Genomic DNA, 208,319 nt, shown 5'->3' on the forward strand with positions numbered 1-208,319 from the left:
CATGGCTTACCTCTTATTCTTATTCTGAGACTGTGTCCCCTGGTTCTACGCACCCTCCCACCACAGCAACCAGGAGAATCTTCCTGCACCTACCCTGTGGAACCCTGTAAGAATTTTATATGTTTCAATTATATCACCGCTCGTTCTTTTAAAATCTAGAGAATACAGGCCCAGTCTCCTCAATCTCTCCTCATTGGACAACCCACCATCCCAGGGATCAGTTTGGTGAATCTTTGTTACACTCCCTCTACGGCAAGTATATACTTCCTTAAGTAAGGAGACCAAAATTGTACGTAATGCTCCAGGTATGGTCTCACCAAGGCTCGATACAATTGCAGCAAGACAACTTTACTCCTGTACTCAAATCCTCTTGCAATAAAGGTCAATTATATGGCAGTTAATGGCTAATGGAGTAAAGCCCACACAAAATCTGGAGTGGAGTCCCATTAGGAGATTGGTGTTTCCTGCAAGTTAGCACCTTCCAGCAACTCCTGCAACCGGCCAGGCCCCTGATGTATAGTCTTTAGTCTTCCTTCTGGATGCCAGTCTACGAGGTCAAGAGGGTGGTACAGATTCTAGGCAAGTTGGCACCTTCCAAAAATGTGACTAGGTTGCATAGCGAAAAAAGAAAGGTAATCATTTGGCTTGGAAGCTGGAATCTGAGGACTATGTGCCCTGGCATTAACAACAGCTCACATTCCACAGCAAATGGACTCAAGATAGCCCTGATTGACCCAGAGCTACTCAAGCTTGTGTCGACCTTGCCTCTCCACTACAAATCAGATTAGCCGACACAGTCTCTATTTGTGAAGATAATTGCACCTTCTACTGACATGGAAAAGGCACTGAAGACCACTGTGAGCATGGCGTAAGCTTTGCAGTAAGCAACTGGTTGATACAGTCAATTGAGTCACCAGTAGCAACCTCAGAGTGCCTCATCTCTCTGTGACTGTCATCTGATGGAGGTGCAGTCAATATCATATGTGCCTGTGCACCAACTTTGTATGCCAGCATCTCAGTCAAGGTGCATTTCTATGACTCCTAGGTAATGTTCTGAGAAGCATTTCAAACGGCGAAAGGCTATCCATTCTGGATGACTTCAATGTACATATTGGGGTGGCAAGCGATTCATGGCCAATGTGCCTTGGTGGCAAGATAAATTATAATGGACAACACCTTCTTGAGTTTTATGCCCTGAATGAGCTCTGTGTCAATGGCACCTTTTTTCAGGGCAGACATCACCACAAGGTACACAGCATCACCCAGAGCCTGGACATTGACACCAACTAGGCATGGTCATAATGAGAAGGCGCGATCTGCCCAGTATTCTACACACCCGCAATGTTCTACAACAGTGCAGATGCGGCATAGGCCATTGTCTTGTCAGAAGAACAGTGAAGGTGCACCCCTGAAAGTTTCACAGTTCCAAACACGATGGCCTGCCACACATCAACATCCCCTGCACAAGTAATGGTGCCAAATAGCAACACTTTGCACTGTTGCTAGAATGACTACTACCCACTAAAGGTTTACCAGGAAGTGCCACAGCTGGTATCAGTGAAGTGTGGAAGTCATGAAGCTCAATCGTTGATGAAGCAGCATTATTTGGACATGTGCAGCTGAGATGACGTCAGTCTTTGATGCAAAAAACAAAGCCTTACCTGATGGAGAACATAAACCCAACACCTAAAACATAGCATGACCTGAAAGGAGCCAGGACAACCGTGCAAAAGACAAAATATACTGTTCAAATAAACACTGGATCAACTTATGACAGAAAATCCAAACTGCCTGTGACAATGGAAATCTATGAACAATGTATGAAAGGATCAAGGGGACACTTGGTCCTACCACACCAAATTTGTACCCCTGAAGTCAGCAGATGGTGACGTACTCACCGACATAAGTAAACCATTGGGCTGAACACTGACCCCTGGGGAACTCCAGTGCAAACCTTCCTCAAGTCTAAAAAACATCCATTAAAAACTGTTTCCTGTCATTCAGCCAATTTCGTATCCATGTTACTACTGTCCCTTTCATTCCATAAACTATAACTTTGTTTACAAACCTTTTGTGTGGCACTGTATCATATGCCTTTGGAAGTCTATGTACACCACATCAACAGCACTACCTTAATATAAAAGCAAAATATTGTGGATGCTGGAAATCTGAAACAAAAACAGAAAATGCTGGAATAACTCAGCAGGTCTAACAGCATCTGTGGAGAGAAAGACAGTTAACGCTTCGAGTCCATATGACTCTTCTTCAGCTCTGAAGAAGAGTCATACGGACTTGAAACATGAACAGCATTACCTTCATCAGCCCTCTCTGTTACCTCCTCAAAAAACTCCAGCAAGTTAGTCAAACACGATTTCCCTTAACAAATCCATGCTGGCTTTCCTTAATTAACCTGCATTTATCCATGTGATTAATAATTTTGTCCCAAATTATTTTTCTAGAAGTTTCCCCACCACCAAAGTTAAACTGACTGGCCTATAGTTGCTGGGCTTATCTATTTTTTGAACAAGGGTGAGATGGTGACATAGTGGTAATGTCATTGGAACTAGTGATGCAGAGGCCCAGGCTAATGCTCTGGGGACTTAGCTTCAAATCCTGCCATGGAAGCTGGTGGAATTTAAATTCAATTAACAATTTTTTAAAATCTGGATTTGAAAGCTAATTATGGTGACCATGAATCTATCACTGATTTTCATAAAAATCCATCTGGTTCACTAAATTTAGCAAAGGAAATCTGCTCTCCTTACCCGGTCTTGCCTACATGTGACTCCAGACCGACAGTAGTGTTGTTGACTTTTAACTGCACTCTGAAATAGCCTTGCAAGTCATTCATTTCAAGGGTAAATAGGGATGGGCAACAAATGTTGGCCTTGCCAGTGATGCCCACATCCATGAAAGAATTTTTAAAAAATTCTCCAGTTCTCTGGTATCATCCGTAAGTCGAAGGAAGACTGGAAAATAATGGCCAGTGCCTCTTCAATTTCCACTCTCACTTCTCTCAGTATCTTTGGATGCATCTCATCTGCTTCTCCTTTCTTTTATTCATTCACAGGATGTGGGCTTTGCTGACTGGGCCAGCATGTATTGCCCACTCCAAGTTTCCCTTGAGAAGGTGGTGGTGAGCTGCCTTCTTGAGCTGTTGCACTCTATGTGGAGTAGGTACACCCACAGTGCTTTTAGGAAGGAAGTTTCAGGATTTTGACGCAGCAACAGTGAAGGGACGGCGATATATTTCCAAGTTAGGATGGTGAGTGACTTGGAGGGGAACTTCCAGGTGGTGGTGTTTCCATCTATCTGCTGCCCTTGTCCTTGTAGATGGTAATGGTTGTGGGTTTGGAAGTTGCTGTCGAAGGAGCATTGATGAATTCCTGCAGTGCATCTTGTAGTTGGTACATACTACTGCCACTTTGCATCGGTGGTGGAGGGTGTGAATGTTTATGGATGTGGTGCCAATCAAACAGGCTGCTTTGTCCAGGATGGTGTCAAGTTTCTTGAGTGTTGTGGGAGCTGCACTCACCCAGGCAAGTGGGGAGTATTCCATCATACTCCTGACTTGTGGCCTTGTAGATTGTGGACAGGCTTTGGGGAGTCAGGAGGTGAGTTACTCGTCTGGTCAATGGTAACCCCCAGGATGTGGATAGTGGGGATTTAGTGATGGTAATGCCTTTCAACATCAAGGGGCGATGGAGATGGTCATTGCCTGGCACTTGTGTTGCTCAAATGTTACTTGCCACTTGTCAGCACAAGCCTGGATATTGTCCAGGTCTTACTGCATTTGGACATGGGACAGCTTCAGTATCGGAAGAGTTGCGAATGGTGCTGAACATTGTGCAATCATCAGCAAACATCCCCAATTCTGACGTTATGATGGAAGGAAAGTTATTGCTGAAACAGTTGAAGATGGTTGGGCTGAGGACACTACCCTGAGGAACTCCTGCAGTGATGTCCTGGAGCTGAGATGACCGACCTCCAACAACCACAACCATCTTCCTTTGTGCTAGGTATGACTCCAACCAGTAGAGAGTTTTCTCCGATTCCCATTGACTCCAGTTTTGCTGGGGCTCCTTGATGCCACACTCGGTCAAATGCGGCCTTGATGTCAAGGGCAGTCACTCTTACCTCGAGTTCAGCTCTTTTGTCCATGTTTGAACCAAGGCTGTAATGTGTCAGGAGCTGGGTGGCCCAGGTGGAACCCAAACTCCTGGTGCCTTACCAACTAACATGTTAACTCTCTTTCTCTTGATGTCTCTGCAGATGCTGCCTGACCTGCTGTGCACCTACCAGCGATTTTTTATTTCTATTTCAAATTCCCATCGAGCGTCCTTAGCATTTTGCTGCAGCTTGGGGGTAAGGTCGCCTCGGAAAAAAACAGAAAAAGTTAGGAAATGACTGGTACTGGTCCGAGCTATAGTTCCACATTGAGATATACAAAACCATTTCCGACCAATCCCGGTCATTTACCAAGTTTACAGTTCTGCCCCTCCATCCCACCCCTCCCCCACCTCCACCTCCCCCCTCTCCCTTCTCCCCCTCTCTCTTCTCCCCCCATCTCCCCCTCCCCTCCCTTCTCCCCCCACCTCCGCTTCTCCCCCTCCCCACTTCTCCCCCCTCCCCCCTTTTCCCACCCCTCCTCTCCTCTCCCCACTTCTCCCCCTCCCTCCATCCCCCCTTCCCCGCCCTCCCCCTTTGTCCCCTCTCCCCGCCCTCCCCCTCCCTCTCCTTCTCCCCTTCTCCCTTCCCCCATTCTCCCTTCTCCTCCTCCCCTCCTTCTCCCCCCTCCCTCCCTTCTCCCCCTTCAGCCTCCCTCCCCTTCTCCCCCTTCAGCCTCCCTTCTCTTCTCGCTCTCCCTCCCTCCTCCTCCCTCCCCCATTCACCCTCCCTTCTTCCACCTCCCCCTTCTCTCCTTCTCCCTCTTGCCCCCCCTCCCTCTCCCTTCTGCCCCACTCCCCCCTTCTTCCCCCTCCCTCTCTCCCCCTCCCCTTCCCTCCCCCTCCCCTTTCCCTTCCTCTCTCCCCCCTCCCTCCCCCTTTCCCCCCTCCCCCTTTCCACCCTCCCCTCCACCCCCTCACCCCTATTCGCCCCCTCCCTCTCTCCCCCTCCCCACTTCTCCCCCCTTGCCCTCTCCTGACCTCTCCCCCCGCCCGCACCCACTTCTCCCTTCTCCTTCTCCCCCCTTTCCCCCTCCCCCCTTCTCCCCCTCACCCCTCTCCCTTCTCCCCCTCCCCTCTTCTCCCCCTCTTTCCCCCCACCATCCCTTCTCCCCCCTGACCCCCCCTTCTCCCACACCACTCCTTCTACAGTTTACAGTTCTGCCCCTCCATCCCACCCCTCCCCCACCTCCCCCTTCTCCCTCCCTCCCCCTTTCCCCCTCCCCTCTTCACCCCCTCACCCCTTCTCCCCTATTCGCCCCCTCCCTCTCTCGCCCTCCCCACTTCTCCCCCTTGCCCCCTCCTGACCCCCCCCTCCTGCACCCACTTCTCCCTTCCCTTTCTCCCCCCTTTCCCCCTCTCCCCCTCACCCCTTCCCTTCTCCCCTCCCCTCTTCTCCCCCCACCATCCCTTCTCCCCCCTGACCCCCCTTCTCCCACCCCACTCCTCCTTCACCCCCAACCCCCTTCTCCCCCCTCCCCACTCACCCCCTCCCCCTCCTTCTCCCCCTCTCCCTTCTCCCCCTTCCCTCTTCTCCCCCCTCCTCACCTCCTCCCTCCCCACCTTCTCCCACATCCCTCCTTCTCCCCCCACACCCCTTCTCCCTGCCTCCCCAATCACCCCCTCCCCCTCTTTCTCCCTTCTCCCCCATTCTTCCCCTCTCCCTTCTCCCCCTTCTCCCTTCTCCCCCCTCCTCACCTCCTCCCTCCCTCCCTTCTCCCCACTTCCCTCATACCCCCTCCCCCTTTCCCTCTTCTCCCTCCCCTTTCCCTCTTCCCTCCCCCTCTCCCCCTCTCCCGCTTCCCCCTCTTCTCACCCACCATCTTTCCTCCCTCTCCCTCCCCCTGCCCCGCATCCCCCCCTCCCGCTTCCCCCTCTCCCTCTCCCCCAACTCCATCTTCCCCCTCTCCCCCACTCCCTCTTCCCCCCACTCCCTCTTCCCACTCCTCCCTCTTCCCCACTTCCCCCTCCCTCTCCCCCTCTTCCCCCTCTCCCTCCCAATCTCCCCACTCTTCCCCCCTCTCCCACTTCCCACTCCCCTCTCTCCATCTTCCCCCTCCCCTCTCTCCATCTTCCCCCCTCTCCCCCTTTCCCTATTCACTCCCTCTCCCTCTTCCTCCCCCTCTTCCGCTTCCCCCCCTCCCTCTCCCCCACTCCCTCTTCCCCTCCCCCTCTTCCCCCTTTTCCCTCCCCCTCTTCCCCCGCTCTCCCTCTCCCCTCTCCCTCCATCCTCTTCACCCTACCCCCTCTTCCCCCACCCCCTCTCCCTCTTCCACCCTCCCCCTCTTGCCCCTCCCCCTCTTCCCCCTCCCCCATCCCCTTCCCCCCATCCCCCTCTTCCCCCATTCCCCCCCAATACCCCCCCCCACTCTCTCCCCCCCACCCCCTTCCCCTCACCCCTTTCCCCTCACCCTCTCGCCCCCACCACCCAACCCCTTCCCCTCACCCTCTCCCACCCCTCCACCACATCCCCACCCCTTCCCCCAATCCCCCCCACTCCCTTCCCCTCACCCCCCACCCCTTTCCCCTCACCCTCTCCCCCCACCCCTTTCCCCTCACCCTCTCCCCCCACCCCCTTCCCCTCTCACCCCCCACCCCCTTCCCCTCACCCTCTCCCACCTCCCCAACCCCTTCCCCTCACCCTCTCACCCCCTTCCCCTCTCACCCCCCACCCCCTTCCCCTCACCCTCTACCACTTCCCCACCTATGTCCCCTCACACACTCCCCCCACCCCCTTACTCTCTCCCCACCCCCTCCCCCTTTCCCCTCCCTTCTCCCCCTTCCTCTCCCCCTCCCCCTACCCTCCCCCTCCCCCCACTCTCCCCTGCCCCCTTTCCCCGCTGCCCCTTTCCCCTCACCCTCTCCCCCCTTTCCCCACTCTCCCCCCTCCCCTTCCTCTCCCCTTCTCTCTCCCCTCCCCCTCCTCTCCCCCTTCCCTTCCCCCTCTCCCCCCTTTCCCCTCTCCACTCCCCCTCTCCTCCCCTTCCCTTTCCCCTCTCCCACCTTTCCCCCTCTCCACTCCCCCTTCCCCTCTCCCCCCTCTCCTCCCCCTTCCCCTCTCTCCCCCTTCTCCCACCCCACTTTCCCCCCCTTTCCCCTCCCCCCTTCCCCTCTCTCCCCCTTCCTCCCCCTCACTCTCCCACCCCACTTCCCCGCCCTTTCCCCTCTCCCCCCTTTCCCCCTCCTCCCTTCACCCCTTCTCCCCCTCCCCTCTCCCCCCTCCCCCTTTCTCCCTCCCTCCCCCCCTCTTCTCCCCCTTTCCCTTCTCCCACCATTTCCCCTTTCCCGCCATTTCCCCTCCCCCCACCATTTACCCTCCCCCCACCATTTCCCCTCCCCCGCATTTCCCCCCATATTTCCCTTCCCCATTTTGCTTCCCCATTTCCCTTCCCCCCATTCCCCCTCCACCCTTCCCCTCTCTACCCCCCATTTCCCCTCTCTACCCCCCATTTCCCTCCCCCTCCATTTCCCCTCTCTACCCCCCATTTCCCCTCTCTACCCCCCATTTCCCTCCCCCTCCATTTCCCCTCTCTACCCCAATTTCTCCCCCCTACCCCCCCATTTCTCCTCCCTACCCCCCCATTTCTCCTCCCTACCCCCCCCATTTCTCCTCCCTACCCCCCCCCATTTCTCCTCTCTACCCCCCCCATTTCTCCTCTTCTACCCCCCCCGCCCATTTCTCCTCTCTACCCCCCCCCCCCCGCCCATTTCTCCTCTCTACCCCCCCCCCCGCCCATTTCTCCTCTCTACCCCCCCCCGCCCATTTCTCCTCTCTACCCCCCCCCGCCCATTTCTCCTCTCTAACCCCCCCCGCCCATTTCCCTCTACCCCCCCCGCCATTTCTCCTCTCTACCCCCCCCGCCCATTTCTCCTCTCTACCCCCCCCCGCCCATTTCTCCTCTCTACCCCCCCCGCCCATTTCTCCTCTCTACCCCCCCGCCCATTCTCCTCTCTACCCACCCCCCGCCCATTTCTCCTCTCTTACCCCCCCCCGCCCATTTCTCCTCTCTACCCCCCCCCGCCCATTTCTCCTCTCTACCCCCCCCGCCCATTTCTCCTCTCTACCCCCCCCGCCCATTTCTCCTCTCTACCCCCCCCCGCCCATTTCTCCTCTCTACCCCCCCCCGCCCATTTCTCCTCTCTACCCCCCCCCGCCCATTTCTCCTCTCTACCCCCCCCCGCCCATTTCTCCTCTCTACCCCCCCCCCGCCCATTTCTCCTCTCTACCCCCCCCCGCCCATTTCTCCTCTCTACCCCCCCCGCCCATTTCTCCTCTCTACCCCCCCCCGCCCATTTCTCCTCTCTACCCCCCCCCCGCCCATTTCTCCTCTCTACCCCCCCCGCCCATTTCTCCTCTCTACCCCCCCCCGCCCATTTCTCCTCTCTACCCCCCCCCGCCCATTTCTCCTCTCTACCCCCCCCCCGCCCATTTCTCCTCTCTACCCCCCCCCGCCCATTTCTCCTCTCTACCCCCCCCCGCCCATTTCTCCTCTCTACCCCCCCCCGCCCATTTCTCCTCTCTACCCCCCCCGCCCATTTCTCCTCTCTACCCCCCCCCGCCCATTTCTCCTCTCTACCCCCCCCCCGCCCATTTCTCCTCTCTACCCCCCCCCGCCCATTTCTCCTCTCTACCCCCCCCCGCCCATTTCTCCTCTCTACCCCCCCCCGCCCATTTCTCCTCTCTACCCCCCCCGCCCATTTCTCCTCTCTACCCCCCCCCGCCCATTTCTCCTCTCTACCCCCCCCCGCCCATTTCTCCTCTCTACCCCCCCCCGCCCATTTCTCCTCTCTACCCCCCCCGCCCATTTCTCCTCTCTACCCCCCCCCGCCCATTTCTCCTCTCTACCCCCCCCGCCCATTTCTCCTCTCTACCCCCCCCCGCCCATTTCTCCTCTCTACCCCCCCCCGCCCATTTCTCCTCTCTACCCCCCCCCGCCCATTTCTCCTCTCTACCCCCCCCCGCCCATTTCTCCTCTCTACCCCCCCCGCCCATTTCTCCTCTCTACCCCCCCCCGCCCATTTCTCCTCTCTACCCCCCCCCGCCCATTTCTCCTCTCTACCCCCCCCCGCCCATTTCTCCTCTCTACCCCCCCCCGCCCATTTCTCCTCTCTACCCCCCCCGCCCATTTCTCCTCTCTACCCCCCCCCGCCCATTTCTCCTCTCTACCCCCCCCCGCCCATTTCTCCTCTCTACCCCCCCCCGCCCATTTCTCCTCTCTACCCCCCCCCGCCCATTTCTCCTCTCTACCCCCCCCCGCCCATTTCTCCTCTCTACCCCCCCCCGCCCATTTCTCCTCTCTACCCCCCCCCGCCCATTTCTCCTCTCTACCCCCCCCCGCCCATTTCTCCTCTCTACCCCCCCCCCGCCCATTTCTCCTCTCTACCCCCCCCCCGCCCATTTCTCCTCTCTACCCCCCCCCCGCCCATTTCTCCTCTCTACCCCCCCCCCGCCCATTTCTCCTCTCTACCCCCCCCCCACCCCATCCTGGGGCTCCATGGTTTCCCAGAACTGAGCACGCGGGGGCGGGGCTAACTGTACGCGGGACGTGAGTCAGGAGGGAGGGAGGGAGATTTGTTGGGAACGGCGGGGCGTTGCGTGCGCGCGACGTGGAAGGATTATGGGTAGGCCGGCGGCGCGCACGTATGGGAGACACGGGACGCGCGGACATTTTGTCGGGATCGCGGACGCCCTCCAGGGAGAAAGCGGGAGAGAGGGAGCGGAGTATGTGAGGGGAAAGGAAGAAAGCTCGGTGTGAGCGGTCCTGGGGGGGCATTCACCAGGCCGGAGAAGGAGGAGGGAGAAGGAGAAGAATCGGGGGACAGGGAGAAGGAGGAGGAGGAGGGTGTACTTATTTATTATTTAGATTCCTCTCTTGGTGTTTTCTCCGGTCGGGATGAGCCGGCGGGTCGGCCTGTCGCTGCTGCTGTTCTGAGGTCCCCGCAGTCTCCGGTATTATTTTATCTACAGTTAGAAACATTATTTATTAGGTTTACACCCCGCCTCTCCCCGGCACCACCTCAGCCCCCGGGGAAGGAAGGTGAGTGTAGGCCGCCCGCCACACACCGGCCTCGAGTCCGTCTCTTCCCCTCACCACCTTCTCCCCCCCCCCCCCCCCCCCCCCCCCCCCTCAAAACCCACTTTCCTTCCACCCGGCCTCCTGCCGAAGATGATGTGCGAGGTGATGCCGACCATCAGCGAGGACACGCTGAGCCCGCGGGGCTCGCAGTACGGCGCCGAGACCGAGGCCAATTTCGAGCAGCTGATGGTGAACATGCTAGACGAGCGCGACAAGCTGCTGGAGAGCCTGCGGGAGAGCCAGGAGTCGCTGGCCCTGTGTCAGGCCAAGATGCAGGAGGCTTTCCACGAGAGGGACTCGCTGCAGAGGCAGCTCAACACCGCCTTACCTCAGGTAGGAGGGAAGGGAGCCACCTAAACAACCAACACACCCCATCCCTTTCAAATAAACACTCACTCCAGGCCTTAGCCTTCCTCCCTGTCTCCTTCTGCTACTTTGTTAGCAACTGCAGGCACTAAAAGCTGCCAACTTTCATAAAACCATTTAAAAAAAAACTTGTCTAAATCCAAAGGGGAGGGAGGGAGGGGGTGCTCAGCTCTTCTAGTAGCAAACCTTTTTGTGGTCTCTTTCTGAGTTAAGATTCCCTCCAACAAACAAAAACACACGCACACAACGACACTTTGTGCAAGAATGTGACAATTCACCTTAATTTAACCTTTTTTCTTGTAAAGGGGGCCATCTACTCGGGATCGAGTGGAATGTAATTATTTCATTACAAAGCAACGCACTCCTTCCCCCGCCCCGTTACCTTCACTCAAAGGCTGCTTTTCCCAAGGGCATGGAGTAGGTACTTTCTGAACACAATCTCTTTTAGGAACAAAACCCATTGTGTTTAAATATATCAAATACAAGTTTTTGGTGACGAGGTGATTTCAAATGCTGTAAGTCAGTCTGGCAGTCATTGTTAGCGATAAGATATGCTTGCCTCACAGTGGTACAGCTAGGATATAAACGCATCTTGAAACTTTGGGCAAGCTAGTTGTTTATTATTAAAGATGCATTGATGATTTTGTTACTTGTTGCCTCTAAACTAGGGGATTTGATAATCTGGCATTTACATCCAGTCGTCTGTGCTGCTGTTTGTGCACTTGCATAATTAGATTGTGAATTGTGTTCCCAGTTTTTTTAGAAATTTTGTATTGTTTTGCATTGTGAAGATAGTTATCCTTCAAGGAGAGTTGGACTACATCAGTTACACAGTTGATGTAGACTTTCATCTATGGTCGTCATGTAATCTAATTGGAAAGGCATATGCAGTGGTTTGGAACAGAAGATATTAAATTTAAATGCTGGATGAAACTTGTGCATACCGCACACCCTTTCCAAATCTAAAATAGCACATTGTTCTTTAAAGTATATGCAAGTGTTTCCGTTCCAATTGTGATATGTGATTTCTGGATTTGACTACAGCCATTTGTATTATAGTCAGCTGAACTAAATTGGAATAATGTATATGTTACAGTTATAACTTGTATTGTTAGACTCAGTGAGCAAACAGTTTTGGTTTGAAATTGATCAGTGCAGGAAGTGTTGAACAAGCTTTACTTTCTCAACAACTGATTGTTTTATACCTCTTTAATTATTTGACCTGAAACAAATAATGCTGCACCTAGTTACATAGAACAGTAGCAGAGAGCCTTTTATTTGTATTGCGTTTTACAACTTGTCTAGATCATTTTGAGGCTTTAGACACATTTATGTTACTGGTGCTGGGTCAGTCGAAATAAAAGCAAATCTTACTGTAGACTTCAGATTTTTCGGCATATAAGTAACATACATCATGGGAATAAAGAGATGTGAAAATATCAAGCAATCTGAAGAATTGCAACACTATGACTCTGTCCTTAATGCTGGTTATAACTGGGAATTGTATCTTGAGGATTATTGGCTTAAAGGTCCCCTCTTTTTCTATTTCAAAATGTAATCTGTGTGTGTAGTTTGGGTTATGGAATCAGTACATTCTTTGGGTCTAAACGGGTATTACTTGTGTGAAAGGCAGGTTTTACAATTTCTGAGCAGTTCATTATTTTGAAAGAATGCAATTTAATACTGTAAAAGTGTTTTACAGTCAGCTGGCATTAGTACCAGATTTAACTGCTTGCATGCATAGGTTGCACAGTTGTTAAACTAACACGTTATTAGGAAGTGTTGGATTTGTTATGGGTGCCAAAATGTTTTATCCAGCCAATAATAAAACAACACCGTGGCCTTTGGTGTACTTTTTTTCATTTAAAAAGGGCAAATACGTGTGTACACAGATTAAACTTTTTTCCAAAATTGTGATGTAGTTTTATTTCTAAGTTGTTGGACCTTATGGTGTGGGGCTGCCAGCGGCAAGTAACAATGTACTGAAAGAAAGACTTCAACCAACCATATAGAGGTAAAAGTTGTTCATAATACTACGACAGTTGTTTACCATGCTGTGCACTGATTGAAAAGCTGGACTGGTTTTTAAATCTCTGACTGAACTTTATCCCTCCTGGTCCTCCTTGACTCCATTGCAATGGATCACACCATCCCTATCATTGTCTCCCTCATCTCATTGCAGTTAATCTCTGATTTCCCTTGTATTAAACTGCTCCTACTTGTCACTATATTACCAGGATGTTTACAGTGGCTTTTGCTCCTGTCCCCTGTGCACTCATCTCCTAAATTGCTGGGTTTTATCAATTAGCACCATAATTTCCTTGTCAAATGCTGGTGTTTGGGGTCATTCCCAATTGTTGGTTGATTACATTCATTTATGCCTTCTACTGCCACCCTTGACTCCCAAGAGCATGCTGCCTGACTGCTTGCCTAACATTAAATTGTGATAGGCAAGAACTTTTTACATCTTCCTCAACACAACCAAAGACAACTGGTTTAGCTTTTACCAGAAATTCATCACTCTAGCCCATGATTTCATCTTTCTCACCAGCTGTTTGCTCAGGCTGCACCATATTGTTTGCAACAGATTACCTACTTTGACTTGAGTATCATTGCCTGCTCCAATTGCATGAACACTGTCTCTGAACTTTCATTAAAAGCTCTAACACCTCCAAGTTCAACTACACCAATGCACCTCACTAGCCTCTCAAGTTTTATTTGGCATATAGTTTATCCAAAACTCAGCCCTTGCCATTCATTACCTTTGTAAAGTGCAACATTCCCACATTGTCTCTGCCCTTGCCGACATAATTTCTTGATGTATCAAATTTGAAACCTTGTCTTCTTCTACTGTATAGGTCATTATGGCTTAGCCTGTTCCTCCCCCTGTGACCTACATGCCAGTGTGCATTCTGTTTTTCCGTTTTGATCTCTATTGTACCTTCCCTCTGTCTTTGATCGCAAACCCTGCGTTGACATCTTCAGTTCTATTGTTGCGTGGTGTCCAGTTTTGCCACTTTCTGTTTGCTACGGCAAAGGCACTATAATTAACACTGAGTTGCAATTAAAATATAATAAAACTCTTTATCACAATGTGTCTGCTATCGCAATGTGTCTGCTAATGTGTTACCCACCCATCTAATAGACTTTCCAAGGCTTTGGGCAGTAATATAGGCAATAATACACATGGCAGATCAGCATTAAATACTTTCTGTAAAGTGAAAAAATGATTAATGAAGTGGAACTCTAGACAAAATGCCCCAAAATCTTTCTCTAACTGAATCACATGTGATAAAGTTTCTGTGGAACTGCACAACCCTCTGTAAATATAAAAGCAAAAAACTGCGGATGCTGGAAATCCAAAACAAAAACAAAAATACCTGGAAAAACTCAGCAGGTCTGGAAGCATCTGTGGAGAGGAGCACAGTTAACACTTCAAGTCTGCATAACTCTTCAACAGAACTAAAGAAAAATAGGAAAGAGGTGAAATATAAGCTGGTTTAAGGGTGGGGGGGGGTGTTGGGTCAAGAAGAGCTAGGTAGACAGCCAGTGATAGGTGGAGATAACCAAAAGATGTCACAGACAAAAGGACAAAGAGGTGTTGAAAGTGGTGATATAATCTAAAGGAATGTGCTAATTAAGGGTAGAAAGCAGGACGAGCAAGGTACAGATAGCCCTGGAAAAACTCAGCAGGTCTGGCAGCATTGGCGGAGAAGAACAAAGTTGACGTTTCGAGTCCTCGTGACCTTCAACAGATTCTCGTTCTGTTGAAGGGTCATGAGGACTCGAAACGTGAACTTTATTCTTCTCCACCGATGCTGCCAGACCTGCTGAGTTTTTCCAGTATTTCTGTTTTTTGTTTTGAATTTCCAGCATCCGCAGTTTTTTGTTTTTATATTTATACAGATAGCCCTAGTGGGGGTGGGGTGAAGGAATTGAAAAAGGCTAAAAGGTACAGCTACAACAATGGATAGGAATACATTTAAAAATAATGGAAATAGGTGGGAAAAGAAAAATCTATATAAATTATTGGAAAAAACAAAAAGGAGGGGGAAAATCGAAAAGGGAGTGGGGATGGAGGAGAGAGTTCATGATCTAAAATAATTGAACTTAATATTCAGTCCAGAAGGCTGTAAGGTGCTTAGTTGGAAGATGAAGTGCTGTTCCTCCAGTTTGCGTTGAGCTTCACTGGAACAATGCAGCAAGCCAAGGACGGACATGTGGGCATGAGAGCAGGGTCGAGTGTAGAAATGGCAAGCAACAGGGAGGTCTGGGTCATGCTTGCAGACAGACCAAAGGTGTTCTGCAAAGCGATCACCCAGTCTGCGTTCGGTCTCTCCAATGTACAGGAAACCGCATTGGGAGCAACGAATGCAGTAAACTAAGTTGGAAGTGCAAGTGAAATGCTGCTTCACTTGAAAGGAGTGTTTGGGCCCTTGGATGGTGAGGAGAGAGGAAGTAAAGGGGCAGGTGTTGCATCTTCTACGGTTGTATGGGAAGGTGCCGTGGGAGCGGGTTAAGGTGTAGGGGGTGATGGAGGAGTGGACCAGGGTGTCACACAGGGAACAATCCCTGCGGAATGCCGCCGGGGTGTGAAGGGAAGATGTGTTTGGTGTTGGCATCATGCTGGAAATGGCGGAGGATGATCCTTTGAACGCAGAGGTTGGTGGGGTGATAAGTAAGGATAAGGGGGACCTTATCATGTTTCTGGGAGGGAGAAGAAGGTCTAAGAGCGGATGTGCGGGAGATGGGTCGGACACGGTTGAGGGCCCTGTCAACCACCATGAGTGGAAAACCTCAGTTAAGGAAGAAGGAGGACATGTCAGGAACTATTTTTGAAAGTGGCATCATCAGAACAGATGCGACGGAGGCAAAGGAACTGAGAATGGGATGGAGTCCTTACAGGAAGCATGGTGTGAGGAACTGTAGTTGAGGTAGCTGTGGGAGTCGGTAGGCCGAGGTAGCTGTGGGAGTCGGTAGGCTTGTAATGGATATTGGTGGACAGTCTATCACCAGAGATTGAGACAGAGAGGTCAAGGAAGGGAAGGGAAGTGTCGGAGATGGACCATGTGAAAATGATGCAGGGGTGGAAATTGGAAGCAAAATTAATAAGTTTTTCCAGGTCCAGATGAGAGCGTGAAGCAGCCCCGAAGTAATCATTGATGTACCGGAGAAAAAGTTGTGGAAGGGGGCCAGAGTAGGACTGGAACAAGGAATGTTCCACATTCCCCATAAAGAGACAGGCATAGCTGCGGCCCATGCGGGTACCCATAGCCACACCTTTTATTTGGAGGAAGTGAGAGGATTTGAAGGAGAAATTGTTCAGTGTGAGAACAAGTTCAGCCAGACGGAGGAGAGTAGTTGTGGATGGGGATTGTTCGGGCCTCTGTTCCAGGAAGAAGTGGAGAGCCATTAGACCATCCTGATGGGGGATGGAGGTGTAGAGGGATTGGATGTCCATGGTGAAGAGGAGGTGGTTGTTGCCAGGGAACTGGAAATTGTTGATATGATGTAGGTGGGAAGGGACTGGACAAGGCGAGAGAGAATTGAGTCAAGATTGCAAGAAATGAGTTCCGTGGGGCAGGAACAGGCTGCTGGGACAGTTCTGTTTGTGGATTTTGGGTAGGAGGTAGAAGCAGGCCGTCAGAGTTTGGGAGACTATCAGGTTGGAAGCTGTGGAAGGAAGATCTCCAGAAGAGATGAGGTCAGTAACAGTCCTGGAAACAATGGCTTAATGTTCAGTGGTGGGGTCACGGTCCAGGGAGAGGTAGACTGGCGTGTATTATCGCGGTCGGGTGTCCCTGGAGAGGGAGCACACGGTGTCTGCCGGCACACTTGAGGCCTTCCGTGCTTGGTGGACACCGCGGGGACTGGGGTGTTTTATTGACCCCCTTAATCACATTTTGGTTTAAAGTTTGTAAGTTTCCTTTAAACTTTGTCCTTGGTTTTACTGCTGACCTGAATTAGGGGCTGTGCTTGATTTGTCCTTTATTTTGTTAATTTAGTTTAATTGTTTTAACTCTAAAAGAGTTACAATATTTAGGCATGAGGTAGCTGAGGTTTGTGTTGAGCTTCTATTGACTGTTGTGTACCAATTAATGAGGTGTTTGGAGAGCCACCAACCATTGAAGATATGTACTCTTACTTTATTACCTTAGATAAACTGCTCAATGCATTCACTGCTGATTTAAAATTAAAGTTCACTTTTGCATAATTGTCAGTGCAGTTTGATTTCTGTTTAACAGTGTGTCGACTGAACTTTATGGAGTACAGATATTATGCTAGATGGGATGGTATCTTTTTGAAGCATGAAGCCCCACTGCTATTAATCTGCAGTAGGAAAGATCAGTGCATACTCCGGTAGAATTTATGCTGCAGTTTTTAAGTTAATATATGCTGTGCAAGAATTTTAAAGTAAAATGTAAGATAGAAATGAACAAATTCTCTTCAGGCTTTTCTTGTTTGGTTAACTGCGGGATGGTTTTTTTTCTCTTGTACTCTGTTCTATGAAGCAGTATTGTGCAGTGTGCATTCTACATTTGAGTGTAAATGTAAATGTGCTACTGCAATAACAATGCAGAACTGATGTCCTTTTTGCTTTTGAATGGTTGTATGAAAAACTTGTGTATGTGGTAAATTCATATTTCTAAAGCAGCCATCTGATTCATCAATCTGGTGGTATCCCAATGCCTATGTACTGCATGGAAGGACATTAACAGTGCATTTGTTAAGATTTACTGTTGGTGCAAAGCAGTTGCAGCTTTTGGCCGATGCTAAACTTTTTGAATGTATATTGCTTATGAAAGTCACATTCTTTATCAGGGTCTTGCCCTGCTTTGTTCTAATGTCAGATCCAGCCATGATTCAGAGTACATTTATGCTTTAACAGCAGTTTTGGAATGAAAGAAAACGTCATTTATACCAACACATCTGGCTCCCTTCTGCAGCAGTAGAATCATAAACTGGATTTCAGTTCTGTTACCCGAATAAGGCCTTGGATTTAGTATAAAAGTGTATACACTTGCAACGTGTATGAGACAACCCCATTTTCCCGCCCCCAAAAATCATGTTTTTGCATAGATTCAGCACAGAAGGCTATCCTCCCATTTTCAGCCATGGTGTGTTGTACTCTCCTTAGTAATCGGTCTCAATTTTTAACCCCACAAATGCCTGTTTCACTTACTGGTACCTTATAACTGGCTCAAGTAGGCAATAGGGACTGTGTTGTGAAGATGCATGGGAGTTTAAGACACACCTACACAGCAAACAACAAAGAGAAATGAGCCTTCCAACAAAACAAATGAAGTATGAAGATGGTTTTAAGCAAAAGTCGTAATATTTTCTAACTTGTCAGATAACTGCTGCAGTGAGGGAATTCGGTGTTAGTGAAATTCAGTGGTGGGTGAATGGAAGAAGAAGGAATCTGCCCTGTGAAGGTGCCCAAGACCAAATATGTCATGAGAAAAGGGACCAGACACAGGCCTGATCTTAGAAGCGTGTATTGGAATGGGTCCTCAAATAGTCAGAACGGTTGCATTGTCATCAGAAATGCAATGCACACATACACTCTTAAATGGACCAAATCAAACCGAGTCCAGCAAAGTTTTCAGAGAAACGGCTAGTTGGTGTAGCTGTTTTATGGAACAAAAATGTCTAATGTTGCAGCAGGAGTCCAATAATTGCTCAGTGATAACCAAGAATCTTCAATGCCAATGACTAGTTTCCAGCAACTCTTCATCAGACAGCGACAAAAACATTGTCACATCGGCAACTTGGATGAAATGCCAACAGATTTTGATATGCCCAGAGGGCCGGACTGTGGAGTGGAAAGGTTCAAAAACAGTTCTAGTGAAAGCCACGGCACATAGAAGACAGCATTCACGGTGGCACTTGCCTGCATGACCGATGGAATGAAGTTAAAGCTTATGGTAATTTTCAAATGTAAAACCATGCCAAATTCATGTTCCCTGAAAGAGATTTTGTGCATGTCCGTGACAACAGTTGGATGAATGAGGATGGAGTGACGTAGATCGATAATGTGTGGAATAGGCGTCCCAGTGGCCTACGCAAAGAATGCAGTTTGAGCATGGGACGTATTCAGATCCCATTTAACAAGGTCAGCGTATAAGCAAGTGGCAGATGGCCCTAGTGGGGGTGGGGTGGGGGGAAGGGATTGAAATGGGTTAAAAGGTGGAGATAAAACAATAGATCAAAATAAATTTAAAAATAGGTGCAGAAGGTGCAACACCTTTATTCTCTCCCCCCCCCCCCCCCCCCCCCCCCCCTCACCCCTCCACCGTCCAAGTGCCCAAACACTCCTTTCAAGTGAAGTAGCACTTCACTTGCACTTCCTTCAATTTAGTCCACTGCATTCGCTGTTCCCAATGCGGTCTGCTCTACATTGGAGAGACCAAACGCAGACTGGGTGACCGCTTTGCGGAACACCTTCAGTCTGTCTGCCAGCATGATCCAGACCTTCCTGTCGCTTGCCATTTCAACACACCACCCTGCTTTCATGCCCACATGTCCGTCCTTGGCCTGCTGCAATGTTCCAGTGAAGCTCAACGCAAACTGGAGGAACAGCACTTCATCTTCTGACTAGGCACTTTACAGCCTTCTGGACTTAATATTGAGTTCAACAATTTCAGATCATGAACTCTCTCCTCCATCCCCACCCCCTATCCGATTTCACCCCCCCCCCCCCCAATAATTTATAATTTAAAAAAAAAATTTCTTTTCCCACTCATTTTTAAATTTATTTCGATCTGTTGTTCTATCTCCACCTTTAGCTCATTTCAATCCCTCCCCCCACCAGGGCCATCTGCCACTTGCTTGTCCTGCTTGCTGCCCTTAATGTCCCCATTAGCACGTTCCTTAGATAATATCACCACCGTCAACACCCTTTTGTCTATGACATCTTTGGCAATCTCTTCTTTGCCTCCACCTATCACTGGCCCTCTATCCAGCTCTACCTGTCCCACCCCCCTCTACCAGCTTATATTTCACCTCATTTCTCTATTTCCTTAGTTCTGATGAAGAGTCATATGGACTCTAAACGTCAACTGTGTTCCTCTCCGCAGATGCTGTCAGACCTGCTGAGTTTTTCCAGCTATTTTTGTTTTTGTTTCAACTTTTACTATGTTGTGTTAACATTTGCATGCTTCAGCAGCACTTATGCACCACAGTAAACCTGTTTTTAAAAAGAGAAAATGCTGGAAATGTTATACTCGGGTCAGGCAACGCCTGTGGAGACAGTGAGTTAAGGTTGCAATCCTGTTGGAAGGTCATTGGCCTAAGCCATTAGTTCTATTTCTCAACAGATGCTGCCAGACCTGCTGATAATTTCCAATGTTTTCTCTTTTTATTTTAGTTTTCCAGCATCCACAGCAGTTTATATTTAAAAACTGTTTTATATTGTATTATTAAAAGGGATTTTAACATTGCATTTTAGGAAAAGCATTTTGGATTGCACCTTCAGGATTATTATTGGAAAGCCCTGGTAATTTTTAAAGAGAGTTAGCTAATGCAGCAGTGAAAAAGTGGAAAAATGGTCGGATGCAGGAGAAAGGGAAACCCAATATTATAACTGGCCGCAGAAGTCAAATAATAGTTTTAAATTATGGATTAGTTGGACAGGTAGGATTTCCTGCATGTCGTTGGGTATGGGGTGGGGGCGGAAGGAAGAGCTCAAGTTCTGTCGAAGGGTCATGAGGACTCGAAACGTCAACTCTTTTCTTCTCCGCCGATGCTGCCAGACCTGCTGAGTTTTTCCAGGTAATTCTGTTTTTGTTTTGGAAGAAAAGGCAGCTTGGGTATGTAACAGGCAGCCTGTTCAGTACCCACAGTTATCTGCCCCTGCTGAGATTGAAAGTTAACCCCATTTGTGAACAATAAGGCATTGATTTATTTGAAATTATTTTGTATATTGATTTTTACTGCAAACATGCTCAGCTGCTTGCATTGCATCTGAAAAAATTCCCAAGGTATTTGAAGTGTGAAGTGAGTTAAGCGCAGAGCTGATTCTTGATAGTAAAAGTCTTTCATTGTTGAAAAGTCAGAGAATCTGTTTACTCTGTGGATTAGATTTGATTTGGATAATGCTGATTCAGGCTAAATTATTGGTAACTATTTTTCTGTTCCATTTCAAAGTACCTTGCCTTATAGATATTATGTTAGTGCCACCGATGATGAAGCAAAGTTGCCAGATTCCCTGTAACCAGGAGGATCTAGTTTTAAAAAAACAGTTGAGCCGGCGGCATTAATACAACTCTTAGCCTAATAGGAAAGCAGCCTTACTTTGTCACTAATTTGAATATATATCCCTGATAGGAAAAATGCATCTGTTTGCATCGTATTTGGTTGAATCTTAAACCAATTTCATACCAAGTTTGCAAACTGGGTTTTCTTCACTTAAAATGTTTAATGATACAAATTAGCACCAGTTAGTACAGTTTGTACTAGAAAACATTTCAAATCAAAAGCAATTTAAATTGATTGTAATATGCAATCAATTTAGGGGGAGATGATTTTTTGAGATTTAGATTGGTTTAATTTTCCACAATAGAAAATGTGAAACAAAAAAATTACATTTTTCTCCAGTCAGCTGTTGCTCAGATCTGCAGTTCCATTACCCTTCTCTGCAGGGGAGAGGGGGAGATCAGGAGAGATGGCTGTTGCTGGCAGTGTGCCAGCGATGGTGAATCCCTTTACAGGCCCAGCTTGGTCCTTCTCCAGTGTCTCCTCTTGGAGTTGTATCTGATCTTGTTGCTAGTTTTCATGTGGATCCACTGCGGAGTTGGTCGGTTTTGCTTCTTCATCTTGGTGAGGAATTGCTTGATCCTGAAGGTTTTGTGGGATGGCATGGCCTAACCTCCACTCCAGCTGCCTCAACGGTGACGTAGTGGTAATATCACTGAGCCAGTAATCCAAGGGCCCAGGCTAATGCACTGGGGGCAAGGGTTCAAATCAAGGGTTCCACCACAGCAGCTGGTGGAATTTGAATTTAATTAATATAATCTGAAATTGAAAGCTAACCACAGTAATGATGACCATGAAACTATAACCGATTGTCGTAAAAAACCACCTGGTTCACTAATGCTCTTTAGGGATGTAAATCTGCCATCCTTACTGGGCCTGGCCTACATCTGACTCCAGACCCACTGCAATATGGTTGACTCTAAACTGCCCTCTGAATGGCCCAGCAAGCCACTCAGCTCAAAAGATGGGCAACATGCTGGCCTTGTCAGCAACGCCCACCCCCACATCTCATGAAAGAATTAAAAAAATGAAGTCTGTGTTACTAGTGTAGTAGACATGAAGTCGGTTTTTAAAATCTGTCTCCTGTCTTGGATTATAAATTGACCCAAATTTTGTTCCCTATATGTTCTATAAAGTTGGAATTTTATTGTTCTCCTTATTGCGCTGTCTTTCATTAGAAAGAGTTATTGAATAGTTAGGCTTGTGATGCAAGAATAGTTTTGTACTCAAAAGAAAGATCAAATATTGTTGGTCTCCTGGCAAATGAAACCATTGGAAATCCTTGTCTTTTTCAGGAAAATGTTTTGTCAAACTAGTGTAATTTGGCTGAGGGTAGTGGTTTTGTGTCAGTTAATTTTGAGATCTCTCCCTTTTGTGTCACATATTTAGAGCATCTTTTCACCAGTATTATTTGTAAGATACTGGAACAGGTTCATTCTCAATCTTATTCCTCCCTCAAGGTTTGATGGGGGATCTGAATGACTTCTCAAAGCCTTCTGTTATATTCAAGTCGACAGCTGGTATTTCTACAGTTGTGCAAATGGCAGGAATAAATCTGGTTCCATGATGTTTAACACTATTTTCTCTTGCGCAGGTTCTTTTTGATACAGCACTAATGGAATATTTAGAGTTGGGAGATGCCTAGCAGTAAAAAAAATGGAGAATGCACCTTATCACATCTGACTCACTTCATGAACCAAGTTTTAATTTTTAAAATTTATCCTTTGGGATGTGGGCATTGCCAGCTAGATGAGCATTTATTGCTCATCTCTCATTGTCCTTGTGGTGATCTTGAGCCACGTTCTTGAACTGCTGCAGTTCATGTGATGCAGCTACACCCACTGCTGTAATGAAGGGTGTTCCAGGATTTTGACCTAGTGACAGTGAAGGAACAATGATATACTTCCAAGTCAGAATGCAGCCTGGCTTGGAGGGGGACTTGCAGGTGGTGGTGTTCCCATGGATTCGGTGTCCACAGTGGTAGAGGCCACAGGTTTGGAAGGTGCTGTTGAAGGAGCTTTGGTAAATTGCTGCAATGCATCTTGTCAGTGGCACACAGTTGCCATTGTGTGCATTGATGGTGGAGGGATTGAATGCGTAAGGTGTTGGACTACTTTGTCCTGGGTGTTGTTGAGCTTCTTGAGTGTTGGAGCTGCACTGATGCAGACAAGTGGAAAGTATTCCATCACACTCCTAACTTGTGCCTTGTAGATGGTGGACAAGCTTTGGGGAGTCAGAAGGTGCCGTAGGATTCCCAACCTCTGACCTGCTCTTGTGGTCACAGTATTTATATGGCTGGTCCAGTTCAGTTTCTGGTCAATGGTAACCCCCAGGATGTTGTTGAGGATTTAGCAGTAGTAAAGCCATTGAATGTTAAGGGGAGATGATTAGATAATCTCTTGGAAATAGTCATTGCCCGGCACTTGTGTGGCGTGAACGTTACTTGTCACTTATCAGCCTGAACCTGAATGTTGTCTGGGTCTTGCTGCATATTGGCATTGGGTGCTTAAGTACCTGAGGAGCCTGGAATTGTGCTAAATATTTTGCAATCATCAGCAAACAACCCAATGTCAGACCTTACGATGGAGGGAAAGTCATTGACAAAGCAGCTGAAGATGGTTGGCCCCAGGACACGACCATGATGGATTCCTGCGCTGATGTTCTGGGACAACCACAACTATCTTCCTTTGTGCTAGGTATGACTCCAACCAGTAGATAATCTCCCCCTCCCCGATTCCCATTGACTTCAGGTTTAAGGCTCCTTGATGCCACACTTGGTCCTTGATGTCAAGGGCAGCTACTCTCACCTCACCTCTGGAGTTCAGCTCTTTTGTCCATGTTTGGACTTAGGCTATAATGAGGTCTGGAGCTGAATGTCCCTGGTGGAGTCCAAACTGAATGTCAGAGCAGGTCATTGTTGAGTAAGTACCCCCTGATAGCACTGTCGACAACTCCTTCTATCACTTTGACCAAGAGTAGACTGATGTAGCAGTAATTTGCTGGGCTGGATTTGTCCTGCTTTTGTGGATAGGAGATACCTGGGCAATTTTCCACATTGCTGGGTAGGTGGCATGTTGTAGCCACACTAGAACAGCGTGGCTTGGGGCATGGCTAGTTCTGGAGCTCAAGCCTTCAGCACTGTTGCTGGAATGTTGTCGGGGCCCATAAGTTTGCAGTATTCAGTGCCACCTTGATATCACATGGAGTGAATCAAATTGGCTGAAAACTGGCATCAGTGATGCTGGGGACTTCAGGAAGTGTCCCAAGTTCATCATACAGTCAGCACTTTTGGCTGAAGATAGCTGTAAATGCCTAAGCCTTGTCTTTTGCACTGATATGCTGGGCTCCTACATTGAGGGTGGAATATTTGTGGAGCCACCTCCCCCAGTTGGTTGTTTAATTGTCCAGTGCTATTCATGACTGGATGTGGCAGGACTGCAGAGCTTGGGTCTGATCTGTTGGTTGTGGGATCGCTTAGCTCTGTCTATTGCATGCTGCTTTTCCTGCTTGTCAAGCAGGTAGTCCTGTGTTGTACCTTCACCAGGCTGATACCTCATTTTTAGATAAAAGCAAAATACTGCCGATACTGGAAATCTGAAACAAAAGCAGAAAATGCTGGTAAAACTCAGCAGGTCTAGCAGCATCTGAGGAGAGAGAAACTGGTTAACGTTTCAAGTCCGTATGACCCTTCTGAAGGGCCATATGGACTCGAAACATTGACTCTGTTTCTCTCTCCACAGATGCTGCTAGATCTGCTGAGTTTTTGCAGCATTTTCTGTTTCTGTACTTCGTTTTTAGGTATGCTTGGTGCTGCTCCTGGCATGCCCTCCTGCACTCTTCTTTGAACCAGGGTTGATCCCCCCCTCCCCCTTGATGGCAATGGTAAAGTGAGGGATATGCCAGGTCATGAGGTTACAGATTGTGTTTGAATACAACTCTACTGTTGCTGATGGCCCACAGTGCCTCAAGGATCCCTAGTTTTGAGTTGCTTGTAGTGTGTGCTTTTTTTTAGACTCACCAAGTGAGTTCCTGATCTGGGTGGTCCTGTCTCTCTCTGGTGAAGCGAGTGATGAACATGCCATAGGCTCACATTGGGTTAGATTGCAGGGTTGTAACACATTATCTGAGCCAATTTTTAAAACGTTACACGTTGATTGGCACAAGTGCAATACAGCTTGCAACTTCATATTTATTTTTAATTGACACTATGCCTGAGTCAGAAGTACAACACTAGTAGCAATTCCATTGCTACCAAGTAAATCATTTACCTCTTTAAGCACCCCTTTTCTCTCAATCCCCTAAATTCATAGTAATAGTGAAACTTCACATTTCATGAGATAATCAGAAGTATGGAAGAAAATATTAATCGCTTGATCTCTCAGTGTGAAAACTTCACGATTGCATATCTTAATGCCACGTGGTGACTATAGCTGCTGTGCCATCTGGGGTTGCTGTAGATGCAGTATATAGGAAATAGGAGCAGAAGTGGCCCATTTGTCCCCTCGAGCCTGCTCTGCCATTCAACTGGATCATGGCTGATCTTCTACTTCAACACCATTTTCCTGCACTATCCCCATATCCCTTGTTGTCTTTAATATCTAGAAATCTGTTGACCTGTCTTGAACATACACAATATGTGAGCCTCCACAACCCACTGGGATAGAGAATTCCAAAAATTCACCCTCTGAGTGAAAAAATTCCTCCTCATCTCAGTCCTAAATGGCCTATTTATCTTTAGACACTGTCCCCGGTTCTAGACCCGTGCAACCAGGAGAAACATCTGTCCTGGATCTACCCTGTCCAGCCCTGTGAGAATTTTTGTATGTTCAGTTTGAAGGGCTTTTGTTAAATTTTTTAACTTTAAAATAAGCCACTGAAACTTTGGATTTGTGCTGCTTTGCTGTAAGTAAGGCCAGTAGCTTTCCAAGTTGTAAACTTTGGAGATCTGTAGCTGCATAGATGTGGCTTAGTGATTTTAATTTCTTGTATTATAATTTAAGCTAAGCCATTTTTAATTTTTTAAGGGACAAAAGGCAAATTACGATGCAAAGTATTGCCTTGAAGCTGACCTGCTTTTGCAAAAAATAATTTTGGTCAGCACATTTTAGCCCCTTCCCTGTTTACAGATGTCACCTGTTTTTCCAGTTATTGCCCTCCATGTCAAACATGAAAGATATTTACTGAAGATGAGACGTTTCCTCATTGTTGAGTAAACATGGTTAGCTACTGTCATTAGCACAAAAGCTGTCCATATGCATAGCTCCATCAGTGGGATTTTCCATTTGAGAATTTCACTGACCCTTGGTTCAGATACAAAATGTTGCTAATCATATTCCTCTATGAAATTACTGATGGCATCTTTTCAACTGTTGCCATGGAAATGAGTTCTTGGGATGTACACTGAATAGAGAATCACAGAATTCCATTTGTAACTTAAGTTGCACATTCACATCCTGTTCTGGAAGAGGGAAGTATGATAATTAAGTATAGCGAGTCTTTTGTCCTTCTGGGCAATTCAGGTGCACATTCTGGAGCCTTATAGATCATATAGCCTGTGACCCTGGAAATCTAGCTAAGCACAGGCAATTCCATTTTATTTGCAGTTGGATTTGTTTCCTAACTGATTTGAATGTGATCTAGTGATTAAGAGTTGGGCTGTTCTGTCTTATTGTCTCATTATTGGAAATAGGAACACCATGTTCTCTTTAAATATTCCTGTTACTCCGCATTGTATCATTTAAATTTACAGTTGGCCCACAAAGCTCCACTATGGGTACCTAAACTGCTCACAAAGTTCTCCTGGATTATTAGGCCAGGCCTCTGGATTACTGCATTGCAACATAACCACTACACTATTTCCATTTTTAATTAGGGTTACAGATATTTTTAACCTGATTTCCAAGCTCACTGCTGTCCTCCCCACCTTGTGTTTCTCCATAATTTGATAGATCAGTCCTTAAAGTTCAATGTAATAGTGTGAAACTTAGCATTTCACAAGGTATTTATAAGTATGTAACAGGATATTATAATACATTGGGGCATTCAATATATCAATAGGAAATCATGAGGGAAGGAAATACCAAGACATTAGCAATTTAAGAACTTTGCCATAGTTTTACCAGGTGATCCTCACAATCTTTCTTTACAAAGCCCATTGTGAGTTTCATCCTCAGCCACTTGGCTTTTGTCAGACATTGTATCTCTGTCTGTAATCAGAAGGTATTCTTTGACATTGTAACTTAAGAGGCTCATGCCAGTTAGAAAATTGAAATATTTAAATCAATTTTCAGATTGCTCTAACAGCTTGGACATGTACATATTTACAACATACTAGAGGTAACAAAACTTGACCTTGGATTTCTCATCTTTATTGAGTTAGCATCAATCAATCTTGACATATAGTTTCAACATTTTTATTGAACATCATAGTTCTTGTCCAGCGAATGACAGCCATGATCATGGCTGTTGCTGCTATCTTTTGTTGAGGCACAATTTCCTGCACTACAAGCCTGTGCACTGTTCAGCAAAAAAGTTTGTGATCATCTTATTCTGTTGTCAAGATTGTCCTAATGCAGTTCATTGCAATGGAAATACATCAAACTTTGTTTGAAAAAATGCCTGAGACCTTCTCAGGGAGAGAAATGAGAGATCTTGAAAAACGCACTCTGTATGAACCTATGGAGCTGAAAGAAAGTATTGAGGGTTGCATAATTCTTGGAATTTCCCAAGTACCTGCTCAATTCTAAAACTTCTAATCAATGTTGAGTGAAAGGAGTACTTAGGATGATGGAAACATTACATTTCTAACTGACCCTGGGCAGTAATACCTTTTACAGGTGCAGACATAATTGAGTACTGATGCAGCTTCATACTTGCAAGCCAATTTGGCCTGTCCAATTTGGATTTAGCAGAGGAGCCCATTCAACAGTATCTCTCAAAAGTAAGAGTGAATGCAGGGATGGAATAGAGAATCTGATGCAAGCATGGACAAGCTCTTTAAGGGGAAGTAAACTGGTGCTCACTTTTCCCCCTCTGACGCCCTTTTTCTTCCTTCCCCCACAAGACAATGGCAATTTCTTGATTGATAATCCTAACATTCCTTTTATTTGGCGGCGGGGGGTGGTAGTGTCTGATTGTCATTATTAAATATATTTCAAAATAAAATAATTGTGCAACAGCATGGTACCATAATGAGCAACAGGAGTGGAATTATTTTGGGTAGTCCAAGTATTGCAGTATTGATTCAATGGAGATGGTACCTAAGTATTTTGTTCTGGTTTATTTTACTCCTCAAGGTGATGGCTTTGCAAGTAATGACAGATGGGCCTTTGCTGATTTCTGATGTGATCCTGGACAGTGCATATTGTTGAGCCATAACAATTGGTCCTGTTGCACTCTTCACCAATGCCTGCACTTTAAATATATTGGACATCCATTGGAAACCAGCAGGTAGTATAACCTAGCCCCAGAGTGCAGAGACCATGTTTAACCTGTTGTTGAGATCAACTGGCTTACTTTGCACCACACCAGAGATCGAATCTGCCCTGTACCTCCCCAATAAATTGTTTTTAAAAATTTGTTCTTGTAATGTGAGTGACCTGTTATCTGAGGACATGGGCTCAATCAGGTTGTGTAGAATGAGTCACGTAGGCCACCTGGATAGGTGCAACAGGTCCTTTCCTGGTGGCTATTAAACCGGTTGAGTTTCATTGCAATAAAAACAAAAAACTGCGGATGCTGGAAATCCAAAACAAAAACAGAATTACCTGGAAAAACTCAGCAGGTCTGGCAGCATTGGCGGAGAAGAAAAGAGTTGACGTTTCGAGTCCTCATGACCCTTCAACAGAACTGAGTGAATCTAAGGAGAGGGGTGAAATATAAGCTGGTTTAAGGTGGTGGTGGTGGAGGAGGGAGGGTGGGTGGAGAGAAGTGTGGTTGCAGGGACAAGCAAGCAGTAATAGGAGCAGATAATCAAAAGATGTCACAGACAAAAGAATACAGAGGCGTTGAAGGTGGTGATATTATCTAAACGAATGTGCTAATTAAGAATGGATGGTAGGGCACTCAAGGTACAGCACTAGTGGGGGTGGGGTGGAAAGGCTAGCAGGGTGTAAAAGATTTAAAAATAATGGAAATAAGTGGGAAAAGAAAAATCTATATAAATTATTGGAAAAAACAAAAGGGAGGGGGAAGAAACAGAAAAGGGGTGGGGATGGAGGAGGGAGTTCAAGATCTAAAGTTGTTGAATTCAATATTCAGTCCGGAAGGCTGTAAAGTGTCTAGTCGGAAGATGAGGTGCTGTTACTCCAGTTTGCGTTGGCCTTCACTGGAACAATGCAGCAAGCCAAGGACAGACATGTGGGCAAGAGAGCAGGGTGGAGTGTTAAAATGGCAAGCGACAGGGAGGTTTGGGTCATTCTTGAGGACAGACCACAGGTGTTCTGCAAAGCGGTCGCCCAGTTTGCTTTTGGTCTCTCCAATGTAGAGGAGACTGCATTGGGAGCAACAAATGCAGTAGACTAAGTTGGGGGAAATGCAAGTGAAATGCTGCTTCACTTGAAAGGAGTGTTTGGGCCCTTGGACGGTGAGGAGAGAGGAAGTGAAGGGGCAGGTGTTGCATCTTTTGCGTGGGCATGAGGAGGTGCCATAGGTGGGGGTTGAGGAGTAGGGGGTGATGGAGGAGTGGACCAGGGTGTCCCGGAGGGAACGATACCTACGGAATGCCGCTGGGGGGGTGAAGGGAAGATGTGTTTGGTGGTGGCATCATGCTGGAGTTGGCGGAAATGGCGGAGGATGATCCTTTGAATGTGGAGGCTGGTGGGGTGATAAGTGAGGACAAGGGGGACCCTATCATGTTTCTGGGAGGGAAGAGAAGGCATGAGGGTGGATGCGCGGGAGATGGGCCGGACACGGTTGAGGGCCCTGTCAACAACCGTGGGTGGAAAACCTTGGTTAAGGAAGAAGGAGGACATGTCAGAGGAACTGTTTTTGAAGGTAGCATCATCAGAACAGATGCGACGGAGGTGAAGGAACTGAGAGAATGGGATGGAGTCCTTACAGGAAGCGGGATGTGAGGAGCTGTATTCGAGGTAACTGTGGGAGTCGGTAGGCTTGTAATGGATATTGGTGGACAGTCTATCGCCAGAGATTGAGACAGAGAGGTCAAGGAAGGGAAGGGAAGTGTCAGAGATGGACCATGCGAAAATGATAGAGGGGTAGAGATTGGAAGCAAAATTAATAATTTTTTCCAAGTTATGACGAGAGCATGAAGCAGCACCGAAGTAATCATCGATGTACCGGAGAAAGAGTTGTGGAAGGGGGCCGGAGTAGGACTGGAACAAGGAATGTTCCACGTACCCCATAAAGAGACAGGCATTGCTGGGGCCCATGCGGGTACCCATAGCCACACCTTTTATTTGGAGGAAGTGAGAGGAGTTGAAGGAGAAATTGTTCAGTGTGAGAACAAGTTCAGCCAGACAGAGGAGAGTAGTTGTGGATGGGGATTGTTCGGGCCTCTGTTCGAGGAAGAAGCTAAGGGCTCTCAGACCATCCTGGTGGGGGATGGAGGTGTAGAGGGATTGGACATCCATGGTGAAGAGGAAGTGTTAGGGGCCAGGGAACTGGAAATTGTTGATGTGGCTTAAGGTGTCAGAGGAATCACGGATGTAGTTGGGAAGGGACTGCACAAAGGGAGAGAGAAGGTAGTCAAGATAACAAGAAATGAGTTCCGTGGGGCAGGAGCAAGCTGAGACGATCGGTCTACCGGGACAGTTCTGTTTGTAGATTTTGGGTAGGAGGTAGAAGCGGGCTGTCCGAGTTTGGGTGACTATCAGGTTGTAAGCTGTGGGAGGAAGATCTCCAGAGGAGATGAGGTCAGTGACAGTCCTGGGAACAATGGCTTGATGTTCAGTGGTGGGGTCATGGTCCAGGGAGAGGTTGGAGGAAGTGTCTGCGAGTTGACGCTCAGCCTCCGCGAGGTAGAGGTCAGTGCGCCAGACAACAGCACCACCCTTGTCAGCGGGTTTGATGACAATGTTGGGGTTGGACCTGCAAGAATGGAGTGCAGTAAGTTCAGAGAGAGAGAGATTAGAATGGGTGAGAGGAGCAGAGAAATTGAGACGACTAATGTCACGCCGACAGTTCTCAATGAAAAGATCAAGAGAAGGTAAGAATCCAGAGGGAGGGGTCCAGGTGGAGGGAGAATATTGGAGGTGGGTGAAAGGATCCGTTGAATGGGGAGAGGACTCCTGCCCAAAGAAGTGAGCCCGGAGACGAAGACGGCGGAAGAAGAGTTCAGCATCGTACCGAGCCTGAAATTCATTGAGATGAGGGCGTAAGGGCATGAAACTAAGTCCTTTGCTGAGCACTGAACATTCAGCGTCGGAGAGGGGAAGGTCAGGGGGTATAGTGAATACACGGCTGGGGCTGGGATTGGAAGATGGGGTGGGGACGGAGAGACAGGCAGGGGTGGAGGGTCCTAGATGGGTGTTGGTGTCGATGAGTTGTTGGAGTTGTTGTTGTGCCCTACCATCCATTGTTAATTAGCATATTCGTTTAGATAATATCACCACCTTCAACGCCTGTGTTCTTTTGTTCCTTTGTCTGTGACATCTTTTGATCATCTGCTCCTATCACTGCTTGCTTGTCCCTACAACCACACCTCAACTCTCCCCCCCACCCCAACCTTAAACCAGCTTATATTTCAACCCTCTCCTTAGATTCACTCAGTTCTGTTGAAGGGTCATGAGGACTCGAAACGTCAACTCTTTTCTTCTCCGCCGATGCTGCCAGACCTGCTGAGTTTTTCCCGGTAATTCTGTTTTTGTTTTGAGTTTCTTTGCAACTTGCACAACTTCTTCCCCAACAACACTGATGTTTCCAGAGTTAAGTTTCTCATTAAACCTCACTGTTCAGAGTTCTGTATTTGCCCAAGATTGCCCATATGATGTTGCTCCCTTTTCCTGATGCAGTCTGTCCCCTTGGATGAAGTTATGAATTAACTAGCTTACTTAAGTTGTCCTGAAAATGAAGGGGAGCACAAATGTGATACAAATTAAGTATTGTATTTAATGGCTGAATATTTAATATTCAGAAACTGAACTGGACTAGCCATATAAATAAAAACAGAATTACCTGAAAAAACTCAGCAGGTCTGGCAGCATGACGGAGAAGAAAAGAGTTGACGTTTCGAGTCCTCATGACCCTTCGACAGAACTTGAGTTCGAGTCCAAGAAAGAGTTGAAATATAAGCTGGTTTAAGGTGTGTGGGGGGCAGAGAGAGAGAGAGAGAGAGAGAGAGAAGTGGAGGGGGTTGGTGTGGTTGTAGGGACAAACAAGCAGTGATAGAAGCAGATCATCAAAAGATATCACAAACAACAGAACAAAAGAACACAGAGGTGTTAAAGTTGGTGATATTATCTAAACGAATGTGCTAATTAAGAATGGATGGTAGGGCACTCAAGGTATAGCTCTAGTGGGGGTGGGGGGAGCATAACAGATTTAAAAATATTTAAAAATAATGGAAATAGGTGGGTCAAGAAAAATCTATATAATTTATTGGAAAAAAACAAAAGGAAGGGGGAAACAGAAAGGGGGTGGGGATGGAGGAGGGAGCTCAAGACCTAAAGTTGTTGAATTCAATATTTAGTCCGGAAGGCTGTAAAGTGCCTAGTCGGAAGATGAGGTGTTGTTCCTCCAGTTTGCGTTGGGCTTCACTGGAACAATGCAGCAAGCCAAGGACAGACATGTGGGCAAGAGAGCAGGGTGGAGTGTTAAAATGGCAAGCGACAGGGAGGTTTGGGTCATTCTTGCGGACAGACCGCAGGTGTTCTGCAAAGCGGTCGCCCAGTTTACGTTTGGTCTCTCCAATGTAGAGGAGACCACATTGGGAGCAACGAATGCAGTAGACTAAGTTGGGGGAAATGCAAGTGAAATGCTGCTTCACTTGAAAGGAGTGTTTGGGCCCTTGGACGGTGAGGAGAGAGGAAGTGAAGGGGCAGGTATTGCATCTTTTGCGTGGGCATGGGGTGGTGCCATAGGAGGGGGTTGAGGAGTAGGGGGTGATGGAGGAGTGGACCAGGGTGTCCCGGAGGGAACGATCCCTACGGAATGCCGATTGGGGGGGGGTGAAGGGAAGATGTGTTTGGTGGTGGCATCATGCTGGAGTTGGCGGAAATGGCGGAGGATGATCCTTTGAATGCGGAGGCTGGTGGGGTGATAAGTGAGGACAAGGGGGACCCTATCATGTTTCTGGGAGGGAAGAGAAGGCATGAGGTTGGATGCGCGGGAGATGGGCAGGACACGGTTGAGGGCCCTGTCGACAACCGTGGGTGGAAAACCTTGGTTAAGGAAGAAGGAGGACATGTCAGAGGAACTGTTTTTGAATGTAGCATCATCGGAACAGATGCGACGGAGGCGAAGGAACTGAGAGAATGGGATGGAGTCCTTACAGGAAGCGGGATGTGAGGAGCTGTAGTCGAGGTAGCTGTGGGAGTCGGTGGGTTTGTAATGGATATTGGTGGACAGTCTATCACCAGAGATTGAGCCAGTGAGGTCAAGGAAGGGAAGGGAAGTGTCAGAGATGGACCATGTGAAAATGATGGAGGGGTGGAGATTGGAAGCAAAATTAATAAATTTTTCCAAGTCCCGACGAGAGCATGAAGCAGCACCGAAGTAATCATCGATGTACCGGAGAAAGAGTTGTGGAAGGGGGCCGGAGTAGGACTGGAACAAGGAATGTTCCACATACCCCATAAAGAGACAGGCATAGCTGGGGCCCATGCGGGTACCCATAGCCACACCTTTTATTTGGAGGAAGTGAGAGGAGTTGAAGGAGAAATTGTTCAGTGTGAGAACAAGTTCAGCCAGACAGAGGAGAGTAGTTGTGGATGGGGATTGTTCGGGCCTCTGTTCGAGGAAGAAACTAAGGGCCCTCAGACCATCCTTGTGGGGGATGGAGGTGTAGAGGGATTGGACGTCCATGGTGAAGAGGAAGCAGTTGGGGCCAGGGAACTGGAAATTGTTGATGTGACGTAAGGTGTCAGAGGAATCACGGATGTAGGTGGGAAGGGACTGGACAAGGTGAGAGAGAAGGGAGTCAAGATAACGAGAAATGAGTTCTGTGGGGCAGGAGCAAGCTGAGACGATCGGTCTACCGGGGCAGTTCTGTTTGTGGATTTTGGTTAGGAGATAGAAGCGGGCCGTCCGAGGTTGGGCGACGATCAGGTTGTAAGCTGTGGGAGGAAGATCTCCAGAGGAGATGAGGTCAGTGACAGTCCTGGGAACAATGGCTTGATGTTCAGTGGTGGGGTCATGGTCCAGGGAGAGGTTGGAGGAAGTGTCTGCGAGTTGACGCTCAGCCTCCGCGAGGTAGAGGTCAGTGCGCCAGACAACAACAGCACCACCCTTGTCAGCGGGTTTGATGACAATGTCAGGGTTGGACCTGAGAGAATGGAGTGCAGTAAGTTCAGAGAGAGAGAGAGATTAGAATGGGTGAGAGGAGCAGAGAAATTGAGACGACTAATGTCGCGCCGACAGTTCTCAATGAAAAGATCAAGAGAAGGTAAGAATCCAGAGGGAGGGGTCCAGGTGGAGGGAGAATATTGGAGGTGGGTGAAAGGATCCGTTGAATGGGGAGAGGACTCCTGCCCAAAGAAGTGAGCCCGGAGACGAAGACGGCGGAAGAAGAGTTCAGCATCATGCCGAGCCCGAAATTCATTGAGGTGAGGGCGTAAGGGTATAAAACTAAGTCCTTTGCTGAGCACTATATACCATATAAATACTTGGCTACATGGGCAGGTCAGAGGCTTGGGGACAGACTCGCCAAAGCCTGTCCACAATCCAAAAGGCACAAGTCAGGAGTGTGATGGAATATTCCCCACTAGCCTGGATGAGTGCAGCTCCCTCAACACTCAAGAAGCTTGACATCGTCCAGGACAAAGCAACCTGCTTGATTGACACCACATCCATAAGCATTCACTCCCTCCACCACTGCTGCACAATAGCAACAGTGTGTGCCGTTTACAAGATGCACTGCAGGAATTCACCAATGCTCCTTCAGCAGCACCTTCCAAACCCATGACCACTACCATCTAGAAGGACAAGGGCAGCAGATAGATTGGAACACCACCACCTGGAAGTTCTCCTCCAAGTCACTCACAATCCTGACTTAGGAATGTATCACTGTTCCTTCACTGTCATTGGGTCAAAACCCTGGAACTCCCTAACAGCACTGTGGACGTACCTACATCACATGTACTGCAACAGTTCAAGAAGGCAGCCCACCACCACCACTTCAAGGGCAACTGGGGATGGGCAATAAATTTTGGCCCAGCCAGTGAAGCCCACATCCCGTGAATAAAAGCACTTTGAATATTGTTTTCAGTAAGAGATCTGTTGCCTGCTACTATTTATTGCTGATTGGCAATAGGATGGCTGTACTTTAATCAGAAAAGCGGTTAACAATGCTTGAAGCTTAGTATCAAGTTTGTCTTACTGAAACAAAATAATTTTGGTTTGTAAACCTGGCTAAATTTGGACATCTTTCATCTGTGATTCAAAAACAATGTAAGTATTCATGGTAAAAACTTAACATAAACAGTTGAAAATGTCACAATGGTGATGCTTTCATAGTGATGTATTAAACTTGCTTTTCTCTGGTTGTCAATATTTTAGGTGTGCCGGTTGCAAGGAATTATGCCGATGCCCCACATTGTAATAACAATGCCTCGGGTGACTTTCTGAGCAGATTTAGGAAGCCTTTCAAATGACCTGACAGCGCAGCAAAACATTCTGTGTCTGAAATTTCTCGCAATGAAAAATGAGGATGTCCCCTCTTTCTAAACAATTAACAATCCACTAACAAAATCACAGGTAGTTGCGACTTTGAAATAGTTTGGGAATGATTACAGTTATTAAAAGAGGAATTTCAGTCTTTTTTAACTGTGCAAATTATGTATGGAATGCCTACCAAGCAGAAGATGAGACTTGTAACTACGTTCAATTTTTGTTTGGAATAATGTTTCAAGTACTCACATCCATTTTGGCTACTACATTCAAGAAGTGTTTGTCATAAATGGAGGTTTTACTAGTGTGTTTTTTAAATAAGTTTGATATTTAGTGAAGCAAAACTATGATAAACAACTTAAAAGGCAGTTTTTACATTGTGTGCAAGTTTTATTGATTTTAAACAGACTCTCATATATTCTCATATTCAACTGGTAAATTATATCCCAAAAGCAGCATGGTTTGCTTTGGGTCAGAAGTTTAGTCATCCAACAGTAGACAATATAATTTTTAAACTTTGCCATACAAAGTTGATTTTTTGGGTACACAGGAAACATGCTGTAGGGAGCTTTCTGTAGAAGCAATGTGTTTTTCATTTTGTTTAAATAGTTAATTAATTGCTGTGTTTTTCCATGATCATGTGTTTTTCATGGTTTTAGATTTTGATAATTAGATCATCGGTTCCTTAAAATTGGTGCTCTGTGGGTCAGAGTAACTTAAATGATGAAAGAACTTTTGAAGTAGAAAGCTGGCCAAGATTTTAGGGTAAAACAGCACATTTTACATTTGTGCTTTCTTGTGTGTGTGTGTGTGTGTGTGTGTGTGTGTGTGTGTGTGTGTGTGTGTGCGTGTGTGTGTGTTCGAAAACTACAGTAATTTGAGAGTCCTAAGCTTTAAAAACAGCATAAATACACTATTGCTTTAGGTCATCATGTACTTAGCTTTGAACTATCTAAGTCATACATCTAGGCCAAAACTTCCAGAATAGTAGTGTGGATATTTAGTAGGCTGCCTGTGAATTTCCCCTGAGGGCAGCGTTTGATGTGCTCTAGGGTCTGATTAGGAGCTCTGTTGCATGACATGAGTGCTTCAATCTTCCATCTATCTACCAAGTCCAGTTCTGCGGTGGTTTATGGTTGTACATGGTTTGAGAGGCAAGTTTAATCCTTCAGGTCTTAGTGTGGGGGTCCTCTATCAGAATTCATTTGGAATGTTGCGGTTCTTCTAAGCATTACACCATCTTTACAAGGCTGACGGGAAATTGCTGAGGGGCTTTAGGTGTGGTCCCAAATGGCTGCCAAGATTTGAGGTGTGTTTGTGGTAGTTGGTCAAGTCAGTCTGAATCAGATAATTCTCATAGTCATGGCAGATGATACACTTGTAAGCATTACAGAGTAATAGAAGCCAAGACAACAAATGATTTCAAAAGGAAATTGGATGGGTACCGAAGGGGAATAAATTTACAGAGATACATGGGTAGAGTGGGGGAATGGGACTAACTGGATAGCTGTACAGAGAGCTGGCATGGACTCAATGGGCTGAATGGCCTCATTTTGTGCCATAATGACTCCGTGAGTCTGTCTCTGCTGATGTAATGGTTGTATTCTCTAGCGACTGCATATGTGCGTTGGTGTGGTGGTGCAGTATTTGCCACCACAGGCAGCCAGGATAATGCTGCGAAGAATCGTTGCATGACAAATAATTTTGCTGTACTGAATTACTAAATATAGTGCAGTTAGTGCCTATACTTGAACAGATGGCTGTTCTAACTTGATAAGTCCTTTTTCAGTGTCATTTGTTTTATTATCAGGAGTGTTAAACTCATTTTGTGTTCAAGTTTATGGAGTAGGGCTTGAACCCAATTCTTCTAACCCCACAGGTGACTCCAAAGAAATGGCTGAAAGGTAGAGTAAAGGGTTGTGATAAATGGATGTTTCTAGACTAGCAGGTGATGTTAAAAGGGTGGTCAAGAAATCTATGCTGGGACCGCTTTCATCTTTGCATAGTTGCCTACACTTGGATGCCAAATAAGCAGGGGTATCAAAATGCAGGAAGGCATAAATAGGGTGTGAACAGGGGCAGATAAGGGACAAATGCAATTTAATATAGAAGTAGTATATTTTGGGAATAAGAATAAAAACTGAAGTGTGCGATAATTTTCTCTTCAATGAAGGAACAGAGAGATCTGGTGGTTATGCAGACATATAATTCCTTAAAATTGGGTTGACCAGCTTAAAAAAAAATCCATCAGGAGTCATACAGCACAGGAAGACGACATTCGGCACTATACCAGTCCTTTATAAGAGCTACCCGATTAGCTCCACTCCCCTTCCTTCTTCCTCATGGCCATGCAATTATTTATCCCAATTCCCTTTGGAAGTTACTAATGAATGCACCTCTACCACCCTTTCGGTTGTGCGCACCAGATTGTAATAACTGACTTTTTAAAAAAATTCTCTGAAAGGCAATTGATACGAAGGCCATGAACTCAGGATGACTGCAAAAAAAAACCATTAACTCACACCTGAATGTTGTGCAGTTTTGGGCTGTCGCACTTCTTTATATATAAAATATCTTGAATTAATGCAACACCGACTTCTCTGGGTGAGATGTGCAAGTTATGAAGAAATCTATAATTAGAGTTGTATTTGTTCTGAGTGGAAAAATGGAGATGCTCAAGATAATGAGAGAGACAAAGTAAGCATAGATATTTCTATTGGTGGTAAATTAAAGACGACATAAATCTTAAAATAAGCATTAGGTACGTAAAAGGGGAGATTGGAAGGTTTTTTTCACATAATTACTGGAATGGTTTTACCACAAATGGTGGTTAATACTAAGTCAATTACAACTTCCAAATAGATACTAGATAATTAGTTGGAGCGTAGAAGAGTTTGTGAAAAGGAGGAAAATGGGACTGCGTGAAATGAGTCATCAAGCAGGCCCAGTATTCGTTGCTGGCAAGAAGAGCCTATTGATGGTGGTCTCTACTAAGATTTTGGTAATTCTATTTCTGTGGTTACTGGCTATTTCTTGGACTATATAAAGCAGATGTTCATTGTTGAAGACATTTCTGAACCAAACAGCATTTTTTTCTTAATGAAAAATTCTAATTTAAAGGGACATGAGTGGTACTTCTGTTTTTAGTCACTTCTAGGACTATGAAGTATTTGTTTAAAGTGCAGCTACTTAATGCCAGTAGTTGTATTTTAGATTTTAGCCAGGCAGAACTGCATGTACGTTGTCTGGCTCCTGTCTGATTGGAATTCTAACCATCTTTCCCAAGTGTATGCTTGGACATGGGTTTTGGAAAAAGTGCTCCCAACAATTAACACGTTTAAATTTAAATTTAAATTTTTTTTAGAGAGGAGAGGTTCTCTCTTCCATTCTTTCTAAACATTTAAGTTAGCTGGGTTACAAAATACCTGGAGGACATTTTGTAAGCCAGGTTTGACAATGCATTATTGCATTTATATTGTAGTGTCAATGAAAGTGGTAGTAACTGCTGTCTGTTTATTTTCCACAAAGTTGCAGAGTTCCTTTTCAAAAGTCATTTTTCTGGATTTTTGATTAGTGCTTTAATCGTCAATCTCCTATACCAAAGGTAACATTATTTTGTTAAAACTATATTCAGAAAATTTGATCATCTAATCTCCAATATTATAGAAGCATTTGTGCAAATGTCAGAAGAAACTAAAGATTTTGGCATTATATTTCAATAATTTGACTCCACTTAGCTTTAGAAAAGGTGCTAGCCTTGGCATGTATCAAATACTACCTTTGTTCTTGGTGTTGGCCATAGGTAGTGCATAAAATATTGTTTTGTCCTCTGGGCGTGTACCCATTAAAAACTGGGTTTTAATTGCTTAAACTTATTTCAGTTGGCATCCTTCAGCTTCAGGGGGGAGAAAAGGAAGCTTTCATTCCTTCAGCTTGGCTGGATTTGAACCTAAATTGGAGGTGGAAGCACAATTTCCAGTCTCCAACTGAACAGGAATTAAATTGGAAGCAGCAGATCAGTCCACCCTCCTGCTTTTATTCTTCTATTAACATTACCTGATATTTGCTTCCTGCGTTTATATTTCAAACATAATGGTAAAAAAACAACTGACTTTACTGTGCGATCAGTTGATAGTATAAGTTATTGCTAAAGCTTGTTCAGATATGCACAAGTAATGTTTGAAATGTTGATATATATTGTGCAGTTGTGCATCAGGCAATGAATATCCCAGAACTGCTTCCTTGTTTTTCTGATCTCCATACATCTTTTATGAAGCATAGATCAACACTGTTATCAGCGTATTTGTTTAGATGGAAGCATCAGAACATTGATGGTTTGAGTTCTGTCATCTGTTTAAAATTAATTGGATTTAGGCATGAAGGGTTCCCTTGTTTTCTGTTACTCTTTGGTGCTATCAGATGTACTGTATTTGGGAATTGAATGGTGAAGCATGGTGTCATGTAACGTGCGTGATTGCAAATTTAATTTAGTAGATGTGCTGTGGTTTCAAAAGTGAAACTGACTTGCACTCTGTGGCATACTGGATCTCTGCCAATCAGAGCTGGTGAGGGCAGTGTAAAAAATGTTTACGTTCCCCATCCATAATTTTAAAATGCATCAAAAGCACCATTTTAATTTTAAACAGCCATTAAAATGGAAAGATCTATGTCAAGTGAGTTAACTGCATGTAGTTTTATTAATGAATTGAGTTAAAGCTTCGTGAGAAGCAAGATCCTGTGAATGCTGGAAATCTGAAACAAAGCGATTGCTGGAAATACGCAGGAGGCTAGGCAGCATTTGTGGAGAGAGAAACAGAGATAATGTTTCAGGTCTGTGATCTTTGACCAGAACTGGGGAAAGGAAACCCTGTGATAAGGTGGATGACAGGAAAGATTGAATGACAGAAAAGTTAGTCTTCCAGGGCTAAAAGGAATGGTGATGGGTCAAGAAAAAAAGCAAAAAAACAAAAGATGTGCCTAGAGCAGGTGTGCTGCTGTGTCTCCTGTCTTCCGACTTATCAAATATCTTCCTCTTGTCCTTGTCCAACCTGCCCCTTACTCAAAACCTATTCAATTTCTAACTTTTCCCAGTTCTGATGAAAGGTTGCAGACCTGAAATGAAGCTCCAATTTTTGATACGTGAAGGGAACAAACTGCATACATTGATTATCAAGAATAGTTCAGTAATTATGTAGCTGGTCAGCAGAATCTCTACCAAACTGATTCTGATGAAGATTCCACATCTTAAACGTTATAATTTCGCCTCTCTCTTGTGTATTTCCAGCATTTTCCGTTTTCATTTAGCACATCTTGGTGCGCAATGGAGGTTAATGAATGTGGAAGGGGTTGCTTCTGTCTTCTATCTTTCCCATATTTTTGGATGAAAGTCAAGTCACTGTTATTAATGACTATGTCACCTGAACAGAAACTGTGCAAAAGGCATGTATTATCTGTTGACTCCAAATAGCAAAACACATTGTGTAATGCCTAGCTATTCTAGTCCTGTAGTTTTCTGGCAGTCATTTTCTAAGCTGTTTTACTGTATTTATTCTGCCAAAATTCAGAACTTTGATTTAAGGTGGGAAGTGGAGTCCCACAACAATGAGTGCAGGTACCACTGTTATTCACAACTTGTATAGATGACTTCGAGTTTAGAATCAATTTCACAAGTTTATAAATTGCAAATAATACCAAATTGGGGGTAATGGTCAATTATGAGGAGAACTACAACAAATTACAAGAAGACAACAATAAACTTGTAGGATGGACATACATTTCATTGGGAAATGTATTTCAATATAGAGAACTGAAATTTGCAATTCCTTCCTGTGTAGTGAGAACAGTAAATCTCACAACAATGCAATTATATAGTACCTTTAACATAAAATGTCCTAAGATGCTCCACAGATCTGCAATAGATAAAACTGAATACTAAGCCAAAGAAGGAACCATCAGGAGAGGTGACTAAAAGTTTGCTTGAAGGAGTGAGTTTCAGGAAGAGATGAAGTAGTTCAGGGAGGGATTCCAGAACACAGGACTTAGATTGCTGAAGGCATGGTTGTTGGCGTAGAGCAAAGGGAAGGTTGGATGTACAAAGGCAAGAGTCAAAAGAACAAATATTCTTGTGACCTTTTGGGGGGGGCAGGGTTGTGACCTTTTATGGTGTTATAGAGCTGGTGGACGTTACAGAGTTAGATAGGGCAAGGCAATAAAGGGATTCAACCATTGGAATGGTTTTAAATTTGAGGCTTTGGAGGATGTGAAGCCAATGTAGTTCAGCAAGGAAAGGAGTGATGGGTAGGTAGAATAGATACCATTTTGAATTTAACAGAGCATAGAGTGGGGGAGAGCATTGGAATAGTCTTATCTAAAGGTGTCAGAAACATGAATTACAATTTCAGCAGAAAATAGATGGAGGCAGGCGGTGTTGAAATAGGTGGTTTTTGTGATGGAAGGTATGGAATTGGAAACTCTGGGTTGACTGGGATGCTACTGCAAGTAGTGTAGTTCAATCTGTGATGGTGGTTGAAGAGGGTGATGGAATTGGGAGCAGGGCACAGTTTGTGGCACTCAAGATGGTGGCTTGGTGTGCCCAATTTTTCACTGGAGGAAATTGTGGCTCACCCAGACAGGATATTGGACAAAGAGTCTTAATAGCTCAGTGGAGGCACCGAGAAAGGTGATGGAGCAGTATGTTTGGATTTCGTCAGTGTCCCTGTTGAAACTGACATTGGATTACATAGGATATACGGCGCAGAAACAGGTCACTCAGCCAACCCAGCCCATACCAGTGCTTATGCTCCGTTGGCAGCCTCCCAGCTTCTCACCTAAATCTGTCATCGTAACCCTCTATTCCTTTCTCCTTTATGTGCTTGTCCAATTTTCTTTTAAATGCATCTATGGTTTTTGGTTCAACCATGCTTTGTCATAGTGAGTACCACGTTCTCACCACACTTTGGGTGAAGAAGTTTCTTTGGAATTTCCTTTTGGATCTCCTGGTGACAATCTTATGTTGTTAGCATCTAGTTATGTTCTTCCCCACCAGTAGAAACATTCTCTCTATTCATTCTATCAAAATCTTTCATAATTTTAAAAACCTTTTTATTAGGTAACCCCTCAGCTGCCTTATTTAAAGAGAGAAGAGACCCAGCCTGTCAATTCTTTCTTGATATGAATACCATTTCTGGTATCATTCTTGTAATTCATCACTGCACCCTCTTCTGTGCTTCTGTATCTTTTTTATAATATGGCAACCAGAGCTTCACGCAGTACTCTTGTAGTCTAACCAAAATTTGATACTGATTTATCATAACTTCCCTACTTTTCAATTTTATCCCTCTACAAATATAGTCAAGTACCTGGTTTTAATGGCCTTGCTAACCTGTGGTGTGACCTTTATTGATGGGTGTGTTTGTACTCACTTTATTCCTTTACCCCACCTAGACTCTCACCTTTCAATTAATAGTTGACTTTCCTATTCTTCTGGCTAAAATGTACTTTCTCACATTTGTCAATTGTTTGCCCATTCTTTGGATGGGCAGCATGTAAATGAGGAAGTGGGCTGGCCAAAGGTAGACCCTTAGTTAACTCTACAGTGATGATGCAGGGGTAGGAAGAGAGGTCATTACTGGAGATGTTCAGTTCCAAAGAAGAGTCATATTAGACTCTTAGCTCTGTTTCTCTCTCCACAGACGCTGCAAGATCTGCTGATTTTTTTTATTTCGGGGTCCCAGCATCCGCAGTATTTTGCTTTTACCTTATTGGAGATGCTTTGATTATGGTTGGATTGTTAAAAGCAGAACTATTGTGCAATTGATTGAATTGGTCAGTGGAGAGTTTGGAGTAGGGTGGTGTCAAACGGAAGAGAGAAAATGAAGCATGGTCACAGTTGCAGAGAATGTCATTCGTGACTGTTAATTTAGTGCTGTGGCAGGGGTTGAAACATGATTGGAGATACCCCAACATAGAATTGCAGGAAAGATGTGCATTGATTTAGGATGCAATAAAACACTGAAGGTCTTCAGGGAAAAGAATGGTTGCTGACTTATTTCATCTGGGAGGTGGGGGAGGGGGGTGGGGGGGTGTTGTTGGGGTTGTCTCCAGTGCGATTTTGTGGTGGGTGGCCTGGGAGCAAATATGATGGAATGGAGAGGGACAGTACCTGAACAGAGTGACATTGTAAATGATTCAGTGAATGTAAGGAAGTTGGGTTTGGTGGTCAGTTTCATGAGAATTGGGTCAATGAAACCAGGAAGTGAGCCTCATGGACAAAATCCACATGGAGAGGGGAGAAACTAGGGCTAGGATGGAAGGGGCCTGGAAAAATTTTGGCTCAAAGGGGAAACTCATTTAGATGGTAAAGTAAGTCCTCACTTAAATTTATAGTTGCGTTCCTGAAAAGTGCAACTTTAGGCAAAACAGATTTTCCCATTAAAACCAATGTAAAAGGTGTACTTAGGTTCTGTAGGACCTTTCTCATCAGAAAAAATTAAAACATTAAGTAAGCTGAAATACTTTTACGTTGCTAAATCCTTATATTGTTAAATGAAAAACTTTAAAAATAGAATTAAAAAATATAGAAGAAAATGCTAACTTTCTACTTCTGCTTCTGCTTACCACCGATTTGTTTACCAAACTTCCAGCTCAACTTCTCTGCTGCTCCCTGACCTTCCCCCTCGTTATTGGTCCTCTGGCTCGTGGCCTCTGCTGTTCCCTGATCCTCCTGGTTGCTGTGGAACGTTGTTCTTGCCAAACTTACTGCTCCTTTCCACTTCTTTCTTCCGAACTCTCACTCTGAGCGAGAGCTCTGGAGATGAGTGGCGCGAGGCAGGAAGAACAGCTTTGACTTGCAGGAGATAAGCTGTAAGATGGCGGGTTGGCAGTGAGTGAAAGGGTCAGGGAGTGGCAGAGGCTGTAAGCCAGCCAGCAGAAAGCGGGAGGGTGAGGGCACGGCAGAAGCCACAAGACGGAGGATCGGCAGCAAGGGAGGGAATCGGGAGCAGCATAGGCTTACAAGCCAGAGAGTCAGCAGCGAGAGGGAAGGTCAGGGAGCAGCAGAGGCTACTCCAAAATAGCGTTGATGAGGTTATGTGGTCCTATGTCAAACCTGGTGTGAAACAATTTTAACCCCCCCCATGCTAAGCATTAATGCAGGCCCCATTAACCGATCATTGAAGCGGAATGACCTTAAACCAGCAACTTAAAAAGTGGGTGCTTCTGTGCTGAGCTCAGTAACAAGTCCAAGTAAGTTCTTGCACTGTTGGAGGGGACTGCAGAGAAGGTTGGAAGAGATGGTGGATAATGGGGGAAAAAAAGTAAACTGGGATTATTCTTGCTGTCTTGGATAATTATGCAGTGAACAGGATGTTCTGGTAGAGCAGAATGTTCTAGCCAGATCTGCTGATGGATGGCTAAACCAGTGTGTGCCACATATACTCTTCTCTATGTTCCTTGGACTTGAAGAAGTGAAGTTGAGGGGTTTGGGGCAATACCAGGAGGAATTATGAGGCTGGATGGGAATAAAGGTTTTGTTGAGCATAAGGTGGACGTGAGGGATTGGTCTACAACTACAGATGTTCAAGTTCTGAGAGAGAATGAGCCTAGGAACTGGTTAGGCAGAGTATCCGTGGGTTGTCCAGTGTAAACACTTTGCTGTTGAAGCATTTCTAAAAAAGTGAATTATATTTTTTAAAAACTAGCTTGTGGTTTAAGTAGGCTCTTCTATTAATATGCAATTTTTGTAAGATGTTTTTGAAAAGGCTATGACTTGGACATGGCTGCATTTTACAGTAAAGTGGATTACTGTGGCTGCTTTTCTATTGAGGATCTAGGAAAATTAGTCCAGTATGTATATTTAGCAAAAGCATGCAAACCTCCTCTAAATAGCACAATAGCCCAATTCAAATTGAAGTGATCCTTATAGTGTTGTATTATTTCAATTTAAATTTGGACTTGTTCCAATTTGGTTTTGTGTTCTGTATTACAGATTTGCACTTGCAGGGTGACCCAGTATCTGAACATACGGAAAATAAATGTAAATTTATTTCTCACTCTTTTTAAACTGAAGTTGGTTTAAAAATTCATTTCAAAGCACTGCAAGTTTAACTTTGAATACAAAATGTACTTGAACAAAGGGTAACTGCCAATATATGCAATTATTGAGTTATTCTAAGCCTATGCAGAAGGAAATGCTGATTTATGCCCACAGAAACATGCTACACAGAAGCATTTCTATCAGTTTTTTGCGATGTTTCTATAGGAAAGTCAAATTGGGGATTCTGAATGGTGGTAAATGCAGTATTACCTAGTTGAACTTCTAATTGTCTAATGAAAGAAGGGTGAATGATAAAGAGAAATAAATCATCTTTTTAACCCTTTTTCCCTGAACTTTAAGTTTCTCAATTGCTGATTTGAAATGAGGTGAATAACCTGTCCGGTTCCACAAGATAGTGGGTGGGTGGGGGGGAATAAAAAGTAGAAGAATTTGGGGTTCAAATTGGTAACTAATTTAAGCAATGGTACATGAAGACATGCATGCTTATGGCCTTCCAAATCAGAAGTAACTGGTAAGCTCTTGGGCCTTCAGGTTACAGTGGAATTTCTGTCTAATTTTACTGATTTAACTGGCCTTGCTGATGTGGCATTTTGGAAAGGAAGAAATGTTGGAAAAACTTTGTGACTTGTCAGTTACCCACTTACAATTGCAGATTTTTTTCTGCTGCTACATTGATATGTAATTGGCACACTTGCATGTCGGCTGGCAAATGTATGTTTGGATAGCCTTAGAGCAGGGATCTCTCACACCACCCCCCAACCACTTCAGATTTCTAGGTTTTTGCTCTTTAAATTGAAGCAATGTTAGTGTTAGTGCTAGCAAATGGAAACATATTTCCACTTGGTTTTCATCATGAAGCACAGGTTAGGTAAACTGTAGCATAGAGAATATAGCTCTCTGCCCTGTAGTAGCCTCAGAAAAACACTCCTTACATCAATGCAAAGTTCCTGTTAACTATTCTTATGATGTTGGTGAGCAAGATGGTTATGTACAGATTTGTTCTGTAGTTATCCGCCTGCTTGGAACCCTGATTTTAGATATAGTGCACAAAATGAACCATGACCCAACCAGGACAAAGAAGCCTGCTTAATTGGCATCCCATCCACCACCTTAAACATTCACTCCCACCACCGCTGTTGCACGGGAGCAGTGTGTACCATTTCCAAAATGCATAGCAGCAACTTACCAAGCCTCCTTTGACAGTGTACAAAACTGTGACCTCTTAACACCTAGAAGGACAAGGACAGCAAACACATGAGAACACCAGTACCTGCAAGTTCTCCTCTGATCCACAGACCATCTTGATTTGGAAGTATATTGCAGTTTCTTCACTCAGGCTGGGTTAAAATCCTGGAGCTCCCTCCCTAACAGCACTAGGTGTAACTACACCACAGCAGTTCAAGAAGTTGGTTCATTATCATCTTCTTGAGGACAGGTGGGGATGGGCATTAAATGCTGGCCTTGCCAATACTGCTCATCCTATGAACAAATTTTTAAAAAAAATCTCATGTTCCAACATAACATTGTACTTGAGAGAACAAAAGGAGTATTTCTTTTTCCCCTAATAGTATTTATGAATGTGTATTTTTATACTCTGTCAAAGAGCAATTTTTAAATATCTTAATTCATTGTTTAATTTGAATTTGGCTCATTTCTGTAGTAAAATATCTCATTCTGCTTGCAACTTCCATGAATGATGCACGTGGTCATATTATCGAGAAAAAATAGTGTAAATGTTAAAGCTGTAAATAAAAAGACTTCATTTATGTCTCAAACACTTTACAACCAATGAAGTACTTTTGAAGAGATGTCACTGTTGTATTGTAGGAAACGTGGCAGCTAATTTGCGCTCAGCAAACTCCCACAAATAGCAGTGTGATAATGAACAGATAATCTCTTCTTTTTGCAATGTTGATTAAATATTGTCGAGGACATTGATCCGTCATTGTTAGATATGCATTTTTTCCAGAGGTATTGTCACTGTTACCTTAACCTAGTGCTCTGTTAAGCACCTTTGCATTTGATTTGAACGGCAGCAAGGTTAAGTCCTGGGCATCAGTGGTGGGAAATTCCTGTTTTAAATGCTAGATTTCCACCCATCTGTGAAGCGAAGTTATTGCTAAGTGTTTTTTTCCATGTGACTTAATTGCAGCACAGTTTTTTGGGCATTCCTAAGGCTTCTCACTATACAGTGATCAGGTTTGTAGGAATGTTTTGGGGGCTGTGCTGTTCTTTAGCAGATTAGTGAAAATTTGATGAATTCTGATGAGCCGAATGACCCTTACCTTGCTGGGTAAGTCTTTTGCCTTGAGCATTAATTTAAAAATCAATAAAACCAATATGAGCTATTGAGCTTTAAAATGTCATTTTATAAATGTTATATTTGTCTGCCAGTGACCTACCGAGTTGAGCCATTTAAATTTGGAGTGAACATAGAACCTCACCAGAATGCAATTAAATAGACATGGTCATGCTTGGTATAGAAAAATCCAGATTCTGTGCTTTAACTTGGAGCTGCAAATGCGATTTTGAGCGTTGGTAGGATTTGGATTTAACTGGTCAAGTATGTGTTTGATGGATTACAGTAGCCTTTTTAAGCCAACAGGTGCATTTCATACACAAGTCCATAAAGATAGTTTACTGCTGCAATAACAAGTTGTTTACAGTGCTGTAGGTATGTAGATAATATTGAAAGACTGCACATTGAGGGTAAAATGAAGTAAACCTATGAGGAACGTTGAAATAGGACTATTTCTGTCTGTACTGGTGTTAGTACAGTGGATAATTAGCAAATGTTAATTTCCAGTTAGATCATTTGCAAATTAACCTTCGTATTTTCATTCTCCCAACCTTTTAAACTCTCAATAGTGTTTTGCAATGGGCAATTAGAAGGTGTGGCAATATTATATTTAAGGTTTCATTCCTTTCATGGAGGTCTAAATGTTCTTTGTGTTTTTAAAAACGAATTGCTTTGAATGTTTTTGCTGTAATTACAAACAATATTTATTTTGTTGGGTAATGAAATGAACAGAACCAAAGAATGAAGATTCAAGGAGTTAAATGCCCTAAAAAAATTTGTTGCACACAAGGATGTATGTTTTATTTTTCCAGTATTTTAAATTGAACAATAGTGTTTTGATTAAAAAAATGTAATTATGGGTGCTTGTACATTGCTTTTTGAAAGCCTGTTTCCACTATCTAATCACAGTTGCACTTTGGTTCCTTAGTTACATGCACCATCCTAATTAAGAGAGAGATTATGAGATTTTACTAAGTCTCTGTTGGGCCTTGTTGGGAGGGAGAAATGTACCTCTGAGATCTTTCTCTGCTGAGACCAGCCAGAACAAAATCTGTATTTTTTTTTGCAAAATATTGATTAAAAAAAGAAAAATGTAAGAATTTTGGGTTTTTATTGCACCATTTTCCCTCCTAAGATTATGCAGCAATTCTCATAAGCAGGACTTATCTCCTCAAATACAGAAACAAGAATTTTTGTGACCAGTTGCATGACCTAAGAGTTAATAATTACCTTTACTTCTAGTAATCTGATTATTGGATTAAATGTCTCGTGCTACACTAATACTCCCTTGGAATGGAGGATACTGCACATAGCCACCATGTATTCATAGTCAAGTACAGATGTGCAGCCAAAGCATTTGGTAAAATGTTAACCACACGATATAAAATTAGTACATTTATATACATATTATTATTGTTAAAGCATTTCAAAGTACTTAATGTAATGAATTACTTTTTGGAGTGGGCTGAATGTTATGTAGTCATTCTACACCAGCAGAGCAACATGCATCAATGAGGTGAACAGTATTAATGGAGGGATGAATTTTGGCCTGCGTACCAGGAGAACTCAGTGCTCATCAAATATTGCTGGGGGATTTTTAAACATTTGTCTAATGAGCAGACACTTGGCTTAATATCTCATCATTTGTATGTTGCCTTCAACAATGCAACCATTCCTTCATTAGGCCAAACATAAATGCAATGAGAAAAATTTAGAATATATCCGTTACTCTTCATGATGACTGCTTTTGAAGGCCTGAAATAGTAGTTTATCTTTGGAGAATGGACATCCTGATTATTGGAAAAACAAATTAAGCACTCTTCTTGTACTACTTCTGATAACTTGACAAAAATTAAGATGTCCCTTGAACAGAGATTAATTGGGGGTGTTCCATTGCTGAAATAACAGAAGATAGCAGAACTCTTATGCCTGTTGCTAAGCTTAATCCTTTGTGCGATCAGATTTCCAGACATTTTAAATATAATGCAGTTGGTAGATACACAAACCATATGTGTACATGCATAATAGGCAAGTGGAATTTAACTAAACGTCCATATTGATGACCAATTGATAGGAAAACAATCATTGAAATTAACCCATTTGAGCTTTGGATGATTATGATTAGAGGAAGACAAAATAACTTGAAATTAATACATAGGGAAATAGTGTCCACTGATGAAATAGTGAACACGTATCAAGTAAGCCATTTTCTGAGTCTGCATTTATACAACTGCACTTTTCATTTGTGGTTTCTTTAACATAATAAAACTTCCTGAGACACTTCATAGAAGCATTATCATGCATGTTTGACATAAGGCAAAGCAACAAGTGACCAACGATTGTGCAGGGTGTTGGTGAGACATATCTGGAGTACTGTGTACAGTTTTGGTCTCTTTATTTAAAGATTTAAATGCGTTAGAAGCAGTTCAGAGGAGGTTCACTCACCTGAGACCTGGGATGTGAGGAGTTATCTTACGAGGAAAGGTTGGACAGACTGTGGCTTTAACCATTCTAGTTTAAAAGATTGAGAGGTGATCTTATTGAAACCGTAAGATCCTGAGGGGACTTGACAGGGTGCATGCTGAAAGGATGTTTGCCTATGTAGGAGAGACCAGAACTAGGGGGGGAAAGTTTAAAAATAAGGGGTCTCCTATGGAGATGAGAGAGAATTTTTTTTGGAGGGTCGTGAATCTTTAGAACGCACTTCCCCAGAGAGCTGTGGAGGGAGGGTCAATGAATATTCTTAAGGTAGCAATAGATAGATTCTTAAACTAACAAGGGAGTCAAAGGTTATTGGGGTAGACGGAATATGGAGTTGAGGTCAGGGTCAGATCAGCCATGACCTTAATGATTGGCAGAGCCGAATTGAGGGGCTGAATGGTCGCCGCCTCCTAATTCGTATGTTTGTTAAAACTTAGTTCCAAGTGGTAGCTTTTAAGGAATGCGTTAAAGGAGGGCAGAGGGGTGAGATGCAGAGAGGTTTAGGAGGGAATACAATGAGTTTAACACCAAGTGAAGTGACTTCAGCCTCAGGCTAGTGTAAATGATGAAGACCCTATATGAACTCAACGCGAAATATAGTGGAATTCCCTGAAGGAAATAGCCTCACATGACTTCAATTTGACGACATATGATCTGTAAAGCTAGTGTGGTATTGCTGCTGGAGCACTTCGTAAACTTACTCAACTTTAAATGATTAGCAAGCAGAAATTCTCTCTTCCTGTCTCACTAAACGCTTACATTTCAAACTGTTGGAAGAGCTTGTCCGCACCTATTTAGGCTTTTTCAGAAATTCCTCTTAAATGGGACAGTTGTTGAAATTGCAGCCATGCCTGGCTATCATCTCAACAACAGCTGCCTGTCTCAGACTGCATTGTATATGCAGTTTAAGAGGGATGCATTGATCTAAACCCAGCCGCATGATTGAATCATTTCCAGAAAGCCACCTATGTTCTAAACACTGAAACGGAACAGAATGCAATTTGACCATCATGATGATGAATCTTCAACCCCAATAAGATTTTTGTTAACCGCTGAATGAGATTTGTAGCAAATTGACTGTTCTGCTTGGCTATCATAGCTTTTCCATACCTCTGTTCTTCCTGCACTTAAGCACTTGTCTCTATTTTCCTTGAGCCTCTGGAGAAAAAGTATTTTCAGACTGTAAGTTTAGTGATTCAGCATGGTCGTTTAACTGGACGAATGAGGTGTTAGTCAATAAATAGGTTTCTTACTTTTTCAATTAATTGCACAGTGAGGTTTATTCTGGCGTGTTTCGTGGGTAACTAGAAGCATATCAACTTCACGACCTTGCATGGATTTTAATGCTGAGTCTATCAACGAGGCACTGGTGTTGCAACTTGTACAGGAGCAGAGCAAAATTGAACAGCAGCAGGATTTCAGTTTAACCGCACGTGTGGGTCCAGAAGTTGCTCTTTAATTTGCTGCATAATAATGATGAGTGCTGATGGCCTTGCTGTTAGTTCTATTACAAATTTGAGCCATTGCTTTATTTTAGTAAGTTTTTGTGCTTTCAGGGTGGTTTAATAGAATATGCTATAGCCTTGTATTGATGAATTCCTTAGCTAAATGTGTGATCAGCCAAAGAATCTCAATTAGTTAAATTAATGAAGATGTGCTTTTCCTGTTATAACATAACATGAAATGATTCCTATTTGTTCGATAGACCATGCTGAGTTTGCAACATATTACTTTGGCTTAGTTGGTTATACTGTCACTTTTGAGTCAAAATGTCATGGGCTTGAGCCCTAATCCGAGATCTGAATGCATCAAGACTAATTGAGTACCTAGGGAGTACTGAATTGTCTGAGGAGCCAACTTTTAGATGAGACAATGTCTCCTTGCTTAGTCACAGTGACTGCCATGTTTGCCTATGCAACAAAGCAACTAACTTATTGGAAGTGAAATACCTTGGGATCTTGACCTTTATAGACTGCTTCACCATAAGTTATATCTTTACACATACCAGCTGTGGTAGAAAGAATCACAGAATCGTGCCTGTGTCAGGCCTCTGAATGAATAATTCACCTGGTGCCATTCCCCCAACTTCTCTCTGATTTTTTTTGAAGTTTGTGAACAGGAGCAGACTAGCCCATTCAGCCCCTTGAGCCTGTTCTGCAGTTCATAGTTAATCTGTACATCAGCTGCCAATCTTTTGCTCTATACCCCAATAGACTGCCAATCTTTGCTCTATATCCCTATGGATACTGTAGTACACTGGGATTTGTTTATGCAAAAGGTATAACCAGGCCTAATCTAGTACATGTTTTGGTATTGACGCATGCACTTCAAGTTGAAGCCATTGGATAGAAACCTGAAGCAGGAGAAGAGCACATTTACTTTGTTATTTTTATTTTTGGTATTTGCATTTTCCATTGGGCTCTTCTAAATTCAAGTAATTAAAGAACAATGATGCCAATTTGAATATTTCCTTATTTTTGGAACTGTTAATCCAATTAAGTTATAGCTAAAATCTTCAACTCCAGCTTGTGGAATTGCTTCTTATTGTTAACATTGGTTCTAAATGTTGTTGGACAGTTAATTATACTATCTGTAAAGTCTGATTTCCGATAACCAGGTAGAATTAGATCTCATAACTATAAAAAAAAAAATTGTGAATACAAACATATCTGATGTTAGCTGGAATTATAGCTGCATTGTAGAAGAACTTTTGATGTTTCTTTCTTGTAGTCAGTGTATCATACATTACAAGTGTATGGATTCCAGGCCCAATTTAATCCATGTGTATTGGTTCTTTCTTGCTGAAATTGTATAATTGTATTATTTTAACCTTAATGAGCTGATTCCTACTCTTGATAGAATAGATGAGAAACTGTTTCTGCTGGCAACGGGGTCAGTAACCAGAGGACAGGAGTTTAATTGGCAAAAGAGCCAGTAGTGAGAAGAGTTTTTTTCACTGAGTTTTGACAACCTGCAATGGATTGCCTGCAAGTATGATGGAAGCAGATTCAGCTGCAACTTTCACACAATAATTGGATGTATACTTAAAAGCATGGCCATGAGGAAAGTGTGGGGGAGTGGGACTAATTGGATAACTGTGTGAATGGCACGGTGAGCCAGGCGGTCTCCTGTGCCGTGTCATTTTGATAATTTCTGCCATGTAGTCGACAGTCGTACAAGTATAATTTTACTTGATCTAGCTGATAGTGTTCAATAATGCGCAATAAACATCCACTTCTACTGGGAGTTCAACCTTGGCAAGTATCATAACAGCTAGGTTGTGCCTTCATACTGCATTTTTTCCTGAACAAGTTAATTGTGTGGTGTTAATTGTTTTACATGTATTTCTTCTGTGAAAAGTTTTTCTTGGCCATGGGTTTTTTTTTACCAGAATGGCATATACTGATTGTGTAATCTTTAGCAATTTTGGTTTTAAATTTTTGATGAGCCTTTCCTTCTGTTGTGATTGCTGATTGATTAGAAGTAGACATTTAGATTTTGTGTGTAAAGTGGAGGTGTAGCTCCAGAATAGCAGCTAAATGTGACTATTACTTTGTTTGGAATGTGGTGGAATTTGGAAAGAGTGCAAAGAGAAACAGGTTAAAATACAGGTAGGAATGTGACCTTCAATGTGCTAAGGGAATGGGGTGGGGAGGGGTAGTGGCATGAGCAGCATGGTTTATACATGTGGCTGACTTGACATGCAGTGACTTTGGGATCCCTATGAAGATACTTTGTGCAATTAAAGGATTGGTGTGAAATGTTTGCAAAGAATACTGTCTGCAGTTGTGTGCCAGCAAATGATGGGATATGACCTTGTCAAGTGAAGTCTATGTTTTCTTGCAAGAAGAGAGGGAGGGGTGAAATGCCTCAGTTCTTTTAACCACTCCTATTAAGATTATATTTCAAAATATGCTGAATGGAATTATTTCCTTACTTTTGTGGAGAGCAAGAAATGGAGTCAAACCAAATGTTATATCCAGCCTTGATCTTTTTCTTTTCCTGCTTTCCCCCCTTAACCCAACAAACCGACCAGGTCATGAAAAGAGATGTATGGAGTATCAAGTCTGCTGTGGGACATGAGCAAATGGCAGGCAGGTTGCAAATAGCAACATTATTTTCAGTACTGCTGCAGTGAAGGATAGGCCCATCCCAAAGTGGAAAAAGCAGAAGAAATTGTTTGAGCTAGGACCTACTTTCTGATGGAATCATCATCTGGAAACAGATATTGGAAAGATTGCAAAAGACAACAGGAGAGCCACATGAGTTAGTGAAAGAAATAATAATGTAAAATTCAGAACAGGCATTGACATGGAGAGAAATGCATTAAATGGTGCTTGAAGAATTTAAATGGTGAGACAGTGAAAGAATTTCTCTTCCATTCAGAGGTCTGGAGAAAGTGCCTAGGGTTTGGAAGCTGGCAGTAATAATTCTGTAATAGATGGCAGACAGGAAAAAATATCAGAGTTATTTATCTGTTTAATATTTTAACATTTGCCTAGTGTATGGGATAGGGTGCAGACACTTAAATGGAAAACTGCGGGAAAAGACTGGATAGATCCTCCTCCTGAGACAAGTAACTAAAAAATGTTGGGAGTATTAAAAGGTTTGTGAATATGTTTCAAAGAATTAAGCAGATATGTGATTCATCTGTGAAGAAATGGTGCACAGAACTTGCTGCAGGCCAATATAACATCTGGAAAAGTTACCAGTTTGCTGTAGGAGATGGAGAAGGATGTTTGAGGATTGAAGAAAAAAAAATCAAAGCTTCATGAGGAAAACATTAGCTGCATATTGTCACCCAGCATGTTCAGTTTTGTAAGGGACCCTCAAAGAGACAATGGGAATAGAAACTGAAGGCAATGAGTCTGATTATGTATTAGTGATTCAGAACCTAGTAAAAGACCTCCAATCTAACTATGTTGATATTGCCACTGGATCTTGCTACCGCCATAATGGCTAAGGAGATGGGTACAGAAGGAAGAATGGTTTCAAGGTTAGCGTTCTAAAGACCTAGATTATAATGTGAGGAAGAACATGGGTGGGATGGGAAGAATAATGAACATGCCAGTCATGATGGAAATAATGGTTGAACTTCTATTCCTGGGGAAGGGGTGTATTGTTGTGGAATTTTTTTGGTGGCCCATGGAAGTCGCTGAAGGAGAGAGAACTCAAGTGTATGAAACTAGTGTTTGACAGAAGGAGAATCTGGATAATTTGGAAGTGCTGCACGATAGCTTATTTGCTTGGCGAGTGACCAAGAGTGCATTAATGCTACAACTGCAGTGTTACTTTGAGGGGTAATGTTTTGCACTGACATTAAAAAGAGTTGCCTAAATCTGAAGTTAGGACCTAACTCAATTCGACTCGTGTGGCAAGCAGAACGAGATTTTCCCTGAGATTTTGCATATCTCTTTAGCATAATTGCACAGAAAAACCTCTTTGTGCCAATGTTATGAATTTTGGTGTAAAAGCATCCAAAATAAGTGAAATAAATAAGACTACTGGTTTGTAATGGTTGTTAGGCTAGATGTGTTCTGGGGACTTGATACCCTTGGAAGATGATGGATTAAGTGCCAGATGGAAAAGGCCATGTGAAGACCAAACCTTCCGTGAGGCTGTGGAGGAATAACGAGTGGACACTAGTGGGCAGTATGCTGGAAGTGATGATGTGGTCCCTTGAATTTCTTAAAATAAGAAATTTGCGGGGGCGACAGGAGCAGCAAATGGATATATTTGAGAAAACAAATGTGTAGAAGAAAATGTTCTTAAAACATACTTTTACTGAAGTTTTTTTTCCCCTTCCCGCCACTCACTTCAGTCACAAGTATATTTATATGTTTAAATAAAATATGAATTTAACTAGATAAAAATGTTTACTATATAAAATATGATCTGCGATCCTGGATTACATATAACTGAAGAAAGTGCTCCTTGTATAATGCCTCATAATTTGATTTCTGAAGGATCGCAAATTCATGGTAGAAAACTGAATTTTTTTGTGTAAATCATTTATCAAAACAAAGTTTTCTTGTTTACTGAACATTTTGAGTTTCACTGGTTCTGTAGAATCGTGTTAAAACTGAAATATTTGCAGTGATATTGACTTAACTGGGGAATAAATTTAGAGTTGGGAGTACATCAGAAATTTATGTTTTTGCATCAGATGGATTTGTCTTGACTCAATTTGCACAATACTGCTTTGAGAAATGTATTCTGCTTTGACTTGTTTACTCTGCAGTTTTGCATTTCTACATTTAAATGTGCTTGAATGTTAATCTCGTGCTCCACCTCTTTTTATACTAGAGAGCATTGTTAATAAATAACTAATGTTGGTATCTATCAGCAGTACAGTATAATTCTGATAATTCAAAGTTGTTATTGGTGCTGAAATGGATTAAGCAGCATAACACACTAAAGTGGTAATTTAGTATTTTAAAAGGTGAATTATTCAGCAATTTGAATGAAATAACTTTGGATTCAGAATAAGCTGGTGAATTGTGTGTCATTAGATGTTATTTCAGCTGTCAGTTATTCCTGTTCCAATAAAACCACAGTGTCAGTTGACTAAGGTCTAGTCCATATTTAGCTTAACTGGAAAACTGGCTGAGCATCATGCACCAGTGACAATCTGTTGTTGCAGTAGATTCATGGACGAAGCTGGCTTAATTTATTTTGGCCTACCAGTTAAAAGGATTTAGGAAATTAGGGTTGGAAGAGGAGAGAGAGAAGTTTAATTTGTCCATCCATACTCTGGAAGATTTTCCTAAATGAACGTTGCAAATGCAGGTTAATTGAATCTAGCTAATCATAGCATTTTACAGCATACAGAGGCACCATTTGGACCTTTGCATCCATGCCAACTCTTGAAAGAACTATCCACCTAACCACATTCCCATTGTTTCACTATAGCTTTGTTTTTGTTTTGCCCTTTTTCCCCCATATAGAATCAATTTCCCCTTAAACTGTGTGCATTCTGTTTCCATGAATGTTTTGCAGGGGAGTTTCATGTCCTAACAACCCTCCAGAAAAACATTTCTCCTAATTCCCTCCTTTTTCTTTTGCATATCATAATTTTGATCTCTTAACCTAATTTCCCCCAAATAAAAGAGATGCAATTTCTCTCTCCTTAGCACACAACTGAAGCCTCTCATCGCATTGCAAACCCCTTCAGTGAATACCTTCTCCATGACTTTGGTAGCCTACCAAGATTGCAGCCTAAATTATTTGCATTTATTTAACATTAATATTTGCTGTTGCACACTATTCCCATAGCTATAAAACTTAGGATCACACTTTTTTTCAGCTTTACTAGCTGATTATCCTATTTTCTAAAACCGCTTTCACAGTCATATCTCCTTTCTCAGTGACTGTCTCCGTCTCCGACTTCTGGTGTTTGACAAGGTGTTTACTAAAACCCGCTTTCACAGCCATATCTCCTTTCTCAGTGACTGTCTCCGTCTCCGACTCAAAATCAGTTCTGTTGAAGGGTCATGAGGATTGAAACGTCAACTGTTTTCTTCTCTGCCGATGCTGCCAGACCTGTTGAGTTTTTCCAGGTAATTCTGTTTTTGTTTTGGATTTCCAGCATCCACAGTTTCTTGTTTTTATTCTATTTTCTGTCCTGATCCTTTTTAAAGCTTTACCATTGTTGTCCACCATTGTTCTCCATTTGCATCATCTCACTGCATGAAATCCATTAGACACCTGTTTTCCAGGTCTATTGTCTGAAATTCTACACTTCATCTTCCCAACCTAGTTTATTCTCCTTAATGGCCAGGTTTAGTCCTGACCTGTTATAAGGTAGTTTTCAGACTTTTTACATCTCCAAACTTTGGTTCAAACTATAGATTGAAAAGCTGATCTTGCTACTCATTTGGAGCAAGGTGGAGAAGGGACCTTGTTCAGTGCAAAATTTTCCACACTGAAAGGTTTACAAGAGACTTGAGCTTATCTGAAACTCTTGACCACATCCTAATTCACACCAAGTCCAATTCACCAATCAGCACTCTGCTCACTGAGCTACATTGGCTGCTTGTCTTACTATGCCCTGATTTTAAAATTCTCATCATTGTTTACCAATCCCTTCATGGCCTAACGGCGCAAACAGGAAGTGGTTGACAGAGCTAAGCGATTCCACAACCAGCGGATCAGACTTAAGCTCTGCAGTCCTGCCACACCAAGCTGTGAATGGTGGGGGACAATTATACAACTGCCTGGAGGAGGCTCAACAAATGTCCCTATCCTCAATTATGGGGATGCCCAGCACATCAGTGCAAACGATGAGGCTAAAGAATTTGCTGCAATCTTCAGCCAGCACCCGAACAGCACTGTGGGTGTACCTATGCTACACAGACTGCAGTTCAAGAGGGCAGCTCACCACCACTTCCTCAAGCGCAATTAGGGATAGGCAATAAATGCTGGCCTAGCTGGCGGTGCCCACATCCCATAAACATCTCCAGCATCACGGATGCCAATGTTCAGCCAATTCGATTCACTCCATGATATCAGGAAACAGCTGTAGGCACTACATACTGCATAGGCTATGGGCCCTGACAGTACTTTGGCAATGGTACTGAAGACTTGTGCTCCAGAACTTGCTGTGCCCCTAACTGAGCTGTTCCAGTATAACTGCAACACTAGCGTTTACCCGGAATTGTGGAAATTTGCCTCCTGTCCACAAAAGGCAGGTCAAATCCAACCTGGCCAATTACTGCCTCATTGGTCTACTCTCGATCATCAGTACAGTGATGGAAGGGGTCATCAACAGTGCTATCAAGTGGCACTTGCTTAGCAATAACCTAACTGATGCTCAGTTTGGGTTCCGCCAGGGTCACTCAGCTCCTGACCTCAATACAGCCTTGGTTCAAACGTGGACAAAAGAGCTAAAATCCAGAGGCGAGGTGAGAGTGACTACCCTTGACAGCAAGGCAACATTTGACCAAGGGTGTCATCAAGGAGCCTTAGGAAAACTGGAGTCAATGGAAATCGGGGAAAACTTGGCCCAATTATCTTCAGCTGCTTCATCAATGACCTTCCTTCCATTATAAGGTCAGAAGAGGGGATGCTCTCTGATTATTGCACAATGTTCACCATTCCTGACTCCTCAGATACTGAAGCAGTCTATGTCCAAATGCAGCAAGACCTGGACAATATCCAGGCTTGTGCTGACAATTGGCAAATAACATTCATGCCACACAAGTGCCAGGCAATGACCATCTCCAACAAGAGAGAATCTAATCATCTTCCATGACATTCAATGGCATTACCATTGCTGGACCCCCATATCAACATCCTGGGGCTAACATTGACCAGAAACTGAACTGGATGAGCTATATAAATACTCTGGCTACAAGAGTAGGTTAGAGGCTAGGAATCCTGCACTCACCACCTGACTCCTCAAAGCCTGTCCACCATCTACAAGGCGCAAGTCGGGAGTGTGATGGAATATTCTCCACTTGCCTGGATGAGTGCAGCTACAACATCACCCAAGAAGCTTGACAACCTCCAGGACAAAGCGGCCTACTTGATTGGCACCTCATCCACAAACATTCACTCCCTCTGCCACAGACAGTAGTAGCAGTGTGTACCATCTACAAGATACACTGCAGGAACTCACCAATGCTCCTTAGACAGCACCTTCCAAACCCATGGCTGCTACCACTTAGAAGGACAAGGGTAGGAGACACATGGGGACACCACCACCTGGAAGCTTTCCTCCAAGCCACTTGCCATCCTGATTTGGAAATATATCGCTTTGTATCAGTTTCTTCATTGTCACTGGTCAAAATCCTGGAACTTCCTAACAGCAATGTGGGTGTAGCTACACTGTGTGGGCTGCAGCAGTTCAAGAAGGCAGCTCACTACCATCTTCTCAAGGGTTGTTAAGGGTGGGCAATAAAAGCTGGCCTAGCCAGCGATGCCCACATCCTGAATTTAAAATGAGATGCTAAATAAATGCAAGTTGTTGTTGTTGCTGTGCAAAGCAGGCAGAAGCCCATCTTTAATGTTAGTGCGTATGCACTGGACCAATCAATCATCCATCTACCTAGGATTGAGTATCCTTTATCCGAAACCCTCGGGGCCGATTATATTTCGGATTTCAGATTATTTTGGTTTTTGAATACTGCATGTAAACTTACATTACAATAGCCTAAGCCTAGGCTAGCTGTAGTCTAAAGTAAACAAATTGGCTAGAAAAGTAGGATGTATCACTGAATAATAAATACAGGGAGGGGTACCTGTGATAAGTTTCTTTTTGAAATGTTCACCACAAAAATTGCAAAGTAAACAATACAGACAAATGACCAGACTTCCCGTGCTAAAGATTGATGAGGTTTAAAAAAAGTGCCATTTTTGCATGTGTTCGCTTTTCAGATATACCGATGAAGGATATGCGACCTGTAGAACGATTGGACTCTTCTCTGTTGATGCAAAATGGTTGGGAAAGCCAACCTGCAGTCTCAAATCAGCTAATTCAAAGGGATGGACTTTTTGGGGTCAAATAACCTTTTATAATCATAAAATCTCCTACTTTTAACATCAGAACTGATACCTGACTCCAAAGGCCATTCAACCAATGTGTTCCTGCCCTTTGAATTCTCTACTATGGCATCTTCTTCCCCCTACTTACAAAGTCCATCCAAGTGGAATGAGAAATTTCTATTCCTTTTTTCCTGTCTTTGTGTGGCATTTTGTCATTTTCCTGCTTATTGCAATGCCCTCTTGCACCACCAGTGCTATATAAATGCATGCTTTTTGCTGTGTAATTTGGAAAGAAACGATGGCATTGTGGTATTGCCACTTGTCTAGTATTCAAGAGACCCACGGTAAAGCTCTGGGGACCTGGGTTCGAATCCCACCACCATGGTGAAATTAATAGTCTGACGATGATTTGAACGTAAACCGTAAAAACCCATGTGGTTCACTAATGGCCTTTAGGGAAGGAAATCTGCTGTCCTTACCTGGTCTGTGACTCCAGACCCACAGCAATGTGGTTGAGTCTTAAATGCCCTCTGTACAAGGGCAATTAGGGATGGGCAATAAATGCTGGCCTAGTCAGCGATGCCCACATCCCATGAACAAATAAAAAAAAAAAATTATTGGTACTGGATGATACTTGGCAGCAAAGTTGTGATACTGTGTGCAAGAAAGCCCTTTTCCACTGTGAAGGAATGTAGGAAGGAATGCACCAGGCATCTTATTTGGATGTGGACAGGGAAAACCTGGAAAATATAGGGCCACCACAAAAAGTAGTAAGTGGCTAGTATCCACTATTGCTGACTGGGTCAAACCACCCTTGAAATTTGGATCTTCCACAATGTGGAAGAGTGAGCTTGCATTTGTTTAAGGCCTCATCACAACCTCAGGGCAACTCCAAATGCTTCAGTACAATGAATTATGTTTGACGTTACGTTGGCTTAGGTTTAAATAAGAAGGTTATGTTTATGTTAGCAAAGTGGATCTATGCATGTACCAGTTTCCATGTCTCCCTTTCCATACACTTCCAGTTGGTTGTAATTTTGTGCATTAAAATGTTGCATTTTTTCTATTTTCTTTGCCAATATGGAATATGAAGTGATGAAAGGGATTAAAGTGATGCTGCATCACATGAATGAACGAGACTTGGAGAACTCCATTACGTTAAAAATGTATGTGTTACTAGCTATAATTTGTCAGTTAAATTTAGCCTTGAAATGTAACTTTTATTCATTCATGGGATGTGGGCATCACTGGCTAGGCCAGCATAATTGCCCTTGAGAAGGTGGTGGTGAGCTGCCGCCTTGAACAACTGCAGTCCATGTGGTGTAGGTACACCCACAGTGCTGTTAGGGAGGGAGTTCCAGGATTTTGACCCAGCAACAGTGGAGGACAGCGCTATATTTCCAAGTCTGGATGGTGAGTGGCTTGGAGGGGAACTTCCAGGTGGTGGTGTTCCCATGCGCCTGCTGCCCTTACCCTTCTAGATGGTAGCGGTCGTGAATTTGGAAGGTGCTGTCTATGGAGCCTTGGTGAGTTCCTGCAGTGCATCTTGTGAATGGCCATTGTGTATTGGTGGAGGGAGTGAATATTTGTGGATGAAATGCCAATCAAGTGGCATAATGTTGATCACATTCTGAACAACCTTTCCTAAGTAGAATACTGTACAAAATGAAAACTCTGAGCACGTGAAAGAAACAAATGTAATGTATTATTCTCAGTAAATAGTTTAGATTGTTGTTGGTGGATAGGTAGGTTAATTTTATGTATAAAATATACCATTTGAATATTAAACTTTGCTAAATTTAAACTATCAGCAACAAGTGTTGCCAGGGTTAATGTAATGAAGATGAAATAGATCTTGGGTGGTGGTGCTAAATGAACAGTTGCACTTCAGCAACCCAATTTCCTTTAACTTCAGCTTCAATGTAAAGTTGAATTTTGTCTCCAATGTATCCTCAAAACATGCCTTTAAGTTTTGTACTCATGTACATGATATGGAATGAAATGGCTTTGAATTCCAAACATCCATGTTCAGTATCTAGCACAGCCAGATTATGCACTAAAGTGTAGATTTTGCCAAATTCTAGGAATCCTGAATTTTGGACCGAATAGGTAATTCTGACTTGTGACCAATGTGTTCTCTAGATGTATTTCCTGCACCCCTAAACCCCAGTTTCTGTTCAATCATTTGCATTTCACTAAATACAAAATCTACCATGAATCAGTGCAATTGGGCAGTGTTTTTAAAACACAATTTAAAAAACATTGCTTTAGAAAAATGTCCTTGACTCAGAAGAGTGGCAACTTAGTGTGATCAGTGCAGTTGATAAATTCATTGGAATGGCATTAATTTTGTGATAAACCACTAACTGGCTTATCAGTTATTGAAAATTACTTATTTTTTCTAGTTATATTGGGGCGCAGCAGTCACTTCCTTTAGTAATTTCTTTTAAAATTCAAAACCTTTCAAAACAGACCTTTTTAGTGTGCTTGCACTCAAAAAAAAATCCTACTTAATTTTTGGAGTCTTATCAAAGGTCTGCAGATGAGTGCAATTAGTGGAAACTGCCAGTGATTGATTCACTCTGGGGGCATGGCTAGTTTTGTGGCTGGGGCTTGATTTTAAAGCAATGTTTTTAAAGCTACTGCAAAAGATAGCAGAAACTCGAGGTGTGCTGAATGTAATTTGTGCTTAAATTTCTGTAACCTTTGGCTTTGTTTTCATATAATGAGTGAATTGCACCAAAAAAAGCACAATTGAGTGCAACTCCAGGCCAGGATTCCTAGAATTAAAGAAAAATGTAGAGGTCAAATTTTTCAGCATGCCTAACCAATTCCTGTAGGAAGAAAATGTAGGTCCTGTAACAACTCTGTTCAGGATTTGGGAGCAGTTCAGTATCAGTGCAAAAATACCTACCTAATTCTCTTTAAAAGCTATTATGATTTATGTTCCACCAGTGTCAACGGCAGGGCATTCTCCTAATCTCATCCGCTGATCTTTGGTGGTGATAAATTTCTGACCTCAAGTTACAGGCTTATCTAACCGTGGAATTAGTTTTTCACTCTTGGCAAAGTACACCATAATTTTGAACATCTCTTTTCAGAATCCCTCATATAGCCTTGTCTGTTCTAATGAAAAGAACTCCAGTTCCTCTTGCCCTCCTAGTTCAAGCCTCTTGAGCCTGGTTAAAATAGGAGCAGGAATAGGCCATTTGGCTTATTGAGCCTGAGCTGAGATTCGATAAGATTGAGGCCTTAATGACACTTTCCTGCACCACCCCCTCCCCCCAATAACCCCCCTTGTCTCTCTTGTAGGTCAAAAATCTGTCTCACTCAGCCATGAATATATTCTCTCTAAAGAAGAGAATTCCAAAGACTAACAAGCTTCTGAGAGAAGAAAATTTCTCCTCATTTCAAGACCCCTTAATTTCAAACTGTGACCCCTAGTTCTAGATTTCCCCCCTCTGGTTTTAATGTCCTTCAGAAAGTAAGGCACCTAAAACTGGGCACATGATTCTGTTTACCGAACAGAAAGCTGGGAAAACTCAGCATGTCTGGCAGCATATGTGGAGAGAAAAAGAGTTAACATTTTTTCTCTCTCTTTCTCTCGTTCTCTCCTCCTTTCCACTCTAACTCTGACTCCACAGATGCTGTTAGACCTGTGTTTTTATTTCAGATCTCCAGCATTTGTGGCCTTTGTACAAGATTCTGCTTGTTGCCCAATCAATGATTTGTATGTGTATAGAGTTACTTACCCTCTTTGCTTTTGTGCTCAATGGACCAAGTTATAAAATTATCCCCTGCATCTGGAAAAGTTCCTGCTCTGATCCTGCCTGATCTCATCTGCTGCTGAAACCCTCAACAATGCCATTGTTACCTCTAGATTTGGGTGTGCCAATGTTGTCCAAGGCAGCCTCCCAACCTTCACCCTAAATAAACTTGTGCTCATCCAAAACATTACTGTCTATATCTTAAACTTGATCCAAGCCTCCTCATTCACCTATTACCTCTGTGCTTGCTGACCTATGCTGACTCATTGTTTGCAAATGCTTCCATGGCCTCACCCCTTCCTATCTCTATCTCCTCCAGACCTACAACTCTTTAAGATCTCTACACTCCTATTCTGGCATCTTGAACATCCCTGTTTTAATCCCTCCACCATTGGTAACTGTGCTTTTATTTTCTGGGCTCTCCCAACTTCTCCGCCTCACTTTTTGTCTCTTGCATTCAATTATTAGCACTCTAATCTTGGGGTCACAAAGTTTCAGATTCAAGTCCCACTCCAGGACTTGAGCACATAAATCAAGGCTGGCACTGCAGTGCAGTGCCAAGGGAGTACTGCATTGCTGTAGGTACTGTTTTTTGGGTGAGACTAATGTCCTTTAGGGAAGGAAATTTGCTGTCTTTACCTGGTCTAGCCTACATGTGACTCCAGACCCACAGCATTGTGGTTGACTCTTAGCTGCCCTCTAAACAAGGGCAATTAGGGATGGGCAATAAATGCTGGCCTAGCCAGTGATGCCCACACCCCATGAACAAATAAAAAAAACTTTAAACTGAGATCACATCTATCTGTTCGGGTAGTTGTAAAAGATTCCATGGCACCATTTAAAAGAGCAGGGGAGTTATCCCCCATGGCCTGGGCAATATTTATTCTTCAATCAACATCAGGAAAACAGATTGTGTGGCCATTATCACATTATTGTTTGACAGTGACTACACTTCAAAACATACTTCATTGGCTGTAAAGCGCTTTGAAATATTCAGTGATAGTGAAAAGCGCTGTATAAATGCAAGCCCCCCCCACCCCCCCAAGATGGTTCTTAAAACCTACCTCTTTGCCAAGCTTTTGGTCACCTGTCCTGATCCCTCCACTGCCTTGGTCTCAAAAAATGGGTTGTATTGATATCACTCTTAAGCACCTTGGGGCTTGTTGCTACTTTAAAGACACTATTTACATACAAGTTGTTATTTATCCTATACTTTTTTATTGCAGCTTTATTACCTTGTCCTTCCTTTGTCCTTTTAAAAATTTTATATGTATTTTCTGACTGAGGCTGTGAACCCAACCTTGGAGGATATCACTTCTTACTATTCAAAAAGTAACCTGTGCTTCATCTGTTAACCAACTTGCAAACCTTACAACTATATTTCCTTTAATACCACATGCCTTAATGTCTGCAAACTCCAATGCAGCATTTAATCAGGGTTCAGATCCGATCATAACATGCCTTGCATTTCTCTAATCAGTACACTGTTTCTTCAAAGTTCTATTAGGTAACATAGGAGTAGGAAAGTACATGTAGAACCACCCATCTGCAATGTCACCATGTGTACACTCAATCTCACAGTAGGTTAGTGGCTGTGCCTTCAGCTGCCAAGGCCCTAAGTTCTGGAAGTCCCTCCCTAAACTTCTCAGCTTCTCTGGCTCTCCCTCCTCCTTTTAAGCTATTTCTTAAAACCTGCCTCTGACTAGCTTCTGGTGGGCTGCCCTATCGACATCCTAGGGGTTACCATTGACCAGAAACTGAAATGGACCAGTCATATAAATACAGTGGCGACAAGAAAAGGTCAGAGATTGGGAATCCTACAACGAGTAACTCACCACCTGACTTCCCAAAGCCTGTCCATCATCAACAAAGCACAAGTCAGGAGTGTGATGGAATACTCCCCAATTGCAGATGTGTGCAGCTCCAACAACACTCTAAGTTCGACACATCAAGGACAAAGCAGTCCACTTGATTGATACCTCATCCACCACTTTAAACATTCACTCCTTGCACCACTGGCACACAGTGGCAGCAGGGTGTTACTATTTACAAGATGCACTGCAGCCTACCACCTAGAAGGGTAAGAGCAGCAGATACATGGGAACACCACCACCACCAAGTTCCCCTCCAAGTCGCACACCATCCTGACTTGGAACTATATTGTCGTTCCTTCAATGCAGCCGGGTCAAAACCCTGGAACTCCTTTCCTAACAGCACTGTGGGTTACCTACAGTGCATGGACTGTGGCAGTTCAAGAAAGCTGCTCACCACCACCTTCTCTAGGGCAATTAGGAATCGGCAGTAAATGCTTGTCTAGCCAGCAACACACACAACCAATAAACGAATTTTAAAAAGTCGTCTTTTTTAGCTTGTTTAAACTTGGCTTTATAATGCTGCTCTGAAGCACTTTGAGACATTTTGTTATGTTGAAGCTGCTATGTAAGTACAAGTTGCTGCTGTGGTATAGGTATTTCACTGGCCAAGGAAGATTGAATCAGATAGGTGATAGTTTTTACATTGCGGAGAATAGGATATAATTAAAAGACATTGTATTTCATTGCTTTCATTTGAAAAATCCCTGAAGGGTGAATTCATGGCATCATCTGTCTGAAATTGGTTGCCACCTACTGCTAAATCTGAGTCAGTGAGAAAGTTTTGGTTCTGTAACAGTGTACAAAATTGGGGGAAAAAGCTCCCAATTATTACTTCAATTCTGTATGAATTTACTGCCTAAAGATCAGTAGTTGAACTCTCTCCAAAGAGCAACAGTCTAATTTGTAGCTCTCTAGCCTGAGATGATAGAATAAATCAATTTCTTCATCTCCGCTAAGGGGAGTTTCAAGATGATGACTACGAGCTGAAAGCCTATTTTGCCTAATATGCATCAAATTAACCGCAGGACATGTGCATCTCGTACTAGGCAGGTTTTCATCTGAAATTCTACAACATGACATTTAGAAGACGGAATAAAAGGCTGCAACCTTAAAATGCTTCTTGGATGCTACATTAATCTGATAAAGCAATTTCAAAACTGATGCTAATTTCTGGTGTTTCATTTTCTGAATGTATGGCTACGTATAGCGGTAATAATTGTAAAATGCTAACAAAGCTGCTCCATTTTTACAAAGTTGCTGTGAATGATTGTCTGTATACACTGCACAGAAGGACAATCAATACAGCAAAGATCACTTCTCCCATTTATGACTGAAATGCAACTGCCATACCCTCTTGTGGCAGTTAACACGTTACTCAAAAAGCTGAAGTGGGTATAGTTTTATTTCTCACTTTTATTTTGTAAGAACCAGGTTTAGGAGCAATTGATGAAGATGGCATTGCTTGCATTGTATCAGCAGAATTAACAGAAAAACATGGTACAAGAGTGGGCTATTTGGCTCCTCAAGCCTGCTCTGCTATACAATATAATCATAGCTGATCTGATTGTGTCCTTAACCCCATTTTCCTACTTGCCCCCCATAATTCCTTGTAGAACAAAAATCTGTCTAGCACTAAATGATAAATCAACATAGTTAACCTTTGCTGTTTGAGCAACCCTGTAAATTTGAGTGTTCCAATGAACTGTTTGGTTTGGTTACTGCTTCCAGTCAGGATTTCTGTCAGTTGCAAGCATTCAAAAATAATTGACCATTCTTTTCTGTAAGTTGAATAATAAGGGTATGTTAAACAAAAACAAAAATACCTGGAAAAACTCAGCAGGTCTGGCAGCATCTGCGGAGAGGAACACAGTTAACGTTTCGAGTCTGAATAACCCTTCAACAGAACTAAGTAAAAATAGAAGAGAGGTGAAATATAAACTGGTTTAGGGGGTGGCGGGACAGGTAGAGCTGGATAAAGGGCCAGTGATAGGTGGAGATAACTAAAAGATGTCACAGACAAAAGGACAAAGAGGTGTTGAAGGTGGTGATATTATCTAAGGAATGTGCTAATTAAGGGTACTTATTGCTCATCCCAGTTGCCCTTGAGAAACTGGTGGCAAATTGCTGCCTTGAGCTGTTGCAGCCCATGAGGTATAGGTACACACCCTGCTGCTAAGGAAGAGTGTTCCAGGATTTTAACCTAGTGACAGTGAAGGAATGGTAATGTATTTGCCATGAAGCTATTCATGCATAGAATATTATTGAAAAATATGTTTCTTTTAAAATAGAGGTTTAGTTTGTGGGTGTGCCTTAATTGGATTAAAACCAGCTAGTCTGGGTGCTTTGCATACTTTTTTTGAGATGTAAACAGAGTTAAAGTGCATTTGCATGTTTTGAATAGAGCATTCAAGAAGTGGGGTGAAACCTAGCTAGCAGACACCAAGCAATATGTTTATATAGTAATAAAATTGGTACTCTGAAAGGGGTTTTATTGTTAGAAGAGGTGGATTTCAAAGAGTCTGGTGGTACAATGAGAATTTATATTCAATGAGATGTGCTGGATATAACTGATAGCAGTTTTGCCTGCGCGGGACAGAGGCAATGTAAGATCAAAGTAGTTGCAAGCCTACTACTGTCTCTACAGGAACCAAGTAAGAGGAACCTAATTTTGAAGTCGTAAAGTGAAATTATTTGCCTTGTGTCTAAGTCTATGGGCGCTGTTGCCTTAATCGAGAGTAGTTTGGGAATTTGTTAAAAGTTATGATAATAGTAATTTGTAGCCATGTGTATATATTTAATTTGTGTAAGTAAATGAAACATTTTATTAAGTTTAATATAACACTTCTTGAGAAATGATGGTCTGATTCTTGAATTTAGAGTCGCACCTCAAACATGCCACTTAAAAAATGTAGGTTATGACATTTATTTTAAATTTCCCTCTGGAATTTTTAAATTACTCAGCTTTACCGACTGCTCAGTCATAACAATTGGGGGCTCTTGCCAGGATAAAAATATTTCTAATTCCTTGATTAGTTTGGAATTGGTGAATCTTGAGGTTACGAGTACGAGAAGCACTTTGAATTCAGGAGTTGTTGAGGTATTTTAGAAGTTGTGAGACTGCAAGATGGGTTGGCAATTTCTAAGACTTGCCTGGGAGTAGAATAAATAACTCTGGATTGGAAAACTTAACAAACGTAAATTAACAGAGTTGGCAGATAAGTTAAAATTGGGATCACCTGAGGGTGCTGGGAAATCAGATATAGTTAAAAGTGTAGCACAGCATCTATAGTTGAAAGTGAAACCTGACACAATTGAGTCACAGCTGGAGGTAGTGAGACTTCAGTTGCAAATGAATAAGCTTGAATTGGAAGCAATGGACAGAGAAATGGCTTTTAAAGGGGAATTAGAAATTGTGAAGATAGAGGAGGAGGAAAGAGAAGAGAGGGAGAGAATTTCAACTGAAAATGTTGGCAGTTGAAAAAGAGTTGTAAGTAGATGAAGGATTTATCTCTAGAGTAGAACCCAGTGGGGAAATGTTTAAATTTGTACAAGCCCTTTCAAAGTTTGAGGAAAAAGATATTGAAGCATTCTTTATTTCATTTGAGAAGCTAGCTAAATAGATGAAATGACCATAGGAAAACTGGACATTGTTATTACAGTCTAAGTTGTTGAGTAGTGCACTTGAGGTATATGCTTCACTATCAGAAGAAATGTCTGAGAGTTATGATGTGGTGAAAAAGGCTATTTTGAGTGCGCAGAGTTGGTCCCTGAAGCATAAAGGCAGAAATTTAGGAATTTGAGATAATAGCCTGGGCAAAGTTATATTGAGTTTGAAAGAGTAAACTAAAGTAATTTTGACTGGTGGATACGGGCGCTAAAAATAGAGACAACTTTTCCAACTCTTAGAAGTCATTCTTTTGGAAGAATTTAAAGATCCAATCCCTTCAGTAGTGAAAACTCATGTGGAGGAACAGAAGGTTGATCCTGTAAGACAAGCAGCAGAGATGGCTGATGGTTGAGTTAGTTCATAGAGCTAAACCTTTTTTCCATCACCCTTTCAAATTGGAAAAGGGTAAAAAGTGGGAAGGTGAAAGAAAGGCAGGTAATTAGGGAAGAGAAGGAGTAGCTGGAAGTTCCCAGGAAGTTCATTCTCAGAATAAAAAGCAAGGTGCTGAAAGTAGAGGTGACTTTCGAAAATTGAGGGGTTTTCATTGTAATAAAGTGGCGCACACGAAGTCAGTGTGTTGGAGATTGCAGGATACAGAAAAACTCTGGAAGTTCTGAGGTTCAGGCACAGGAGAAACCAGTGGTTTGTGTACAGGTAAAACAGGGAGAATCAATGAAAGGTGAAGAAGTGGAAATGTGTTCACAGTTTACTCGAGAATTCTGAGGAGCAGGTTGCAGAAATGTTTAAAGACTTTGTATGTGAAAGGAAAGTCTTTCCATGCATACAGGGTGGAGTAGGTAATGATCTTAAAATTTCAAGAGACAGGCTAGTCAATCGTTAATGTTGAGATAGTGATACTTGTTTTTCAGAGGGAGTATTGCAGGAGCAGGTAACAAGTGGGATTCATGGAGATGCTAAATCTATTCCTTTGTGGAAGGTAAATTTAAAGATAATGAAAGACAGGTGAAGTTACATTTGGAGTGGTGGAAAAATTGCCCATTGCAGTGGTTCGATATAGCTGGATCTCACATGTGGGTGATGCCTAGGTAGTTGAGCAACCTGTAGAAGTGGTTTCAACAGAGTTGTTACAGAAAGAACATCCTGGATTGTTTCCTGTTGTAACGAGTTCAAAGGATCATAGGGAAGAACAAGACAAACAAGGTAAGCAGGCAGTTCAAAGTCAAGAAGAAGATGTCGAAATACACTTAGCTGGCATCGTATTTGATAACATCGTTCAGGAGGAAAGAATGCAGAACAATTTAGCCGAAATGTTTAACTCAGAGGTTAGTGGAGTTACAGAAAAATGATTTGCAATTAAAACAATTATATTAGAAAGCTTATTCAGAAACAGAAGCAAAATGTATTCCAGTATGTTGTTATCTTCGGGAAGCTACTTTGATGGGGAAGTGGCGGTCGGATCATGTCTCAGCAAATGAAAGCTGGAGGGGGATGCATCAGATTGTTATCCCACTAGGTTATAGAATCTGAGGATTGCTCATGAAATTCCAATGGGGCAACCTTTAGGAACTAGGAAAACAGGAAAAGATGTAAATTTTTGGCCGGGATTGTATAAGGATGTAGTCAAATTCTGCAGAACCTGTTATACATGTCAAATAACAGGAAGACCACAAGCAATGATTAAGCCGGCGCCTTTAATCCCAATACCAGCATTTGAAGAACCTTTTACTGGAGTCATGATTGATTGTGTAGGACCCCTCCCTAAGACTAAAAGTGAAAATCAGTACTTATTGACAATAATGGATGTGTCTGCCAGGTTTCCTGAAGCAATACCTTTAAGTAATATTGTAACTAAGAAGATTATGGAGGAGTTAATTAAATTTTTTACAAGGTATGGTTTACCTAAGGAAATACAATCAGATCAGGGATCAAATTTCATGTTGCAGCTGTTTAAGGAAGTAACGAACAGTTTGGGGATAAAGCAGTTTAAGTCAACAGCTTAGCATCTGGAGTCACAAGGAGTTTTTGAAAGATTGAATCAAACTTTAAGAACTATAGTGAGAGCATACTGTCAAGATTATGCACAGGATTGGGATACAGAATTCTATTTTTGTTATTTACTATTAGAGACGTTCCTAATGCATCAACTGGTTTTAGCCCTTTCGAACTAGTTATATGGTCATGAGGTAAGGGGACCACTGAAATTGATGTATGAGAAATTGGGTCAAAATTCAGAAACTACTTTCCTGGATTATGTATCAAATTTTAGAGAAAGATTGAACCGAGCATGTGAGTTGGCTAGGGAACATTTAAAGACTTCGCAGCAAATAATGAACATGAAAGCAGATAAGAAAGCTAAAACTCCCAGTTTTGTTTCTGGGGAGAAAGATGCAAGATTTAGTGGGCCTTACAGGATTGAAAAGAAACTGAGTGAAGTATATTATTTAATAAACACTCCAGATAGAAGAAAGAAGTAGAGGGTGTGCCATATGCTTAAAAAGTACATTGACAGGGAAGAGGAACAAAAAGTGATGGTGGATGATGAGAAAGAGGTAAAAGTGCAGGACTCTGAAATTGATTTTCTCTAATCAATTTGGATAATGAGGGGCTACTTGAAAATTTAAATGAAATATTGACTTACCTTCCAAGCAAGTGTCAATGATTTGGAAAAGCTTTTGCAGTCACACAAACGTATTTGTGGAAATAAGCTGGGATGGACAAATTTAGCTATACATGATGTACGTATAGAAATATCATCAATAAGGCAACAACTTTATAGATTAAATCTGGCAAAGTTATAACAAGTACAAAAAGAAATTGATTTCATTCTTCAAAATTATATCATTGAGTCTAGTTGCAGTAGTTGGTATTCACCTATCAGTGTCAGAGGTCTACAGCACAGAAAAAGGCCCTTCGGCCCATCGACTCTATACCTGTCAAACAAGTGCCTAACTATTCTAATCCCACTTTCCAGCACTAGGCCCATAGCTTGTATGCCATGGCATCGCAAGTGTACATCCAAATACTTCTTAAATGTTGTGAGGGTTTCTGCCTCTACCACCCTTTCAAGCAGTGAGCTCCAGATTCCCATCACCGTCTGGGTGAAAAAATTCTTCCTCACAGCTCCTCTAAACCTCTTGCCTTAAATCTGTGCCCCCTGGTTATTGATCCCTTCATCATGGGGAAAAGTACCTCCCTGTCTACCCTGTCTATGCCCCTCATAATTTTATGTACCTCAGTCATGTCCCTCCTCAATCTCCTCTGATCCAGGGAAAATGACCCCAGTCTATCCAATCTCTCCTCATAAATAAAACTCTCCAGCCCAGGCAACATCCTGGTAAATCTCCTCTGCACTCTCTCTCTCTCTCTCTCTCTCTCTCTCGAGTGCAATCACATCCTTCCTATAATGCAGATTCCAGAACTGCACGCAGTACTCTAGCTGTGGCCTAACCAGCGTTTTATACAGTTCCAGCATAACCTCCCTGCTCTTATATTCTATGCCTCAGCTAATAAAGGCAAGTATCCCATGTGCCGCCTTAACCACCTTATCTACCTGTCCCACTATCTTAAGAGATCAGTGAACATGCACACCAAGATCCTTCTGACCCTCGGTATTTCCCAGGGTCCTACCATTCATCGTGTATTCCCGTGCCTTGTTTGCCCTGCCCAAGTCCACACTTCTCACTTATCCAGATTATATTCCATTTGCCACTGAACAGCCCATCTAACCAGCACATCTATATCCTCCTGTAATATAAAGCCATCCTCCTCACTGTTTACCACCCCGCCAATTTTCATGTTATCCACGAACTTACTGATCAACCCTCCTACATTCAAGCCTAAATAGTTTATATATATATACCACAAACAGCAAGGGACCTGACACCGCTCCCTGTGGAACCCCACTGGACACAGGCACCCAGTCACAAAAACACCACTCGACCATCACCCTCTGCTTCCTGCCACTCAGCGAATTCTGGATCCAATTTGCTAAATTGCCTTGGATCCCATGGGCTCTTAGCTTCGTTATCAGTCTCCCATGCGGGACCTTATCAACAGCCTTGCTGAAGTCCAAGTGGACCAAGTCAAATGCATTGCCCTCATCTTCACATCTGGTCACCCCTTCAAAAAATTCAATCACATTGGTCAGAAATGACCTCCCCTTAACAAAACCATGCTGCCTGTCCTTGATTAATCTCTGCCTCTCCAAGTGTAGATTAATTCTGTCCCTCAGAATTGCTTCCAATAGTTTCCCCACAACTGAGGTTAGACTGACTGGCCTGTAGTTCCCTGGTTTATCCCTACCTCCCTTCTTGAATAATGGTACCACATTGGCTGTCCTCCAGTCCTCTGGGACCTTTCCTGTAGCCAGAGAGGTATTGAAAATCATTGCTAGCGCCCCTGCTATCTCCTCCTTGCCTCACTCAACAGCCTGGGATACGTTTCATCCAGGCCTGGAGATTTATCTACTTTTAAGCCTACAGGACCACTTAGAACCTCCTCCTTTTCTATGCTAATTTCTTTAATTACATCACAGTCCTTCTGCCTGATTTCCATACCCACATCGTCCCCCTCATTTGTGAACACCAACATAAAGTATTCATATAGAACCCTACCTACGTCTTCTGGCTCCACACGCAAATTACCACGTTGGTCCTTAATGAGCCCTACTCTTTCCCTAGTTATCCCCTTACTATTAATGTACTTGTAAAATAACTTTGGATTTTCCTTTATTTTACCTGCCAATGTTTATTCATGCCCCCTTTTTTGCTCTTCTAATTTCCTTTTATACTCTATACCCCTCCAGGACTTCTGCTGTTTTGAGCCCTCAGTATCTGCCATAAGCCTCCCTTTTTCTCTTTATCCAATCCTGTATATCACTTGATATCCAGGGTTCCCACCCTTTATCTTTACTGGAATATGTGGGTCCTGTATTCTTCCTATTTCCTTCTTGAATGAGTCCCACTGCTCTGATGCCGATTAACATAAAAGTAGCTGCTCCCAGTCCACTCTGGCCAAATCATATCTGATCTTATTAAAATCGGCCTTCCCCAATTTAGAACTCTTATTTCTGGCCCACCCTTATCCTTTTCCATGACAATGTGATTGCTCCTTTTTTGTTTTTCAGTTCTACCCATATGGTTTCATTTGAGGATCCTTCTAAGATGCCATCCCTCTTTACTGCTGTAATTGATTCCTTGATCAATATTGCGACACTCCCTCCTCTTTTACCTCCTTCCCTGTCTCGCCTGAAGACCCTATATCCTGGAATATTGAATCTAATGGGGCTATGATCGTTATCTGCAAAATGCTCCCCCACTGATACCTCTACCACTTGCCTGGCTTCATTCCCTAAAACTAACTCCAGGACTTAAAATTAAGTGATAAAAACTAAAAAACTGCGGATGCTGGAAATCCAAAACAAAAACAGAATTACCTGGAAAAACTCAGCAGGTCTGGCAGCATCGGGGGAGAAGAAAAGAGTTGACGTTTCGAGTCCTCATGACCCTTCGACAGAACTTGAGTTCGAGTCCAGGAAAGAGCTGAAATATAAGCTGGTTTAAGGGGTGTGTGTGGGGGGCGGAGAGATAGAGAGACAGAGAGGTGGAGGGGGTTGGTGTGGTTGTAGGGACAAACAAGCAGTGATAGAAGCAGATCATCAAAAGATGTCAACGACAATAGTACAATAGAACACACAGGTGTTAAAGTTGGTGATATTATCTAAATGAATGTGCTAATTAAGAATGGATGGTAGGGCACTCAAGGTATAGCTCTAGTGGGGTTTTTTTTATAATGGAAATAGGTGGGAAAAGGAAAATCTTTATAATTTATTGGAAAAAAAAGGAAGGGGGAAACAGAAAGGGGGTGGGGATGGGGGAGGGAGCTCACGACCTAAAGTTGTTGAATTCAATATTCAGTCTGGAAGGCTGTAAAGTCCCTAGTCGGAAGATGAGGTGTTGTTCCTCCAGTTTGCGTTGGGCTTCACTGGAACAATGCAGCAAGCCAAGGACAGACATGTGGGCAAGAGAGCAGGGTGGAGTGTTAAAATGGCAAGCGACAGGGAGGTTTGGGTCATTCTTGCGGACAGACCGCAGGTGTTCTGCAAAGCGGTCGCCCAGTTTACGTTTGGTCTCTCCAATGTAGAGGAGACCACAGCTTCCAACCTGATAGTCGCCCAACCTCGGACGGCCCGCTTCTATCTCCTACCCAAAATCCACAAGCAGAACTGCCCCGGTAGACTGATCGTCTCAGCTTGCTCCTGCCCCACAGAACTCATTTCTCGTTATCTTGACTCCCTTCTCTCTCCCCTTGTCAAGTCCCTTCCCACCTACATCCGTGATTCCTCTGACACCTTACGTCATATCAACAATTTCCAGTTCCCTGGCCCCTACCGCTTCCTCTTCACCATGGACGTCCAATCCCTCTACACCTCCATCCCCCACCAAGATGGTCTGAGGGTCCTCAGCTTCTTCCTCGAACAGAGGCCCGTAAAATCCCCATCCACCACTACTCTCCTCCGTCTGGCTGAACTTGTTCTCACGCTGAACAATTTCTCCTTCAACTCCTCTCACTTCCTCCAAATAAAAGGTGTGGCTATGGGTACCCGCATGGGCCCCAGCTATGCCTGTCTCTTTATGGAGTATGTGGAACATTCCTTGTTGCAGTCCTACTCCGGCCCCCTTCCACAACTCTTTCTCCGGTACATCGATGATTACTTCGGTGCCGCTTCATGCTCTCGTCAGGGCTTGGAAAAATTTATTAATTTTGCTTCCAATCTCCACCCCTCCATCATTTTCACGTGGTCCATCTCTGACACTTCCCTTCCCTTCCTTGACCTCTCTGTCTCAATCTCTGGTGATAGACTGTCCACCAATATCCATTACAAACCCACCGACTCCCACAGCTATCTCGACTACAGCTCCTCACACCCCGCTTCCTGTAAGGACTCCATCCCGTTCTCTCAGTTCCTTCGCTTCCGTCGCATCTGTTCCGATGATGCTACATTCAAAAACAGTTCCTCTGACATGTCCTCCTTCTTCCTTAACCGAGGTTTTCCACCCACGGTCGTTGACAGGGCCCTCAACCGTGTCCGGCCCATCTCCCGCGCATCCGCCCTCACGCCTTCTCCTCCCTCCCAGAAACATGATAGGGTCCCCCTTGTCCTCATTTATCACCCCACCAGCCTCCGCATTCAAAGGATCATCCTCCGCCATTTCCGCCAACTCCAGCATGATGCCACCACCAAACACATCTTCCCTTCACCCCCCTTATCGGCATTCCGTAGGGATCGCTCCCTCCGGGACACCCTGGTCCACTCCTCCATCACCCCCTACTCCTCAACCCCCTCCTATGGCACAACCCCATGCCCATGCAAAAGATGCAACACCTGCCCCTTCACTTCCTCTCTCCTCACCGTCCAAGGACCCAAACACTCCTTTCAAGTGAAGCAGCATTTCACTTGCATTTCCCCCAACTTAGTCTACTGCATTCGTTGCTCCCAATGTGGTCTCCTCTACATTGGAGAGACCAAACGTAAATTGGGCGACTGCTTTGCAGAACACCTGCGGTCTGTCCACAAGAATGACCCAAACCTCCCTGTCGCTTGCCATTTTAACACTCCACCCTGCTCTCTTGCCCACATGTCTGTCCTTGGCTTGCTGCATTGTTCCAGTGAAGCCCAACGCAAACTGGAGGAACAACACCTCTTCTTCCGACTAGGGACTTTACAGCCTTCCGGACTGAATATTGAATTCAACAACTTTAGGTCGTGAGCTCCCTCCCCCATCCCCACCCCCTTTCTGTTTCCCCCTTCCTTTTTTTTTCCCAATAAATTATAAAGATTTTCCTTTTCCCACCTATTTCCATTATAAAAAAAACCCCACTAGAGCTATACCTTGAGTGCCCTACCATCCATTCTTAATTAGCACATTCATTTAGATAATATCACCAACTTTAACTTTAACACCTATGTGTTCTATTGTACTATTGTCGTTGACAGCTTTTGATGATCTGCTTCTTTCACTGCTTGTTTGTCCCTACAACCACACCCCACCCCCCTCCACCTCTCTGTCTCTCTATCTCTCCACCCCCCACACACACACCTTAAACCAGCTTATATTTCAGCTCTTTCCTGGACTCGAACTCAAGTTCTGTCGAAGGGTCATGAGGACTCGAAACGTCAACTCTTTTCTTCTCCGCCGATGCTGCCAGACCTGCTGAGTTTTTCCAGGTAATTCTGTTTTTGTCTTAAAATTAAGTCTCTTGTAAGACCTTCTACATACTGGCTTAAAAAGCTCTCCTGGATGAATTTTAAGAATTCCGCTCTCTCTAAACCTATCACACTATGACTAACCCAGTTACTGTTGGGGAAGTTGAAATCCCCCACTATTACTACCCTATTATTTTTACATGTCCCTGAAATTTGCCTACATATCTGCTCTTCTATTTCTCTCTGACTGTTTGGGGGCTTATAGTACACTCCCAGCAATGTGATTGCTCCTTTTTTGTTTTTCAGTTCTACCCATATGGTTTCATTTGAGGATCCTTCTAAGATGCCATCCCTCTTTACTGCTGTAATTGATTCCTTGATCAATATTGCGACACTCCCTCCTCTTTTACCTCCTTCCCTGTCTCGCCTGAAGACCCTATATCCTGGAATATTGAGCTGCGAATCCTGCCCCCCTCTCAAACATGTCTCTGTGACAGCAATGACATCATACTTCCTTGTGTTAATTTGTGCCCTCAACTCATCTGCCTTATTTGTCAGAGTCCTTGCATTAAAATAAATACCATCCAACCTTGCCAAACTCCCTTGTGCCTTAACTGGCTTATAATTCCAATGCCTTCCGGACTCACTTGCTCTCTCTTCTATTTTTGGCTGTGCATCTCTCCCTGCTGAATCTCCTCAAATGAATCTTCCCTCGGGACCCCATCCGCTTGCCAAGTTAGTTTGAACCCTCCCCAACAGCACTAGCAAACCTCCCTGCAAGGATGTTGGTCCCATTCCAGTTCAGGTGCAACCCCGTCTGCCTTGTGCAGGTCCCACCACCCCCAGAAATGGTCCCAATGCCCCTGAAATTTAAAGCCCTCCCTCCTGCACCATCTCTCCAGCCACGTATTCACCTGGACTAACCTCCTATTTCTACACTCACCAGCGCATCGTAAGTACTCCAGAGATTACTACCTTTGAGGTCCTGTTTTTTAATCTGCTTCCTAGCTCCCTAAGTTCTGCTTGCAGGACCTTATCCCTCTATGTATGTCATTGGTACCAGTATGTACCATGCTCTCTGTCTGTTTGCCCTCCCCCCTTTAGAATGCCCTGCAGCCAATCAGTGATATCCTTGACCCTGGCACCAAGGAGGCAACATACCATCCTAGAGTCACGTCTCCGGCTGCAGAAACGCCTGTCTGTTCCCCTTCGTATAGGGTCTCATACCACTATTGCTCTTCATAACCCCCTTCCCCCGGTGCAGCTGAGTCACTCAGTGCCATGAGTGTGGCTGCTCTCCCCAGAGGAACCATCTCGCTTTTTTCTAATACAGAAAAACGATTCTTGAGCAAGATGCACCCTGGGGATTTCCTGACTATCTGCCTGACACCTTTCTTCACCCATCCCCTCTGCCTGCACTTCCATAAGCCGTGGGGTGACGACATCTAAAAACGTGCTATCCACGAAACTCTCAGCCTCATGGATGCACCTCAGTTCCTCCAGCTGCCGCTCAAGCTCCGAAACTCGGATCTCAAGTAGCTGCAGCTGGCGGCACTTCTACACACGTCGGTCAGAGCGCAAGGAGCGTCTCGGACTTCCCACATGTTGTAGGCGGTACGTAACACGGGACTGAGCTGCCCTGCCATGCCTCTACTTGGAAAAATACCCCTTTAATTTAAATACAGTTTTTTAAAAAAGCATTAAATTATTTACATTAAATAAAAACTAGAACTCTTACCTTTCCTTAGCTTAATCTATTTTTAACTGGAGAAAAAGCTAGAGAAAAACACTTACCCACTACTCTCCAATCAGTTCTCACCTTTGTGCTGACATCACTTTTTGAAGCTTCTTGTGCTGGTTCTGATCCCTCCGTTGCGCCCTCGCGCACTCTTGTGATGTCACTTGTTATTTTCAACAAGAACTGACTGCAGGACACTCTTCCCAGACTGCTTCACCGCGATGCTGACTGCAGGGCACTTGTCCCAGACTGCTTCACTGTGATGCTGACTGCAGGGCACTCGTCCCAGAGTATCCTTGTGCTGGTTCCCAAAGCGGATGGAGCACACATACTGTGTGTCAAATATGGAAAGGTGAATGCGGTGACAAAAGTGGATTCATATCCCATACCACAGTTGGAAGATTGCATTGAGCAAGTGGGATAATTGACATTTAGCAAAAAGATTGACCTGCTAAAAGGATATTGGCAGGTACTGTTGTTGGAGAGGGCAAAGGAGATATCAGCTTTTGTAACGCCAAGTGGGATTATATTTGTTTAAAGTCATGCCATTTGGTATGAAGAATGCACCTGCGACATTTCAAAGACTGACGAACAAAGTAATTGCGGGTCTTAGCAATTGTGCGGTTTACATTGATCTAATTGTTTTTAGTCAGACCTGGGAACAGCATTGACAGCATCTGGAAGAATTATTTACTTGATTACAGGGAGCTAATTTGGTGATGAACTTGGCGAAAAGTGAATTTGCGAAAGCGCAAGTTACGTATCTAGGCCATACCACTGGACACAGTAAGGTGACTCAGATGCGAAAATCAAGGCTGTTGTGAATTTCCCAGTGCTTACAACATAACGAGAAGTTTAGGCTATTGGGCATGTGGGTTTTACCGGAAATTTGTACCAAATTTTAACCAAGTGGTCGCTCCACTGACTGAACTATTAAAAAAAGAACAAGAAGTTTCAGTGGACACTGGAGCATCAGAAGTCATTCGATAGTTTGAAAACTGTATTAACTACGATACCGGTTTTGTCAGTACCCAATTATGCCAAGCAATTTAAGTTGGCTGTTAACACAAGCAACATTGTCATTGGGGCTGTACTGTTACAAGATGACACCGGAATTGAAAAACCGATAGGGTGTTTTTCACGGAAGCTGAATATGCAAGAGAGAAGATATTCAACGATCGAAAAAGAGACTGAGTTTGGTGTTAGCATTGCAGCATTTTGAAATTTATGTTGCAAACAATTCATCAGCAACAATTGTTTATACAGGCCATAATCCTTTGAAGTTTTTGGACAAATTTCAAGACAAAAGTGCAAGGCTTTTCAGATGGTGTCTATTATTACAACCATTTAATCTACGGATTATACATATTGCTGGAAAAGAAAATCTGTTTGCAGATGCGTTATCAAGAGTTTGAAGCTTTAAGGAAAATGGGACATTTTTTTAAAAAGCCTAGACATTGAACTGGAGCAAGTTCTGTTGATACCAAGGACTTGTGTATATATATTATGTTAATGCATGCATCTGGCAATTTAGTAGCATGGTAAGTGTGAGATGGGTTATTAAAATGAAGCCACCTTTTTGAATTATGACAGTTCATTTTTCGAAAGGGAGGGTGGTGTCATGAAGCTATTAATGTATATAATATTATTGGAAAATATTTTTCTTGTAAAATAGATGTTTAGTCTGAGGGCCTGTCTTAATTAGATTAAAGCCAGCTAGCCTGGGTGCTTTGTGTACTAGTTTTTCGATGTAAACCGAGCGATAGCGTGCATTTGCATTTTTTGAATACAGCATTCAAGAAGTGGGGTGAAATCTGGCACCTAGCTAGCAGAGACCAAGCAATATGTTTATATTACTACTACAATTGGTACTATGAAAGGGGTTTTATTGTTAGAAGAGATGGAGTTCAAAAAGGCTGGTGATACAATGAAAATTTACATTCAATGAGATGTGCTGGATATAACTGATAGTAGTTTTGTGAGCACGGGGCAGAGGCAACGTAAGATCGACATAGCTGTAAGCCTGCAACTGTCTCCACAGGAACCAAAGTGTGAGGAACTTAATTTTGAAGCCGTAAGGTGAAAATGCGTTGCCTGGTGCCTGGTTAAGTTTGTGGGTGCTGTTGCTTTAATGGAGATCAGTTTGGGAATTTGTTATAAGTTGCATCTCAAACATACCACTTTAAACATCTGTCATTTTTAAGTTTCCTTCTGGAATATTTAAATAACTCAGCTTTACCAACTGCTCGGTCATAACAGTATTTCCAAGTCAGGATCGTGCAGTTTCGAGGGAAACTTGCAGGTGATGGTGTTCCCTTGTGTTTGTTGCCCTTTCTCTTTCAGGTGGTAGAGGACGAGGGATTGGAAAGTATTGCCAAAGAACCATCACATGTTACTGCAGTGCATGTTGTAGATGGTACATACTGCAGACACTGCACCAGTGATGCAGAGTGAATATTGAAGGTTTTGAGTGACATGCTGATCAAGTGGGCTGCTTTGTCTTGGTGTCAACATCTTTGGTTGGAGCTGTACCCATTTGGACAAGTGGAGAGTATTCCATCACACCACTGACTTGCGTCTTGTAGATTTTTGTTTGGCTTTGGAGAGACAGGAGGTGTTATCCCATCGCCAAATTCCCAGCTTTGACCTGCTCTTGTGCCTGCAGCATTTATATGGCTGGTGCACTTCAGTTTCTGGTCAGTGGTAACCCCAGGATCTTGAGGTGGGTGATTCTCAAAGTAAAGCCACTTAATGTCATGGGGAGATGATTAGATTCTCTCTTGCTTGAGATGATCATTGCCTGGCCCTTATGTGGCATGGATGTTACTTGCCACTTATGAGCCCAAACCTGAATGTTGTCCAGACCTTGCTGGGCACGAACTATTTCAATATCTGAGGAGCCATGAATGGTGCTGAACACTGTGCAATCATCAGTGAGTTTCCTCAGTTCTGACTTTATGTTGGTGGGAAGGTCATTGATGAAGCAGCTGAAAGCTGAGGGCAGTTACAGGCACCTCACCTCTGGAATTGAGCTCTTTCTGTCCATGTTTAGACCAAGATTAATGAGGTCTGTAGTAAAGTGGTCCTGGCGGAACCCAAACTGACATTTAGTTAGCAGGTTATTGCTCCATGAGTGTCACTTGATAGCATGGTTGATGATATCTTCCATCACTTTGCTGATGATTGAGAGTAAACTGATGAGGTGATAATTGGCTGGAATAATTTTTTCTTGCTTTTTATGGAGAGAACATTACAGGAAAGACATAATTGCTCTGGAGAGAGTACAGAGGAGATTTACAAGAATGTTGCCAGGGCTTGAAAATTTGAGCTATGAGGAAAGATTGGATAGGCTAGGGTTGTTTTCCTTGGAACTGAGGAGGCTGAGGGGTGACCTGATTGAGGTATGCAAATTTATGTGGGGCCTAGATAGAGTAGACATGGATGCCCTGTTTCCCCTAGTGGAGAGATCAATTACCGGAGACACAGATTTAAGGTGATTAGTAGAAGGATTAGAGGGGACATGAGGAAAAACTTCTTCCCTAGAGGGTGGTGGGTGTTTAGAATTCGCTGCCTGGTTTAGTGGTGGAGGCAGAAACCCTCATCTCATTTAAAAAGGTACCTGTGTCTGCACCTAGAAGTGCTGTAACCTGCAAGGCCACAGACCGAGGGTGCTGGAAGGTGGGATTAGAATGTGCAGCTTTTTTACTTTTTGGCGGATGCAGACACGATGGACTGAATGGCCTCTTTCTGTGCTGTGATTTTTCTGTGGTTCTAGGACATACTTGGGAATTTTCCATAATGCCAGGTAGATGCCAGTGTTGTAGCTTTTACTGGAACAGCTTGGCTAGGGTGTGGTAGTTCTGGAGAAATGGCCTCCAGCCATTTCTTGATTATCATGTGGAGTGAATCGAATTGGCTGAAGACTGGAGATCTTGGGTGAAGGCTGAGATGGATCATCCACTGGGGCCCTTCTGGCTGAAGGTGGTTCCAAATGTTTCAGCGTGCAGGCCACCCTCATCATTGAGGATGCCGATTGTTGTAGAGCCACCTTCTCACATTGGTCGTTTAATTACCCACCACCATTCATGACTGGATGTGATAGGACTACAGAGTTTTGATCTAGCCCGTTAATTGTCAGATCACGTAGTTCTGTCTGTATACATGTAGTGCTGTGTTGTAGCTTTGCCCAGTAGGCATCTCATTTTTAGGTATGCCCTGTTCTGTTCCCGGCATACATTCTTCATTGAATCAGGGCTGGCCCCCTGGCATGAAGGTCATGATAAACTGAGGAATATACCAGGCCATGAGGTTTCAGATTGTGTTGGTATGTAATTGCGCTGATGCTGATGGCCCACAGCCATAGGTGCTCAGTTCTGACATGCAAAATCTGTTCTGAATCTATTCCATTTAGTGCAGTGGTAGTGCCACACAAAAACATGGAGGATTTCCTCAGTGTGAATGTGGAGCTTCATCTGCACAAGGGCTGTGGTGGGAACACTCCTACCAAAACTGTCATAGACAGATGCACCTGCCATAGGGTAATTGGTGAAGTTGAGGTTGCTCTTGGTGTTCCCACCACCTCCCGCAGGCCCAGTCTGGCAAATGTGTCCTTCAGGACTTGGCCAGCTCGGATAGTAATGGTGCTACCAAGCCATTCTTGGTGATGCATGTTGAAGTTCCCTTACCCAGAATGCATTATGTGTTCTTGCTATTCAATGCTGCTTCTAAGTGGTATGCAACATGGAAGAGCACTGATTCATCAACTGATGAAAGTAGTAGATGGTAATCAGCAGGAGGCTTCCTTGCCCATGTTTGACCTGATGCCATGAAACTTCACTGGGTCTGGAGTCATTGTTGAGGGCTCCCAGTGTGTCTCCTGCCTGATTGTATACCATTGTGCTGCCAATTTGGTGCCATTGGAACAAGGCATACAGTGCGATGGTGGTGGAGTCTGGGACATTGATAGTAAAATATGATTTGGTGAGTATCACTGTCAGATTTTTACCCAATTAGCCTGTGGGGTAGCTCTCCCAGTTTTGGCACGAGTCCCAAGATGTTGGTGAGGAGGCCTTTGCAGTCAATGCCAGGTAGTCCGTTGGGTTTTATTCTTCAACTTTTCTGTAGCAGTTTGATACAACTGAATGGTGTGCTCGTTCATTTCAGAAGGCACTTAAGAAGCAAGCACAATAATGTGTGTCTCGATTCACACGTAGGCCAGGCTAGATAAGGACGATGAAGCAGATGAGGTTTTACAACAAACCGGTAGTTTCAAAATTATCACTGAGACTAGTTTTTAATCCCATATTTATTAATTAATTGAATTTAAATTCCCTCAGCTGCCATGGTGCATGGACATTTGTTCCAGCCTCTAGATTCATAGATGTTTACAGCACAAAAGGAGGCCATTTGGCCCATGTCTACGCCAGTCAACAAAGATCTGATTACACAAATCCCATTTTCTGGTGCTTGGCCCATAGCCCTGACGGCTGTGGCAACGCAAGTGAATATTTAAATACTACTTAAACGTTACGAGAGTTTCTGACTCAACCACCATTTCAGGCAGAGAGTTCTAGGTTCCCACCACCCTCTGGGTGAAAAAGTTTCTCCTCAATTCCCCTCTTAACCTTCTACCCCTTACCTTAAATCTATTGACCCTTCTACTAATGGAAAATGTGCCTTCCTATCCACCCTATCTATAATCTCAATCTTATACACCTCTATCAGGTCCCCTCTCAACCTTTGCTGCTTTGAGGAAAACAAACCCAGTCTATCCAATCTTTCCTCATAGCTCAGACCCTCCAGCCCAGGCAGCATCCTGGCAAATCTCCTTTGTACCCTCCCCAGTGCAACCACATCCTTCCTATAATGTGGTGACCAGAACTGCATGCAGTACTCCAGTTGTGGCTTAACTAGCATTTTATACAGTTCCAGCATAACCTCCCTGCTCTTGTATTCAATTCCTCAGCTAATAAAGGCAAGTATCCCATATGCCTCCTTAACCACCTTAGCTACCTGCCCTGCTATCTTCAGGGATGTGTGGATATGCACACCAAGGTCCCTCTGATCTTTAATACTTTCCAGGGTCCTATCATTTATTGTGTAATCCCTTGCCTTGTTAGCCCTCCCCTAGTGCATTACCTCTCACTTTTTTTCAGGTAGAATTCCATTTGCCACTGCTCTGCCCACCTGACCAGTCTGTTGATATCCTCCTGCAGTTAACATTATCCTCCTCACTATTTACTGCCCTACCAATTTTTGTGTCATCTGCGAACAACTTGCTCACAGCCCTACATTTAAGTCCAAATCATTTATGTATACTACAAACAGCAAGGGCCCAGCACCAAGCTCTGCGGAACCCCACTGGAAACAGACTTCCAGTCACAGAAACATCCCTCTACCATCACCCCCTGCTTCCTGCCTCTCAGCCAACTTTGGGTTCAACATGCTACTTTGCCCTGGATCCCATGGGCTCTTACTTTCTTGACCAGTCTGCCATGAGGGACCTTATCAAAAGCCTTGCTAAAGTCCATGTAGACTACATCAAATGCCATTACCCTCATCAATACTCTGGGTTACCACCTCAAAAAATTCAATCAAATTTGTTAAACACGACCTTCCCTTGACGAATCCATGCTGACTATCCCTAATTAATCCGCGTTTCTCCAAGTGCAGATATATTCTGTCCCTCAGAATTCTTTCCAGTAACTTCCCCACCATCAAGGTTAGACTGACTTGCCTGTAATTTCCTGGTCTATCCTTTCCTCCCTTTTTTAATAATAGGGCAACGTTAGCAGTCCTCCAGTCCTGTGGCCAGAGAGGATTTGAAAATTACTGCTAGGGCCCCTGAAATCTCTTCCTTTGCCTCACTCAACAGCTTGGGATACATCTCATTAGGGCCCGCGGATTTATCCACTCTTGAGGCCACTAAACCTGCTAGTTTCCCCCCCCCCCCCCCACCCCTCCCTCTCTCTGTTAATTTCCTCTAACATTTCACAGTCCTCACCCTGATGTCTATATCTGCGTTGTCCTTTTCCATTGTGAAGATCGACACAAAGTATTCATTGAGGACTGCACCCACGTCTTCCGGGCCCCACACACATTACTTCTGGTCCCTAATTGGCCCTACTCTTCCCTAGTTATTCTCTTGCTCTTTGTATATTTAAAAAAAAACCCTTTGGGTTTTCCTTTATTCTACCCAACAATGCTTTCTCATGCTTTCCTAATTTCTATTTTTAAGTTCCCCTCTGCACTTTTTATACTCCTCTAGGGAGTCTACCGTATTGAGCCCTCTATCTGCCATAAGCTTCTCTTTTATTTTCTTAATCCTAACCTTTATGTCCCTTGACATCCAGGCTTCTCTGGACTTGGTGTCTCCCACCCCCACTTCGTCTTTACGGGAACAGATTACTCATCCAATAACATTACCACTGTGCTATTGTTCCCTGTAATTGTAATTATTTCCCCTGTTCTTTTCCTTTCCTAAATGCAGGGACTTTTTGCAAAGGTAGCTTCATGACAGCATTACCCAAGTTTTGATGATTCTTAAAATGTGAACCAAAATGGTGCATCATGGGACAGTTTGACCATGGGGTATTTTGCAACTTTGTCTGCCTGATCTTGTGTGCCGATGCTTATGTTCAATGTGGAATCGTGAGTAGCAAAAAGAAGCATGAAACCTGACTAGTCTTCCTGTACCCTGTCCAACTAGTTTGGCACAGACCTCTACTATTTCCTTTTCCATTCTACTATAATGTATTCTGCAAGCAGCATTTGCTACTTCCAGCCATTAAGCCTTTCCTGCAGCTTCATGAGGTGAGTTGAAAACTAGCTGGACTATAAGTTGTTATTCAGTCTAATATTTCGAAATAAAATGTTCTGATTCACTGCAGCTTTGAAAATGGAAGATATGTCTTGTTTTGTATTCACCAGCTTGGCCTTTAAATTAGGACTGGGGAGAAAAAACACTTTGTGTTTGGTATTGCATTTCACTCTGATTAACAAACTTCAGATAGCTACTAAAGAAACATGAAAGGAGTACAAATCTTTCTATCTGATTCTGTACATCCTCTCGGTGGAACATGCAAAATAATTTATTTTGCCACCACGTGTTGTACAGTTCACTGTATTGCATAATTAGTGACAGGCTATCTGAAAATAGTTCATTGAAGAATAGAGTAATTATCTTTGAGTCTATATTGTGATACTCTTGTGCTTTGACTAAAATATGACTTCATAAAATGTGTTTCCTATTCTAGCCAATTATATCTGCAGATTTTTTTTCCCCTTCCTCCCTTTGACTGTCCATTGGAGTATGGTTGATTACATGGGCTCCTGTACTCTCTGGTATAATTTGGATTTGGCCATTATTCAGATGTGAGGCTCAACCATAGATGTTGGAGAATTATTCTACTGTGAAGGCATCTGTGAAGCTTAATCTGGTCCTTACCTGGTGTACTCATGAGTACTTTTATCAGAGGATGCTGAGGAGGAAAGGAATCTTGGCTGAGTTTTTTCTCAAATGAAGTTTCCAAAGGTTAATCTTGTGCTTCCACTGTTGCTCCAACAAGAGCTTATACGTTTTGACCAAGAATGCAGATCTTCCTAATCCGTGCAGCTCAATAACTTGACAAAATTACTGCATCATTGTAGCAACAAATTGACTCAATATTTTTACCTGAGTCAGAAGATTGTGCATTTGAGCGCTGATCCACAACATGAGCTTATACTCCGGTAAGATATTAGCATAGGTTATTGAGTGAGCATTGCATTTTCAAAGGTACTAATGTCATGTGTTAAAGCTCCATTTGACCCTTCATGTTTATATAAAAATATGTGAAAGATCCCATGCACAAATCCAAGTAAAGCAATAGTTTTTCAGATCGACTACCCAACCTTTGTCCCTCCCCAATACCACTAGAACAGATTAATTGACTGTTTATCTCTTGGATGTTTTTGTGACTTTGCTCTGGAAGTCAGCTACTGCATTTGTCTAGGTAATGGTGACTACGCTTCTGAATTCATTCTTTTCTGTGAAGCCTTGAGATAAAAAAATGAAATCCTTTCTTTCCATTTAAACCTAGTGCATTTATAGCATATATCCTCTTGAGTAAATTAACCTTCAATAAGGATCATTTAAAGTTTCGCACATGATTTGATGTACAGTTTCGGAAGAGCATGTGATTTGTGATTTACAAATAGCTGAAAGAAGCAGCTTGAACTTCTAAGTAGCCAAAATAAGTATATAAATTATATATTTGGGGAAGCCAGCAGACTCTTGGCTAATGGTTCCAATAGAGAATGGACTGTCTTATTGTAATTTGTAATAGAGTTAACTGATGAGCATTTAATAATTCATGATATTAAATTAGTGTCCATCAGATAAAGAAATTAGCTCCCACCAACACTGGTGATGGACGAGAAACCATGTATACTTGCTCCTACAATTAAACAATTCCAAAAACTCCCCAGAAAGACATTAATTTTGAAAGAATTAAATATGTACTGATACCATTGGTCGGTGCCACTGTGGGCATCAAAATTTTGCACCTTGCATTTTGGTGAAATTCTAGTGACAACACTGACAGCTAAAAAAAAAATCAGCTTTGAAGACCCCCCCACCACCCCAAGAGGTAAGATGTGAGTGACTGCTCTTGACATTAAAGCAGCATCTAAGCAAGTGTAGCATCAAGGAGCCCTAGCAAAATTGAAGCCAGTGGAAATAGGTGAGAAAAGTCCACAGATTGGGGTCATACTGAGCACAAGGTAAGATGGCTGTGGTTGTTAGAGGCTGTTTATCTCAGTCCCAGGAGATTGCTGCTGCAGTTCCTCCAGCTAGTGCCCTAGGCCGAAACAGCTCCATGGTAAAGTCAGAAGTGGGGATCTTCGCTCATGATTTAATAATTTTCTGTACCATTCGCAACTCACCAGATACTGGAGCATTCCTTGTTCATATGTAGCAAAACCTGGACAACACTCAAGCTTGGGCCTATAATTGGCAAGTGGCATTTGTGCCACACAAGTGCCAGGTATGAACCATCCCCAACAAGAGAGAATCTAACCATCTCCCCATGACATTCAATGGCATTACCATTGACCAGGCACTGGACTGGACCGGCCATATAAATACTGTGGATGCAACGGTAGGTAAGAGGCTGGGAATTCTGAGGCTAGTAACTCGATTCCTGATTCAGCCCACCAAATATGCCCACTGTCTACAAGGCACAAGTCAGGAGTGTGCCTAGATTAGTGCAGCTTCAACAACACAAGCTCAACACCGTCCAGGACAAAGCAGCTTGCTTGATCATGTGGACATGTGGACATTGCCAGAGAGGCCAGCTTTTGTTATCCATTTCAAAGGACATTTAAGGGTCAATCACATTGTTATGGGTCTGGAGTCACATTTAGGCTAGACCAGGCAGATTTCTTTCCCTAAAGGATATTAGTAAACTAGATGGGTTTTTTTTGACAATCGATTATAGTTTCATGGTCATCATCACTGAAACCAGCTTGCAATTCCAGATTGTAATAATTGAATTTAAATTTGGGATTTGAACTCATGTCCCCAGAACATTAGGTGGGCCTCTGGATTACTAGTCCAGTGACAAAGCTACTATGCCACCATCTCCCCATATTGATCATAAATAGTTGATGCCCCAGCACTGATCCCTGTGGCACTCCACTAGTTACAGTTTGCCATCCTGAAAATGACCCATTTTTCCCAACTGTTTTCTGTTAGTTAGCTAGTCTTCTATCTACGCTAATATATCATCCCCAAGCCATAAGCTCTTGTGTAGTAGCCTGTCATGTGACAACTTATAGAATGCCTTTTGGAAATCCAAATACACTGCATCTACTGGTTCTCTTTTATCCACCCTGCTTGTTACATCCTCAAAGAACTCTAATAAATTTGTCATACTATTTTCCCTTTCATACAATCAGGCAGAATCAACATGATTTTATGATTTTCCAAATGCACTGATACTACCTCTTTAATAATGGATTTTAGCATTTTCCCATTGTCATCTGTGTCCTCTGATTGACATTATGCTGACTTATGAAATCACTTTATCCTTAAAGTATTATACCAAGTCTTATTCACAGTTGCACTAGAAGTTGTTGGTATTTAGAGAGTACGAAATCTCCCCCATCGCTCTTGGGTGCCTCTCAATGCAGCAGTTGAGCCCTGTAAAAGGAAAACATGTTTCCAATCTATGTTGTACTGTTCTTGAGTTGGCATTCAGGCAGGATAGGAGAACAATCCAGACTATTCTGCTTCCTAATTTTGTTTAAATATTGAGCCACATTTGTGGGAAAGTATCTTGAGCTCAATGTAGGTTCTGCTGCTTGAAAGTTTTCATGGTGCTTTTAGAGCTTTGTTCTTGACCAACAAAAACATGTTATTTCATTTTCCAACTTTCCTATTTTTTTTGCTTATTTTCTTTTCGGCCTGATGCTGCCAGTAATTGAAAGGAATAGTTAATGGTCTGCACCTAAGCTTTCTCTGCAGTGTTTCACTGTATAGTTAATGTGAGCTGCTTTTTATAATAGAGATCTTTACCATTGTTTTGGAATGTGCCTTTCCAAAGAAGGTCTGGAGAGAGATACAGTGGTTTGTGTTGAGGTTCATCCCGAGCAGTGCTGTGACACAGGACTCTGTGCTCTACAGGCTGTTCCCAGGGACGCACACTGAGACAAATATCAACTGCAACTGGAGGATCATCAATTTGGTGAAAGACGCTCTTTGGTCTGCCCCAAACTTGTTGGTCTTCCAGCGCAAAGAGTTGTCTCTGACCGAGTGTTGCAGACTGGCACATTCTAAGGTCCAGGACTACATGCTGAGGGACGCACTAAAGCTTGGGGCAACTGCCACAAAGGAGCAATGGGGAAAGGTCACTGTCTAAGACCTTTCTGCCATGGTTCATTGAGGGGCTGGGAATTGTATAGACCCCTCGGGCTGTACGACTCACAAAAATGTATGTAGTGGAAACTAAATGTATCATAAATGCATTGAAGCACCACAGAGTGCAACATGATGTATGTCGATAGCTCGAATCCCATTGCACTGTCTGTCTATAATGACCATATTGAAATGAATGTAATATTCATTGATTTATATTGAAGCAACTCGTGATCGATGTGTAAAAGTTGAATCTGATTGCACTTTTTGTGATGGTCATTTGGAAATGTCATGTAATGTTCTTTAGATATTTTATGAATAAAGTATATTTTTTTGCAAAAAAAAAATCTTAACGATTGTTTCCTGGCAAATACTTGCAATCTGAAAGTAAGCAGCCAGATACTCAGCAATAGTAGGAGAAAGTACAGATGAAAAGATTTGAAGTTAGGGAGACAGACTTTAGTGTCTTTTATATCCTGTGGACATGCCAAAGTGCCATAGGTTCTTTTACATTCACCTGAGCAAGCAGACAGGACCTCAGTTTAACATCTCTTCTGAAACATAGCTCTCTAATCTGTGTCCATGCCCTGGAGCGGATCTTGAGCCCTTAACTTCCTGACACTTGAGTTGACAGTGCTACCTCTGACCTAAATGTAACAGGATGCAAAAGGTTAGGAAAGGAATTCTTATAAGTAGAGCTATGATGGCTGAAGGGCACCCACTGATGTGGGTTGCAGAAAAGACCTTGAACTTCGAATATGAAAATGAAGCAGATTTGTTCTTTATTAGAATTTTGTTTTACTTGGTAATACTGTTTAAAAATGGATCAGCTAAGATGTACAATAATTTTCATTTAGCATGTTTAATGTACTAAAACATCCCAACGCACTTCATAGGAGCATTATCAAGCAATTTGACAGAGTCATGCAAGAGGATATTAAGATTGTTGAGAGCCTTTAAAAGTACATAAAAAGGAGATAGCTGTTGGTCCCATAAAGGCAGAGACAGAAGAAATTATCATGGGGAATGAAGAAATGACAGATGTGGAACAATATTTTATGTCTGCACAGAGGCACAGATTGTATACTAGAAATAGAGCAACCAAGGGGCTAATGTGTGGAACTTAAGGTGATTTTTATTTTATTTGTTCGTGGGATGTGGGCACTGCTGGCTAGGCCAGCATTTATTGACCAGCCCTAATTGCCCTCATTGAGAGGGCATTTTTAAGAGTCATCCACATTGCTGTGGGCCTAGAGTCAAATGTAGGTCATGTAGGGATGGCAGATTTCCTTCCTTAAGGGAGAAATGGGTTTTTACAACAATTGGCAATGGTTTCATGGTGGTCATATGTTTAATTCCAGATTTTTATTGAATTCAAATTTCACCATGTGCTGTGGTGGGATTTGAACCTGGATCCCCAGAATATTAACCTGGGTCTCTGGAATACTAGTCCAGTGACAATACCACTATGCCACTACCACCCTCTCAGAGTCCGCAAAGTGATAGGTTAGGCAAGTTGACAGTGCAGTGACAGTATAATGTGGGAACTGAGAGGTTGTTCACTCTCGTAGTGAGAATAGAATAGCAGAATTTTTTTGTGTGACATTTCTCATTGATATTGACAGTGACTTGGGTGTACTTGTACGTGGAACACAAAATTAACCCACAAGTACTGCAAGCAATCAGGAAGGCAAGTTGGCCTTTATTGCAAGAGGATTGGAGTACAAGAATAAAGAAGTCATGGTGCAATTGTATCAGGCTTTGTTGGGACCACACCTTTGTGCCATTTTGGTCTCAGTTTTTAAGGAAGGGTACATTTGCTTTGAAGGCAGTACAGTGAAAATTTGTTCCTGGGATGAACGGATCTTATGTTTAGAGGCTGAATAAATTGGGCCTTTACGCTCTGGAATTTAGAAAAATAAAGGGTAATTTCATTCAAACCTACAAGGTTCTGAAGGGGTTTAAAGCGTAGGTACAGAGACGGTTTCCCTTGGATAAGAGGACTTTCATTTAGGACTGAAATGAGAAATTCTTCATTCGAAAGGTTGTGAATCTTTGGAATTCTCTACCCCATAGGGTAACAGATGTTCTGCCATTGATTATACTTAAAGCAGGAAAAGATGGATTTGTGCTGTCTCAGGGAATTGAGGTATATGAGGAGTATTTGGAAAAGTAACGTTCAGGCAGAAGATGAACCATGATCGTATTGAATAGCAGAGTTGGCTCAACGGGCCATATGGTCTACTCCTGTTATGTAGGATGGATGGCTTAAAGTTTGATCAGAGGTAGATTTTACAATTTGTTTTCAGTGTGCTTTTAAATGAAGTGCAGAGTTGGAATCACATTGATCTGCAAATTTTCAAGAGCGTGTTTCCTGCGTTTATTCTGTTAATGGTGATCCAGTCTCCTCTTATTATATTGTTGCTGTTAGGAATTATTTCGGTATTTAACAGTATACATTGTTGTAAAGGACATGTGAATTCTGTATTAAATGAATTTCTGAGCACATCAATTGTGGTTGGGGCTCTTACAAAGCAAAAACAAATAGGGAGGGAGAGTAATTATTGAGAACATTACCCTTGGGTGACTTGCAGAAAACTGTTGGTTTATTTTATAATTGTTAAAGGAATGGGTGGAACATATATCACTTAATTGGTGATGATTCAAATGCTCGGCCTGTTGTAAGTAGATTCTCTTCTGGACTATTAGTTGGAGGTCTTTGCAGGAGCACTAATCACCCATCTCATCCTGCTTGAATAGCTTTTCTTAATGACCAGTTAGGAATAATAATGCTGAGTTAGAAAGTCCAAATTGCCATGCCTTATGGGTGCAGTTAGTGAAATGATCTTCAGCGAGAATTAGTGGGGGGAGCAAGAAGAGTTTTTTTTTAAAAAAATCTGAAGATTTTTTACGATTATGAGAATTATATGATTTGAATCTGGAATTCTTTACCTTTAAACCCCCAAAGAAATTATATTTGGGAAGAATTCCTTTTTCGTAACACATGCCTATCTCCAGTCTGATTGCATTACAGGATTTTTCCTGTAGCTAAATGCACTCTACTTTTAAATTCTCCTTTTCATTATCATGTCATGATGATTTTTACTCCCCTCGAATGGAAAATGGTCATATTTTGTAACATTGTAGCATTTCTCTTGCGTGGGTGTACTTCATTCCGCTTTTTAAAAAATTTAATGTATGGAATGTTAGCATTGCTGGCAAGGCCAGCATTTATTGCCCATCCCTAATTGCTCTTCCAAAGGTGGTGTGAATTGCCTTCAAAAGGTGGTGTGAATTGTAGTGGTTCAACACTACAATCCATGTGATGAAGATACATCCTGTTTGGAAGGGAGTTCCAGGCTTCTGATTGTGACAATGCAGCAACGATGATACAGTTCCAAGTCAGGTTTCTGTGCGTCTTTGAGGGGCACGTGCACTTGTGTTGTTCCCATACGTCTACTCTCCTTGTCCTTCCAGATAGATGGTAGAGGTCGTGGGTTTGGGAGATGCTAAGGAGCCTTGGCAAGTTGCTGCTTTGCATCTTGTGGATCGTACACACCTGCTGCCATTGTATGTGGCTGATGGAGGGAGTGAATGTTTAAGGTGGTGTCAATGAAGTGGGCTGCTTTGTTCTGGATGGTGTTGAGCTGCTTGAGTTTTGGTGGAACTGGAGTCAACCAAGCAAGAAGAGAGTATTCCATCACACTCCTGACTGTGACCCTAATGTTACTGGCCACTTAGCCCAAGCCTGAATGTTGTCCCGGTCTTGCGCATACAGGCACAGACTGCTTCGGTGTCAGCTGAATCACAAATGGTACTGCACACTATGCAATCATCAATGAACATCCCCAATTCTGATCTTATGATGAAGAGAAAGTTTACTTGGGTTACTTAACTGTCCTTGGGTTTCGAGTATTGCACAATTATTAATTCCCAAAGGCATAAGCAGTTTGATTATCCAAATAATTCTCAAGCTGTTCCTGTTGACATTTGATATTTTAGCCAATTTATTATAGCCCTGTTCTCCATTCTTATTTTGCTTCTATCTTTTCATCGCTGGTATAGAAGGAATAGTAGATTCTGTAGCCAGTGAAATCTTTTTAAGTGATACTAATTGGAGGAGGGGGAGACTAATTTCCTACTCGTGGTTCCTCTTTCCTGGTCATATAGATTATTTGCAGCTGCCATGGGATCTGGGATTTGAAATGTAGGCTTTATTTTTAATGTACTCTTGAAGTAATATGCAATTTATATGCTGAATTCCATATTGAGAAAATCCTCATTGATCCAATGGGGAAAAAAACTATAGAAATTTAACAATTATCTGTGACATTCATTTACTTTTGCAAATGTCAAATCTCTAACAGTTGACAGTCAGCTGAAATGGATCAGGTTAATGTGTGAATAGCAGATAACTGATATAGCATTTTTAATGCTGAAAATGCAGCTTGAACTTTGATCTGACATAAACATACATTTAATTGGCTTAAGGGTTAAATCTCTGGCTGCTTTAAACTCAGCTGCTGTACAGGACTTTAGTTTTTTGGTTTTAATACAAAAAGTACCCAGAATGTCACTTTGCCTTGTGACTTTATGTTGCTGTAGGTAACAGAAGGGCAGATTTGCTGAGTGTAAGACATATTTCATAGCCTCTACTGGAACGATAACATTTCTAACTGTATAGTGAACTGTAATGAAATGCCTGAGTCAGTTTGCTTATGTTATATAACTGTTGGCTGGTTTCATATTCAGATGAATCATAATAGCAATTTCATCTTTTAATTAAAAATATCTCCAAGGTACAGATATAGAATGGCTTCATCTCTTTTTTCAAAATTGTAATATAGCCTTACTGCAGATTCTGATCTTTTTTTAATAAACCTCAAGCCTGCATTAGCAACCACTTTGGAGCTTTGATTTTCCAGAGCCTCATTTTGAAATATGCTTCTAATTTCTTGCAATATTCAAAGTAGAATAATTTTGGTTACAACAATGGTTCAGCACCCACAGTTTTTTTTGAAAAATGCATGCAACGAAACAGTACTTTGTGACTGAAAGACATTGCTATGTCTTTCATTTTCAAGTTCCCTGTATTGATTCTCATGACATCTTGAATGTACTACACAATCTTTCTTTGTGATGTGGTTGTTTCAATTAAGCATTTGCGAACAAACTATTTTCTTTGCCTAGGCTGAGCCTCCCACTGGTAGAAGCAGGCATCCCTGGGTTGCTTCCACTTTTCCATTCCACCTAGTTTTCCTTCACCTTTGTCTGCTGTCCATCACTAGATACAGTGGGATGCTGTTTATATGGATATTTTCTGATTCACCTGTGTTCTGAGAAGTGAATAATTTATTTGTACTGTATTAACTATTCAGCATGGAAATTGATCTGTGATATCATTACATATGAAATGATTTTCTTCTCTTTAGAAGATTAGAGCAAAGCATAAAATTCTTTAGGAATGTGTTTTTGTATTCAAAGTAGCAAGGAATAAGCCAATAAACTTGTACAACCATGTATTCTTGAGGTCTGTGTAATATATAGCATGTTTAATTTTTGGAATAACAGTAATTTTAATATTACCACACATGCTCTTGTACCCATATCACATTACGTTGAGTTATCTAGAGGAATCACCCTCAGATGGAGCCTTGTGATCTTCCAGTGTGCTGCAATCTCCTATTTCCTTTCTCCAATTTCCATTGCTACATTGGAAGGAGTCCAGCTTTGGGCTGTATAAGTTGCGACGTGAAATCAATGACCACTTCTAAGTTCTGAGACTGTGGGTCTCCGATAAGATGTCACATTTTTCTCCTGAAAATTACTGCCAACTACAAGAGAGAACTTACAACTGTGTTTATTTCCTGACTGACCCTGAAAAACAAGTGAGGACGTTTTAGGAAGCCATGGTGACGATGCCATTAGTTCCAGTTAATCTATTTCTATAACTCAAGCTGACTTCCACTTGCGAGAACTCATCCAGTACCCTTTGACAGCCTTTTGCAAATTCACATTCACTGCATGAACTGGTGGATATTACAGAGGTTGACTTCTCAATGCAAAAGTAGGTGTTGAGGCAGATTTCAGACAAACTTGCATCCATGTAGTACCTTTCATTTCCTCAGCATATCCCAAAGTACTTCAGGCTAAGGATTACTTCTGAAGTTGTGTAAGAACATAAGGTAACCTTGTTGTATACAGCAACTTCCTGCAACCTGCAGAATGGTCAGGTAATGTATATTGCTGGTGTTGCTTGAGGATCAGTCAGATGCTGGTCAGGACACTGAGAGCCTCCCTGCTCTTCAATTCGTGCCATGGATTCACCTAATGGCACCCAGTTCTACCTCACCATCACTTCTCTAAATCCCTCTGCTGCCTCTGATTTGTCATGCTTCTTGTCCAACATATAGTACTGGATGAACAGCAATATCCACCAACTAAATATTGTGATGATATTGTAAATGTGATGCCAAAACTGCTGGTTTTAGTCCCTCATCATAAATTTAATTCCCTAGCCACCAATTACATCCCTCTTTCTGGCAACTGTCCGAGGCTGAACCAGACTGTGCAACCTCAGTGTTGCATTTGACCCCATGATGAGTTTCTGACTGTCTCCACTCCATCACCAAGATAGCCTATTTTCACCTCTATCATTACCTGACTACTTCCCTGCCTTAGCTCCTCAACTGCTGCTGAAACTCTGATCCATTTGTTATTTCCTGTTTCGTAATCCAGTACTCTCCTGGCTGAACTTCCGGCTTTCACCTTGCATAAGCTTGAGCTCCTCTAAAACTTTGCCTGCATCCTATCCAACACCAAGACCCTTTTACTCATCACTTCCCTGTGCTCAGTGACTTGTATTGTCCCCCAATCCTGCAGTGCTTCGCTTTTTAAAGCGCTCATCCTTGTCTACAAACTTTTCCATAACCTCACCACCCCACCCCCATTAAAAAAAAGATTTGGATGTATATAATGTCTTTCACAAGCGCAGAATGTCCCAAAGCACTTCACAGTGTAGTCATTGTGTTAATGTAGGAAACATGGCAGCCAGTTTGCACACAGCAAGCTCCCAGAAACAGCAATGTGATGATGATCTATTTTTGTGTTGTTAATTGAGGTGAAAATATTGGTCAGGGCACTGGGGATAACTCCTCTGCTCCTCTTTGAAGTAGTGCCATGGGTTCTTTTACTTGGGCAGGCAGGGTTTCTGTTTAACATCTCCTGCAAAAGACTTCACCTTCTGACGGTGCTGTACAGAAGGAGTGTTGCACTGAGGGTCAGCCTTGATTGTTGTGTTCAAATTCTGGATTAGGACTTGAATGCACAACCTCCTGACTCATAGGTGAGAGCGCGACCAATTGAGCCTCCTATTTCTCCCCTCCAGCCTTACAGCTACAGCCCTTTTGTTGCCCAGGCCCTTGGCTCTGGAATTCAATCTCTGAACCTCTACTTATCTTTTCTCCTTTAAGACGCTCCTTCAAACCTCCCTGTTTGTCCAAGCTTTTGGTCACCTGTCTTAATATCTCCTTATGTGGTTTGTTGTCATATTTTGTTTAAAGTTCCTATGAAGTACCTTAGGACATTTTACTACGTAAAAGTGCTATATAAATGCAGGTTGTTTACGCTTTAAAGTCTCCTCCAAAAATCAACACTTCTGACGCATATTTTCACCACTGCACTGAAGAGTTACTTTCGAGTACGTGCTCATGTGCCAGGGAACATGGAGGGACTTTTTCAGTTTAGCTTCGGAAAATATCAAAACATCGTGTAACATTGTGCCCAAGTCTACATCTGCACTTCATGTTGAGCATGAAAAAGCCAGTGGTGCATTTTGTCTTACTATCCAGCAGGATCTGTTCTGTTATCACTTGAATGAAATAGGTCAGCTTCTGCGACGTAGGCCTCTCTCCCTTCCAAATTTCTGCCACACAAGACCAAGCATCTGACTGACTGCTCTCTCTTACTTGATGCTCAAGCTTTTTTCCATTTGCACTTTGAAAGTTTAGCTGTAATTCTTAAAATGTCAAAGTGCCTAAAATGTATTGCCCCTGAAATTGCAGTTTGAGATAAATAGTGGAGAGGGGAACTTTGGGTCAGTGTGTTAAAAGCACTTATTTGCTAACGTTCATAATTTGATTTAAGGACCGTTGCATTTTGTCTTTTTTTAATGGTAGTGAGGGAAGTTGACCTCAGAGGGAGCAGTAGTAAGGGTTGCGACAATTTTCTGCAGTTTCCCTGGACTTGAGGTGTACTAGCTCCTGATTAGTATTTGGCACCTTGCTGGGAAGTTTATATTGTCCGTGTTGGGTGAGCTAATGTTTAGCTTGACAGTGAAAACATATTAATGTTTACTGCTTAGACTCCTCAGTGGCGGATGATCACTTGGATGGTATGCTGAAGTGCTGCTGACACCCTGGAATTATTCAGGGCAGTAGGACAAAAAATTCAGGGAAGGAGAAACAAAATGGACCTGTTTTTAAACTGCTGATTTTATGATTAGAATTGCCGTTCTGAGCAGAGCCTTCAATCTTGTGCTATTTAAAATAGTTTATTGCTTACAGTTGACCCCATCATTTGCCAGGACTACTCACCAATCTCTAGTAAGTAACAGAAGGTAGCCTTGCATTTCTGGTGAATAGGTGTAAATTGCAATTGGGGCAATGTGAACAAGCATCGGGAGGTAAAATGCTTCTAGCTTACTAAATGTAGAATGAAAAAAAAGCTAGATTTTTCTGTTTTGTAGTGCTGTGCAAACGTTGAGCGCCTACATTTAAAACAGTCCCATTATTTCTTTTCCAGGAGTTTGCAGCACTTACAAAAGAATTAAACGTATGCAGAGAGCATCTATTGGAACGAGAAGAAGAAATTTCCGAACTGAAAGCAGAAAGAAATAACACTCGGGTAACTAAAATATAAAGTGCTCAAAGCATATAATTATTTCATTTAATTTGCATTATTTTGCAATTAGTCTAGAAGGTGCAAATGGAGCTGCTGTTTGTAGGCCTGACAGGTACAGTAGTATTCTAGGCGGTACTTAAAAAAAAAAAGGTAATTCTTCTGTTATAATTTGTCAAAAGATGGTAGGTTCCTTATTTTTACAAGACTGAAAATGAAATATTTGTTGCATAGCCATGACTTCCAACATTTTACCCTTTCTGCCTCAGTCTTTGATTCTAGAAGCTAAGATTAAATGGTGTTACAGGGCGTTTGGACTTGGGTACCAACATATGGTGCTCCTGCTTGGGAGGAGGCCAAATCAAACTGGTTACAAGTTTAAAAATACTTTCATTTATAGAGCTCTATGGCTATGCCTTTTCAAGGCTTGAACTACACAAATATTTACTGGCTGAAGATTCTCCCTGATATTTTCAAGTTTGTTGACTAATTGAAATAGTTATACAGTTGTAAGTGTGTCAAATAGGCATCGATGAGGAATTTAACAGCACTATTTTCAGTTTTTTTGGCTGCTAATGACCATTGCCTGATAACCATAATTTAGTATTTACATAAGATTGGTACATACGAATTAGAAGCAGGAGTAGGCCACTCAGACCCTCGAGCCTGCTCAGCCATTCAATAAGATCACGGCTGATCAGAATGTGACCTCAACCTCACATTCCTATCTACCCCCACGATAGCCTTTCACCCCCTTGTTAATCAAGAATTCATCTAGCTCTGCTTTAAAAATATTCAAAGACTCTGCTTCCACTATCTTTTGAAGAGAGTTCCAAAGACTCTCAAAATTTTTCCTCATCTGTCTTAAATGAGCAACCCCTTATTTTTAAACAGTGACCCCTTGTTCTAGATTCTCCCACAAGAGGAAACATCCTTTCCACATCCACCCTGTCAAGACCCCTCAGGACCTTAAAGGTTTCAACTAAGTCGCCTCTTACTCTTCTAAACTCCAGTGGATACAAGTCTAACCTGTCCAGCCTTTACGTATAAGACAACCTGCCTATTCCTGGTATTAGCCTAGTAAATCTTCTTTGAACTGCTTGTAAGACATTTCAATCTTTCTTTAAATAAGGAGACCAGTACTTTCCAAATACTCCAGAAGTGGCCTCACCAATGCCCTGTACAACTGAAGCATAACCTCCCTATTTTTGTGATCAAGTCCCCTCACAATAAATAGTAACATTCTATTAGCTTTCCTAATTATCTGCTGTACCTGCATACTAATCTTCTGTGATTCATGCACTAGGACACCCAAATTCCTCTGAACCTGAGTTCTATAATCTCTCAACATTTGGACAATCTTTCTTCTTCCTGCCAAAATGACTGATTTCACATTTGCCCACGTTATACTCCATTTGCCAGATCTTTGTCTTCTCACTTAGTCTATTTATGTCAGTTTGTAGCCTCCTTACGTCCTCTTCACAATTGACTTTCCTATTGTTAGGCTAACTGGCCTATAGTTTCCTGTGTTCTGGCTCCTCCTCCCCCCCCCCCCCCCCCCCCCCCCCCCCAACACCCCATTTTTTTTGAGTAAAGGAGCTGTATTTGCTATTTTCTAACCTAATGGAGCCTTCCCTGAACCTAGGGAATTTTGGAAAATTAAAACTGTACGTCAACTGTCTCACTAGCCACCACTTTCAAGACCTGAGGGTGAAGTCAGTCTGGACCTGGGGATTTGTCAGCCTGCAGCCCCAGCAATTTGCTCAATACCACTTCCCTGATGAGTGTAATTTTCCCGAGTTCCTCCCTCCCTTCAATTTCCTGATTTACAGCTGTTTCCGGGATGTTACTTGTGTCCTTTATAGTGAAGACCAAAGCAAAATACCTGTTTAATTCATCCGCCATCTCCCTGCTTTCCATTATCAGTTCCCCAGACGCATTCTCTATAGGACCAGTGGTCACTTTGTTTACTTTTCTCACTTAAATATCAATAGAAACCCTTGCTATCTATCTTTATATTACTAGCTAGCTTTCTCTCAAACTCTAATTTTTCCCTCTCGTTAATCTTTTTGTTATTCTTTGCTGTTCTTTATATTCTTTCCAATCTTCTGGCCTGCTATCAACCTTTGTGTAATTATATGCTTTTTCTTTAAGTTTGATTCTGTCTTTAACTTTTTTAGATAACCACAGATGTGGGCCCTCCCCTTGGAATTTTTCTTTCTCATTGGAATGTATATATTCTATGTAATCTGAAATATTCCTTTAAATATCTGCTACTGAACTTATTGACATATCCCTGAACCTCGTTTGCCAGATCACTTTAGCTAGCTCTGCTTTCATGCCCTCATAATTGCCCTTATTTAGTCTTGGATACATTTTTCTCCCTCAAAATGAATATAAAATTCAATCATGTTATGATCACTGCTACCTAGGGGTGCCTTCACTAGGAGGTTGGTGTGATACTGAGTCTCTCAAATCAGAAAACTTCTATCTCTGCTTTGTGCCGATTGAACTGATCTGAGCAGGTGCTGCAGTGGGGACTATATTTGACTGCCACATAATGGAGCAAAAGTGGGTGGGGGTGAGTGACCTTCCTGGTGGCTGGGGGGAGCTGGTGATCTCCCTGATCTAGTGAGCCCTGCTGCAGTTCATATATTGTTGGATTTTCCCCCTTTTCATGACACTGATCACCAAGGTGATGACTGATAGCCCTTTATATAAGGTGTCAAAAAGCTTTTGGGATCTGTGAAACTGCTTTCAGAGCTGGAGGGAAAACTGTCACAAGTGTACTCCTGCTGTTATCAATTCTTTCTCCTAATTGCTGTCAATCAATGAGCCAGTAGTGAAGTGCCCTCTGTGCATGCGTACAAAATCATGTGAATGCACTTTCGTCATTTAATTCCTATTGAGGGGAGCCTTCAAAATTAGATCATTGTAATTATAATATGTGTAATGATTCATTGGGACAAATAGATTTTGCAATTTCAGTGTTTCTACTGCAACACTCATTTATTTTGAAAGTGTTAAATATTGTATCAATCCAATTGTTATTTGTTTTGTAGCTGCTTTTAGAACACCTCGAATGTCTCGTTTCCAGACATGAACGGTCACTCAGGATGACGGTAGTAAAGAGGCAAGCTCAATCACCAGCAGGCGTATCTAGTGAAGTAGAAGTTCTCAAAGCACTCAAATCATTATTTGAACACCACAAAGCTTTAGATGAAAAGGTATTGTATTTCTGCATATTATATTGTTCCAGACAGTAAATTTTACCATGTGGAGCTTGGTTTTCCTGCTATCTCAGATTGTGATAAATAAAGAAGATGTTCACACAATGTCATCTTTGCTACAATTGACCTGAAAGTGGAAAAGCTGCCCACGGCTCTAAATCTTCGGTCAAATATTTTGGTGCGTGGGCTACTGGTTCTCTGGTATGGGAGTTGTAATTCTACGAACCTGCAGCAGTGTGGAGGGGGAAGGGAAGGGGCAAGTCAACCTAGGGCACCTATGCATCTTATATCAATCAGCCAAAAACCGAATACATAACTTGTCAGGTACTGAAGGATATGAGAGGGAAGAGAGAGTGAAAAACTAGGATTTCTCCCCCCCCACCCCACCCCTGTTTTTAACTGACTGGGAAAGTGGAAAGATTCTTCTTATGTTTGACTCCATCTCCTTTCGCAACCATCATCCATGCTTTGGTACTTCAAAACAACGACTGTTCTAATGCTTCACTGACTGCCCCCTCATCTTGCACTATCCATAAGCTTAAGCTCACACTGCTACCTGTATCCTGATTCTCACCAGGTCCTATTCACCCATTTCCCCCTACTTAACATTTGCTCCTGGTCCACCAGAGATTTTAAAAATTCCCACCCTCATACCTGGATCCCTCTGTGGCCATGCCCTCTATTTCTGTAACCTCCTCCAGCCCTACAACTCGTTATGGATTCTGTGCTCTTCTAATTCTGTGCTTTTGTGCATCTCCTGCTTCCCATGCTGTGCCCTTGGCAGTCTGAGCCCTAAATTCTGGATTTCTCTCCCTAATCTCTTCTACCTTTTTCTACTCCTTTAATCGCTGCTTAAAACCAACCCTTTTGACTGGCTTTTGGTCAGCTATCCTCATGATTTATTTGATCCAGTTCAAGTTTTTGTGAAGTGTCTTGGGATGTTTTAGTACTGTAAAGGTGCTGTATAAATGCAAGTCGTTATTGGATAATAATAACACTGCAGTGCCGTCATTTGCGCTTAAAGTAGCAATGGCATAAAGCTTTCAGAAACGGGGAAAAAAGGACATTTTTCTTCAATCTGTGTATAGGCTTTTGTTCTTTGTGTGGTGTATGTACACTCGCAATGCTGTCAGGAAGGGATGTTAGCCCATCTAACATTCTTTCAGCCAGCATCCCTTCTTGACTGATTATGTCACCTTGGAAGTGCTTTTCTGTTTTTTGTGCAAAATATTTCTACATAAGGGAAAATTGCCCAGGTATGCCCTGTCCACAAAAAGCAGGACAAATCCAATCCACTCAATTACCAACCCATCAGTCTATTCTCGATCAGCAAAGTGATGGAAGATGTCATCAACAGCAGCAAGCGGCACCTGCACGGCAATAAGCTGCTCACTGGTTCAGTTTGGTTTCCGCTAAGGCTATGTAGCTCTTGACCTCATTACGGTATTAGCCCAAACACAGGAAAAAGAGCTGAATGCAAGGTGAGTGTGACTGTCCTTGACAGGAGTCCTGGCAAAATTGAAGTCAGTGGGAATTGGGGAAAATTCGCCACTGGCTGGAGTCATACCTGGCACAAAGGAAGATGGTTGTGGTTGTTGGATACCAATCATCTCGGCCCCAGGATATCGCTGCAGGTGTTCCTCGGGGCAGACTCCCCTCCATTGTAAGGTCAGAGGTGGGCACGATCGCTGATGTTCAGTATTGTTCGCAACGCCTCAGACATCGAAGTATTCTGCGTCAACATGTATCAAGACCCGAACAGCATTCAGACTTGGGCTGATAAGTGGCAAGTAACATTTGTGCCATACAAGTGACAGGCAATGACTATCTCCAGCAACAGAGAATCTAACCATCTCCCCATGACATTCAATGGCATTACCGTTGCTTAATCCCTCACTACATCTTGAGGGTTACCAATGACCAGAAACATAACTGGATCAGCTATATAAGTACTGTGCGCCCGCCCCCCCCCCCACCCAACCCCGCCCCGCCCCGCCCCAAAGCCTGTCCACCATCTACAAGGCACAAGTCAGGAGTGTAAGGGAATACTCTCCACTTGCCAGGATGACTACGGCTCCAACAACACTCAAAGCTCAACACCATCCAGGAAAAGTAGCTGCCTTGATTGGCATCCCATCCACCACCTTAAACATTCACTTCCATCACCACAGTGGCAGCAGAATGTACCATCTACAAAGAGGCACTGCAGCAACCCGCCAAGCCTCCTTTGACAAAATTTCCCAAACCCTCATCCTCTACCACATTGAAGGATAAGGGCAGCAGTTGCATTGGAAAATCACCACCTGCAGGCTCCCCTCCAAGTCTAAAACCATCCTGACTTGGAATTATTTTGCCTTTCACTGTCACGGGATCAAAATCCTGAAACTCCCTCCCTAACAGCATGGTGGCTGCACTTGTGCCAGATGGACTGCAGCTGTTCGAAAAGGTCACCCCCACCTTCTCAAGGGCGATTTAGGGATGGGCAACAAATGCTGGCCTTGCCAGCAACGGCCAGGTTCCATGAAATAATTTTAAAAAGACTGAGACGAGACATTTCTTCATGTGGATTTGTGAATCTTTGGAACTCCTTACCCCCAAAGAGCTGGGTACTCAGTTGTTGAGTAAATTGAACACTGAGATTGATTCTTGGAAGGGAATTGGGCGTATAGGGATTGGGCAGGAAAATGGAGAGGAGGCTGATTAACCATGATCTTACTGATTGGCAGGGTGGGCTCCAGCAGCTGAGGGGTTGGCTATTTCTTATAAATATAGGTTCAATAAGTAGCATTTACATGTCTGTCTAGACAAGAAAGGGATAATAGCAAATTGCATGTACTTTCAATCTTTCTCTCTCTTCCCCTCACTACCTGCCCCATGACATTAGTTTTATAAATTTGAGAGAGCTGTTTTGGAGAGACTAAGGATGAATTGCGCAAACTCTTTGTGCAGGCCTGTTAGAAAATGGCTTCAACCCAAAGGGTTACATATGCATTAGAAGTTCTTTATGGGCCTTCAGTAAATAATTTATCACACAGCAACAAAAGTTATTGCAAAATTAAGGATTCCGGTATTTTTTTATTTTTTTTTTGTTTATCAAGAGATACTGAAAAAATTAAATCTATCGTTTAGTAGTTGAAGTTCATGTTAATTGCTAAAACTTGCATCGAGTATTCAATAGCAACTTGCATTTATGAAGGTCCTTTAATATAAAGAACGTCCTTAAGTACTTTACAGCAAAACAGATACTGAGCAGGGAAGGGAGAGGTTAACAAGTCACCAAAAGATTAAAAGGGAGGTGGGCTTTAAAAATTATTTAAAGGAGCAGAAGTAGACAGTGCATTCTTATTTCTATTGCGACATTGCACATTGGTGCATTCGTAAATATACAATGCAACTGTTTCAGCAAAAGTTCCTGTTGCTAACTGTTGAGTGAACAAATGCAGAAAATGCACAAAAGCCCAGAATTGAAGGGATGGAGTATGCTGTATGGAGGGATTTAACGACAAGGCTGAAGATTTCTAGTATTTTCCTTAGGGATGGGCAGTTAGCATGTAGCAGTAGGAATGAGGTTCTGGGTGAGTGGGACTTAGTATTAGACAGCAGTATTGCAAAGTTTTGGGCTCATCTTACTTGAAGGGTATAGGTCAGCCACTGTTGACTAACTTAAAGAGACATTTATAAGTAGTCTATCATATAACAATATTTTAATTTCTCTGTGAACTTACTAAATGTCCATGTTATTACTGTAGTGGTTTAATTCCTCCCACACCTCCCACCTAATCAAAGTCAGTAAACCAACTTTAGTGAGGCATGAGTAATCCAGTTAGTTTAAAACTATACTGCATTGTGCATGTTGAATACTAACTTGTCCAATGTATTTTGTTGCTGTTTTCTAGGTACGAGAGCGGTTACGAGTAGCACTAGAAAGAGTTAGTGCTTTAGAAGAAGAAATAGTACTTAGAGAGAAAGAGGTAGGTATTTATGTTGAGTTTGCCTGAAATTATCTATCTGTAGTTGCGCTGAATTCATCATGTATTGGCAACAATTTCTTTACATTGCAGTTTAGAATGTAGCAAAGTAGTGTGCAAATTTAAGGAAATGTGTAGAAATAACCACCTGGAATGATGAGAGCAACAGATGCGTGAGAACACTACCACCTGCAAGTTCCCCTCCAAACCTTCCACATCCTAGCTTGAAACATTATTGCTGCTCCTTCACAGTCACCGGGTCAAAATCCTGGAACACCCTATTAATGGTGTGTGTGTATCTGACACCACTGGATTGCAGTGGTTTAAGCAGTTAAGCACCACCTTGCCAAAAGCAATAAGAGATGGGCAATTGATGCTGGCCTTGCCAGTGATGCTCACATCCCAAGAATCAATAAGAAACAATAAGGGATAAGCAGTGGGAAGGTAATTGAGCTGTTACTGAGCTTTCAGTTTCTCTTTGTCAGGTGCATTAAATTCTAATTTCAGCACTGGCTCTTTCATGTTTTGGGGTGATCATTGCAATTAACTCACTCCTTATTTTCAAGCTTAGTTCTTGGAAATGTTGCAGGATCTTGAACCCAACACTTAAGAACAAAACAATCAGCTGCATCACCCTCCAAGCAAGAAAAACAATTGCCAAGCTTTTCGACCACTACTTTGACAACTGACGTATTCATAACTCAAAGCTTTATTTTGAAATGATTGAATTTTGAAAAGGTGCTTGTTTTGCATGCCCAATTTTGCTTTATAATTTGTTTCAGATTTCCCTATTTAAAGAACAAAATACACCTACTCAGAAGAAAGGAGCAACAGATCCACTAGAAGATGGAAATCGTGAAGGCAATAATCTACCAAGCACAAATGGAATGGTATGAGTTTTCGCACGTAGATTTTTATGCTGCATTTTTGTAATTACATCCTATAGTTAACCATATCATGAAATAATAGATGGGATTGATTTATAGCTATAATTTAATTGATAAGAAGGAATGATCTCTTGTACTGCAAGAGTGAGGCGGAATAGTTTATAACTACGTTTCAAAGCCTGAGGTTATATTACAGGCTTGCCTGGCTTCATGGAATAACAATTTACATGTGAATAAGACTGATGCTGTGCAAAGGAGCTTTTATTTGATGACATGCAAAAATATGTTTACGTAGCCACCAAATAAAATGAATAAGATATGAGCTGATTGGTACGGAGAGAGAGGACAAAATGGGGGTGGGAATAAAAACACTTGTATGCAGTCTGCTCTTCAAAAGATTTCCTTCAGAGATTTGTAGTTCCACACAACACTTAATGCATAGATTAGCTACCAACCAAGCCTGTGTCAAGACAATGCAGTTTGAATAACCCTCCCTCCAGACAAAGGGATATATTCAGACCCAGTTTTTCATTTGCATCCTGGAACGCTTGACAGCAGCCATTTTATGATACTACATACAAGACAATTTGAGATTAGAGCCAAATCTTCACATTCGGTGTCCTTGAGGTGCTCTATATGACCAAAAGACCACCGAAGTTCCACAGTCTTGCTCAGCAATTATCTATCACTTCGTATTATTTCTACATCTATTTGCATAATGACTTGTTTAGCATTTTCATAGGTGGGGAATTTTGTATCAGCTTTCTCCTTTAAAAGGTTACATTTCTGTGCCATTACGTTTTTTTAACAGAGATTTTCTAATTGTTCCATAAACCATGATGAAGATTCGATTAAAGTAATAGAGCTTCAGGAGACGATAGATAAACAAAACAAGGAGCAAGGGCAGTTAAAGGATCGACTGGCTGCTCTCTCTAGTAGGGTGTCAGAGCTTGAAGAGGATCTGGATACCGCCCGTAAAGACTTAATTAAGTCTGAAGAAATGAACACTAAACTTCAGCGGGACCTGCGTGAGGTAAGAATACTAAGGTAAAGTTATTTAAAAGAGCTCTGTGACTTACCCAGCTCAAACATAATGGATTTATATGGATTTCTAGTGGTATGTTTGCAAAATTTGAACATAATTAAAGAATAGCATTACTGCATTTACAAAACAATATGATAGCAAGTAACTAGTTATAAATTCCATTCTTTCTCACTACCTAACAAACTGACAACCCTACAAACTTAGTTAACGATCCAGTGTTGGTTTTGGCTTCCTATCGCAGGAAGGAGTATCACCTAATTTTTTTTTAGTTGGACTACAGCATGGGCAGCATGTTATACTGTGTAGTAAGTTAGAAAGCTAAAGTGGCTATTCATGTGATGTTGACCGTCCTTGGAATTCTCTATGATTCACTATGAAGTTGCAGTAATAATTTATGGGGCCTATATTTGGCTGGCGGGGAGAGATGATGAGAGGAGAAAGCACTGGTTTCATGTGAACTGAGGAAACACAGTGAGCACTGTCATATTGATATTTGCATGGCAGGTGTGGGAGAAATAAACTTGAGGCAAAATTGAGCTTTTTGTGATTTTCAGGAACAATATTTTTTTTGAAGAAATAAGTCAAAGATAATTTTAGGCACTGATTTTGCCAGAGAAGACTGAGGGATGGTTAGGGTGATGAGAGAGCAATGACGGTTCTTCATTAATGTTCTAATCATAATAGGCCATGGCCCAGAAAGATGATATGGAGGAAAGAATAACAACTCTTGAAAAACGCTACCTCAATGCACAACGTGAATCCACATCTGTACACGATCTCAATGATAAACTTGAAAATGAACTTGCCAATAAAGATGCTTTGTACATACAGGTAATCATACAAGTTGAAAATGAAATACTGTCAGATTATACTGCTGTGCTTGTATCTATCTATTTGGAATAAAACATTGAAGGAAGATAAAATTATAAGGAGCAGTGCAAGTAATGGGGATGTAACATCTTTTAAAAAAGATATATATGGCTTTATATTAAAATTTAATTTGAGGACGAAGATGTTGAACAAATAATTATTTCTTTGTGTGCAGCCGTAATTACACAAATATAGCTCTTTCAATACTAGAACAAATACTGCATTTCAGGTGCTCCTGCTCACTGAATATTGAGAAGAGAATGCTGCCACTTTTCATTTGTAAGTGGAAAGACCCTGGCTTTTGGGGTTGAGTTTTGGAACCCTATGCAAATAGATCCAGATAATTTATTTAGACGGTTTTCAAATGTCATCAGCATGTGTATGAGCATTGAAAGGAATATAATCTGAATTTCTGTGAACAAATGTAGATTCAAGGCTTTTTATGTTAACTTTATCTAAATGCTTTCTACAATGCTGAAATTTGACAATGAGTATTGAATTTCAAACACATTTGTCCCTTCTAAATCCTTTTTTCACTATCTTGTGCTTTTGTAGTTATATTGAAGAATTTTTTTTCATGGGATCAGTTGAATGCACACAAATTTAACAGTAATTCGAAGTTGCTCATCAAATTATAGCCAAACTTGACATTACAGTATGAAAATTGAAGCACGACTTGCTGTATAAATTTCCTTTCTTTTGCACGTAGTAAGATAAGAAAAAACTGGAAATGAAACAAAGTGGATATTCACAGCTGATCTGTCAGCATCAATATAGGTCATCGGTGTTTTGGATTGTATCCTTTATGAGGGGTCTAAAAGGATACACATCTGAAATGCCAGTATTATTTTCTTCTCTTTACGGAAGCTATTCAACATTTTCTATGTTTAGAAATTAGTATGTGTGCCCAGAATTAGTGAACTGCAACTCTGTCTGATCTCTGGCAGTTTTACTGCTAACCAAGCAGAATTAACCATAAAATCAACTCCTATCAATATTGCATTAGAAGTTTAACCCTTGGAGATTTCTGAAATGAAATGTTTGTGATGCTGTATATTTAATTATGGTTGCAAAATAATTCACTCTCCTGAGCCTGATCTTTGATTCTGAGTTGAGCCTGAGATACAGCAACAAATGCTCAACTCCTTTATCCTACACTCTTTCTGCCATGAATAAAGACCTGTGGTACGGTAGAGGAATTAACTGTATTCAGCCATGGTGAGAAAGGTCCATTTTATTTTGTGGGAGAAGATAAAAATCCTACATCCTAAGGTGGTGTGAAAACAGGAGCAAGCAGCCAATGCATTGTTAAGTAGTGAGTTGGCCAGGGCACAGGAAGCGTTCCCTGTTCTTTGAATAGTGACATGGAATCCAGAGTAGGTGGTGGGCTTTGGTTTGATATCTTGATTTAAAGGTAGCGCATCTGGCAATCTTTCTGCAGCGCTGAAGTTCCAGCCTGGATTGTGTGCTTAAATCTTGAAATGGAGCTTGAAACTCCAACCTCCTGACTCAGATGAGAATGCTACTACTAAGCAATGCCAGCACATGTTGAAGTGCCATCACCTGGTCGTCTGCACACCCGCTCTCTGTTTACTTCAGCATTTGGGCTTTGTCCGATCAAAATTGAAGTGACCTAGTATAATGCTGTCAGAAAAAAATTTAGAATTTATTTTGAAGCTGAGATGGCTAAATGTTAATACAATAAAATTGAAATTGTAGAGTGAAGAGAAGAACCGTCAGTTGCAAGAGCGGTTGGAATTAGCTGAACAAAAGCTGCAGCAAACTCTCAGAAAGGCAGAAACACTACCAGAAGTAGAAGCAGAGCTGGCACAGAGGGTGGCAGCTCTTACAAAGGTAGGACATTAAATCTCCAGTGGTCTTTATGCTAATAGACCATGTTTAGGTTATGGAACAGATGTGAATCACAAAAGCAGAATAGTTTCTCCAAAAGAAAATGTCCTATGTTATGCAGCATTATGTAATCAGATTATCATTTTTTAAATACAGTTTTCAATCTGTTATATACAATTGATGTTGAGTAATGAAGTTTGAAAATTCAAAATCTAGGAGCTGTGTTTTAAGAAACATTTCTGAAGTCACAGCCAACCTAGTTTGTTTTAAGGTGTGTGACTCTACCTTTCAGTTCACTGCTGGTGGGAACATAGACTCTAATATGGTAAGTGAAAGATGTTAGCTACTTTGATGCTCAGATACCAAAGGATATTCCCACTTTTGTGAGATTTGTAAAATGATCTGCCTAAGTGTTGAGTGTTGAACTTGGGTGTTGGATCTTGCTGTTCATGTACAAGCTTGATTTAAATCAGTGCAGAAACATTTTTGCTTCTAGATCTCTTTGCAAGTGGTTCTGAGAGCCAGCCATCACAAGCATCAGCTATCTGACTGCCCCAAAATGAAGATAGGAAAAACAATCCCTACATCAATATAATTCATTTATTTAATATCTTTAACAAAGTGCTTCACTGAGCAGAAGTGAGTTTAGGGGAGCTGCCTTTTCAAGATGCAGAGCGATGTAGCAAGAAACAAATGGATTTAGGGAGTAACATGGCTGAACGCAAATATAGATTTTCCCATTACCTTCTCCAACCATCCATCCCTAACTGATAACGATCCCTCCTAAAATTATTGACCTGGAACTGATTGTGCTTGTGCCCTTGGCCTACACTTTTATGGGTAGGTTAATGACATGTCTCAGTCGAAGATGATTCTTGCCTGATACAAGATTGGGATAGTAAAACAGAACTTAATTCTACATCTCTGCTAAATGTAATGTGTATTTTTATTCATTCTTGGGATGTGAACATCCCTGTCAAGGCCAATATTTTGTTCATCCCAAATTGCCCTTTAGAAAGTGGCGGTGGTGGGCAGCTACAGATTGTTGAAATGATAATGAAGGTAAACAAGATAAATCAATCATATATGTTTGAAAGGGAAGATCCTTTTCTATTTTAATGTACATGGGACTGAGTTCCTGTATATAGGAAAACCTAAAACTTTCAGTCCAGTCAGCTGATTCCACAGTCCATTGGAAGCCAGGCATAACAAAATAATTAATGGATCTCTATAAATTGACACATTTCAGAATTTCCAACTATTAGGCCATGCAATGTATTTATGACCTGTATAAAAACATTGATTTTCCATGAATTTAATTTACATGGGAATGCGGATTAGAGTTTAGACCAAGTATATATCCAGAAAGGGATAGGAGGTGCTTGAACTTCAACTTGAGACCACGCAATTCACTTAAATCATCTTTTCTAAATACGCACGCTCATTAGATTAGGATAGGCTAATTCATTTGCAGAAAGTGCGGATAGTTGCAGGGAGGCTAATGATTAGGTCAGTAATTGGTTTAATTGACAGCTCAGTTGGCCAAACCTTGTTTACACAAAGTGGGGAGAGTTGGTTTCTTGTCCAGAATGGAAACAGAGGGCACAGAAGCTTAACATAGAATTTGGTCTTGACGCACAAAATTAATGCAAAGAGACCTAAATTTGAGGACCATTGTCTTGTCTGAAATTGGGTCATGTTGTTTTTGAACAGCTGGGACAGCTGCCTAAAACAGGTTTTAAGCCCCTTATTGGCATATCCAAAGATCCCTCAATGAAACTAAACTTCCCCCAGTAGAACAGGCATTGGGATTGTTATCAGTTTTGCTAGACATTGAAGTGGCCTAGCTAGATAACTATATATTTTTTAAAAATGTAAAATGATTTGGTATCAGCAGGCATGCTGCTGGCTCCACAGCACTCCTGACGACCATTGCCAGCTGCAATCTGCTTCTGCATTGTTGTTCTCTCCTCCCCTGGCCCTCCAACTTACCTGAGGCCTGAACTCCTATTCTTCAGTCAAGCAAGCTGCCTGTGGAGGCACAGCAGGTGTCTGCAGCACACTGCAAGTATTTAGATGAGGCCCGAAGACCAATTTTGCAAGATCATAAGGCCCTTAGTCTTTGGGGGCAGGGAACAATTCCTGCATCCATTTGGTGTTTGAAGGCTGGCCTGACATGGCGGAGTGTGGAATATCTGGTAAGCGTGACGGACAGACAGACATGAGCATGTTTGCCTTCCATATTGAAGTCCAAAGATTTGTGTGTGTAATTTGAAGGTTTGCTATCATTGTAGTATTGAATATCTTAGTTTTGAATATCTTTTGAGTTAACCACAATGATTTTTTTTTTAGTTTTTTCTTCTGTAATGATCATATATTGTGCAACAAAATCTTTTTTAAATGGGAAATTCCCCTGATGTGTATATATAAAATTTGTCTAATCAGAATCTTAATTAAAAACAAAATGAGCCAGCCTGTTAATGCTTGTGTATCTTTCCTGTTCAAGATTATTTCCATATATTCTTCCTCTTGATATGTATGTACCCAAGTACTCTTCCATTTCATACGGAAAGCATTTTTGGATAAACTGATTATACCTTTTTATATCGGGATTCATCTGCACCCATTTCTCCCACTCATATCGTAGCCTTAACAATAGTAACCTTTCTGCTGTTTCCTGTACCTTTTTGCCTTTCTTAGTCTGATCCTTCCCTTTCTTCTGAAGATTCTACTCTTATGGAAGCTAAACTGGTGGAACTGAGCTCCATGCTTAGGAAGGTAGAATATGCAATGTTCCAGTCACTGTGCTATGCTTGCTACTTATTGCCTTCTGCAAACAGTGGCAGTTGAAGCCTTGATCCCATAGGCTGAGCTTGCTGCGCATCAAAGCTTCAAATGTGCACACAGCGATTTAAAGCACCATTCAGCATCTGTCATATCTTTCATAAAGTGCCGCTTACACCAGGCTTTTGAGAGACCACTGGCTGAAGCGTAACACTAAATGGATCCAAGCTTCTCGGAAGACTTGCAATTTTCATAAAATTTATTATTTAAAAACGCAATCTTTTGCAATTTTTAACAGTTTTTATTTATTTGTCAGGCTGAAGAAAGGCATGGAAACATTGAAGAAAGGTTACGGCAGTTGGAGGCACAGCTTGAAGAAAAGAATCAAGAATTGCAACGAGTATGTTGATTGGGGTTTCCACGTTATGATTTATAGAAACTAAAATTATAAATCTGCTGAAACTCCAAATACTGAATCTTGTGCAGTTTGTACTATAGTGTATGGATTCTGTTGCATCTTCATAGATATAATCACGAAATGCACTGTAAACTTACAACCTTTTTCAAAAAAACATGTAAAATCTGCTATTTCCCACCTTGAGAAAGGACTGCAAATTAATTTAAGCCCCCAACCAAGATGTGGCAGATAGGAGACTGTCACAGTGCTGACCATGTGACCTCATTGCATTCTTGTCATCCTTGAGTTGGCTGTGCTCCCAAAACTTTCTATTTTTTTCAAATAAATTTAATGTACCTCTCATTCCTCATGCTGCTTATGGTAAAATTTTGAGAATACAATTTATAAACTGACATTCTCTCTCTCTCCCCCCTGCTCAAACAGCCCCAATTCTGTCTTCCAGTCATCTGGAATGTCTTTAGTGCAATGCCTTTGTGGATATAGCTTCTGGCTGTAGGGTGTCAAGAATGCTCTGTTTTCACCTGATCAGTTTTGCCCCTTATAAAAACATCACTCTGCTTCTAATAAGTTTGTGGTTTTATTTTCAAATTGTTGGTAGAATGACAATATTTGTTGTTCAACCGCCAAAACTAAGATCACTTCTAACTAAACTGCAGAAATCTATTTGTCCCTCCCTAGCACTGGTTGTCATACTTGGAGTTATCCGCCTATCTTAAGATTTAATATTTCTTCAATAACAGATTCATTTCAATTTTTAATCAAACTTGACAAGTTTCACAAACTTTGGGTTCCTCGGAAAAATGGCCCGGCTGGGAACTTTCTCATTGGACTATATACTTGTAAACATATTAGACTTGTAATATTTCATTAGCTTTTCACTAAACTTGATTCTTTTCTGTATGTGCCGAATATCTAATTGTTATAAAACATTTGGGTATGACACACACTACAAGTGTGCTTAATATTACCAGGTAGTGTGAAGTTTGTATTCAATGGATAAACATATGCTTTTATAATAAAAATAAGCATGCACTTTGTTTAAAATTAATTATTGTATCTTCTGTGTGGTGTCTAAGAGCCATATGGGTAGTCGTTATTTTAGCTTTGGTATGTCTTTTTTTAATCAGCCCATCTATTTATTTAAAAGGCTCGACAGAGGGAAAAGATGAATGAAGAACACAATAAGCGCTTATCAGACACAGTAGATAAACTCCTGTCAGAGTCCAATGAAAGACTTCAGCTTCATCTAAAGGAAAGGATGGCTGCATTAGAGGAAAAGGTAGTTTATTTTATTTAAAAAATCAAAATGATTGCATCCTCGTAGATAGATGATATACCTGGCTTGGTGACCTGGGATTTTAGCAAAGTTTGGCTTCAATTCAGAGGGCTGTTCAGATACCAGCTAGACTTGATATACATTGGCTGTTCATGATGGTATGTTTTGGGGTTTCTATCATATGATTCTGTCATGACATTGGCAAAACCAAAGTGATGCATTTCTCAAAATCAACAAGAAATATTCAGAGAAGGAAGAGAACTAGAACAGGTGCAAGAATTGAAATATTTAGGAAGCATAATATGTACAGATGGAAAGTGCAACAAAGAAATAAGAACAAGGATAGCAATGGAAAAAGCCTATTTGGTAAGAAGAGACGGTTGCTAAACAGCTGCATAAATGACTCAAGAAGCAACTTGTAAAGAATTTGATTTGGAGTGTTTTTTATGGATGTGAGATTTGGACCTCACGGAAAGAGGAGACCAACTTGTTAAATAGCTTTGAAATGTGGGTTTGAAGGAGAATGGGAAAAGTACCAGCTGGACAGAAAAAATAAATAATGAAGTGATGTAGAGAGTGAACGAACAAAGAAATTTACTAAACGTAATTAGGAACACTGTCCATGTACGGCACATCTTAAGAGGAAGCGGACTTTTAAGAGACATTAAGGAGGGAAGGTTTAAATGCAAAAGATGAAGGAAGAAAGTATCAGTGCTGGATGGTGGTAAATGAAAATACTGGCACAGGATAGAACAGGATAGAAGACAGAAACACTACTGTGAGCCAAGGACCTGCCTTTGGGCAGAGCACGTAATGATCATATGATTCATTAGAGAGGTTCTTAATGGTCAAAAGAGGAAAATTGGCATAAAGGGCTATCTTACTGCATCCACTAACAGCTGTGATGAAACCTGTTGCTCAATGTTATCCTACCTTTTGGCTGATGAACTATATGCAGGAGGAAAGACAAACAATTTAGGAGATAAAATTATAGATTTAGATAGGGGAAAGAATACTGGAAAAAAAATCCCTCCGTTCTTCTGTAATGTCATCTACTTGGCATTATGTAAAACATTAATTATATTTTTTAATTGAAATGCCTGTTTGAATTTCCTGCTGTAATGCAGATCTATCGGGTATAACTTGTCCTACAAAATATTATTTCAGAATTCCCTTATTCGAGAACTTGAGAACACAAAGCAGCTAATTGAAGAAACACACCATGAGAAAGTAGGTTTCATTTGTAAAGATATTACTTCTCATAATTTATTGTATTCGCTACCATTTGATTTTAAGCTTTTTGCCTACTCATTTTCTTGAAGCTCATTTTAAAATGTAAATAAGCTTTACTGCTAATTAAAAGCTCATGTACTCTTTTCAGTGCTATCTGTGATTCAGCATTTTAACCCTATAGGGGAGCTTTCATTTTAAAACCAGTTCTTTTATACCTGTAGTTTACAACTTTTGCCCAACCCTTTAACAGAAAATTGAACATATTTGAAGTATATTACGAGGATGGTTCTATTTCAGACCAAAACGCATTGTCCCTGGTGGACCTTTACCAAAATTTCTGCAAATAGGTCAGAGATCTAACTATCATGAAAAATCTTTGGTGCTCTTTTGCTGATTAGCACGTGATTTTATTTAACAGGCCCATTTAAAAATTTAGGCTTCAATTATACAAAAACAACAACTATAATTTTTAAGGTTGTATTTCAGGAGCTTAATGTTAACGTACGTTCAAAGTTTGATTGTATTGCGACTGTCAATTGATTGCTCTAGAAAAATTCCACTGTGGTTTATATTTTTTTAGATTTTGTCAACACTGCATTTTTTCAAATAATCATGTTTGAATATTTCAGGATAAATTGTTGGTTGAGATTGAAAACTCACGAGCTGAGACTGATCAGTGGAGAGTGAAAGCTGCTGCTTTTGGAGACGCTCTGCATCATAGGTATTATACAAAAAATACTATTCTGCCCATCATTTTGCACTGAAGTGTTTAGTTGTATCTTTGTTTCATAGTTTGTATTGCAATTTTTTTATTTTTATCTCAACTCATGTTCTTTTTGACCTAAGCAGTGCAAAAGTAATGTGTTGTAACTTCCGAGCTTCAGGGCATCATATCTGGGGAGTTACCCCAAAGGTGCCTTGGACGCCACCCCCCCCCCCCCCCCCCCCAGAGGATTGCACGGTAATTGCCTGGAAAATGCAAACTTCCCATGGGCAATTACCCTGCACTAGGAAGCATCTGAAAATTATGATTTACGTTGCAATCTTTGGATGGTTCCAACTGTATTATCTCAATAGTTACCCAGAGAAAGTTAGAATTATAGAGACCCTCCATGGGACTCTTATTTTTCTCCCCTTAAAACGGGACTGCTCTCCCCTCTCCCACACCCCTCCCCCTGTCTGGCCAACAATGACACCACTCCCTCATCCCCCCCTCCGAGTATCCAAAACCGACCCCAAATTCTACCCAGTTAGCTGACAAACCTACCTCCTCTCTGGCTTGAAAGTGGCTGGACCTTTAAACTCATCTGCTTTACAGAAGTCAGTGTTGTAAAAAAACAAAAGGGCGTGGCTGCCTCCAATCCGATTCAGCAGCAGTTGATTGAAGGCCTCAGGAACGTGCTGCCCTGCACAGTTCTCACCTGGCCTGAGTTGGAAGGTTGGGCAAGACAGGATTAAAAAAAATCAAGATAAGGAAGTAGCAGCTGAGTGGCAATCTGACCCTGGTTGCCACTCCACGGGAGTTCAGACCCAATATATTCCTTGGATATTTTATAAATGAAATTCCCAAGTAGAATTTTTAAAAATATCCAAGTCATAAATAGAAAAATGCCCTATTCAGGCCATGACTATTGCCTTATACATCATATTAGCCAATTCAAAAAAAAAGTTTTCATTAATAGCCATTGCTCAAGATACATAAGCCCAGATCCTGATCTCCAGATAGTCGGAGACCCGATGTATGCTAGATGATGCACCACAGGACTTCTCTGAAGTCCCAATGCAATAACTCCATGGGAATTACCTGGAAAGTTTGAACTTCCACTGGGCAATACCAGTGTCCCCAAGACCCTTCGAAAATATCTCCAACTCAGAGTTAAAGTCGCAGAATTCGGATGGTTCCGACTTCACATACCTGGATAGTTACCTAGGAAATATTAGACAGAACAATCTAGCCTAGCTCCTGGGTAATTATACAAATGATCACCCAATTACTCTCACTGGATTACAATCCAAACCCCTATTTGACTAACCCCCACCACTACTGACCTGACCAATCTAGCCCCTGAACAACCTCACCCAACTGCCACACTTCCCAACCTGCCACCCACCATCCTTACGTTCTCTTCATAGCTTTTCAAGGAAGCTTTGGGACACCTAACCTCTTCACCAGAATACGGTAGCTAGTGTTGTAAAAGGGGGCGTGGCTTGTCTTCTCCAGATGATCCAGTGCTACAAAGAAGCAGTTCCATTTCAGATATGCTTCACATTTCAGGAGAAGCTGGGCTTAGAAATCTCGGCTAGAAATACACAGCTCTGGCTTGACGCAGAGAAGTAGGAACTAAGTGGCAATCTGACTGTGATTACCACTCTTCGGAAGATTCAGGCCATAACATTTTAAATGTTTTTCATCTAGTGTCTTTGGCTGGCCATTTCTCAATAGGTTGGTTTCAAAATTCTTCCCCTCATGCAATAATTCCTCCATGCTTCACTCCACCCTGCCTGTTCAACCTTCTTCACTTCTGTGTACCAGCATGTGCCTACTCTTTGCTCTTATAACTCTGGTTCCCTTTACCCACTTCCAGCTGGTAGGTGAGAGCAGAATAGTCTCCCTTGATATCTCTGACTTTGCTACTTTTTTCACCTCCTTAAAAAGTCTTGCCTCCAGTCACTGCCACCCCTATTTCCTTATACACCACTATTTTTGTGAAATGCTTTGGAACATGCATTTTCATTCATTATTAACTTGCTCTTTATCCAAGAATAAAACACCCCTTCAGTTACTTTCCTACTTCCTACATCAACTTGAAGAATGATGATACTTTGAACAAAGCAGATCACAAGTAATGGCAATAAGATGCATGTTTAGAATTTTTGAATCAACCCGGCCAATGACTTCTCATAAAACACTGAACAATCTATTTGAATTTAATTCTAGATTTGCTTTTCCTTGAAATATAAGGATAAAGTTCACATTTAAAATGTGATTTACTCTCATGAAGTGAAGTAAGTGCCTACCTGGTCCACAGTACCACTTCCTGACGATTCAGTGAAACTGCTGGATATTGAACTGGCAAATAAAACTTTTCTGTACCATAAGTTTTGTAACTTGCAAGTTGTATAGACACTTTCAATTTCTCTCTTGTATTTTGAATCAATTGAAAAGATTTCTAATTAGTTTGGAGAAGAAAATGTGGCATCTCTGACTTGAGCAGTTTCTAGCCTTTTAAAACCTTTATCCCCACAAGCTATCCCCTGCCTGCTAAAGAGAAAACTGACAAATTCTACTGTGTCCCATTATTTAATGAAATAGATAACTCAGGAGCATTTTTGCTGTGTAATTGCACACTTAAGCTGTAGTGTAGGTGTAACTGGAAAGCTGAGATCCAAGTTGGGCTTGATGCTTAAGCCCAAGCCTGTCATGACCCTGGAGGGAAGCAATCTCTCTCTGCGTTGCCTTAGAATGAGTTTGGGTGTTGATGCTGATTTGCGCAGCATGTGTTTTAGCGTCAGTGTGAAGAAACTTTGTTGCACACTGAAGCTGCACATGTGTAAATGCATCCTTATATGTGCTTCAAGCATTGCTGCCCTCAACATGGGTTTACTGTAAGACTTGTACAGTGCAGAGTCTTCAAAGCTGCAAATTGAGGCTTAGTTGGAGAATGGCCATTTTAATATTTCTTCCTGAAACTTCCTTATGTTTGCAAATCTGTATCTATGTGAACTTGTAAATTACACAGTGCATTTCTCGGACAAATATGTGAGACCAAAACATTTGTAACAAAAGGAAAAATGCTTGTGGCCGGGCTTCCTACATCCGGAATGCATGGTAGGAATTTGGATGCTCAAATTCACAGAATCTAACCTTTAATCTGTTGTGTGCATGTTTAATGGAAAAATAATCAATAAGGTACCTCTGTCCTACATGCAATTCTCTGTTAATGCTTGATATAGATGTTTCCTAATTGTAATGTGGCTTTAATGATTACTATATCAAACTGATCCTCCTGCACAGTGCTGTTTTACCCTTTGTTACCCTTTTAAGTATATACAGAGGTTGTTATGAAATTTTCCATTGCCTTGCATGAGGACTGTTCAGTTTTAGGAACTGTGTTGTTGATAAATTTGACATTACTGAAGATTTGAATTAATTAATATTCAACTGAGTGCTTTGTTTTTAATTAAAAGTGAAATTCAGTGCACCTAGCAGGAACCCTCTCTCTATGGGAATATGAGTTGAAGAACCCATTTTGGTATTCATGTTCTAACACTTATGTTAGGCTCTTTGTTGGGTGCGGATCACTGAATTTTCCCAAAAACATATAACAAATATTGAATATGTTTTGTTCTAGCAGGTCACATTTAGGTAGTACCTCTGATTTTAGGTACCCATTAATATCTGCGTCAGAAGTGGACAAACACCCAGACCCATACAGTGGTGCTTCAGTATTACGTAGACCTCAGAAGGGACGCTTAGCAGCTTTACGTGATGAGCCTTCGAAGGTACAATTTCTTGCTTCATTCTTTATTGCAATGTTCTAGATATGGCTGTTTCTTTCATCAGGTGTTGGATCATTTATCTAGTCATTCTTTTGAGGGTATAAGGTATGTATCCAGCATTCTAAGAAATGAGGGTTGATTTTAACTTTACCTGCCTGACGGAAACTGGGCAGTTCAAAAAGAGTAAGTTCCTTATCTGCTCGGAACTTGACTTTTATGTATTATTTTGAAAGTTAACTTGTGGGCTGATGAGGCACCTGCTTAAAGCAGGCAAGCGTCTGATGTCCTGTTACATCAATAAGGCCCTGATTGCATTTTAATTGTGGGCACTTGCAGTTTTCCTGCAAGCTGAAGCAGGTTTGCAGTTGGTTAGCAGACAGAAGAGGCCCTGCAAAGTAAAACTGCTTTTGGGAGCCAAGAGTGTTCTTCCAAATCCCACTGGGAAAGTCTCAACCTTCCCTGTCCAGGAGTCTTCCCATGCACCCACTCAAAATGCATTTGGAGTTAAAATCAGTCCTGTGATAGACTGCATTATACATCATTGTAAGGTCCTACTAAAAGGCACACAACCATGTTAATTAATATTTTTTTAATTTTAAGGAGTATGGTGTTTGGAGTATATAAGAACTCCAAACTGAAGTGATACTTGCATTCTGGTGAGAAAGAAATGTATCTTCTCTTGTTTTCTGCCTTTTGTTTGTGCTATTGAGAAAAGCTGGAACGGAAAGGAGCAAAGTGACAAACATAAAAATGCAGAAATAGAAAAGAACAAAACAAAAATGGAAATACTAGTAAAGAGAGGAATAGGATGAGGATAATTGACACTCTAGTTGCAAGCCAGTGATTCAGCAATATTGTTGAAATATTCTTTTATAAATAATAATCTTTACAAAATAAGGTTTTTTATTTTTCCACATTGTGAGAGCCAATTTAGATATGGATTGGAAACACTCAGTTGCTGAGTTTTGTAAACTCACTTGGTAGTAATTGTTAGATGCAGTTTCACCTTTATAATTTTCACACAAATGTTTTGAAATAGCAATACTGATGGCAATAATATTACTAGAATAACTTTCTCAGCACAACAAAATATAATTTCATTTGCTATTACTCCAACATTCAAAGTACCTTTCATAATGTTAAGTGCTGCCACTTTAGATAACTTTCTCAAAAAATTATTCCATTTATGTACATAGTTTGTGCCATCTTGGAAGTCATGTCTGCATATTAGTTGCATTACTTTTAACATACACATGGTCACTCATAAGGGGGGTGGGATTTTTCAGTTTTATGGTTGTACTTACCTGTAATTCTGCCTAATGCTGCCCAATATTTAAAAAAAAATTGTTCTTTGTGATTCATTGTTCAGTTAGCTCTGTTTCTTGGATCGCTTTTAGCCTAGGTGGTGGCACCAACATGTTACCACCAGAGCTTTCAGTGCTTGAGTAACTCTTGTGCTGTTAGTTTTTGCTGGTCCTCTTTTGCTAAATAATTATTTACATTTTCAATGCAATTATTCCGTTTTGCTACTTGGCCTTTTCTTCGTAATTTATTTCATTAGACAATGTTAAACTCTCCTTGCAGTATAATATTACTTCCTTTCTCTCATTGAAATGCACAACTGATGTATAACATTTTCTGTTTTCTGCTACTTTTCTGGTGGATTTCTGCATCATGTAAGTTTTTGTGTTGTCTGTTGTGGGCAAATGTTTTCAATCCCAGATTCTTTCATAATGCCAATTAACAATGTTTTAATTATTTTCTGTTCAAAGTATAACTTGTTTCGTGACTGTTCAATTCTTTATCATTGTGAATAACAGACTTGTAAGAACATAAGAAATAGGAGCAGGAGTAGGCCATTTATGCCTTTCAACCTGCTGCATCGTTCAATATGATTATATTCAATATGCCTCAATTCCACCTTCCTGGACTGTCTACAAAGAGTTGTATGCAAAAGCCTATTGGTCTTCGTCATTGAGTATACTCAAAACAGAGCATCCATGGGATAGAGAATTCTAAAGATCTGTAACCCTTTGAGTGAAGAAATTTCTCCTCGTCTCAGTAAATGGCTGATCGCTAACTCTGGGACTGTGATCCTCTTAGTTCTAGACTCCCCAGCCAGGAAATAGCCTCTTGGCATCTATCATGGCAAGCCCCTTTAAGAATTTTAAACATTTTAATGAGATTACCTCATTCTTCTAAATTTGACAGAATGCAGGCCCAGTCAAGTCAATTTTTTTCTCATTGGACAATCCCCTTATTCCAGAAATCAGCCCAGTGAACCTTCATTGCACTGTCTTCAAAGCAAGTATATCCTTCCTTGGGTAAGGAGACCAGAAGTGTGTACAATACTCCTGGTGTAGTCTCACCAAGGCCCTATACAATTGCACTTCTCCACTCTTATACTCCAATACCTCTGCAATGAAGACTAGCATACCATTTGCTTTCCTAAATGTTTGCTGTACCTGAATGTTAATTTTGCGACTTGTACAAGGACACCCAGGTACCAGCATTTCTCACTGGCTTAAAAGTATTCTGTTTTTCCTTGAAAAGTGGATAACTTCACTTCCCCACATTATATTGCCATGTTCTATCTGCCATTTTCTTGCCCGTTCACTCAACCTGCCTATATTCTTTTATGTTGATGGAAAATTAAACTTAACATTCCGCAATAACTTTCTAAACTAGAAGTCTAGCATCCCATCTTCCAAATACCTAGATCAAAAAATGCTGACTGACTCATTGATCATTTTTCTTGAAAATGTGAATCATAAGCCTCTCACTATCCTTTTAAACCATAACATTTGGCTCAAGAACCTTATTGACTTTAAATCAATCAAAAAAATGTTAAAATTAATTACGTCCTTTTACTACCATTGCTTTCCTTTCGAAGTGTTAAACGAAGGTTAACCAGACTGATTCCTGGCATAGGGTGTTGCCCACTGAGATGAAAAGATCAACAAACAATCAGTTGACAGCTACTTTGAATTTTCTTTGCACCTTTGAGCATTCGTGTTGGACCTTCAAGTATCCTACTACTAACCCTATTAGTTGAGTTTATATTATCAAAATATATTAATTTTAGTTTTTAAAAAAGCCCAAAATAATAAAAACTGCCATTGTATTTGAGGCTTGGTTTCATCTGCACCTACCTACCTAGCTTGGGTCTTTCAAGCGATTTTGAGTCTTTGGAAATTCTAGCTTCTGTTTGAAAATTGTGTACAAAAGAGAAATGCAAGAACTAATAAATTGTGCAAAGCATTGGTTGGGTCTCAACTTGTTTGCAGTTTTAATCACCACATTATATGAAGGATATTAAAGGTATAGAGAATAGCAAATTATTGAGGAGGGACTCTAGGTATTGGAAATATTTTTACTGGAGCAAGAAAGTCCCAAATTTACTGGAAGTTTTTAAATCTTTGAACGGCTTTCAACAGGACAGTAGGGAAAATTATTTCCTCTGGTTAAGAATTGGTGATGAGAAGTAATTGATTTAAAGTCATCACTTAAGGGATGAGGGGTTAGGAGAAATGTCTTTGCACAGCGAACTGCACCCAACACAGGCGTGTTGCCACTGGTACACATCACTGAAATGTGTTAGGAATCGCGATTTAGCTAATTCCCGAGCCAAGTCCTAGCATGCCCCAGGAGTTTCTGTGCATGTGCGGATTGGGAGCGGGCTGTGCATGTACAGTCCAGTGTTTTTAGAGACCTTTGAGCCGGAGACAAGTGTTCAGGACTCCTGCAAAGGGAAAAAAAAATCTCAAAAATGATCACATGACCCAGACGTGGGGTGTTGTAAGCAGGGGAGCCCTGGGACTGGGAGAGGCCCTAAAGAGGAAACCCAGAGAGAGAACTGGGGAAGGAGAACATTGGTAGGAACCACCGGGGAGAGAAACCACTAAGGAGACAAGCAAAGGTAGAGGTTCCAAGTAGTAAAAGTGTTGCAGTGACAGGCTCCAAACACTGAGAGCCTGTGGAAGCCCTAGAGAGCAAAAGGCAGCAAAAGGTTTGTGATTCCATGCTGTGAGCTGGTGGGGTTCAGAGACACTTTGAAGCAGTGGTGTTCTGCTTGGCTTGACTGAAGAGCTGACATGGTGCTTGCGAGTTGATGCTGGAGTGCATACTCAGTAATCCAGGGGAGCGTAGTCTTGCAAGATGAGTTTGGGATGTAAGCAGTTGTTGAGGCAATCAGAGTCAGAGCAACTTTGAGAGAATTCAGAAACTAGATCTTGGCAAGGAAGAAGTGAAGATGTGCAATCGCTCATAAGCGAGACAGAGTTTAATGAGTTTGTTAACTTGGTGATCACTGACGTCTAGATGGATCACTGAGAAATCCGTGGGATATATCTTGGTTGCATGTGCCATTTATTATGTCTGTTCAACCACAGTTTGCCTGTTAATTGACATTTACGTCATGTTAATCCTGAATTTGAGTATTGGATAGATATTGTAAATTGTTTTGTGTCCGATTTTGTCAACTTTTTATTCTGTTTGTTCAAAAACTATGGAATCTTGTTTTATTCTCATAGTAAGTACCCTGGATCTAAAATTTTGTCTACTTTAAACAAAACATTACAGCTTCCTAAATGGATCGTACCAAAAATTTGGGGGCCTGGTCCTGGAACATAACAAGTGAAACAGTGTAGATTCATTCTTGCACACACTGTCTTTTGGAGCTTGCATGTTTGTTAACTGCTAAGAAAGATAATTATTTCTGACAGAAATAACTGCGCTTTAAATATTCATAATGCCCTTTCCTCTAGTCACTCAGGCGAATGGGAAGGAAAGAACTTTAGAAGGAGTGGTTGAGGTAGAGACTGTTAGATCTTTTTAAGAGGGTGCTAGAGAAGTATTTGAAATGCAGAAAGTTACAAGTCTATAGGGAGAGCACAGAGCAATGAGATTAGTTTTAGGAATGCTCTACAAGGAGGTTTGTGCTCTAGCACACATGCAAGGGGCTGAATGGTCTCTTTTTGTGCAATGAACCTCTAGGGCTCTGTACATTATAGAAGTTAGTTTTAATCCTCTCCTGAGACTGCAGTATCCAGAATGCATTGCATCAATTTACGTCACATGACACCGGCACATAATTTGCAGCAAGTGGCAAAGGAAAAGAAAAGAAATAAGCTTTTATTCAGCATTTTAAAAAAAAAAACATTGAGCCATTAAATCAAAATGCTGAGCTGAAGGTCCTCGCTTATAAGGCTTTTGTTTTGTCATTGAGAGGAACTGATGTTTACACTGGATTCTGAGTATGACGTTTTTTGGGTATTTTGATGTTCACTCAGGCATTGTGGATTCAATTTTAGGCCTGGATCTTTGTTGGCTTAACCATGGGATAAGAGAAACCCTCATGTGGCCAATAGCAGCTTCAACAAGCAGGAACACCTGGAAGGAAGCACTGAGGGTGGCAAGGGCATAGCATGTCCTTTGGGAAGGGGAATTCAATGTCCATCACCAAGAGTGGCTTGGTAACACCACTACTGACCAAACTGACTGAGTCCTGCAGGACATACTGCTGGACTGGGCCTTGGCAGGTGATGAGGAAACCAATAAGAGGGAAAAACCTACTTGACCTTATCCTCACCAATCTATCTGTCACAAATGCATCTATCCAGGATAGCATTGTTAGGAGTGAGCACCACACAGTCCATGTGGAGATGAAGTCCTGTCTTCACATTGAAGATACGCTCCATCGTGTTGTGTGGCATCACCATCGTGCTAAATGGGATAGGTTTTGAACAGACCTAGCAACTCAAAACTGGGTATCCATGAGTTCTGTCGAAGGGTCATGAGGACTCGAAACGTCAACTCTTTTCTTCTCCGCCGATGCTGCCAGACCTGTTGAGTTTTTCCAGGTAATTCTGTTTTTGTTATCCATGAGATACTGTTGGCCATCAACAGCAGCAGAATTGTATACAACCACTATCTGTAATCTCATGGCCCGGTATATCCCCCACTCTACCATTAGCAGCAAGCCAAGGGATCAACTCTGATTCAATGAAGAGTGCAAGAAGGCATTCTAGGAGCAGCACCAGGCAAACCTAAAAATGAGATTTCAACCTGGTGAAGCTACGACACAGGACTGCTTGCATGCCAAACAGTGGAAGCAGCATGCAATAAACAGAGCTAAGCAATACTACAACCAGCATATTAGATCTAAGCTCTGCAGTCCTGCCACATCCAGTCATGAATGGCGGTGCACAATTAAACTAACTGGAGGAGGAGGGTCCACAAATATCCCCACCCTTAATGATGGGGGAGCCCAGCACAAAGGACAAGGCTGAAGCATTTGCAGCCATCTTCAGCCAGAGCTGGCAAGTGGATGATCCATCTTGGCCTCATCCTGAGGCCCTCAGCATCACAAATGCCAGTTTTCAGCCAATTCGATTCACTCCACGTGATATCAAGAAACGCTGAAAGCACTGGATACTGCAAAGGCCATGGGCCCTGACAACATTCTGGCAATAGTACAGAAAACCTATGCTCCAGAACTAGCCATGTTCCTAGCTAAGTTGTTCCAATACAGCTACAACACTAGCATCTACCCAACAATGTAGAAAATTGCCCAGGTTATATCCTGTCCACAAAAAGCAGGACGCATCAAATCCGGCCAATTACCAACCCCATCAACCTACTCTTGATCATCAGCAAAGTGATAGAAAGCATCATCAACAGCGCTGTCAAGCGACACTTATTCGGCAGTTACCTGCTCACTGACACTCAGTTTGGGTTCCACAAGAACCACTGAGCTCCTGACCTCATTACAGCTTTGATCCAAACATAGACAAAAGAGCTGACTGAAGCTAAGAGGTGAAGTGAGAGTGATCGCCCTTAACATCAAGGTAATATTTGACCAAGTGTGGTATCAGGGAGTCCCAACAAAACTGCAGTCAATGGGAATCAGGAAAACTCTCCCCTGGTTGGAGTCATAACTAGTGCAAAAGATGATCATTGTGGTTGTGGGAGGTCACTCATCTCAGTGCCGGACATTGCGGCAGAAGTTCTTCAGGGTAGTGGCCAAGGCCCATCATAAAGTCAGAAGTGGGGATGTTCGTGGATGATTGCAAAATGATCATTCACGACTCACCAGATACTGAACCCATCCTTGTCCATATGTAGCAAGACCTGGACAATGTTCCCACTTGGGCTGTTAAGTGGCAAGTAACATTTGTGCCACACAATTGCCAGACCATGACCATTTCCAACAAGAGAGAATCTGGCCATCTCCAACGAAAGAGAATCTAACCATCTCCACTTCACATTCAACAGCATGGCCACTGCTGAAGTTCTCACTGTCAGCATCCTGGAGATTACCATTGACCAGAAACTGAACTGGACCAGCCATATAAATACTGTGGCTACAAGAGCAGGTCAGAGGCTAGGATTTCTGTAGAAAGTAACTCATCACCTGACGCCTCAAAGCCTCTCCACCATCTACAAGTCACAAGTGTGATGGAATCCTGTCCGCTTACCTGGATGAGTGCAACTCCTACAACACTCAAGAAATTCGACACCACGCAGGACAAAGCAGTCTGCTTGATTGACAACCCATCCACCACCATCAACGCGCAGTGGCAGCAGCGTGTACCATTTACAAGATGCATTGCAGCAACTACCGAATCTTCTAAACCCACGACCTCTGCCACTTAGAAGGACATGGGTAGCAGATGCATGGGAACACTACCACCTGCAAGTTCCCTTCCAAGTCATACACCATCCTGTCTTGGAATTATATCGCCGTTCCTTCACTGTTGCTTGGTCAAGGTCCTGGAATTCCCTTCCTAGCAGTCCTGTTTACGTTCCTACAACATGTACTGCAGCGGTTCAAGAAGACAGCACGCCACCACCTTCTTGAGGGCAATTGGGGGTGAGCAATAAATGTTGGCCTAGCCAGTGACCCCACATCCCATTAATGAATGATAGTTCCAGTGTGGCAAGAGAGAGACAAGGGAAAATAACTTAGTGTATGTGGCCTCAGAAGGAATAAGGTTTTGGGGGAAGAATGAATAAACGAAGGATGTTTCTGCTTTAAGCAAAAATTGAAATTCACCTTGAGAGGTAGAGCAAAAATACTGAGAAGAAAGCATTTTCGTAACCAATATCATAAGCAAGTTTTATAAAGTTGTAAATAGTATTGCATATTATGTCTCCCAAGGCCCAATTGTTTTCAGTCTCAATATTGTAATAACTTATGTTGATCATATCACTTAAGATTTGTTGCATTACATAGATGGGTGAGCCATTGACAGGTTTAGGTTGCACTGGGAGCCCCGAGTTCCGCACTATCTGAATATTATTGTTAGCTATTTCGGGCATTCTTTTCGAACCGTCACCTGATGAAAGATCATCGACCTGAAATGTTAACCCTGTTTCTCCATCCCCAGATGTTGCCAGACTTGCTGAGTATTGCCAAAAGCTGCATACTGCTTTCCATTTCCAAGCTTAACCTTAGTGTGTCCAGATTGGGTTCTAAAAGTAATGATTGCAATATACTTCAAATTAGAAAGCGTTTTTTAGTACCATAAAATATAAAACTTTCCGAATTGATACTTTTTGCAAGATTGGTAAATTTAATTTTAACTTCTCCAAAGATTGGTCGGTAACCCACTTGTGGTTAATTAACTATTGTGGTTCTTTATCATGCTTTTAAAGATAAGGGCCCTTTTCTCCAATTACTTGATTTGTGATTTATTTGCAACATTGGACACTAGCCCTCCCAAAAAAGCTGCTGAGGCTGAGGGCATTTGAAAATTTGAAAGTTGAGATTGGTAGATTTTTCTTAGGCATGGGTGCTAATTCTTACCAACCAAGGCAGGTGGATGGAATTATTTGAACAATGATCAAATTAAGTGATGGAACAGGCTTGAGGGACTTAATGTGTTCCTATTTCATGTTTGTATATTTCAGTATCTTTTTTCTGAGCCTATTGCATTGCACTTTGAGCAGGTCCAGACGCTGAATGAGCAAGAATGGGAGCGTGCACAGCAAGCCAGTGTCTTGGCTAATGTGGCACAAGCCTTTGAGAGCGATGCTGAAGTATCAGATGCAGAAGATGATAGGGAGACAATATTCAGCTCTGTTGATCTGCTGTCACCAAGTGGTCAGGCCGATGCCCAAACTTTGGCTATGATGCTTCAAGAACAGTTGGATGCTATCAATAATGAAATAAGGTAAATCTTTTTTTATAAATTGTTTCAGGAAAAGATGACTATAGTTAATACCTACAGCAGTAAAGATGTTTCAGAAGGAGCTTGAGATCGAAAACTGCTGCACAAACCAGGCTTGTGATGGGTTTGCAAATTGATTTGAAAATGATATGCTGATCCAATGACTAAACATTTAAGTTACCTTAGTTCATCATGCTATGATTCTAGTCTCAGTAAAGATGTTCATACTGCTTGATTTGATAAGTCCATTTGGTAGCTTGAAAATTATTTGGTAGCTGCAAATATTTCATTTAATATTTTATAAATAAGATTGATGTATTGGAGTTAGAAAATGAAAAACTGATCGAAGATCTGACCTGATTGTTTTGCAGGCTGATCCAAGAGGAAAAGGAGTCAACACAGCAGAGGGCAGAAGAAATCGAGAGCCGAGTAGGGAGTGGTAGCCTTGATGGCTTAAATCTTTGCCGATACAGAGGGGGTACGCTCCCTGCCTCATTTACTGGTTCGTCCCTTGCTGGTTCCTCTCCACCTGGTAGTGGGCATTCCACGCCAAGGCGAACCCCTCGAAATCCTGCTCATGAGATTGACAGGCTTGGCGTCATGACCTTGGTTAGTTTAAATGTTTTGTTTCGTATTGTACAGTAACAATGTCTTTATCTTTAACAAATGGTTCTTTGCAAAGCATATGGCCATATGCTAACATCGCAATTGCCCTGTGCATTTATTTTATCTACTATTGAGGAAAGCTTGTTATCAGGATTTTAATTTGCAAAGTCCTCTTCTTAAGGACTACAAGTTAAGGGAATTGTGATTTTTATTTGATGTCCTTTAAGGGCAGACTTACAGACTTCAGTTTCATGGGATAAACAAGCCGAATGTAGCCCTTCTCTAAAAATGTCATGATGGTAATTGTGATTCAGATGGAACTTGGGTGATTTTAACCCAATATTACTGCCCTGTGATTTTGAGATCATCTGAATAAAGGTTCATTTATTTTAGAATGTTGAACTAGAGCATATATGAAGTTCCATGTTTGTCGCTATGTCTTAATTGTCACTGAAAATGGTGTTAAGAACATAGAGCCAAATCTTTCCTGATGAATTAGAACTGTGGAATAGTTATAACTTCTTCGTAGTCTTCAGAAACACCTTGTGAAAAATGAATGATGGGTAACAGGGATCCATTATTCTGAGGCTCCAAAATCCCATTGGTAACCAATCTCAACTTCAGAGTTCCAATACTCTAAGAAGAAATGAAGCTGTTTGCAAACAATTAGTACGTGCCTCAAATCAAATACTGTCGATGTTGAAATCTGAAATAAAAACACAAAATGCTGGAACTATTGATCAGGTCTGACAGCATCTGTGGAGAGCGAGAAACAGAATTCATGTTTCATCAGAACTTGAAAAGTTAGAGGTTTAAAGCATGTATAGAGGCAGGGAAAAGGAAGAGGGGAGGAAAAGAATAGCAGGGAACATACATGCATATACCGTAGGAGTAGACCACCTAGCCCTTTGAGCTTGCTCCACCATTCAACGAGATCATGATTGATTTGACTGTAACCACCAGCCTACCCTAGATATCCTTTATCCCCTTATCAAGAATTGATCTCTACCTTGAAAATATTCAAAGACTTTGCTTCCACTGTCCTTTGAGGAAAGGAGTTTCAAAGACACTCAACCCCCAAGAGAGAAAATTTCTTCTCATCTGTCTTAAATGGGTGACCCCTTATTTTTAGTGAGCCCTAGTTCTAGATACTCCCACAAAAGGAAGCATCCTCTCCACATCCACTCTGTCAAGACCCCACAGGATCTTGTATGTTGTATCAACCAAGTCGCCTCTTACTCTAAACTCCAGCGGATACAACTACCCTGTCCAATCTTTCCTGAAACGTCAACCTGCCCATTCCTGGTATTAGGTTAGTAAACCTTCTCGGAACATTTTTATTTATTTTTTTTAATTCGTTCATGGGATGTGGTTGTCGCTGGCTAGGCTAGCATTCGTTGCCCATTCCTAATTGCTCTTGTTCAGAGTGCATTTAAGAATCAACCACATTGCTGTGGGTTTGAGAGTCAAATGTAGGCCAGACCAGTTAAGGATTGTAGATTTCCTTCCCTAAAGGACATTAGTGAACCAGATGGGTTTTTACATCAATTGACAATGGTTTCATGGTCATCATCAGACTTTGAATTCCAGATTTTTATTGAATTCAGATTCCACCACCTGACATGTTGGGATTTGAACCCGGGTCCCCAGAGCATTACCCTGGGTCTCTGGAATACTAATCAGTGACAATACCATAACGCCATCGCCTCCTCAATATTTATTCATGGGATGTGCGCCTCGCTGGCTAGGCCAACATTTATTGCCCACCCCTAATTGCCCTTGAGAAGGTAATGGTGAGCTGCTGCCTTGAACCGCTGCAGTCCATGTGGTATAGGTGCTGTTAGGGAGGGAGTTCCAGGATTTTAACCAGAGACAGTGAAGGAATGGCAATATATTTCCGAGTCAGGGTGGTGAATGGCTTTGAGGGCAACTTCCAGGTGGTGGTGTTCCCATGCATCTGTTGCCCTTATCCTTCTAGATGGTAGCGATCGTGAGTTTGGAAGGTGTTGTGTACGAAGGCTTAGTGAGTTCCTGCAGTGCATCTTGTAGATGGTGCACACTGCCACCGCATCGATGGTGGAGGGAGTGAATGTGGATGAGGTTCCAGTCAAGCGGGAGCCTTTGTCCTGGATGATGTTGAGCTTCATGAGTGTTGTTGGAGCTGCAGTCATCCAGGGAAGTGGAGAATATTCCATCATACTCCTGACTTGTGCCTTGTAGATGGTGGACAGGCTTTGGAGAATCAGGAGATGAGTTACTCGCTACTGGATTCCTAGCCTCTGACCTGCTCTTGTCGTCATAGTATTTATATGGCTAGTCAAGGTCTAATGCATTTACATCTGTGCTTAAGTAAGGAGACCGATACTGTACACGGCATTCCAGATTTAGTCTCACCAGGGTCCTGTACAACTCAAGCATAGCCTCCCTATATTTTATATTCAATTCCCTTGCAATAAGTGATAACATTCTGTTAGCTTTCCTAATTACTTGATCTATGTGCATACTAACTTTTGTGATTCATGCATTAGGAAACCCAGATCCCTCTGAATCTCAGAGCTCTGCAGTCTCTCAACATTTAGATAACTTGCTTTTTTCTTCTTCTACCTGCCACCTGGACAATTTCATATTTTCCCACATTATACTCCATTTGCCAGTTTATTGCCCACTCAACCTATCTATGCCCCCTTTGTAGCCTCCTTTGGTCCTCTTCACTTCCCTACCTATATTTGTACAATCAACAAATATAGCTACCATACCTTCTGTCCCCTCATCCAAGTCATTTATAAGAATTGTAAAAGGTTGAGGCCCCAGCACTGATCCCTGTGGTACAACACTCATTACACCTTGCCAACCAGAAAAAGACCTATTTATAGCTATCCTCTGTTTCCTATATGATAACCAATCTTCTATTGATGTCAGTATGTAACCCCCAAACCATGAGCTTTTATTTTCTGCAGTGACCTTATCAGATGCCTTCTGGAAATCTAAGTACAGTACATCCTCTGGGTTCCCTTGAACAGCAGCACATATGACTCCTTCAAGAACTCCAATAAATTGGTTAAATATGGTTGCCCCTTCACAAAACTAGGTTGACTCTGCCTGATTGCCTTGAATTTTGCTGAGTGCCCTGCTATAACACCTTGAATAATAGCTTCCAACATTTTCCCTATGGCACATCTATCTAGTTTTGTTGAAATCTGTCCACTAGTTTTTGAGATATGTTGTTGCTAATAGACAAACGGGGGCAAAAACTTAGAGGAAGTGATAATAAGAATATGCAGAATAAATATCAGCAGTTACCACCCAGAAATGAGCAAAAAAAGGGAACAGAGGTTATGATCTGAAATTGTTGAACTCTATATTGAGTCCAGAAGGCGGGAAAGTGCCTAATCAAAAGATGAAGTGCTGTGCCTTGAGCTTACGTTGACCTCCATTGGAACTGATGGGCAGCCAAAGTCAGAGTGGAGTACAGAATTCGGTTAATAGCGGACTGCGAACTCGGGGTCATGTGAGTGAACATAACTCTGGAGACTGGCCACCCAATCTGCACTTAGTCTCCACGCTGTAGAGGAGACCACATCCTCCCCTTTCTCAGGCTTAATTTTGTTATGTATTGCTGGTTGTAGAAGGACAAAGTGGCAAATGTGTGAGCAGTGCTCAGCTTCAAATATTGTGCAACGCTTCTGTTTTAATTATTGTCATATGACTCCAGTTAAGTCAAGTGCCTTGTTCATAACATGGCACAATATATTCTATTGTAGAGATTAATGTTGGTACTGACTGTAATAGTGTAAGGATTGTTTGCCATACCTGACAGCTTTACTGCACTACCGCTGATGCAGAATACCACATTCCCCATGAGAGGAATGTGCAGTCAGACAGTAATAATTATTTATTTGATTTGTTATGTACCCAAGATTTTATCCTTCTGCCTTTGAAACATCGACAATTGCTCCCATAGCTTTCACACTCAATTCATGTTACCATGAATGTTAGTGGATCAGAAAACGTCTCATAAAGGGCGAATTCTACAAACTCAAGTAAAATATGATTGCCAGTTAAGATGATGTGTTGAAAGTGTTCTTTGGGCCATGTGGCATATGTGATTAAACATTGCAAATGTCATCTTTTTTTCTGTGCGATCTCTAGTAGGTAGAATTAAAGTTGAGCTTTGCAGCTTTTGCTGCAAGGTTGGTTTCAGGTAGAAAGTTAGTTCGAGAACAGCTTAGATAGTGTTTTTGTGACTATATGGTGTGCTTGGTTTCAGATGAGTCTGGCTGACTTTCAGAACTATGGTTAAATGATTTGATTAATGCATTATTGCAATGTGTTTAAATGCAGCTTTCCCTTTCATTGTTTGGTGGCGTAATGTATTATTTTCCTCGTCACCGTTCTCTTGTTTTTGTGTTTTAGTCTGTCCGTCAATCCTTCCTTTTTTCCATGGCAATTTTAGTCACTTGCAGCATTCTTTCCTAATCCAATGCTCTGTTTCTCATTAAACATTTTTTACACACCACATTATCCTGATAGCTGTTTCATCGCTTAGCAGAGAAGCAGGATTCTTTGAGCTTATTAAGTTTGCGCATTTTTTCAATGCAGAACTTTACATCATATATAGTTATACTTTGCATTGATATGGCCCACAAACATATTATATATTTTGACATGCTTTAATGTCCAGCTAGTTATTTGCAAAATGCACGTAAAATATGTAAAATACACAAATGGAATCTGAAAAGTGCACAGTTACCATATTAGATTATGCTAAACTGTCAACAAAATGTAATAAATGTTCATCAAGCAAGATAAATAATTCAGTGGCTCACTCGAGAAAGACAAGACCTGACAGTGTGCTTGTCATTGCAATTTTATTGACAGTAGAGTAAAACTGGTTGACTACTTGAACTGCTTGATACATCGGCAAAGCCAAGTAATGTACATAATGTATCAATACAAAATATAAATACACAATTAAGTCATCTTGGGGAAAGCAGTCCAAAATATTTTTACGTTGACATGTCGGTATGACAAAACTGTACAAAGCCAGTTACTTGGTGCCTGTCATACTCTGTAGGTTTCAATGTTGATAACTGAATCAGGACAGAATGGTAAACATTAGCTGCTTTGCAGCATGAAAAGCAACCTAATCCAGATACAGTAGATAGCTAACTGTAGCTGCTCATAGTTTTCGTAGTGAATGAGTTTAATGCTTTTTTTTAAAAGACTACATCTGCAATCATCAAAAACACCTAGTTGCAACAAATGAAAACATTTTGAAATGAATAAAATTCATACTGTGTTCAAGAAAAATCTCCCACTTTTCCCTGTTACTCTTGTTTGTGTGATTTCTGATGCAGCTACATCTTGTATAATCTTTTAAATCGTTTTTATCCTTAATGACTCTCTCTTTTCTTTGCATGTGTCTGTCAGCCTAGTGATTTAAGGAAGCACCGTAGGAAGGTAAATGTATAAAATTGAACTTCAATTACCTGGCATCAGGTTGTTGTATGAGACATGTTATGATAATCAGCATTTCAATCAGTGCAACAGTAGCATCTCCTCCTCACTGAGTAATGTGATTTCTTCCTTTTCTTGCTGTCATATTATTTATACTGGATTTCAATATATATTCCTTTTGTTCCCCCCCTGCACCCTAGTCCAGAATATTTGTGTAATATCTCTTTAATGTACAAGTGAAGTGGTAAATATTGCACAAAATATAAAAATATCTATTATCACCATTTCTACTATTCTTTAAGATGAAGGTTGAGGCTTTGGTATAAAAAGGAAGTGAAGTGCTCTGGCATTGTCCACCCATACGAGCTCAGAATTTAGCACTGAGGTGCAGTGGTATGGAAGTGACTGTCTCATAGTGTTCTGGTGGTAGTATGAATTGACAAACATTATCAGAGATTCCCCAAGGCAAGTGTTGGCAGGTTTCTGTGTCCCTCTTCTATAGCCATCAGAATGAATAACACTAAATTGTATTAAAGGATTGCTTACAGCCTTTTCTCAACAACCCCTGTGCTTGGTTCTTATTTCCATAATGCAGTGTTCACTGAGGATTGACCTAAAGTCAGAGGCACAAATCTCCCAGCACTGTGAACCTTAAGACCATTGTTAGCCTCAGGTGTAGGATATGCCATTAAAGTATTGTCCTCATCCAGATTTTGTTATTCGAGAAAAGCTGCAGAGCACTATTAAGCCCCATAGGCAGCAACCATGGGTATTGTTTTAACCATGAGTAAAGAGTATTATGTAGGTTTACCAATGTTAATTTGATGTAAGCTTTAGATTTGCCCAGAAAATGATTTTTTTAATGTCTATCTATTTACTCGAACGTTGTGCACACAATACTCTAATACATTAGTTCATACTGTACCTAAACTGAGAACAAGGTAGGGCTAAACGTTTGAGCTCATTATCATAAAATGAGAGGTTATGGAGCTTGATTTCCCCTATTCCATTCATTTTTGATCTAAGCCACATTAGGTGGAATAATCAACTAGGACTTCCAGTCTAGCAATAGAGTTATGAATCCTTGCAGAGCTGTGAATAAGGGATAAATTGTGCAGAGAAAGCATAGCCCAATTTTTAAGCTCACATTTGCCTTCATCAAAGTCTAAACAACATCCATGGTTGATGTGTAAACATTTCAGTATATTCTACAACAGTCCCATGACGCAAAGAGAGGTCAGTGCTTGCTTTTCTTATGTTTCTTTCCTAACCTTACATATGCTTTACTTGATATCTTGAACTCTTTTGATCTTTTGTTTGTAATTTTTGCAGCTACTCATTTTGCTTAAAATCTTCCAAGGGTAATAAAGTTTATATAATGAGAGCTGTTGCAAAAACCCAGTTCTTTCCAAAAATTTAATGTTAGGACCTTGTACTTCTATTAAAATTTACTCTTCATTTGTAAAGAATTGACACAGCTTCCTATGCCATGGTAATTCTGTACCAGTGGTTGTTCTATATGTAGATGTAAGTTGTATTGTGCTTGTGAGATCCATGTGACCCTGACTTAATATTGGTTTATGTAATTGTGTCAGCTTTTTTTGCGAATCCAGATTTTTTTTAACTGTTGGTTCTTAAATTTGACATTTTTCTTGATCATTTACAACTTCTATAATCTCAGATATCAAAAGAGGACACATGGGAAGACAAAACAACAATCAAGTGTGAAACATCACCGCCTTCCACACCAAGGTCCATTCGATTGGATAGAATTAATCAAGGTGCCTGTCACATGATCAGCCAAGAGGACATTCGGGACATAAGAAGGTGAAACAATTTTCCAAATGGTTGTAATTAATGCAACTAATTTTTTTTCCAGCTACATGCTTAGTCCGTAAACTGATTTACAGAATTAGTACAATACTGTAAACAGACCTGATGGTCATATCTGGTTATTGGGTTGTTAGTAACACTTTAACAACCAAAAAAATATAGAAATTTTTTGATTAGGTGGACAGTTATAAACTGATTTCAATAGAATGTTGATGTAAATCCACTAAATGCATTTAACTTTCTCAAGGGCAATTAGGGATGGGCAATAAGTGCTGGCCTAGCTCATAATGCCCACATGAATTTATAAAAAAGGAAGTTGCATCATATAATGGATCATATTCAAACTTTGTAATATTGAGTTGGATATTTAATAATTAAGAGAATTAGTTAGAATAGCATTGGATGGGCATTCAAAGCTAATTTTAGAACTTTTGCCAAAAATGAAAGTAAAACACTGGCAATTTTTATTTGGAAGTCACATTCAGTCATCAATAATAAAAACAGAATTACCTGGAAAAATTCAGCAAGTCTGGCAGCATCGACGGAGAAGAAAAGAGTTGACGTTTCGAGTCCTCATGACCCTTCGACAGAACTTGAGTTTGAGTCCAAGAAAGAGTTGAAATATAAGCTGGTTTAAGGTGTGTGTGTGTGTGTGTGGGGGGGCGCGGGTGGCGGGGGGAAGAGAGAGAGAGAGAGAAGTGGAGGGGGTTGGTGTGGTTATAGGGACAAACAAGCAGTGATAGAAGCAGATCATCAAAAGATGTCACCAACAAAACAAAAGAACACAGGTGTTAAAGTTAGTGATATTATCTAAACAAATGTGCTAATTAAGAATGGATGGTAGGGCACTCAAGGTATAGCTCTAGTGGGGGTGGGGGGGCATAAAAGATTTAAAAATATTTAAAAATAATGGAAATAGGTGGGAAAAGAAAAATCTATATAATTTATTGGAAAAAAACAAAAGGAAGGGGGAAACAGAAAGGGGGTGGGGATGGAGGAGGGAGCTCAAGACCTAAAGTTGTTGAATTCAATATTGTTGACTATGGGCAGGTTCACTTTTTTTTAAATAAACTCACCAATTTGGAATAATGTCCGGTTAATATTGCATTAATTATTTGAAGTCATAGGAAGGATAATGTAGAGAATTGCCTGAAGAATTTTTGACTTCTTTCATCTAACATAAATTAGAAAAAATTCTCTTTTGGATAGAATTTCTATGTTGATAACCTCTACTGAAGGGTGAATGTGTTTGGTGCAGTGTTTATAATTGAAATGTCTTATTCCTGTTTAAATACTGTTCGGTAGATACTGGAAACTCCGGAATCTTGTGGAATACAGAATTGTCTTTCCTGATTGAAAATAATTTTTAAATTTCGATTTCTCTGATCTGGCATTTTTGGATCCAGGCTGTTTGAAATTTTCTTCCACATTTTTATATTACCGTTTAAACTCTTGGTGTTTTTGAATTTGTATTTATGAACACAATGCTGCAAAGACTAATTCTCTGTTTTTGCCTTCTAACTTAAACACTTGCTAACATATAAAATACACACAGTTCAACTGGGTCACAGGATGGCCAAGTCAGCAATCCCAGTAGCAGCAACAGCAGCCAAGATTCGCTTCACAAAGCCCCCAAAAAGAAAAGTATAAAGTCTTCTATTGGGCGCCTGTTTGGTAAGAAAGAAAAAGGTCGGCTTGGACAGCCCAGCAAAGATCCCACAGGGCAAGGTTGGTTTGGAAGTCAATAAGTAAACTTTACGATAATTATAAGATTTACCTTTTTTGTCATTAAATTTATATTTTGCTCCCTATAATTTGCTTTTAATCCCTATACACCACTATTCCTATCAGATTTTATCTGTACATTTACATAATTTACTCATGTTCTATTTTCTTATTTCGTTTTTACCAAATGACTGTCCATCGATCTTAGCCCACTTTCCTTGCTACCTTTCCAAGTTCAGGTTGCATCTCCACTCTCGTGTTCTGGATTTATGTTTTAGCTTGATCTGAGTTTTGGATTGCTTTTTTCATAGTGCATGTTAGTTGTAGACTTAGCATGAAAGGTTTAAAAGTAGCCATATATTTCCAATTTTGAGAGCTACATTTATAGCTACTGATATTCGGTGTGTGGTAGTTTGACCTTCTGGTTTTACTAATATGGGGTCTTTTTTGAAATAGGAGTAAAGTAAAAAAAAATGTGGCTTAAATTGTAAAACATTATCGCCATTTTTGGTCATTTGTGCTAAGCTAGTAGCTTGGATTAAAATAAACTGGCAAGCAATTATTTTAGAAATCATATATAGTATGGTTTTGAATCTGTATCCCCACATTAAGAACAAAAAAGCTCAAGAAATTCATTGTCCCATTCCAGATTATTGCAATTCCAGGCAACCTAAAAACTTCCCAAATATGCTAGGCAGATTTAAATAAAACATTTTTTGTGATAAATTTTTAACTAATAGCTTTTTTTGTTCATTTGTCAGTCTAAAAGTGACTTCATATCTCTAAGTTCAAAGTTATTTTTAACACACTTGTAGCCAATCTAGTCATTTTTATTTTAAAGAACTGCTTTCTAAAACAGAAATAATTCAATAACACTAGTTGTCCCTGGCAGGTTTAATCTTCAAGGTCACCCGAATACTTTGAGAGCTCAGTTATTTGTTTTAATTCAGTATATTGCCTTGACTAAACATTGTGTGAACTCATTTCTAACATAGGCCTAATAATGATGTAGGCTAATAAAAGAAAACGTATTCGTTTGTGATAACATCTATTCTGACACAACCGATGGTAAAGGCTGAGTTGTTCAACTCCCAGAGGGAAACTTGAAACAACTGTCATAACCCATTTTTGCAATTTATATGTTTCGAGATGCAGGCTTTGAATTGAGTAGTAATAAGAACATTTATTAATACAAGAAAGATTGTAAGCACATACATATGTCTCCAAAATTACTACTATAATAACTATAGATATCCCCTAATTAATCTGACACTCAGACCCCTGGTAAGGCAACAATAAAACACAAATTTTAATGGACCCCTAGCAAAGCACACCCTGGACAGTCGCATTCAAAATGAGTTTCTTTCAGCTCTGGGCCCCTGCAGACAGACTTGAGGCTTACGGGCTGGAGGCTTTACATCTTAGAATCCCTCTGCCTTTTACTAACAGCCTTCTCTTCCTTTATACATATTTCCCTCTTTGAATGCCAATTCTCATTGTCACTTGGTTTTTTAAATTTTAAATCTTCTAACAATAAAAGCCTTTCATATTACCCACTTTACTAGTATGTTTTTTAAAAAATAAAAACGTTGTTTCTGAGCTTCACCTAGTTAGCTGTAATATTTCAGCCACTCTTTTGAATGGTCCTTTTAAAAATGCAAATTGCCCCCTTTACACCACCTACTTCTCTGTTTATCTAATTATTATTTCAAATCTACTTCCATTCTATATATCAAAGCCTCTAGACCAGCTGGCTTTAATCCAAATAAGACACAGACACCACTAAACTATTTTAAAATAAATTCCAATAATATTATACCTTCTTGACAGCCTTCATTGAGAAATACCCTCTGATTTGCACTAATTAAACACAAAGTGAGCTTTCTTCCCGAGCATAAAACAACCATTATTGATTGGCCACTCACCAATGAAATGGCCCGATTTTCGTTTCCATTAAAAATGATCATCAATGCAAACTTTATGCTCATACAGCAAGTTAAAAATCTATCCCACAGACTTGTGTGGATTCAGCCTGAAATTTAGTGCTCTGTTAGAATTTCAAAATATGATTTGAGGCATTTTTTTTTTTTGTTTTATTATTAACTAGTGACCATTTCATTTGCTAATTATTTTAGTATGGGAGGGCACTCTTTAAAAACCTTTTGTTTACTCTTTCTTCATTTGCTTCCTCCCCCACTGAAAACTTGTGAATTGACACTGTTGGCTGCCATTTTAAGGGAGTGCGCTTATCAATCTAATAGACAAAGCACATCCATTATTTTATTTGGTACTGCATTATGTATCTCTGCTAAGGTCAGCAACTCTTCATATCAGGAAAGTTCAATAGTAAATGCCCACAAAGGCTGGACCGAGGGTGGATTGAAGAGAAAAGCCTTTTGTGGGCTTTTAAAAGCAAGAGGTGATGCAGATGCCATTCCAGAGGACAAGGACATGGTCAGTGGAAGAGTAGTTTAGTGTCAAGTGTGACTGTGTGTAAACAGGGACATAGCTACTCGGGTAGACTAGAGCAAGGCCTTCGAGACACTTGGAAGGGAAGGACCCTGAAATTTGTTACAGGGGTCCAATGGTGTTCAGCAAATATGGAAGACAAGGCTTTGAACTCATAAGAATTCTGGCATTCTTAGATACTTGCAACTTGTGGGAGTGGGAAGGCTGACCAGTGGAGCATTATGACAAATTGACCTTCGTAAGAAAACATGGACTAGAATCTCAGCAACAGTGCCAGAGAATTGGAAGTGGCAATGTTGCAATGATAGAAGAAAGCAGTCTTGGTGACTAACGAAACATAGGGAAGAAACCACCACCTGTATTTAAGCACAAAACTAGGATTGCCTTTTGTATATCCTTTGAAAGAAAAATTGAGTTCAAATTTTGTACTCTGACATTATCCTTATGATATCTTGTTTAATCAACGCCAAAAATAATTATTTCTTCAACTTTAAATAGTAGAAAATTAATTCAATGAAGCGGGCTTTATTTACTTCATGTGGTCTTTCCTAATAGTTTTTGAGCAATGTAATTAGCATGGCTTTCATTGGATTCCAAGCTTGTGTAACTAGTGAAAGTAATGTTGAGCGGTCTTTTGTTTCCTGATATGCTACAGCACTTGAAGACTATTTACCAGCAAAGTATAGTAATGAGTGTTTTGCATGTCAAAATTGGAATTTTCTTGTGTTCGTTAATATTAGTTTCGCATAAGTAATGGTTTTTGGGAAATAGCTTGTGTGTGAAATGAAGTAATTTATATATTTTGTATGGGACTTTCAGTGTTAACTGTTAGGACAGTATTACCTTTTGCTTCCCTGAAATAAATGGGTGTGGTTGGGTAATTGGTGGAACCAGCAGAAAATTGATCATTCTTGTTGGATCTTAATTTCTAATTGGTTTACACAAGGTCTATTTTGCATATTGTACACTCAAATTTCAGTTGGAGCCTTATTTGAGGGGTTATTTTCTTAAAAGCAAACAATTTTCCCGTTCACTGTTTAAAAATGGGATGTGTGTATACATATTAAAACAAACCATCTATCTTTTTGGATCTCCACACAGCCTTGTAAATTCCTTCAGGCTCCCAACCACTAACTGCCCACATGCATACTTATGTTGTGTTTCCTCATGCTGCCCTCTGTGAACTACTCTGACCATCTGATATCTAACCATCTTGCAGCTATCTGATGCGATCCTTTGAAACTGTTGTTAAATTTTTAGTATTTAGTATTCAGACAAAATAAAATGTCATTCAAAATCCAATTTACAATATTTGGCTGAAACTAGGTTAGATTATTTACTCCCACGAACAGTATAATGATTTAACTTTAAACTTTATAGCTGGCATACCAGATATGGAAACCTGTCCTCAGGATACCTTGGGACTCAGTAAACTTGGCCAAGCAGAAAAAGATAGAAAGTTGAAAAAGAAGTAAGTTTTTTTTCCCAAAATTTTCTCTGAAGTCATAAGAAAAGTGCATGGCTATTTTGACTCCATTACACCAATTACATTATTTTTTAAACAACTGCAGTGGTATTTTAAATGGTTCATACTGCCCAGAAGGCAATGTTTAAAATATATGCAATGTCTTTTGAACAATGTATGAACTAAGAAGGAAACCTGGCTCCTCCCAACATCCTTTCCTACCCATACTCCAAACATCCATTCCTTTCCCCTATCATTTTACTTTTCATTTAAAATTAGTGCTTTACACAATTTTTTTTCCATTTCTTTCCCTTCTTATGTTGTTATTCAATCCATGACCTTAGTAGTAAATCAGGGTAAGTTCATTTATCATTAACTTTCATGAATGCATTGGGTTTGTTCTGTAGCTCTATTTCAATGTCTGATGCTAAGGGGAATTTTGTTTTTCTCTGGAATGTGTAGAATGCGGGTATATAACTTGGAATGCGAGCATTTCCATTGAGTTCCAGTTTGTAAATAAGAGGCAATTTTTTGTTAATTGTAAATAGTTTTAAAAATGGGCAGTTTTACATCTTTGTAGCTTCACCTAATAATCTTGAGTTACAGACCTAGAATACCACCTTTTTGACCAGAGGCCCAGGGGCATCGTTTGTTGAGTTTCACCAGGCTTGGTGGGAAAAGAGTGGCTGCATCTATCCTACCACACCACAGAATTGTACCTCTACCAATCAGCTCTGAAGTGGCGCAACACCACCACCATCAGTAAGATCAATGGCGAGATCCTGGCAAATACAGACCATTTTCTGTATCTTGGGAGCCTTCTTTCGACGAAGGCTTCCAATGTAATGTGCCAGTTCAGCTTTTGGCCAACTGAGGACGAAGGTATTTGAGACCACTATCTCAAACCCAAGACCAAGGTCCTAGTTTACCAGATAGCAGTGATCCCCACGCACTTAAGATGCTTCGGAGACTTGGGACAACCTCCATCAGGTGCCTCAAAACACTGGAGAGGTACCATTAGTGATGCCATTGCAAGATCCACCAAATCCAGTGGCAAGAAAGGTGGTCCAATAGCAGCATCCTCTCCCAAGCCAACGTACCCAGCACCAAGGCACTAATCACACTAAACCAGCCCTGCGGGGCAGGATGTGTTGCCCAAGATGTAGGAAGACTTCAGTCTTTTTTGAGTACCTTGTAATGCCATTGGACTTTCAATGTTCACTTCTTGGGCTGACCCAAGTATTGAATTACATAGCTTTTACAGCACAGAGAAAGGCTATAGGCCCAACAGTCCCATGCCAGTACTTGCTCTCCTCATGAACATCCTCCCACCTTTCATCTGACCCCATCATCTCTTGTATTTATCTAGCTTCACCTTCAGTGCATCTATGCTATTTGATCAACTACACCTTGTGGGCGAAGAAGTTTCTATGGATTTATTAGTAACCATATTATATTTATAGCTCCTAATTCAGGTCTTGCCCACAAGTGAAAACAAGTGACGCATGTACTTGGTCTATTTTGATTCTCAGCTGAGCTTTCAACTCCACATCCATTCCTTCACCAAGACCACTGCCTCTACCACTGGAACATTACCTACCTCAACTTACATGGCTGAAATCCTGTTCCGCATTGTTTTCATGTGAAGATCAGTTTCTCAAATGCTGTTCTTATGGACCTCGCCATACTTTTTGCCATCCCCAAAAATATCCAGCTGGTCTACAGTTTTGCAACCTGGAATTCTCGTGTGTAATTTATCCACTCCCATCACCTCGATCTTTCTTAGCTCCTATGCTCCAAAGCGCATCAGTATTTCCTGCAAGATTCTTGTCTTCAAATCTCGGAACTCCCTTCCCAACAGTACTGTGGATATACCTACACCACATGAACTGCGGTGGTTCAAGAAGGCAGCTCATCACCACCACCTCAAGGGCTTTTAGGAATGGGCAATAAATGGTGGCCCAGCCAGCAATGCCTACACTCCATGAATGAATAAAAAGAAAATGGCTCTGTAGCTTTGTCCTTTCCAATGTATGAAATCTACAACAGTATCCAGCCCAATGTGTGTCGCTGCTCCTCTTGGTAAGAAGGGATCCCTGACCCCTCATCTCTGATATCATAGACAAATTTTCCAACCATCATATGTCTGCACCCTGGAACGTTGTCTTAAACCTTTCTACAATGGAGTCTGAGTCTCCAATTTAAAATACCCCCTAAAAATATCAATTTTTCCAGCCTACATACAATTCCACATCCAAACTTCCTCAGTTCCTGCTCACTATATCAACTCATTTCTCCCTTGACCACCTAGCCCCCCATCTCTCATAAAGAACTCTGATGTTTTTGAATGGGAAACAACGTGTAAATGTAAATTGAAGTTTCAGGGATGTACAGCTTTGCTAATACTTGATCAAAACCTGAATAACTGAAACTCTTTGGAAATGGAAATACCATTTGGTATACATTAGTGTGAATAAAATGGTGTTTTTCTGTATGGAGCTTCACTTAACCAACACCTTTCTTGCGTAAAGGAATGAGTTTCCTGTCTTCACTAACTGTCCTTTAGCTTTTTTAAAAAAAACAATTTGCTCCTGCTTTCCCATGAGCATTTCATGTTGCAAATTCTTATTGGTCTAACTGTCTTTATCTGCATGGACTAACTAAATCCTGAATTTGTACTCTAAATGCTTTAAAACTGCAAAACTTTATTTTGACTTGAGTATATAAGGCGAAAATTAATAATAGTAATTTTTTAAAAAGTTTTATTTGTGTAATTACTGAACTAATTTGAAATGAATCCAGTTTGTTCATACAAAATTTGTGCTTTAGGACAGAGTTGTTGGAAGAAGCACGAAGACAAGGTCTACCCTTTGCACTGTGGGATGGGCCCACTGTCGTCGTTTGGTTGGAGGTGAGATTACAGATTTTAAATTGAAAGGGAATTATTTTTTTTTAAAAATACAGCTCATTGTGTTACATAGTACTAGTCAATCTCCTGTAGCACAGAGTTCAACCAAGCATGATCGTCTTCATCTAATGCAGAACGAGAAGATGGATGTAATTGGGTCAGATTGTATATACATAATTCACTCCCCATTTTGAAGTTATCTACTCATGTTCTTGATTCATGTAACATGATTTTATATCACTACTTATGGTTAAATAACAAAGCCAAGGACAATTGGTGTTGGAGGAGGTGGTTTGGGTGGAGCCTAGTGGATCTGCAGTGCAGTGCAGTACAGGCTGATGCCAAATTGATGTGCTGCAGTGCCACTACTGGCAAAAGGATGTCATTACAACATTGCAAACTTTATGGAATGATACATTCCTGATCTGACTAAGCCAGTTCTTTGGAGCATCTTGCTATTCAGTTAGTTCTACTCCCCTGCCCTTTTTTCTGTTTCAAGTATGTATCAATTCCCTTTTGACAGTTACTATTGAATCTGTTTCCAGCAACCTTTCAAACAATGCATCCCAGATCATCATTTGCTGCAAAAAATATATTTCTCCAACTTAGGCAATTTCTGTTATAAATGTAGGCATAAAATTTATATGGGTGGGAGGTGGTGGGGAAGTTTACATTAAATTGTAACAACAGAAGGTAAGATTTTGTCGACCACAACTGTAGGGAGATGGTAGGGGTAATAATTAAATTGCCTATCAAGAAACTAAGGGAATCAGTGGAAATTGGGTTTTGCACTGCTCAATTTTAATCTCCATTGAAGTCAGTGGAGTAAGTAATATTGGTCAGAGAGTCAAACTGATGTTCTGAATAATCCCATGGGGTTTCCAGCTCAGTGAGTTAGGTTAAAATTGTTAAGTTGTCACTTGTAAAACATTTTGTTCTACCAGGAACATTTTACTGATTTGGTGTTTTGCTTCCAGCTTTGGGTTGGAATGCCAGCATGGTATGTCGCAGCCTGTAGAGCCAACGTAAAAAGTGGTGCTATTATGTCAGCCTTATCAGATACCGAAATACAGCGAGAGATTGGCATCAGTAATCCTCTCCATAGATTAAAATTGCGTCTGGCTATCCAGGAGATGGTATCATTAACCAGTCCTTCAGCACCTCCAACATCTCGAACGGTAGGGACAATTCTTATTTCTCTATGAGAACGCCAAAATTTTGTGTGGAAGCTTGATCTTTTCCAACAATTCGTTTCCAATTTCAGCTGTGTGCCATGTTTTGTTTTGGAAAATATTTATTTTGCTGTTCTGAGTCTGTAACTACACAGTGTGGAAGCAGTTTGTTAAACTGAGTGGCTTGCTAGGAAATTTGAGGGCAGTTACGAGTCAGCCAAATGACTGTGGGTCTGGAGTCATATATAAACTAGACTGTGTAAGGGCTGCAGATTTCCTTCCCTGTAAGACATCAGTGAGCTAGATAGTTTTATGATAATCAGGTAGTTTCGTGATCATCATTACTGAAACAAACTTTTTATTCCAGATTTATTCATTAAATTTAAAGTTTTGAAGTTGTATCTCTGTCAATTAGTCCGGCCTTTGGATTACTGCTCCAGTAACATTATCACTCTGCTACCATTCCCAGTAATTCACCATTTGATTGCCCAATGCCTATCCACTATCTACAAGGCATAAGTCATCCACTTTCCTGGATGGGTTCAGCTCCAACAACACTGAAGAAGCTAGAAGTTGTCCAGGACAAGGCAGCCCTTTGGCACTTACGCAGCACCTTAAACTTCCACTGACTTCATCACTGGTACCCAGTGGCAGCAGTGTATACCATACACAAAATGTACTGCAGCAACTTGCCAAGGTTTCTTCAAAAGCATCTTCCAAACCTGCAATCTCTACCATCTAATAGGAGAAGAGCATCAGATACATGGGAACAAACCCCCACCTGCAAGTTCCCCTTCAAGTCACATACCATCCTGACTTGGATCTGTATCGCCTTTACTAAAGTCTTGCTGGATCAAAATCCTGAAACTCCTGTACCTACACCATATGGACTGCAGTGGTTCAAGAAGATGGCTCACCACCACATGGTGGACATCTCATATTTTATTGCAAAAGTTAAACCAGGGCTATTAAAGTTGGATAATAAATGCTAGCCTTGTCAGTGACACTTGCATCCATGACTGAATAAAAAAAAGATGAGAAATTGTATGCTTGGGAATGTTTTAAATTGGGGGAAATAAAATGCCGTGCTTTATTGCGTACTGATTTTAAGTGGAGCTTTATACAGAGTTATTAAGCTGACACCCCTTCCCATACTTGAACTGATCGGGAATGTCACCCTTCAGCCACAAAGCTAGATTTTAGCAGCCTTATAATAATAGTCTTGCAACTGCTCTGCCATCCTTTTGAGGAGCTGTAGCTTGAGCTTAAACTAGCTTCCTTAAACATACCTGTTGCTTAATGATCTGCCACCTCTCCTCTTTATTACTGCTTTCCTGTCATTGGATTTTGTTGGGTCTGTATGGGTCATGTGATTAGTCCACTGGAAATGTCTGGTTAACACATGAAGAAATGGAAACTCTCGCTGCTACACCGCAAACGGTTAGTTCCACATGTTTAGTAGCTTCTGCTCGTGATCCTTTCTCCCTGTATCTTGTGTTTTCCAACCTTGTAAATGTTTTTAAGTATATTCAGTTGTAATTACTTGAGAAATGTTATCATTTCAATCAAAATTTAAGGTGGATGGATGCACACAAAAAATGTTTTTCATTACCATAGGTTTGTTAGTTTAGATTCTATCTTTGCTGTGTCCTACCTAAAAGCCTTTGCTATGTAAAGGGTACAGCTCTCAATTTTAATGGAAATGTACTTTGACACCCTTTCTATCAAACGTACAGCAGTAATTGTGGGGGAAGGTTTGATGGCCCAAGTAGCCTACTTCCATTCTGATTATATGAGCAAATAATTTGCACCTTGCGCTGTGCACAGCATTCCAAAACAATATGCTACATTCAGAGCATTCCACAATACGGTAAAGTAGCTAAACTTTATGATACCTTGATATACAGAAGTAACTTTTTAAGTATGAAACCAGCTTGGTAACAAAATACATTGCTGTGGTTAAAGAACAGATACGTGCTACGGAACACCTGACTTATAGAAACATAGAAAATAGGAGCAGAAGTAGGCCATTTGGCCCTTTGAGCCTGCTCCGCCATTTGGTATGCTCATGGCTGATCCTCTATCTCAACACCATGTTGCCGCGCTCTCCCAAACCCCTTGATGCCTGTAGAGTCCAGAATTGTATCTATTTCCTCCTTAAATATATTCAGTGACTTGGCCTCTGTTAGAGAATTCCATAGATTCACCACCCTCTGAGTGAAGAAGTTTCTCTTCTCAGTCCTAAATGGCTTATCCTAAATCCTGAGGCTGTGACCCCTTGTTCTAGACATCCCCCCCGCCCTAAACAGCCAGAGGAAACATCATCCCTTCATCCAGTCTGTCCACCCATCAGAATTTTAAACATTTCAATGAGATCGTGTCTCATTCTTCTAAACTCCAGCGAATACAGGCCTAGTACACTGAATCGCTCCTCATATGACAATCCTGCCATCCCAGGAATCATTCTGGTGAACTTTGCTGCACTCCCTCAATGGCGAGTATTTCCTTTCTTAGATAAGGAGACCAAAACTGTGCACACTACTCCAGCTTTAGTTTCACCTGTACAGTTGCAGTATGACATTCTTGTTTCTTGCTCAAGCCCTCTCACATGAAGGCCAACATACCATTTGAAACCTTAACTGCTTGCTGCACCTATCTGCTTGTTTTCAGTGATTGGTGTACAAGGACACCCAGGTCCCTTTTTACATCAACATTTCCCAAACTACCACCATTTAAATAATACCCTGCTATTCTGTTTATTTGTACTGAAGTGGATAACTTCACATTTATCCACGTTATACTGCAGCCATGTTTTTGCCCATTCACTGAACCTGTCTAAATCGTCTTGAAGCCTCTTAACACCTTCCTCACCACTCACATTCCCACCAAGTTTTGTGTTGCCAGCAAACTTGGAAATATTACAGAATCACACACAATTTTTACAGTGCAGAAGGAGACCATTCAGCTCATTGAGTCTGCACTGGCTCTCTGGAAAGGGCATTCCACCTAGCCCCACTCCCCCTGCCTTATCCCTGTAACCCTGCACATTTTTTCTTTTCAGGTAGCAATCCAATTCCCTTTTGAATACCTCGATCGAACCTACCTCCACCAACCTTTCAAGAAGTTTGTTCCAGTTTCCAACTGGGTGAAAACATTTTTCCTCACATCACATTTACTCCTTTTGCCAATTATTTTGAACCTGTGCTCTCTAGTTCTTGATGCTCTCTTGAGTGTGAACAGTTTCTCACCACCCTGTCCATACCTCTTGGGCTCGTGAATGCCTCTATCAAGTCTTCTGTCATCCTTCTTTTCTCCAAGGAAAAGAGTCCCAACCTCTCCATTCTGTCCTCCTAGCTACAGTTCTTTATCCCTGGAATCATTCTTGTGAATATCCTCTGTACTATCTCCAATGCCTTCACATCTTTCCTCAAGTATGGCACCCAAAACTGGACACTGTACTCCAGATGAAGCCTAACTAGTGTCTTATACAAGTTCAACAAGACCTGCTTACTTTTGTACTCAACGCCCCTATTAATAAAGCCTAAGGGGCTATATGCTTTACTAGCTGCTCTCTCAACATGCTCTGCCACCTTCAATGATCTATGTACATGTATAGCGAGGTCCCTCTGTTCCTGCACCTCCTTTAGAGTCTCTCCCTTTATTTTATGCTGTTGCGCCATATTCTTCCTGCCAGAATTGATCACTTCACACTTCTCTGCATTGAACTTCATCTGCTACTTGTCAGCCCAATCCACCAACATGCCTATGTCCTTTTGAAGTTCAGGACTATCCTCACCACAGTCTAAATCATTAATATATATCAGGAAGAGCAAGGATCCCAACACTAACCCCTGGGGATCTCCACTACAAACCTTCCTCCAATTTGAAAATCAACCATTTATCACTGCTTTCTGTTTCCTGTCACTCCGCCAATTTCTTATCCAGTGCCTACTTTCCCTTTTATTCCATGAGCTAGAATTTTGCTCACAAGCCTGTTGTGTGGCACTGTATCAAATGCCTTTTGAAAATCCATAGACACCACATTATCAGCGTTTCCCCTGTTATCTTTCCCTGTTAACACCTCAAAAATACTCCAAGTTAGTTAAACACGATGATCCCTTAATGAATCCATGCTGAATTTCCTTAATTATCCTGCACTTGTTTAAGTGATTATTGTTTGTATCCCGAACTATAGTTCCAGAAATTTCCCTGCCACTGAGGTCAAACTTACTGGTCTGTAGTTGCCCCTTTTTGAACAAGGGTGTAACATTCACAATTTTCCAGCCCTCTGGCACCTCCCCTGTGTGTAAGGAAGACTGGAAGATTATCACTAGTGCATCTGCAATTTCTACTGTCACTTTCTTCAGGATGCATCTCATCTGGCCCTGGTACCTTTTCTATTTTAAGTAAAGATAGCCTTTCTAACACCACCTCCTTCTCAGTTGTAAATTCTTCAAGTGTACCAGTTACCTCCTCTCTCACCTCAGCCTGCATAGCATCTTGTTCCTTTGTAAAAACAGATGAAAGCGCTTGTTCAATACGTCCACTATTTCTCCAGCCTTCTTATGCAAGTCTCCTTTTTTGTCCCTAATTGGCCCTAATCTTTTACCACCCTTTTTATTATTTACGTGCTCATAGAAGACCTTGGGATTCCCTTTTATGTTAGATGCCAGCCTCTCCCTTTTCTTATTAGTTTCTTCGCTACCCCCCGGTCCTTCTATCTTCCACCTGATGCTCCTTTGTATTTGCTACCTGAAATCTGTCATATGTACTTATTCCTTTTCATATTCACCCCTCATTATCTAGGACACTTTGGATTTATTTGTCCTATCCTTCCCCTTCAAGAGAATATACCTTGACATTGTCTTTGAAGGTGGCCCATTGTTCAGCCACTGTCTTTTCTGCCAATGTTTGATTCCAATTCACTTAACTTAGATGGATTCTCATCCCAGAGAAGTTGGCTTTCCCCCAATTATCCCCACTCTGGATTGTGACCTGTCCTTTTCCATGATCAACATAATGGTACAATGATCACTGTCCCCTGGAGGCTCTCCCACTGATAATTGATCCACTTGGGCTGGCTCATTCCCCAGAACCAGGTCCAAAGGTGCATGTCCTCTCATTGAACCGGAAACATACAGCTGTGGAAAACTATCTTAAACACCTTCCAGGAATTCTCGCCCCTCTTGTCCCTTTGTACTATTCCTATCCCAGTCTATGTTTGGATAATTGAAGTCCCCCATTGTGATTACTCTATAATTCTTGCACCTCTCTCTAGTTTCTTTGCAAATTTGCTCCTCCACTCCTTTCCACTAGTTGGTGGTCTGTTTACTACACCAATCAATGTTATTGCATCTTTGGTTCCCTCATCCAAATCATTGATATATTATTGTGAATAGCTGGGGCCTAAGGTCTGATCCCTACAGTACCCCTCTAACTAACGCCTGCCACTCGGAAGAAGACTTTATTTATTCCTACTCTATTTCCTGTCTGCTAACCAATTCCCAATCCATGCCAATATATTACCCCCAATCCCATGGAATCCCAAGGTCTTCTATTAAGCGCTTTCAAGCGCTTAAATTTTACACACTAACCTCTTACGTGGGACTTAATCAAAAACTTTATGAAAATTCAAGTACACCGCATCCACTGGTTCTCCCTTATCTATTCTGCTAGTTACGTCCTCAAAAAACTCCAGTCGATTTGTCAAACATGATTTCCCTTTCATAAATCCATGTTGACTTTGTCTAATCCCGTTGATATTTTCCAATGTCCAGTTACCACAGCCTTTATAATAGACTCTAGCATTTTCTCTACTACTGATATTCCGATTATACTGATACTTCTCAAGCAGAATAAAATTGATATGAGATTTTCCAAACCTGTGGAATAAAATGAATGTTCCAATATTATCCATGAATATAGGCAAGCAAGAGAAATGTATATATTGAAAATAGATCAGAGGGCTGTTGTCCTTATCCTATATTAAACACAGGTATAAATTAATAGTATGCTTGTTTAGAATGGTTTTTGTACAATCCATGTCCGTCAAATTCTTTACTTTCATATATCTTCTAATAATCCCCTATTGCATGACTACTTGTTTAGTGTAGATGATATTGTTAAACTTATGCTTGGGATTTCAGATTGTTGGTTTGTGTTGCATCCATTAGGAATACTGGCTGTGTGAGCATACTAAACCAATATGCCATTATTAACTATGTGACCCATGTTTTCCCCATGCTTTTCTAACTGCTTTAACATCAGGATGATGAAGAGGGCAGCTGGGCCCAGGTGGGCTTTTTAACAATAATTCACTTTACACGCTACTTGATAGTTTCTCCCCTTTTATTTGCTTCTGCTCCTACATTGAAGTATTTCTCTAACATTTGCCGAGAATTCAGTTTTATGCTTCAGTAAGAGTAATCTATTTTAAGACTGAGTTATGCTTATGTCAGTAAAAATAGTTAGTATTAATTGCTTGGAGTTGTTCATTTCATGTGTCATTAAAGAGTTTTTAAAAAAAACATTTCACTTGCTAGCACTGACCCCCTAGGCTTAATCACATTGCTAAAGAGTCACATTGTGTCTTGGCACTTAAGATAGATTCTCCGATAAAACTCTTTTTTTTTCGGGAATTAAGACTTTAGCTTATGGTGACATGAATCATGAATGGATCGGCAATGAGTGGCTTCCTAGCTTGGGTTTGCCTCAGTATCGCAGCTACTTTATGGAATGTCTGGTTGATGCTCGAATGCTGGACCATTTGACAAAAAAGGATCTTCGGGGGCAGCTTAAAATGGTCGATAGCTTTCACAGGTAAATTTCTGGCTTATGGTAGGTTCATTCATTGTACTCTTTGAATGTACTGATAGTTTTAAACAATGTTGTACTATGAGAGCATTTGGTTAATTTGATTTTGACATGTTTATACTTAAAGCACAGCCATTAATTTTGGCTCTTTTTGTAGTGCGCTTATAAGCAAAATTTATTTTACAAAATAGCTTTTGGTTTTGGAGGGTAGGTAGGTGGGGAAGCCCACACTTAGACATGACTGAAAACAATTCCCAAAGTATCACTAGAGTTTTTTTTTGTTTTGAGCACAGTTTTAACTAGAAAAACAAATCTTGATTGGGCCAGGGTTGAGGAAGTGCCTTTTCTCTTGTTTATATGCTGGAATTCAGCCAATATTTATTTTAAAACCAAAAAAAAGTCATTGCCATTTTAGCACTTATGACATATTTCAGCAGCAGTTTAGATTTCTTGTCACTTCATGAAGGTTAATCAAATTGCATGAAAGTTTAAATTGAAAGGTATGGATGATTCATCTCAGCCTCCTCTGGAGGTCCCCAGCATCACAGATGCCAGTCTTCAGCCAATTCAATTCACTTCACGTGATATCAAGAAATGTCTCAAGGCACTGGATAATGCAAAGATTATGGACCCTGACAACGTTCTGGCAATAGTACCGAAGACGTGCACCAGAACTTGCCGTGCCCCTAGCCAAGCTGTTCCAGTACAGCTACAACACTGGCATCTACACGACTATATGGAAAATTGCCCAGGTATGTCCTTTACACAAAAAGCAGGACAAATCCAACCTGGCCAATTACTGCCCCATCAGTCTACTCTCCAAGTGTAAAGTAATGGAAGGGATCATCAACAGTGCTATCAAGCGGCACTTGCTTAGCACTAAATTGCTCACTGATGCAGAGTTTTGAGTTCCGCCAGGGCCACTTGGCTCCTGACCTCATTACAGCCTTGATTCACACATGAACAAAAGAGATGAACTCCTAAAATAAGGCAAGAGTGACTGCCCTTGACATCAAGGCCGCATTTGACCAAGTGTGGCATAAAGGAGCCCTAGCAAAACTGGAGTCAATGGAAATTGGGGGGGAAAACTCTCCACTGGTTGGAGTCATAAAGGAAGATGGTTGTAGTTGTTGGAGATCAGTCACCTCAGCTGCAGGACATCACTGCAGGAGTTCCTCAGGGTAGTGTCCTCGGCCCAACCATCTTCCGCTGCTTCATCAATCACCTTCCTCCCATCATAAGGTCAGAAGTGGGGATGTTCGCTGATGATTGTGCAGTGTTCAGCACCATTCATGACTCCTCAGATATTGAAGCAGTTCATGTCCAAATGCAGCAAGACCTGGACAATATCCAGGTTTGGGCTGACAAGCAATGTTTACACCACACAAGTACCAGGCAATGACCACCTCCAACAAAAGAGAATCTAACCGTCACCCCTTGACGTTTTATGGCTTTACCATCACTGAATCCCCCACTATCAACATGCTGAGGGTTACCATTGATCAGCAACTGAACTAGACTAGCCATTATAAGTACTGTGGCTACAGGAGCAGCTCAGAGGCTAGGAACCCTGTGACAAGTAACTCCCCTCCTGACTCCCCAAAGCCTCTCTACCACCTACAAGGCACAAGTCAAGAGTGTGATGGAATACTCACTTGCTTGGATGAGTGCAGCTCCCACAACACTCAAGAAGCTTGACACCATCCAGGACAAAGCAGCCTTCTTGATTGACATCACATCCACAAACATTCACCCCTTCCACCACTGACGCACAGGCACACCAGTGTGTATCATGTACAAGATGCTCTGCAAGAATTCACCAAGGCTCTTTGGACAGCACCTTTCAAACCAATGGCCGCCACCATCTAGAAGAACAAGGGCAGCAGACAGATGGGAACACCACCACCTGGAAGTTCCTCTCCAAGCCACTCACTATCCTGACTTGGAAATATATTGCCGTTCCTTCACTGTTGCTGGGTCAAAAGTCTGGAACTTCCTTCCTAACGTCACTGTGGGTGTACCTACATCACATGGACTTCAGTGGTTCAAGAAGGCATCTCACCACCACCACCTCAAGGGTGACTAGGGATGGGCAATAAAAATGTTGGCCTAGCAGTGAAGCCCACACCCCATGAACGAATAAAAAAGTGACCAGATTCAACTTCTTATACTGAATCAATAAACTAAAAGACGTGGAAATGTTTACATGAAACCTCAAGTTATGAGAGGTTTTTTTTTTTTACTGCAGCATAATGAAATAAAGTTTTAAAAATTAAAGGAGAAGATGCACTTGAATTAAGGATGTAAAACAAAAACTCGAGGGATGAAAACTGATAAAATAAATTATCAGGGAAACAAACTTAATGGAGAATGATGAAAAGTTCCAGAATGCTTGCAGTTACCCTCCTGGTAGCCCTTGCCCAAATGTATGTTTTGTTTTAAACAGAAAAAGCCTACATTGTGGAATAATGGCTTTAAAAAGGCTAAATTATGATCGGAAGGAACTGGAAAGGAGGCGTGAAGAAGGCCAACATGAAATTACAGGTAATTATTGTATTCAGTTCTTGATCTACTTTGTGTTACCTTGGGTGTAATCTCACTTCCTGGACTAACAGTTGAGTGCCAGGCCTCCTCTATGATACAACTCTCTCAATCTTTATGCTTTCAGGGCTTGGAACAGGTTTTTTAACTAACAACAGCTCAATGTTTTCAGTTTGACTCCTTCCAAATGGATTGTGAGACCCAGATAGAGGAAAACCTGCAAGGAAAGGGTTCAACAGTAATTATAAGAAACAAAACTATTGTATGAAATAAAAAGACCCCCTGCTGTATGTCTTCACCACTTGTAAACCTCCACTGCCTTGGTATTGTGAGGCTGCTAGTTTGCAATTTTGTTAAACATTGGATGATTGGAGGACTGAATCCATCACATTTGACTCCTGCCATGAGACTATAAGACATAGGAGCAGAAATTAGGCCATTCGGCCCATCGAGTCTGCTCTGCCATTCAATCATGGCTGATAAGTTTCTCAACCCCATTCTCCTGCCTTCTCCCTGTAACCTTTGATCCCCTTACCAATCAAGAACCTATCTATCTCAGTCTTAAATACACTCAATGACCTGGCCTCCACAGCCTTCTGTGGCAATGAATTCCACAGATTCACCACTCTCTGGCTAAAGAAGTTTCTCCTCATCTCTGTTCTAAAAGGTCTTCCCTTTACTCTGAGGCTGTGCCCTCGGGTCCTAGTCTCTCCTACTAATGGAAACATCTTCCCCACGTCCATTCTTTCCAGGCCTTTCAGTATTCTGTAAGTTTCAGTCAGATCCCCCTCATTCTTCTAAACTCCATCGAGTATAGACCCAGAGTCCTCAAATGTTCCTCATATGTTAAGCCTTTCATTCCTGGGATCATTCTCATGAACCTCCTCTGGATCCTCTCCAGGGCCTGCACATCCTTCCTGAGATACGGGGCCCAATTACATTGGCACCGATTACATTCCCCTCCCCAGCTACTGTCTCAGATTGATCCAGACAATTTGCAACCTCAGAATTCCATTCAACACCAAGCTGAGCTTACAATTCCATATACGCCCACTTCTATCATGTCCCTCTAGTACCTCAGTCCACCTGATGTTGGAACATTGACAGGCTCCCACCCCACACACAACACCCCCCCCACCCCCCCCCACCCCCAAAAAAAAACCATAAACTTCAGTGCTTTCAAACCCCTGCTGACCAATATTGGTTCCTGCTCCTCCAATTTAAAGTTCTCATCCACATGTTGAAATCCCTTCCTATCTCTCACCTCCTTCAGACTTATACTTCTTCCTCCCAGGTCCAGAACACATTCTTCCTCTGGCTATGAGGTCTCATGCCATTCCCTCACACCTCTTCTGCTTTCATCTGTCTAGATTTTATGCTCAAGAATTAATTCTTGTAAAAGTTGTTCACCTCTCTAACTCTCTCTTCTCCTTTAGGACCCTCCTTAAAACCCATTCATTTGACCAGCTGATTTTTTTTTGCCTCCCCTAATATCTCCTTTGGCTTCACATCCATTTTTGTTTGACTGCTCTTTGGGAAGGCTTGCAACATTTTTCTATACTACATGCAGAGTAGCTGAATAGCCTGCTGTGTTGTATTGTTCTTTATACAAATGCCAGACCTGTGGCATGCTCTTAACAATTGTTTTTAATCATACTTATGCAGTATATTTTGAGTATCTTTCAATTCTTAATGATCACCATGGCTTAAAAAATCAACTCTATTTGTTCAACTAGTTTGTTTAAATATCATACATTTGTAAACTGTTAAATGTACATACAATGGATCACGCTCTCTCTGGTAATTCTGTTCCTTGTACTTTTTTCAGACGTTATGGTGTGGACTAATGAGCGCGTGATACGCTGGGTCCAGTCAATTGGACTTAAGGAATATGCAAATAATCTTTTAGAAATTGGAGTTCATGGTGGACTAATTGCCCTAGACGAACTTTTTGATTACAATGCACTAGCTCTTTTGTTACAGATACCAACGCAGAATACACAGGTAATCTGAGAACCATCATTCTAATATGTAGGAAATTTAATTTGTGGCCATTGCTTCCTTTTAGACTAGATGTCCAACAAATGAAGTCTTTATTTTAATTGCAGCGTTACACTTGTATTTGAAAGTTGAACTTCTTGTGGTTATCAAATAGGTTTTTATGGTGTGGTATGTTGGGTCTTGATAAAATTGCATCTTAGCCAATGCTGTTATGTTAAATTCACTGCAGAAGACACAAATATCCCATAAATAATTGTAAATCAAGAGGTGAAAAGAAGAGAGGAATTTAAACGGTCATAATAACCAAGGAAAGGGTGCTGAGAAAAGTATTAGAACTAAAGGCTGACAAGTCCCCTGGTTCTGATTCATCCTAGCATCTTAAAAGAAGTGGTTGCTGAGATGGTAGATACATTGGTTTTAATTTTCCCAAATTCCTTAGATTCTGGAAAGGTTCTATCAGATTGGAAAATAGTGAATGTAACTCCCCTATTTAAAAAAAAAGGAGGGAGACAGCAGGAAATTACAGGCCGGTTGGCCTAACATCTGTCATAGGGGAAATGCTGGAATCTATTATAAAGCAGGTTAAAGCAGGACACTTAGAAAATATCAGTGCAATCAGGCAGAGTCGAAATGGATTTGTGAAAGTGAAATAGTGTTTGACTAATTTATTAGAGGTCTTTGAGCAACTAACAAGAAACAGGAAAGGGGAACCTGTAGATGTGGTGCACTTGGATTTTCAGAAGGCATTTGACGAGGTGCCATATCAAAGATTACCACACAAGATAGGAGCTCGTGGTATAGGAGGTAACATATTAGCGTGGATAGAGGATTGGTTAGCTAACAAGAAACCAAGAGTATGCATAATAGGGTCATTTTCAGGTTGGTAAGATATAATGAGTGAAGTGCCACAGGGATCAGTGCTGAGGCCTCCACTATTTACAATCTATATCAGTGACTCGGATGAAGGGGTAGAATGTCTGATAGCTAAATTTGCTGATGACACAAAAATAGGTGGGACAGTAAGTTGTGAAGAGGATGTAACCAATTTTTCTGTAGACTCAAGTGAGTGGAAAAAAATTGGCAGATGGAGTAGGAAAATGAAAACTTGTCCACTTTGACGGGAAGAGTAGAAAAGCCGCGTGTTATTTAAACGGAGAAGGATTGCTGAACTCTGCATTACAGAGAGATCCGGTTATCCTGGTATTATGAATCATAGAAATATGCAGGTACAGTAAATGATTAGGATGGCAAATGGAATGTTGTTTATTGCAAGGGCAATGAAATATAGAAGTAGGGAAGCTATGCTACAGTTGTACAGGGCATTGGTGAGACCACATCTAGAGCACTGTATATGGGTTTGGTCTCCTTATTTAAGAAAAAACATAATTGCGTTAGAAGCAGTTCAAAGAAAGTTCACTTAACCCCTTTATCCCAGGAATCAGTCATCTTAAGAGGAAAGGTTGAACATGTTGGGCCTTTGGCATTTAAAAGAATGAGAGATGATCTTATTGAAACATTTAAGATCCTGAAACAACTTGACAGGGTGGATGCTGAAAGGATATTTCCTCTTATGGTAGAGACTAGAAATAGGGGACACAGTTTAAAAATGAGCAGTCTCCCATTTAAGACAGAGGTGAGGAGAAACATTTTGAGGGTTGAGCCTGTGGAATTTTCTTCCTCAGTGGTCATGGAATATTTTTAAGGCAGAGTTAGATAGATTTTTGACCAATAAGTGAGTCAAACGGTGTAGGAGGTAGACAGGAAAGTGGAGTTAAGGCTGCAACCAGGTCAGCCACGATCTCATCAAATGCGGAGCAGGCTTGAAGGGCTGGATGGCCTACTCCTCCTAATTCATATGAAGGATTCTAATAATAGATTTTTTGCCGGAAAAGCATTAGTGCATTATGTCCTCCAGTGTTTCCTAGTGTGCTGAATGGATCTGCTACTGTTCCATTCCTGTAGCATGTTGGAAAGTTGGTATTGATAATGGTTAGCTAATGAAAATGGGCTGTATGTCATAGTACACTGTGTGCCCAAATAGATGGTTTGAGGGTTGGAGAGAGGGAAAACTAAGTTGTGTTTTAAGTCCTATGTTTCCACCTCAGTAAGAACGAGCTTTTCAGTTCAATTTTCTTTTTTGGATCATTGCTTTATAGTGACTGGCTGCTAACCTGCATGACTTGGGAGCTTGTAGATCAGAGTTCTGCTTTAATCTTCACCTGCTGAAATAAAATAACTCTAATTGTTATAAAAGCAAAATACTGCGGATGCTGGAAATCTCAAATAAAAACAGAAAGTGCTTGAAAAACTCAGCAGGCCTGACAACTCTGTTTCTCTCCCCAAAGATGCTAAATTTTCTAGCCTGTATGACTTCTTCAGAGCTAAAGAGAAGTAGAAATGTGATGAAATTTATACTGTTTAAGAGGGGGTGGAACAGGTGGAATAAGATGTTCTCCAGAGATGCTGCCAGACCTGCTGAGTTTTTCCAGCATTTTGTTTTTCTTTCAATTGTGAGCTCTTCTTGCCATTATCCTTTTGGATCTCTCCATTACCATCTCCCATACTTTGGTTAAAGTTTGGTTTCATATGGCTGTTCTGGATTCTTACACAGTGCTACAGAAGACAGGGAAAACAATAGATGGTCAAAGGACTGAATTGATAATGGGTAATGTTGAAGGGTGGGATTACTGTTCATGGGAAATGGGCGTCACTGGCTAAGCCAGCAATTATTTCCCATCCTGAATTGCCCTTGAGAAGATGATGGTGAGCTGCGGTCTTGAACCACCGCAGTTCATGTGGTGCAGGTACAACCCAGTGCTGTTACGAAGGGAGTTCCAGGAGTTTGACTCAGCGACTGTGAAGGAACGGCAATTATGTTTCCAAGTCAGGATGTGACTTGAAGGGGAACTTTCAGGTGGTGGCGTTCCCATGTGTCTGCTGCCCTTGTCCTTCTAGAAGGTAGCGGTCACGGGTTTAAAAGGTGCTGTCTAAGGTGCCTTGGTGAGTTCCTGCAGTGCCTTGTGTAGATGGTATGTACTGCTGCCACTGTGTGCAGTGGTGGAGGACTGAATGTTTGTGGATGTGGTTCAATCAAGCAGACAGCTTTCTCCTGAATGGTGTCAAGCTTCTTGAGTGTTGCTTGGTTGAGTTCAGCTCCAACAAGTGGAGAGTATTCCATCACACTCCTGACTTGTGCCTTGTAGATGGTGGACAGGCTTTGGGGAGTCAGGAGGTGAGTTACTCACTGCAGGATTCCTAGCCTCTGACCTGCTCTTGTAGCCACCGTATTTATATGGCTTGTGCAGTTCAGTTTCTGGTCAATGGTAACCCCCAAGATGTTGATAGTAAGGGATTCAGTGATGGTAATGTCATTGAATGTCATGGGGCGATGGTTAGATTCTCCCTTGTTGGAGATGGTCGTTACTGTGTAACATGAATATTACTTGTCACTTGTCAGCCCAAGCCTGGATATTGTCCAGATCTTGCTGCAATTGGACAGGGACTGCTTCAGTATCTGAGGAGTCAGGAATGGCGCTGAAAGTTGTGCAATCATCAGTGAACATCCCCACTTCTGACCTTATGATGACGTAGCTGAAGATGGTTGGGCCTAGGACACGATCCTGAGGAACTCCTGCAGTGATATCCTGGAACTGAAATGATTGATCTCCAATAACCGCAACCAGCTTTTACACTAGGTACAACTTCAACCAGTGGAAAGTTTTTCCCCTAATTTCTATTGACTCCAGTTTTGCTAGGACTCCTTGATGTGCTCTGCATCTGATTGATGGTCTCAGACTTAGTGACCAAAAAATCCATCAGCTCCTTGCGCTTCTTGGAGGTGAGGGTAGAGGAAACAAGAGGGGATTTAATAAAACTGTTTGCATTACAGAGAATACCTGAGGATTATCTTTGTATTCCAGAATGACCCTCAAATGGTGAGTAGCTTTGGCAGAAGAGAGCAAGACCCATTGGCTTTTTTATGCCAGATCTGGCAGTGAATGGCTAGACCAGTTGTTCACCATATCCATTCAAGCCTGCATGCTTTGGAGTTAAGGGTGCAGAATTGAGAGCTATACCAGAGAATGGCCAAGATGAGAGAGCAAAGGTTAAATATTAGGGAGCAATGACAGTAAAGGTGAATGTGGTTGAGCAGCTGAGTAGCTGCAGAACTATTGTGGTGAAGAGAGGCAAAAGGCTAGGCAGTTGGGATTTTGAAAGTGCAATTTTAAATGAACATGGAGAAATGATTTTTCTAGGGGTTATGAGGGGAACAGGACCATGTGGTTAGAGAGCGATGCAAGGAAGCCATCAGAGATGGCTAGGCTGGCTTGTGAACCTTTCAAAACTGATAACTAAAAGATAAACAAACATTCTAGAATCATCGAAATGGAGAGGGAACAGAGAGAGTCCAATCACGAAAAATAAAATGACAGTATCATGGCTTAAATGATTTTCTTAAGCAATTGAAAGAGGTTTTAAAAATAAAATAATGGCTGAGCGAGTAAAAGGCTGACCCAAGGGAAAAGGTTAAAGAAAGAAAGGGCACACATCTTCGCCCCTGAAATGTCGACCATCTTCTCCTCTCCCATGCTGGAAGAATGAACATGACTGTCTAGATGAGATCATTCTTCCACCACCCTAACTTCTAATTGCTTTGGCCCTAGCACATTTCCACACGGCCACAGGTGCAACACGCACATGTTCACCACCTCCCAGGTCTTTTAACACTCCTTCCATATGAGAGGGCAATTTGCGTATTTGCTCCTAACTGGTGTATTCACTGTTTTCAATGCAATCTTCCCTAATATTGGACAGTCAAAGCTTGGATTAAATGATTGCTTTAAGTAACCTCCATTCTATCTGAAGTGTAGCCCTAAACTCTGGTGCTCACTATTTTGACTCTCCCCTTCCGTGCTCATTCTAGTCTTTCCATCTTTGGTGTCTTGTTCCAGTCAGGCTCAATGCTAGCTGAAGAGCACAACTGCTCTCTCTTTGGCATCCTTCATCACCATGGTCTTTATCAGAGACTTTTGTAGCTTCAGTTCTTTACTATATCCTCCCATTTCTTTGTAGCAAGGGTTATATTGATGTTGGGGGAGGAGTGTGGAGGAGGGCGGTAGGCCAGTCAGCATCTGGGGAAGGGAAAACAGCTTGCAGTGCTGAGCAGGAGCTCTTTTATGGAACAGTATAAAACAGTTTTCTGGCAAGAGTTGGCCTCTGCTTTGTGTTGGTCTGCTTTTTATTTCCTTTTTACTCACTGTCTGGTGTTATAAGTTTTCAGTTCAGCATTCCAGACTTTATCCTCTCCCAATTTTTCCCACTTTTTTCTGGGTGGGCCTCTCACCATATTTGTCTGTCCATTGTTTAATATTTTTAATAAATTTCAGTTGCCTCACTGACATGGCAGTTTGTCATTTAACAATTTCCTGCTTTTTGTTTAAGCAGAATGCAGGTCATTCAGAACACTAATAACCTTGTGATTAGATATATTTCATTCCTCCCCCCCCGCCCCACACCATCTGCCATTAATCCCAAAAAAACTGATGATTGTGAGAAGGTTCTGCCTGAAACACAAACTGATTTTTCTCTCCACAGATACTGCTGTATGATTCCACAATTTGTATTTTTTTGTTTTATATGCTTTTTTTCAGCTGCACTGGAAAACCTGTCCTTTTGGAAACTCAAAAACCAAGACTATATAGTTGGTTCTTACACAGCACTCACTCCCTTCATACCACCACTGTTGGCCATGTCTTCAAATGTGTAGGCCGTAAACTCTGGAAATCTTATTGTCTCTCTACCTTTCTTGCCTAGACTAGAGGACTAGAATATAAAAGCAGGGATGTGCTGCTGAGGCTTTATAAGCCTCTGGTCAGAACACATTTAGAATATTGTGAGCAATTTTGGGCCCCGTATCTCATGAAGGATGTGCTGGCCCTGGAGAGGATCCAGAGGAGGTTCACAAGAACGATGCCAGGAATGAAAGGCTTAACATATGAGGAATGTTTGAGGACTCTGGCTCTATACTTGATGGAGTTTAGAAGGATGAGGGGGGGATCTGATTGAAACTTACAGAATACTGAAAGGCCTGGATAGAGTGGACGTGGGGAAGATGTTTCCATTAGTAGGAGAGACTAGGACCCGAGGGCACAGCCTCAGAGTAAAGGGAAGACCTTTTAGAACAGAGATGAGGAGAAACTTCTTTAGCTGGAGAGTGGTGAATCTATGGAATTCATTGCCACAGAAGGCTGTGGAGGCCAAGTCATTGAGTGTATTTAAGACCGGTTCTTGATTGTTATGGGGATCAAAGGTTACAGGGAGAAGGCGGGAGAATGGAGTTGAGAAACTTATCAGCCATGATTGAATGGCGGAGCAAACTCAATGGGCCAAATGGCCTAATTTCTGCTCCTATGTCTAATGGTCTTATGGCCTCCTGTAAGACCCTCCTTAAAATTTAGTTTTTTGACCAAATGTTTAGTCACCCTTCCTGATGTTTGCTTCTTGGGGGGCTCTCAGTTTTGTCTGATTGCATTCCTGTGAAGTGCCTTGGGACATTTTTCTAATATATAAATCCAGGTTCTTGTTGTGATGCCTCCACCACTGTTATGGCAGCGTATCTCAGGCCCTCCTAAGTTGTTTTTCTTTTAGAACAATAATTGGATTGGATAAAGAGAAAAGGGGAGGCTTATGGCAGATACCGAGGGCTCAAAACCCTAGAGGAACATAGAATGTGTAGGGAGGAACTTAAAATGGAAATTAGGAGAGCAAAAAGAGGGCATGAATAAACATCGGCAGGTAAAATAAAGGAAAATCTAAAATTATTTTACAAGTATTTTGAGTAAGAGGATAACTACGGAAAGAGTAGGGCCCATTAAGGACCATAGTGGTAATTTGGTTGTGGAGCCGGAAGACGTAGGTCGGGTTCTAAATGAATATTTTGTGTCAGTGTTCACAACTGAGAGGGACGACTTGAGTATGGAAATCAGGCAGAAGGACTGTAATATAATTAAAGAAATTAGCACAGAAAGGGAGGAGGTTCTAAGTGGTCTAGCAGGCTTAAAAGTAGATAAATCTCCAGGCCCGGATGAAATGAATCCTAGGCTGTTGTGTGAGGCAAGGGAGGAGATAGCAGGGGTGCTGGCAATAATTTCCAATACCTCTCTGGCCACTTGAGAGGTGCCAGAGGACTTGAGGACAGCCAATGTGGTACCATTATTCAAGAAGTGAGGAAGGGATAAACCAGGGAACTACAGGCCAGTCAATCTAATGTCAGTAGTAGGGAAACTATTGGAAGCAATTCTGAGGGACAAGAGTTAATCTACACTTGGAGAGGCAGGGATTAATCAAGGATCGTCAGCATGGTTTTGTTAAGGCGAGGTCATGTCTGACCAATTTGAATTTTTTGAAGAGGTGATCAGGTGTGTAGATGAGGGCAATGCATTTGACGTAGTCTACTTGGACTTCAGCAAGGCTTTTGATAAGGTCCCGCATGGGAGACTGATAACGAAGGTAGGAACCCTGGGATCCAAGGCAATTTGGCAAATTGGATGCAGAATTAGCTGAGTGGCAGGAAGCAGAGGGTGATGGTCAAGGGGTGTTTTTGTGACTGGGTGCCTGTGTCCAGTGGGGTTCCACAGGGATCGATGTTGGGTCCCTTGCTGTTTGTGGTATATATAAACAATTTAGACTTGAATGTAGGAGGGTTGATCAGTAAGTTTGCGGATGACACGAAAATTGGTGGGGTGGTAACTAGTGAGGAGGATAGCCTTAAATTACGGGCTGATCAGTGAGTGGCAAATGGAACTTAATCTGGATAAGTGTGAGGTGATGCACTTGGGCAGGACAAACAAGGCACGGGAATACACAATGAATGGTAGGACCCTGAGAAGTACCGAGGATCAGGGGACCTTGGTGTACCTGTCCAACCATCCCTTAAGATAGTGGGACAGGTAGATAAGGTGGTTAATAAGGCATATGAGATACTTGCCTTTGTTAACCGAGGCATAGAATATAAGAGCAGGGAGGTTATCCTGGAACTGTATAAAACACTAGTTAGGCCACAACTAGAGTATTGCTTGCAGTTCTGGAACCCGCATTATAGGAAGGATGTGATTGCACTAGAGGGAGTGCAGAGGAGATTTACCAGGATGTTGCCTGGGGGGGGGGAGAGTTTTAGTTATGAGGAGAGATTGGAGTTGTTTTCCTTGGAGCAGAGAAGATTAAGGGAGACATGACTGTGGTGTATAAAATTGAGGGGCATGGATAGGGTAGACAGGAAGGAACTTTTCCCCTTGGTGGAAGGATCAATAACCAGGGGGCATAGATTTAAGGTAAGGGGCAGGAGGTTTAGAGAGGAAGAACCTTATCACCCAGAGGGTGGTGGGAATCTGGAACTCACTGCCTGAAAGGGTGGTAGAGGCAGAAACCCTCATAACATTTAAGAAGTATTTGGATGTGCACTTGCGATGCCATGACATACAAGGCTATGGGCCTAATGCTGGAAAATGAGATTAGAATAGCTAGGTACTTGTTTGACCAGTGTAGACTCGATGGTCCGAAGGGCCCTTTTCTGTGCTGTAGAAAATAAAATTGCACTGCATAAGTGGGTTGTTGTAGTTTGAAGATCTAAGTATGTCTACAGCCTTTCTCAAACCTCTACATTCCCAGCAGTCTCCGGTGGAAGTTGATGGTTTCCATGTAGTCCATTTTATATTTTGCATATTTATTTAAAACAGAATTTTCAGTAATTAGTACTAAAATGGAACGTCTGATGATGCACTTCTTAGTTACATGCATCTCTGGTCTGTGTTTGAGTATAAGTCCTTCATTATTTGATGAATCAGTCATTTCGCATTCAGATGGTAGATTTATTTTTAATTGGCTTGGAGTTATCTGTGCTCAGTTTGCTCCAAGTCTTTGTCAACAAAAGTAATTTTTTACAGGAGGAAATGGTAATGATTTGCTTCCTTGGCCACTAAGACAGCTTGTTCCAATACCTGTACTAAGTACTGCACTCGCAGCTGATGGTGCTGCACTGTGTGAAATTAACTTGAGAAATGCTGCATGAGGGTAGAGTACCATCTGCTGGCAGGGGGGCAGTGTTACAGGACTAGATTTGTAATAAGTTGCTCTAACAAAAGGCACTCAAAGCCAGCTATTTCCATGAAAAATAATAAACATACAACTTTTGGGGGGTTTATTCTCTTTTGCTGCTAGGTAACTGATATGTGTTCTATGGATAAAACTATCTATTGAGTGGTTATCAAAAGCATTTTCTCAGCAGGAAATTAGGAGAACTAGCCAGAGATGTGACCTTAGAGTTTTCTGTAGCAATGTAATCGATTTTGTACCATTGCTTGGTCAATTTTTGTCACTTTAACTTGGAATTTCCTGTGCATTTAATCAGATGACGCCACAGCATAAGCAACCAGTGTGAATTAACCATAATGAAGAAATGCCCTCAAGCTTTGCCCTGACTCTTCACATCCTGTTGTCATTATTACAACTGCAACAGCTCAAGTAGATTGCAGCAAATAAATCAAGTTAAATTTAAAAAGCCTTTGCTTAAAGTGTTGTAAAAGTGAATAATACTGGCTGTATAAATTCAGCACTTGTCATATTCAAAATGTTCCAAAAATCAAACCAAAGAGGTATTGCATTTGGCAATTCCTCTTTTCAGCCTGTTTTATATATTCAAGCTAGCAATATTCAAATTACAATTGGAACTCTTGTGATACCGGAAGCCATTTTCCCACCTTTACAGATTTGGATTCAAATCCACGATAGGAGGGTTGGAGAGTAGTCTCTGTGCCTGAGAGACAATTTTAACAGATGATAGTTCAAAAACCCACCAGAACAGCGGAAAAGATTTTCTGCTAATGTTGGGTTCTTAAGAGTTTATAAAATGGCCTCATCTCCTTTCATATTTGTCCCCCTGTTCTTTTGTACAGTTTGTCTTTAACTGGGCTTCAAATGATCATTGACTATCAAAATCGAAACCCCTGGTTGCTCTGGGTGATTTTATATGCTGAATACTCACATTCAAATCAAATGTATGCATATTTAAAGTGTCTTAAACAGGAATATACAAATTTTGATAAAAAGATTCTAAACATTGCCCCAGTGAACTTATTTCTCAAAACATTTAATCAAGTATGTTTTAGGTATTTTCTGGCAAACTATACTCTTTGGCAACAACCAAGTGAGTTATATCTTGTTTGTCAGTCTATTTGAAGAGATTGTAATCCCAAAATGAGTTGACTAAAGCATTGATCATCAATCTCTTCCTCTCTAAGGGCGATTTGAAGGCAGCGGTTTCTTTCTGGCACCCGTGCTTTTCAATGTCCAAAGAATGTGGTTAGTGAGTAAAATAAGTTAATTGCCCATGAAATACATTGTGAGCACAATAATTGAGGTATGCAGGAAGTCAGTTTAAAGTAGAACGTGACATTGGGCCAGAAATATTCACCAGGCTCCAGATATTTACTTATATCTTTAATGAAAAGTCTCCTGAGCTGTATTGTTTCATGTACTCTGTTTGAGAAAGAAAAAGAATATCCTTGACAGGTAATCATAGTTTTCATATCAGTGATGTATCTTGTTCATAATGGTTTTTAAGGCGATTAATGCCCCCTGATTTGGATTCTAGTGGCTGTGGTGTATTGATGGTCCAATTTTTCTTCCTTGGCATAAGCTATGATAGAATGATCTAGCACACAGTTGGGTCATTCAGCTTAAGCCTGTGTTGATATTCGCCACTTGACCCAGCTCGTCTATTCCCACTCTCCTCGTTTCTTATGCCCTTTAATATTCCTCCTTTTTCAGGTTTTTTTTATTCATTCATAGGATGCAGGCATCGTTGGCAAGGCCAACAAATATTGGCATCTCTAATTACCCTTGAGAAGGTGGTGGTGAGAGACGCTTTCTTGAATCACTACAGTCAGTGTAGCATAGGTGCACCCACAGTGCTGTTGGGAAAGGCACTTCAGGATTTTGATCCCACCATGATGAAGGAATGGTGATGTAGCTCCATGTGGAGGTGGTGGGTAAATTGCAGTGATAGTGTTCCCATGTGCCTGCTACCATTTTTCTTCTAAGTGATAGAAGTTGCAAGTTTGGAAGGTATTGTTGAAGAAACCTTTGCAAGTTGCTGCAGTGCACCATGTAGGTGGTGTAACTGCAACAACGAGGTGCCATTAGTGGAAGGAGTAAATGTTTAAGGTGGTTGATGGATGCCGGTCAAGTGGGCCGCTTTGTCCTGGATGGTGTTGAGATTCTTGAGTGTTGTTGGAGCTGCACTCATCCAGGCAAGTAGAGAGCATTGCGTCATAATCCTGACTTGTAGCTGGTAGAGAGGCTTCGAGGAGTCAGGAGGTGAGTTAGTCACCATAAAATTCCAAGCCTCTGACCTGCTTTTGTAGCCACAGTATTTATATGGCAGATTCAGTTAAGCACCTAGCCAATTGTGATACCCAGGGTGGATTCAGTGATAGCAATGCCATTATTCAACAGGAGTTGGTTTAGAAGCATTGAAACAAAAGTAGGCTGTTTAGCCCCTCAAGCCTCTTCCCACATTCAATGAGATCATGGCTGGTTGGCAACATAACAGCTTTTGCTCCATATCCCTTTGATACCTTTTGGATAACAAGATCAACCTCTGGTTAAAATTGATGATTGATCCAGCACTTATTGACATTTGGGGAAGCAAGTTCCAAACATCCAGCAGCCTTTGTGAAAAAGTGTTTCCTAATTTCACTCCTGAAAGGTCTGGCTTTAGTTTTTAGTCTATGTGCCCTAGTCCTAGACTCTCCAAACTAGATTTTCCCCATCTACCTCACCTGCTCCCCTTAATATCTTGAAAATTTGATAAAATCACCCCATAACCTTCTAAATTCCAGAGAATACAACCTGGGTTTGTTTAATCTCTCCTCATACTTTGACTTGTAGGTTTAAGCTATCATTCTAATAAGTCTGCTCTACGTTCCCTCCATGGTCATTATATTCTTCCGAAAGTATGGTACCTAGAGCTTCTCACTTATTGGAGATGCTCATTGCAATCTAATTGCCTTTTCAATAATTTTATTGTGTCTAATGGTGATTTGTGGGACAGACTCCCAAATTTTAATCATCCTCTGTTTAAGTAATTTCTTTCACCTCCCCTTTAATTCTTGTTGTAATTGTCTTCAATTTAACAGTCATTATGGGAACTATACTTGGAACCTTATCATAAGTTCATGATTAGAGCTCTGTTAATTCTATGGGAATCATTGCAAAGAACAAGTGCAAAGGTTCTACCTTGTGTCAGAATTATGATGAAAGACAAAAATTTGGGCATCTCAGATTTGAAAGGATACTACTTAGAATTGATCTAATAGAGGATTTTAAGGGGTTTAACTGTGTAAAACAGGCAAATATTTTTTAATTTAAATTGGCGTTTGCCTCGCATGTCTATTTTTCTCTTCCCCTCCTCTCTTTTGGATCTCGATCTGTTTTGAGGACACGTTTCTATTAGGTTTTGTTTGAAAGATGTTAAAGTGATGCCAGTTGGCTATGCTGGTGTTGCTAAGTAGCAGGCTTATGAGGAAAGTAAAGCGTATTGCACAAGAACAGGCATGTTTATAAGATGACGAGTTCAATTCAAACCAACGTTAAAGGATAATCATGCTCCCATTAGAATTTGTTGCATCTCTGACTAATCTACTCCCATCACACTGCCTTGAATTGCTCACAGCACTTTGTTATCGTTTTCTTTATTTGGGGTAGCACTGCAATCTGTGTTGACTGATTACACCTAAAGGCTTTTCAGTTTACTTTAAGTAGTAATAATGGCATTTATGTTTACAGGCTCGCCAGTCATTGGAAAGAGAATTTAACAACCTCTTGGCCCTAGGAACGGACCGGAGACTAGATGATGTAAGATTCAAACTTAACCTTCACAGATTCTTGTGATCTCCAGATCCTTCTCCATTTACTTAGCTTCTGTGTACAAATAGGAAGTTAGTGACAGTTCTCTTCAAAGAAATTTTAAACAGTTCTTTTAGGTTTTGATTATGGTTAGGAAATCTGTATATCTCAAGTACATTGGTGTGGGAAACTGTATTTAAGAATAGCTAACTGTAAATAACTAACATAAATATTTTATTTCCTTAACTGTAAAAGGAGGATGAAAAGGGTTTCAGACGAGCACCTTCTTGGAGAAAGAAGTTCCGACCAAAAGATGTAAGGGGTATGACACCTGGATCAGCAGAGACGTTGCCTGCTAATTTTAGAGTTACCTCAACAACGTCTTCACCATCCATGCAGCCAAAGAAGATGCAAGCAGATGGTATGTATTGATTTCCTATTAGGTGACATTGATTGACACTCATATATTACTATTTCAAATTGCTGCTGGATATGACTCTATGATAAACGGTGAAACGTTTTGAATGGCATTTTGTGCATGAGTTTTAAGTGGGTTTTAGCAAGTACGGTTTAGCTTGGCTCAATGAGGCTTGGGTTGTGAAATAAAATTTAAAACCAGTTTACTGCATACATTGTCAGTAAATGCTAGGCTACTGAGATCAAAATGCTGTCTTAACGCATTAAAATATATCTGTGTCACAACACTTAGTCTGTTAAAAATCGTTTTGTGCTTTGTAGTGAAACAACTCAAAATGATGGCATTATAGCATTATTAATGTTCGAAAAAATGTCTCAATGTGCCTTTGAGAAGAATTTGTTTTCCTTTCTTCCATTTTGTGCTGCTTGACCTTGTAACTACCTATTATGATGCACAATTTCAATATTACATTTTTAATGTAGAACTTTAAGTCATTGTTCAAGGCTTATAATGCAGGGCACCACCTAACTCGCAAAATGTTGTTGATGTAGTCTGCAAAACAAATGACATGATGTGATACTTACATTTTGTTTTCTTTGGAATTATTTTAATTATAGCCTAGGTGTAATATAGAACTTCAAAATAAAAGCCACAGCTGAGGCAATCAAAGCTTTATATTTACATTATCACTGGAATGCAACTAGAATCTTTTCTATCCAGGTCTGCAGCTGAATTAGTTGATACAACTAGTTATGCTCCAGCTTGTATTACAAAAAGCCTAAGAGCTCTTGACTAAGGAAAGGCTAAAATCAACCGCAGCCCCTGTTGCTAATCTCAGCCAGGTGACACCCGACTGGATATGCACAGGATTAAACTTGGCTGTGATGCTCCTTACTGTGGCTCCGTTGGAAGCCCTTTCACATCTGAGTCAGTAAGTAGGTTGTGGATTCAAGTCTGATTCCGGAGAATTGGGCACAATCCAGACTGACCTATCAGTGCAATATTGAAGCCATGCTGTCTTTCAGATGAGATATGAAATCAACACCCTGTCACCCCGCTCAGATGAATGCAAAAGATCCTATGGCTCTATGGACTGCAATGGTTCAAGAAGGCAGCTCACCACTATCTTCTCAAGGGCAATTAGGAATGGGCAAAAAATGTTGGCCTAGCCAATGATGTCCTATCCCATGAATGAATAAAAGCAAAATAGAAGAGTAATGGAGTTATCCTTGGTGTCTGGTCAATATTTATCCCTTACACAAACTCTAAAAATCTGGTCATTGTCACATTGCTATTTGTGGAAGTTTAGTGTGTACAAATTGGCTGCCTTGTTTCCTATATTACAACAGTAGCTATACTTTAGAAATACATAATTGGCTTTAAAGTGCTTTGGGATGTCCTCATGTCATCAAAGCCACTACATAAATACAAATTCTTTCTGTCTTTAAAGCCAGCATTCACTGTCTGGGCTTATGAAAAATGACCAATTGGATAATGGACTGGAGGATGAACATTCCCAGTAAAAGTACCCTAGCATGAAGTAGTGACTTTCTAGGAGGAGGGAAGAGGCAGGGACATAACCTGGTTTATAATTTAGAGGCGTTAGATTTTCTATTGGGTTTATCCCACAATAAATTCTTGATATAAAGATTGATTTAGAAATTCACCATAATTTTAAACCACTAATGTACAGTAAACACCATTAATGGGGCAACACCAAAATCATCTACAGCCCCAGTGCAGTACTACTTAATAAGATCATATTTGCCTCAAGGCAGATAAACATTGCAATGCTTGCATGTGGTTTTCATCAGTCATCTCAACAACTGAATTAATTATATAAATTGGGCAACTCTGAATCTTTCAAACAGTGCTTGGAAAAATTGCACCAGTTGTTGCATGTATATGTATAAATGGGGATAATGAATTTGAGCAGTGGTCAGACTAGGAAGCTAAAAGGGTCATAGTACTATAAACCTGTTGAATCAAGTGCATAGAAATGAAATGTTGCCTCACTTTTTGAAAGTTGCCTATTTTGTAAGCTTTGTTTTTAATCACAGAAATGTAAACAGAAAGAGGCCATTTTAGCCCCTCTCCAGTGCGACGACAAGCTCCACTGCTATCTATCTACTGTGTTCCTCTTTATCTGTCCTTTCCCCTTGCTCTTTAAATATTTTCCCTGGTTGCGTTTATTTGACTGCACCCCTCCAAAGCATTGTGATGTTACATGTACTAATGACCCTTTACGCAGGAGAAGTTCATCTATCCTCTGCTATATTCACTAATACTTAAAAATATCAAAGGGATTGTGGTCCCTAAAGAGGTGATTTGATGCCTTTGTTTTTAAAAGTTGCAAGTTCAGTGGCCTTAGTTAAAAATGAAGTTGCATTTTGTGAGGCCCTGCCCTGGGCAAGAAATTTAAAGGCAGCTCATCAGGCGGTTTTCACATTACATGCTGGCTGCATGCAGGCCCCACCAATAATGCATGAGCTTGCAAAATTTACACTCTAATATTTGTTCAGGTGCAGCCTATATCAGCGAAGCCCACATCCCGTGAATGAATATTTTAAAAATTCAGGAATCTGCAGCATTATAACATTTGCTGCCCTTAACCAAAGGGATAGCATTTGCTCTTAGAAATCTGATTTGCATTGTGAAATTTAAATCTCCATGGGTTTTGATCCTCGAAAGCAATTGAACAGTTTCATTTTGCGCGTTTGTGAAGTGACTAATTTGTAACTAACTGCATGTTTTTGCATGCTATTTCTCTCTATGCAAACCGCAGGCAATATTTCTGGAGAGCAAAGAATGGATTCTACTACTGTACGAACCTATTCATGTTAATGTTGGGTAAGTATTCACACAACAGTATCTCCCTGACATGATCTTTGCATGATCACAGGCAGAAGGTACCTTTCTTTAAAGATTCAGAAGGAAATACAGTGCATCTTCACAATGTTTTTCTGTTTATTTTAAAACAGAGATTCCTTCTGCTGCATGCACTGAGCTGAAGAAATTCAGGCAAGATAACAGGCCAAATGGCTTAGTAGCAGGAAAAGTGGGGGACTACAGTGAGTTGTTTTTTTAAAAAGAAAAGTGAAATTTGGCTGTGGTGCCTCTTGTTTACTACCAAATTGTTGCCTGTCTGGTACATTCAGGATTTACGAGCGTGTTATTGTCATGACCAAATTATCAAATAAACCTTCCACCCATTAAAAGCCTTGGCTGTAGAGATGATGAAGGTGTGCTTGGAGATGAATCTGGCTGTTTGCACTTTTGAATACTGATGCTTAACTTTCTTGAAAAGATCAAGAAAAGTTTTGAGAGGATGTTTGTGCAAGATAGAAGACTCCTGATTTGAGCGGTAGAAGTTCTTTTTAGTATTTTAGTCTTTGCAGGCTCAAAATCTGCCATGATCTCATTGAATGACAGAAAAGACTTGTGGTTAAATGGCCTACTCCTCTTCCTATTTTATATTCCTATTAGACTACACCTGGAATACTGTGAGCAGTTCTGGGCACTGCATCTTGGGAAAGATATATTGGCCTTGGAGTGGGTGCAGCATAGATCTACCAGAATGATACAAAAGCAAATACTCCAGATGCTGCAGACCTGAAATAAAAACAGAAAATGGCAGAAATACTCATTAGGTCAGGCATCATCTGTGGGAGAAACAAGAGTTAATGTTTCAAGTTGGAACTGATGAAAGATTATCGACCTGAAACGTTAAGTCTGTATCTCTCCACAGATGCTGTCTGACCTGAGTATTTCCTGCATTTTCTGTTTTTATTTATCAGAATGGTACATGGACTCCCAAGTTTAAAAAAAAAATGGTGAGATTAAGCACACTATTCCCCGGAATTTATAATGTTGAGAGGATGATTTGATTGAAGTTTTCAAAGATTTAAGGAGAACAGAAAGGGTGAATAGAGAGAAACTACATCTGCTAGCAGGGAAGTCTAGGAAATAGGAGGATATTGGAGCAAGACCTTTCAGGAGTGAACTTGGGGAAACTTCTACCATGCAAAGGATGGTAAAAGTTTGGAACTATCTTCTGTAAATGTCAGTTTACGCTAAAACAATTTTAAATCTGAGATTGGTTAATAGAAATCTATCAAAGGTATTAAGGGATGTGGGATGTTAAGTGTCATCTCAGCTATGGGCTCATTGAATGGTTGAACATGCTCAGGACTAAATGTCCTACTCCTGTTCCTATGTTTCTAAGAGTTTTACTTTTTCCTGGTTTTCTAAACCACACACTATTCTCAGGCCAACAGGGCAGGTGGGTGACCTACTCTCAATCTCAGGCCTACTGTTAAATTCGACATCTTGTGTGAGAGAGAGAACATCACTTGTCATCAAATGTTGTGTTTTTGATTGTATTACCCACCCAAAGGGCTCTGAAGAAGGGTCATAAGAACACGAAATATTAACTGTTTCTCTCTCCACAGATGCTGTCAGACCTGCTGAGTTTTTCCAGCATTTTCTGACTTGGTTTCACCCAAGAGAGCCTGCCCAATGAGACTTTTGGTAACTGGTTTATCCAAAAGGGACCAGAACACTATCTGCAGAATTTTCTTTCCTTTTAAATTTCAATGGCGATTTGTGTGTGCTGAGATGTCCCAATATATTGCTGTCTCTTAAGCATTTTTAGTTGTGAGCATAGCTTATCGAACCACTGCTTTATAATCTTAGTACTTGGATGCCTGAAAACTTTCTGCTTTTGACCTGAATCAAGGAGAGCTGGAGATCAGCTTGTTCAGTTTGGTTGTGATGCCATACACATGAGCCTAAACTCTCCAGTGAAATCCTGATTGACACAGATGAAGTTCAACAGGGTTTCACCAGTTCAATTGTGCCAATTGGTGTGTATAAATCTTTATAGTCAAAGATTGACAACAAAAAAAAATTAGGGTTTCTGCGTAAATAAAAGCAAAATACTGTGGATGCTGGAAACCCGAAATAAAAACAAAAACCGCTAGAAAAACTCAGCAGGTCTGACAGCATCTGTGGAGAGAAAGACAGTTAATTTTCGAGTCTGTGTGACTTTTAAGAACTAAAGAGAAGTAAAAATATGGTGAAATATATACTATTTAAGGAGGGTGGGATAGGTGAAGCTGGATAGAAGGCCAGTGATAGGTGGAGAGATTGCAAATGATGACATTAAGAATAGAAAGCAGAATGAGCAAGTGACAGATGGCCCTAGTGGGGGTGGAGTGGTGGGGAGGGGACAGTGTGGGAGAAAAGATAGAAATAGGATGAAAGGTGGGGATAAGACAATGAATGGAAATAAATTTTAAAAATAATAATAGAAATAGGTGGGAAAGAAATATATTTTTTATATATTTTATATATATATATATATAAAAATAAATATTGCAAAAAAGGGGGTGAGGATGAAGGAGAGCATTCATGGCCTGAAGTTGTTGAATTCGATGTTAAGTCCAGATGGCTGTAAAGTGCCTAATTGGAAGACGAGGTGCTGCTCCTCCAGTTTACGTTGAGCTTCACTGGAACATTGCAGCAAGCCAATGACGGACATGTGGGCATGAGAGCAGGGTGGTGTGTTGAAATGGCAAGCAACAGGAAGGTCTGGGTCTTGCTTGCAGACAGACCGAAGGTGTTCCGCAAACTAGTCACCCAGTCTGCGTTTGGCCTCTCCAATGTAGAGGAGACCGCGTTGGGAGCAGCGAGCACAGCAGACTGTAGGGTTTCTGCTTGTAGGGTTAAATGTACCACCCTCAAGAGATGAATTCCAAAATGAGAGTGCAACCCATTAGAGCTCAAAATATGATCATAACCGGCTGCAGTCATGGCGTGACACAGTCTGTTTCCCTGCTTTTTACACTTTTATTTCCGCTTGCTGTACCACAATGGCATGTGCTTTCAGGCAGCCAATTTAATTAAGTTTCATTAAGAAGTGAGAGTGCAACAAATGCTGCATGCAAACTCCTATTATTATTGTGCTTTGTGCATAAAAACATTAAAGTGAGCATATTTGAGCACTATTTGAAGAGGAGGGTGTTAATCCAATATCCCTAGCCAACAAATATGTCTCATTAACACCACGCAATAGTTTTATTTATTTATTTAACACTGGAGTTTGCTGTGTACAAATTGTTGTTCTACATAACCACAGTGACTACACATCAAAAGTAATTAATTGAATGTGGAGTGCTTTGAGATAAACTTTGAAAGTGTGAAAGGCACCAAATAAATACAAGTTCGTTAGGGTCTTTTCAGTGCGTCCCTTGCTTAACTATTTTGCCAATTAAATGTATTTGATTTTCACATTTTTTCCGTGATTGTTTTGGCCCATTTAACTGCATTTGCTCTTGGTTGATTTGGATTATGATCTGAATTCAGGAATTTTCTTTAAAGAAAAGTTAGGTATAATTAGGAGGTTTATATTTTGGCACTGTTGGAATCTGAGCACTTTACAAATTATAGTGCAGTAAAAATAGTTTGGAATGGGACTGCTAGAGTTGCAAAATATACTACTGTTCTTGCCTGTTAAACTTTTAAAGTTTTAATTCATAAAAATCTGTATAAATGAAATCACTAAGGGACGAAGTGCAAAACAAATGAATAGATGATTTAACTTCTAGAGTTAAGAGTAGGTGGTACTGTGGTTTTGATGATGGAAAGATAAATATGGGAACAACTAAGAAGCATCTCTGCTTGATTACAGTCGTTCAAGAGAACTATTTCAAATAAGTATTTTTTCAGCTGTATGCTGAAACATTCTGCTACATTTATTTGTGTTGGCATCAATAATGAATAAAACATTACAAAATTGAGCAGAGATGAAATAAAAATGGATGTTTTGTTTATGATGATTTTTTTGTACAAGTGAAGTGGGAGACTTTTTAATATATGGAATAATGTGCTTAAATTACAATTGTGCACTTAGTTTTACACCAACCCAAAGCAACTAGTGCAACCATGGTATAAAATCTACTCTAGTACTCTGGGGAAGTGGGATGAATTAAGTTTGTCTGCGTTATTTTCCTGAACTGTATTCAAGATGGTATTTTTATGATGGCCTTGATACCAAATTCTTGTGCTCCACCACATTATCTAAGATTTGTACAAACCAGATCTTTTATGCCTCCTCTTGTCCTTCTATCTAACTGGTCTTAGCAATGAAGTAACCATGCAGTAGTAGTATCTGTTAATGTGGTTGTAGTATTTAACGTTGTCTGGTTTTGGTATTTAATCAAGTTCTTTAATTTTTTTCAGTTCACTCACACTATTTCAACAGATGACTGCACAGCATTCAAAGCCTTCATGCAGTAACTGTACATCACGTGAATTGCTGAGAAAGCCGGGAGATCTGTGATGTAGCAATATTTCTAACTTGGACTTAATATTTTACTACAGAGATTTTAATTAGTTGAACCATGACTCATGAGTACCCTAGAGATTAAATTTTAGAATAAATGTTTCTTATATTTATGTAAACTTGTTTCGATATTGATTTATTGTAGATCTGGCATCTAGCTTTAATTGTGTACTCTTGCTTAGAACACATAATTATGTACAATTCTTTCTTAAATCAATTTTCTTTACTCTTAATCATGTTATTTTTTCAAGGAAATGTATCATATGTCTGTATGTATTCATCCCTATGAAAATTGTGGGGGTTTTGTAAATCGTTGTGTAATTACTACAGATATTCAGATTTTTTTTATAAAGTTGAGGACAAAAAAAGTGGGTATAATGGCATGTTCATGCTGTTTTCCCAAAAGAAACTGCATGCTGACAGCACTAAGTGTGTTAATGTTGTAGTTAGTCTGAAGTCTGTAATTATATCCTTTTTAAACCATCTATGCTCATTTTTAAAACTGTAAATGCTTGTCCTTTTTTTCAAATGGTTAATAATGAATAGATGGATATAAGAAGAGATAAAGCCATATATATAGGACTGCTGAGGAAGAGGTGGAAAGATTGCAAGGAGAAGACCACCTCAATAATTCAAATGTTATTTCCTCCCTTACTTTACTCAAGAAAAGGCTGGTTTAACTTTTCAATGGACCAATATCAATGACTGTGGTGTCGATTAGGACTATTCAACTTGAAAAGTATAAGAAGTGGGGTACCTTTAAAAATAAAATGAAAGCCTTATTTATTTTTCATGAAATATGGTTTGCTGTTTTTTGCAACCCTTTCCTAATCTATAGATAGTGTGCATACTACTTTTTAAAAGGTGACCGATAAATAGGAGATTGGGAAAATGTTGTCTTGGCTTCATCAATAAGAGTGTTCAGTATTTTTGAGTAACCCATCAACATGTCAGCTGCAGTTTTGTTGGTATCATGGTGAGTTATGTATTGTGTACCAACACGTTGTAAATCTGTCCGAGAGCTGTTCCGAGTGGTCAATTTTTAATGTACGTTGGCCTGAATCATGTACTGTTATTTGTCCAATATTTTGCTGTTCTGAGTTTTTCTCTGCCTTCTTGTAACAAATTATGTACAGTCTATACAGTACTTTGAACTATTTTTATCACAGTATTTATTGCTTTCTTTCAATAAAATACTTAAACTTTTATTTTCCACTGCCAATAAACAAAGAAGAAAACTGAAGTTATTCAAAGTGTATGGCTTTTGCAATACAAAGTACTCAGTTTATTCCATTACTTTTGAAAATGGAACTGATCAGAGCACCAACAGCAAATTGTGTTTATATAGCACCCTTAAGATAGCAAAACATCCCAAGCCACAAAATTCAGTCAAAATTTATCTGATAGAGACATCACCACCACCACCTTAGGCAGTCCCTTTGGATCGCGCATGACTTGTGTCTACTCCAGTTCCATGGGTTCTAAGATGGCTAAGTCCAGTGCACAATCTGAAGACTGTCACATATGAGGCAGATAGTGCTTAAAGGGTCGAGCTGCTTAGAAGCTTGTACACCCTCTCTGACACCTCAACTTCACCCTTGCGTGTTCCTGGTGCAGTCTCTCCGTTATGCCTGTTACAGATGGGGAGAGGCGCAAACTGAACTTGATTTTTCTTGTCGTCTGTCCGGAAGCAGAGGTGTTTTAATTTTTGAAATAGGCTGTGGCATGTTTCCCTAGACCCTCTGTTTGCAAAGTCAATTTTAAAGTGACTTGTAGCAAATTCCCCCATGGTTAAATTGGAACTATTGTTTATTCATACATTAAAACCCAGGGGATGGTCATGGCAACCATGTGTACACACAAGCGCACAAGGAGGAAGTAGGAAAGAAGTGTTTTACAACTATGAATAACTTAAACCAACAAGAAACCAAAATTATGGATATTAATTCATGTGAATGTTGGAGTCCAGTGCGGGTTCATTCATGTTGGAGTTAAGGTTCAGGCAGGTTCAGCTAGCTGAAAGCAGGAATTGCAGAATTCCTTTAAAGTTGTTGATGACACAACAAGATGAGGTTGGTAGGCAGAGACTTGGTCCACTCTACAGGTGATGGCAGGAATCTTCCAGAGAACCAGGCTTTGAGGAGGCTTAGATTTGAGGCAGGCTTTGTTATCTAGCCTGGTATTAATAGCAGACTGTCCTGGGGTCCAATAAAATTTTCCAAAAGCCAAAGGAGCTTAGGTCATGTGGGGTTGCCCATCAATTAATCAATTTCAGGGTAACAGTTTCTATGCCTCTGGTCAAAATCCATTCACCCGAGGAGATGGATAGTGGTTATTAGTGCCTCCACACGTATATTGCATTTCAATGGCTCCCTTTGTTGCAAGTTCAGTCTGGGGAGACAGACCATTTGTGCTCCCTTTAATGGGTCCACACAATGATAGATGTGAGATTCCAAAAGGATGAGGATTAAACTTTGGCCTGTTGTTACTGTTGGAAGTTTCCAGAACTCTAGCTAACTTGCAAATCACATGACCTGTAGCAGTCATGTTTTTGGTCCAGCAAAGTCCATTTTTAAAGAAACAAAGTAAGGTTTTATTTAAATAGTTTATGATCTCTTTCATGTCTTATGGACATGACAGGCCCCTTCCCAAATGAACTACCTCCATTTTGATCGGACACAGGTGAATTGGTGGATGTTTGACCTCTTCAAGGATCCTTTTAAGACACCCTAAGGCATTTCAACTGCCTTCTTCGGAGTTTCCTGCCATTACTGAGTTCCAAGTAGAGCAGTTGCTTCGGGAGCATGATATCAGGTGTACAAATGACGTGTCCTGCCCAGCAGAGCTGGTTTTGAGTGATTAGTGCCTTGATGCTGGGCATGTTGGCTTGAGAGGATGTTGATTTTGGACTTCCTTTCTCACCATTGGATATGAGGATCTTGTGAAGGCAATGTTTGATCATACTTCTCCAGTGTTTTGATGCACCTGCTGTGGATTGTCCCAAGCCCCCAAAGCATATAGGAGCATGGAGATCTCTGCTGCTTGGTAAACTATTACTTTACTCTTAGGTTTGAGATCCTGGTCCTCAAATACACTTTTCTTTAGTCAACAGAAGGTGAGTTGGTGCAGTGGAGGCGATGATGAATTTAATCATCCATGCCTTCGTCTAGCGGAGGTTCGCAAGACATGGAAAATGGTCCATGTTCACCAGAATCTTGCCATTGATCTATATTGATGCAAAGTGGTGTTGTGCTGTGGGAGCTTGTTGGAAGATAACCTTGGTTTTTGGGTAATTAATGAAAAGTCCATTTTCTCATATGCTTCAGAAGAGGAGTTGACATTGTCCAGGAGTTCTGTTTCTAAGTAAGCATGCACACAATTGTTGCCTGCATACTGAAGATCAATGACTGAAGTCAGAGTGATTTTGGTTTTGAATGGAAGGTTGAACAGTTTTCCTTCTGTTCAGTAAATTATTTCCAAACCTTTGAGTAGTTTGCTGGGGGTAAGGTGTAGAATTGCAGAGAGGGAGATGGAGAAGAGGGTTGGTGTCATGACACAGCCTTGTTTGATACCCGTCTCCACTGCGAAGATCTTGTGTTTCCATTGGTGAAGATCAAGGCTTGCATGTCATCATGGATGATGGTGATAAATTTCTGGGGGCAGCCAAATTTGAGGAAGATACTCCATAGGTCTCCACAGTTGACACAGTTAAAGGCTTTTGTGAGGTTGAAAAAAACCCACCATCTCCTTAAGGACAACAAATGCTAGCTAACCTTGCGAATGAAAGAAGAAAAAATCAAAACAGATGGCCAAAGTAGTATGTCTTAAGGAGCATCTTAAAGACTGAAGGAGAGCTGAAGAAGCTGAGAGGTTTAGAGAGGGAATTCCAGGGGTTAAAAAAAACTTTCATTCATATAGCACCTTTGACAATTTCCAGACATTCCAAAGCACTCAGATAAAAACAAAAAAACTGCGGATGCTGGAAATCCAAAACAAAAACAGAATTACCTGGAAAAACTCAGCAGGTCTGGCAGCATTGGCGGAGAAGAAAAGAGTTGACGTTTCGAGTCCTCAGAACTTTATATAAAACAGAGTGTGGGTGAGTGTGTGAACTTTATATAAAACAGAGAGTGGCTGATTGTGTGCACTTTATATTAAACTGAGAGTGGGTGAGTGTGTGCACTTTATATTAAACAGAGAGTGGTGATTGCAATTTTTATAAAACAGAGTGTGGGTGATTGTGTGAACTGTATATAACACAGAGAGTGGGTGAGTTTGTGAACTTTATATAAAACAGAGAGGGGGTGAGTGGGTGAATGTCAAAGGGTCATGAGGACTCGAAACGTCAACTCTTTTCTTCGCCGATGCTGCCAGACCTGCTGAGTTTTTCCAGGTAATTCTGTTTTTATTCCAAAGCACTTTACAGTCAAAGAAATTCATTTGAAGTGTTGTCACTTATCAAACAGTTCGACCACAGTAAGCTCCCTCAGATAAATCCGAAAACCTGCCTGTGTGATGTTGGTTGATGGATAGATATTAACCAGGAACAACTTCACTGTTGTTGTTCAAAATGGTGCCATCTGATCTTCCACATTGACCTGAGCAAGCGGATGGAGCCTCCATTTAATGCTCAGGTGAAAGACTGTACCTTAGACAGTGTGGCATTCCCTCAGTACTGCACTGAAGTGTCGGGGTAAATTTTAAATTCTCCAGAATGGGACTTCAATCTGCAAAGACATGACTCTGAGATGAGAGTGCTACCAACTGTGCAAGAGCTGACATGGCTTGGGGCCAAGGCAACTGAAACCATCCCAGCCAATGGTGATATAATAAAAGCTACAGACAAGTACAATGGCAGAATTGGTGGAATACAAATCTCAGAGGCTTCTAGGGCTCAAGGAGGTTATAGAGATGGTTTTTTTTTTTGGGGGGGGGGGGGGGGTGAAGCCATATATGGATTTGAAGAAGAGGACTAGTGCATATTCACACAACGGTCATTTGAGGCCTAAGTTTAAATTGAACCTACTCAGTAGGATAGCTAACAATTCTTTGTAAGAAGTTGTTGAATTGATTTGTAAAGTCCCAATCCTCACATCTCTCAATTTGCCAGTAAATTAGCAAGTCATACTTGGAGATGGATCATGGGTTTTCATGTAAGATATCCAAATTTGCTGATGACATAGACTGGAGGTATTGGAAGCAGTATGGATGAAAGCATAAAATTATTAAAGTGATATTGATAGAAGGCAGGACAAATCTAAGGCAAATTACCACCCCACCTGTCTACCTCGATCATCAGCAAAGTGATTGATGGTGTTGGTGACAGTGCTACCACTTAGCAATAACTCAACAATACTCATTTTGGATTCCACCAGAGCCGAGTGGCTCCAGGACTCTTACAGCCTTGGTCCAAATATAGTCAAAAGAGCTGAGCTCGAGGGAAGATAGTTACAACCCTTGACATTATTTGACCAATGTGGTTTCAAGGAGCCCTGGCAAAGATGAAGTCAGTGGAAATCAGGGGGAAAGCTCCACTGGTTGGAGTCATATCCAGCACCAAAGGAAGATGGTTGTGGTTGTTGGAGGTCAATCATGTCAGCCCCAGGACATCACTACAGGAGTTTCTTTGGCTAGTGTCCTAAACCAAAACATCTTCAGCTGCTTCATCAATGACCTTGCCTCCTTCATAAAGTCAGAAGTAGGAATGCTTACAATGCAATATTTGGTACCATTAACAACTCCAGATACTGAAGCAGCCTGTTCCTGCATGCACACTGTGTACCGTTCACAAGATGCTCTACAGCAACTCACCAAGGCTCCTTCTAAAGCATCTTCTGAACTGGTGACCTCTATAACCTGGAATAACAAGGGCAGCAAATGCATAAATATACCACCACAAAGCTCCCTCCAAGTCACACCATCCTGACTTGAAGCTATCGCTGCTCCTTCATAGTTGCTGGATTAAAATCTGGGAACTCCCCACCAACAGCATTGTGGATTTCTGCAGTTTAAGAAAGTGGTCTGTCACCACCTTCTCAAGGGTAATTAGGCATTGGCAGCAAACGCTGTCCTTACTATGATGCTCACATCCCATGAATGCATTAAAAAAAAGTGAATGGGCAAAATTGTGGCAGGCGGATTTCAACTTATACAAGTGTGATGTCATCTTTGGACGTAAAAACAACACTGTCCAAATGAAGAGCTAATAACAGTTGAGATTTAAAAATACTTGGGCGTCCAGGTATATGGATCATTAAAATGTCATGAACAAGTACAGAAAATAATCTAAAAGGCTAAAGGAATGCTGGCCTATATGTCTGGAAGACTACAATATATGGGAGTTAGAAATCATGCTTCAGCTCTGTAAAATCCTGCTTAGACCCTACCCGGCCTGGGCACCAGGCCTTAGGAACAATAACCTGGCCTTTAAGGGAATGCAGCGTAGGCTTACCAGAATAATACCTGGATCCCAAGGGTTAAATAACAATGAAAGATCATACAAACTAGCAATATATTCTCTGGAAATCAGAAGATTATGGGGTGATTTGATTGAAGTTTTCAAGATATTAATGGGAAATATCAGAGTACAGAGAAACTATTTCTGCTGTTTGGGGTGTCTAGGACTAAGTGGGGATGGGTGTGGGCTGCATAGTGTTAAAAATTAGAGCCAGACTTTCGAGAGTGAAAGTCAGAAGCACCTACTCACCACATGTTAGTAGTTTGGAACTCTCTTCCTTAAATGGCAACTGATGCTAGATTAGTCATTAATTTCAAACCAAGAATTGATTGATTTATGTTATCCAAGGACTTTAAGGGATATGGGACAAAGGATGGTATATGAAGTTAGTGGCAGAACAGCCTCAAGGAGCTAAATGCTCTATGCCTGTTCCTGTGTTCCTCTGATCTTCTTTTCAAATTAAGGTATATCTTTGCAGCATTGAGCATTTTTAATCTGGCTTGTACCTATCCTAAACAGAATATTTAATACTGGTATTGGACTTTAAAAGTCCAAAATATGTAGTTTCGCTGGTACCGAGAACCATCACTTTGAACAACACAGGACACAACAGAATAGAAAATATAAAATCTTGATGCATCATCATTCCCACAGTTTTCCACACATAGTTAGATCATTCATGTGCTGGTTCTTCCAAAATATGTTTTCTGTAGATTACAGGGAATCAAACTCTACTGATGGTTATGTAACATTAAAATCAAACTTCCATGTATGGTAAACATTTTTGAATGCTTATTGCTCAGTTTAGAGTCATTTGCCACATTCATATCCCACCTGTTCCCTCATTCCCACATTGATCTAAAATGGTGGTTGGCTATCCACTGGGACGGCAGATAGAATTAAGCTGCTTTCAGGTAAGCCTGCTCTGTAATGAGTACTGGTTAAATTTTATTCACATATTACTTAATTCCTGCTAAGGATCTCTTCACTTTGGCCAGATAACTCAGCATAACAGCCAATAAAGAAAGCTGTACAAACTGTACAGATATATACTTTCATTATAAAAGCTGTTGGAGGAGAAAGTTTTCCGTAGTGCATCTAAACTGAAGTCCATCCCTTCAAGAACGATGAGGAAGGTGAGAATGACCGCTAAATCACCTTCAATCTGTCCTACAACTCTCATCTTCTCTGATATTAAGTGTCAAAAGTACATTAGATTGAGAATTTTTGTGGATAGCACATTTATAGTAGGGGATACGGTTACCCCGCAGTTTAAGATTATGCAGGGGGGGGAATGGGTGACCACCAGCCAAGAAGAAATAGGCAGGTAGTGCAAGAGTTCCCTGAGTCCTCCAACCAGTATTGATGACTCAGCTGTATGAGGGAGTTGGGGCTGGGGCACAAATATTGGAAGAGTAGTAGTGATAGGAGATTCAATAGTTTAGGGACGAAACAGGTGTTTTTGTGGCCGCAGGTATAAATCCAGAATGGTATTTTCCTCCCTGGTGCCAAAGTCAAGGATGTCACTGAACGGCTGCAGAGCACCCTGAGGGGTTAGGGGGCAGGGAAGATGAACAACCAGTGTTTGTGATCTACATCAAAATTAATTACATAGGTAGAAAGAGGGATGTGATCCTGCAGTGAGAATTTAGGGAGCTAGGCAGAAATTAGCAAGCATAAACTCAAAAGTAGTGATCTCCGGATTACTCCTAGTACTACGAACAACTGAGTATAGAAGTAGGGGGATAAAGTAGATGCGTGCATGGCTGGAGGGATGGTGCAGGAGAGAGGGCTTTAGTTTCTTGGGTCATTGGAATCAGTTCTGTGGGAGATGAAACTTGATCAGCCTGGATGGGTTGCACCTAAACAGACTGGGGCCAATTTCCTGGCAGGGCAATTTGCCAGTCCTATTAAGGAGGGTTTAAACTAACTTGGGAGAGTGGCATATAAATAGTAAAAAGGCGGTAAAGTGCAGCCAATTAGGGACTAAAATGGGGCTTAATGCATGGATGCAGAGGGTATAGCTGAGGTAATAAATGAATACTTTGCATCTGTCTTTACCAAGGAAGAAGTTACTGCCCTGGTCATGATGAAAGAGGAAGTAGTTCAGACACTTGAAGGGTTTAAAATTGATAAGGAGGAGGTATCGGATAGACTGTCTGTATTTAACATGGATAAAGAACCAGGACCAGATGTGATGCTTCCAAGGATACTCAAGGAAATGAGAGTGGAAATTGTGGAAGCACCAGCCATAATTTTCCAATCTTCCTTAGACACAAGGGCGGTGTCAATTGACAGGAGAATCGCAAATGTTACACCTTTGTTCAAAAAAATTGTGTAAATATAAGCCCAGCAACTACAGGCCAGTCAGTTTGGGAAGCATTTAGAAATGATAATTCAGGCCAAAATTAATGGTCACTTCAGGTGATTAAGGAAAGTCAGAATAGACCTGTTAAGGAAAAATCATATTTAACTGACTTGCTCGAGTTTTTTGATGAGGTAACAGTGGTGTACATGGAATTCCAAAAGGCATTTGATGGAATGCTGCAAAACAGACTTGTGAGCAAAGTTGTAGCTGATGAAATAAAAGGGATACAAGATTCGCTGAGTGAGAGGAAACAAAGAGTAGTGGTGAATGGTTGTTTAATGGACTGGAGGAAGGTTTACATTGGAGTTCCCCAAGGATCGGTGTCAGGACCCCTGCTCTTCCTGATATCTATTAATGACCTAGACCTTGATTATACAGGGCACAATTTCATAATTTGCTAATGATTCAAAACTTGGAAGTACTGTTAACAATGAGGAGCAGAGTGTAGACCTTTAAAAGGACATCGACAGGCTGGTGGAATGGGTGGACAAATGGTGGATGAAATTTAATGCAGCAAAGTATGAAACTATTCATTTTGGTAAGAAGACCGCAGGCAGACAATATAAAATAAAGGGTACAGTTCTAAATGGAGTGCAAGAGCAGAGGGACCTGGGTGTATATGTGCATAAACCATTGGCAGGACTGATTGAGAGCGCAGTTAATAAAGCATACATCATCCTGGGCTTTATCAAGAGGGGCATAGCCTATAAAAGCAATTAAGTTATGTTAAACCTGTACTTGGTTTGGCCTTAAGTGGAGAACTGCGTACAATTCTAGTCGCCGCATTTTGGGAAGGATGTGAAGTCATTAGAAAAGGTGCAGAAAGGATTCACGAGAATGGTTCCAGAGATGAGGAATGTTAGTTACATAGAAAGATTGGAGAAGTTGGGACTGTTCTCCCTGGCGAAAAGAAAGTTGAAGGAAATTTGATAGAAGTATTCAAAATCATGAGGGGTCTGAACAGAGTAGAAAGGCAGAAACTGTTCCCATTGGTGGAAGGATTCAGAACCAGAAGGCACAGATTTAAGGTAACTGGCATAAGAAGCAATGACATGAGGAAAAACTTTTTCATGCAGCGAGTGATTAGGATCTGAAATGTATTGCTTGGTAGTGTGATGGAGACAGGATAAATAAGGTTTTCAAAAGGGAATTATCTGAAAAGGAAAAAAATGCTGGGCCATGGGGAAATGGCAGGGAAGTGGCACTAGGCGAATTACTCCTTCAGAGTGCCAGCACAGACATGGCAGGTGGAATGGCCTCCTGTGCTCTAGCCATTCTATGATATGGCATCTTCTGCCTTATTTCTCCCCTTTATTAACCCTTGCTCCTGGTAGCTGGCTTTGCAATTTCCCCACGGCCTCATTTCCTCCATAAAGTCATCTTGCTCTTCCATCAAACCCTCCTTACACAACTCTGGACTACCTAATCATCTTTCTTCAAACTGTACTTGTCAACACTTTTAGAAGTTGATGCCATCACCTTATCCCTTCTTCAACCCCCCTACTCTTGTCAAACTACTGCCCTATCTGCATTCTGCCTTTTTTTTTGTCTAAGATCATGAAACACTAATCATAATAACACAACATGCCCTGTTTGAGTACCCCTAGTCCTGTTTTCAACCTGCTCAGAGCTTCAAGATGCCTTACTCAAAGTCATAGATGACATTTTGTGTGATTGTGAGTATGGTTCATTGTCTCCCTGCCCCTCTGTGCTTAACTAACCATGTGCTTGACGTTCAACGGCATTACCATTGTTGAATTTGTTCACTATCTACATCCTGAAGGTTACCATTGACCAGTCACTTCACTGGACAAGCCATATAATTACTGTGGCAACAAAAGCATGTCAGAGACTGGGTATTTTGCAGTGAATACCTCACTCCTGACTCCCCAAAGCTGTGCCCACCATCTACAAGGTACAAGTCAGGAATGTGATGGTGTACTCTCCACTTGACTGGATTAATGTAGCTCCAACAATATCCAAGCAGCTTGCCTCCATCCAGGACAAAGCAGGTCACTTCACCAGCACTCCTGCCACCACCTTAAACATTCATTCTCTCCATCACTAACACACAGTGGCAGCAGTGTGTACTATTGTGATATTACTTTAATTGCTTTAATACTGATTAACATACTCCTGAATATGTAGATAGTTTAGTATACATTATCACAGGAAGTGAAACAGTTAATGGAGTGGTGTTAGCAGGTAGCGCATGTATAGCAGAGCCTGAAACTTGAATCCTGAGTTTTGTTACCCTTTAATAAAGAACCCTTCATTTAGTTTAATTATTGTTTCAGTCTTTAGTCTGTGTTAGAAGTCAATAACACAATATAGTGGCAGAGGTGCACAGCATGGTGGCAGCAATGTGGATTAGCAGCAGTTTTCAACCTAATGATGGCAATCACAAGTGCAGCATCATGGACAATGTGAGAAGCCAGAAAAGGCTGAGGCAACACTGAAAACAGCAGTAAAAAATAGTGATAGCGAGTGTTAGGGCCAGGTTCAATAGTCACCCCTGAGAATCGGTACTCCTACAGAGTGAGTAATTGAAAGGGAAACTACATTGGAACAGTAGTCGACCAGAAAAGCAGTGTTCTGGCATAATCGGGTTCTAAAGTTGTAGATCAGAACCGGGGCTGCAAGTCTGCAATGCCATTAACCATCATGAGTTTCCCTGCCAAAAAACCACTCCGTGGGTGGAGTGTCCCCGTGCAGAGGCTGAAAGCCCATGCTGCAGCCACAGAGATCAGGACTTGGCAGAAGTCCAGTGCTACAGGTGCAGCAGGCCTGCATTATATTTCCTTGAAGAAAAGACATTTAAGGAAAAATAGTTTAAACATATGAATTAGGAACAAGAGTAGACCATTCGGCCCCTCGAGCTTGCTCTACCACTTGATAAGATCAAGGCTGATCTGATTATGGCCTCACATCCACTTTCCTGTCTATCCTTTACCCTTTGACTCCCTTGTCAATGAAGAATCTATCTAATTCAGCCTTAAAAATATTCAGTGACCCTATCTTCACTGGTCTCTGGGGTAGAGAATTCCACAGTCCAACAGATCAATTGAGAGAAACCATTTCTTTTCATCTCCTTCTTAAATGGAAGAGACTTTATTTTTAGACTGTGTCCCCAAGTTTTAGTCACTCCCACATGGGGAAACATCCTCTCTGTCAAGTCCCCTCAGGATCTTATATGTTTCAATAAGATACCCTCACATTCTTCTAAACTCCACTTGTTTCAGGCCCAACCTGTCCAACCTTTCCTCTTAAGATAACCCCTTCATCCCAGGAATCAGTCGAGTGAACCTCCTCTGAACTACTTCCAATGCAATTATAACCTTTCCTACGTATGGAGACTAAAATTCTACACAGTACTCCAGATGTAGTCTCAACAAGACCCTATACAATTGTAGCAAAACTTCCCTACAAGTACTTTTATATTCCATTCCCCTTGCAATAAATGACAACATTCCATTTGCCTTCCTAATCACTTGCCACACCTACATACTTTTTGTGATTCATATACCAAGACACGCAGATCCCTCTGTACCACAGAGTTTTGAATGATGTACTGCTTTTTTATTTTTCCTGTCAATGTGGACAAGTTCAAATTTTCCTCCCTTACACTCCATCTGTTAAATCTTTTCCTACATACTTAACCTACCTGGATCCTTTTGTAGACTCTTTATGCCTTCCTCACAATTTATTTCCTACCTATCTATGTATTATCCGCAATTTTAGCTATCGTACGTTCGGTCCTTTCATTTAAGTCATTAATATAGGTTGTAAATAGCTGAGGTCCCAGCATTGAATCCCTGTGGTTGGCACTCCACTGGTTACAGCTTGCTGACCCAAAAATGACCTATTTATTGCTATTCTCTGCTTCCTATTAGCAATCAATCCTCCATCCATGATTGCCAAAGAGGGCTTGTAATGAGGGTTCACCAGACTGACCCCTGGAATGGCGGGATTGACCTATGAGGACAGATTGAGGAGACTGGGCCTGTATTCTCAAGCATTTAGAAGAATGTGAAGTGATCTCATTGAAGCATACAAAATATCTTACAGGGCTCAACAGGGTGATGCAGGAAGGATGTTTCCTCTGGCTGGGGTTTGGGGGTGGGGGAGGTGGCGTGGGGTCTAGAACCATGGGACACAGACTCAGAGTAAGGGATGGCCAATGTAGAACTGAGATGAGAAGGAATTTCTTCACTCAGAGGGTGGTGAATCAATGGAATTCTCTACCCCAGAGGGCTGTGGAAGCTCAGACACGAGTGTATTCAAGACAGAGATCAAAATATTTCTACATATTATAGATATCAAGGGATATGCAGATAGTGCAGGAAAAGGGCATTGAGGTAGAAGATCAACCATGATCTTGTTGAATGGCAGAGCAGGCTTGAGGGGCTGAATGGTCTAGCCCTGCTCCTATGTTCCTATTATTTGTTACCCCCTACACTCTTATTTTGCTCTTATTTTTTGTAGTCACTTTCAACGTGGCACCTTATCGAAGGCCTTTTGGAAATCTAAGTACACCATATTCACAGGTTCCTCTTTATCCATGTTACCTGTTACTTCCTCAAATATCTCTAATAAATTAGTCAAACATGATTTCCCTTCCACAAAATCTTGTTGACTCTGCTGAGTTGCATTAAGATTTTCTAGCACTGTGTGATAAATTCCTTAATAATAGATTATAGCATTCTCCCTATGACAGATGTTAGGCTAACTAGCCTGTAGTTACCTGCTTTCTGTCTCCCTCCTTTCTTGAATAGAGGAGCTATATTTACTACTTTCCAATCGAAATCAAGGGAGTTTTGGAAAATTGAAATCAATGTATGTACTATCTCTGCCGTCACTTCTTTTAGGATGAAGTCCATCAGGCGCTGGTGACTCGTCAGCCTTTAGTTCGAATAGTTTTCTCAGTATCTTTCCCTGGTGATTGAAATTGTTCTAGGTTCCTCCCTCCCTTTCACCTTTTGATTTAGAAGTACTTATAGGATGTTATTTGTGTCTTCTACAGTGAATTCAGACACAAAATATCTGATCAATGCATCCATCATTTCTTTATTTCCCATTACTAATTCCCCAGACTCTCTCTCTAGGGGACGTACGCTCACTTAACTTACTCTTTTCCTTTCTAAATACATGTGGAAACTCTTGCTATCTGCTCTTATATTTCTAGCTAGCTTTCTCTCATACTTTTACTTCTTCCTCCTTATTACATTTTTTAGTAATTCTTTGCTGGTTTTTAAATTTTGCCCAATCTTCTGACCTACCACTAATCTTTGCAGAATTGTACATTTTTAATTTTAAATTTGTACTACCTTTAACTTCCTTAGTTAGCCACGGATTGTGCATCCTTCTCCTAAAGTCTTTCTTTCTCACTGGAATGTGTCTTTGCTGAACGTTATGAAATCTCCTTAAATGGCTGCCATTGCATTTCTAATGATCTATGCCTTAAGCTATTTGCCCAGTTTGCTTTAGCTAGCTTTGTCTTCATACCTTTGTAATTGTCTTTAGTTAAGTTTAAAACACTAGTCTTAGGCCCACTCTTCTCTTCCTCAAACTGAATGCCAAATTCATGTTATGACCTAGAAGCTCCTTTACCATGAGGCCTTCCTGTGGTTGCCATGTTTCTCAGGAAATTTGGCAGGCCAGAGACCTGCAAATTTGGTTACATCTGAGGCTTCCAGCATCATTAAAATATTTAAAATGCCAGCCCACTTCCAAGGAGCGGGTTGGTTGCCTGCTGTCTGTCTCAACTTGGAAATGCCTAGAAGTTGGCACTATTTCCCCCCCATATTTGTTCATGGGATGTGGGCGTCGTTGGCAAGGGCAGCAGTTATTGCCCATCCCTTAATTGCCCCTGAGAAGATAGTGGTGAGCTGCCTTCTTAAACCGCTGCAGTCCATATGCTGTATGCCAGTTTCCTGACATGCTTGGAATTTTTCCCATTTAAATTGTCCAACCCATCCAGCCATCTTAATATTTCTCTTCAGCACTCACCCACCATCCCCTACATCTGCAGAGCTAATTGTACTATAAGCAGTAAGTGATGATCAGGGGGAATTTTCTTTAACATTTTATCTGATGTGTGTGTATGTGTGTATATATATGATTGTTTTTTGTAAAATCAATGATCCACGTGGAAAATAAGGCTACGCACTTAACTTCATGTTTATTGGAAGTAAAGGTTTCTTTTCTTAGAGCACGCTAAATGTATTTTAATGTGTTAACTAGAAAGAACATTTTAACAAGATTGTGGGCTGATTGAATGTATTGAAGTACCTGTGTTGTAGTGCTGCTAGTTCACAACCATAGTACTTAACTCAAAATTCTTAACTCATTTTACTGCAATAGACTGAACACCAGCAGGGAGGGAAAAGATTTATAAAGTAATCTCAACTGCAGTCTCTTGAGAGCATTACATCTTGTAAACAGTTACGCTAATGAGTTGTTCGAAATGAAATCCCATGACACTTCACTTCTGTTTGCTCCTAAGGGCTGGGCTGTTCTTTGTGTTCTATGATGACACATTGCAAAGAAAAGATGAAGATGGACCCTTCCTGAAGCCACATTGGCTACTTTTTACTAGGTTGTCATACAGTTAGTCCTCACATTTAACCGTAACACACAACATCCATTATTTTAGACAGTATGGATGTGTGATTGATTTAGACCATAAGACCATAAGACATAGGAGTGGAAATTAGGCCATTCAGCCCATTGAGTCTGCTCTACCATTCAATCATGGCTGGTAAGTTTCTCAACCCCATTCTCCCGCCTTCTCCCTGTAGCCTTTGATCCCCTTACCAATCAAGATTTCCGTGCATTTTCTCTGTGTCTATTTTGTTAACTTTTTTTGGAAAAATTGTAAGTAAATTGTTTCCAATGTGTTGGAAGTTAAACAGCTGCTAGGTATTCATGATTACTGAAGCTAATTATACATGCAGAGGAACTTTAACTGGAAACTGTGGCCTTTTAACATGTTTCAGAAAATCTGGGTTCAATCTCATGTTTAGATCTTACTGCAGGAATGTCTCCTGGCAATAGACTTCATCTTGCATCCCCTTTGCTATTACTCTTTGATCTGTTAGATGATAAAGTCTTGATTCAGACTCTCAGGTTCTTAAAGCATCAGTTTATTTCTGTGACTTTCTATTGTTTATATACATCTAACACAGCTATTTCCTCCCAAGTTTGACCTTTGATTTTAGTACTAAAAGCCTGCTTATTCTGTTATCAAAAGGAACATTGCTTGGTTTTGCTTTATTGTCTCAAAATCTCTGAATTAACAGCCTTCGGTGATTCTTCCTTAATGAGTAGGTTGTCTTGTATTCGCTTGCCTGTGATAAGTGGCACTCACTCTCTAATGAGGGAATCACAGTATCATAGAATGGTTACCGGACCATTCGACCTCTTGAGGTCATGCTGGCTCCCTGCAAGAGCAATCCTTCTAACCCCACACCCCCACCTTTCCCCATAGATCTGCGATCCCTTCTTCTCCAAGTACTTGCCAATTCCCTTTTGAAAGCTATGATTGAATCCGGCAGTGCATTCCAGATCATATCCACTTGCTGTGCAAAAGAGTTTTTCCTCATGTCACCTTTGGTTCTTATGCCAATGTCAAGAAGATATAATAATTCTCACAATGTTATTGGAATTTATTGCAAAATAGAGTAATAGTGGGATGTGCCTATGTGTCTATATGTGTGTGTATGTGTGTGTGACTTAATTGAATTAGTCTGGGTGCTTTGATCTGGGAAGAGAGGTTAGGTTTGAAATACTACTTAGGTAAACATGGCAAAGTTTAGAAACATAGGTGTCAAGGGAACATTTGCATTTTTAAATAAACCAGACTAGATTGTTTTCAAAGGAGGGATGAAATGTGTCACCTAGCTAGGTGAAGTTTAGAAACAGTATGTTTATTTTTCCCAAAAATTACTGGTAAAACTTAGTGCCATGAGAGGGTTTTATTGTCAGGGAGATAAAGTCCAAAGACATAGTGAAACAATGGGTATTTGCATTCATAGAGGAAGAGAAAGCTGTTGGTAAGGGAAGGCATTTTTAAGATCTTATAAGTGTGTGCAAAGCCTTTAGCATCTATGCCTCATCTATGCTGTCTCTAGGGGCTGAAGAGAACTAATTTTGAATTCAACTTGTTCAGGGTATCATGTTTCTTTGCGTGGGTCTTTTTAAAATCTATGTGTCTTACTGTTGCCTTAATGAAAGTATAACTGGGAATTAGATTGATTAAGGGATTTAGAAGTTATCATAGTAGTAATGTATAAATCTATGTATGTACTTAAATCATTTCCCTTATTACTAAATGTTTAATTTAGCTTTATAATAGCGTTTAAGACTTGGTGATCTTATTACTACTGAATTCAAGGCAAACATCTCAAAATTTATACAAATTGAAAATTAGTTGTGACAGTTGTTTAAATTTTCTTCTGGGATTTGAATAACTCAGTATTTACCATCAGCTGTGTTACAACAGCCAATCACCTCAAATCTGTGACCTGGTTCTGTATTCTTACACCTATGGAAAGAGTTTCTCCTTGTCTACCCTGTCTACTCTGTCTAGATCTCTTATGACATTGAACTATCAAATCTCCTCTCAACCTTCTCTACTCTAATTTATCAAATCTCCTCTTAACCTTCAATACTGTAATTTATTGCTGTAAACTTGGAGTCCCTGGTGTACACCATTCGCATTCCCATTATCCCTGACTTCTTCCAGATTCTTCATAGCCTATACCAACTTCTCCAGGGGTCCATTTCACAATAGGTAATGGAAACTTGAAGTTTTGTGACCGAACTCTCAATCTTTACAAAGTTGCCCAAACTGGCATATCACCACTAAAAGTTTCATTCAGTGTGTGGAGGAAATTTTTGTACAACTGATCACTGTTTTGCTCTTTTTGTGCACACCTCTGGGTAAGCTAAGTAAGTCAGTAACTACCCTTGTCCTGTACCATGAACAAGTCAGTATTGGCTTTCTGTTCTGATATGATATCTTAATATTCCCTTCCTAACAGCACTGTGGGTGTACCTACACCACATGGACTGCAGCGGTTCAAGAAGGCAGCTCACCACCACCTTCTCAAGGGCAATTAGGGATCAGCAATAAATGCAGGTCTAGCCAGTGTTGCCCGCATCCCATGAATTAAATTTTTAAAAAATGGTGTGGTTTGCATATTGGTTTAGTTTGCTTTTCACCCTAACCGTTTGCTGGGTGAGTAGCGCCTTCATTTATTCCAGAGCAATACGTACACATATCCGCAATCTGTTTTTTAAAATTTCCCTGCTCATATATCCTTAAGGTTTTTGTAGTGTTTATACAGTGTTTTGGTATTTCCTATTTTACTCATCTTGTGTGTGCTAATTAGTGTTAACTCCTCACTAAAGTTCCAGTAATCTTTAGTGCGTAAAAAGCAATCTTACTTTACATCTGAAATGTAAACTCACCTGTTCTCTCCCCAGATGCTGAATGATCTGTTGAGTGTTTCCATTAGTAGGACACTCCTTCATTACTGATACTTTGAGGATCTCAAATATTTAATCTTCTGTTGACTTTCTGGGCCACATCTTGCTAGAGTAGGACATCTCATGGAGTATGCCATTATTTTGACTATTTCCTGCACCTTTTGGCTCAAAAGACTGTGCTGTGTCATGAAGAGGTTAATGCCTATAATGTTATTGGAAATAATTTTGTAAATAGAGTTTATTGGTGTCTATGTGTGTGTCTGTTTGTGTATCTTAATTTGATTAAAGCCAGCTAGTCTGGGTGCTTTGATGTATAATAGTTTTGGGATATTAATTGGGTAAACAGTAAGGAAGATAGAAAGTAAAGTGTAAATTTGCATTTGTTGAATAAAGCATTCAAGAGTGGGAGTAAAATCTTGCTAGCTGGGAGACCCCAAGCAATGTCTTTATATTACTAATACAATTTGTGGGTTGGAAATGTTATTGTTAGATGTGACATTAAAAGCCCAGGATACCATGGAAAATTTACATTCAAAGGAAAAGCTAGGTATAAACAGAAAGGAGTTTGTGTGTGTAAGTCAGAGGCATTTAAGATCTAACCAACCTGTAAGCCAACAACTGTGTCTGCAAAGAAGATAAATTGCAAGGAACCTCATTTTGAATTTGAAGGTCAAATGTGCTTTGCCTGATGTCTGTTTAAATTCTATGGGTTACTGTTGCCTTGGTGGAGATTTATCTGGGAGTGATTAATTTGGGGATTTGTTTAAAAGTTATTATGGCAGTAATTTGTAGACATGTGTATGTGTTTAATTTGTTGTTAAATTAATAAGTGTTTAATTTAGTTTTATATATAAAAACATATTGCGGCTCAGTGGTCTTTTCCTGAATTCAGAGCTGCATGTCAACCATACCAATTGAAAATATACGTTATGACAGTTGTTCAAGTTTCCCTCTGGGATTTAAACAACTCCGCCTTTACCAACTGTTGTGTCATAACATTTGTGGGCTCTTGGCAGGATTATATTTGTAATTCCTTGATTGGTTTGGAATTGGTGAATCTTAAGGTTATGAGTTCAGGAGTTGGTGAGGTTTTTTGTAAGTGGTGAGACTGCAAGATGGCTTTGGCAACTGCTAAGACTTGCCTGGGAGTAGAAGTTATAACTCTGATTGGGTTACAAAATGTTTCCAAGAATAAGTTAACAGAGTTGATAGATAAGTTAAAATTAGGGTTACTATAGGGGTGAAGAAAACAGATATAATTAAAGGTATAGCACAGCATCTACAATTGGAAGTGCTACCTGACACAAGTGAGTCACAGCTGGAGGTGGTGAGGCATCAGTTACAAATGCATACATTTGAACTTGAACAAGCAAAGGTACTGAAAAAACTTGAATTAGAAGCAAAGAGACAGGGTATTCCAAAGGGAACAGGCAGAAAGGCGGGAGAGAGAAAGAAAACAGGAAAGGGAGTTAGAAATCTTGAAGATAGAGAAGGAGGAAAGAGAAAAAGAGAGACAGAACTCCAACTGAAAATGCTGGAAATTAAAAAAGAGATCTCAGGTTCTGAGGGGAGTTCTGATGATGAAAAAGCCTTTAACCTAAAACCTTTGCGGGGCTGGGGGATGTTTAGATTTGTACAAACTCTTCCAAAGTTTGAGGAAGAGACGTTGAAGCAGTCTTTATTTCATTTGAGAAGATAGCTATGTGAGCTATATGCTTCACTGTCTGCAGAGTTATCAGTGAATTATGATGTGGTGAAAAAGGCTATTTTGAGTGCACATGTGTTGGTTCCTAACGCATACAAGCAGAGATTTAGGGATATGAGAAGTCAGGCTGAGCAAACTTGTATTGAGTTTGAGAGAATAAAATAAGTAATTTTGACCAGTGAATATAGGCATTAAAAATAGCGACAACATATGCAGCTCACAGGGAAGTAATTCTTTTTGAAGAGTTTTAAGAGTCAATTCCTGTGGTAGTGAGAACTCATGGAGGAACAGAGGGTTCAAACTGTAAGACAAGCAGCAGAGATAGCAAATAAAAGGTGTGGCTATGGGTACCCACATGGGCCCCAGTTATGTCTGACTCTTTATCGGGTATGTGGAACATTCCTTGTTCCAGTCCTGCTCCGGCCCCCTCCCACCCTTTCTCCGGTACATCGATGACTTCGGTGCTGATTCATGTTCTCGTCTGGACCTAGAAAAATTTATTAATTTTGCTTCCAATTTCCACCCCTCCATTATTTTCACATGGTTCGTCTCTGACACTTCCCTTCCCTTCCTTGATCTCTCTGTCTCAATTTCTGGTGATAGACTGTCCACCAATATTCATTACAAGCCTAACAACTCCCACAGCTACCTTGACTACAGTTCCTCACACCCCGCTTCCTGTAAGGACTCCATCCCATTCTCTCAGTTCCTTCGCCTCCGTCGCATCTGTTCTGATGATGCCACTTTCAAAAACAGTTCCTCTGACATGTCTTCCTTTTTCCTTAACCGAGGTGTTCCACCCACGGTGGTTGACAGGGCCCTTAACTGTGTCCGGCCCATCTCCCACGCATCTGCCCTCACACCTTCCTCTCCCTCCCAGAACCATAATAGGGACCCCTTGTCCTCACTTATCACCCCACCAGCCTCTGCGTTCAAAGGATCATCCTCCGCCATTTCTGCCAACTCCAGCATGATGCCACCACTAAACACATCTTCCCTTCACCCTCCGGCGGCATTCCGCAGGGATTGTTCCCTCCAGAATGCCCTGGTCCACTCCTCCATCACCCCCTACACCTCAACCCCCTCCCACGGCACCTTCCCATGCAACCGCAGAAGGTGCAACACCTGCCCCTTTACTTCCCCCCTCCTCACCATCCAAGGGCCCAAACACTCCTTTCAAGTGAAGCAGCATTTCACTTGCATTTCCCTCAATTTAGTCTACTGCATTTGCTGCTCCCAATGTGGTTTCTTCTACATTGGAGAGACCAAACGCAGGCTGGGTGACTGCTATGTGGAACACCTTCGGTCTGTCTGTAAGCATGACCCGGACCTCCCTGTCGCTTGCCTCTTCAACACTCCACCCTGCTCTCATGCCCACATATCCGTCCTTGGCCTGCTGCAATGTTCCAGTGAAGCTCAACGCAAACTGGAGGAACATCTTCATCTTTCGACTAGGTACTTTACAGCCTTCTGGACTGAATATTAAGTTCAACAACTTTAGATCATGAACTCTCTCCTCCATCCCCACCCCCTTTCTGATATCCCTTTTTCCAATAATTTATATATATTTTTCTTTTCCCACCTTTTTCCATTATTTTTAAATGTATTTCCATCCATTGTTTTATCTCTACCTTTTAGCCTATTTCGATTCCTTCCCCCCACCCCACCCCCACTAGGGCTATATGTCCCTTGCTCGTCCTGCTTTCTACCCTTAATGTCACCATTAGCACATTTCTTAGCAAATGTCACCACCATCAGCACCTCTTTGTCCTTTTGTCTATGACAGCTTTTGGCAATCTCCACCTATCACTGGCCCTCTATCCAGCTCTACCTGTCCCAGACCCCCACCTTAAACCAGCTTATATTTCACCTCTTTTCTATTTTTCCTTAGCTCTGGTGAAGAGTCATACGGACTCGAAACGTTAACTGTGCTCCTCTCCGCAGATGCTGTCAGAGCTGCTGAGTTTTTCCGGGTATTTTTGTTTTTACTTCGGATTTCCAGCGTCTGCAGTTTTTCTGTTTTTATTACAGCAGAGATAGCTGATGATTGTGAGTTAGTTCATAGAGCTAGAGCTAAACCTTGTTTTTGTCACTCTTTCAAACTGGAAAAGGATGAAAAGTGGGAAGGTGAAAGGAAGGTGGGCAGTCAGGGAAGAGAAAGAGAGGCTGGGAGCTCCCAGGAAGTTTTCTTCTCAGAATAAAAAGGAAGGCGCTGAGGATAGGAACGACATTCAAAACCTGAGGTGTTTTCATTGTGATAAAGTGGGGCACAAGGAATCAACGTGTTGGAAATTACTGAGAAAATCTGTTGGAATTATTGGGGTACAGAAAAGTTGTGAAAGTAAATGTACTGTGGGTTCTGAGGTTCAAGCACAGGAAAAGACATTAGTTTGTGTACAGGTAAAACAGGGAAAATCAGTGATAGGTAAAGAAATGGGAATGTGTTCACAATTTACCCAAGAGAATTCTGAAGAGCAGATTGCAGAAATGTTTAAAGGTTTTAAGGGAAAGTCTTTCCATGTGCACTGGATGGAGTAGGTAAAGACATTAAAATTTTGAGAGACACAGGGGCTAGTCAATCTTTAATGTTTGAGATAGTAATAATTGTTTTTGCAGGAGCAGGTGGCATTCATGAAGATGCTAAATCTATTCCAATGTGGAAGGCAAATTTAAAGAGCAAATGGAGGACAGGTGAAGGTATTTTGGGGTAGAGGAAAAATTGCCCATTGCAGTGGTTCAATTTATTCTGGGTAATGATATAGCTGGATCACAAATGTGAGTCATGCCTAGTGTAGTTGAGCAGCCTGTAGAAGTGTTTTCAACAGAGGTGTTACAGAGGCAACATCCTGGATTGTTTCCAGAATGTGTCATAGGCACACAGGTTGAAACAAGAAAAACAAGAATGGCAGGCAGTTCAGAGGCAAGAAGGCATTGAAATCCAATTAGCTGACACTGTGTTTGATAACATTTTTCAGGAGGAAAGACTACAGGACAATTCAGTTGAAATGTTTAACTCAAGGAGGTTAGTGGAGTTACAGAAAAATAATTTGTGATTAAAACATTATATCAGGCAGAAACAGAAGCAAAATGTATTCCAGTGTGTTATTACCTTAAAGGTGATATCTCAACGAGAAAATGGAGGCTGGATCATGTTTCATCAAATGAAAGCTGGAGTGAGGCACATCAGACTGTTATCCTGCTAGGGTATAGAAATGAGATTCTGAGGATTGCTCATGAAATTCCAATGGGAGGACATTTAGGAATTAGAAAGACACAGGCAAAAGTACAGAAACATTTTTATTGGCCTGGACTGCATAGGGATGTAGTCATATTCTGTAGAACATGTTACACATGTCAGGTTTTAGGAAAACCACAAGCAGTGATTAAACTGGCACCTTTAATCCCAATACTAGGATTTGAAGAGCCTTTTACCAGGGTCATGACTGGTTGTGGAGGACCCCTCCCTAAGGCTAAAAGTGGAAATCAGTACTTACTGACCATAATGGATGTGTTTACCAGGTTTCCTGCAGTGACACCTTTAAGAACTATTACAACCAAGAAGATTGTGGACGAGTTAACTAATTTTTTTACAAGGTATAGTCTACCCAAGGAAATACAATCTGACCAAGTGTCAAATTTCATGTCACAGCTGTTCAAGGAAGTAATGAACAATTTGGGGATAAAACAATTTAAGTCACAGCTTACCATCAGGAGTCGCAAGGGGCTTTGGAAAGATGGCATCAAACTTTAAAAACTATGATGAGAGCGTACTGTCAGGATTATGCACAGGATTAGGATAGAGGAATTCCATTCTTGTTATTTGCTATTAGAGATGCTTCTAATGCATCAACTGGTTTTAGTCCCTTTGAACTAGTTTATGGTCATGAGGTAAGTACATCGCTGAAATTGATGTATGACAAATTGATGGGTCAAAATCCAGAATCTAATCTCTTAGATTATGTATTAAATCTCAGGGAAAGACTGAACAGAGCATGTGAGTTGACTAGGGAACATTTAAAGATGTCACAGCAAGAAAGGAAAATTAAGGCAGATGAGAAAGTGATAGCTCGCAGTTTTGTTTCTGGAGAGAAAGTACTATTGCTTTTACCAGTACTATGTGATTCATGAAATGCAAGGTTTCGTGGACCTTACAGGGTTGAAAAGAAAATGAGTGAAGTAACTTATTTAATAAATACACCAGATAGAAGAAGGAAGCAGAGGGTGTGTCAGGTAAATATGTTTAGAAAGTACTTTGACAGGGCAGAGGAATAAAAAGGGGTATTAGTGATGGCGGATGATGAGAAAGAGATAGAAGTGCAGGACTGTGAAATTGATTTTCCTCTAATCGAATTGGATAATGAGGAGGTGCTTGAAAATGTACATGAAATATTGAGTTATCTTCCAATCAAGCATCAAAGTGATTTGGAAAAGCTATTCCAGTCACACAAACCTATCTGTGGGAATAAAAAATACCTGGAAAAACTCAGCAGGGCCTGGCAGCATCAACAGAGAAAAGTACAGTTGACGTTTCAATTCCTCATGACCCTTCAACAGAACTAAGTCGAAATTGGAAAGGGGTGAAATATAAGTTGGTTTAAAGGGAGTGAGGGGGGACGAGGGAAGAAAAACAAAAAACTGCGGATGCTGGAAATTCAAAACAAAAAATAAAAAATACCTGGAAAAATTCAGCAGGTCTGGCAGCATCAGCAGAAAAGAGTACAGTTGACGTTTCGAGTCCTCATGACCCTTCAACAGAACTAAGTAAAAATAGGAAATATAAGCTGGTTTAAGGAGGGGGGGGCGGGGCTGGAGAGAAGGTGGGGGGGGGGTGTGGTTGTTGGGACAAGCAAGCAGTGAAAGGTAACCAAAAGGTGTCACAGACAAAAGAACAAAGAGGTGTTGAAGGTGGTGATGTTATCTAAAAGAATTTGCTCATTAAGAATTGATAGCAGGACAAGCAAGGTAGCTCTAGTGGGGGGTGGGGTGAAATAAGACTAAAAGGGCATAAAAGGTACAGATAAATGATCGGTGGAATAGATTAAAAATAATGGAAATAGATGGGAAAAGAAAAATCTATATAAATTATTGGTAAAAACAAAAAAGGAGGGGGAAGAATCGGAAAGGGGGTGGGGATGGAGGAGGGACTTCAAGATCTAAAATTGTTGAACTCAATATTCAGTCCGGAAGGCTGTAAAGGGCCTAGTTGGAAGATGAGGTGCTGTTCCTCCAGTTTGTGTTGAGCTTCACTGGAACAATGCAACAAGCCAAAGACAGACATGTGGGCAAGAGAGCAGGGTGGAGTGTTAAAATGGCAAGCGACAGAGAGGTCTGGGTGATGTCTGTGGACAGACTGAAGGTGTTCTGCAAAGCGGTCACCCAGTCTGTGTTTGGTCTCTCTAATGTAGAGGAAACCGCATTGGGAGCAACAAATGCAGTAGACTAAGTTGAAGGAAATACAAGTGAAATGCTGCTTCACTTGAAAGGAATGATTAGGCCCTTGGACGGTGAGGAGAGAGGAAGTGAAGGGGCAGGTGTTGCATATTTTGCGTTTGCATGGGGAGGTGCCGTAGGAGGGGGTTGAGGAGTAGGGGGTGATGGAGGAGTGGACCAGGGTGTCACGGAGGGAACAATCCCTGCGGAATGCCGCCGGAGGGTGAAGGGAAGATGTGTTTAGTGGTGGCATCATGCTGGAGTTGGCAGAAATGGCGGAGGATGATCCTTTGAATGCAGAGGCTGGTGGGGTGATGAGTGAGGACAAGGGGTCCCTATTATGGTTCTGGGAGGGAGAGGAAGGTGTGAGGGCAGATGCGCGGGAGATGGGCCGGACACAGTTAAGGACCCTGTCAACCACCGTGGGTGGAAAACCTTGGTTAAGGAAGAAGGAAGACATGTCAGCGGAACTGTTTTTGAAAGTGGCATCATCAGAACAGATGCGACGGAAGCGAAGGAACTGAGAGAATGGGATGGAGTCCTTACAGGAAGCGGGGTGTGAGGAGCTGTAGTTGAGGTAGCTGTGGGAGTCGGTAGGCTTGTAATGGATATTGGTGAACAGTCTATCACCAGAGATTGAGACAGAGAGGTCAAGGAAGGGAAGGGAAGTGTCAGAGATGGACCACGTGAAATTGATGGAGGGGTGGAAATTGGAAGCAAAATTAATAAATTTTTCCAGGTTCGGATGAGAGCATGAAGCAGCACTGAAGTAATCATCGATGTACCGGAGAAAGAGTTGTGGGAGGGGGCCAGAGTAGGACTGGAACAAGGAATGTTCCACATACCCCATAAAGAGACAGGCATTGCTGGGGCTTCGGTGCTGCTTCATGCTCTCGTTGGGACACCCTGGTCCACTCCTCCATCACCCCCCACTCCTCAACCCCTACCTATGGCACCTCCCCATGCCCATGCAAAAGATGCAACACCTGCCCCTTCACTT

The 208,319-nt window shown here is 41.5% G+C and overlaps 2 protein-coding genes across 9 annotated transcripts; one reads left to right on the plus strand and one right to left on the minus strand.

The window, feature by feature from the left end:
• The first annotated feature begins 10,301 nt into the window (after positions 1–10,301).
• Positions 10,302–183,110, plus strand: LOC121283120 (liprin-alpha-1-like). Of its 8 annotated transcripts, none has more exons than XM_041197249.1 (29): positions 10,302–10,576; positions 100,881–100,982; positions 104,039–104,203; positions 108,103–108,177; positions 108,957–109,064; positions 109,873–110,094; positions 110,791–110,937; positions 112,696–112,830; positions 115,928–116,011; positions 117,177–117,308; positions 118,473–118,535; positions 119,168–119,259; positions 122,891–123,041; positions 131,991–132,214; positions 132,583–132,820; positions 138,248–138,277; positions 139,956–140,101; positions 141,663–141,835; positions 145,682–145,772; positions 146,111–146,122; positions 148,596–148,677; positions 149,652–149,852; positions 156,490–156,665; positions 159,106–159,203; positions 161,029–161,204; positions 174,045–174,113; positions 174,360–174,525; positions 177,308–177,372; positions 181,765–183,110. In XM_041197249.1, the coding sequence occupies exons 1-28, from the start codon at positions 10,334–10,336 to the stop codon at positions 177,364–177,366; spliced, it is 3,660 nt and encodes a 1,219-aa protein (XP_041053183.1). In that variant the 5' UTR covers positions 10,302–10,333; the 3' UTR covers positions 177,367–177,372; positions 181,765–183,110. The 8 variants fall into 8 exon arrangements, with proteins under 8 accessions (XP_041053183.1, XP_041053185.1, XP_041053184.1 ...); XM_041197251.1 differs by having other exon boundaries at positions 146,114–146,122; XM_041197250.1 differs by having other exon boundaries at positions 122,894–123,041.
• LOC121283122 (60S ribosomal protein L39-like) lies at positions 21,316–21,471 on the minus strand. Its single transcript, XM_041197257.1, has one exon. It carries the CDS (start codon positions 21,469–21,471, stop codon positions 21,316–21,318), a length of 156 nt encoding a protein of 51 aa, XP_041053191.1.
• Positions 183,111–208,319: the final 25,209 nt, after the last annotated feature.

This window comes from Carcharodon carcharias, chromosome 10, assembly GCF_017639515.1.
Source record: "Carcharodon carcharias isolate sCarCar2 chromosome 10, sCarCar2.pri, whole genome shotgun sequence".
Lineage (NCBI taxonomy): Eukaryota > Metazoa > Chordata > Chondrichthyes > Lamniformes > Lamnidae > Carcharodon > Carcharodon carcharias.

Bases quoted from the DNA above. Each gene is read 5' to 3' on its own strand.
- LOC121283120 (XM_041197249.1), top strand. From the start codon at position 10,334: ATGATGTGCGAGGTGATGCCGACCATCAGCGAGGACACGCTGAGCCCG. The intron at 123,042-131,990 runs GTACAATTTCTT...CACTTTGAGCAG, and splicing joins TACGTGATGAGCCTTCGAAG to GTCCAGACGCTGAATGAGCA. The intron at 138,278-139,955 runs GTAAATGTATAA...CTATAATCTCAG, and splicing joins TAAGGAAGCACCGTAGGAAG to ATATCAAAAGAGGACACATG.
- LOC121283122 (XM_041197257.1), bottom strand. From the start codon at position 21,471: ATGCCATCCCACAAAACCTTCAGGATCAAGCAATTCCTCACCAAGATG.